The 288,358-nt window shown below is 39.6% G+C and overlaps 4 protein-coding genes, 1 long non-coding RNA gene and 1 pseudogene across 20 annotated transcripts in view; 3 read left to right on the top strand and 3 right to left on the bottom strand.

Annotated features, from left to right (window-relative positions):
- PPP2R5C (protein phosphatase 2 regulatory subunit B'gamma) overlaps positions 1 to 57,368 on the top strand; it is a 195,969-nt gene extending 138,601 nt beyond the window's left edge. For 4 of the 9 annotated variants that reach the window (XM_020971139.2, XM_078150411.1, XM_020971143.2 and 1 more), the window contains 12 exons: positions 5,239 to 5,349; positions 6,657 to 6,749; positions 6,833 to 6,963; positions 16,943 to 17,002; positions 19,470 to 19,578; positions 23,904 to 23,957; positions 28,208 to 28,378; positions 37,291 to 37,418; positions 40,187 to 40,288; positions 42,755 to 42,827; positions 46,002 to 46,118; positions 54,481 to 57,368. In XM_020971139.2, coding sequence (XP_020826798.1) covers positions 5,239 to 5,349; positions 6,657 to 6,749; positions 6,833 to 6,963; positions 16,943 to 17,002; positions 19,470 to 19,578; positions 23,904 to 23,957; positions 28,208 to 28,378; positions 37,291 to 37,418; positions 40,187 to 40,288; positions 42,755 to 42,827; positions 46,002 to 46,118; positions 54,481 to 54,612 — 1,281 coding nt within the window. In that variant the 3' untranslated portion in view covers positions 54,613 to 57,368. Of the gene's footprint in view, positions 1 to 5,238; positions 5,350 to 6,656; positions 6,750 to 6,832; positions 6,964 to 16,942; positions 17,003 to 19,469; positions 19,579 to 23,903; positions 23,958 to 28,207; positions 28,379 to 37,290; positions 37,419 to 40,186; positions 40,289 to 42,754; positions 42,828 to 46,001; positions 46,124 to 52,098; positions 52,169 to 54,478 lie in introns of those variants that run through there. The other 5 variants (XM_020971141.2, XM_078150409.1, XM_020971142.2 and 2 more) reach the window with 3 other exon arrangements.
- Positions 57,369 to 93,272: 35,904 nt separating this feature from the next.
- On the top strand, positions 93,273 to 188,373 carry DYNC1H1 (dynein cytoplasmic 1 heavy chain 1). Of its 2 annotated transcripts, none has more exons than XM_020971199.2 (78): positions 93,273 to 93,687; positions 104,063 to 104,150; positions 108,914 to 109,087; positions 109,251 to 109,506; positions 111,526 to 111,712; positions 112,325 to 112,596; positions 112,689 to 112,916; positions 114,357 to 115,433; positions 116,271 to 116,450; positions 117,952 to 118,101; positions 119,435 to 119,581; positions 121,529 to 121,669; positions 122,569 to 122,745; positions 122,870 to 122,980; positions 123,061 to 123,180; positions 123,671 to 123,910; positions 128,789 to 128,944; positions 129,031 to 129,144; positions 129,426 to 129,536; positions 129,618 to 129,827; positions 130,302 to 130,448; positions 130,690 to 130,856; positions 130,973 to 131,146; positions 135,013 to 135,178; positions 135,262 to 135,450; positions 135,548 to 135,748; positions 137,060 to 137,342; positions 137,801 to 137,901; positions 138,525 to 138,684; positions 139,558 to 139,801; positions 139,989 to 140,172; positions 142,030 to 142,242; positions 142,748 to 142,986; positions 143,347 to 143,503; positions 144,542 to 144,769; positions 145,214 to 145,444; positions 145,631 to 145,771; positions 146,242 to 146,475; positions 146,580 to 146,786; positions 148,065 to 148,186; positions 148,868 to 149,033; positions 149,425 to 149,588; positions 150,441 to 150,570; positions 151,584 to 151,717; positions 151,992 to 152,106; positions 152,440 to 152,601; positions 152,680 to 152,894; positions 153,003 to 153,207; positions 154,527 to 154,700; positions 154,817 to 154,936; positions 155,047 to 155,167; positions 157,548 to 157,743; positions 157,902 to 158,019; positions 158,134 to 158,349; positions 158,689 to 158,901; positions 159,046 to 159,173; positions 161,333 to 161,486; positions 162,075 to 162,221; positions 162,320 to 162,470; positions 164,592 to 164,845; positions 168,672 to 168,806; positions 168,939 to 169,033; positions 169,395 to 169,569; positions 169,772 to 169,847; positions 173,151 to 173,311; positions 174,401 to 174,512; positions 174,607 to 174,667; positions 174,770 to 174,893; positions 175,069 to 175,182; positions 178,310 to 178,480; positions 178,715 to 178,932; positions 179,147 to 179,250; positions 183,323 to 183,534; positions 184,556 to 184,709; positions 186,464 to 186,606; positions 186,938 to 187,106; positions 187,385 to 187,512; positions 188,023 to 188,373. In XM_020971199.2, the coding sequence occupies exons 1-78, from the start codon at positions 93,432 to 93,434 to the stop codon at positions 188,149 to 188,151; spliced, it is 13,947 nt and encodes a 4,648-aa protein (XP_020826858.1). In that variant the 5' UTR covers positions 93,273 to 93,431; the 3' UTR covers positions 188,152 to 188,373. The 2 variants fall into 2 exon arrangements, with proteins under 2 accessions (XP_020826858.1, XP_020826857.1); XM_020971198.2 differs by lacking the exon at positions 157,548 to 157,743 and adding an exon at positions 157,015 to 157,210.
- Positions 188,374 to 190,467: 2,094 nt separating this feature from the next.
- On the bottom strand, positions 190,468 to 224,351 carry LOC110197365 (uncharacterized). 7 transcript variants are annotated; one of them, XM_020971200.2, is made up of 7 exons: positions 224,258 to 224,351; positions 219,041 to 219,108; positions 218,023 to 218,076; positions 210,236 to 210,286; positions 207,770 to 207,820; positions 203,964 to 204,540; positions 190,468 to 190,719 (listed from the first exon to the last, which is right to left on the bottom strand). In XM_020971200.2, the coding sequence occupies exons 2-6, from the start codon at positions 219,092 to 219,094 to the stop codon at positions 203,965 to 203,967; spliced, it is 786 nt and encodes a 261-aa protein (XP_020826859.1). In that variant the 5' UTR covers positions 219,095 to 219,108; positions 224,258 to 224,351; the 3' UTR covers positions 190,468 to 190,719; position 203,964. The 7 variants fall into 7 exon arrangements, with proteins under 7 accessions (XP_020826859.1, XP_020826861.1, XP_020826860.1 ...); XM_020971202.2 differs by lacking the exon at positions 190,468 to 190,719 and adding an exon at positions 201,790 to 201,952; XM_020971201.2 differs by lacking the exon at positions 190,468 to 190,719 and adding an exon at positions 201,790 to 201,904.
- A 4,443-nt stretch (positions 224,352 to 228,794) lies between these two features.
- LOC110197361 (tubulin alpha-1A chain-like) lies at positions 228,795 to 230,092 on the top strand (annotated as a pseudogene).
- A 34,627-nt stretch (positions 230,093 to 264,719) lies between these two features.
- Positions 264,720 to 271,754, bottom strand: HSP90AA1 (heat shock protein 90 alpha family class A member 1). The gene is made up of 11 exons (XM_020971165.2): positions 271,623 to 271,754; positions 270,313 to 270,474; positions 269,854 to 270,220; positions 268,876 to 269,009; positions 268,167 to 268,481; positions 267,755 to 267,920; positions 267,445 to 267,635; positions 267,213 to 267,360; positions 266,121 to 266,389; positions 265,520 to 265,853; positions 264,720 to 265,398 (listed from the first exon to the last, which is right to left on the bottom strand). Exons 2-11 carry the CDS (start codon positions 270,472 to 270,474, stop codon positions 265,289 to 265,291), a joined length of 2,196 nt encoding a protein of 731 aa, XP_020826824.1. The 5' UTR covers positions 271,623 to 271,754; the 3' UTR covers positions 264,720 to 265,288.
- Positions 271,755 to 281,605: 9,851 nt separating this feature from the next.
- LOC110197335 (uncharacterized) overlaps positions 281,606 to 288,358 on the bottom strand; it is a 158,092-nt gene continuing 151,339 nt past the window's right edge. Inside the window, exon 4 of the long non-coding RNA XR_013484847.1 lies at positions 281,606 to 287,768. This is a non-coding gene — a long non-coding RNA (uncharacterized LOC110197335). The remainder of the gene's footprint in view (positions 287,769 to 288,358) is intronic.

The following is a 288,358-nucleotide window of genomic DNA, read 5'->3' as shown; positions in this document are numbered from 1 at the left end:
TGGTTTGCTCTTTAGCAAATGTGTGTGTCCGTGTGTGTTTGTGTGAGTGTGTTTACCATTCCATAAGCCTTTTAAAGAATAGATTATCTGATTAGCTTATTCCATGTCGTCAAGCATAACAGTTAGAGGTAACATGGTACAATAAAAGAGCCCTGGACTTTGATTCAGAATTCTTGAGTTCAAATCCAGGCTCTGACATTTCCCAGCTGTGAGGCGATGAACAAGTTCCTTAACCTCTCTGAATGTCGGCATCCCCGTCTAAAAAAATGGGGAGAGTAATGACCAAGTACTATTTCAAACCTCATAGGGTTGTGAGGAAAGTTATTTACAAACTTTAAAGGATTATGGAAATGAGAGTTAGTATTTCTGAGTGCTGACAAAGTTCAATATATGCATTTGCTAAGTGCCGACTGTATGTGTTGGTGGAGGAAGGATTACATAAAGTATAACTCAGTCCCTGCTTTAGTACACATGGCGAGATAAGACACGTGCACCTAAGAAGTTACAATTAGAAGACCAGATATGGTAAGTGCTATCAAAGTAGAGCTAGTTCGTTGTTCTGAGATGATTAGAAAAATTTAAGAAATTTGATTTTAACTTGAAGGATAGGTTGGATTTGGGGGGAGGGAAAGATTGTCTGTGAGACAGCAAAATCAAAGACATCAAGGTAGAAATGCAAAAACATATTCCGGGGCCGATAGGGTCATAAACCAGGCTGGCAGGAGTTAGGGCTGGAGGCTGGGAAATGAAGGTGGAAAAGGAAATTGAGGACAGACTGTGGAAGACCTTAAAAACAAGACTGAGAAGTTTAAATTGTATTCTGTAGAAAGAGAAGCGGGTGGTTGAATGACATGTGTTAGGAATATTAATCTAGGAGTGTGTGTAGAAACGATTAAAAGAAGATAGGAATTAAGGAAGCCAAGTAGGATACCACATAGAATTTTGAGAAGTTAACTGTTGGTAAAAGCCTTTGTGAATGTTGTTAAGGTCCAGTAAATATGAGTGTTCTTGCCCTAGGCTGTTAGGCAGAATATTATGACTATATGGTACACTTTATTTTATTATTAATGAAGTATTATATTTTTATCAACTTAGATTTATGTCATGCTTTTTTTTGGGGGGGGGAGGTGCTTTCCTCACAGCCCTATGAGATATCTCTTAATTCTTTCCAGCCAAGAAAACAGGTGCTAAATTTAGGTGACTTGCCCAGGGTCACATAGATTTTTATGATGATATCAAAAATCTCTTCCAATTTTAAACCCTACAATTCTGTGACCCTAAATGTTAAAACCAGAACTTGAAACCCTAGCTTATCTGATGCCAGACTCCTGGAACAAGTCATTTAACACAATCCTAGTGCGTTGAGGGGAGGGCAAGGAGGGTGATGGGATTATTTTTTCATAAGGAAAGCATGGGGTTGAGGGGAGGAAGAGAGCTATTGTAAGATGAATATGATACAGAAAAATGAAAGGCATCATTAAAAATCCCCCCAAAAATGAATAAATATCAAACACAGAAAGGTTGTGACTTGTCAGATATAGATAGTAAGTAATGGGATCTTGAACTGAACCCCCCCAGGTCTTAGAGTTACTATTATAAGATTACTACTACACTGCCCCTTTTCATGGCATAAGCCTAATTGTTTTAATCCTAATTGTTTAATTTCTTTACTTTTGTTTCCGGGGTCAGAGGCTGAGAGTAAATTGTATATTACTTTTAGAAACTGAAAATATTTGTTATCATAGCATGTAATTGTCACCAAATAAATTAACATTAATACTACAAACATTATATGTTAATCTCTTTCAACAAGTTTAACCCAGAAGTTTTTCATGTAATAAATATTTTGTCAGAAATCAAATTAAGGATTTTTTGAGGTTTTATGGTATTTGCAACTGACTCTTCAAAGATGATTATTAGCTTTTTGTATTCTTCATCCTTTTTCACAGATAAGCCCTAGACTAATATAAATAAGTGCAACCATTTTAAATGGATACTCTCTCCTTTCATATTTTTATATTATCATCTGCATGTCTTTAACAAGTTTCTTTTTAATTCTGTAATTTTTTTTTTTAAATAATTGAGTATATGAGTACTTACTATATTCCCAGGATTCCACTCAGCCCTCTGGAAAATATGAAAATTCCTGCCCTTTAGGAGATTATACTTTAGTTAGAAAGACAGTGCAGTATATGTGTTATAGTGGAAGGAACAGATGAAATAAGGGGAAATAGCTAAATACATTAGATAGCAGATAAAGATTCTCATATGTGCTGAAAACAACAAAATGAAATTTCATGGAAACTAATATAAAGTCCTTCATTCCTTTTCAAAAACCATGTTGTACAAATATGGGTGAGTTCACATGGAAAAGACAAGTTGACCACAAGCTAAAAATGAGCTAACAGTTTGTTATTGCTAAAATGGCAAACGAGGCCTTAATCTGAATTAATAGAGACATAATATCTTCACAACTCACAGTTTAAGAAGCACTGAAAGGGTCCACAAGTAGAAAAAGTTTAAGAAGCACTGATCCAGATCAAGGGAAATAATAGATCTAATGTACTCTGCAATGATCAGACCTCATCATAACCTTTCCAGTATTTGCATACTGTTCCTGTGTTAAGTATACAGTTTCCTTAATCCCTTATCATATTATAGGATTTCCAGATTTTTCATCATCCTCACTGCCTTAATTGTGATACAAATGAGGATTAATACATTCTGTGTTGCTTAGAAATTACAGGAATACAGGTTTCTTTTCAGTAGAAAAACTTTTAACTGATAGAGCTGACTGACAATGGAATAGGCTGTCTCAAGAGATAATGAGCTTCCTATTGATTCAATTCAACAAGCCTTTATTAAATGCCTCCTATGTACCAAGTACCGAGCTAGGTGCCAGAGAGACAGACAGAAACAATTTTTGCCCTCTAGAGAAATTCAGATACATGCTACATACAGAGTAAATACGAAGTCATTTTGATGGTTTGAGGAAAGGTCTTTTGAAGGAGTTAGCAATTTAGCTCAGCCTTAAAGGAACCCAGTGATTTAGGAGGTGAAAAGATTCTAGGCATGGGAGATAGCCTCTGCATGAGGATGGAGTTGGGAGATGAGCTGCAGTATCCAGTTCATTTATTTTTTCATTTTTTTATTTTTTTTGCTTTTAGGCAATTGGGGTTGTCAAGTGTTCAGTCTGAGGCCGGATTTGAACTCAGGTCCTCCTGACTTCAGGGCTGGTGCTCTAGCTGCCCCTGTATCCAGTTCATCTTAAGGAACCTAGTTTGATTAAAATGTAAAGTATACAAGAAAGATTAATGTGAAATCAGTCTGGAAAAAATAAATTGGCACTTGATTGTGACTATTGGTAAAAATGTTCAATATCAATTTGAACAAAATTATTAAACATTTTGTAAAAAGTATTCCTCGCTTGAGAGAAGTTTTGCTGGATGGTCTGTTAAGACCCTTCTAATTCTAAGAATAAGCTCTCTGTGTCCTGGGCTCAGTAGAGGAAATCGGTTTGAGTTAATTGAATTGGGCCACATTCTGAAACTCCATAAAAGCCAAATAAAAGCGTTTAAACTTCATCCCATAAGTAGTAGGAAACTATCACAGGTTATGGTACCTAATCTCACACAAAAATCCCATTCTGGGGCCATATCGTGTTTTGAAAGTGGCCTTGGAATGGTTCTTCAAGGGTGTGGGCAGAGCAGAGTGCAAATGTCGACAGGTCCTACAGAACTGGGAAGGCTTTTAATATGGAGCCATGATGATGTGTAGGTCTCTTATCAGAGAATTAGCCTAAGTCTGGAGAAGCTAACCATGAAAAGGTTGGGAATTCACGAAGACCTTCTCCTGAGATAAGGGAGGGTTTGTCATCTGCACTGTGAAGAGGAAGGACCTGCACTTATAAAATCTTAGATTTTTAGAAATTCTTAGAAGGCACACTATGCCAAGCACTGAGGTGAATACAGAGCTCAATGAGATATACCTGTTAGGTGGGGGGAAATTTACTTCTTGTGTAACCTATAAGTCTCTTGGTCTTAAATACATTAATCCATCCTTTCCCCCACATTAAAATGAATAAGGCTTGTAACACTTTGATTTAATCAAAATCACCAACAAAAATCGAGTCTTTAAAAGTATGGCAGTATATTACTTAGTATCAAAAGACAAAAAGAAAAATAATTTATCTGACTTTATTCTTTCAACTTTTTCTTTCCAACCTTGTTCATAATTACACTTAATTATAACTCTTTTCCTTTTCTTTCCTTGATGCTTTAACTAGCTAAAAGTTGTGGGGTTTTGTGTTTGGTTTTTTTTTTAATCCTGTTGTCTAATAACTCTAAAGGTAAATATTTTTGTCTATGAGGGAATATTTTAAGATTTGAAGTTAGGGAAAAAGGAAAAAGAGTTGCTTCATTATTATTGTAATTTTTCTATAATAATTGAAATTTTGTACTTGCCTTATCATTTTCATAATAATACTTTTATAGTGTTATTTTTAATTTATCCTATCAGTTTCCTACTATTGTATGCTTTCATGGAGTTAACATAATTAGACTGCTTTTTGACTCATCCGCTTTTAAGTTTTGTATGAAAAGGTAATAATTTATTTTTTTAAACCTAAAGAAAAGGCTAACTTTATGTATCTATAGCATTAATTTCTCTGTCAGTACTTTTTATTTTATCTTGAGAGCTAATATTTTTCAAGTTAAGCATATGAGCCATTAAAATGCACTTAACCTCAGACAGTGCTATACACTGTACAGAGAACTTTAAACTTTAACACATTGTCTTTCTTAAGGTAGAAAGTAGCCATAGGAGAGAATGGAGGGGAGAACATAAGGAAAGAATACTGGTAGGTAAAATCTGAGAGAGAGAGAGAGAGAGAGAGAGAGAGAGAGAGAGAGAATATTTGCAGGAAAATAGCACTCTGTCCAGGTTCCTGGAAAGTGACTTCCCTAATAAAGGACTTTATGCCACATAGAGGTAGAACGTGCTGTAGTGTCATCTCCACAGGAGACATTACTTCTGCAGCTGTAGGAGTAGGGAAGAGCCAAGTGAATAAACGCCTTTCTTCCTTAAGGTGTTCAATAGGAGATCACACTTCATGTTACCAAAGAGTTTCAGTTTGGCAAACATGAAGTGCCTACTATGTGCAAGACTTATGATTATGTGCTTATTTTAGCATTTAAAAATCCTTTTGTGCTAATAGTGAAAAACAAATGTGGATTTTAGTTTGCAGTTAACATGTTTCGAACATTACCACCGTCATCCAATCCCACTGGAGCAGAATTTGATCCAGAGGAAGATGAACCAACGCTAGAAGCAGCCTGGCCTCATTTACAGGTATTTAACTATAGGATTTCACCTTAGGGACACTGGAAAGAAAAGGTTGGTTTTTCCACATGGTCAGTGAGCATTTAGAGAAGCGAAAGGGTATTCTCCCCCACCCACCCATCCCCTCTTCCCCTTAGGAGCCAGTGTGTATTCATTAAGAATACTAAGCAGTAGTGTGCTGGAGGCACTCATAAAAGTTCATGAGAGCTAGTGCTTAAATTTTCAATGTGATTATTTAAAATTTGGAAAGTGCCAAATGCTGCAGATTAGGGTTCAGTTCATTGTTTCATCACTTGTCTAAATTTAAGAAAGTGATGGGGGAAAGGTTAATATTGTAGATTGAATTAAAAGTGTGTCATACATACTTTTTTTTTTAAAGAGCTGATTGTTAAACATTTACCAACACATCACTGATACTAAGTGACTAGGAGTCAGAGGTATCCATTAAAGCAAGAATGGAAGAACAGAGGACACCAGCTATAAGAGCTTGAGAGAATTGAGGCAAACCTTAGAAAGGAAAAGGAGAGGTTTAAGAAACAAACCAGAAAAGTAATGTGATGAAATAGTTAACAAAGAAAGGTAAAAAGATTAGGTGTAGCAAGTTGTTTCTCCCATCAGATGTTAGGTTTTACAAAAATACCCTATTGACAGGCTATATGCTATAAAGAAAAGGCAAGATTCTGTTCTTCTGCAGCTAGCTACTAGGTCCCAATGGATAGTATGCTGTGCTTAAATTTCAAAGGTCAAGCCAATATAGAAGCTCAGAATTTCATTTGTGCTTGGCTTTGTGCCTTCACCTTGCAACGCTTTGAGGGATGGGGATACTTGCCACACACTAGAAGGCTGGCCACGACATTATTCATTGACAGCCATGGTCTCTACAGTTGATGTGGGGCAGAAGAATTTAAGCATTAGTGAGATATAACATTTCATCACCATAAGGTTGGTTATAAGATGGTGAATTTTTTTTGGTCATAGCAACTCATGAGGATCAAAAAACTGGAAATATTGAAGGAATCTACCATGAAAAATGTTAGTCCATAAGTAAAAGTGCCCTCTAAGAAAGAATATGTCCTGTATGCATAGTATGGGAAGTTGTTCGCTCTAGCAATTGTGTTAGGTTAAGACATGTAATTAGCATTTGCTTTTTAAAAAACTAGCTTTTTGTTTTAGTTTAGATGAAGACTTTTGAGTGTTCTTATCTAAAAGTTAAAGTTCTCTTTAAACATACGTAGTAAAAAATTAGAATGTACAGTGTGGTTTTTTATTGCTATTCTTTCTCTCAAACTAATGCAACTGTTTGTATTTTTCCCTAGCTTGTTTATGAATTTTTCTTAAGATTTTTAGAATCTCCAGATTTTCAACCTAATATAGCAAAGAAATATATTGATCAGAAGTTTGTATTGCAGGTGAGAATTTTACCTTAAACATTTTAAATATATTCATTTACAGTGGGGGTTTTTTGAGTAAGTGTCCATTTTCCTTCTTTCAGCTTTTAGAGCTCTTTGACAGTGAAGATCCTCGAGAAAGAGATTTTCTTAAAACTACTCTTCACAGAATCTATGGGAAATTCTTAGGCTTAAGAGCTTACATCAGGAAACAGATTAATAATATATTTTATAGGTAAGTTAGATCTTGGATTCTCTTTGCCTTTTTATGTGGTATAAATTTATTATGACATTTAACTCTCCCTCGTTGTTTTTTGTGTCCAGTTATTAACCCCAGTTAACAAACACTGTACTACTGTCCCTCCACTACAACCTTCTTCTGCTACTCTTATTTCATGGCACGTAGATAACCCTAGGTAACCTCTCAAAGGCTATGCCAGTGGGAATATGAGCTATGGCAGCTAGAGAGTCCTTAATTTATAGTCTCATCACCATGTTGGTTGCAAGATGATAAATTTCTTGGGCATAGCAATCTTCAAAGACAGAGTTGTAGCAGGGTAGTCAGGTTGGTGTTAGGAATACCTATACCAATAAAATCACAGATCTTAAAGTATAGTAAATACCACTGTCAGACCTCTCTTTTTATAACATTTAAAAGAAAAATAACCTTGGCCTGCCTTCACACTCAGAAGGAAAAAAAAGTTTAAAAAATTTTATTCTGGTGTTTACATGGTATTATATAAACATATTCACTTTATCAAAGTAATTTTTTTTAAATGACAAAAAATTAACAGTTTGGATCTGTAGTATTATTGTTTTGGAAATTCCCTCTACCAGCACATAGTACAGTTCCTTCATGTCATCTTCTCCTATGTGCTTCTTATTCATGTCAAAGGAAAATGGGTTTTCAGGTCTAGCGATCTTAGTGCACTTCAAGTTCCATATGAATCAGTAGTGTGATGTAGCAGGCAAAAAAGGTAATGCAGCATTGGATTGCATCCTAAAAGGCCTGGCTTCCAGAAATAAGGGATCAGTAATCCATCTGCACTCTGTCCTGATCAGACCACGTTAGAACTCTTATGTGCTGTTCTGAATTCCCCGTTGATAAGCTAGAAAGCATCCAGAGAAGAGCACCAAGGACCTAGAATTCATATCTTGTAAGGATCTCCCAAGGGCCTCTATGAATAGTTAGCCTAGAGAAGACTCAGGGAACATGAGAAAGTCTGTCTTTGAATCCAGAAGGCAGAACTAGGTGCATAGGGTAGAGGTTGCAGAAGAGGCAAATTTAAGCATGAAATAAGCAAAACTTCCTAACGGTTAGCTCTGTTGAAAAGTACATTGGGCTGCTTCCAGAAGTATCAGGTTCCTCTTCCAACTTCAGGCAGAGGCCAAGTGACCACTTGTCTAGGATGTTATAAAGGGCATTCCTTTTGGATGTAGATTGGACTAGTTGGCCTCTGAGAGGACTGTTCTAACTCTAAAATGTAGTAGTTCTTTGAAACATCTTTAAATTATTCTTCATAATACATAAGTGTAATGTAGGCCTTTGGCTTTTTCCATTTTATATGTACTAATGATGATTAGTCTGATGTTATTTTAAGTTTACGGTAGAACTGAAGCTAGGATCTACCATAAGATTCTCAGTCAATTCACCAAGTCTTATTGCTTCCCTGTGTATATAGAAATATGCTACTTACATTTCCCAGAGAAAAATGGGCTCCAATCCAGCTTCTGCTGCTTAAGTACCTGTGAATTTGGGCAAATCACTTAACCTGTATAGGCTTCAGTTTCCTCACTATAAGATGATATATAAATGACTTGTGATAGATGACTTCTGAGGTCACTTGTAACTGAATCTGTAATCTTGGGATTAAGTCTCTTTTAACTAATTAGTTCACATTAAATCTGTGTCACTAAGAACTGATTTTAATCTTTTTACTTGTGGATTGCAAATTTGGAGCATTTACTGGTTTCTGGGTTTTGTGCATTCATAAGGTTTCTATTTTCTCATACATTTTTTATTCTTTTGATCAAAATTGAATGTCTTCAGCTATTTCTCCACTTGAAATTGAGTAAGAGGTCTTTTTGAGACTCTGATTTATACATTTCCAACACAGTAAGATAGAAAGTTAGGTGTTTCACTTCTAAATCTAATGTAAAAGGAGAAGTTTAGAGAAGAAAGGGTCATTCTTAAATTACAGGCAAGAGTTAGTAAAAGCTCAGCACAATTCAGAGTGTTTGAGTTGAGTAGAAATTAAGTTTAGGTCGTACCTTGTTAGCCATTTCACACAGACAAGCTGATAGACAGATCATGCCATGAATTCTTAGGTGTTTTACTGCAGGATCACACATTGAAAGCTGGGAGGGACTTCATGGGTCATCTAACTATACTAACTTACTTCCGTAAGCATTTGTTAGAAGCGTACTATGTATCAAACAGTATGTTAGGCTCTTGTGGGAGAATATAAAAATGCACGTGATTGAGTCCTTCCCCTCAGTGAATGTACAGTCTGCTAGAGATTTGATCCAATTCCAAAAAGGTTTTCAACTGAGGGAGAGGGTGTTGAGGAAGAAGTCATGGAGGAAGTGGCGCCTAAGCTAGAGCATAAGAGAAAAGAGTGATTTCAATAGGGAGCAGTGTTGAAGGGACGTGTTCCTGATATGGGGCGATGGGGACCTGCTTGGGATTTATGACAAGGGGGCAAGATAAAGCTTAGGAATGGCAAAATAAGACAGAAATACAAATAGTACAAGCTATACTGTGCACTAGGTGACGGAGGTACTATCATTAATAATAGCTGATATTTACGTAGCTCTTTAAGGCCCACAAAGCATTATACATATAGTATTTCATCGGAATCTCAAATCAGCCCGTGAAGTAGGTGCTACAATTATAACAAGTGAAGATTGTTACACAAGCTTCATTTTACGAATGAAGAAATAGGCGCAGACAGTTTTAAGTGACTTTGTCCATAATGCCATAACTGTCAGACTTGGGGCTTGAACCCAGATCTCTTCTGGCTCCAAGTACCTTGCTTTTCCTGTTCTCCCACACTGTCTCTCTACCCAAAAAAATCTTTGTCAGTATAGCAGTAAAAGAGACTACTTCTGCTGGAATGATCAAGGAAGACTTCATGAAAGAGGCACAGTTGGACCTGTGCCTTGAAGGTTATTGAAGATTTCAAAAGATGTAGATTTGAGGTGAAAGTGGAAATTAAAGATTTGCACCAAAAAAAGGTATATAACATTATAAAGTTAAAGCTGCAAAGGGTACAATCTGTTATATGGAAAGTAGTTTATATAAAACAGACATAGAGGTTGAAGTGTGCTCTTTGTGCCGTATGACTCACCAGTGTGACAGCAAAGTCAAAAAAGTTAGTGAAATTTTGAGTTTCATTCATAGAAATTAGCATCCAGACTGGGGGGAGGGTGGATATTATCTTTCTATACTTTTTCATGGTCAGACCCCCAACCAAAGAGTATTGTGTCTTTACTGGGCACCAAATCTTAGAAAGATTTTGACATTTTGGAACTTGGTCCAGAAGAAGTTGACGAGAATAGTGAAGAGACTTAATTCTTTTATAGCATGTTTCCATATGAAGGAACCTAGAGATGCTTAGATGTGGTATGATAGGTTGGATTTAGAATCTGAAAGCCTGAGTTTGAATACTAGCTGTGCTATGTGTTACTTCTGCAACCTTAGGCAAATCATTTGACCTCTCTGGGCCTCAGTTTCCTTTTCTGTAAAATGAAAAGGTTGGACTTGATAATCTCTAAGATCCCATCAGTTTCAACATTTTATAAGTATAGTTTCATTCATATGGAAACAGTGAAGACCCATAAACCCAAGAGCCTTGGGAATAGCCTTGGGAACCAAACCACCACACCTGCCTCTAGCCCAGCCCTCACAACTATCATTTTGTAAAATATTTTATTTTTTTCCCCAATTACATGTAAAGACAGTTTTAACTTTCATGTTTTAAAATTTTGAGTTCCAAATTCTCTTCCTCCTCCTCATTGAGAAGGTAAGCAATTTGGTATAGGTTATACATCCTCACAACCATCATTGAGAGGAGAAATCAGGGTAGAGAAGGGGCCCACCTTTTTCATCACCACCAGTAGCAGTTGCTGACCAGCTGCTGCCAACCAGCAGAGAAGCACAAGAGCCCTGGGAGAGGTAGCACCCTTCAGACCACTGATCCTGCGTTCAGCCTTGACCTTACCCATGGGAAGGTGCACCCTTTAGAGATGGAGCCAGCCATCCTTGCCAACTGCCACTCACAGGGCAGGCGTGCCAATCTGCCTGAAGTGCCAAGGCACTGTGAGGGAAAGACCAGAAACATTGTGCACCAGGTAGACAGCACAGGACCCTGAACCCAAGAGCCTTTGGGTTTCCAGACTAGTCCCCCACAGCCAGCATCCCAGAAAGCAGCCACTGTAGACATGCACCCTGACAGCAGCAGGTGCTATAACCCGCAGCTACTGAAGACCCAGAAAGTTCTTGCCACTGAGATCCTTGGTACTGTCAAATGGTTGAACATCACAAACTGATATCCATAGAAATGACATTAAAGAAGAGGCCTTTCCTTCTGCTTTGCTACTAAACCCTAAGGACCAGAGGGCCTTTCTGTCTGATTTGCAGCTGAAACCTTCCATATGTGTTGTCTCTCCCATTAGAATATGAGCTCCTATTATCATATTAGAATATGCGACTGTCTTTTTTTTTCCCGTTTCTGTTTTCAGACCTTAGCACAGTGCTTTGTACAGATTAAATGCTTTATTTGTTCATTTTCTCAGCCTAATTCATTCTACTGGTAGGGTCAGAAGCAATGGAAACAACAAAAATAAGTGATTCTTTTCCCATAATTTGGCTGTGAAAAGGAGATGAGCTATGGAATAATAGCATGAGGAGATCACAGGATCAAGTGAAAGTGTTTAAGGTTGGGAGAAACCTGGATGTGTTTGTAGATACCAAATCAGTGCATAAAGATAGATTGGAGAAAAGGGAGAATGTAAATTCTGTGATTTTGTGACAAGATAATATAACGGGGGGGGGCCGCGGAAGGGGATTTTTAGGAGACCTTCATAATGGAAGCTATGTTAAAGTCCTACTCTAGTGGTTCATCATGGTGTAGAGTCTCATGCTATGACAAGTCCTACCCAGATGGAAAGACTTTGAATATGGACTCTGTAATCAGTATATCTGCGTCTGAAGGCCAGCCTAGCTAATTTGTGAGTGCATTTGTGGAAGGAGTGTCTATATCAAAATCACAGATTCTTTAACTGTTCATAATAGAACTGCTTTAAAATCAGGTACATTTGTAAGATCAGTCTTTTAAAAAGAAAGAAAATTTTCTGAAATAGAATCACATAAAACTAGTATTTTGTTTTTGTAAATGTCTTCAAAGAAAAATTTCTGAATTTCCAAGCTACAAGTATGAAAGCTAAGAGCTGTTTTGGACACTCTCAGACTTTAACTCGTGCAGGCATGGCCTCATAGAAACCTTCCCATCCTGTTTTTGAAGAATTTCGATAGTTTGTGGAATCTTTTAATCTTTTTTTTTAGGTCTGATAAAAATCACCCTTAGGGAATTTTATTCCATTATTAATATGCTTAAATTTGATTACCATCTGCAAATAACACTGCATATACTTGAAATCTTCTGTCAGCCTTCCCTTTTTCAGGTTAAGTAATGAATTTAAATCTCTCTAACTGTCTTTAATACATTTAAATAGCATGTATACATGTATCCCAAATTTTCCTATTCTGAGCCATAAAAGTAGGTTTGAACACTAACCTTAGAAAACGTAACATAACTCCTTTGGTTCAGTTTGAGGATTGCTTCTTAAAAAAGAGGTAAAAATGGTGAACCCTGATTCCATGACATTCCTGAATGTATGAAATATGCTTTTCACAGATCTTCCTTCCTCCTATCTCACATTCTCTTCTTTTCCCCTCCCCTTCTCCATCTAAACTTTATGGAAATCTTACTTGTTTTTGTGACTGATAAAGATTTTCAAATGGAAAAAAAAACTGAATTTGAAATCAATATTTTATGTTAAAAGACTGTACTTCATACAACCACAGTGTTTGCAATGTTGAAAACTGTTTCAGTGCTTTAAATTTATAAAGATTTGGAGAGAGAGAGAGAAGTCATTTTGCCTTAATATAAAAGGTTAGGAAGCAGCTAAATGTAGTAACTAGATTGCCTGGCAACATCTTTTGAGCTCTCTGTGAATGACAGAATAGAGGCTAAGGGGAAACTAAAATGTCAGCAGAAATGTAGGTGGCTTTCTGCGTTCTTCCAGTCCCCCAGACTCAGCTCTTCAGAAATTTCAAAGGCAGCATGGTACAGCGGATGGGACACTGGACTTGGAATCAAAAGACCTGTTTCTAAACCTGCCTTAGACACATGTGATTAATGAGCAAGTCACCTCAACTCCCAGAATATCAGTGCCCTGACGTGTAAATGGGGATAACCTTGACCACTACACAAGATTCTTTTGACAAAAGCACTTATGCAAACCTTGGATCACTCTACAAATGAGTTATTATCTTTATTTTCTCTTGCCTTACCCCCAGCATTCGTCAGTCTCTAGATCTTCCATTCTCCCTTCTTAATTTATTTCAGATCCTTTCTTCCCATTGACACTGTCATCATCCATCCTTGTTCCTTTGTCTGTCAACGATGGCAGTAAATTCCTAACTGGTGTCTTCACTTTCTCTTCTCCAACACTTACACTACTGCTAGGTTAATTTCTCTACAGCGCTGCTGGGACAGTCACTTCCCCCATTCAGCCTTTCGTTCATTCCCCACTGCCCAGCAGATAAAATCCAAACTCCTTGGCCTGAGAATCAAGACGCCACAGGCTCTGGGCCCTACTTGTCCACATTCGTAGTTTAAACGGGCCCATCCACTGTCCTCCAAATGTGTCTTATGCCTTCTTCCATCTGAAGCTTTTTTTCTCTGCCTAGAATCTGCTTGTCCTTTTGCATTCTTTCCCATATCTAATCTTTCATCTCCATCTATCAAAACGTGTCTCAAATACCAACTCTTCCTTGGAGCCTTCTCAGTCACGTCACAGGAAGTGATTTCTCCCTCTTCTCTCAGTGAGGTTGACTTAAGTTCCTGGGGAAATGCTAGAACCGGCTATCAAAGATATGATTAGTAAACATCTAAAAAGTGACAATGAGGAATAAGCATGGCATTTTCAAGTGCAGCCCATACCTGGGTAACTTTATTTCCTCTTTCTCCTAAAATCTAAGCCTCTTATAGTCAGGGACTGTGCCTAGCACAGTGTCTGGCATGTATACCAAGCACTTATAGAGTTTACCTAAATTTAGTTTAATTAAATTAGCATTTGATGAAGTATCTCATGGAAGGATCTAGGCTGCTAACAATCCACTAAGACAAATTCAGCCCTAGCTGAATGGCCAGATTTGAAGAGTAGTCGTTTGCAGTTCCACATCATCCCGGGAGGAGGGCTTCAGCAGAGTGATCTCATGGTGCTTGCTTGGCCTTGTGCTATTTGTTTTTCCAGTATTTTTATCACTGACTTGGATAAAGGTACAGGAGTGGCATGTTTATTAAATTTTCAGGCAACAGCAAGCTGAAAGACTTAGTGACTCACTGTATGATGACATGATCTGAAAAGATCTGGAGAGGTTAGCATTCGGTTGAATCTAATAAGATGAAATTCAGTGGGGATAAGTGGAAAGTTTTATATACTTGGACATTTTTTTTAATAATCACTTTCATAAATAGAAGGACAGTTAAGCAGGTGTTTGAAAAGATTTAGGAGTTTTAGTGGCCTCCAAGCTCAGTGTGAGTCAGCACTAGAGAGAACTTGGGATGTTTAGCCTGGAGAAGAAAAGACTCAGGTCCAGTATGATAGCTTTCTTCAGGTATTTGAAAGACTGTCTTGTGAAAAAGGAATTAGACTGCTTCTATTTGGGTCCAAAAGGAAGAGCCTCAGAGCAGAGTTCAGTTTAATCTTGAAGTAAGCCAAAACTTCCTAGCCATTAGAATGACTGAAAAGTGGAATAGGATGTCCTCAGGATCCAGTGACTTTCCTTTCACTGGAGGTTTTCAAGCAAAGACTAGTTATTCTTGTCTGGTATGTCAAAATGGGGATTCCTTTTTGGATGTGGTTGGCGTAGATGGTCACTGAGATCCCTTTGAAGCTTAAAGTTTTGTGATAGCACTTTGCATTTATTTTGTGCCCTTATCACGTCCAACTTGTATTATTTGTCTACTTTCTTTATCTCCACCAGATTGGTTAAGAATTCTTTGAAGGCTTAGGACTGTCTGATTTGTTTTTGTAATACCCTCTTGCCCATGAAAGCATAATGCGTCAAACCTAATATTCTGCCACTCACTTGGAACTTTTTTTGTAGGGTATTTTGTTGTTTTTTGTTTGTTTGTTGCATGTGCCATCCTTCCCACTATTTTGTAAGCTTCTGGAGGGCAGGGACCTTGTCTTAAGCTTCTTTGCATTTCTCATAGCACCTTGACCTCTGCCTTATACATAAGAAGCCCTGTTCATGTGGTATATATTTTCTGAATAAATAATCAAGAGTTATAATATTCATTTATCTGCTTAAATACCACATGAAACTTTTCAACATAGAAAAATGTAGAAAATATTTTTGTTGTTTGGGTTTGCTAAATTCTTCAAGACTTTTTCTCTAAACTAATATTTAATTTAGAATGTTACATGCTTGAGTAAAGGGGAAATGCATTAGAAATTTAATAATGTAGAACAAAACAAAGTTCTGTCAGTGATAATGAAATAGCAGATCTCAACACAGCATGGTATTCAAGGCCCCAGTGAGTCGTCAGCTGCACCCTACTTTTCTGACCTTATTCCCCACTACTTCCCTATGCAGAACCTCAGTTCTAGCCGGGGTAGTACTATTCATAGTTCCCTAGATAAACCAGGTTCATTCCTAACTGCATTTTCTTTGACACTGGCTCTATCAACCATTAGAATACCCTTTTCTTGCCTTTCTGCCTGTCTAAATGCTGACCATTCTTAATAGCCCAATGTATATTCTGCCTTCTTTATTTGGATTTTCTTCATCTGAACCGGCCCTCACTAATCTCCTACTCTGAATACTAATTGCCTGACACTGTTTGGGATTTCATCATATACTACTTTGTATTCTTACTTAACTCTTTCATGAATCCTCATTGTCTCTCCAAACTAACTGGTACCTCTTAAAGGAACATATAGTATCTTATGTTTGTATTTTCACTTCAACACTTAGCACAGAGCTTTGTGTTGAGTAAATGCCAAATAAATAATTATTGAATGAATGAAAAAACATAGAAAGCAGCAGATATGCACAAGCATACAAACAGCAGCCCAGATGACCAGTGGTTAGCAGTACAGTTATCCCTCCACATCACAGGGGTTAGGGGCATGGTGCCCCTGAGATCTGGAAAATCCACATAAAATCTTTTGGGCCTCCTTTTGTACCAGAGAAGAAGTATGATTTTTTTTCTCTTCTTTTATGGGGTGTTTACAGAACCTTATTGTAAAAATTGGGTTAAGTATTTAGTCATAGGTTCTGTGTCTTCTGCTGGCCTGCATGTATCATCTGCAGCTCCCACAAAACTCGCCAAAAATTCCCATTTAGTTTCTTATGCTGAACCGTGACATGTCGAAATCTCGATGGGGAAAGTCACAACATGGAAGGTATAACTGTATTATAGAATAAAAATTCATCTATGTGGACGCATTACTTAGCATTTGCTTTGAAAATAAACTATTTTGAAGTGTAAAGTGTTTTTTTTTAAATCATCTAGCTCTAAAAAGATACCCAAAACTATCTTACTTGATTATTGGCTAAAAATATAAACATATTTTTTGATACATTTAATGCAATTCAAAAAGCATCTGTTGAGTGCAAAGAAATACTCTTATTTCCATACTTAGAGGCAGTGTGGAAGAATTGTATCATTTGTCCTAATAAAGGACCAATGTACTTGAGAAAATAGCATCATCATAGTTAATCTGTGTTCATAAGGGTCTACTACCAACAAACTCAGCTGTAGTGCTTATTCATTTTTTTAAACAAATACCAGTTCATATTTTTGGCATTAAAGATCGTTTCATTCACTTAGGGAAATGTTTTTCTCTTTAAAATTTTTGTTACCAGCTATTTCAGATGTTTAATTATAATTGTTTAAATATGTTTCTCCCCCCAGGTTTATTTATGAAACAGAGCATCACAATGGCATAGCAGAATTACTGGAAATATTGGGAAGGTGAGTCATTGTGCTGGCAAATGCATGAGAGATTTGTTTTGCGTATTCTATAACAGTGGGCCTTTGGATGGTATTCATAACTCAGTAGGCCTCAAGTTCATCCAGTCCAATCTTTTGCCATAGAATTTTATTTAATATGGAATGTTAGATTTACTCTTTTCATATATCTGGGCAAAGTGTCTCAGATTGGAAACTATGGAGGTAGACTATTACATGCATTTCCAGGTTCGATTGATGTATTTTTCCCTGAACTGATCTTTTTCCCCCTTTTTTTTTCCTATCTTTGTTACAAGAGAGTACTCTGGATAGAAGAGAAGAGGGAAGGATCTATTCGGAAACAAAAGTGGCATAATAAGAGATTTTTTAAAATTAAATTGTTGCTATGTGTGTGATCTTGTCATGTGTTTTCAGTGTAGTTATCTTGGAAGTCCAATGGCAAGCCTCAACTGTAATAATTTAAAAAACAATTAAACATAAATGTTAAATTTTTTTAAAGTCACATGATTTTTATTAACCATTATCTATCATTTAGGATATCAGGGGTATATATTAATACTCCGATTTTCCTTTGATTTCATAAATGTGAGTTACTTCATAAATGTATTGAATGTAAATTATAACATTGTTAATTTTCATTATCTGTTAATGAAAATTTCCCTGTTTTCTAAACAGGGAATTCAGGAGGAAATTTTCTTGATATTCTTTTATAATATGAGTTTAAAAAGAAAAGCAGAGAAAGAAGCATTATAGTATAGTGATTAGAGAACTGTCCTTGGATTAAGGAAAAACTGGGTTCAGGCTCTGCCTCTACTCCTTACTGGTTGCCTGGGCAAATCACTTATTCCCTAGAGAATCTGCTGAGAACTGATACCCAGAAGAATGTAAGCTTCTTGAGAATAGAGATTGTTTCATTCTTTATGTCCCTAGCTCCTAGCATTTAATAGGTACATAAGAAATAGTGTTGATTGAATCGAATCCCGATTCCATCATTTGCTCTTAACTGCATGTAACTCATTTAACTTTTCCGTGCTTCAGATTTCTTTATCTGTACAATAGAGAAAATATTATTTTCCCCATTCACCTCATATGGCTAGGCTACTATGAGGAAAACATTTTGTAAGCCATAAAGCAACACAAAAATATAGGTTCTTATTATCATTATCACTATCATCTCACCCAAAGGTGTCAAACTCACAGCTTGGGGCCTACAAAACTCAAGTGTGGTCTGAACCAGATGAAAATTTAGTTGGGAAATGTTTAAATAAAAATCAGTGCAACACAGATCAAGTGAATTCGTGCTTTTTTAAATCACTCTGCAGCTACAAGGATCTATTTCTGTTTGAGTTTGACACCACTGATCTAAACCATCTTTTATAGACCAAATCAGCAAGTTCTCATGATTCCCCACTCCTTTATCATGATTCCCCACTCCTTTATCACTAAACATGGCCAGGAGGAGCAGTGGAGAAAGCATTGGATGTGGGGTCCAAAAGACCTGACCCAGGTTCAAATCCCGCCTCAGACACTTTGCTGGCTGGTGACTCTGGACAAGCCACTTTCAGCTTTCATTGCTCATCTGTGAAAAAGAGATGACGATGATAGCACCTCTTTGACAGGATTTTTGTGAGGATCAGATGAGAAGATATATGTAAAGCACTTTGCAAAGCTGAAATCATTATATAAGTATTTAGCTATTGATATGATGATGGTTGGACCTTCGAACAATAGATTGGAGGGAAAAAACATTTTAGCTTCTAGAATATGTGAGTCTTAATATTTTATCAGTCAGATTTATATGAGCTTATATAATTCTGAAAACCAAATAAGTCTGTGTGAATATTTGCCATTTGAAATACAAACTTCATAAACCCAATTTGCTGAGTACATTAAAGAGTATCAGACTGTCATGATGTTAGATGCCTTCATGTCTTCCTTCTACTGGATTCGCATTTCTAGTTCTTCTAATGCTGGAATAGTGGGCCTAAAAATTTGAAAGGAAACAATTTGAAAGCTTCAAGTTTGAAAATCACTGATGAAAATGCAAATTTTCTTTCAACAGTTAAAGAGATGCTTAACTGGACAAATCAGGGTGTTGCCAGTTTTCATGCAACAGTTGAAAGCCCCCTTGTAAACAAGATATCAAGCCTTGTACTGTAACATAACAAGTTAAATGTTTTTCCCCTTAGGACATTCCACTTGAGCTTGTTTTTTATTTTGAAGCTGTACTAATTTATCACTATCTACTATCAATTATATTAATTTCTATGAAATGATCAAGATTCCAATGCCTGTGCTTCCCTAAGGCTTTTCTAAAATTAAAATTTCCTGTGTTTTTCCTCCTTTTTGAAAGAGATCTGACTTGCCTACAGGATTTCCATGTGAAAGTAGGACTGAAAAAAATGATATAATTACAGATCTGAAAATTGTGAATATATTAAAATTTTGAACCAAATCTTTTTTTTTCCAGCATAATTAATGGATTTGCCTTACCATTAAAAGAAGAGCACAAGATTTTCTTATTGAAGGTGTTATTACCTTTGCACAAAGTGAAATCACTGAGTGTCTACCATCCTCAGGTACAATGGAGTCATTAGCTATTTTGTGTGGATGAGTCCAGTTGTTACCAAGTGTGTTTCATTTGCACAGTATGCTAAACTCAAGACCTTGCATCTTTTATAGGGAATATTACTTTATTGAATTAAATTTGATGATTTAGGTAACAGGTGTAAGTTACCTCTTAAATAGTTATTTAGGGGGCAGCTAAGAGGCACAGTGGATAGAGCACCGGCCCTGGAGTCAGAAGGACCTGAGTTCAAATCCAGCCTCAGACACATAATATTTCCTAGCTGTGTGACTCTGGGAAAGTCACTTAACCCCAACTGCCTCACAAAAAAAAAAAAACAGTTATTTAAAATATTAGGAATAACATTACTTTCCTTCATGTTCGAAAGGCCAAAAATGGAAGCACTAAGATTAGAAAGTGTCTGAAATATAAAGTTGAAGAATGGTTATATTTAATCATTTTAAGCAATGCAGTTCACAAAATCTGAGGAATCAAAGTTGGAAGGGATCTGAAAGGTCATCTAATCATCCAGCCTCCAACTTAAGGAGGGAATATTTGCTACAACATCCCCAGTCACTGATTATCAAGCTTCTGCTTGAATACTCCTAAGCAAGGCAATCCCTTCCATTTACTTGAGTTGAACCAAGGTCTACTCCCATGAAACTTATATTTATTTGTAATTCTGTTCTCTGAAGCTAAAGAAAGTAAACTTAAGCCTTCTTCCATGCGATTTTTCCTTCAGATATTTTAAGACAAATGTCATTACTGCCTCACACCCTTACACGCGCGCACATGCACACACACCACGCACGTGCACGCGCGCGTGCATACACACACACACACACACACACACACACACACACACACTTACTCTTCTTTTCTAGGCTAAAAGTCCTCAAGTCCTTCAGCTATACTTTATCTAATGTTTTCCTCACCTTGTTCATGAGCTCTAGCTTCTTGATACCCTTCTTGTTAAATTATAACAAAAACTGAACACCACGCTGTCAATTCCATCTGACCAGCTTGTGGCTTGTAGAGCTCTAGCTGCCCCTCACAGCTTTGTGTCATACGTTTTTGATCAATATGCATGTCATGCACATGTTCATCCGAGTCACAGATAAAAATGTTGAACAAGACTATGTCTTATTTATCTCTGTATTTTCCCTAATGCCTGTCACAGCCCCTTAAATATATATATTCTTAGCTTGGGCATGGGTTGGCTATATTGAGTTGAAGTTGACAGATTCAAGGACCCTAAAGACTTTTAGCTCTGCATGTTAATATCAGTCAACCTGAAAGAATTTATATAAATTTATAAAATTTATATAAAAGCTATGTCTTACCAAAACTTTCCATTTCACTTTTGTGTATGGGCAACAGATGTCCACACTTAGAAACAGGTTTGAATTTTTATTCTTTTCAACTTTTATTGAATTTACTGAATCCTAGTAAATGTTATATTTAAATTCAACCAGGTGTTTTGTGGTCATTGTTATTTTTTAATTGATTTATAGTAATAGGGAAGTTTGGAAGATGGGAGAGTTTTGGGGAAAAGATAATTTGCTCTGTTTTGGGAATGTTGCATTTTCGATCCCTCTTGGAGCTCAGCAGAGAGATTCAAGTTGCACAGACCCATCCAGGGTCATCCACACCCATAGGAGCCAATGGGGTCACCAGGCCATATGGTGTCAGGGGCACAAGACAAGGCCCAAGACAGGTCTTCAAGGGGAAAGTGTAAAACATTAAACATTGGTTTATGTACAGATCCAGGCCTGCTTCTCTGAATCATGACGTATGGTAGAGCAGCAGGTAGAAAACAGAATTTGAAAGGGCTTGAAGAACCTACTCCTTAGCACCTGTCACATTGCTTCCTGATAACTTTCAAAAGTTAGCATCTGTTTTTCCTAATCCAAACTTGGAACATTAGGTACACGTAACTTATTGCAGGAAGTTAATTCAGATTTAATTTGTTTACTTTGGCTTCTTAGGAGATGATATTTGTTAGGAATATTATAGAAAAATACTTCAGTCTCCATGAAAGCCTCACTTCACTGCCTCATTGTTGAACAAAGGTGACCTTGAGTTCTTGGAGCCTTGTCCAGCAGAGTGGAAAGTTGGACAGGTCCTAACAAGTTAGAAAGGCTTTGAGTATGGGCTCAGTGATGTCTGTTGTCTGAGAAACAGTATAATTAAACTCAGGCTCATTACCAGGTTGGGCACTTCAGTGGTGAATTTTTTTGGCTACAACAACTCATGGACATTATTAAGACATGGAAGGCTTTCAGTCTGCATTGAGTCCTTTGTGTCTGAAGGACCCACACTGATGAAACTTGGGCTTGAATCACTGAAGTATTATAGATAAGCCTAACCAGAGACATACTAGATTGATGACTTTGGTAGTAGGTGGTAACATTCATCAAACAGTTGGGATGAAGGATTTTCAAGCAAAAATTAAATTTTGGTGTTTGTCAGCCGCTTAGTTATTAGTTTTGGTTTGGTTATCCCAGTAGACAATTCAATTTAAAAAAATATTAAGTACCTATTGTATACTAAGAGCCACGTGATGAAATAATACAAATGCTTATCCTCAAGGAGTTTACAGATTTGTGAAGGGATAAGATACACTCAAGAATACCTGTATTACAAGTTAGGGAATGATTAAATGCATAGGAATTCAGTGAGAGATGGAATCACATCTGACTGAGAGAAGTAGGGTTCATTCTGGGAGGTAGCACATGAGCCGGACTTTGAAGGGAAGAGGAAAACTATCAACAAGCAGAGCTATAGAGATGAGTGAGGATGCATTACACAAAGGCATAGGCAAGAGAAGAAAAGGTGAAATTGTTAACTTTGGCTGGAGGATCAAGTACAGGGGAGTAATTTCAAGTAAGGGTAGAAAAGGAGGTTGGAGCCAGATTGCAGAAGGCCTTGAATCCCAGGATAAAGCCTGGTGTTTGTCACTACCTATTGACTAGAGTAAAACGGTATTCCTCATTTTGCCTTGTATATTGTGTGAACGTGTATATGAGATTCATTTCAGGTTTCTCAAAATCAGCAAATAGTATGTAATATAACTAGAAGCATCAGCATAATATCCTTCTATTACGCAAGGAGAAAATGAATTACAGGGCTCCATGGTTGGCCTAAGATCTCCCCCACCAGTGGGTAGAAGACCCTAGGACTAGACCCTGCGGACTCCTTTGTCTGGTACTTATCCCTAGAACATGTTATAGCCTCTCCTATTTATTGTTTTGTTTTGGTTTTGGTTTTTTTTAACATTTTGGGGATCTGTTTAAGGAATCAGGTGAAATGCATGCAAAAGCTTTTCAAATAAAATGAACTCTTAATTGTCTTCATTCCAGATTGCTAATACTGACTCCTTTTCATGTTTTACAGTGACTTTTTTTTTCACCTGGAATTAGTAAATAACCACAGAGGAGAAGAAAGGAGGAGGGAGGCATGTATTACCACTATGAGGAGTTGGGGTTTTTTGGTTTGTTTTTTTTTTAATCAGCATTCCAGAATTTCCCCTTGCCCTTCTCACAGTTGCCGATATGACAGTACACATTCAGCTGTTCTTGTTGGCATTTCTCTTTGGTCACTGTCTAGTTTCGGTTTTAGTTTGGTTTAATTTTTTTCCATCCTTTAGTCTGGAAGATCGCTGGCTATTTTTCCCTGACCATTTTACCCCTGTTATACAGATAACAACTTGAATTTAATCTTCATGTTGTTGTTCATAAATACATTTTTCTACTAATGCTTTAAAATGAAAGCACAATTTCAGTTTTGTCAGGGTAATACTGAAATGTTAGGTTTCAGGAGACAAAACCCCAATCATTTTCTCTCCATCCAAAACAGTTATGATTACAGTAACCTAGAGAAATGGAACATTATAAAATTAGTTTTGTACTTATCGCCAATACTAGATTGTGAGCTCCTTAAGGACAGGGGTGGCATTTAAATCCTCATGGTGGTAATAAATGTCTCCTTCCCTCTTTCTTCTCCCCTGTGGTTACTTACTAATTCCAGGTTTTAAAAAAAAATCATTGTAAAACATGAAAGGAGTCAGTACAGCAGTCTGGAATATTTTATTTCATTTTTATTTCTCCACAGGGACTTGTATTCTCCATAAACATTTGTTGAATGAATAATGCTGGGAAATATTAGGAACAGCTACTTTGAAGTATATATGTACAGTTTGGGCTTCTGGTGGGTTCCTCATTTGGAAACAACTTTCTAAATAATAAAAGTTAGAAAATAATAGCAGAAAGTAATGTAAGTGATATTGTCATCGAAGAGTGAAATATTAACGTATCTTTTCTCTCTTAACGTATTTAGCTGGCATACTGTGTAGTTCAATTTTTAGAAAAGGACAGCACACTTACTGAACCAGTAAGTATATTATTTTATTTTGGCCAGATTTGTAATTGTACTGTGAAAAATATATATATTTTGCTAAATGTAAACATAATACTGTGTGGTTTTGTTAACAAAATGTAGAAGTATGATCGATCATATGAGATAAATAAGCTTTATCCATTCATTTATTTCTGTCTAGGCTATAAAATTAAGCCAGTTATGGATCCAACCGTAGGTTATATAGGTTTTAAAAGACAAGTCATTGACTAAGATAATTTGTTCTGTAGCAATAAGACTTGTTATGATAAAAGCTATTTTCTCCTGTCTTAAATCTTACCTAGTCCTTTTCTTCTTTTGAGCTCAAAGTATTTTAACATATGCCTTCATTAAAACATATACATTTTAATTCCACTGTTAAGCGCTTTGATGTTTTGCTTTACTTACTACATATGCAACTCACCAGTTAGAGTAAATATAGCACAAAAATTAAGTGTCTGAAATCCTTGTTGTAACCAAATAGACTTTTAGTCCAGGAGGCACTTAACCTTTTTTGTGTGTCCTGGACCTCTTTGGCAATTTGGTGAAGTCTGCATGCCAGTTTTTAGAATAATATACAGCGTTTTTTTAAAATTCATAATTAAAGGTTCAGTGAGATGTAATTTTTTTCCCTTCCAAGTTAACAATCTCCTACCCCCTGAAATGTGTCTGCACACCTGGGAAGTAAGGGAAGTAAGAGTCCTTCTTCAGTCAGTTTTGTGATCACTGTTTTGTAGTCACAACTGTTAGCAGTTGTTAGTTGGATTGCTGCTTTCTTGTACTTTGTCATTTTAATTTCAGGTTATGATTTTAAATTTAGGAGTTGTATGTTTAGATGACAGTGGAAAAGGTGTGATTTTTTTAAAAAACATAGTTGGCAAAATAAAATAAATAGGATTGATATTTTCTTTCCTAATAGCTGTACTGCTTCTCTGCTTACTGCCAATTTTAATGTAGGAGAAAATGTCAAAAATCCATGACACTTAGGTATTTGTTAGGTCTACTAAGGGGAGTTCAAACACTGACCTCCCCTCGGGTAACTTGATTTACATCCTGTGCCACCCATCACACTTCTCTTTTTCATGCGTAAGTCTATTCCCCTCAAATTTCTCACATATAAGAGAAACTCTTGGTCATCATCCATTAGATGTCAACAAGCAATAACAGAAAATTCTGCAGAGGTGATGTGCTCAGAAACCAGGTGAAGGAGAGCACTGTCGGACTTAATCCCCGCTTCCAGCCATCTTAAGGAGTGACATTTACTCTGCATTCTCCACCATAGGATTCCCAGGAACTATCTACCATATTTGTGTCTGAGACTTTGGAAGCCCCAAAGGAATTGTACCAAATCTTATCAGCCTTCAATATCAAGCACAGTGGAGGTACTGAATGCCATGTAGAGGAGACTTTATTTTTATCCTCCTTAACTAAACTGAAGACTTGTTTTGATGGTGGAAATGCAGCCGCATAATTGATATGGAAGCACTTTTTAAAGCATTTTTTTTACATGTGGCATGACCTGACTCCTATATTTGTAAGGTATTCTCCAGATCAAAGAATCAAAAGAAATTTTATTGTCATATTCTTTTTCTGTCCCAGTAATTAAATGAAAACTATGAACATTGAAGATAGTTCTGTTAGTTGTCGAGGCTGACTGACATGTACTGGTCTTATCCCCCAAAAGGACATTGGAAGGTTTTTTTAATTTGCTGTTAATGTTGTTGTTATTGAGAGACAGCATGGTGTAATGGATGAGTTAGTCTAGTCCGACTTCTCACACATTCTGGCCATGTGACCCTGGGGGAGCTAGTCACTTACCTCTCAGTGCCCCATGCAGCACAGAAGCTGCCAGTCTGCATGGGGGAAGGACATTCCTCCCCACCAGCTCTCTTCACAAATGGAATCATAGGTCTGATCCAAAACTGTTTTTGTCATAAAGCCAAAACAAAAACTACATTTGTTTAATATAGTCAATTAACTTATTACCATTTAAATATCATTTCCATTGAAGGTAGTCATGAAATTATGTCCTGAAATATAGTAGGACCCAAAGCATTGTGGTAAATGCAAAAGAAATACCATAAAGTCACAGAGGAAAAAAAAATCTAGATCTACCTCAAACTCTCTTCTTGAAACTATTAGAATTGTGGTCGCCTAGGAAAAGTACAACAGATTCTGTTTTTCTAATCTTACTGGTGTGTCTGGAAAGCCGTACTATATTATATGCATTCTATACTTTGAGGTATTTGAAATAGCCAAAGGATCTTTAGCTTCTTTTGAAATTGCTTGTTTTAGTGATAATAATACTAAAATATAACCATTTCTGTTACTTAGGCATTCTGTTAAATAAGCATTGACAAAAGTACAATAAATTATATTTACTGGTTATTGGTATATAATAAATATAGTTTAATATAATAATACATATTTTAATAAATATATGTAAAGTTATTCTTAACTGGTAAGTTATATTGAGATAGTTATTCTCTAAAGTGAAATGTTTATCATTACCACTGCTGCTTCCTTTTTTTAATGTTCAGTTTAAAAGATTGAGATTTTAAAACATCTGCCATCTAGCATTACTCAATCTGTTATGAAATGTCTATGAAGCCTTAAAAGATTTCTGAACCCACATACAAAATTTTCTTCTTAGAAAAGGCAACACTTTTAAGTATTTAACCTCTCTTAAAATAGGTCCTACAAAAGTGAGATATGCAGTTCTCACCCATTTGTCTTTGAGTAAACTTGGCCAACATACAAGTCTTGAACCAAGTCCCAAAGTAAAAAAAATATCCTCTCCCCATCTCACTACAATGCCAAGTCAAGGGGGAAATTCCAAAGCCAGAGGAACCGCAAGATTCAAAACCCCCTGACCTCAGTCGTCTGAAATTCAGGTCTCAGGACCATTGGTAATCTCGTCCAAGCTTGGCAGTCAAAGGGTTCATAGTAAGAGGTTATCTCCAAGGAAATGAGCTTAGGAATCTGGTCCTTATAGAAAAGTTCAATTTCTTGAATTGCACTCAAAAGTAAATAGCCATTGTTGATCAGGATTAGCATTCCCTGAGCAATTCGCTTTCTTCAACAACAACAAAAAATACTGTTGCATTCTGAACTCACAGAAATAGCTGAGTGTTGCCTAATGCAGGAGTCTGAGTTGTCCAGGCTCGACTCCTTCAAATCAATCCTATAATGGCTCTATAAGCTATAATCAGAAGATAGGGGCTTTGTAAGAGAGTTAATGTCAGAGCCAGTTTTTCTTTCATGGCTCACAGACTGGGTTTGGGTTTTTGGGGGTTTTTTTCTGTTTCAAATAGTAGAATTCCTTTATACAGGTGAACAAGGAAGAGTAGTAGATGTGTAAGGTGATTTTTAGGTAGAGAGCGTGACCTCACAGAATGGTACCTAAGACCTGAGTTTGATTGTTGACTTCCAGCACACGCTAGTGTTGTGTGTACCTTATCACAGCACTTAACTCTAAGCCTCCATTTCCTTATGTAGAATGGAGATGATGATACTTATCAAACATAAAGAACTGTGGAAACTTGAGTTTGTTATGTTATTATCATTGTTATCTGAGTTCTTTCCAAATTGTAAATTTGAGGTGGGAAGTAGGGAGACATCTTATATTGGCTTATGTGAATACCTTCTTTGAAAGAAAATTCTGTTATAAATATCCAAAATTTCACAACTGGGATTACCTGTGAACAAGTAGTTGCTTTGTATAAGAAAAGTTCTTGAAGGTACAGAAATTTTTCAAAACCAAGTCCAGACACTCATTATTCTGAATAATGGAATAGATATTTGGGAATGATAGAAAGGACACAAAGGACGTGCCTTCGTGTATCTCTAAAAATTCTGTACCTGGTCCAATCCACAAATAAACCAGTGTATTACATCAGCCATATTAATCTATTTTTAGTTGCCCTAGTTCCCTTTATTCTTTATTGCTCCTGTGACCACTCATTTTATTTCCTTTTCAAAATTTATTCAAGAAACCAATCTTAATACAATTTAACTAGAAAGGGTTGGTTACATAAACTTAAAACCTGGATTTAGATCAGATGTAAAGTGACATTCCTCAATTTTAAGAGACTAGATGCTATTATTACATTTTATCATCCCTCTTCCTACAAGTAAACAAACCCTTTGTCTCAATTTGTTTGTACAAACCAAGGATGTGTATGATGAATTAATAAGACCATGTAGCTCAAGAGTTGAAGGACCTAATGTGATTTTTCTTTTCCTAGGTGGTGATGGCACTTCTCAAATACTGGCCAAAGACTCACAGCCCAAAAGAAGTCATGTTCTTAAATGAATTAGAGGAGATTCTAGATGTTATTGAACCATCTGAATTTGTAAAGGTCATGGAACCTCTTTTCAGACAACTAGCCAAATGTGTTTCCAGCCCACATTTCCAGGTGTGTATTGTTTAGAAAAATAGAATAAATAATTACCTTTATAAGATTGTGGTTTGTTTTTTTAATTTTGAAAGCTGTACCTTTTTAAGTGGTACACCAAATTTTGCTGCAGTGCCAAAGTTGTTCAGTGTAAAATACAAGTTAACAAATATTGATATTGTTTCTGATTGGTCATGCTATAAAACATTAACATCCTTTGTGTCACCATTTCAGACTCATTGTCCCTTATTTTTTATTAAAGTAGACGTAATAGAATATTGCTAGCTTCTAAAACTCTAAAACCAGTGCAGTTGTCATCTTTATGTAAAGCTCAACTTGCAAAGCACATAGCACAATATTTTAAACCAAGTGGTGGTAATGGATTGGCTCTGTTCTCTAAAATACACTTCTCTTTTCCAGTGAGACTTCTCACATCGTCCCTTCCCTCTCTAACATCTTCAGTCTCTTCATTTCTACAGGTTCCTTCTCTTCTGCTTTTATTTATTTATTTGTTTGTTTGTTTATTGTGAGGCAGTTGGGGTTAAGTGACTTGCCCAGAGTCACAGAGCTAGTGAGTGTTACATGTCTGAGGCCAGATTTGAACTCAGGTCCTCCTGACTGCAGGGCCGGTGCTCTAGCTACCCCCCTCTTTCTGCTTTTAGACATACCCAGGTTTTTCTGTCCTCTAAAACAGTTTCCTATTGACCTTGCCTCCATTCCCAATTCTTCCATTCCATTCCTTTCCTTTCGTTACCATATTCCTATAACATGTGGTTTATTTCTGTGCCTTTATGTTTATGTCTTCACCATCCCTACTTTGACCCCTACCATTCCACTGAAAATTTTCTCAAAGATGGGTAACAATGAAAGAGTGAGATGCAGCAGGAAAGAGACCCAGGTGTGGGTTCAAGAGACCTGCATTCAATCTCTACCTCCTGTTTACTACCGTAGCAAGTCACTAAATCTCTCTAAGGATCAATTTCCAAGTATGTAAGATGAGAGAATTCTAATAGATATTTCCAAGGCCTATTCTAGGTGGGAAAGGGCCAGGTTGTGATGGGCTTTAAATGCAAAACAAAGGACTTTATATTTGATCTTGGAGATAATGGGGAGCTGCGAGAGTTTGAGGAAAGGGAGTGACATGGAGAGACCTGAACCTTTGGCACCTGACCAGAAAGTGGGTTAGAGATGTAAGGCAGGGATACGAGTTAGGGCACTATTGTAGTGTTCCCAGAGAGTGGTGATGGAGTCTTCAGCTAGGCACTGTGAGTGAAGAGGAGATATACATGAGTTAGAAATCATAGGATTTGACAATAGATTAACTGTATGGGGTAAAGAGTGAGAAGTTGAGGATAACTTAAGAAAGGGATCCCTGCAGACTTAGAAGAACACAAAATAACATCATCTATATTACATTGTATTTATATTTATTACATTTTAATCTGGTTCAGGTTGCACTCATCATGGGGGTAGGGGGAAGGACAACAAGTTCGACACCTCTAAGAGTAATGTCCAAAAGGTGAGGGTAGCCAGGTGACACAGTGGTTAGAGCACTTGCCCTGGAGTCAGGAGGACCTGAGTTCAACAGTAACTGCCCTAAGAAGAGTACAAAGAAAAAGCTATGTAAGTTCCATGGAAGGAGAGCTCAGTTTCTGCTGGGGTTATCAGAGAATGTTTTATAGAAGAGATAGCATTTGAGCTGGTCCTGTGTAAGTTGGTCTTCCAACAGGTAGAGATAGAGAAGTTGTGTGGGGAGGGAGAAATACAAAGGTGCATAGCAGACACCAAGGCTGGAACATGCAGATTGTGTTTAAGGAGTAGTAAGTAGTCTAGTTTGGCTGGAGTCTGTGACGTATGTGTAGTAGATAAATAAAGAAGATTGGACCAAATTGTGGACGTCTTTAAATACCAGGCTAAGGAATTTGGATATTATTCAATGAACCAGTGGGGAGCTGTTAAAGGTTTTTAAGTAGGGAAGAGAAACTACCAAAATGGTGTTGTGTGATGATTGATCTGGCATTGGTTTATCAGATGGATTTGGGTGACTAAGAAGGGAGACTCTTGGATGTGGAAACCAGTTATGGTGAAAGATGATAGAAACCTAAAATGGGCTGGTCACGGGCATGTTGATGCAAAGGAAAGTATACTTCATTTGGGAGTCAGATGACCTAGATTTAAATCCTAGCCTGGTTACTTTTACTACCTTTATGACCTTGGGAGAGTCACTTAACTTCTCTGAGTCTCATTTTTCAAAGCTGTAAAATAAAGTTGACTAAATAGCTTTTGAGGTCTTTTCCAGATCTAAGTCTGTAATATTATAATAATGATACTATGTAAAATGGATTGTAGATTAAGAATAGTCACTGTGTCGTACCTAGTCTTGTCCATGACCTCCAGAATTCCTCCAACAAGTCTGCACAAATTTTATAGGTCTTCCTCTTGGCTTTTTAACATGATAGATGTGATATCTGATAAAACACTTGAGCTGTCCATCTTTTGTCTTTCAGTATAACCACATGACCAACCAATCTCATTTTCTGATCATACATGTCCTGGGTGATATATTTTATGCCTTTTTTTGTGTATATAAGTTACCATTGGTAATATGCTGCCATGGCATTATAGTCTTTTCCATTGTCCTTTGGTTCAAGCACAGTTTTGTTTCTTCATGGTTTGTGATATTCCATTATTCATAGTCTTATAGCATCACTTATAGATTGTTATGTGAAAAGTGGTTTTTGATTGAAGGAGTGGCTTGGAATTATCAAAAGCACTATGTAATTTTCAAAATGGTCCATCCGTAGTATCTGTCTAAGATGAATGTACAAATAGATAAAATGGTCTGTCCATCCACCTGCAAATCCTAGTCTGAAAAATAGCCATTCCTTATCTATTTGGTTTTTCTTGTGTGAATTGATTGGTCGAGCTCTTTAGTGACCCTAAATCTATAGAATCAATCCCTGAATACTTTCAAAATTCTGTCACCTTGAGGATGGATTTCTGCTAATGTGTACTTGACGTGGACCAGCTGTTCTTCCTGTGTTATTCTTCAGTACCATTTCTACTTCCTTATTTAGCCCATCGCAGGCTGAGTAAAATCCAGACATGGTGGTTCCACTTTCAAAATGCTGACAGATCTGTACCATTTTCTTCATTATTGTCCAACTAGTTTCATCATGAGGGCAAGGACCCTTTCACTTTTATCTTCATATTCGCCAGCATCTGTCACAATATCTTATACATAGTAGCTGCTTAATAATAATTGGTTACTAAATTGTTTAATTTCTCTGATAAGGTTTGTTCTTTCTGATCTGGGAGGTTGAGCGTCACTAAACTTAATGTAACCTACTTGCCTGACAAATTACCTTGTTTTAGACAAAGCGTGAAGCATTTTGTTTCAGTGTATATCAGCATTTCTAGCCATGTTATTTTTTCAGTATACTTTATAGCCTGACCTAGTTGTAAAATTTTAATGAAAAGTGCTTGATAAAGCTTGGTAAAGAATTTGCTTATATATCAGACGTTGGTGATCTTTTCTGAAGTAAGTTAGTTCACTTACTTTAGTAATGTGTATAGAATTCACTCTTATTGGAGACCATTCCATATAGAATCATAGAATTTTAGAGCTAAAAGAGATTTAGAAGCCATTTAATCCAACTCTCTTATTTTAAAGATAAGAAAGCTTGAGCCCAGAAACATGTGATAACTTAACCAGCTAAATTCTGGTACAGTAAGCAACAGGGCCAGGCCTAAGGCCAAAGTTTCTTAACTTCTTAGGCAACATTCTTTCTCTTTTACTATTTCTACTTAATTTTCCCATTTAAGAAAATAAAATAGTTTTTAAGCCAGCTGGCATGAGCATAGAACAAGAGAATACCATTGTCTAGAAGTTTTATTCACAAAATCTCTATTTAGACATACCATAGGACATTAAAGTAATATGAAAATCTAGTCATTAAAAACATTTTTTCTTAAAAGTTTGAGCCTCAACTTCAGGTACAAAATTAGCTAATATAATAAATTCAAAAACAAGCAGATTGGCACGTAAATTCCACATTGTGCCTTAAGTCTTTGTGTGTCATCCTTTTGAATAGGATGTAAGCATATGACAGGAAGCAGAGGAGAAGAGAAGCCACAGAAGAGACTAAAGCAAGATTCCAGGTGCAGTATGGTTAGAACACATACCAGAGTATTTACCAAATGTGTGATTTGAAAATAGTTATGGTATGAGACCAGTATTTAAAATATATATTCAAAAATTGGATTTACAGGGTTTGGGGTTTAGGGGGTTTTTTGGTTTTGTTTTTGGTTATCAAAAAATTCACTGTAGTTTAAACTTTAATAAGAATCTGTGGTCTCATCTGTGTAAGTATTTCTTCTGCCCATACAGATTATGTGCATATATTTTCATCCTTTCAAGCTCTTGTCCAGAACAGCAACAGTCATCCATGGCACTAAGGATCATCTTGATTTCTTGGCAGTTTATAGATAGATACCTGTGGAGTCACCAGGGTGTCCTTCGGTGATCTATCCTTTGCTCTTTACTTAGATCATCTCCCTTTTTTGGTCATACATCTCCCTAATGATAGCCTTTATGGTACTTGAAAAGTATAATTCTTCAGTGATATTGAATTGCAGCCTATTCATACCTGTCATTTGCCTCTCCATTGCGTTTTGTGTAACCTGCAACTTTTAATTCTTTAGACACTGATATTCTACTAGTCATATCTATCCAGGATCACCAGACAATAGTATTAAAAAGATAAGACTGTTTCAAGGAAATTCTTAGGGTCATTCAAATCACTTTGCAGTTTCCCAAATGCAGACAAGGTAGATTTCTTCAAAACAGATCATGTTCTGTTTTGGATACACCTCATTGTCCATATACTGTATATATATGTGTGTGTGTGTGTGTGTGTGTGTGTGTGTGTGTGTGTGTGTGTGTGTGTGTGTGTGTGTGTGTGTGCATGTCACACATACACGTGCGCGCATGCGCACACACACAGTCATTGGATCAGCAATATGAGGTGTCCATCCAACTTTATACCATAGTCTGGAGGCCGTGTCTTTACCCCATGGAGAGTGTGATCAGCCAGTCTGAAGATGGGAAGATGAATCACATACCAGCCTCTGAAAGAACTAATCAGAGGGCTTGTCTCTAACACAACCACACTTACCTTTCCTCCATTATAGCTTCAAATTCCCCTATTTCATTCCCTTCTTCAGCTATACAAGCTCTCAACCTTCCCCCTTCCCTAGTCAAGCATTTGTTTCTTAGTGTAGTTATGACCTAACCCCAAACACAGCAAAAGCACAAGTGCCACTCAGAAAGTTTTACACAAACACACACACACACACACACACACTCTCTCTCTCTCTCTCAGCATTCTTACCAGGAGAAAAAAATTACTTTTAATAGGACTGTACCAGCAAAAAAAAAGAAAAGTTTAGAGACAACTGATCTAAACAGTAGGCGTTCTTTATCCAGTTAGTTTTTCCTGTATAGATAGCTAGACCAAATATTTTTGTGTGATTATGAACCTCAGGAGGCCCTGAAGTATTCTGAGACGTACTGCAATCAGTATAATATCATGTGCAACCAAAAGCATGGGGAGCACGTCAGCCGCTATACGTGACCGCTCTTCAGTTTTGACTTTGTGCCAGACTTCATGACAGGAGCGAATGCCTTTGGAAGCCTACGTCTCCTTGCTTTAAAAGTCTCACTTGATATCATCAGAGGCTGAATCAGATGCTTTTTTTTTTCCCCCACAGGAAACAAACAATAAATAGAATATTAGATCTTGATCTCTCTATATCTTTTAGTCAGTTGGGTTACTGTGCAGATGTGGTCTGCTCTTTTCCAAAAGCCTGCCTGTTTACCCTTCTTATACCTTCATCAAGGATGCTTCCAATAAGTATCTAGACTGTTCTTATAAAATGCTGTAGAAATGGTAACATGAGCATATGGGCCAGTTTGTTGTTTCAATCATGTCTGACTCTTCATGGACCCATTTGGGGTTTTCTTGGCAAGGATACTGGAGTGGTTTGCCATTTCCTTCTCCAGCTCCTCTTATTGAGGAAACTGAGGAGAACAGGGTTAAGTGACTTGCCCATGGTCACACAGCCAGTAAGTGTCTGAGGACAGTGATGTGAGATGAGGAGGGGAGAAGAGGGAGTTCCATGAAGGACGTCAGTTTTTTTTCAATAAAACATGTAGGTAGGTTCTTAGCTGAGAGGGTAGGGGGAGAGAAGCCATGGGAGATATGAGAAGGGATGAGGTTTGGAGGCAGTTTCATCCATAAAGGCCTTATGATAATATGAGCTACGTGGATCTCTTGCCAAGCTTTCTGTAAATTTGGGTTTTTATCTTCCACTGCTTCATTCTGTTTTATGTCAGTGCCATTCATAAGGTTTAACTGTCCTCTGTAAGTTTCTTAAATCTTTTTATTAATATCTTTATTTGACATGACCTTCATTACCCAGCATATCCCTCTCTCCTGCAAACCCAGAGAGCCATCTTTTATAAGCTAAGAAAAATAAGTGGGTCACCAAACATATGGTCACAATAACTTATGTAGATGCATATAGCCACCTCCATAAGGTGTTGTTGTTTTTTTAAAAGCACAGACTTTTTATTCTTTTTTCAATTTCAAATTCTGTCTCTCTTCCTGCCCCTTCCCCACCCAATGAGAAGGCAAGAAAAACAAAGTCTATTACAAATATGTATAGTCATACAAAACAAATTTCTGCATTAGCCATGTTCCCTCCATAAGTTACAAAACAAGCTTGTATTTTAAACCAGTGTTGCAAGCTAATATCTGTCCTGTATGACAAGAAGATCAGGTGTTTGCTAACTGAGGCAGCTTTTGGGCTCTGTTTCTTTGTGATAATTCATTTACATCAATTAAACTTTGATAGGCTATCGTAATGATCCGTGTCAGTGTCTGTTCTTTATCCATTTCCCACTTTTTTGCATCAGATTAGAAGTACAAACACATGCCATATCTTCTCATTTTTCTTCTAGTTTGGTGTTGGTTTTTATATTTGCTGTAACAAATCAGTCTTATGTGTACACAAATAGCTGATCTAGAAATAACTCCCACATGGTGACCAGCCATTTTTTTTGTCTGCTAGAATTTTTTTGGCGATGTTATTTGGTATTCCCCGTATCCAGTGCCTCCCAACTCTGCTCTTGAAAAAAGTATTCATGGTGTACAGGCATGACTTTTCAGGGCAATCTACAAGCCTCTGGCATCTCTTGCTTTTTACTTCCGTACTATGAGCTAAGAACATTTTTTACATTCTCTCCTATTCCCATTTTTCCATGAGATCACTGAGCATTAAATATATATTGATTTAATTCAGAGAATTTTAATGAGTTCTTCATAAAATTTCTCTTCCTCAACCTTTACAATAAATAATGTGACATCTTCATGGTGGTATTTCTGCAAATGTTTGCCATGAGTACTGGCCATATGAGATGGCCAGGTATCTGTAAAATGATGTTTCTTTTTGTCCTTGGATATACCATAAAACCACTGCCAGCTCTGTTATTTATGAGCCATCTTTCCATCTTACTCTAACTTCATTTGTCTTTTGGTTTCAAGAGTGATGTGATTCAGTTCTTCCATGTTTGTCCACTCTGTCCACCATTGTCTCACGTTTAAGGTATCTCCAGCTGAATTAATATTTATAGACAGAAAACTGGGTGATCTTAGCACCTTTTGCTCCCTTTTCCACTACTTTGCCTTCGCAATAGTGAAAACAGAAGACACTTCACAGGACTCTATTTTATGGGTTGCTGTGGTCCATGAGTACTGCGCTTGGACAGCAGGCATCGTCTTTTGCCAGATGCCTAAAGCCTCTTTAGGATGGTATGCCAGAGCCTCCATGCTGTGGCTGCCACTTTGAGGATCCAGAGTCATCTCCATGCCACAAGGAGGCATCATAGTAGGTCTCTGTGGAAGAAGAGTTTAAAATGCAGGAAAAATTATAGGATCTTTTCCTGAATTTCAAACCATGTAACTTTCATTTCTTATTCTAATGAAATCTTACTTCCAGACTTGTCTTCAGTCATTTCCCTCTTAAGTACTGCAAAATTCAACTGCTCTGGGTTTTTTGTTTTGTTTTGTTTTGAAGTTTGCTCTTTGATTTTGTATGTTCCATGTGTCTGAATGTCTTGCAGAATAGTTTTTATTTATGTGTAGAAATAATCGTTTTGGATTTTAAGCTCATAATTTAAAGTGATTGCTCTTTCTGAATGCCTACGAGACTTTGTATATTGAATCTTATGGCCCTTTTCTCATTCTGTCTTTGTATTTGTCTTCCCTATTGAACTGTAAGCATATCGAGGATCGTGTTCATGTCTTAGTCTTCTTTGTATTCCCCACAAGTGTCCAACACAGGGCCTTTTGCATACATCTATATTCATTGTGTATTTATTGAATGAATAAACATGGTTGACCAATACCACCTTAGATTATAGTCTACTGGTGTCAGAAGTCAAGTTGTGTGGTTTCCACCAGGCCAAAAAGGACAAATATCAGCAGGTATTTGTCTTAGACGAAAGACTTTTAATAGAACACAGGCATGTGCCTAGGCAACATCATTTCTCAATAAATTATTAATAACGTTATAATCATACTTTGAATATCTCACACTTCCTGAAAGTGTTTAGCTCCTCACCTAAGTGGCTCTGGCTTTCCTTTCAGCTCTTTTCCTATGGTACATTTCCCTACGTTTTTTCACTAAATGATCTCCAGTGTCCCTTCCAGTTCTAACCCCTGTGATCGAGATTTTTTTTTTTTGTAAAACCATTTTATGACATTAGGTGGCATAAGCCTGTACTTCACCTGTTTCCAGGTTTTTAATTTGTTATATACAGATTTAAACCTGTTCATTGTAGAAAAAAATTATGTGTCTTTATTTTTCAGGTGGCAGAGCGGGCACTGTATTACTGGAATAATGAATACATTATGAGTTTAATCAGTGATAATGCAGCAAAGATTCTGCCCATCATGTTTCCATCTTTGTACCGTAATTCAAAGACCCATTGGAATAAGTAAGAAATAAGTCACAACTTTGACCAACAATGTCTATACTTTGTCAGTTTTGCTGAAGCTTCTTACTAATTAGTGTTGAAATCTAGATTTTAAATGTCAGTGAAGAAAGCTCAGAATTGAGACTCCAGATTTATATAGACTCAAGTAATACTGCAGATTCTGGCAATGGCCCTTTTTTTCCCCTCCTTAGCTGCCGAGTCACCATCATGGCGTATCAGTTGACTCTCAGTCTTTATGGCTTCCACAAAGGAAATATCTCATGAACTTCATAACCCAGGATCTCACTCAAAGAAGCTAAAACTTCCTCTTCCTGGAGGACTTCATAGCTAATTTTTGCCCTGGAATGCCTCCCATGCCCCTAACAGCAAAGGCATGGTATTCCAGGCCCAAGCGCTGAGGAATCCTTGCAGCATAGAAGTTACAGTAGCTTCCTTTATGTCACCAAGATGCTAAAGAAGGATGAGAGAATGTACTTCTAAAATACTAATAGCATTTCCAAAAGAAATAAGTACATTTAATTTTATTTCCTTCTCAGTTTATGTTCCTTTATTTCAACTGCTTATTTATTAAATTATATCTTTTGAGACATAAAGAACTTATTCTGGATTTTTCCACAAGAATTAATGTTTTCCTCCTCCAAAGTCTTGCTCCAAGCTTTCATCAAAAGCTATGCCATCAGAGCACAAGCTCTGGCAGGTAGTAACAGAGTGAAAAGAATACGTACAATGGATTTCTATACTATATTATAGATTTATTTTCCAAGGATCAGCCAACCCAAGTACAGAGTCATTTTTACCAGAACAGTGGCCAATTAGAGAAGAATTTTTTTAGCCACAGCAGCACATGAACAGCATATATTGATTTTGCCCATAAAATATCCATAATGTGCATATATGCGCATATATGTGTGTGTGTGTGTGTGTGTATCACTTTAGACATAAAGGGATTCTCTTCTGCATTAGTGGAAGGGTTGCCCATACTGTGAAAAAATTGCAACTCTAACATATCATAGAAAGAGTGTTATACCTGTACGCATAGAGAAACACGGCATCACATAACTGGAAAGGACTTTAGAGGTCATGTAGTCCAACTCATATCTACACAGGAATCACCTAAACTTCTTTATATCCCTGACAAGTGGTCATGCAGCCTCTTCTTAAACACCTCCAGTGAGGGGGAACCCACTTGCTCTCAAGGCCCCAGTTCTCTTGTGCAGCTCACATTGTTGTCAGTCTACATACTAATCTAGTATGTACTGCCTCTGTGATCATAAGCAAGTTGTTACGTCACTTCTCTGAGACTGTTTTGCAGCTCTATAAAGGAGTCTAACGCAGTACCTGTCTCATAGGTTTGTTGTAAGGAAAGTGCTTTATAAACCTCAAAGAAATAGAAATGTGAGATAGTATAATTGTCATCCTAAAATATTGGCAGAAGAATATGTCTGTGTCTAAGGACCAGTCTAGATACGTTAGAGTCACATCACCAAGTTGGCCCACAGGGTAAGGAATCTTTCGGCCATAGCAATTTTTTGGTGGAAGGAATTCCCACACTGATGAAATTACAGATTATTGACCCACTCTATTTTTTTATAGTGAACCAAAAGAAATTCCCATATTGCTCATGTCCAAAAATGTGTCTCATTCTGCATATTGGTTTCTCATCTCTTCAGAGATGAAGAAACTGAAGCCCAGAGAAGGAATGTGATTGGCCCAAGTTTACACAACTGGAGAATAACAGAGCTAAAACTAAAAGATTTCCTGATTCCTAAATGGATGTCTTTGATTATATCACAGTGTCCTTCACTGACAATCATATTTGCACCCAGTCCTTTTTTTCAGCTGCTGCTCCTGATTTACTCGAACACCTCTCTATGCTGGTGGTGATAGAGTTGAGGGTTTTTTTTCCATTGACTTGGATAAGGTTTTGAATGACAGAAGAGCAAATAAGTGGGTAGAAAAGCTGATGCACCATGTAGTTATAGTGCTACTCAGTATAATTTGATTACTTTGAGTTATTGTTTCTTAAAATAGTAAACACAGTTTTCATGACTTTTATGATGTGAACGTTGTCAATAATAAGTAACTCATGTCTACAAAAGAAAAAATAAGTATTGAATACCACTACTTTCAGAATATGAAATTTGTCTATAAAGAAAGTTTTTCTTTTTCTTTTTTTTTTTTGGTGAGGTAATAGGGGTTAAGTAACTTGCCCAGGGTCACACAGCTAATAAGTGTTAAGTGTCTGGGGCTGGATTTTTGAGCTCGGGTCCTCCTGACTCCAAGGCCGGAGCTCTATTCACTGAGCCACCTAACTGCCCCATAAAGGAAGTTATTCTTAAGTATTCTAAAGATGGTTGGAATTGAAGAATAAATTTTAACGGTTTTCCTTGAGCTTTGAATATCGAAATTTCATTCTGAATATCTAAAAACTAAAAATTCAGTTTTTTAGGTAGGGGTTGGACTATTAATAGTTCCTTCTGGCTTTGTAGTCCTTTGTTTCCTCAGTTAACAAAATTTGCAAGACTGTTAAAATGATCTCAAATACTTCAGATATTAGCTTCTGTGTAAGTGATATTACACAAGTGTTTTTGTATGGCAATGTTTAGTCTTAAAGATTTCTATTCTAATCATATTAAAATACCTACAAATTAAATGCTGTCCCAAAGTGATTTAATTCTCCAGTTATCTAGAGAGCTGGCTACTGTTGACCAGTATGGCACATTATTCAGCTTAAAGTATTAAGTTTCAACCTGAAATTTTACTTGTAGAACAATACATGGCTTGATATATAATGCGTTGAAACTCTTCATGGAGATGAACCAAAAACTGTTTGATGACTGCACGCAACAATTTAAAGCAGAGAAAATGAAGTAAGTTACTGTCTTCTGAATGTAGTATTTCTACAGTGTCTTCCTAGTTGTTGCTTATCAGCTTACATTGCTTGTTCTGGAAAATTCCTATTATCTTTATCTTTTTTTTTTTTAGTGAGGCAGTTGGGGTTAAGTGACTTGCCCAGGGTCACACAGCTAGTGAGTGTTATGTGTCTGAGGCCAGATTTGAACTCAGGTCCTCCTGTCTCCAGGGCCAGTGCTCTATCCACTGTGCCATCTAGCTGCGCGTGCCCCCCCCCATCTTTAAAGTAGAGCTGTGGCCCTTTTTCTCAGTATATATAGCTTCAACTTTGGCCTGTAATAACTTTATTGTGAATATACTTTATGGAATGTGTTTGTTTTAATACTTTAAGTTAGACTTTCTGTCCAGGAAAAATAATACCAGCAAAAATTCTAACTAAGAGAGAATTATAATAAATCAACAAGTTATTTTGATTGCCCTCTGTAAGTCAGTTTTTCTTCTCTTCCCTTCCTTCTTTTGTTATATGAAGATGTTTTCTTAATTTCTTCCTCCCCTTTTCTGTCTTTTTCCCCCACTTCTCATTTTCTTCCCTCTTTATTCCACTCTCATTTTTGTGAGTAGGACCCATGGACCATTGCAGGAGGTTAGGCCTCATCAACCACATGGGGGAAGATGGCAGTCTTTCCACTTAGCTGCAGACCACCAATTTAAAGGAAGATAACTAACATTCACATAGTGCTTAAAGATTTACAGAGCCCTTTGCACATAGTATCTCATTTATCTTCATAAGATCCTGTGAAGTATATATAGCATATAGGAACCATTTTCTTCATTCACATCTCTTTTCTCCATGTTACATTTGAGAAATCAGTCACAGAGAAGTTTAAATGACCTGTCCATCAGCCCACAGTTAGCAGAGGTCAGGAGTGGGATTCCAAACCAGGTTTCTTCTGTCTCCAAGTCCAGCTCTTTGCTTTTCCCCACCTCTGTCCCCTCCCCCCTGCACCACCTCCCAGAGACACTTGCACCTGTGTCTGTTGGACCTGTAATGCCAGAGTTGTAACAGGGAAACAAGGAGAAGATAGGAGCGTGCAGCAGAGTTTGGGTGAGGAGTCAGAATGACAAGAAACAAGGAATGATCCATCTGCTTACGTAGGACATTTCAGGAAAGGGCAGAATGCCCTAGTGAGCCATATTGAACAACTAGCAACAATGTGATCCCGCCAGAAATCATTTTCCCCCATTCACTTAGCTTTATTAACACCACCCCCCCCCACCAGTTTTCAGCCCAATTTAGTGAAAATGAGCAAAATGGATCAACTGGTTATTTTTCCCAATGTGTCCCATTAATACATCATATTTTATAAAATATCATAGATTTCATGTTATGAAATGTCTCCTCCTTCCAAACGAAGCTTTTTGCATTCCTAAGAATTGCATAAACATTTTCTTTCACAGCAGTGCTTACGTATTTTGACTCCATGATCTCTTCAGTGTGGGTACTTCCTCCACTGGTACATATTACTGCCCGTCTAGTCCTCCTCATTCTGTGTAGTACTTGTCCACACCTTTGCTTTAAATTCCTCACAGAATAATATGAAGATATATTTAATAGGAATGTATATGTATAGCCTATATCAGATTGTGTGCCATCTTGGGGAGAGAGGGGGAGAAAAATTTAAAACTCAAAAGCTTATGGAAGTGATTGTTGATAAATCCAAATAAATTAATGAAGTTAAAAAAAATCCTCACAGAAGATCAAGCCCTACATCCTGGCAGATTTCACAGGGTCTGAAAACTAGGATGTAGGGAGGGAAAGGTACATTTTAAAGGATTCTGAGGAATCCATCAGCCTCCCATGGGGACCAGTGACAGCAGAAAAAAAGTTTAAGAACTTCTGCTGTTGGCCTCCGAACATTCCATGGATATCAGTCTCTGGCCGGAACAGTGACTTCTCCTAAGGTCACACAGCTGCAGAGCCCAGGTTGCCTGACTCCCAGGACTCATACTTGTTAGTAGAGTTTGCTCCAGCAGTTCAGCTCGCTCCACCCTGTGTCCCATGTTGCCATGTACTCTGATTTTGCTTTAGACATAAATCAGTTATGCCATTCAAGTTAAGAGAGATGGTAGATTTTGTAGAGAAGCTTCTAGGGTAAGATGATAAGCTATGATATGTTAAATGAAAAACCAGTGTTTTTAAGTACCCATGGATGCGTGCCATTTGTCCTTTGCAGGAGTGGAGGACTGTGCCTTTGGACTAGTAGTACATGCCATGTCAGATACATTGGATGTGGGTTTTTTCTCTTTTTTATCCTTTATTAAAAGGAATGGCTTATGGATTAGAGGAGGGAAGTAGAATATATTGGGAAGTGAAGGTGAAAGACAATAAAAATGAGATAAATGAATGAGATGTATTTTTAGAAATTAACCTTTTAAAACTTCTCCTTATTGGTATTTTAATTTGAGATCTTGCTGTTTTTCAGAGAGAAGCTAAAACTGAAGGAACGGGAAGAAGCATGGGTTAAAATAGAAAATCTAGCCAAGTCCAACCCCCAGGTACTGAAAAAAAGAGTCACATGAAAACATGGGGGGGTTTTGTGAATAAGAGTATAAGATTAGGTATTTGATATCATCTTAGAGATGGGAAAAGAAACCAGTTCTACTAATAATGTATATGCACTATCTGCAATAAAAAATACTTTTAAACGTTGTAAACTTCCTCTTGTGCAAGTACTTATTTTGTGTGTCCCTCACCACCACCCCCAAAAGAGGTTACCTCAGAATTTACTAAGTAAGTTTGTCCTTTTTTTTAAAATATGTCATTGATCTAGTTGCAGCTATAGCATGTAAATTACAGTCCAGTGAAACCCTTTCTTGGACCTTAGGCCTTTGGACTGTAGTCGCAGCTTGCTTCTTTTCCGACAGCTGTCATAAATTTTAAAAATCCTGCAGCAAAGCCTTGCATATACTCCTTTCATTTTAAAATAAAACAGATTTTTTTAAGAAGTTAAATTTAAATTGACTGAAAACAAAACAGATGACTTTTTCTTCTACAGCGGCTTTAGTCTTTAATAATAACTAAGTGTGCAGCACATTGCTACAGTTTCACAGGAGTTAGATACTGGAAGATCACACCAGAGATCATCTAGTTCAACCCCTTATTTTACAGATGAGGAACCTGAGGCACAGAGGTATCACGTGACTTGGGCAAAGTCACAGATCTAGTAAGTAACAGAGCCAGGCCTTGAACCCAGGCTTTCTGACTCTGAGTCTGGTCCCCTTTCCATTGGTCCAGGCTGCTGGGCTAAGTGTGCCAACAGTCAGTGTGTCCTTTGCCTTCATTCATCAGAGTTACACATATCAAAAAAAAATTGCCTTTAAAACTGAAGGCAATTAAAAGATTTTATCAAATAGTTGTAGTTCCCAAATTGATTCCCAGTTTTGGCAGGATAGTTCTTTGAAATGGAGACCTTTGGTTTTGTGTACATGTGGCATTTGTAAATTCAAAGCAGTATCAACTGTGAAACCTCATTACTTCCTGCCTTCTATTTGATATGTCACTCTGATTCTAATGATGCCTTTTATTGAATATCAGTCTCTGAGTCTTTTCTACATTAAGATTTTATTTCCAGGTTCCCTTCTACTCTGCTAAAAAGAAATAATTTCCTAACTTGGTGAGAATCATTGGCTGAATCTCAAGATACAGAAAGACACCCAGTAGTTTTCCTACTAGGGTCTGTAGTTTTTTGTTTTCCTATAGGAAAAGTTTAAAGATTTCTCTTTCTATGTGTTTTTCCCTGAAACTAGAGAATATTTTTAAAATATAGTCACTAAAGTCTCCCTGATGAGCTGTCTCTTTTCTATCATTTATTACCATTCTACTACAGGAGGTTTTTGGCAAGCAATGTGGTTAAATCTTAAGAGTAAATATAAGCAAATGGAACTGTGAGGGAGATTAAATTCTGTTTGATCCGGAATTCATATGCACAATTAAGAGAGTGGTTTGTATCATAAAATATGTGTTCATTATTTAAAAATCTCAAAAATGATTTTAAAAAGAATGGTAACAAATGAGCCAGTTTTATTCCCAATTCTTAAATGTTTATGAAAATAAGTCTATTGATTTTTATTACCTTTCTGTTAGAGCTGCAAATTAAATCTCAATCATTATATCATTTCATAAGTTATTTCATAAGACTGGAAAAGTTAACTTCTTTTAATCCATATTACATAGAAATATTTTATTACCACTTTAAAATATATAGTTCATAAGACACAAAGTATGTAATATAATTTTTTCCAGTGCTTTTTTTAAAATTGTGTTTCTTTTTGTGTATAAGTTTATGCTAAGCATTTTCTATTTAATAGGTTCATAGCATATTGTGTTTGGAATTTTTTTACGCAAATGAGTTTCAGATTATATTCTTTAAATTCTCTTAGGTATCTTAAAAGGTACCATCAAACTGTACAACTGATAGAGATCCTGAAGCCTTATATATGTGCATGCCTGATGTTGCAAAGTATCTTGCTTAGATAAATTATAAATACTGATGCTATACCAAAACAAAACTTGAAAATCCAAGCTGAGAATTTGTTCTCTTTGAATTTGAAGTCGCTATCTTATAAAACATAGACACAAATCACATATGTAACATACAGGCCATATGCTTGTATTTGCATAAAATATAGAAATTGAGTTAAAGTACCTTTATGCTTTTCCTTGGAAAAACTAGTCAGTTAAGTGGACTGAGTACATACAGTAAATAGGGATCTACTTTCGGTACTTAGTGTAGCCTAATAAATGTTTTTTCTTCTTCTTCCTTCCTAATTATTGAATTTTCTGAAGTTTGATTGTTGTCCTCTTGATTGTCATTCTTTTGCAATATTCTTGTAACTTTATCAATCATGTAAAAGTAATAGTTTTAACCCACAGTTATAGTCTTCAAATAAACCACTTTGTGATGGCAATTATAAACTTTTGTAATACCACACTGTGAATTTAACATCGTTCTGCCTTCTCATCTTTGTCTGTACCATTTGTGACTAAATCATAGTAACATCTGTCAGCACCTTACTGTTATGTGATAGTATTTGAAAATGGAAAATACTTCATGGGTTAAAATTTCAGAGTATGAAATTACAGTGGACTTAGCATATGTTCTTCAAATTATTAAGAAAAAACACTAGTTTGTAGGCATTTCAGTATATTGCTTGCTGTCCTGTGTCTAAAATTTTACAGGTTCTATTAACTGTCATATAACAAACTAATACTATAGAGTTTCTATAGAATGACTGAAGATTAATTGAAGATGATATTGAGATGATTGAAGCCTCATTTTCAGTCCCAAATCTGACTTTTGGTAGAATGTGCCATAATTGTTTTATTTTTATACTAGAATTGCTGATGACTTACCATATGTCCATTGTTACATATTTAGAAAACTTGCGTTTTGCTTAGTCAGTGCTCATACATTTTCCCCAGTTTAAAAAAAAAAGTTTCTGCTTGCATCTTTTTCTTGGATACAAAAAGCAACTATATAGAGAGGTTTGCAAGGTTTGGGGCACTTTAAGAATTATTCAGTTCTGGTCAGAAACATTATAATTAACCTTTTTAATTACCTAAAACAAATTATTCCTTGAATTAAATACTACTTCACCTGGCAATAAAATGCTTTGAAGTATGTAGTGGTGCCTTCCTGAGAGTGACGATTTTAACAATTTGCATTTTAGTACACAGTGTATAGTGAAGCCAGTTCCATGAATCTTCCAGTTGCAATGGAAACAGATGGGCCTTTATATGAAGATTTACAGATGCTGAAAAAGACAGTCAATGAAGAGTCACGTCAGGTAAAATTATGTGGAGATAAGTTGAGCTGCTCTTAATAAGTACTTATAATTTTAGCTGATGGTGCTACATGTACCAGTACCTTTGTCTTAGACAAATCAATATAATTTGATAATACACATAGCAAATTTCACCCATGGATCTTATCTAGTGATGGGATCACTAGTAGTATTAAGTGATAGTTTATTTTTTTAAATTATATATCCTGAAACCTGCATTTTCCTTAACCTGATCTTTTAATGACAGTAATTTGAAAGCTAACCACACTAGTTTTAGCTTCTGTACAACTCTTATTCTTAAAAACAATAGCAGCCTCCCACCTCCCTAGCACTTTCTCCTTCTGCTTACCTGCTATTTCAGTTTTAACCCTGAGGCAGCCTCTTCTCTGTCTTTGTCCAGATGACTAAATCTGCCCCGCCACACTGGAAACTTCAAAGTAGAGTGATTTTTTTCCCTCTCTCCACTTAAACAGGGACACTACTTGGAAGGGGGGAATAGGGCTACGCAAGTTAGGGTCGGTCACACACACATACACGCACACGCACACATGCGCATCACCAAACATTGTATTATAGAATTTAGAGCATACAATGCAAGCAGAAAAGAAAGACAATTTCTGTCCATTTTACATTTTTATGTCATAATCTTACATTTTCTTGGGAGAAAACAACACTTAATTTTCTTGTTATACGGAATTTCTCATAAGCTTACCTCCCTCTACTAGGGAGCCCCTAGCATCTTCCGTGCAATGAGTAGTCTTAGAAAATTGCTTGGGGCGTTGAAAGATTAAGTCTGTGCCCAGGCAGCTAGTATGTGTCAGAGGTAGATTTGAACTCAAGGTTTCCTCTCTCAAAGGGTCTGCTTTGTAGCCATTAACCCTTGCTGCATCTTTGTCCAATATTATTTACTATTAATCCACCCACCAGAATTTAAGATCTGTTTTATTTTTGTGTAATTTCAGCCTTATATTGGCATTCCCTCTACCGTTGAAATCACAGATCCAATGTAAGCTTATCACAGTTAATCAGCTGAGACAGCATAGTGTGGTGGGCAAAGGGAAAGGAATAATAAGCATTTATGAAGCATCTACTGTGTGCCAGGCACTGTGCTAAGCACTTTTAGAAATATTGTCTCATTTGATTCTTGCAAAAACCCTGAGAGGTAGGTACTATTATTATCCCCATTTTATAGCTGAGGCAAACAGAGGTCAGGTGACTTGTCTAGTTTCACACAGCTAGAATCTTCAGTCAAATTTGAACTCAGATCTTCCTTCAGGCCCAGTTCTATCCACTGTGCTCTCTAGTTAGCTCAACTGAGGCAGCATGGTATAAGGGAAGGATCCCTAGAATGGGAGCTAGAAGACCTAAACTTTCTGTTCCTGTCTCTGCCATTGATTGGCTGTGGTGACTTCAGACATATATCTCCCTGGCTTCAGTTTCCTCATTTGTATAAGATCCCTTTCAGCTGTGGCTATTAGAGTTCTTGCTGAATCATGTTTCAGTCATAATCACTTCAATGGATGTTTTCTAGGTACTTCTGGACTTGGCCTGCAGCTTTTCGTGGGGTTTTGTTTCACCAGTTATAAGGAAATTTGATTTCTTCTCCTGTGGGACTCATTTGTCTCTGAACCTGTCCTGAGAACTGGAATCAATCCCTAAGTTCCCTTCTAGCTCCAGTTCTGTGCTTTATGAACTTGAAGTATGTCATTGGCAGTGGTGGGTCCAAATAGAATGTCAGGTTTGCCCCACTGGAGCCTATTTCAGAGGTTAAGCTTTAGAGGAGAATTTCTCCTGGTATAGATCATTTAGCCTCTCCCAGGATTTAAGTAGCTCACTTACTTCCTCACTCAGGATCACCCATTCATATGTTAAATGAATAAGCATGAATTTAGCCATAAGCAGATTCAGGAAAACTGAACCTAGAAATAGCTCCACCAGAGTGTAACATATTATAGCATAAAGGTGACCTTGGGTTCTCAAAAACTATGAAAACTCTAGCAAGTCCTGCCAAGCTTGAATGGTGTCAAGAACAGGCCTTCAAACAGTCTGTCAGTTATCTGGGCACCAGACTAGCTAAGTTTGGAAATAGTTATTAATAGGTCATCCATGGGGTGATGGATTTTTCAGCCACAACTCATGCTGACTATTGTGATCTACATGAGAATAAGGATTTCCTCACTTAATGACATCTGTCTCTATAGCTACTTTGCCCTTTAACTACCACAGCATATTCCTTTGAGAAGTCTCAAAATTAATTAGTAAAATATTTAATGTTTCTTTTTAAAAACCAACTCTTTATCATAACTATGAACTGTGTTTTATATGGTGTATAACAAAGTACATTTTGCTTACAGTTAATTGGTAAGCACAATTAATGCAAAAAAGACTATAGTTTTGTTTTTGTTTTGTTTTTTCAAATTCAGTAAGTCAGGATATACTCCACGAAATTAATTATGGATTGAGACACATGTAGCAATGATTTTTAAATAATGTTTGATGAAAGAGTCTAATGGAGTAAACACCAGAAAGCAGCAGGCGTTCTTTTGAACTCTCTGGCTCAATAGCAGCACCCATGTCATCTCTAAATCTGGGTGTTGAAATAGGTCGGTGAGCATTTTTTTCCATATCACTGAAGTTTTAAAATTATGAACATTTGCAGGCTTAAGGTGTAAAGGACTCCTTTGGAAACATGAGTAATCCATATGTTGCATAATCTGGTTATCACTGGATTTCATACTTTTGTGAGATAACTCAGTGCTTTGTGAAATTAAGCTTTTCCAAGAGTTATTTTGGTTTTAGGGTTGTTGTTTTTTTTAAAACTTCTTTTGAAAAGTAAAGGAAGGAATTCGAGTTCACTCTTCTTGATAGACCCAGTGAAGAAGTACCACTTTAGTTTTGCTTATTTGAAAGCTGACCTTGGGGTCAGGAAGTCCTGCCTCTGACCTATACTGATAGAAGTTTCCTGTACCAATGAAATCACAGGTCTACTCTCTGCCTTCTTAATCTAGGTTGCTTTTGTTTTTTCAAAGAATACCACTATAATAACTCATAAGAAAGTCTAATGATTTGATAGCATGCAGCAGGGAATCAGAGTCGATTGTCCTCCAACCAACTATAAAAATAGCCAACCATGAACCCAAATCGTGTAACAACTTAGGGTGGAAAAGCTAAAAATAATGCCCTTTCTCATCCAGTGGAGGCTTCATGCCTCTATGAGGATGGGACACCTGTGTTTTAATTGCAAGAGTTGGCCGTTTTGGACTTTTGCAGCATTGCTTCAAACAAATGCAGTTCCCAAGGATTTAGATACCATTGCTTGTAAGAATAGCATGGGTCTCTGGCATACTAACAACTTTGGCTATACCTGTGAGAATGAGAAATAATTTGATCTATAAATATCATGTTAAGTCAGAACTGAAGCTAAGGAAATAAGTAGCTTAGACTAAAATTTGAATTTCTCATTCAAGCTGTTTCAGGCCCGGCACCTACATAAGGAAAGGGAAGGAGAGAGGGGGACAGGCATTTATTAGTGGTCGGCTGTGCGCAAGGCACTGGACTCAGTGCTTTACAAATATTTATCTCATTTGATCCTCACAGCCCTGTGAGGTAGGTGCCATCGCTCCCATTTTACAGTGGAGAAAACCAAGTTATACAGCTAGGAAACGTCGAAGGCTGGACTTGTGGTTGAGTCTTCCTGACTCCAGGCCCAGTGCTTGTTCCACTGCAGCACTGAACTACCTGTCTCTCTAGCTACTTAATAGGTTTTTTACCACTGCAGCATATTCCGGTAAGAAATCACAAAATTAATACAGACATAAATACGTAACAAGAATGTGCAAAATGCCATAAAAGATGCCATAGCATTTTGAAATTGGAAAGGCCCTTAGGATCTAAATGCCTTGGGTACAGGGAGAGGAGGTTCCTAGACTTCCATTCTGGATGAGCAATACATACCATATTTTAATCTCCTTTGGTGCAAAGACTGTATTACCTTTTTGTCTGTGTTTATGTGATATTTAATCCAATTCAAACCCTTCTTGTTACATATGGTGTCACTGAAGCACATGCAGTTTGCCCATAGTCACATGGCAAGTTAGTGACCTAAGTGGGGACAAGAACTGAAGTCTTTTTATTCCCAGTTCATTATTCTTCTACATCATGCAGCCTTGGTACCAATGAACTACAAAAAGTAAGTCAAGCTGGGCAGAGTGAGGTAGAGTTGTTTTAAGTGTCAAATGAGGAAGAGCAGGGAAGGGGAGGAGTAGATGGAAATGGAACCAAGCAGTGTTCTTAATCCGTAAGGCTGCTCTGTCTTTGAGTGTTCTATGCTTGTTTGTGTGGCACCTTACTCTGAACAGCCTCACTGAGCCTACCAAATACGCCAGCAGGTTGAGCTGTGTACGTCTTCAAGGAAATGGGATGCTGTAGTGGTTTTCTTTATACGATGGTCTAATGTTGATTGATTGATTAATTCTGGGCTCTTAAAGATTATTCCGAAGGTCAAGAGTTGGGTCCCATCAGACTAGAATAACTTCGAATACCTGCATAGCAATAACTTGGTTGTCTTCAGAGGTTCTACCTACTTAATCATGAACAGGTTGGCTATCAGGGGATGAGTTTAAGGTTTAGCAATTCGTGAAGACCTTCCTCTGGCTTTGGTCTGTATTCGCTGGGGGTTGCCCAGGGAAGTATTAAAGTAGTAATTGATCATTAGTAACTGAGCACTTTCTTGGAACAATTATAATTATGTGTGTATTATAACCAGGAAGAGAATGTCATCTCTCACGTAGGTGGCATTTACCATAGCACCTCCAGTGTTTAGTGCTATGACTGGCACATAGTAGGTACTTAATAAAAGCTTCTTGATTTAGGTTATAGTATCACTGTATAAGAGCAGGCATTTGGAGAGGGATTTATTTATTAAGTGCATGCTTTATGCAGGGCCCTCTACTAAGCACAGTGGACAAAAAGAGCATGCCTTGATTTCAAGATTATTATACTCTAGTTAAGTGAACAGACTGCAAATAACTGTAACACAGGGAGCGTGAGATAAGGACAAAAATAGGGCATAGGCTTGTTTTCATAGAGGAAGCAGTCACATGGGGGAGACAGGGAGGGAATACTTTTTGGTAGTCCTTGGTTTGTTTTTCATGAATTATCATTTAGATCATATCGTCTTTGAGGCTGCCATATCAATAGTTCTGTTCTGACAAAAATCATCGGTCCATAACTTCTAGAGGACCAAGTTAAAAGTCTTGTCCCAAACTTCAGCTGTTCTAGGTTAAGAGTGGAGCCTCCATTTATAAAATATTGGCAGGATTTGCTTTTGAACCTTTAACATTGTTTTAAAACTTGATTGCTTAATATGTATTCATTCATTTTCCCAGTTAGGTTCCCCCTGATCATTTGGCCACTATATTGTTAGGAAAACAAAGAGAACTAACAATTGGAACAGTTGCTTGTGTTAGTTTAGGTCAAGTCAAATGTCCTTTTTTCTTTCTTTTTTTTAAGAAATGCTCCAATTGAACCTTTGGAACATTAACTTTTGTGCTATAGTGGTATTTTGTACATTGGGTTGTTTTCTGTGGTTTTTAGTTTATTTCTTATTAAATTCATTTTTGCAGAGTGATAAAGTACTGAAATTTGAATTAGATTCCTTAAAAATAATTTGTATCTGAAATCTGAAATAATCACAGGACTTGAAAGTTATGTTAAATTCATGTAAAAAATAAACTGAAACATCTGGAGAAGGAACCACTAAACCAATTTAATGGTTAATTAAAGGCATTCATTTCTATTCCTCTGAAGAGTCTTATTGGGATAATAGTTTTGTGGAATATGTAAAATCCAAAGTTTTCATTCAGAAACTTTGTAAAAAACTTGTGAACTTCTATAAAAGATGTCAGATAGACTCTACTAAATTTAACATGCATCATATTTTGAACAGAGAGATTTAAAATGTTTGCAATTCTTATTTTAACAGTTGGTCGGGAGAAAAACAGTTACACCCTTGCAGATAAGGAAGGTGTAAAAAAGAAAAGTGTGAAGTGAAGGTATTCATTATTAAACATGTACGTGTATTTAAAAAGCTTTAACTTTAGAAAACAAAAGAACTTTTAAAAAGTACATAATTTTATACATGAAGTATTTTCCTTTTTTCATGTCATTCCAACTTTGTGACAATAGTCAAGAAATTGTACTTTAGAAAATTCAATCCTTACCTAGTTTTTTTATTAGTTTTATCCTGATTTGGATTATAGTGAGTTACTACCCTATTAGAAGGGAAGAAGTAGACCATTAAGCCCGCTTTACTCTATTACTTTTAATATTTATTTCAAAGTCTGGCCTTTTAAAGGAGACTTCAAAAGTTTGTCATTTCACTTGTTTCAAATCTATTGCTAGTAATTTTTTTCTAGTAATCATCCTAGTACATTTGTGATTGCCATCTCCTTTAGCAAGCATCATTCATTCAGTCTGATGATTTGCATGTCTGTCTTCACTTCTGTTTTCTCATTTTCTCCCTTGTGAATTATGAAATTGTTCTCTTTTTGAGCCTCCAAATTAGAATATTTAATTACAAAAGCCTTGTATGTGTGTCACAATTTTTTGCCCTGCAGAAAGTTTCCAAATTCAGATTCATCAGTTCTGAGGTTTTAATCATTGTCATTACTGTCAAAATAGAATTATGGTTACTATGAAATAACCTGCCTCTAAAATGGTTAAATATTCTAGATTGATTTTTTTTTTCCAATGGCTACTATGACTTGTCTGGAAGATGCAAAGAAAAATCTAAGAGTACAGAGGAATAGTACTTGTCCTCCAGGATTTCTTATGTTGGTGGTTCTGTTGGGCCCATTTCTTAACTAGACTTCCATACATTTGCCATCATTCCTAAGGAAAAAGACTCTCAAAAGATAAAATGTTTCCTTGAAAGAATTGGAATTATTTCATTATGGTGAATAAATAACAATTAACCTTACAGGAAGTAATCCTAAAATAACGTTAAATTAGAAATCTTTGTTAGTCTTATATTATCACTGTTTCAATAGATCCATATTCAAAGAACTGTTCCCCAAATGGTCATTGGAAAAAGTTGAGAGAGATTTCTTTGCAGATGTAACCTTCATCTAATGAATTTCTGAATGTTAACAGTTTATTTTTGTTTTACATAGCTGTGCACCAGTTTGGTATTCATTTTATCAGAAGTTAGTATAGTTAGGTATCAGAAAGGTACACCCAAGAAGATAACTGTTACGGTTAGATCACATCTGTTGTCAGATGACTTCCTATTAAGAAATAATTTCATCTGGATGTTGATATAAAACTTTTGACAACTAATTACTGTGTTTAAATATTATGGTTGTGTTTTCCCCCCACAGTTCTAAGATACTTACATATCTCAGTCAACCAAAGGGAAGGGAAAGATGATTGTTTACATATTGTTTGATATGGTTTCTAATTATCTATTTTGTTTTTTAATAGAAAACTTTTTTGTGACATCTGCTTTGTGGCTATGTCTGGGTAACTTGCTAATTTATTGCCTCAGAAGTATAAATTGATAGCTATTTTGGTATTTATTGCCCAGGCTATTGTTTTAAAGCTATATGAATATTTTCACTACTGACTGTTTTAAAATATCATTGATGGAAATGGATTGCTACCATTAATCAGCTCCCCAAATACTTTTAATATTGAGGCTTTAATATTATTTAATATTATTCAATTATTTAATATTATTCAGTTTCACATGCAAAAAGGAGGCCTTATTTAACTTAAGCAGACCTATTTACCAGAAAGAAAAAGTAGTATCCTGAAATCCAAATAGTATAGGGCGAGGGACACATGTACTCTTCTACGTGAAAGAATTGAAATATAATTAAATACATTTCCCTAAATAGCCCTTTTAACTTTCATTTGTAAGTCATACTATTATTCATTTTAAATCTAAGTTAAAGAATTGTCATTCCTCCTCTTTACTTACCTCCAGTTGAAACGGTATGAAACTTCTCTGCTTTAAGTACAGTATGACTAATGACCATAGCAGCAAGTTACATATAAAAGTCCTTCTATGAAGTAGTCAGAAACTAGATTCAGGAAACTTAGAGAAGAACGTCTACAAAACGGAATAGACGAATTGATGAGCTTTTTTACAAATAATAATGAAAATGTGAAAATGCCAGCATTTGATGCATACTATTTCCCTTTCTCATTTGAAGAAATCTTGTTACTGTTTAGTATTCCCAGCAACAGAGTAAAGCCCTCATATGATACGTATTTAGCCAATTTTTAACCACTTTTCTGAAATGTATTTCATTCTTTCAGATAGCTTAGTTTTTAGCCAACTTCATTGCATTTTTAATTTCAGGCACAGAAAGATCAGAAAAAGGATCGTCCTCTTGTGCGACGCAAGTCAGAACTGCCTCAGGATATCTATACCATGAAAGCCTTGGAATCCCATTGCAGAGCTGATGAGATAATATCACATGATGGGCATTAGCTTATTACCATGGAATATATGGGGAGGAGGCATATTCTTTTCGACTTAGTAGAAAATACATACATCTTGTGCCATACAGATCAGTTGTACTCAAAGTCAAAAGCTTTTTTTCAGCCCAGTTCTGTAGGCAATAACTTAATTCAGCAAACAGCTCAAGATCAGTAGTTCAAACAATGGTAAATTATCAGGCTCCATTTACAGAACCATGGGTTGATAAGTATTAAGTGACCACATTTTTTAGGTGGTGGTGCCGTCATAACCCCAGCATATTCTAAATATGAGTATTTCAGTTAAACATTAGAGCCAAATAGAAAAGCACCCTGATCATAATCAACTCCATATTCCAACAGAACAGAATTTGTATCCATTAAAAATAGCTGGTACTATGATAATGTCAAATGTTTCAGAATTGAAAGTACACTTTAAAGTATTACACATTTTAAGACTTTACAACCTTGAAATTATTTCCACATTGTTCTATACCAGCAGTTTTTAAAGTACATGAAAACGATTCTTTCATATTTTAACACAGCTTACAAAAGTTGACTTATGACAATCCTCAGTCACTGTTGTTTTTCTATGTTATTTCTTTACTTTGGATAGAGACATGTGTATCGTGTCTTAGTAGTTCTACACATATCTAAAGCCATATCTTTAGGTCTTTCATACAGCACCAGTATTCCAGCAGTAAAATGGTAGGAGAAATTTGTTTTCCTAAGAGCTTTTTCTGTCTACCTTAACTGGAATTGGATTAAATTTTTTTTAAGTGTTTCATTTTCCAAATTTTATTTTGCCTTTAATTGAACATTGTTGCCCCTTATCCAGGCTCTTGAACCTTAATAAGATATTTGGGCTCTAAGAGTTCAGAATTTTGTAGAAAAGTTAGAATAAGGTCATTTTAAGTTGAATCATTTCTCAGCCTAGCCCAGCCTGCTGCCTTCCAGCAAAACTAAACATCGATTATATAATGTGCCGGGTATTAAAATGACATTGTTCTATGTCTTTGAGTAAGTGTTGGTCTCAGAGCTTAGAGGAAGCAACAGTGATGGTAATTTTATGTAAATGTATATTTTTTTTCCTGTTGAAAAGAGCACACATGTTACAAATACACCTCACAAGTAAAATGAAAGTGCATCTGTTTCCATTGAACTTCAAATGCTGCTATATATTCCACAAACTTACTTGCATGTAATGTACTTTTTGTTTTAAATGGAACAGCACGGGGGAGGGGGGAGGGAACTCTAACTTAGTGCTTTGTCTATTTTTTATTTTCTCTCAGGGTGGCCAGTATTTTTCTTATTTATCCTGCTTGAAAGCTGTTTGAGATGTGTTCTGCTATTCTAAATGGGTGGTTCTAGTTTCTTTTATCTCTGACAGTAAAATGATATAACTTTAATGTTAAATGTCAATGCATAAGAAGATAAAATGTGGCTTCTTGAAGATTTTTTTTTATTAAACAATAAAATGAGATCTCCTGCATCCATAAAAGATATTGTGAAAAACAGACATATAGATAACTTGTGCAGATGTAGTGCCTGCTATCTGTCATTCAAAATCCATTTCCAATGTTTATTTCCTTTTATTTCAGAGGAAAATCATTTTTGGGGGGAGGGGATTTATTATAATGAGAGAACTCAATTAAAAGATTGCCCCTGCTTTAAAGTGGAAAAGTCCGCTTTGTAAGAACAAATACTTCCTGTGAAACTTGAAAAGTATCTGCTTTACCATTATGAAAATCTATAATTTTTAAAAAAGTTTAGATGCCTTCTCCTTTTGAGGGAAAAAGGGTGCTTTTTTATTGTATAAAGCAGTGTCTTATGTATTTTGATATACCATTGTTTGAACTTCCATCTTTAGCTGGTAGATTATCAATAGATTTGATTTGGGGTGTTCACTATGTTTGCGCAAGAGGTTTCTGGAGAAAGGTAATCTCCTTTTTTTGCCCTAGGAATAAAAGCATATATATATCAATGTTTGGTTGATTATGTAAAAGCTCAGCTTTTAAAGAACATCTCTAAGTTTTATTTCTATGCTTTATTGAAGTTAAACATTCACCAAAAAAAAAAAAGATAAAGGTGATAGTTTTTCAAGAGAAACTAATTTCTGCCTAGGTCAAAAGTATGACCTGATATGATACTTTGGCCCATTCAGGTTTTCATAGTCAATGCTAAAATTTGCTATGCTAACTGTTCAACTTATTGTCCAGGTATATCGTGCAATTTATACTGAGCTAATTTTAAAACTATTCCATCAAAAGTAAGCTAGAATTTTGGTGATTGTTTTTCTTTATGAAGTTCTATGTTTAACATCTTTACATTTTCCAAAACATACCTGTGCATCAGGAATGTCAACAATATTACAAGTGTCTTTTTAGTGTGGCTTTAGTATGGCTTCATTTTAATATTGTACATACATTGTACTTTGTTTATGGTAATAAGTAATAAAAATGTAGACTTCATATTTTGTACAAAATGTCCTATGTACAGAATAAAAAACGTTCATAGAAACAGCAAACATAGGTAAGTGGCACAATTATTTTCCTTTAGACAATATCTGTAACTTTATGCTTTAGTGAAATGTTAAGTTCAACTGTACCTACATATTTTTTAACATTTTGTAATTCAAGACTTTTTGTTCTGACATTGTTTATGAAGAGAAACTTCATACACTTGCCATTTAATATGCTCTTTTATCTAATTTTAAAATTCTAAAAATGGTGTATTATAATGGTCTAAATAAAGAACATGTGAGTTTTACTTGTTCATCATGAAACTAAATCTAGCTGCAGTACTGGGTAATCTGCTCCTGGTGAAAACTCAAAATAACGTTGGTTTGGTTTTGGTTTTTGTTTCATCCAGAATACGTAGATATTGGTATGAAAATTAGAAAGGAGGCTTGCAGTTAATTAACAATTATTTTTTAAAGTGCTCCATAAACTAATTTTAAAGCTTTGTAAATAAAAGTTTTCATAGAATGATGCCTTTTTTAAATTGCCAGCCTGACCCTTTTTCTGATTAACTAAGATGAGCCAGAACCAAAGGGGAGTTTGAGAAGTTTCAGAAGTAATGTTACTGGAATTTTGCCAATCCTTACGTTTAAGGAAAGCAAAATATGCGAGGTTTTGAAAATAGTAGTCATTGGATCCCAGATCATCTTTTTTCCTACACCCTATTAAGTTGGTTACTATGATCAATAATACTGTTTGGGGTTTAATGAATATTAGTGTACATAGTAAGTACTCTTTAAAGAAGAGAGAGTGCTGTCCAGAGGAGGCAAGAGAACAAAGTTCTGGTTTCCTCTTCACAATTATTTAACCCACCTCAGGCAAAAGTGCTCCACTAGAAAGCACTTTGCACAACCCTAATGTGTTATATAAATAATTTTTTTTTTTAAAGTACATAAATGTGGGGCAGCTAGGTGGCACAGTGGATGGAGCACTGGTCCTGGAGTCAGGAAGACCTGAGTTCAAATGTGGCCTCAGACCAAACACTTGACACTTTCTAGCTGTGTGACCTTGGGCAAGTCACTTAACCCCAATTGCCTAGCCCTCCCCCCCCAAAAAAAAAGAAAAAAATACATATACACCCTGGAGTTTCAAGAATGCTATTACATAAATTCAGCTTGATACCTGTTCAGCCTGAACATCCTGTTCCCAAAGCATCAGCACTTACAGCAGTGTTATGCTAACAGCTCAGTTTTAAAATGAAAAATTATAGAACAAAACCAGAAGGGACCTGGGCTTAGAATAGGCCCAGGGAGAAGCCTTAAGTCAGTCACAGCAAGTTCGTGGCAGAGCTAGCTAGAACCCAGAACTCTGTACACTAATTCTTAAAACACCTACCGTGTTCAAAGCACTGCTAGAGATAGAAAGATTAGCTCTTTGCCAGCTTCCTCTGCAGCTTAGAGAAGGTTTAGCCACAGACTCATGCTGTACTTACTCCCTGTGTCACCCAGCCGGGGGCTGAGCCATAGCAATTCACAAAGCCTGTGTATTGAGGTGCGAGGGGTTAACAGCATCAGCATCGGTGGAGGAAGCACGCAACTAATGAACACATGGGTGCTTGAAGTCATTTTTCATACGGTTTCTGGGGGAACAAAGGATCTCGTGTTCCAATATCCAAATAAAGCTAACGTTGCTTGTATTTGTTATAGAATCAAGCTAATACAAAGGCTGGGTTTAGCCTTTACAGTTTTTTTTTTAATAGCTAAATGAATTACTTGAATAAGAGTCAAAAGAATTATTTGGTTATCTTATGCTTATTCCTGTTAACTAAAAAAATTAGAAGTAGGGCAGGATCTTTTTCGAAGTCCATTTGGCAGTGCTTTTTTGGGAAAAGCATTGAACCTCAACCAAAATGCCCATGTGGGGAAAGGCTACTGTGAGGTCTGCAAGAGAGACAGAGAGAGATTATCCCAAAGACATGAATTTCATCATCTGCCTTTGGTGATCTCCTCTAAAATGTGCTTCATTATAAGTTGCCTCTAAGCAAATAAGTACTTTATAACCGTTTTCCTTTTGACTTCCCCAGTAATTTCAACTGGACCACAAAAGCCACTCTTGTCAGTGGATCTCATATTCTTACTAGTTCTTCGGTTTATGGCGAAGACCATCTACATCAGAATTTGTCCATGTTCAGCTCCTTTCTAATTGCACAGTCACAAAGTTATTTCCTGTACAATTCACAGTGGGACAGTTTTTCTGGTAGAAAAGCTCCGGGGAAAATCACCTGTGGGTTCAGATGATACTGAAACAGACTTTGACCTGCTAACTTTGCTTGTTACTTTTTTGTCTAGTAAGAATAGAAACGGCCTTCATTGTGAGGTACTTCTCGCAGTGGTCCCTAATGAAAGAGAAACATCTTCCCACTCTGTAATAGATTCTATCAGATCTTAACTGGTGATTTTTGTCTTAGAGTCTGAACTGAAACTATTAGAGAGTAAGGAAAAAAATGGAAAGAAAATTTTACTGTTAAATCACTGCCTTTTAGATAACCTCATTCCACAAACCTTTTTTTACTGATTACTAAATTTAAGCATTCATTCAGAAAATTCCATGAGCAAATTAGTTAGCTGCATCTTTTCACTGTTATCTGAAAAACACAGAATGTGAGGCCTCCCAAAATATTCAAGTGAAAACTAAGCACTCTGAATGCAATTAACAAAATGCATGAATTTTTGGAACTAATATAGGAAGAAAACATCTGCAAAGGAGGAGAGCTTTTTAGTTAAAGCAAACTTTTGAAGTACTGAAAACTGCTGTAAATTGTAGAAGATATTGGTGATTCTTACTAATAGAACTTGTAGAAAAACCAAATTTCATTTCAAACTGCATCTGAAGTAGAAATAAGTTAACCACCTCAAGAAGCTAACCCCTTTTCACTAACTCCAGGATCAAACAACTTGTACTCTTTGAAGTGAATTAGACAGGCACCATTTTCCAAGATTCCAGAGAGTTGTTAAATGGGCAATGTTATTCGCTTTCCCTGCCCCCTCCCCCAAAAAACTTTAAAAATAAAAAACCTTACTGTTAAGTGAACTGGGATGTGTGTATCTCTTGTCTGTCAAGGAGGAGGAGGAGAAGGGAAGGAATACAGAAGGAAGGAAAATCATTAGCTTGCCAGAAGTTTTTCCTAGGAGTACTTGTAGTAGCACTCTAACAGTGCCAATATATTAAAAAGCTGAGGGGGAAAATCACTTTTCTTCTCTAGCCTGATAACTGGAGACACTATGACCCTGTTTGAAAATTTTAAATGGACATTAAATATCCATTAGGTGTAAGAGAAAGAAGATAGCCATCTTTTAGAAACTTAAAATTAAGTCTTCAGACCAAAATGTCTATGTCATGTGATATAGGTGCCTTAAATGTAAAATATAAACCACGATAAAATCATCTAAGATATATGTGGTAGAAATTGGCTACTTCTGGGGCAGTTAGGTGGCGCACTGGCCCTGAAGTCAGGAGGACCTGAGTTCAAATGTGGCCTGAGACCAAATACTTGCCACTTACTACCTGTGTGACCCTGGGCAAGTCACTTAACCCCAATTGCCTTTAAAAAAAAGAAAGAAAGAAAGAAAGAAATTGTCTACTTCTTGGCAAAAGAACACGAGTCAAAAACTGTATTGTTCAGAATGTTACCAGAGTTCCTTTTTCAAAACTGCCTTCTGAATCTGAGCCGCACAAAGAAGTATATCATTATGCTGTAGTCACCCATAGGTTGTTTGGGGTTCTTTGCCACTTTGAGATTTTTCCAGAATTCAGAGTGGTGATAGGCTGCGTTAAACACCCACAAGCCTCTGTCAGTTAGGATTGGGAAGTAATCTCATTGGATCTATTTTCAGCAAATAGAGGAATAGACATATTTTAGGACAATCTAAACCATGAACTTTGAGACATTGTAGTAATAGAATCTAGCAGAAGAAAATATACATTTGAATAATTGGCCTTGAAGATTACCTAGCCTTGCTTTGATGGAAAATGTGAACCAACAAAATTGAAAAGCATTCTCCAATTAAGCCAAAATTTGCTAAGCACTTCTTATGCACAAAAGTCCTGCAAGGGGCCCTGGCGAGAAAATGGTGCTGCTCTCAAGGAACTTCAAGGTCTCAAGGTGCTACCTGATTACAGAATTTAGGACCTGGAAGGGACTACAGAGGATGTCTAGTCCAACCAACCCATGCCTGACCAACAATCTTAATATCCCTGACAAGTAAGCATCTAGTCTAGTTGATGTGTGAAGACCTCCAGCAAGAGAAGGCAGCCCATCCCACTTTGGAAAAGGTTTTTTGGTACAAAGTTTTTTCTTCAAGCCTAAATCTACCTCTGTGGCTTCAGCCATTATCCCCAACTCTGCCCTCTGAGAACAAGCAAAACAAATCCAATGCTTCTTCCTTTCACATACGTGCAGATTGCTATCATGTCTCCTCCTTTCCAGGGTAAACAGACCAGTTCCTTCAACTAATCCTTGTATGATACGTGGTCCAGCCCCATCACCAACTTGTTTGCCTTCCTCTAGATGCACTCAGACTTGTCTATATCCTTTCTAAAATGTAATTTCTAGAACTAAATACTTCCAAGGGTGGTTTGACATGTAACCGTGTGTCATAATAATAAAACAGTGAATTCTTTGGTCCTGGATGCTATTCCTCAATGCAGTCTTGAATAGTAATAACTTTTGGTTGCTATGTCATACTGCTAACTCTTACTGAGTCCACTAAAAAGTCCCAGATGTTCTTCACAAATATATTTTATATGTGTGTGTGTGTATATACATATAATATACACACATTTATATATATAGATTTATATAAATATATATATTGATATGTTGTTTAGCCACACCTCCAACAGATACTTAAAAAAAAATTTTTAACCCCAATGTAAAACTTTACATTTATCCCATTAAATGCCTTCATTTTAGATTTAGTCTAATGTTAATCCTAATGTTGGCAAATCCTCCTCACCCTTCTGTTCTTTGCAAATCCGATAAGCAAGCCTTTTGGAGCTTCATATATATTAAGATTTTGAACAACACGTGGCCTAAGGCAGATCCCTAGAATACTCCACTAGAGAAACATCTTCCACCCGAAGATTATATAAGCCAATTTATGACTATTGGATTCTGTGGTTTAATGAATTCCAACACCACCTAACTAGACTAGTTTGTATATCTCATATCCCTCTGTCCTGTTCACAAAGCTAGCATGAGACTGTCAGTGCTGTTCCAAAATGTAAATACACTGTGTCTGCATCATCTCCCCTTCTCTGTCATTCTGGTTAATCTGTTAAAAAAAAAATGAGTTTAGTCTGTTCTTGAAGTCATACTGGCTTTTAGTTATTACAATTTCCCCTTCTAAGTGCTGAAAAAAAAATATCTCTTTAATAATGTGGTCTGTAACTTCTGCCAGGAATGGAAGTCAAGCTTACTGGCTTATAGATGGAGTCTTCACCTTCTTCCCTTTTTTGGAAAATAGGGATATTTGCTTTTCTCCAGACTTTTGGTACCTAATTTTTAATTTATTAATTTTTAGTTTTCAACATTTCACTTCCATAAGATTTTGAGTTCCAAATTTTCTCCCCATCTCTGCCCTCCCCCCACCCAAAGATGGCATGCAATTTGATATAGGCTCTACATTTACATTCGTGTTGAACATATTTTCACATTAGTCATGTTATAAAGAAGAAACAAAAATAAAAGAAAGCAAATAATATGCTTTGGTCTGCATTCAGACAATGTGGTCTTTTTCTGGATGTGGACAGCATTTTCCATCATGAGTCCTTTGGAGTTGTCTCAGATCCTTGCAGTGCTAAGAGATGAGTCTATCAAAGTCAGTCATCCCATAATGTGGCTGTCACTGTATACAGTGTTCTCCTGGTTCTGCTCACTTCACTCAGCATCAGTCCATACAAGTCTTTCCAGGTTTTTCTGAAGTCTGCCTGCTCATCATTTCTTGTAGCACAATAGTATTGCATTACATTCATAGACCACACCTTGTTCAGTCATCACCCGACTGATGGGCATCCCCTCAATTTCCAATTCTTTGCCACCACAGAAAGAGCTGCTATAAATATTTTTGCATGTGTGGGTCCTTTTTCCATCTATATGATCTCTTTGGGTACAGACCTAGAAGTGTTATTGCTGGGTCAAAGGATTACACACATTTTAATAGCCCTTTGGGCATAGTTCCAAATTGCTCTCCAAAACGGTTGGATCAGTTCACAACTCCACCAACAATGCATTAGTGTTCGAATTTTCCCATATCTTCCACAACATTTATCATTTTCCCATTTTGTCATGTTAGCCCATGTGATAGGTGTGATGTGATTTGGTACCTTGTTCTTTATGATTTTTCAATGGTCACTAAAAGCAGCTAGCAATTACATCTGCCTCATCTAGTATTCCCATCCCTACCTCATAGCTTTAAAAAAAAAATCACTTGTTAATGAGGAGGTGGGAGAAGAGAGGAAAAGACCCATTCACGTATTTAGGAAACAAGCAGCTACTATGTGCCAAGCACCGCTAAATGCTTTACAAATATCTCGTTTGATCCTCACAACACACCTGTAAGGTAGGTGCTATTATTATTTCAGTTTTACAGTATAGGAAACAGGCAAAGGTTAAATGGCTTGTCCTGGGTCACACAGCAAAGTGCCTGAGGCTAGATTTGAACTAGGATCTTCCTGACTGCACTACCCACTGTGCCACCAAGCTGATAAGCCCACCAGTAAACATGCCTGCATCTCGAATGTCCATCCATGAAGAAAGAATAACTCGAGTTGAACTTTGATCCTTCTTTCTGTATAGCATGGAGTCTTAAGTTCCTCTTGTGAGCTTTGAGGTCCTTCTAATTTTTCCCTGCTTCCATGATCTATGCTGCATAGCACCTAGTGGGTCAGAAGCCAAACCTGAACTTTACAGGAATCCTTACACTGAACTTTTAAGTCTTGCCCACTACAATGTCAGTGCCAGAATCTTACACGTAGTGGGCCCTTAATCAGTGTTAATTGAATAGAATTTAAGTCTGAAAAATGAAGTAATGTGTCAAACACTCGAACCTTAAACCACTATATAAATGTTAGCTGTTACTACAAGCTATCTATTAATTGCCATATTTGGTGTCCTTTTCTCAAAGATGAATCAGTTGCAATCTCTTTGGCTATTAGACACTGTTGACCATCCCCACTCCCAGATATTCTCCCTGGATTTTCACTGCCCTTTCTTGCTTCTCCTGCCTTTCTGGCAGCTACTCTGTCTCCTTTGCTGAATCATTATCTGTGTCCTATCCCCTAGTCAAGGGTGTCCCCCTAAGCTTTGGCCTAGACCCTTGATCTATCTGTCCACGTTCTTTCAAGAGACATGCATGCAAAGCACTTTGCAAATCATAGCACACTACGGAAATGCTAATTGGTGAACTCATCAGCCCCCTAGGATTCAAGTATCTGTAGAGTGCTCCCAAATCTCTGTGTCCAGCTGTGCTTTCCTGTGCCCAAGTGCTGCATTTCTAACTGGCTATTAGACATTTCCCAACTAGACATCCTGTAGGCATCTCAAATTTATCATGTCCAGACTAGAGCTCATCTCTCCAATTAGACAAGGTCTGGAAGTGGTTATGTTATGTCATAAGTATGGGAAGTGGGGGAAGGGAAAGGCACGTTAGGGAAAATTAGCACAGTCAGGATACACAAGTATTATTTTATACAAATGGGGATGGGGAGAGTGGCCTCACTCCAATCTGAACTGTTCAAAAGAAAAAATAATGGGTGTGAAATTAATTTCACTCAACAGAGAAATAGGAAGGAAAGGGGGAAAGGGATAAGAGGAATTTGAGGGAAGATAGATTAAGAGAGGGGATAAAGTCCAGGCCTGGAGTCAAGAAGACCTGAATTCAAATCCAGCCTGACACACTAGCTGTGTGACCATGGGCAAGTCATTTAATCCCTGTTTGCCTCAGTTTCCTCATCTGTAAAAACGAGCTGGAGAAGGAAATGGCAAACCAGTCTAGTATCTTTGCCAAAAAAAAAAAAACCTTAAATGGGGTCATGAAGGGTTGGACCAGACTGAAACGACTAAACAACTACAGCAAAGATTAAAGGAAGGTTTAGTCTTAAACAAGCAAACTCTAACGATGCACGAATAGCTCTCTGAGGTGACAGAGAAGGGGAAGCTAAGGAGGTGCCCGTAAATTGGGGAATGGGTAAACAAGTCATAGTATAATAGAAACGTGATAGAATACAATTGTGCTCATCTCGGTGCAGAATGAGGCATATTTTGGACATAGCCAATGTGGAAATTGGTTTGGATTGACTTGTAATGGGTTTTATTGTTCTTGTGTTCTCAGTGAGGTAGAGGGGACAAGGGTAAAGTGGGAGGTGAGAAGGAAGACTTTGGTTGATTAAATCAAATAAAATTCATTTTTTAAATTGTTCTTATAGTGCTGCTCACGTCACTCTAGATCAGTTCATTACAGGTCTCAGGTTTCCCAGAAACCATCCCTTTCATTTCTTGAAGTACAAAAGCATTCTGTCACATTTTATATACCATATCTTGTTCAGCCATTCCCCAGTTGATGGACACCCCCTCAGTTTCCAGTTCTTTGCTGCCTCTAAAGGAGCTATATTTTTATACATCATTTAAGTTTGTTTTGCTTAGGACTTAGTCCACCCTTCTTCTAATTCCTCCTTCTCCCTTCTGCCCTTTTCCTTCTTCCCTGCTGAGAGACATGTATTTCTGCAGCTCCTGTTTGTGTCCATATGTGTATTCTTCCCCACTTTGATCGCTTCACATAAAAATGAGATTCAAATGTCAGCCACTCTTCTACTGCTTCCTCCTTGTTTGTATCGACTTCTACTTGTGAGATGATGTTCCCTAACCTTCCATTTCTTCTCTAGTATGTTCTTCATCCTCCCCCTCTCCATTCTTCTTTTAAGGTCATCAACTCATAACAGAACCACTCCGTGATCTCCTGCCTACTTAGATTTCCTCTAGGATCCCTAACAATAACAGGGTTCGGAGGGGACACGTGTCATCTCCCCATATTAGAATTAAAGTTTATCATTGTGTAGTCCCTTCTACTTGGTCATTCTGGTTTACTTTTACATATTTCTCTTTTTTTAATTAATTTATTTTGATTTATCAACAATCACTTCCATATGCTTTTGAGTTGAAAATGTTTCCTCTCCCTTCCTCCCCACCACCCTCCCCAAGATGGCACACAATCTGATATAGGCGATACATTTGCATTCCTATTAAAAATATCTTTACATTAGTCATGTTGTAAGTAAGAATTAGAACCAATAGGAGGAATCACCAGAAAGAGGAAATAAAACTCAACAGAAGAAAAAAAATAGCAAATAGCATGCTTCGATCTGCATTCAAACTGCATAGTTCTTTCCTTGGATGTGGATAGCATTTTCTATCACGAGGCCTTTGGAGATGTTTTAGATCCTTGTATCGCTGGGAAGGGTTAAGTTTATCAATATTAGTCATTGTACAATGTGGCTGTTATTGTGTACAACGTTCACTTGGTTCTGCTTATTTCAGTCAGCATCAGACCATACAAGTCTTTCCAGGTTTTTCTGAAGTCAGTCTGTTCATCATTTCTTATAGCACAATAGTATTCCATTACATTCATATATCACAACTTGTTCAGCCATTCCCCAGTTGATGGGCATCCTCTCAATTTCCAATTCTTTGCCACCACAGAAAGAGCTGCTATAAATATTTTTGTACATGTGGGTCCTTTTCCCATTTGCTTGATCTCTTTGGGATATAGCCCTAGAAGTGCTATTGCTGGGTCAAAGGGTATGCACATTTTTGTAGCCCTTTGGGCACAGTTCCAAATTGTTCTCCAAAATGGTTGGATCATTTCACAACTCCACCAGCAATGCATTAGTGTTCCAATTTTCCCACATCTTCTCCATTTATCATTTTCCTGTTTTGTCATGTTGGCCAATCTGATAGGTGTGATGTGGTACCTCAGAGTTGTTTTGCTTTGCAGTTCTCTAATCAATAATGATCTAGAGCATTTTTTCATATGACTATAGATGGCTTTAAATTCTTTATCTGAGAACTGCCTGTTCATATCCTTTGACCATTTCTTTTATGTATTTCTCTTAACCCTGTGTTTGCACTTGAAAGTTTCTATGTACTACTGGGTTTTTTCATGAGGAATGTTTGGAAGTCCTCTATTTCATTAAAAATCCATTTTTCCCTATAGAGTTATATTCAGTTTTGCTGGGTAAGTTATTCTTGGATGTAAGCATATATCCTTTGCCTTCTGGAATATCATACCCCATGCTCTCTACTCCTTTCTAATGGTGGCTGCTAAAACATGTAATTCTTACCATGACTCTTTGGTACTTTAATTCTTTCTGGCCACTTGTGACATTTTTTTCTTTGACCTGGAAACTCTGGATTTGGGCTATGATGTTCCTGGAAGTTTTTGTTTTAGGGTTCCTTTCAGAAGATGACTAGTTTGTTTTCTATTTCCACTCTGCCTTCATGTGCCAAGAGGTCTAGGAAATTTTCTCTTATCATTTCCTGAAATTGAATATCTAGACTGTTATGTTTTTTGGTCATGGATTTCAGGTAATTCTTAATTTTTTTTCTCCTCTATATGTTTTCCAGGTCAGTTATTTTAGCTATGAGATAACTTACATTTTCTTCTCTTTTTTTAGTCTTTTGACTTTGTTTTAATATTTTTCATTGTCTCATGATCTTATTAGCTTCTATTTAGTCCATTCTAATTTTTCAGGGAATTTGATGCTAGGGCAAGGTTTTATACCTCCTATGCAAAGCTGTCAATTCCCTTTCCAATTCTTTGTTCTATAACTCTCATTTCTTCCCAAATTTTTACCTTCAGCACTCTTATTAAAACACTTTTAACTTTTTTTTTTACTCTTGCTTCTTTTCTTCCAGGAATTCTAGATGAACTTGTGTCCAGGCTTTGCTTATAGTTGTTTTGGTATTGGTGTCTTAAGCATCCCTGTAGCCATAATAGTTCATCATGGTAGGGTTTTTTGTTTGTTTGTCATTCTTCCAACCTACTACTTGACTTCAGACTTAATGTTCAGGCTGGGCTCTGTACACTTCTGGAGGGAAGGTCTGGGCTGGTCTTGCTGCAGCATTCAAGGGATATGGAATATTGTCATTCCAGCATTTCATAGTCAGCTCAGTCTGGGGAACCGCAAGCATTCAGTGCTCCCAAAATGGTCTTCTCCAGGGCAAGTATGATCTCTGCCTCATAGTATGAATTCTGCAAGTTCCTGACCTAGGTTTGGGTTTATGCAATGGCCCTTGCTTCCTTTGTGGGCTTTCTTCCTTTGGAATTTCTGTAAACTGCTGCTGGATTCAACTACTATAGCCAGCTAGAAACCTCTCCTCGTTGAGAGTAAGAGAACTACATGCATCTCTTTGGTCTGGGATTGCAGGATTACTGCCCTGATTCTGCATGCCTCAGACTTGGCTAGAAGTTGGAACTGAGACCCTGGTCAGCAACTAAGATCAAAGCCACATAGTTGCTGCTTGCTTCTCAATTACAATATATTTATGACGCTGGATGAGTCAGCTTTGCATGGAACAAGGCTGTAAATCTCTAACTTCAAATGCTACTAAAATCTCTTTAAAATACTAAAGCTCTGCCCACTTGAAAACTTTCTAGAAATCATTTGACTCAGTATGATAAACCAAGCCACAAACTAGATTAACAATGTACCTTCATAGCTATGGTAGTAGTGTGTCAGATCTATGTCAAATTATTCAGATGTTTAATTTTGTTACTTTCTTACTTACTGAAACTGCTCTCTGACTTACCAGTGATGCTAACTGCCAGATCTGATGGTCTTTTCTCAGCCTTCATCTTTGTCAACCTATGTATTGCATTTGACTCTGTTGACCACCCTTTCCTCCTACATACTGTCACATACCTGGGTTTGCATGACATTACTCTGTCCTGATTCTCCTCTTACCTGTCCTCAGTCTCCTTTGCCGGCTCATCCAGGTCATGTCCTGAGTGCAGTTCTGTCTTAGGCCATCCTCTCCCTGTATTTTCTCTCCTGGTGCCTTCATCAGCTCCAATGGGCTTTTATCATCTCTATGCAGAAGATTCACGTATCCACATATCTGTCACAAGTCTCTAGAGCTCTGGTCCTGCATCATGAGCTGCTATTAGATGTTTCAAACTGGGTGTCCCAGAGAGGTCTCAAACTCAATATGCCTAAAACAGAACTTGCAGTCTTTCCCCAAAAATACCCCTCTCTACCAAACTTCCCCATTTCTACAAGGGCACCAGTATTGTTCCACTCTCCTGGGTTTGTAACCTCCATGTTATCCCTGACTCCTCTCCTTTATCCTTACATATCTACCTCTCCCTTGACTCTTTCCCTCCCCCTTATCCTTACTCGTACCTGTTACATATCAAATCAATTGCCACATTGTTTCATCCCTACCTCTACAACCTTGCATTCATCCAGTTGTCTCCACTCACACAGACACCACTTAAGTTTAGGCTGTCATCGATTCTTACCTGGACTGTTTCTACCCAGCAAAGCCTTCATTAGGAGGTCATTTGTCTCCCGGCTTCAAGTCTCTGTGCAGGTAGGAAAGTGATTTTTCTCACGTGTAAGTCAGACCATGTTACTTCACTATTCAATTAGCTTGACGTTTTGCCCCACCCTATTTTGCCAGCCTCCCCCTTCCTGCACTTCTTATAATCCAGCCAAACTGGTCTTTATTCCTCACACATGGCACTCCATCTCTCATCTTCTTGTCTTTGCAATGGCCATTCTCTATTCCTGGAATGCACTCCCTTTCACCTCAACCTCACACTCCTCCCTGCTACCTCAACTCCTATCTCACATGAAAAGGTGGCCCTTCTTTGCAAAAGCAAACTGCACAGGTCATCCCATCCCATATTCTTTTCTCCAGCAGATTGGCCCTCTCTATAATCCCCACTCTTTCACTAACCTTCAGTCTCTCCCTGTCTATTGACTGCTTCTCTACTGCCTATAAATGCTCCTATGTCTTGTCCAACCTCAAGAAACTCTCACTTGATCCATCCATCCCCACTAGCTCTTGTCCTATATCTCTCCTCCCTGTTACGGCCAAACTCCTTGACAAGGTCATCTACAATCAACACCTCCTCTTCCTTGCCTGTTACACTGTTCTTAACTCTGCTGTTTAGCTTCTTGATCTCATCATTCAACCAAAACTATTCCCTCCTAAGTTGTCAATGGTCTCTTAAGTGCCAGATCTAATGCCTTTTTTTCAGTCTTCATCCTTCTCGACCTCTCTGCAGCCCTTTGACACTGTTGATCACCCTCTTCTTGATGGTCTCTTCTCTCCAGGTTTTCATGATACTAATCTCTCCTGATTTTCCTCCTACCTAGTTAACTGATTCTTCTCAGTCTCCTTTCCTGGATCTTCACCCAGGTCATGCCCACCAAAAGCCAGTAGGGATCTGCTGGAGTTTTTTTTCTTTTTAACAGAAGGGCATGATTAGATATATACCTTCAGAATTATCACATTTTAGGGATATGGTGGGGTTGCGGGCAGGGAAAGGAAAAGAAATATCAAACATCAAAGAGACCTTAAAAGTCCTGTTTAATTTCCCCCCTGGTCTCTCCATTCCCCTCCTTCTTATACTATCTACCTAGTATACCTAGGCACCTAGGCACCAGTAATCTAACCTTCACTCTCATAACACGGAAGTATAATGGAAAGGAAAATGGAATGGAAGCCAGAAGACTTGGGTTTGTATATTGATTTTGACACTTTCTGTGTGACCTAGGGGAAGTCACTTAATCTCTCTTTACTTTCCTGCTCTATAAAATGGGGAGGGGGGCTGTCGAGGGGGTGGGACTGGAGATAATACTTTTATTTATTTATTTGTGTATTATGAAAATCCAGTGAGAATATGCATGGGCAAGTTCTAAGTCCTTGCTCTAAGAAACCCTAGTCTGCCATTCTCCATGAGGAGAATAAGTTGTCGCAGTGTATATCAACTGTATTCTTACTGCTTCAGTCTATATTGTTTGAGCCAGCAGCTATCGGAAGTTGAGGCAAAGAGCAGTTGACAGCAGGGAACAGTCACTTGCTAATGATTTAAATTAGCTGTTTTATTGGGCAACAGAGACATAAAAGAGCAGTGTGCCATTCACATAGACCAGTCATCTCTAGGGGTCCTGCACTCCCAAAATCTGGCTTCTACAGTGGAAAGAATGAAGTTTCCACTAATTGGAGAAACCCCTAAAATGCTCCTCAGAAGGTACAACCCTAGGCTAAGAAAATGTAGAGATGGATTCTCATTCTAGTGAATGAGCTCTTTATACAGAAAATTCCATGAGCCAATTAAACCCAGCACTGAGGGATAATACCATGGAGACAGCATCACAAACTGGGGGAATCAAAAGCTCATATCTGTGCTATGCAAGCAGTCCCAAAATTGCAAAATGAGACATACAGGCTCAAAATCTGAGGAATGCAGCAGTCTGTCCCATAGTTTGTTTATTCACAAAAGCTTCCAAGATCTTTGCTAGTGAAATCCCTTGGGCTAGCATTTTCCAGCCCAAGCCAGGTGGGTGATAGTTTTGTAGTCCAAGATAGTCATAGACTACAGACAATTCTATGGCACATGTGCTAGACCTCCCAAGTTGGTTCTTACGCTTCACAAACCATGCCATTGTCCTTATTAAAATCACCATCTTTTCTGTTGTGTGAATCTGTTGTATTGTGTTTCCAGGAAAAGAAAACAGCCATGAAGTCTGTACAAAGAAATGCATGCAAATTGGTTCCTTTTTTTGTAGAAATGAACCCACCCTTTTCATACCCATTGGCTAGTACCACCAGAAATAGCAATACCATTAACTGGGCTACACAGTCTCCTGTTGTTGTTTGTCCTTCGTTCTCAAAGAGAACCACTACATCAGGAAGTTGATGCCACAACTTGTAAATGAATTAGATTAAAGTGAGGCAGGGCAACGCAAAATCACAAGCCTCACTTTCTCCTCCAGAGCCATCTGGGTTCGGCGGCAAGATATAGATCAAGATACAGATGACCCCGGATGCATATAGTCTCTTAGTCCCTAGATAAAGATATTTTTGTTCCATTATGGGGATACCTTATTGTCAGAAACCTGCCTGCTCATCCCCTCAATAACAGAATAAGTTATCCATTGACACCCAACTACCTTCAAGCTATTCTGAATGCAGATGGCTAGCAAAATACATCCCCCATCCCCCAAGCTTCAGTCAGAACAACAGCTCTCAGAAAAGTGGACAACAGGGTGACTTTCTGCATATAAACTCAGACAGAATACCTTGATTCAAAATGTCACATTGACAATATGGAAAAGGAAGGTTTCTGTCATGAATAGAGCAAGACCCCCTTCAAGGATAAAGTATTTATTGAGCATTTACTATGTGCCGATGATTAAGATAAGCATTGGGGATCAGATAGAAGAAACTAAAATGGTCTCTACTTGAAAGGAGGACTTCTAATATAGGAAGACAAACATAAAGGGGTGATGGAAAGAGAGCAGAAAGGGAGGCAAAGCTGCTGCTGAGAAGGTGGGTGAGTTGAGCTACTGTTCACCTTAAGAAGACCAATGACATCACGGAATGATGTCTTGCCTCGAGTATGAATTGGATTTAAGTGAAGCAGAGCTGTCCAAAGTCATTGAAGGACAAAAGTCAAGACAACTAGCTAGTCCAGGGGTATCTCCAATGTCTGACCAAGCTCTAACTGCTCACAGCCTTCATGGCCTTTGGAACAAACTGTTCTCATCTGCCTATTCCACAGAGGCAAATCTTCTCAGTCTCCTCGTGCTTGGGGTAGACATCCCACTAATTCATCGATGGGTTGAGGCCTGTAGGTTACCCTTAACCTGACTTAGTCCATCTGCCCAGAAGGCTTACCAGTGTGGCTACTGCTTGTACTGCAGCTTCATGGAACCACAGGTGAGAGTTGGGTGAAGATGGACACCAAAGGTAGATAAGCAAGCCCTCACATCAGAGGGGCTGGTCCTCCCTGAGCGCTTCATAGAAGTGAACATGGCTGGGGCCCCTCATGAAATAGCAATCCTGGCCAGGGATTTGCTAATCTGGAGACCAAGACCCAGGGTGGGGGCATGTCCAGGACGGATGGGCCTGCTACCATTCGATTCCTTGTTTTAGGGCTATTGGGGAGTGGATTGGCTAGGGCAGTAACATGTTGACATCTGGGCTTAAAGAAAATCCCTTTGGCTGCTACGTGTAACATGGATTAGAATGAGGACAGGTCTGAGGCAGAGAGAACAATTGGGAAGCAATAACTGAGAGAGGTGATATGCACCCGATGGTAACTATGTAAATAGAGAGAAGGGAGGGAAGAGAAATATAATGTAGAAGCAGAAATGGCAAGGTTTAGCAGCTGACTTGGATGTAGAAAGTAGGGAGAATGAGCAGTCAAGGATATTGCTGAGGTTACTGGATACTTTTTAACCTTGGATACTTTTTTAAAAGGATAGTGATGTTTTTGATAGAAATAGGAACGTTTGGAAGAAGAGAGGATTTATGAGAGATAATGTGTTCATCTGGGGCATGTTACTTTTATATTCCTGGGACATCAAGTCTGAAATGTCCAGAAGGTGACTGGTGACATAGAAATGATGTTCAGGGAAGGGTCAGGGACTGGATATATAGGTCTGTGAGCCATCTGAAGAAAGCTGATAATTAAACCCTTGGGAGTTGATGAGGTTACCATGAGAGAGTGCAGAGAGAAAAGAAGACAGTCCTGGACAGAGTACTGGGAAGCACCGTTAGGCACTTTAATTGGGGAAATGACTGTAATATTAAAAAAAAACAACCACCTCAAAAGTCATTAATTAAAAATAAATACAAAAATAAATGCAAAAAGAGTAGAGAGAAAAAAATATTCATCAGGGAATAATAATTCATTGATTTGCATTCACCCTAACCTAAGGATTGCACACAGCTAGGTGGCACAAAGGATAAGACACTAATTAGCTATGTGACCTTGGGCAAGTCATTTAACTCTGTTGACTTCAGTTTTCTCATCTATAAGATTGTAGTTTATCCTTCATTCTTGAACAAGACTATAACATCAGGGAGATGATGACATGATTTGCAATTGACTTTGATTTGAGTGAGGGAGGACTGTGCAAAGTCATCAGCCTCACTTTCTCCTCCAGAGCCATCTGGATCCAGTGGCCAGATATCCATCAGGATGACTGGAGATGGCCCAGGATGCAGTGGGAGACCTTGGCCCTTTTAAGCTAAGGTCTTTTCAAGTTCTCACTTTGAGTGAGCCAACACCCATTTAGTGAATAGTCTTCTTTAAGAAGTGAATCAAGGGGGCCAGCTAGGTGGCACAGTGGATAGAGCACCAGCCCTGAAGTCAGGAGGACCTGAGTTCAAATCTGGCCTCAGACACATAAAACTCACTAGCTGTGTAACTCTAGGCAAGTCACTTAACCCCAGTTGCCTCACTTAAATTAAAAAAAAAAAAGTGAGTCAAGGGATGGCCCCTTTAATGAAAAAAAAATCAAACTGGGAGGGGAAAGCTGGCCAAAAGAGAAGTAGTTACTATTTACATTTACTCTAGAAGCCAAGAGAGCCCAAAAAATAACTATTAAGTGATGCTGGGGCAGGGACCTATTGTTGTCCAATCCCTAAGATCTAGAGTGAATTGGGTTTAAGGGCTTGGTCTAAAAGAAATCTAGCCAGTAAACCCCAAGTTAAGGAGGTAGCTTTTGGCAGTCAAAATTTACCTTCCTTTGGGAAGAACACCCTCAGGTAAAGAGAGGAGAGAACTAGCTGAGTTGTCCAACTGGAACTAGCCAGCAGGGTCCCCATTCAGGCAGCTCTGACTACTTATAGGTTGAACAGACCTTAGATTAAAAGGGCCAAGGTCTCCCACTGCATCCTGAGCCATCTCCAGTCATCCTGATGGATATCTAGCCACTGGACCCAGATGGCTCTGGAGGAGAAAGTGAGGCTGGTGACTTTGCACAGCCCTCCCTCACTCAAATCAGCAATTGAAAGTCATGTCATCATCTCCCTGATGTCATGGTCTTCTTCAAGTAAACTACAACCATATATAAAATGAACTGGAAAAGGAAATGGCGAACCATTCCAGCATCTTGGCCAAGAAAACTCCAAATGGAATCACAAAGAGTTAACTAACAAAAGAATTAATTAATTAAATTGCAAAAAGTTTGCTTACTGTAGCTGATTAAAAGCTGGTCTTGGAGTCTGAAAGACCAGGGTTCAAGACCAGTTTCGAGACCTCTTTTGTGATTTTGGGCCAGGCACTTATCCTCCCAACCCTTAAGCAACTTTTTTTTTTCCTAAGCAACTTTCTAGGACTCTAACTTGTAGAACAAAATAGAGGGAGTTTCCTCACCAGGAATTCTCAATAAAATACCAATGAAACCATTGTCTAAAGCTCTATTCCATTGTTTTATGCTGGAGTGGAAGGTCTGGAAGGCTATATGAGTGAAGCACAAATTCAGTCAGGTTCTAGAGACCATTCTACCAAACTAGAAAGTCTTTGAGCATAGGCCCAGTGACAGTTTGCATCTATTGTCTGAGGACCTGCTCTCTGAAGTTGACTTCTAAGAGACTTATCAATAGAGGGATAACACACCTCCCCACACACCAAATAATGAATTTTTTGGCCTACCACATAGGTGTGGAGGAGTTAAGACCTATGACAATGAAAAGAGTATCACACCTATGAAACTTTAAATACTTATTACTACCGATGATTCAAATGTATATAACACTTGACAGTTTTCAAAGCACTTCCATCTCAACAACCCGGAGAGGTAGACAGAACAAGTATTATTTCTATTTCATCAACAAGGGAACTGTGGTTTAGAGAGGTATCCCAAGGTCACAAAGCTACTAAGTGGCAGAGTCCAGATCTGAACCAAGGCTGTCTGCTGACTGAGTCCAGCGCTGCCTCTCTGCCAAGAGTCAGATATTAGATCCTTTTCTGAGAGCTGCTGTTGCTAGGCAGAGGAAGGTGGGAGCACGAGAGCAGGGATTATATATAGAAGATGAACCTCACTGGCACCTTCACATTAAACATCTTGGAGGGCTGGAATTTATGAGCTATTTCCTTAGACCTCGGCGCTATTTCCATCCCTCAATCAGCTGGCATTTAATTATTAAGTGCCAACTGTGCACCAGACATTAAGCTAGGCAGGCATCGGGAGATTTTGAGATACTGTATCTCTTACCCTCTTGTGTGTGCTCGAGCTTCTGGTTTTTTTTTTGTGTGTTTTTTTTGTTTTGTTTTGTTTTGTTTTTTTTGCACAGTGCATGTGTAACAGGTCCACGACTCCCGGGCTGGGATTGCCTGAAACATGCCCTTCACCTATTTGTAAGGCAATTGTGCCATGCCTGGCGGACGCCCCTGGGCACTCCTATAAGGCTCGGGCTAGCAAGTCCTTTCTCTGGTGTTTCGGGGGCAATTGGCCTTTTTTTTCCTAGATGGCGGTAGCTCTGATGGCGTCACCGCTGCAGCAGAGGCTCAATGCAAGGCCCGCGCAGCAGAGGGAACCGGCCGCTGCGTACAGCGCCTTCCCTTTCCTTGAGGGCGGGGCCCAAGACGCCACGTGAGAATCCATGGGGCTCAGCACTGGGCAATCCGCTCCGCTAGGCGGAGTCCCCGAGGGAAAAAGCAGAGCAGCTGGCTGTCTGAGGAAGGGATTGGAGGGAGGTGACGCCAAGGCGCAGTTGCTAGGCAGCTGAGTCGGAGCCCTCTGAGGCCGAGCAGGGGCTGCCGGGAGTTGTAGTTGGAAGAAAAGAGGAAGGCGGGAGTGCTGGTGGGGCGGGATTGGCTGGCTGCTGCCGCATTGCAACTGGGCTGGAAGTGAAAATGATCCTAAGGTTTCTCCTGCGGCTCGCTGCAAATGATAGGAGGAGAAAAATATCGCGGAGCAGCTACCCTTCTCGCTTGGGGTGGGAGGCAGAGACACCCCAAAGTGCTCCTTGTCAGGTCGTCTGGTCGGGTTATTCTGGACACGTTGGGGAAACAGCACAGTGCCTGACATACAATAAGCGCTTAATAAATGCCCGACAAGTTATTGTTGCCGCTGTTAATAATAATGAAAATGGTATTGATGATAATAAGTAATAATGATGATAATAAATTGCCTTGCAAAGGAGAGGTAGGAGAGAGGGACCGCAGGGGCACCCTGAAAAGTCACAAAAGGATCCAAGAGTGGAAAAGGGTGCCTCTAGCTGTCAGATGGTCCAAATTCTGTTATCTCACAGATAAAAACCCTGAGCCCAGGGAAATTAAATGACTTGCCCCTAGGTCGCGCAGGTAGTTAGTAGGAGACCCAGGATTCGAGCTCATGTGGGAGTTATCTCCTAACTGCTGTTCCCCTGCTCAGATCCAAAAACAGTTTTCAGTGTCCCTGACCAAATTCTGAAAGTTTGGGGTTGTCTGACTGCCACCCCATCGCCCCCACCCCTCCCTCCAGAAAGGGCACTGGAGAACCGGAGTATCTCAGGAAATCTATTCAGAATCTGTGCCAGTTGCTGGTTGCTGATCTCAGAACTTGTTTATTTATTTTTAACATTCTTTTTTTAAACATTCCTTTTTGAGTTCCATATTCGAATTCCATATTCTTCCCTCCAGCCTCTCCCCTACCCTTTGGGAAGGCAAGCGATATGATACTAACTATATATATGAAACCATATAAAACATATTTCTCTATTAGCCATGTTGGTGGGGAGGGGAGCAAGAAAAAAAAAGTGAAAAAATATGCTTGAATCTATACTCACAGTTCATCAGTTCTCTGGAGATGAAGCCTTTGGAATTGTCATAGATCACTGTATTAATGAGAGTAGTCTTTCACTGTGAATTTTCCCATTTTTTAAAATAGTATTTTTCCCACAATTACAAATCAAGAAAAATGTTTTAGCATTCATTTTTACAAGACTTTGAGCTCCAAATTCTTCTCCCTCCCTCCCTCCCCTCCCCTCTTCTGAAAACAGTAGGCAGTTTGATGTGGTTTATACATATGCTATTATGTAAAACATACTTCCATATTCATAACGGTTGTGAAAGAATAAACAGATCTACAGTAAGAAAAACCATGAGAAAGAATAAAGTAAGTGAAAAAAATTATGCTTCAATCTGCATTCAAAGTCCATCAGTTCTTTACCTCGATATGGATAGCATTTTCCTTCCTGAGTCCTTTCTATTTGTCTTAGATCATTGTGTTTCTGAGAAAAGTTGAGTTATTCATAGTTAATCATTACGTGATGCTGATACTATGTGCAGTGTTTTCCTGGTTCTGTTCATTTCACTTTGCATCAGTTCGTACAAGTCTTTCCAGGTTTTCCTTTACTCTATTTGTGTCTCTATGCTTTAAGTGTTTCTTGTGAGCAGCATGTTGTAGGATACTGCTTTTTGATCCCCTCTGTTATCCACTTTCATTTTATGAGAGAGTTCATCCCATTCACATTCACAGTTATGATTACTACCTATGTATTTCCCTCCATCCTGTTTTTCTTCCTGTTTGTCCTCTCTCACCCTTTCCCACATCACCAATGTGTTGCTTCTGTCCACTACCTCCCCTGATCTGCATTCCCTTCTGTCAGTCCCTTTATTTAATCTTTATTTAATCTCCTCCCCTCCTACTTCCCTGTCAGGTAAGATAGGTTTCTATATTCATCTGATTGTGTATATTATTCCCTCCTTGAGCCAGTACTGATAAGAATACAGTTCAAGCAAAGATCACCTCCCGCTCATCTTTCCCTCCATTGTAATAGGTCTTTCTCCCCTCTTCATGTGAGATAATTTACCCTATTCTACCTCTCCCTTCCTTCTGTACCTACTTTACTCCTCTTTCTCATCCCTTTTTTTATGTTATTCCCTCAAATACACCTTATACCCATACCCTTTGTCTATGTTTATTCTTTCTATCTGTACTGTTAGCGATACAATTTTAAAGAGTTATAGGTATCATCTTCCTGGGTAGAGATGAATCTCTTCTGTTTTCCCCCCTTTTTACCTGTTTATGCTTCTCTTGGGTTTTAATATTTGAGGTCAAATTTTTTATTTAGTTCTGGTCTTCTCCTTATGAAGGCTTGAAACCCTTCTATTTTGCTGAATGACCATTTTTTTCCTTAATGTATTATGCTAAATTCTGCCAGGTAAGTGATTCTTGGTTGCAGTGCTAGCTCCTTTGCTCATGTTTCATGACTTCAGATCCTTTAATGTTACAGCTGCCGAGTCCTGTGTGATTGTGATTGTGACTGTGACTCTCCAATATTCGAATTGTTTTTTTCTGGCCACTTGCAGTGTGTTTTTTCTTGACCTGATAGTTCTCAAATTTGGCTATGTTACTTGGGGGTTTTATTTTGGGATCTCTTTCCTAAGGCAGTTGGTGGATTCTTTTACTGCCGATTTTGCCCTCTGGTTCCAGGACATCAGGGCAGTTTTCCTCGATAATTTCTTGGAAAATGAGATACTCCTTTTGATTATGGCTTTCAGGTAGTCCAATGATTCTGATATTGTCTCTCCTGAATCTGTTTTCCAGCTCAGTTGTTTTTCCTTTGAAGTATTTTACATTTTCTTGCATTTTTTTCACTCTTTTGAATTTGTTTGATTGATTCATGATGTCTCATAGAGTCATTAGCTTCCACTTGCCCAATTCTAACTTTTAAAGTGTTGTTTTCCTCAATTAGCTTTTGTGCTTTCTTTTCCATTTGGCCAATTGTACTCTTTAAAAAGTTGTTTTCTTCTGTGGATTTTTGCATCTCCTTTTCCATTTGGCCAATTCTACTTTTTAAGCAGTTTTCCAAGCTATTGAGTCTTTTTTCATAATTCTCTTGCATCTCTCTTTTTCCCATTTTTTCCCTACCTCTCTTATATGATTTTTAAGCTCCTTTTTGAGCTGTTCCATGAGTTCTTTCTGGGCTTGAGATGACTTCCCATTTTTCTTTGCCCATATGTGTTTTGACACTGTTGTGTTCTTCTGAGTTTGTGTCTTGGTCTTCCCTGTCACCATAATAACTTTTTATGGTCAGATTCTTTTTTTGTTGTTTTCTGCTCAATCCCGCCCTTTTTCCTTTCTATTGCATTTGATCTCGGCTCCCAGGGCAGAAGGGTCTCAGGCTTCTTGTGCTAGTGGCTACAGGTCCTGGCTGTTTACCTGGTGCTGCACTGATGTTACCCTCAGGCCCACGGGGGACCCTCATGTCTGATGCTGTGCTGTAGGGGTGGGGTGGGATTGGCTGGTGCTGCTGGAGGATGTAGGGGTCTGGCAGCTTACCTGGCACTGAGATGGGGTCCTAGTGGTTATGTTTAGTGTGTACTGAGGCCCAGTGGGCCTTTCCTCTGGGGCTACACTGAAGCACACAGAGGTCTGGCCCCTGGAAGATGTCTGTTTGCCCTGGGCTGCACTGAAGTGGTTGGAGGTCCAGCCACCATAGGACTTATGCTTTGATGAAGCCTCACTATGGGCATGGGCTAATTGGTTTGGTTTGGTTTTTTTTTGGCTAGGCAATGGGGTTAAGTGATTTTCCCAGGGTCACACAGCTAGTAAGTGTCAAGTGTCTGAGGCTGGATTTGAACTCAGGTCCTCCTGACTCCAGGGCCAGTGCTAAAGGTGATTTAATTTTTTTTCCTTTTCTTTTTTTTTTTTTGTTTGGAGCAGTTGGGGTTAAGTGACTTGCCCAGAGTCACACAGCTACTAAGTGTTATGTGTCTGAGGACGGATTTGAACTCAAGTCCTCATGACTCCAGGGCCAGTGCTCTATCTGCTGTGCCACCTAGCTGCCCCAAGCCTCACTGTGAGTTGTTGTTGCAATATTGATGTTACTGTGTACAACGTTCTCCTGGTTCTGCTCACTTCACTTTGCATCAGTTTATATGAGTTTTCCCAGATTTTTCTGAAACCGTGGAACAGGAAGGATTTTTTAATTCAACATTTACAAAACACCTAATATATGTAATATATTGTTGAATATAAGTTTTTATATTTGTTTGAATACACTATGCAAAGAACCGGGCATCCAAAGACAAAGCAAAATATAGCATAACTTATGTTCTACTGTGTGATCAAAATGGTGCTTTATGAAGATTAACCTGGTAATTGTTTAGGATTCATTAACGCAGGGAGAGACTGAAGTCAAGGTGAGGAGGTAAAAGGTTATTGGTTGATTTTTACAGTACATACAAGTTCTGTAACAGAAAAAAAACACACATATTCCTCTCTACCACTAGAGGGAGGAAAACCCTTGCTGTATTCTCTATGGAGCATTTCTCAAGATGGAAACCATTAGCTCAGTTTCAAGAGCATCAAACAATGATTTAGTTGAAGTTTTGTACTGAATCTGCCATGAAACGGAAAAGGGCAGCTTTCCAAACTACTTTGGTCATAGAAAAATAGGAAATTTGAAATACAACTCTGGAAGCCATCAAATCAATGGTCTAGGGGCAAAGCTAAAACCCACTAAAGGTATAAGTTGAGACAAGGACAAAGGTGCTTGTGAACATTAATCACAAGAGCAAAAAGCTCCCCAAAAGCTGGCATATCCCAACTGCCTTCTAGAAGCAGCCCAGTGTAATTTTAATAACTTTCCCCAGCTGCCCATAAGAAGAGAGAAGATGGAAAGTCAAGTATGCAGGATGCCAAAGTGTGATATCCAGCAACATATACTGACACGAATGGAAAATGTACTGCCTGATTACTGGGAGACAGAGGAGACAGATAACTCCAATCCACCACAAGTCTGAAGGGCGTTGAAGAAAACCTGTTTCGGGCAGTGCGAGAAGGAAAAATAAAAGGTTATATAACATCCTCTCCACCCAATAAGGAGACTGTGTACATTTGAGAACTGTGGGGAAATGTGGGGACAAAAGAAGGCTTAAGAATAAGGAAGCATTTGTTTTAACTTATGAAAACCACAGCTAGGTGGTGCAGTAGATAGAGTGCTGGCCTGGAGTCAAGAAGACTCATCTTTTTTTTTATTTAAGGTATTTGCGATTTTATTAATTTATTTTGATTTACAACAATCACTTCCATATGCTTTTGAGTTTTAAATTTTTCTCCCCCTCCCTTCCTCCCTCCCTCCCCAAGATGGCGCACAGTCTGATATAGGCTTTACATATACATTCCCATTAAACATAGTTTCACATTAGTGATGTTGTAAGTAAGAATTAGAACCAATAGGAGGAACTACCAGAAAAAGGAAACAAAACTCAACAGAAGAAAAAAAATAGCAAATAATATGCTTCGATCTGCATTCAAACTCCATAGCTCTTTCTTTGGATGTGGATAGCATTTTCCATCATGAGGCTTTTGGAGATGAAGAAGACTCATCTTCTTGAGTTCAAATCTGGCCTCAGACACTAGCTGTGTGAACCTGGGCAAGTCACTTAAACCTGTTTGCCTCTTTCCTCATCTGCAAAATAAGCTGGAGAAGGAAATGGCAAACCACTCCAGTATTTCTGCCAAGAAAACAACAAATCTTTTCCTCTCCTACTCCTCTTATCTAATAGTTATTACTAAAACCTGGCTCCCCACAGATGGCACAGCCTCCCTGGCTATTCTTTCTAGTACTGGCTTCACCTTTACTCCCAGATTTTTCTGAAACCATGGAAGGGGTAGGATTTTTTAATTCAATATTTATAAAACACCTAATATATGCAATATATTATTGAATATAAGTTTTTATATTTATTTGAACACACTACGCAAAGAACTGGGCATCCAAAGACAAAGCTAAATGGTCAAGGAAGGGGAGTTGGAAAACTCCTTATTTCCCACTGCCATTTCCAGGTTCCCTCCTTACCTCTGTCACTCAGAAACCCCTCTTCCTTTAAGGTTTATACTATTCATATCTATTATCCAATCAAAATCCTGGTAGCTGTTGCCTACAGACCTCCAGGTCATTCCCTTGCCTTCCTTGATAAATTCAGTACATAACTCACAATTTTTCTTTGCTTCTTGACTCCTGTCTTCACCCTAGGAGACTTCAGCATACTCCATCTCAAATAGCCCAGCTTCTTACTTCCTCAACCTTACTTCCTTACAACTTATTTACTTACTATTCAATCCTCACTTCAAATGAGCTATTCCTCTACCCCACCTCACCTGCACAAAAGGTGCCATCACCCACAAATATAAGACCTCCATGTTCAAAAATTCTGAAATCCCCTTATCTGACCATAACCTATTGACTTTTAATGTACCCTTTTGCCTTCCCTTACAAAATCCTACTCTTCATCTGTATCATGACCTCAAATCCCTAGACTCTTCAGTCCTTACCCAAGCTATCTCCCCCACACTAGCCACTCTCTCCTATTTTCCATATCTTGACATCTTGGTGAAACAATTCAACTTTATACTGTCCTCTTTTGAATCCCTAGCCCCTTCATTATATCAATGATTTCATCCTGCCAAGCCTCAGCCTTGGATCACTCCCACCATTTGTCCCCTTTACACATGCTGCTGAATGAAGGTGGAAAAAATCACACAGCTATTCTTACTAGATCCACTACAAATTTATTTTTTTCTTTTTTTTACTTATTTTTTTCTTTTTTTTTTTCACTACAAACTTATTACACAGCCTCAACTGGGCTCTCACTGCTACTAGGCAATCCTACTATATCTCCCTTATCAACTCACTATCCCACTTTCCACAGCAGCTCTTCTAAACCTTTTCTTCCCTTCTCAAACCTCTCATGGTTACTCTTCCCTCTACCCTCTCAGCTGAGATCCTTGCTTCATATTTAACTGAAAAAAATTGAGGCTAATTACCATGAGCACTCTCTTCTCCCCTCTTCCTCATCTCCTATCACTCAGGTGCCTTCTGCCACTATCTCCTCCTTCACCCCTGTCTAACCTAATGAAGTATCCTTACTCCTTAAGGCTAATCCCTCTAGCAGTTAAAATGACCCCATTCCATCCCATCTCCTCCAATAGATTGCTTCCTCTGTCATCCCCACTCTATTTTTAACTGCTCCCTATCTATTGTCTTATTCCCTACTACCTATAAGCATGCCCATGTCTCTCCCATTCTCAAAAAACCTTCATTTGATCTTTCCATCCCTGCCAGCCATCATCCTCTATCTCTTCTGCCTTTTGTAGCTAAACACTTCAGAAAAAGCATCTATGATAAATCCCTCCACTTTCTCTCCTCTCACTCTCTTCTTTACCCCCCTTATAATCCAGCTTCTGACATTATTCCACCAAAAATATTTGCGTCACAGTTACCGATGATCTCTTAATGGCCAATCTAATTGCCTGTTCTCACTCCGCACTTTCCTTAGCCTCTCTGGAGCCTTCTCCTCAATATTTTCTTCTCTCTGGGTTTTCAGGACACAACTCTCATCTGGTTCTCCTGCCTAGCAGACTACTCTTTTTTAGTCTCCTTTAGTCTCATCTTTAATCTCATCCTGACCTTTAGTCTCACCTTTTGTCTCATCCAGATCACATCCTATAACTGTAGATGTCCCTCAGGGTTCTGTCCTGGGCCCTCTTCTCTTTTGCTCTCCCTCTACACTACTTCACCTGGGGATCTTGGGGATCAGCTGCCACGGATTTGATTACCACCTCTATGCTGACAGTTCTCATATCTACCTATCTTGCTACTTTATTGTTTGTGGTTTGTTTTTGAAGAAGACCAGTGACATCATGGTAAGTGATGTCTTGACTTGCCTGAGGAATTGGATTTAAGAGAGACAGAGTTGCACCAAATCCAGCTTCATTCTCTCTTCCAGAGTCATTGAAATCCAGTGGCAAGACAGAAGTCAGGACTGGGGATGCTTCACAATGCAGTGGATGACCTTGGTATCTTCAATGTCTTACCAAGCTCTAAGCACTTCACGGTGCCTGCTTCGGCCACTTTCATGGTTGTTGGAACAATTTGTTCTCATCTCAACTTGGGGTACACATTCTTCTAGATCAAGGCTTCGTAAACTTTTTCCACTCTTGACCCATTTTTGTGTTTTGGCAGTGTTCATTGGCATTGCACGTGTGATGGCACACACAGTGCAAAGTGTGCATGCTGTGTGTTCAGAGCCAAGGCCGCAGTAAAGTTGCTCGATGCAACATGAGGTAAGCACTGCCAGAAACACCTCGGATTCGTTAGTTTGATTTTTAATTAATTTTTAGTCGTTGCATGTTCAGAAACCTTTTACTGTTGCCAAATCTTTCATGACCCCTATATTTAGGCCTGTATGGGGTCATGACCCACAGTTTAGGAAGTGCTGCCCTAGATCACCAACAGGTGATTCGTCTGTTGTATTCTCTAGAAGAAAGAAAGCTCCTTGAGGGCAGGGGCTATTTTTTAGTTAGCTTTTGTATTTTTGTATTGCTAGTACCCGGAAAAGTATTTTGCACATAAGCAGATGTTTAGTTAATAGGTTGTTGAATTGGATTAGATTGAATTGGATTTAGAGCTTGAAAGGGTTTTAGTGGTTGTCTAGTTCAATCCCCTCATTTTTCAGATGAAAAAGCTCAGGCCCAGAGAAGTCAGATGACTTGCATACTTCTCCTTCTCTTTCTTCTCCTCCTCCTCCTTCTCATCATAGCTAACATATGTATGGTGCTTACTATGTGCCAGGCATTGTGCTTAACACCTTAAATATCTCATTTGATTCTCTCAACAGCCCTGGAAGGTAGCCACTATTATTACCCCCCATTCTACAGTTGAGGAAACTGAAGGTAACAGAGGTTAGTTAAGTGACTTGCCCAGGATCACATAACTAGTGAGTGTCTGAAGCCAGATTCAAATTCCTATCTACTGACCTCCAATCTCATATTTCTAATTGCCTTTCAGATATCTCACACTGGATAGCAAGCAGACGTTTTACATTCAACATATCCAAAAAATGAGTTATCCTGGACTTCTCACTATCTCTTGCCCCCACATACCATCTGTTGCCAAGGTCTGACAATTTCACTTTTGCAATATCTCTTGAATATGCCCCTTTCTCTTCTCCTTCATTTTTTTTTTTTTTTGGCAATTGGCGTTAAGTGACTTGCCCAGGGTTACACAGCTAGTAAGTGTCAAGTGTTTGGTCTGAGGCTGGATTTGAACTCAGGTCTTCCTGACTCCAGGGCCAGGGCTCTATCCACTACACCACCTAGCTACCCCACCTCTCTCCTTTGATGCTGCCACCACCACCTTGGTGAGGCTCTCTCTTCTCATGATGGACTAATTTTTTTTTTGAGGCAATTGGGGTTAAGTGACTTGCCCAGAATCACACAGCTAGTAAGTGTTATCTGTCTGAGGCCACATTTGAACTCAGGGCCTCCTGACTCTAAGACTGGTGCTCCATCCACTGCGCCACCTAGCTGCCACCTGGCTGCCCCCCTTGTTTGGATTATTTATAAGAGCTTGCTGCTACGTTTGCTGGCCTCAAGTATCTCACTCCAATGCATTCTCCATTCAACCAGCAAAGTGATTCTTCTAAAGAGCAGATCTGACCTTGTCAACCTCCCTACTCAATAAATTCCAGTATCTTCCTATTACCTCCAAGATTAAAAACAAAATCTTGTGTTTGAGGTTCAAAGCCCTTATAAGCTACCCCTCCCCCACCTTTCTAGTCTCCTTACTCCCACCATAGTCTCCAACACAGACTCTTCCATCTGGTAACACTAGACTCCTTGCTGTTCCAGGAAAAGACACTCCATCTCTTGGCTCAGGGCATTTTCTCTGGCCTTTTCTTAGGCCAGGAACATTCTCCCTTCTCATCTTTGCTTCCTGGCTCCCATGGCTTTCTTCAAGTCCCAGCTAAAAATCTCATCTTCTATAGGAAGCCTTCCCATTTACTCTTAATTCCAGTGCTTTCCTTCTGTTAACTATTTCCTATTTATCCTGTATATAGCTTGTTTGTACACATTTGTTTTTTTGACTCCCTCATTAGATTGTGAGCTCTCTGAGGGCAGGGACTGTCTTTTGCCTCTTTTTGTATCTTCAACATTTAGCACAGTTCCTGGCACATAGTAGGTGCTTAATAAATGTTTGACAGACTTGAAGGAGGTCTGAGGTAAATGTGAAATATCTGTTCAGCAGTCCCACAAAGTTGCCTTTACCTTTTTAGGAGAGTGTAATGAGTATAATGAATTATTGTTTAATGTTTTTCTATATTTGTTAATGTGTGCCTTTCAATCATTTGTGTTTTATACTTTTTCTGAGATGGAAGGAATAAATAGCTGGCCTATACCTGATACCTGTATTTACACTGGATAGCTTTTCTAGGATGGACCATGTTAATCCATTTGGGAAGACTTTAGACATAAACCTACATCTCCTATCTTTCTCTCTACTAACGTCTACCATCTTAGTTCAGTCCCTTATCACCGCTCACCTAGATTATTGCACTGGCCTCCTAATTGGTCTCCTGCCCCAAGTTTCTCACCACTCCAGGTGATTTCCCTTAGGGTATGCACTGTGTTAGCCCTCTGCTTGATAAATTCCAGTGGCTTCCCATTGCCTCTAGGATAAAATGTAATCTTCGATTTAGCTATTAAAGCCTTTCACAAATTGGCCTCAACCTGTCTTTTCAACCTCACTGTATATCACTCTCCTCATACTCTTCCATTCAGCCAAAATAGCCTCTCTGTTCCTCACATAGGCCCCTCGATTTTTCTTTGCACTAGTCATTTCCCATTATGGGATGTAAACCATTCTCACCTGGGCTTCATAGGATGTCTCTCTTCCTTCAAGAGAGGGTTTAAGTACTACCTTCTGTCCTAACCCTTATCTGATCCCCTTCAGCTGCTAGTACCTGCCCTCTTTCTCCAACAGGTTTGCTGTTCAGTTGTTTCAATCGTATCCAATTCTTTGTGATCCCATTTGGGGTTTACTTGGCAAAGATACTGGAGTAGTTTGCCCTTTCCTTTTCTAGCTCTTATTACAGATGAGGAACTGAGGCAAACAGGGTTAAGTGACAGGCTTAGGGTCCCACACAGCTAGTAAGTGTCTGAAGCTGGATTTGAACTCATGAAGGAGTTTTCCTGATTCTAAGCCTAGTGCTCAATCCACTGCCCCACCTCGCTGCCCCTCTCCAATACTAATAGGTAGTTATTTGGTATTTACTTATATTTACTGTCTTTCTACTTAGTCTGCCTGTGTTTAGTTATGCACTTGTTATCTTCCCGTGGTAGGAACAATATGAATGACCTGTAGGTGTTTTATTTTATTCTATTATTAAATCAGTTAGGTCCAGCTCAGACTACTGCTCCATTGGTGAGTGGGGATTGTTTTATTATATTTGTATTTCTAGTGCCTGGCACTCAGTAGGTGCTTAATAAATGTGTGTTGCTTGATGAGTCACACCTGAAATTTTGTCTTAAAGATCAAGAGTTGGGGTCATGGAGAGCCAGAGAGTGAGAGAGAAAGCCTGGGCCCTCCTTTGGGGTCAGGATCACCCCTGAATTGAATGAGAGTCTCTGTGGACCAGATTGGAGCCTCTTGGTGTGGGTGTGGGTGTGAGGGGGAGAGGCCCTTTGGCATGGGTTAAAGAAACAACAATAGTAATAAGGTTTGTAAAACACTTTGGAATCACTGCTTTATTTGATCCTCAAAACAAGCCTGTGAGGTAACTGCTATAGATTCTATTGTTTTCATTTTACACCTAGGGAAACTGAGTCTCAGGGAGGTCAGAGGGATGTACACTACAAATGGGGCTCAAATCCAACCTTTCCTGACTCAATTCCAGAAATCTCTCTACTTTACCACAATTTCTACAATAGAAAATCAATAATCGTTTCATTTATGTTTTTTGAAATAAAGTATTTTGAAGCTGGGCGTGCATTTCTTCTTGTTGCTGACTCATCAAGGTCGGTGTGCAGAATCTCTGCAAAAGCAGCTTCTTAGGAGCTGTCTGGTTGTTAGTTTTTTTTTCCCACGTGGAACTCCTGCCAGACTGCAGGGCTGAAGCATTTCCTCAGACACTGGAGAGGCTTCTGGTTAAAACAGTTCTTGATGACTCATAAAGGGCCTGCAGACATCTTTCATCGTCAAGATATTCCCTTACTGGACTTTGGTACCAAAAATGCTTAGTCACCTATGGAGGCAGCAATGCGACATTTCACTGAGCCTGAAATCAGAGATTTCTCTCTTCACCACTCCACCAGGCCCTTCCTGCTACATTCCAATCCTTTCCTTCACCTCTGATTAACTCCCTATGAAGCTCCCTGCGATGGCTGGTCCAAACCTCTCTCCTCAAGCCCCTCACCTCCCTTTGTTACCTACATATACACTCCTACTTTACTAAGGAAACTGAAGGCCTCAAACATAAGCTCCTACATCTCCCCTACAACATACCTAAATATACCTATGTACAATATGCCAAAACATATTGTCACCCTTGCAAAAGAATGGTGCTCCAGTTTACTGTGGTTATTTTTGCTTTGCTCCAGTCTCAGAAGATAACATAACCTTTGCCAAGGCTAAACTCTCTCCTCAAGCCCTTGATATCTGTCTCCTCTAGAAACTTGCCCTATTAATCTTTTTCTCTCTGTCTCTTTTTTTAAATTTTTTTTGGGGGAGAGTGAGGCAATTGGGGTTAAGTGACTTGCTCAGGGTCACACAGCTAGTAAGTGTCAAGTGTCTGGTGTGAGGCCAAATTTGAACTCAGGTCCTCCTGACTCCAGGCCCAGTGTCCTATCCATTGAGCCACCTCACTGCCCTTATTTTTAATCTTTAAAAAAATCCTCCCCTATCTAGTGGTTCCTTCATGTTCAGGCCTTCTCACCCTTAAAAAAAATCTTCACCTATCAACCTTTATACCTATTGTCCACTATCTTTCCTCCCCTTCACTGTTAAATTCTTATAATGAATATGTCTACACTCAGCTGCTATTTTCTTACCATTCACTCATTCCTCTACCTCCTGTAATGTGACTTCTGATTCTACAGTTTCTATTGAAACATCCATCTCAAAGGTTACCACTGATCACCAATTTCTCAATTCAATGCTCAATTCCCAAGTCTTATCCTCCTTAACATTGTTGCAGCTTTTGAAAAAGACTATTGACTGGGTACCCTCTCCTCCTTTGGTTTCCATGGTGATGCCACTCTCCTGGTTCTCCAACTACCTCTCCGACCGATTCTCTTTCGGTGTCCTTTGCTGGATCATCATGTGTCTCCTGAGAGATCCCTAAACTTTCTAACCTAAGTCTTCCCTTTTTATATCCTTTTCTTTAGTAATCTCATCCACTCCCATGAGCTCAACTTTAGTGAAAGGACTGAGGAGAGACTGGAGCTGTTGTTCAGCAGTTCATTGGCAGCCACTTGGGGAAGAACTGTCAAAGAAACCTGGAGGAGTAGGGGGTGGGAAGGGGCACCAAGGGGCTCAGGCTAAGAAGTAGCAGCTACATTAGGAGATCGCTGAGGAAGGATTCATAAAGGGCCTGCAGACGTCTTTCTGTCAAGATATTCCATTACTGGACTTTGTTAAATGCTTAGTCCCCTACAGAGGCAGCCTAACAGTGTCTAGTCAGGAAAGAAGATATAACTCAAACTGTGGTGAGGACTCAGGTTCAGAAAAAGCAGAGGGAGGAACAGTTACAGAGACAAAGAGTTGAGGAAGCAGGAAGATGGACTTTCGACCAGCATCAGACACTTATTATGAGACCCACTGGGATTCTGTAGAAAGTGGCATCTGTTCTCCCATCAAACTCCATCAATCGATCACGTTTATCCCCTTCTCTTCACTCCCACTGGCACCACCAGAGGTCAAGCCCTTACCTGGAATATTGCTATAGTGTCCATGACTCTTGATCATATTTTGGGGATGTTACAAAGACGTTCATGCCCAGAGATGGTTGGATCCTTCCTAACTTGTTAATCTGTAATTTTCTGATTCTGTAAAAGGGGAATAATACTTGAATTATCTACTTCACAGGCTTGTTCTTTCAGCAAGTAGCCCAGGGCCTGACATATAGCAGATACTTAATACATACATATGGGTTGATTATTGTAAGAAGAGAGGGAACTACTATTATTTTAATGTACTAGGGGACCTTTTATATTTTTATTAGAGTACAACTTGACTGGGGATATGAAGGATTTTTTTCTTTTTTTTTTGGTGAGGCAATTGGAGTTAAGTGACTTGCCCAGAGCCACACAGCTAGTCTGAGGCCAGATTTGAATTCAGGTCCTCCTGACTCCAGGGCTGGTACTCTATCCACTGCACCACCCAGCTGTCCCAGATATGAATGAATTATTAATGTTTCCTCTGTAATATGTAAACTTTCAGAAGGCAGAACCCATATTCCCATTTCTCAAAACTAAAAACTTCCAGGCCAGAAAACAAGGCCCTATTTCATCAATGCTTAACAGCAAAGAGTCTTAGGGGTTATAGCATAGCATGGCAGGGCATACTGTAGCATTTTAGAGCTGCAAGGCTCCTTAGAGATATCATTTAGTCCAATCCCCTCATTTGAATGATGAGGAAATTGTGCCCAGAGATTTGTCCAAAGTTACAAAGATCACTAGTAGTAATCAATCAATCAATAAACGTTTATTAAGTACCTACTATATGCCAGGCACTGTGCAAAGTGCTGAGGATGCAAAAAGAAGCAAAAGACAGTCCCTGCCCTCAAGGAGCTCACAGTCTGATGAGGGAGACAATATACAAACAAACATATGCAAAGCAAACTACATACAGGATAAATAGGAAATAATTAACATAATTCCAGAAGGCCCTGGAATTAAGCGGGATTGGGGAAGGTATCTTGTAAAAGGCAGGATTTTAATTAGGACCTAGAGGAAGTCAGGGAAGTCAGTAGTCTGAGCAGAGGAGGGAGGGAGAGCTTTCCAGGTATGGGGGACAGCCAGAGAAAACGACCAGAGATGGAGGATCTACATGTTGGGATACAAGGTGTAAGAAGACTGAAAAGGTAGGTGGAACTAGGTTATGAAGGGCTTTGAATGTCCAACACAACATTCTGTAGAATGTTCCTGGAGGCATTAGGAAGCCACTGGAGTTTATTAAGTAGGAGGGCGACGTGATTGGACCTTCGTTTTAAGAAAATCGATTTAATGGCTGAATGAAGGACGGATTGGAGTGGGGAGAGGCTTGAGGCAGGCTGACCCACTAGTCGGCTATTGCAATAGTCTGGGAATGAGGTGATGAGGGCTTGCACCTGAGTGATGGCTGCATCAGAGTCAAGAAGGGGGCATACATAAGAAATGCTGAAAAAGCAAAATTAACAGGCATTGGCAACAGCTCGGATATGAGGGGTGAGACAGAATGAAGAATCCAGGAGGACCCCTGGGTTTCAAGAGTGAGGGACTGGAAGGATGGTACAGCAGGTATTGTTGAAAAAGAAGGGGGAAAAAATGTCACCGTAGATTGTGTAGATAGAGTTGGAGGGATCAGACAGCTAGTAAGTGCCTGAGGTAGGCTTGGAAATACAGTTGTCCCAGACTCTAGGTCTAGTGGTATACCACCTGGGCAGGCTGATAATTTCATCTCTTCCCAAAATTTCATTTTCAAGTTATGCACATGACTACCAAATTGAGGTATCAGTTCAAATTAATTAAGCAAGCATTCATTGAAGGCCTGCTATGTGCAAGATACCATGTTCAGTGCTAGAGATACAAAGAGAAATGCTTCTGCCCTCCAACCATCATCCTCCCCAAGCTCGGTCGTCAACTGCCTAAGGAGCATCACTTTCAATACATCTAGAATGAAACGACTGAGTCCCTCTGGAGGGTCAGATGATCTGGGTTCAAATCCTGCCTCTATCTTTTACTACCTGTGTGATTTCGGGCAAGGCACTCAGCCTCCTAGGGCCTCAGTCCACACTGGTAAAATGGGGAAATAATGTCACTTAAGTCCTAGGGTTGTCATGAGGATCAAATAATTCAAGTCAAGTGATAAAGCACTTATTATGTATATATATATATATATATATATATATATATATATATATAAATATAAAATATACGTTCAGGGCACTGAGCATACGCAAAGCTGTCTGTAAACTTTAAAGGGTCATCATCACCCACATCTCCTTTTAATCCTCCCTAGTCTCTTGCCTCTCTTTTTCTCTAGCTGCGCTGGACTACAAGTCCCAGGAGCCAGTGCGGCGGGGCCCCCGGCGCGCGGGTCCCGTGATGGGCTGTACTTAGGGCGGAGCCTCGCCTTCGCGCCCCGATCTGTCTGTTTCGTTGTCGGCCGGTGGGGTTGTTCACTGGGTGTGAGTCGCTCGGCCGGACCCGTCCCTCTCTCCCGGCTCTCGCCAGTTCCCTGACACCCCCGCGCTCATCCCTCGGCCGCACACGCAGCCTTCTCCCCTCGCACACGCCCTCCTCTCGCAGCGGCAGCGGCCCCATGTCGGAGCCCGGGGGCGGCGGCGGCGAGGATGGCTCGGCCGGCCTGGAGGTGTCGGCGGTGCAGAACGTGGCGGACGTGGCTGTGCTGCAAAAACACCTGCGCAAGCTAGTGCCGCTGCTGCTGGAAGATGGCGGGGAGGCCCCGGCCGCGCTGGAGGCGGCCCTGGAGGAGAAGAGCGCCCTCGAGCAGATGCGCAAGTTCCTCTCCGACCCGCAGGTCCACACCGTCCTGGTGGAGAGGTCCACGCTCAAAGGTGCCGCGCCCCGCCCCGGGGGGGCTCCCCGATCCGGCGCCGCTGGGGGTGCGGGAGCTGGGCCAAGGCTCCCCACCTTCTTCCTTTCCTTCCCCAAAGCCCCCAGCCCACCGACCCCACCCACCCGCTCAGGGCGGGGCACTGGGGGCAGTGCCCCGGGGGAGGGTGGGGCCCGCATCCCGGGAGGGGGTACCCTGGCCACGCGTCCGCATCCCCATCCCCATCTCCAGGGGGGGAGGAAAGAAAGCGTCCATCAGTTTCTGTATCCCGAGTTACCCCGTCTGTCAGTGAGGGGCACTAGACAGGGCGGTCGCCAAGGGCCTTCCAGCCCGCACTTTCCACGGGTCCAGGATTCCTAAGCTGTGGGATCCGGGCTGGACTGGGTGACCTCAGAGGCCATCTAGACCAAAGCCAGTCATTTGATGGAGGGAGGAGACTGGGGTCATTGTCTTTCCTCCGAGCTCTCAAAATGGCCGTGTTGGGTGGAGCCTCTTCTTGTTAGGTTGGAGTTTGGGTCTCAGCCAGTTTTTAGTTTCCCTTTTCCAGTGGGAGTAGGATTAGGAAGGAATCTGAGGACCTGAGGAATTGCATTCAATCAGAAGCCTTGAGAGACGAAGAAGAATCCTTTACATCCTAAGATCTATGGTATTAGTTCAATTCAGACATAGTTCGCTTCAACCCCTTTACTTTACGGATAGGCAGACTGAGGCTCAAAGAAGGGAGCCACCTTGTCCAACCAAGGTCACACAGTTACTTAATGATTCAGAAAGGATTAGAATCAACACATCTCTATAGCTCCATGGATAGCTGAAAGAGCATTAGGATTGGATTCAGGAGTGACCGGGTTCCAGAGCATCCCCTTTGCTGACTAGTTACGAGACCTTGGCAAATTACATAAATCTTTGACCCTCAATATCCGCACTGGCAAAATATGAGCCATTTCCCACACAGAGTTGTTAGGATTAGATGAGATATTTGTAAAGAACTTGACCAGCCTTGAACGTGTCACCTATTATTTTGACTGAACCAGTTGGCCTCATCTCCACCACTAACTGTTCAGACTTTTATCTTCAAAAAAAGCAAGACCAAGTTTTCTCAAGAGTTTAAAGCTTGTGTGATTTCAAGAATTTCATCTTGATGCTTTAAGATTGGTCAGTTCTTATTCCTAATTGTTATCATTAATACAGAACCCAAGTTGCAAGTCATGCTATGCGTCTCCTTTTTCAACAAAACAAGGTGTTGGATATTTAGGATGTTAATAATGCATTATTTCCTTTCCCTGAATATGGGTATAGAAATCAGGGCTAGTTTTTTTTTTGTTTGTTTGGCTTATCACATTCTCTTTCTTATGCATAGTTTTTGAAACTTGTGTAATAATAGTGAATTATTATTTTGAAATCACAGTTTCAGGCCCAAAGAAATTACTTTACTTCTAAGCCAGCCCTTATATAAAAAGAATTTTGTCCTGTGATTTGTTAATAGATTGCTCTTTATCAACCTAGTCTTCTAAATTCTAACTGCTGTAACATCACAATTACTGCTCTTTATTTGAATTGTGTCCATTTTTTATGATATAGAAACACTGATTAGAGAACATTTTTTTCCCTAAAAATATTTTCTGCATTATGTCTTCTGGTACAGATCTAAAATGGTTTCCCTATTCACTTCATTTTTCTCCCCTTTCAGGAAAAATGAGCGTCCCACCTTTTGTATCAACTCCATAGTGACTTGCAGTTTTCAAAACTGGCTCAGTGTCTCAAATATTTGAAAATGAAATCTTTTTTTATCTTTAAAAATGGCTAAATTTTTGTTATTAACTCATACTGTAGACATAATTTTGTTTTTTCACTTATTGAGATCTAAACAAAGATTGAATTTAAGTTGACATTTAGAAACAAAAATACCTTAGTCTTTGTGGTAAACCTATTAGTTCAAATTTCTTCCACAGAACTACTCAGTATCTCATCATGGTGTAACTAACATGATAACCCAGAGAAAAAACTTAAGAGTAGAGGGAGGCCTTTCTTCAAATCTTACCTCTGTTACTTAAGAACTCTGGGACTGTGGACATGTTTCTTACCCTCTGTTGAGTCTGGATTTCCTCATCCGTGAAAGGAGGATAATAGTACCTCTAGTATCTGTACCTCATAGGAGTCTGAGATTTAGGAGATCCTATCATATATGTAAAGTGCTTTGCTCTCATAGCTATAAGTTGCAGAATAGCTGCTGATTCTCAGCGTTAAGAGGAAATTTTCTCTCTGGGAGTTTGCTACAAAGATGAAATCACAGATCCTACAGGTTGGCAATAATTGTTCAAATTCTAGTAAGTTAGTTGGGAGAGGCTTAATAGATCATAGGCCATTAGGTGATTTTTTTTTTCATAAAGAGGAGGCTTAAGGATGACTGTAGCAACTCTTGAAAATGCCCTCTCAAGTAGTAGGGGTTGTAGAGGGAAGGAGTGCTTGCTTGCGGGGATGAAATAATGAAGCTTTTGAAGTACTGAAGTAAGTTTAAAGTTACTTGTGGCTTTATTGTTACATTTCTTTTAAGAATTTCTTTTAAAGTTTTTAAATTAGGTTTGAAGTTATCACAGTTATAAGCACCTAGCTCATTGCATTAAAAATCTAGATTTCAGTTGGAATGGAAACAGATCCTACTTATTCAGACCAATTAAAGACTGCCAACATTAATACACTCATGAATGTTTAAAATTGCTTTTATTTTGTTGAAATGTGTCATTATCAAATGACAAAAGAGCAATGCAATTTTATTTTTATATCTTTTAAGAAGTTAAAAGATTTAAACTGTTTCTTTTGATGAAACAACTGCTTTGATACTTTGAATCTGAAATTTCACAGACTCTTAAGAGCTGGTAGGAAACTCAAGAGGCCATCTAGTACAAGTTATATCCAAGAGAAATCTCCCTTGTTGTAAAGCTGATCAAATAGTCCTCTAGCAGGCTTCAGCTTGAGAACCTTCAGTGAGGAGACTCCCTTTGCTTCCTCAGATGGCCTGTTCTTCTTTTGGAGACAGCTCTAGTGGTTAGAGCAGTCATCAAGACTGAAGCCGCTGTGCCACCCATTGTATCTTGTTCTAGCCACTAGGACCAAAGCATAACAAGTCAAATCCTTCCACATGAAAAAAAATTTTTAAGGTATTTGAAAACTTATCATGTCCCTAAGTCTTCTCTAGGCTTAATGACTGCAGTTTTTCAACCAGTCGTTGTATGGTATTGTTTCTCAGTCCTGATTGCCCACTTCTGAATGAATTCTAGCTTGTCCGTGTTTCATAAAATTGGACCCAGAATTCAGCACAATGCTTCTGATGCAGTCTCACCATAGCAGAGTACAGTGGAACTATTACTTAGCTTTCTGTGAATCCTGTACCTTATTTTAATACAGCTCAGGGTGAAATATTTTGTTGCCTATCATGTCACATCATTAGCTTAGTTTGTAGTCTACTAAAAGTCAAAGATTTTCATAGAAGTTGTTGTCTAGGCTATGACTCCTCCATCTTGTGCTTGTAAGGTTTTTTTCAACTCAAATATAGAACTTTGCTTCTTTCTTTTAAATTTCCTTGTATTCAGTTCAGTCAGTCATTCTAGTCTTTTGAGATTTTCTTAAAGCCTGTCAACTAAATTGTTAGTCATTTTTTTCTAGCTTTGTGCCATTTGCACATATAATAAGTAGCTTCATTCAGAAAATAAGAATTTTGAACAATACATGGCCAAAGATAGTTCCCTGGAGCACTCGACTAGAAAACTCCCTCCAAGTTGTCATTGACCTATTCATTGATGACTGCACTTGGTTCTGGTCACTCTAAATTTCCCTGAGTCTCCTATGTGTCTTAATTTTTTCATCAAAATAGTGTGAGAAGCTTTGTCAAATGCTTTGCTAATATCTAAGTATACTAGATATATAGCATTTCCTGTCTAGTTATCCTGTTGAAAAAGAAAAAGGTTAGTCTGTTCTTTTATTTTTAAAAAAAATTTTCTTACTTACTAAGGTTCTTTGGACATGCCAGGTCTGGTGGGAGGAGGCCCAGAGCCTGAGAGTGTTGATCTAGAGCAGAACACGCAGGAAGAATCCGGGAAGGATTAGTGAACAAGGATATCTTGGGGCAGATTTGATTTCAGGAGAACAGCACCTCCAGTGGAGTCCAGGACTCCAGTATCAGTACTGTGTTTCAGTTAACAGGACACTGGGCTGCAAGTTAGATAATCAAGATTCTTAGTCCTGGGTTTTACCATTAGTTAAATATCTGACCTTTGGAAATTTGGAGTCATTTTAACCTCCTTCTTAGAGACAGCTTGGCATGGAGGTTGGAACAAGAGTCACAGGCAGACCTGAGTCTGAATCACATACCCACATACCCACAAGTCATTGTACTTTCACCCTCATTTTCTTCATTACTTTGAAATCATCAGCACTTCAGATTTCACCCTGAAGGTGTCAGAACAGCAACATGTCTTAAATTTCATGTCTGCCTTGGTCATAGATAGAATCCTAATGAATCTGCTCCCGTCCCCAATATTCTAACTTCCTTATGGGCCCCACTGAACAGCAGACATGTCCTGATTTAACCACCTAATCTGACTTTAAACACACCTCAGGCCCCCAGACTCAATACAGCCACTGCCCTCGGATCTAATTCACATATTTGAATAGGTGTGTTCTTATATTCAACCACAATCACATCATCCATCTAGCCCAAGACAGGACCACAATACCTAACTATCCATCTTGACCAGACAGGACCACAAGAGCTAGCCAATCAGAAAGCAGCACGACCAGGATGTCTGACCACCAAACCACAAGAAGGGACCCCCTCTCTGTTACCTAATCCCTTAACAAACCCTTCCTGCCTTTTTAATAGTCATAATTTCTGTTATGTAATCAGCATCAATACACTATAAATTTGCCTTTGTTGTCTTACTAAGGTGCTGATTCCTCTTGGAACCTACCCTGCTTCTGAGGAAAGTCAATCCTCAGTAAATGCCTGTACTTGGATTAGAGGTGGTCTGACTGTATTCTTGGAGACAGTGCTGCCGCAACACACCATGAAGCTGAAGAAAGGGGACTCTAGCTTGCTGAAGGATGTAGGCTTAAGAGTTGAAGAATTTGGGCTTGTCCTGAAGCATTTCCAACAACTTTTAATCTGCCATCTGTGTGTCTTAGGATCTCATACTTGTTCTTGACTGTGGCCAACACATTGTTGGACACTCAGATTTGAATTTGAAAGGAAAAGCTAAAGGAGTAGCTAGGGAAGATAAGGAAAACTTCCAAATATCTTAAATAGATTTAAGACATTCTATGATAAAGGAAAGTGAATGTATTGAATTAGTAGAGTTTTGTGAGTAGAGGTGGGAAGGAAACTTGGTTTGTGGGTAGGAAAAGGTTGGAGATGTGGGAGAAAATAGGAAATAAGTAGGAAATTGGGTGCATAAGGAAATGGAGAAGCTGCTTGGTATAGTGGAAATAACACTGGATTTGAAGTTAGAAGACTTAGGTTCATATTCCACTTCTGCTGCTTTTAAGGCATTAGCCTCAGGGATCTTGAGTAAGATAGTTCATTTTGCTGGGCCAGCGTGATTGAAAGGCATGCTGTCTCTGATGCTTATTACCTGTGGAACCTTGGACAAGTCACTTAACCTCCCCAGACCTCAGTTTCCCCAGCCCCAAAGTTAAGGGGATGATCTAAAATCCCTCTCAACTCTTTAAGTCCTGTGATGTAACAAGAGTGGCTGGTAAGCAAGGTAAATAAATATATGGAAATTAGGCAAATAGTTCCAATTTGTAATATACTTACAGGTTATTTATTCTTGTTTTAATACCTGTCCTGGCTAGGGAGTGATATAATCCTTTAGGTTACCCACTTTCTTTTCTTTGTTGCAGTTACTACTTAATGTAGTGGGAGCAGGAATTCACCCATTTCACAAGGTAATCTTAGAAATCATAAAACTTTTGGAGTACTTTAAAACAATCTAATACAGCTTTAGTATTAACTGATATTTTGCACAATGTCCCTGGAAACTAAATCTCAAAATTTGATAAAAGGAAATTTACAATCATGAGTCATTGTAATAAGTGAGACCAGCTTGGCTTTACTGCCTCTGAAGCAAGTCTATAACAGAGCCTTGGACTTGGGAGTTAGGAGGGCTTGGGTCCAAATCCTGCCTCAGACCCTTAGTAACTGTGTGACCCTGGACAAGTGACTTAACCTCTTTGGGCCTCAGTTTCCTTATCTGTAAAATTAGGGGATGGGATTTGACCTCTAAGACTCCATTAGGCACTAAGTAATAGTGATAGCTGTCCTCTAGTACTTGTTAAGGATTCGCAAAGTGCTTTGCATACACAGGGTGTCTGAAAAGCATCGCCGTAATTTTTTGATGTTAAAGCTTAAAACTGCACCAAGACTTTTGAGACAGTTTTATCTTGTTTGATCCTCTCAACAAACCTGTGAGGTAGGCACTCTTATTACAGATGAGGAAACTGAGGCTGAGAAAAGTGAAGTGACTTTCTCAAGGTCACACAGCTAGTTAGTATCTGAGGTAAGTTTTGAACTTAGGTCTCCCTGATTACAAGTCCAGAGCTCTAGTCCGTAAAGCAGTCTGTCATCCTGTGCTTGGCTTGCCGTGGAAAAGTGTTACTACTTGAGTACCCCTAGTTTCTAACTGTATCGCTAGTCTGGTGGTATTGGGACGTTCTGACTGATAGGCAACTAGCTAGTCGTGCATCAGATTCAGGGGGTTTAATTAATTTGATTAAATTTTGAATATCGTATTTCTGGATATAGAGAAAACTGTTGTGTAGGAGACCTGTTAATAGAATACTTGAGGAATGTGCCAGTGTTGAGGTTAGTTGTACTGTTCTTGAGGCAATATCAGCTGCCTCTTCAACCACCCCCACCCTTGGAAACTGATTTCTGGGAAAGTAATGACAATAGCTCCGACTGATGTTGAGGTTATAAAATGTTTAACATGCATCATGTTCTTTGATCCTCACAGTTACCTCGTGAGCTAAGTAATGTAAGTCTATCTACCATCATGTGAGGAAAAGGTTGAATGTGCCCAGGGTCACATATTTGGGGTAAATGGACCCACCCTAATGGTCTAAGCCTCCCAGTGAGCACTCCTACTGCAGTATATCTGTCTCCTAGTCTTCCTTCAGTGTTGTTTAATTTGTAAATGTGCTCATCTTCAAAATGGGTGGGGGGGAAAAAACCCAGTCTGGGCTTAGAGTTTGAGAACATCTTGATGAAAATCTGCCACTGTAAGAAATGTTTAAAATCCCTAATTTCACAATTCATAAGCATTAAAGAATTACTTCTATCCAATCTATGTAAAATAACTTGTTATTTTTAATATAGCAAGGTGGTAAAGGCTTTTGTAATCGAATAGGTTTAAGAAATATAACTTAAATGAATACGGAAATCAGTATGTGTTGTCTTTGGAGATTATGTCATTGGGCGTATTTTTATGCTGCATTGCAGTAGCCTTATTGCGGAAGTGCAAGTATTCCTGGTGCTCCAGGGACTCACCACTTCAGTGGGCCTCAGATATCCTCTTCCTCTTCTTCAAATGTAATATAGCCACACAGTCAGGAATCACAGAAATGGAAAGTCTCAGCTAGAGGCAAAGTTGGGGTTGTGTGTTTTCTCCAGGTTTTTCTCTGTATAGCTAGCCAAGAGTTTTTTTGTTTTGTTTTGTTTTTGTTTTGTTTTGAGGGCACAGTAGGGAAATGCAAAGATAATAGTACTTGAATAATGCCAAATAAAATTTCCTTTTGTAGATTAAAAAAAAATTTAACAGATGTGGAGACTGGTTATCTTGGTTAGTGGATCTTTTAACATATATAACAGGATCCTATTCTATTCAAAATAGAAGAGTCAGTTTTCTGATTGTGTTTTCAATGTGCTCAGAAACACTGCACTTAGATAAACATCTGTGGGCTTGCTCTCATCCTAAGAAAATACTTGTTTTATGCTATCTATTCAAAAAACTTAAAAAAAAATAGTGGCATATAATTATTTTTTAAAATCAGTCTTCATAGAGTCTAGTAACATTTAAAGAAAGCATTTTATTGCATTTATTTCTGAGGAGGATGCTTTTGACACTGAGAAAGGTAATATATGTTCAATTCTTTTATGTCATGTAGGCTATACTTTTTACATGTTACAGTAGGGAAAACCATAGAAGCTGAAAGAAGTCTTTCTTACATATGTTTGAGAATTTACACTTCATTGGTTAGCCATCTTGCATCAGCTTCTTCCTGCATCATTTGTTTTGAGCTGATACTGTTTGGCCTATGATATTTCTAAGACACTATGGGGTCCTATGTCTATAATTATATTTTTTGATTGGACCTGTTGATTTCATCAGGTAGAGAACCAGTGAGGAATGTCCCCTAGCAAAGCAAGTCTGAGTGTGCTCTATGGGTTGGGGAGTTGTCTGGAACACGGAGATGAAGTGACTGGCTTACGCAGGCTCACCCCGTCATTGTGTGGCAGTTTTTATGATTCCAAAGCCAGCTCTCGATCCCTTAGAATGCACTGCTCCTCTGTTATGAAATATCTTGGTGTCTGCATTAAAAATCTCTTTGCATCAGCACTTCTCATACTGAACTGTGGAATGTATGGCATGACTAGGGTTCAGTGAAAACATCTGCTCCCTCCATTCATTTATTTATGACATTCATTTAAACATTTTTTTGTGTTTTAAATTCCCTGCCTTCTGCCCACTCTTCCCCTCTCCTTACGAAATATGGTATCAGTTATATATATCAAGTCATGCAAAACATATTTCCATTTTAGACATGTTGCATAAGAATAATATAAAAAGCAAGAAACCTAAAGAAAGTGAAAAAAAATATACTTCAGTCTTCATTCAGAGTAATGAAAACATTTCAGTATTAGGAAGTTATCTAAAAAGGATTGGCCCTTCTCCAAACACAGCATGAGAACCTTTGATGCCAGGGGCACTGTACTATGTCAGCCTGCAGCTCTGACCTCTACCTTTTGGATTCAGTTCACTAAATTTATTTGCTGTTTTGTGTGGTCATTCTTGGTAATGTACCATCCCTCAAGGTAGCTTTGTGCCTTTACCACGGAGCCCTTCCAAAAAAGGGTTGTATTTTTCAGAGATGTCCTCTGGCCAAATCAGTTAAGAAACACTGCCTTACATGCTTAATGACTGGTCAGTAACTTTAAAAAATACATACACAAAACAGTAGGTGACACAAAACAGATGGTACGCTTCTTAGCTTCAAATCAAATATTTTGTTGTTCAGTCTTGTCCAACTCTTCATGATCCCATTTGTGGTTTTCTTGGCAAAGGTTCTAGAGTGGTTTGTTATTTCCCTCTCAAGCTTATTTTATAGATGAGGAAAGTGTGGCCAATAGGGTTAAATGATTTGCAGTCACATAGTTAGTAAGTGTCTGAGGCCAGATTTGAACTTGGGAAGATGAGTCTTCCTGACTCCAGGCCCAGCACTCTATCTACTGCACCACCTAGCCACCCTCAAATCAAATGAGATCATATCAAATCAGATCCTATTTGTAAAGCATAATGCCTGGCACATGGTAGGTGCTTAATAAATGCTTATTTCTTTCTTTATATTTTGTGTGGACTTCCAAAGGTCCTTCAGTGGAAGTGTTTTTATGTTAACAAATATTATTAAAAAGATTTGAAGTTCTAGTATGTACTTTGTACTTGTTTTAATTAAGATTAATGGAGAAAGTACCTTTCAGATGATATGCTTGTGAATTTTGCATATTACTTTAGTTTCCTCATGTGTTAAATGAGGAGGTAGAGCTAGATTTTTAAGCCCAGAAAGGCTATGATTATATAGGCATAGTACCCTGTAATTGATGGTGAAACTAAAATTATTCATTTGTATGTAGTCCTCTATTACAGAGAAATCTCTATAGCCGATTTTTGCTTATATATATATTGTCACAAAAGGAATTTGTAGCTTTAGTTAGCTATCATATTTAGCCCCTTTTCTGAATTTAACACTTACTAGCTGTGTGATCCCTGGGCAAGTCACTTAGTCATGTTTGCCTCAGTTTCCTCAGCTGTAAAATAAGCTGGAGAAGGAAATGGCAAACTACTGCAGTATCTTTGCCAAGAAAATCCCAAATGGTGTCACAGAGAGTCAAATACAACTGACATGACTGAACAATAATAACTGAATTTAAGATTTCTTACGGTAAGCATTCTTTATTAAGGTCATAAAATTTAGGTCCGTTGTATGAGCATTTCTTTTAAGTATGCTTAAACTGTAAGCCCCAAATTAATTGTGTCTATAAGTGCTAACAAAAACTGAAAAAAAAATCTGATTAGTCTTTTAAAAAAAGCTTTTTTTTTGTTTTGTAGAGGATGTTGGTGATGAAGGTGAAGAAGAAAAAGAATTTATTTCCTATAATATCAACATTGACATTCATTATGGACTTAAATCCAATAGGTGAGTAGTAAAAGTTAAAATGGAATTAAAAGGCATTTATTAAGCTTTTATTATGTTTAAAGCACTGTACTAAGCCTGGGAATACAATTAGAAAACCGAGATTGTCTGTTTTGGGGTCATTTTAGTCACTGAGCATTATCAAGCAACCACTATGTGCCAGGCACTGTGATTAGTGCTGAGGGTACAAAGAAAGACAAGAGTCAGTCCTTGCTCTTGAGGAGATAACACTCAGTGGGGAGACAACCATGTGCAGAGGTGGCACTGCAGCTGATCTCAGAGGGAAGGTAGTAGTATTAAGGGGAATCAGGAAAAGCTTCTTCTAGAAGGTGGACTTCCAGCCGGGACTTGAAGGAATACAGGAGATGATGAGGGAGAGTATTCCGTGAATGGGGAAGAGGCAGTGAAAATGCCTGGAGTCTGGTGATGCCACAGCAAAGAAGCCAATGTTACTGAATCTCAGAGAGAGAGAGAGAGAGAGAGAGAGAGAGAGAGAGAGAGAGAGAGAGAGAGAGAGTGTGTGTGTGTGTGTGTGTGTGTGTGTGTGTGTGTGTAGAATAAGATATAAAAAGCATGGAAATGCAGGAGATTGTAGTGAAAATGCCAGAAAGAGGATTTTCCATTTGAACCTGGAGGTGATGAGGAGCCATTGGAATTTATTGAATAGGGGGTGATGTCAGATCTGTGCTTTGGGGAAAATTCAGCAGCTGAGTGGAGGATGTACTGGGGTGGTGAGAGGCTTGAGGCAAGGACACCCACCAGCAGGTTATTGAGTCGTCCAGGTTGGAGGTGATGAGGGCCTGCACTAGCAATGTCAGAGGAGAAGAGAGAGGATATCCAAGAGATAGCAAAGGTAAAACGGACAGGACTTGGCAACGGGTCAGATACTGGAGGGAGTGGGAATGGGGAGAGACAGTGAGGAGTTGAGGGTGATGCTTGGGTGCTCCCAGCCTGGATGACTGGGAGGATGGTAGTGCTCTCAACAGCAGCAGGGAAGTTACAAAGAGGGGAGTGGTTTGGTTTTTTGGGGGGTGGGGTGGGGTGGGAGCATAATGAGTTCAGTTTTGGACACATTGAGTTTTAGATGTCTACTGGACCTTCAGTTCATAATGTCCGGAAGGCAATTGGAAAGTGACACTGGTGGTTAGAAAACAAGTTAGCACTGAATAGACCTCAGAATCATCTGCATAGTTTATAGTTGGATCTATGGGAGCAGATGTGATCACCTGATGAAATAGTGTAGTGGGAGAAGAGGGCCAAGAACAAAGCCCTGGGAAGATATCCACCATTAGCAGATGTGACCTGGCTGAAGATCCAGCAAAGGAGATTGAGAAGAAACAGTCAGACAAGTACCATGAGAACCAGAAACCTAAGGAGAAGAGGGTGATCGACAGTGTCATAGGCTTCAGAGAGGTCAAGAAGGATGAGGATTGAAAAAAAGCCAGAGATTTGGCAAGTTAGAGATTATTGGTAACTTGGGAGAGAGCAGTTTCAGGTGAATGATGAGCTGGGAAACCACTCTAACAGAGTTAGAAAGAGAGTGAGAGAAATGGAAATGGAGGCACTGATTGTCCATGGCTTTCTCAAGGAGTTCAAGCCACAGAAGGGAGGAGAGATAGGGGATGGCAGCCTTTGGAGAGGAATGGATTGAATAAGGGTCTTTTGAGGATGGGAAGTATAGGCATGTTTGTAGGCTGTGGACAAGCAGCCAGTTGGCAGGGAGAGGCTGAAGATAAGTGAAAGAGTGGGGATGTTAGAGAGGGTGATCTCTGTGTGTTGGAGAAGATGAGATAGAGTGGTATTGCTTATGCAGGCAGAGGGGTTTTCCTGGGCAAGGAGGAGGGCCACCTCATTATGTGAGATGAGTGAAAGAGGAGATAGTGGTAGAGGGTATCTCAGTCATATGAGATGAAGAGGGAGCTTTGTGAATGGGTGCGATTTTTAAGTGAAATATGAGTTGGGGGTTTCAGCTGAGAGGGTGAGTCATGGGAAGTTTGAAGAGGGATGAGAAGGTTTAGAAGAGCCACAGAAAGTGCATCTATTATTGAGATGTGTAAAAGGATTGCTTTACCACAGTGAAGGCCCAGTTGAGATTATGTGACATAAATTTGTAACAGACCCATGTTCTTTCTAATGGAGGACATAATACATATAGGCTGGAAAAGCCTGTCAACCTGTAGCCTATAGTGGCAAGGAAGATGGTAAGGCTTGGTGGTATGGGTGGTAAATGATATGGTTTGACTCAGTGTAAAGGAGAGATATGACTGATATCTTTAGTGTCATTTCAGTTGATAAAACTACATTCAGTTCTAATGTTGAACAGCTTAACAGTACCAAAGAATTTGGAGTGAATAATTTTTTCCAGTTCTTTAGTAGCTATGGCTGCTGCAGTGTTGGCAGAAGCATCTGCTGGGGCCACAGCTCCCCTGGAGTTGGTCCTCTGGATGACTGTGGATGGGGTTGGGCTTGTTAAGTATGGCCAATGGCCTTGGGAGGGTGCTGCTACTCATGGGCCTCTGGGATGTGGGGTCTTGGGCAAGGAGTCTCAGGTGGTGATACTGGAGATGGTCTCTACTACTTCACTCACATTACCTCCTTTCACTCCCATGAGGTACCTAGTTTGCTCTGGCTCAGCTGACTTTTCCACCTGGTGGTTGCTTGTAGATGGGACGGTGCTGTTCTCCAGTTTAGTGCTAAAGATTCGCTTGATTTAGGGGAAAGAAAGTAGTTATCGATATTCACACTTACACTTTAAGATGAGTACAGCAAAGTAAGAAGAAGATGACTTTTTGCTGCAGAACTGATTTTCCAAGTTTTATGATGTAGATCCTAGCCTAAGTGACTATGCATTGACATAGTATTGAATCCTTAGAATAAAATGCTGTGTGGTACATGCTGATGCTGGCCTGGCAGTTAAGAAACTCAAATTTCATTCACAGAATTTTTTGGTTGGTTGTGATCTTTAGTGCCTCATTGAAATCGGTGTGCTGAACAAGGAAGTAATTGATTCCTTCTACTACAGATTGATGTAACAGGTTAAATAAAGTGCTTTAAAAGCTAGCCATAATAATAATTATTACGGCAGCATTTATTAAGCATCTGCTGTGTGCCAGGCACCATACTAAGCGCTTTACAATTGTTATCTCATTTTATCCTCATAACAACTCTGAGAAGTAGGTGCTATTATTGTTCCCATTTTACAGATGAGGAAACTGAGGCAAACAGGTTAAATGCACAGCTGGTACGTATCTGAAACTGGATTTGAACTTGGGTCTTCCTGACTCTAGGCCCAGCACTCTATCTACTGTGCCACCTAGCTGCCTCTCAGAAATCTCAGTAGTGATAGTTTAAGACTCAGATAGTATCATGGGTTCTCTCCACACATGGCATAGTTAGCATTGTTCTGTTTCATGGCCACATGATAGACGAGTAATCCCGGCCAGAGAGTTCACAAAATGCTTTCTGTTTGTCAAGGAGGGTGGGAGGGAGGAGTTTAATTAAGGAAATCCATCACCTCTTAGTAGAGGAAACTGAAAGTACATGTCCTTCTGATGCGATAGCTCAGATTGATCTTTTAGCTGAGTTGTGTGTTTAAAGTTCTTTTTAACTTTTTTTTAATTATAAACTGATAAATATGTAAAAAAGCATGGAATTTTCATATTCAAAGAAAAGAAAAAAGATTGACTGTTATCTATGGTTTTCTAAATTAATGTGTAAAATTTAACACAGTTCTATCAACAGTGCTGGGTATTTTTGGTTTACTTTTTGAACTTCTCTCCTCTGTGAATTTGAAGTGTTTTGTTAACCTCCTTTTTTGGGCGGGGGGAGGTGAAGCAATCAGGGTTAAGTGACTTGACCAGGGTTACACAGTAAGTGTCAAGATTTGAACTCAGGTCCTCCTGACTCAAAGGCCAGAGCTCTATCCACTGCACCACCTAGCTGCCCCTTCTTACCTTTATCTTTTTTGGTATCATTCACCCATCCTTTAGCTTCATAACTCCCTTCCCCCTTGGCAACAAAAGCCCTCCCTTGTAATAAATAAAAATGGTCAAAGAAAACAAACCCACATTCCACATGTTGGCTCTGTCCAAAAATATATGTCTCATTCTGTATCTCTAGTCTGTTATATTTCTGCCAAGATGGGGAAACATTCCTCTTCATTCTTCTGGAGTCATATTTGGTCAGTATATTGTTCAGAGTTCTTAAGTCTTTGAAAGTTATTTTTCTTTATGATATTATTCTCCTGGTTCTTCCCTCTTAACTTTGCATCACTTAATATTTTTATGTGTATGAGTCCTTTGTGCCATTCTTTGATCTCTTATATATATGCCAACTTGTGGTGTCACTGGGTCAAAGGGTATGTTTAGTAACTTTTTGGGCGTAGATGCTAATTGCTTTCTGAAATAGTTGGACCACTTTTCAGCCCTATGAGCAGTGCATTACTGTGCCTGTCCTCCTACATCCCCTCCGAAAACTGTCAGTTTTCCTTTGTGTTAGCTTTGCTAATCTAATGGGGGTATGAGTGTGAGAGTGTGTGTGTGTGTGTGTGTGTGTGTGTGTGTGTGTGTGTGTGTGTGTGTTGGGAACCTAAGAGTTTGAATTTGCATTTCTCTTTATAACCAGTGAGTTAGAGCATTTTTTCATGTGGTTGTTAGTAGCTTGTGTTCTTTATTTTGAGAACTGCCTGTTCATATGTTTTGAGCATTTATTTACTGAGAATGGTTGTTATGTTTAACTGAAGTGTTTTTCTTCTTTTTCCTTTTCAGCCTTGCATTCATTAAACGTACTCCAGTGATTGATGCCGACAAACCAGTATCTTCTCAACTTCGAGTTCTGACCCTGAGTGAAGATTCTCCGTATGAGACATTACATTCTTTCATTAGCAATGCGGTGGCTCCATTTTTTAAGTCCTACATCAGAGAGTCTGGCAAGGCAGATAGGTAAAAAAAAAATCTTTGGTTTATTTGAAATGTTAAAATAGGTTGGTGGGATTGTTACATGTGAAGTAGTACTACGTATTGGAAAGAGGCAGAAAATTATATGAGCTACTGATTGATAGACTTTTGACATGTTTTGATTTTAAGATGTTTCCTGTCTTTTCAGGGATGGTGACAAAATGGCTCCTTCAGTTGAGAAAAAGATTGCAGAACTTGAGATGGGGCTTCTTCATTTGCAGCAGAATATTGAAATTCCAGAAATCAGCTTACCAATTCATCCAATTATTACAAATGTTGCAAAACAGTGTTATGAACGTGGAGAAAAGCCTAAGGTTACAGACTTTGGGGATAAGGTTGAAGATCCAACTTTTCTAAATCAGCTGCAGTCTGGAGTCAATCGTTGGATACGAGAAATTCAGAAAGTAAGAAGGCGGGAATGAGTACCTAAGATGTTTTCTCTACAAAATGTAGTTTGAGATCTTCATGGGAGAGCAGTCCCACGTTTTTCTCTTACCCCTTTCTCCAAAAGAAAATATTAATGCTGTTACTGAGGATTACTTTAGCTCTTGGGTGAATTTGATGGTTTATATTTGAAATATTAAGGTAAAAAATGATTTGTTTAGGATGTTTGGGGATACAGTTGGAAATTTGAAAAAGCAATCGATAACCTGTAGGGATACGTGGAGTCTCAAAGTTGAGAGGGACCTCAACAGCCATCTAGTTGAACACATATCCAAAAGAATCCCTGCTTCATCAGGTCACTCAAAGGGTCACCTAGCCTCTCTTTCACCATTTAACTAGAATGGAAGCCATTTGAAAGCTTCCAGTGAAGAGGAAGCTGCTGCCTGCTGAGGCAGCCCATTCCACTTTTGAATAGCTTTTCCTGAGCATCAAATGCATTTTTGCCTCTTTTCCACTTCTGCCCTCTGCTCCTGATTATCCCCTTTGGAACCAGGAAACAAATCTAATCTTTTTTTCACATGACAACCTTTAAAATACTTTATGACTGCTATTATACCTCCTTCAAGGCTTCTGATCTCTAGGCTTAAACATCCCCAGTTCCTTCAGCCAGTCCTATGGTATGGCCACAAGACTCTTTACGTTTTTAAAACAATTCTTTAATTAATTAATTAATTTATTTGGCTAGGCAGTGGGGTTAAGTGCCTTGCCCAGGGTCACACAGCTAATAAGTGTTATGTGTGTGAGGCCGGATTTGAACACAGGTCCTCCTGAATCCAGGGCCGGTGCTCTATCCACTACACCACCTCGCTGTCCCACAGGACTCTTTACAATAATAATAATGATGATAATAGCTAACACGTATATCATCTACAATGTTCAGGCAGTGTACCAAGTGCTTTTACCATTATTATCACACAATAACCCTAGGAGATGGGTGGCTACTATTATCCCCATTTTACAGATGAAAAAACTGAGGGAAACAGAGTGACTTGCCCAGAATCACACAGCTAATAAATGCTGAGGCTAACTTTGAACTTGGGTCCTCCATCTCCGGGCCTGGTGCTCTATCCACCATACTACCTACCTCAGTTGCTCTCTTATAGACACTTTCCAGCATATTAATGTCCTTACTAAACTGACACCCAGAACTGAGCACCGTATTCCAGATGTGGTCTAATCAGGGTATAGTACAGCTGAACTATAAATCAACCTCCTTATTCATAGGAGCTGAGAGGTACAAAGGACCTTATTCTTGGAAGCCTTCCATCTCCCTGTGACCCACGCACTAGCTTGGCTTTTGTGTCATATCATTGACTTAAATTGCACTTGCCATCCACTAAAATGCTCGGTTTTTTGTTTGTTTTTTAAGACAGACTGCTGCTTAACAAAGACTTTTTTGTCTCATACTGGTAAAGTTGATTTTTCAAAAATCCTATTGTAAGACGTCACACTTTTCCCTGTTAAATTTCATCTCACTAGAGTCATCCCAGTGTTCAAGCTTGTCAGTATCTTTTTTGAATCTTGACTTTGTCACACACAGTGTTAGCTATCTCTCTTAGCCTTGTGTTCTTTGGAAATTTGAATAGTATCCAGCCATGTCTTTAACTAAGTAATTAATAAAAATATTAAGCAACACAGGTCCAAGTCACAGATATTTTTCATTTCAGTTTTCTTAATTTTTACTTCCAAAGTAAAACAACTTTCACTCCTAGTAAAGGAAACCAACTTGAATTATAAGATTGGGTTTTTAATGAATAGATTTAGGTTTTGATTGTGATGGTATTTTTTAAAACCTTTGCTGTTATATTTTGTTGATGCTTATTTCTAGGTATCTTCTGCCCTCATAGAATGAACCTCCTACAGGGCAGGAACCATTTGATTTTTGTCTTTGTGTCTCTAGGACCTAGAATAGTGCCTGCGAAATACTACATGCTTGGCAATTTTTAAAAAATTGATTAGTGTGATATTTGCTTTTAAAGGTGACCAAACTAGACCGAGATCCAGCATCAGGAACTGCCTTGCAGGAAATAAGTTTTTGGCTGAACTTGGAACGTGCTTTGTACCGTATTCAGGAGAAGCGCGAAAGTCCAGAGGTTCTTTTAACTCTGGATATCTTGAAGCATGGCAAACGTTTTCATGCAACAGTCAGCTTTGACACAGACACAGGTAATAAAAGTGCCAAAATCTAACCTGAAGATTACTGACTTGCTTTTTTTTTTTAATGTTTTATACTAATTGTTATTAGCAAAGCTAATGACGTGGTGTTGTGCTTCCTTGCGAACTTTTCCCTCTTTATGCATCTCTTTGGCCATATAGTCTGCTCTTACCATAGCTGCCAGATAAACGTTTGACAGCCTAGGAATGATAAAGGAAAGATGATAAGGATAAACTTTAGAAAACTCCAGAGAAAAAGAAAAGGTTTCCCTACTATTTATTCCAGTTCCTTTCCCCTCACTACTTCCTGTTTTCTTCCTTCTGCTACCTAACTCAGCGTCTAAAAACTCCTGGTCTTCCACGTCTGCAGAGCTGCTGAGATAGGTTTGACTTGATAGTGGGCTGTGGCTACTGGGTGCCTTCTGAAATTCCGAGACTGATACTGTGTGAGAAAAGGCTGACCAAGAGGCCAAGTAGAAGACTTGGCCTAGGGTCATGTAACTAGTAAATTCAGGACCAGGACTTAAACTCCAATCTTCTGATTTCTGGTATAGTGGTGCACAACAGTTATAAGACTTTACATTATTATTAATATTATATTAACTTTTCTCTATTATGCTCTAGGTCTGAAACAGGCTTTGGAAACTGTAAATGACTACAACCCTCTGATGAAAGATTTCCCTTTGAATGATTTGCTATCTGCTACTGAGCTTGACAAAATAAGGCAGGCCCTGGTTGCAATTTTTACCCACTTGAGAAAAATCAGAAATACCAAATACCCTATTCAGAGGGCCTTGCGCCTGGTGGAGGCCATTTCAAGAGACCTGAGTTCTCAGCTACTCAAAGTGCTAGGGACAAGAAAACTCATGCATGTGGCATATGAAGAATTTGAAAAGGTAAGTCTTAATGCGGTGAGAAGAAGTACTTCAGGGAGACAGAAAAGAAACTTGTTTTGAAAATATTTCCACTCTCGTTTATGCCCTGCTAGGTCATGGTCGCATGCTTTGAAGTTTTCCAGACGTGGGATGATGAGTATGAGAAATTGCAGGTGCTTTTGAGAGACATTGTCAAGAGAAAGAGAGAAGAAAACCTGAAGATGGTCTGGAGGATCAACCCCGCGCACAGAAAACTTCAGGCCCGCCTTGACCAAATGAGGAAGTTCAGGCGCCAGCATGAGCAGCTAAGAGCTGTCATCGTCCGTGTGCTCAGGCCACAAGTAAGGTTCTAATCCTCAGAGTCATTGGAAATATTACTTTTGTTTTATCTGCCTAGTATACTCATAACTTGCCCATACTAAATGTGGTTGCTAGAACACTCTTAAACATGGTTAAGGTTTTTTTTTTTAATTGATAGCTTCTTTTCATAATAACATCAGCTCCAAATATATTCCTCCTTCCTCTTCTTCTGAAGAGTCCTCCCTTGGTAGCAAAGAATGAAAAAAGAGAAGGCAGTTCAGCAAAACCATCCAGCCTGTCAATCAAATCTGACAGCATATGCATTGTTTCATATTCATTGTCCTCCACTCTGCAAAGAGGGGAGGAGGAGGCATATTTTCTCATCTCTTCTGCAGGGTGTCTTCTTTCTTGCTTCGTTCCCTCTCTTTCTCTCTCCCTCTGCCAGATCACATTTCTTCCATCAAACCAACCTCATCATTCATTACTTCCTGGCACAGATAGATCTGTGACCTGTACATCCTTGCCTCCAGGCCTTCTGCATCTGTTATTATTTCCTAAAACTCCTGACTGTTTTCCACCAATTGAAAATCTAGTTAAAACTTACCTGCTAGGAGTATTCCTTGATTGATTTCACTTTCCACTTGTAAGCAGTCAAATATGCGTAACTCATTAATGTTCTGTTGTTCTGAGTGCTTGCGATTATAATTAGTATGCTTTTTAAAAATTGCTTTATAATGCTAAATAATGGGTCACATTTTTCAGGTGTTTAGCTGGATCCTGTAGAGCAGGGACCACACTATGCTCTTTTAGCATTTACTCTAGGGATTAGTACGTAGCAGGTCAGCAAAGTTGTTGACTGACGAAGAAAAGCAAGTTTTTTTCTTGACTTGTAGAAATCCATGTTTCACCAAATTTAGTGTTTTATCAAATTATTTTCACTTGTCAAATTTATGCAGAAATTTGAAAATATCCTTTGCAATTATGTTTTATGTATTATAATCAGTTTAACCTTCCCTTAAACTGTGGTCCGAGTGCTAGTTTTGGTGATAATTTAGTTTTGTACTGACATAATTGTTAGGTTAAGAAATTGCTATGAAATTCTAGCATTGAAATACTGGAATACTTTTCCCCTAAAGTAACTAGAACCCTTTGGAGTTGCTCTTGAGCCACGAGACGTGTCTTCAGTGTGTACCTCATAGCTGAATTTTAAAATTCAGATTTACCTAAAGGATAATGAAAAGCTAAATATTGAAAACCTAGGTTTGTGCAGTTATCTGAATTGTAAGCAGAGAAATTTTCTGTTTATAGTAACCCTTTTTGGTATTCCTTTTGTTGTGCTGTGGTAATGACATGCTTGAATTAAGTTGAAATATTTCATTGATGTGGTGGCTAGAGGCTTTCTATGTACCATATAACACAGTACCTGTACCCAGTAAAATTCAAACTTTTTAGATGGTTTTTGCTGCATGTTTCCTCTTTAGGTCACTGCTGTTGCCCAGCAGAGTCAAGGAGATGTGCCTGAACCCCCAGATATGAAAGTAGCTGAAGTACTTTTCGACGCTGCTGATGCTAATGCTATTGAAGAAGTGAACCTTGCGTATGAGAATGTTAAGGAAGTGGATGGGTTAGATGTTTCTAAGGAAGGTACAGAAGCTTGGGAGGCAGCAATGAAGAGGTATGATGAGAGAATTGACAGAGTAGAAACCCGAATCACTGCTCGCCTCCGGGATCAGCTTGGTACAGCCAAGAACGCGAATGAAATGTTCAGAATCTTCTCTAGGTTCAACGCCCTGTTTGTCAGGCCTCACATTCGTGGCGCCATTCGTGAGTACCAAACACAGCTAATCCAGCGTGTGAAAGATGACATTGAATCTCTCCATGACAAATTCAAGGTTCAGTACCCTCAAAGTCAAGCCTGCAAGATGAGTCATGTTCGTGATTTGCCTCCCGTGTCTGGGTCCATTATCTGGGCTAAACAGATCGATAGACAGCTTACTGCCTACATGAAGCGGGTTGAAGATGTCCTGGGCAAAGGTTGGGAGAACCATGTTGAAGGTCAGAAGCTCAAGCAGGATGGAGACAGTTTCCGCATGAAGCTCAACACTCAGGAAATATTTGATGATTGGGCGAGGAAGGTGCAACAGCGTAACCTTGGCGTTTCTGGTCGTATTTTCACCATTGAGAGCACTCGGGTTAGAGGCCGGAGTGGAAATGTTCTGAAACTCAAAGTTAACTTCCTTCCTGAGATCATCACACTTTCAAAAGAAGTTCGGAATCTCAAGTGGCTTGGTTTCAGAGTTCCATTGGCAATTGTGAACAAGGCTCATCAGGCAAACCAGCTTTATCCATTTGCTATCTCTCTGATCGAAAGTGTCCGAACATATGAGCGGACGTGTGAAAAAGTGGAAGAACGAAATACCATCTCCCTTTTGGTGGCTGGTCTGAAGAAAGAGGTGCAAGCACTGATTGGGGAAGGCATCGCCCTCGTATGGGAATCGTACAAACTTGACCCATATGTTCAGCGGCTGGCAGAGACCGTGTTCAACTTTCAAGAAAAGGTTTGTTTTATCTTAAAAATAGTTTGCCAAGCGTTTTAAAAATCGACACCAATTGCTATTCCGTGAAATCCATAAGATTTCATACATGTTTGTCAGGGGTAGAAGCAGGCAATGTGGCAGTGGGTAGACAGCCACCCTCAGAGCCAGGATGAGCTGGGTTCAGGTCCAGCCTTTGACATATACTGGCTGGATGACCCTGGGCAAGTCACTTAACTTCTCCATGCTCTGGGCAACTCTCTAAGACTACAAGTTTCAGAGAAGTTGCTCATCTACATTGGAAAGGGAAATTTCCTTACCAAGGAGTCCCAGTACTAATGAGACTACAGTGCCTCACTCTCCTTGTTCCTTTATCAGGTATTCTAGAGATGTATTAGATTATTTTTTGTTTGTTTTTTGGGTTTTTTTTTTTGCTAGGCAATAGGTTTAAGTGATTTGCCCAGGGTCACACAGCTAGTAAGTGTCAAGTGTCTGGTCTGATACCATATTTGAACTCACATCCTCCTGACTCCAGGTCTGGCGTTCTATCTACTGCACCACCTAGCTATCCCTAGATATTTTAATAGACAAAATAGTTACAGTGTTTTCTAGCTTTGACACCTAATTTCTACTGAAGATAAATCCAGAATGTTCTAGGGCTGGTTTTAACCAATACTTAGTGCTGAAAGTTGAGCAATGGAAGAAAAATTCTCTTGATTCAAACTGTTTAAGGATACTCTCTTGGTGATAAGAGTTAGAAAAGGAATGAATTAATCAAGTAACCAGGGGAAAAGTGAATAAATTGAGATTGTTGCAGCAAACGAAAGTAGTGGCTTAAATATTATATTTATTGCCCTACAGGTGGATGATCTGCTTATTATTGAGGAAAAAATTGACCTTGAAGTTCGTTCCTTAGAAACTTGTATGTATGATCACAAGACTTTCTCTGAGATCTTGAATAGAGTCCAGAAAGCTGTGGATGACTTGAATCTTCATTCGTATTCCAATTTACCCATTTGGGTCAACAAACTTGATATGGAGGTAAGAGATAAATGGGAGTCCTTATAAATTGGTCTTTTCACTGAGAAAGGTAGCAATAATTTTCTTTTCTGAGGCTAGCATAAGCAGTGCCCAGCTTAGTATTGAGTTGTATTCTAAAATGTAATTTTATAAATTGGACATTTGGAGCATTGCTTGAAATTGAATACAGACTGTCTTTTCCAGTAGACTCTTATAAAGGCAAAAGAAAATGGTAAATTCCAAGCCTAGCTTCAAAATTCTCATTCAACTTGTAACAAAATTAACTAATACTGTTTTTGAGTTGCAAGGGCTCATCTTATACAAGAAGGAAGAGGGTGGGAAAAGCATTTCACCTTTCTTGGGTTTGGGGCAGAACTTCAAAATTAAGGCATTTTATCTGTAGTCCTCTTTTCCTTGCATTTTTATGCCCATTATCATCCTGAGGGCTCCCAGTCTGTCTGCACCACTGGCTAGCACTGCTGCCTAAAGGAATCAATGGTTGGGTGTTAGGAAGGAATCTATTTGATGAGCTGATTAATGCAGGGAATGTGAATTAACTCAAAGTCTCATGTAGAGTGTGTGTGTGTGTGTGTGTGTGTGTGTGTGTGTGTGTGTGTGTGTGTCCAAGTCTAAGTAGCTCAGTTGGTAGGGCCTAATGGGCACGACTGACAACTTCATTCAACAAACATTTATATAGGCATTTATGCCAAGAGTTTTAAGTCTGGGAGAATGGAAGAATAGCTTTCCGCCTGACAAAAGTGGGAAATTAAAAAGAGGTGTGGGATTTGGAGGATGGATAATGAATTCTGTTTTAGGCATGTTGTAGTCAAGATGCTTGTGGGACACCAAGTTTGAAAGGGTGATTAGGTAGTTGGTAACGTAGGACTAAAGCTCAGGTGAGAGACAAGGGCTGGGTATATAGACCCTGGAGTCTCCACTGACTGACTGACTGACTGATCTGCCTAGAAGATAATTAGTCCCTTGAGAACTGATGTAATTACCAAGGGCCTACGAGTATAGGATAAAGAAGACACAGGACAGAAGCTTAGGGTACCCCCACACAGGTAGTGGGGCAGGATATAGATAATAACCAGTGGTGGTACAAGTAGGAGGTGAACCAGGAGATAGCTGTGCCATGAAAACTCAGAGAAGACAAAGATCCAAGATGATGGAGAAGGGGAGGGGGGACAGGGACAGCAGTGTCATCTGCTGTGCAGAGTGTTCAAGAAAGATGAAGATTAAAAAAAGTCCTTTGGATATAAAAAATAAGAGATCTTAAGATCTTAAGACAGCCATTTTGGTTGAATGATGAGATGAGAAATCAGTTAAGTTGAAGACTGAGGAAGGGAAGAGGAAGTAGAGGCAGCTATTAAAACCAGTACAGGCGTCCCCTTTCCACCCTTTCACAGCTAGAATGCCGAGGTGGTTTTTTGTTTTGTTTTGTTTTGGAAGGTGAGGTGGTGGAAAGGAGGACATGGGATAAAAGAATTGTTTTTGGTTAATAGTATTTCCTTGTCTTTAGATTGAAAGAATATTAGGTGTTCGTTTGCAAGCTGGCCTGAGGGCTTGGACCCAAGTTCTTCTTGGACAGGCTGATGATAAAGCTGAAGTTGACATGGATACAGATGCTCCTCAAGTTAGTCACAAACCAGGTGGCGAGCCAAAGATTAAAGTAAGTAAAGTATCTCTGGATCAGGGGACCTTTGCAGCCCCTAAGGGAGAAGTCTCACTCAATCTCTTTCCTCATGCACGGCTTCTGACTTAGCAAATAAGCAAATATTCTTCAAAATTTAACATAAAAGTCTGCAAGTAGATGATTCGCCTAGCATTTTTCCAGAGGAATTTTGTCACTGGTTTAGCAATTTTTAAGCCAAAATGATAAGGATAGAATAGTGGAGATACCACAGTACCTACACACCTTGTGTTTCTGGGTGAACATGAATACTTAATAGGGACCACTGCAAAGTGTCTTGCAAACCTTAGCTTAGTAGGCTTTACCTAGAAAAATAGCTCTACTTAGCTAGTCAGAAATGTTCAGCCAGGACTTTGGTCAGTGAATCCACTTCTTTTTTCCCTTACCTGCTAGGTTTTTCTGTTTCCAACAGTGCAGGTAGAGGAATGAGAACTAGATTTGATCAGGAATGCTAGGTTCAAATCTAGACTCCAGCACTTACTAGTGGTGTTGTAAACATTAATGAGCAATTTAACCTTTCTGAGCTTTGGTTTTCTCATCTTTTTGTTGAGAGTAATAACTTGCATAATCCATTTGGAGTTACTTTGAAGAAAGTACTTTCCAAACATCAAAAGTGAGATACAGATATGAGTAATAGTTAGTCATAGTGCTTTCAACATACTTTTTTGAACGTCATGGGCATAGTTCAATTTTAACCTTGTTAGGCTGATTAAAAACTTAAAGATCATACATTTTAGAGATCATAAATAAAGGACTTTGGAGGTCATATTTAGTTAGAGACTAAATTGAAATTAAATCTTAGTTACTGAAATAGTCTTCAGCCAGTTTAAAAATCACAGATTTCGGAAGTTGATTTATTAGACTTTTCACCAGTACTTTTTGTATGCTGCATGCTTAGTGCTGACCTGCATTACATGCATGTCCAAACTAATTTAATTAGTTCAGTGAAATCCTGTGATTCTTTGCTGTTTCTGTCAGTGAGTATTTACTAAGAGTTATTTATATACTCTCAGTATATACTTACTGAGTATCTTTTATGCAGCCAGCATTGTGCAAGGTATATGCAAGTATATATGGATACAAAAGAAGGGTGAGTGTCTCTGGCCTTAGGTTATCTTTAATCCTTTCTAGATAAGCGGAAAACACAACTCAACAGCATGAAAAACTTGGAAAAAAGTAAGATTCTATCTAATAAAGAGCAAGTTTTGTTGTTCTGACTTAAAGTGTTATAAAAATTCAGAGAAGGGAGTGCTTTATGTATGGATATATAACTTCTTCAGGTTTCTTAATTGGCAATTTATTTTTTCTTCAGAATGTTGTTCATGAATTAAGAATAACCAATCAGGTGATTTATTTGAATCCACCAATTGAAGAATGCAGATATAAGCTCTATCAAGAAATGTTTTCCTGGAAGACAATAATACTTTCACTTCCCAGGATTCAGAGTCAGAGGTATCAGGTAAGCATTAAAATAACAATAGTTCCTAAACATGTCATCCTATAACTAACCTTATATGAATTAGCCACTGTTCAAAGGATTCTGGTGATATTTTCCCTCTCAAAAAAGGCTCTGCTAGTCAATTCATTCTGTAAAACTGCCCAGATTGGTCAGAACCAGAGCTCTATCCAGTGTTATTCAGCATCCCAGAAATTTTTTTTGATGAGGCAGTGGGGTTAAGTGACTTGCCCAGGGTCACACAGCTAGTTAAGTGTTATGTGTCTGAGGCAGGATTTGAACTCAGGTCCTCCTGAATCCAGGGCTGGTGCTCTATCCACTGTGTCATCTAGCTGCCCCAAGTTTAGGGACTTTTGAGGCATAATTCCGCATTGCTTTCCAGAATGGCTGGACCACTTCCCCTGGCAGAGCATTAGCGTGCCTATCTTCCTGCAGCCCCTCCAAACAATTGTCATTTTCCTTTTTTGTCATCTTTGCCAATATAATGGATGTGAGGTGGAACTTCACAATTTTAATTTGCATTTTTCCTACTGTTTTGGCGCATGTTTTCATATAGTTGCTGACAGTATGCTTTTTGTCTTTTGAGATGCCTTTATATCTTTTGACCATTTATCAGTTGAAGAATAGTTCTTGTTTTTATATATTTGATTCAGTTCCCTATGTAACTTGGGTATACTGTATCAGAGATATCTGCAAAGATTTTTTTCCCCAGTTTTCCTTCCAGTTTTAACTGTTGATTTTGTTTTGCAAAAGCTTTTCAATTCTTAGTAATAAAAATTGTCAAATCAACAAACATTAAAGTCTTACTATGTGCCAGGCAGTTGATATCCCATGATCTTCTCTCACTTTTGTTTGGTGAAGAACTGTTTCCCTGTCTGTAGTTGCAAAAGGGATCTCATTCTGAACTCTGCTCTAATTTATTTGTGATGTGACCATATATATCTATGTCATATATTCATTTGAAGCTTATTGTGATTTATGGTGTGAGTTGGTCTAAACCTAAGTGTTGCTAGTCTGGTTTTGAGTTTTCTCAGCAATTTTTGTTGAGTATCTTTGTAGTTGGAGTTATCCCAGCAAATCTTTGAAGATGAGAGGAAAGACTAGAGGAGGAAAGTTAGTCCTGCTGGTCTACTGTGACATTGTCAAATGCCATCACCAGACAAGCATTTTGAGTTGACAGCTTAGGCCTCCCTACTCTCTTTGGAACTCTGCTACTGATTAGATGCCTTATTTTAATAAACTCAGCAGGTTATCTCATCCAATCCCCTGCCCCTGGGCGCAAAGGATTGGCTGCAGATTAAACTGAAAAATTAAGTTTTAAAGATCTCTTTAAAAAAAAAACTCTAAATTTAGGAGCTCTTTTTAAGGCCTATGTTTTCTTTAATGATATTCTCTTTCTAGTTTAATACATAATAGAGAGCCGAAAAAGTAATTGATAACCGATCTACTTTCAAACGTGGCAGTTTTCAACTAATTATTGTACTTTTGCTATCTATCAAGGCACTATGCTACGTAGATATTGGGGATTCAAACGCTGTCTTTTACAGCCGTGGAATTTACGGTTTAGGTAGGCAGTCCTACCAGATTCTTTTTTCTTAACTAACTATTGCCCTAATTTATCAGTCACTTTGTATCATTTTGCCTGAAGTATTAGCAAGGTTTAACTTGTTTCAACTCCGTGTCTTCCTAGATGGACAGTCATTTGTTTTGAATCTGACTTTGAGTGAATCCATTGTACACTTGTGTAATACAGTGGACCATGCCATATTTTCTTAGTTGGTGTTAATCTTGTTAACAAGAGTTAAGTACTATATGGTGATTTGTAGTACTTAAATTTGACCTTCTGTTAGTTATTTTCTCAGTTAGTGTGACTTAGATGCATTGTAACTTTGAGGAGATTAACACAGTTTTATACAGATGGCTTGTATTTAGAGGCTACTTTTTTTTTAGGTGGGTGTACATTATGAATTGTCTGAAGAAGAAAAGTTCTACAGGAATGCTTTAACACGGATGCCTGATGGCCCTGTTGCCCTTGAAGAGGCTTATTCTGCAGTTGTGGGCATTGTGACCGAAGTTGAGCAATATGTCAAGGTAATAGCCTTCATTTAAAACTTTGGGTTCAATTTCCTTGAGCCATTATAGTATACCCTAAAAATGCATAGGTACATGGTGGGAATTGGTTCAAAAGTATATTCTTTTTTAAAAAATTTACCCCCACCTACACTAGGTTGTTGTCTTATAAATATAAAGGTGAACATTTTCAACATGTATAATGATATGTGGTTTATTTAGAAATATTTAAATTCATAGTCTTAGTAATGGGACGGTTTCCTTAGTTCAGCTATAAGCAATTTAAACTTTGCTCCCCCAAATCTGAACATTCTAAGACTCTGACGCGTGAGGTCTCCATGTTCTAAGTCAAAGATCGATAGATTTGTGTGGGAAATGGATGGATAGGATCAGTACAGACTTCAACTTGGTTTAAGCTGTGCAGTTATTGCATTTGAAGTATCTGTTGTGTCCCAGAAATCATCTGTATTACAAGAAGTAATTGTCATTCTGGAAAAGCAGAGGTTCTAGTTTCCTTTGTTTTGGTTACATGTCAGCAATATTGAAGGATAATGAATGACATTCACTGATATCATGCATTGGAAGCATTCTCTGTGGAAAGACACAATAGGGGTTGGATACTTTTCTCCAAAGAGGAATAGGGTCTGGACCTGGTTTTTACGGGCATAGGGCATTATACCTGGTGAGGACACTCTGTACTACTGCAGTTGCTACCATCCTTGCAACTTAGAGTCTTAGAATGTTGTCCTTAGCACTGAGAGATTAAGTGATCAAGACCATTCAGCCAGAGTCAGTGGGGGAACTTGAACTCAGGTCTTGGTGGTCCCAAGGCCAGCCCTCTGGCTCCTCTGCTATGCTGCTTCTCTCCAGGTTCTGAACGTTTTTAAGCGGTATTACTTAGTCATTTTCTGTATTTCCAGGTTTGGCTTCAGTATCAGTGTCTGTGGGACATGCAGGCTGAGAACATCTACAATAGACTTGGAGAAGACCTGAACAAATGGCAAGCTCTCTTGGTTCAGATCAGGAAAGCCAGAGGAACCTTTGACAATGCTGAAACTAAGAAAGAGTTTGGACCAGTAGTTATAGACTATGGCAAAGTAAGTTGTATTATTGAAAAACGGGGGACAGTCCACAAAAGATCAGATTGATTTTTGGATACAATATAACTGAAGCATAAACTTCTAAGATATAACTAAATGTTGTGATCTTTTTCTCTTACAGGTACAATCTAAGGTGAATTTGAAGTATGATTCTTGGCATAAAGAGGTCCTCAGTAAGTTTGGACAAATGCTGGGGACAAACATGTCAGAATTCCATTCACAGATCTCAAAGGTAAGTGTAATTTTTGTAGTATTGACTAATCTACAAATGTGACTTGTTTTGATACTAGACTACTGTACTCTCTTCAACAGTCTCGACAAGAATTAGAACAGCATTCTGTGGATACAGCTAGCACATCTGATGCTGTGACGTTTATAACATATGTACAGTCTTTAAAACGGAAGATCAAGCAGTTTGAGAAACAAGTTGAGGTAAGATGGTTCATGGCTATGTGTGAATAGTTTAAATTTTTGTAGGGCAGACCAACATTTACCCTTATTGAAAGTGATTTCTGTAAATTATCTTAGCTCAACTTTGAGGATATGAGTTCTATTGATGCCTTTTCTTAGAATTGGCCATTTTTATTGTAGTTGTTGAGATTAAAATAATCAAATACAGATATCCTTAAGGCTTAAAATAAGGGGGAGGCCAATGTATGGTTTTCAAATACCCTCTGACACAGTCAGGGCCGTGGAAATCTGTCATCATTTGATCGGGGCCACTAATAGTGGTTGGATGAACTATGGGAATTTGGGCTTTGTCTCCTTTATTTTAGAATGTCAGCTACTAGGAGGTAGGGTTAACAAAGCCTTTGTCTTGGTTTAAGCTGTGCAGTTGAATGCATTATAAGTATCTGTTGTGTTCCAGAAATCATCTGTACTGCAAGAAGTAATTTTCATGGTGATTTTTGTTTCTTAAAAGCTTTACCGTAATGGCCAGCGCTTGCTTGAAAAGCAGAGGTTCCAGTTTCCTCCGTCTTGGTTATACATTGATAATATCGAAGGGGAGTGGGGAGCATTCAACGATATCATGCGTCGCAAAGACTCTGCCATTCAGCAGCAAGTGGCGAACCTCCAGATGAAGATTGTCCAGGAGGACAGGGCAGTGGAGAGCCGGACGACAGACTTATTGACAGACTGGGAGAAAACGAAGCCTGTTACTGTGAGTCGTGTCTGGCTGGCTGGCTGTCTTCTGGAGCATTTATTGACCCATTTATCTCCAGCAGCCATGGTGGCAGTAGGCTTGCAGTGCACTGCGCTAGCTAAAATGCCACATTTCCCCAGAAATATATGACCTTATATGTGATAAGGCATACATTCTTTCCTTTTCCAATCTCCATGACCCTCAGAGTCTCTACTCCTCTTTCAGTCCCACTCAGTTGTCAAAGACATCTCCTCTCTGTTAAGATTAGTCCTCAGTATATTGTTGTCATAGCCCTGCACATGTCTAATCCACATGCTTTTATTTTTTCTTCCTCTTAGCCCTTGCTTCTTCTTCAAGTGGGGTTTTAACTTCTGTTATTTAAAGTAAACCCACTGAAATTAGTAGTTCAGGTGTTTTCCAAATTTCCGATAGGCATGGGGTGAAATTTCACATTACGATTTTCTAGACCCGAACTGTTCTGTGAGGTTTAGATTTAGTAAAAGGGCTGTACTTGAGGACCTAGAGGGCTACCCCCATCTCTGCTCTAGACAGTATGGAAAACTTGTTTATCTGAAAGCTGCTTTGGGTTCTGAATCTAATTCTACCCCTAGGAAAAACCTGGGGAAATAGGGTGATAAGTAGACTGTCTGGTTTAGCCCCATTAAGGAATTTGAAAATCAGCTCTTGGATATGCCTTTTACCTCAAATGAAAATGTGAGTCCAGCTGAGAAAAGGCATAAGAGAAAAGCTCACAAGCCTTAGTCTGGCCCTGCTTTTTTGGAGTGGATGTGAGAGGATTTCCTTTGTAGCATCACTAGCACACACCCTAAGACAGCATTCCCAGGCTCTTGTTGCAGCAAAGGAGAGTGAGCCAGAGAATATATTTATGAGTGTGGTGTTTTCTTTTGCTGTTGATTCTTGCTTGCTTTAGAACCTCTGGTCCTTATTTCCAGAGGACAAATGGGATCAAGGGGGATGGAGAAAGTGAGTCACCTTTCATCGAAGCTTAGAAAAATGAAAGCACTTTAATAGATAGAACGGGAAGGAACCTTAGAGATTGTCTAGTTCAGACTTCACTTTTGATAGCTCTAGCAGTAGGGCTTTACTTGATAGTTTCCTAGTCATTATAGTTCACATAGTCAAACAACAAACATTTCATTCAGTTCAACCTACGTTTATTAAGCACCTGTTATGTGCAATTTGTTCAGTCGTTTCAGTCATATATGACCCCCATTTGGGGTTTTCTTGGCAAAGATACTGAAGTGTTTGCCATTTCCTCCTCCAGCTCATTTTACAGATGAGCAAACTGAGGCAAACAGGGTTAAATGATTTGCCCAGGGTAACACAGCTAGTAAGTGTCTGAGGCCAGATTTGAATTTGGGTCTTCCTGATTCCAGGCCTGGTACTCTATCCAGTGTGCCACCTAGCTGCCTAATTATGTGCAAAGCACTGTGCTAGGCCCTAGTCTGTTGTCAGTGAGTCAACAAGCAAATATTAAGTGCTTAGTAGAGAAAAGACAAAAGTGAAAAACAGTCCTCGCCCCTCTAGGTCTATGAAGAGAGTGACATGTACATCTACAAATATATGCAAAATAAATAGAAGATTAGGGGGTGGGTAGAGTGCACTGTCAGTCAAGGAGGAGATGATACTTGAGATGAGTTTTAAAAGAAAATAAGGATTGTAAGAGGTTTAATATTAAAGATTTATTGTTAATTAATTAAAGATTCTAATAGCTGTGGTTGAGGAGAGGATATTTTCCCGGGGAAGGTGAAAGCACAGTCTACGCAAAGGTGTATTGACTTGGGAGATAGGAATGATGAGTTTGAAGCACAGCAAGAAGGCCAGTTTGCCTGGACCAAGAGTACATGGCAGGGAGTAACGTACGTAGTAAAGTAAGAAAGGTAGGCCAGAATCCGGTTATTATGAAGGGCTTTCTGTGCCAAACTGGGGTTTGTTTTTGGTCCTAGAGGTAATAGAGAACTACTAGAGTTTGAATAAGTTACATGGTCGGGCCTATATTTTAGGAAAATCACATTGGCAACTATGGAGGATGAATTGGAGAGGGCAGAGATTTGAGGAATGGACACCAATTAAGATCAGTGAATGAATGAAAAACCATTTATTTAGTGCTCATTATGTGAAATTATTATTATAATAGTAGATCTAATTTGTCTTAAGTAAGAGGTAAAGAGGACCTGGGCTTGGGATGATGACTGTGATTGAGGAAAGAAGAGATACAAGAGGGGCAGCTAGTGGTGCAGTGGGTAGGGCACCGGCCCTGCAGTCAGGAGGACCTGAGTTCAAATGTGGCCTCAGATAGTTGATACTAGCCGTGTGACCGTAGGCAAGTCATTTAACCCCAATTGCCTCACCAAAAAAAAGAGAGAGAGAGATAAGAGATGTAGATGTAGAAATGACAAATCCATGGGGCATGGAGTGCAGGAGAGTTTAGAGAGTGTTTTTTTAAGGAAAGGGAGTAGGTGGTGAGTGTGGTGGTGGACAGTGAAGAAAGAGCCAGTAGTGGAAGAGAAAGGGAATACTTGATATGGGGCAAGTTTGAGGAGAAGAGAAGGAAGGTCTGTGATCAAGGCTATGTGTGGAATGATTAACCTTGGCAAAGAGAAAAGGCATTACATCCCCTGAGCCTATAGCAAAGGAAGAAAGGTTAGATATTGATGTAGTAGAAAGGTTTTCAGACATGGAGTTATGGAGATCAAAAATGCCTTAAGAGATGGCTTTCATTATTCTAGGAGGTGAAGTCATTTGCTGGTGGGGGTTTGGGAGATGTGTTCAAGGACTGAGGAGAAAGGAGAATATTTATAGTAATTACTTCAGGTACCATGACAATCAGCTAGAGAGGAATGAAAAAGCTGTGTTGCAACACTGAGAATCCAGATGAGATTAGGAAGCAAAGCCAGTCAGTATGGCTTTGTGGCTGTTTCCTTCAGCAGCTTAGATGCAGTGCATCCACGTATACAAAGCAAGTAACCAGGAGCTGAAGAGGTTTGGCCAAGGCATTAATGAGCTAGAAGGAAAGGCAGTTCATTGTTAAACTTGCTAGCTTTGGAGTGTCCATAGGAAAATGTCAGGCAAGAAGAGGAATGATGAATTGGGAGAAAAAGGAGGGATGGACAGGACAAAGTATTCTGTGAAGAGTAAAGGAGAGAAAACGTGAGTTTATGATCAGAGAAGGGAATTTCAGACTTCAAAGTCATGGAAGTTAGGTAGCTTAAAGTTTAGATGATAAAGTCTAAGATGTGATCATCCATGTTGGTGCCTGGGGTCGAAGATCAAAGGGGTTTGATGAACTGGAAGTCCAGAGTGTTTGAAGGGATGCCAACCCAAATATTGAAATCCCTAAGATAAATGCAAAAAATGAAGAGGATTGTGTACCTGCTACAAACTCCTTCAGAAAGGCATGATCAGAAAATGGTAGCAAGGATCTAGGTAGAGTGATAAAACTGGGTAGATTGTACCTGAAAGGAGAAGGGTGCTGCATGGTAAGTGGCAGAGGGAAGTGATGTTGGGCGGTGGAGAGTGGCCAGCCCTGGAGAAGGTGGCAAAGGATGAGGCATCCAAGGATAACCAAGTTGCCATGAGTGCCAGCAGGCACAGAGACCAGTAGGAAGGGGAGTTTTTGACAATGGAATTGGTGTTTCAGAGGGCACACTGGAATGAGAAGGCAGGGGGAAATAGAGACCCAGAAAGGGTAAGGGTGAGAGTACATAGAAACCTGGTATGGAAAGGAGATTTTTAGTTTCAGCTGGTAGCCATTTAACCATAGGAAGTTAAAGAGGAGGTGGTAGACATTTACTACTCATAGGACTGGGGAAGTACTGTGTATTTGAGTACCAGCTGATCAGAGGCTTGATGGCGGTGGTGTTGGGATCTAGTGGTAAAAGAAGCCTCCCAGACTGGGTAATGTGACGTTATAGTGGATGAGAGACTGAAGTAAGAACTACAGTTTCCATATGACTCAGTGGGGTGGTGGAGAGAGTTAGCAGAAGGTGTAGTCATGGATGTCTGTAATTCTGTGCAGTCCTGGACATGAGTTTAAAATATTTTACCTTGCTGTATGGGGATTTTTAAGATTTACATTTTGAATTAAAAGTTTTGACTTGCCTTTTTCGTTGGAAAAAATGGGAATGTTTTTATTACTCTTACACAGTCATTTCAAAAAGATGGAAGAAAAGTCTATAGAGTAGGTATAGTCATTACAATCTAAAAATGGTATTTCAGGCAAGAAAAATTATTCTTCGTCTCATTCCCTCTAATAATAATCCTTGTATACAGAGGAGTTTGTCATAAGTCCCCTAAATTTAAAAATTTAAAAGGGCATTTAAAATAGCCCATCATTCCTTGATAATCTTTTATTTAAATTTTTATAATTACCTTATCCAGAAAACATGTCATCTGAGTGCTCAAGGTCAGTTTCCTAACTCTTTCCTGCTTCTGTGCGCTGCCTCAAAGGAAGGCCAGTTTAAATGCCACTTACTCCAGGGAAACTTCCCTGATTTTTTTTTCCCCTCTGCATACCCTGGACTTCACCTGGCACTTTGTTGAACCCACTCGTATTTTTGTATTCTTGCTATTTGTATGTGTGTGTGTGCCATATCCCTCCCACTTGAATGATAAGCTTTATGATGTCAGGTATTGTGTTTTAAGTAAGTTTTTTATCTAGCACAAGTAGTCACTTACAAATAGATATTTGTTAAGAGTAAAGTGAAGTCTATCTGGACTTTTTCTCGCCTACATTTCTCACCTACATTCTCACCTACGATTTAAAATGATTGGTTGTATTTGCAGCTACTCAAACTTCTAAGCAACAAATATTAACTTTTTCCACCCTGAGCCTTAGCATTGTGCTTATTTTCATTTTGGCACGGCCTATTTTAGGGTAACCTTCGTCCAGAGGAAGCTCTTCAGGCACTTACAATTTATGAAGGGAAGTTTGGGAGGCTGAAGGATGACCGTGAGAAATGTGCCAAGGCCAAAGAAGCTTTGGAGCTCACAGACACAGGCCTGCTCAGTGGCAGCGAAGAACGTGTACAGGTATGAATGTATGTAATTTATCAGCATAAACTGTGGAGAGATTTTTATTTTCTGTCCCTTAAATAGAATTGCTTCCTTCTAAATAGGTAGCTTTGGAAGAGTTACAAGACCTCAAAGGTGTTTGGTCTGAACTTTCTAAAGTCTGGGAGCAAATTGACCAAATGAAGGAGCAGCCGTGGGTTTCGGTACAGCCGCGAAAGGTGTGTTTCTTCTAACTGTGTATGCCTGTGTAATTTTGTGCAGCAGATTCAGCCTAAGACTATTTAAGGACTTTGTAAAGATAGATATTTAATGTTAACAAATATAATTTACATTCCATAGACCAGATTTGATCATATGGATACTTATTAAATCTAATTTAAAGCTTAGAATTCAGTTATACCTACTGTGTAAAAGTTCTAGAGAGAATCACTTTGCCTTTACTACATAAAGGAGCCTGTTGATTGGCTAACTAAATAGCAATTTGACTTTTTTCTTTCAGCTTCGACAAAATTTAGATGCTCTTCTGAACCAGCTGAAAAACTTCCCTGCCCGTTTACGTCAGTATGCTTCCTATGAATTTGTCCAGAGGCTTCTGAAGGGCTACATGAAGGTATGTAACACCTTAATTTTCTCAGTAACAGTAAATTGTGTTAGAAACTTATATTCATGGGTAAATTTATTGTCACCATAGATCAACATGTTGGTGATTGAACTGAAATCAGAGGCGCTTAAAGATCGGCATTGGAAGCAGTTGATGAAGAGACTTCATGTTAATTGGGTTGTTTCTGAGTTAACCCTTGGCCAGATCTGGGATGTTGACCTGCAGAAAAATGAAGCAGTTGTCAAAGATGTCCTCCTTGTCGCACAAGGGGAAATGGCTTTGGAAGAATTTTTGAAACAGGTAAATGTTAAAATTGGAGGGTTTCTGTTCAGTGTGATGACAGTGTGGTGCTGTGGGCTTGGAGCCAGAAGTCCTGGCTTGAAATGTGGTCTCCCACATAGTGGGTATGTGACCCTGACCCTAGGCAATCTCTTTGGGGCCTGTTTCCCCATTTGTAAGATGTTCTAGCCATCTTACAGAGTGGCTAGAATTATGAGGTAATGTGTGTACAGTGCTTTGTGAAAAGACGCAGAACTCTATCAAATGTAGCATTAAGCCTCTGGCAACTGAGTGACATGGCGAATTATAAGTGAGGTTAGAAATATTCAGTATTCACTGAATTTATCCTGTGGTGGGGATAGTGGAGGGAGGCATGATTTCAACATTTTCTAACAAATGTCACCAGACAATTATATCTTCATAAGTCTTCCTAACTCTTAATATTCATGATGCTGAATGCCCAAATAATGATATGCCTTTCTCCCCTAAATTCAGATTAGAGAAGTATGGAACACCTATGAATTAGATTTGGTCAACTATCAGAATAAGTGTCGCCTGATTCGTGGATGGGATGACCTCTTCAATAAGGTCAAAGAACACATCAACAGCGTCTCTGCCATGAAGTTATCTCCGTATTACAAGGTATCTTATCATTGTGTCCTGGTTATATCGTTTCACTGGCCACATTTTCACATTCCCATTGGTCTTCATTTGTTTTGAATTGATTAGAGGCATATTAAATTTGAGTCTGGAATAATGAGTGAATGGAACACATTAAAATGAGTTATAAATTACCATGTGACTATCAGAGAGACCGCTAGATGTGAAAGTAGATGGCATTCTAAAGGTTAACCATTAATTTCTGCTACTTTTTTACAACCAGGTTTTTGAAGAGGATGCTTTGAGCTGGGAAGACAAGCTGAATCGCATTATGGCTCTCTTTGATGTGTGGATTGATGTTCAGAGACGATGGGTTTACCTTGAAGGCATCTTTACAGGCAGTGCTGATATTAAGCACCTTCTGCCAGTGGAAACCCAAAGATTCCAAAGGTGTGTCTTGAAATTACGAACCCCCAAAATGAGAATAATTAGAAATAGTTATCCTTGACTACACTTGAAGCTTTTATTATTAAAAAACCTAATTCCTAATTTCATTGCATTTTTAGCATCAGTACCGAATTTTTGGCGCTAATGAAAAAGGTATCAAAATCCCCCCTTGTTATGGATGTTCTGAATATCCAGGGTGTGCAGAGGTCTCTGGAGAGGCTGGCAGACTTGCTTGGAAAGATCCAAAAAGCATTAGGTGAATACCTGGAAAGAGAGAGATCATCCTTCCCAAGGTATTTAATTTTTGACAAATGTTGAAATATGGTTTAATTTCAGCTTTGTATCACCTTTTATTGATGGTCATCTAGTGAGTTTGTTTACCATTTTCGGTATTGTTTGGTTCAATTTGCTAATTGAATGCTACTAACTGCTGATTAATTCTCAATTGCAACCAGTAATATTAACTAATAACTTCAGATTTTCCTGTCAACTTCATTAAACTCTTGAGCAACTGCTTAATAGAAGATGGTAGGAAACAGTCTGGTGAAGTGCAGAGTCAGGAAACCTAGGCCTGACTTTGGGCTCTACTTTGACCGTAGTCAGCCATTTAATCTCTCTGAGCCTGTTTTTCCATTTCAGAATGAGGTTAATGCTGCCAGTACTGTCTGCCTGAAGTCTGTGAGCAGAGAGAAACGTAGAAGTCTGAGTAGGAGAGTGATGGGGAGGAAGCAGACTCATGGGGTCTTTGTACGAGAAACCCCACACTAGCGTCGTTTGGCATCTTCTCTATGACTCACATCTTAGTTGCCTAGAGCAGGGGTGTCAAACTTGGCACTAGCAAAAAGTCAGAACTAGACTAAAATGTATTTGGGAAATGTTTAACAAAACAAATAAAAATACAGTGAAACATAGATGGTCAGTATGCAGGGAGCAAGATTGACTCCACTGGCCTGGAGCACTGAGCAGTTAAAGTGATTCGAACCCAAGTCTCCCTGGCTCTGAGACCAGCTCTCCATACACTATGCATCTGAATTCAAGTTGTAATAATAATAAATGCAAAAGGATGGGGTGGGCCGCAACTCAGTCTCCTAGGTTACGGGGAGGCTAGTTCCTCCAATAAGAGGCAGCCTTTGACCCCCAGGCTAAATCAGAAGTTCCTTTTGTCTTCTTATCCAGGGGTCTGGGCATATGGCTAGCTCCATGGGAGAGATCCCTTTCCAAGAAAGGCCCACACCCTCTTATCAAGTTGCTTTGCTTTGGCTGGGAGTCTCAGACTGACCAGTCCCAGCAGATCAAACTAGAGTGCTTTGTGTCATGTTAGTCCATATCCCTAATTCTTGATGGTTCTCTGGGGATCTGGAAAGGATGAAGCACTATCCTCTTAATTGCCTTGCACTAAAGAATCACAGTGAGTCCACATGTCGTAGTTTTTATTAGTCTCTGTCTTGCCATGTCCTGGCCCTCAACAAAATCTATGAAAAACAGTTCTTAGACACTCCCCAAATTGCCAGTCTTTTGTGAGGGTGTAGCCCTGCTATGCTGGTGGGCCTGGAGATTACATTCACCTCCACATGTTTCATTACATAAATTTAACAGATATTTTACAAAGTTCTCATAGGTTACCTTCACATGCCTTGGTGCTTATAAGGGCCTGTTCTAACCTTCCCCAAAATAGGAAGGAATAAAATTTAAAATAAAACTGACATGTAATAACACCAAGAAATAGATAAAGCAAAGGGAAAAAGAAAATCTTTCCCCTCAAAGGAAAAGCCTAGACCAGTTATGCTCCCAAGGCACGTGGGGCTCTCTCAACAGGGATCTGGAATGTGGGCTCCGTTAGAAGTTACCCTCAAGTAAGACACTAAACTCTCTTGTAGGAAAATTCCTCCATTGGGTCCTTAAAACACAAAGGACAACCTATAAGTTTCCTCAGTGAATCCTTGCAACACATATGGCAACCATATGAAGATCTGGTTTTACCTTAAGCTAGAGAAAGTAGGCTACCTCAAAAAAAACAACAACCCACAAACTGAGATGGGCCCCAAAGATATGTAGGGCTCCTGACCAAGAATTAAGCATTTGGGGCCTACTGTAAATCAACCCCTGACATCCTGAATAAATCCACAAGATATCACCCCTGACCCAGGCATCCTGATCCCAAAGGACTCTGGGCTCACATGGACCAATTTGATCCTGGGGAAGTGACCCACCCCTCCCCCAAGGGATTAATTTCCCTCTGATTCTGTACTTATTTCAGGATAAACTTCAAGGAAATCTTTCAAACAAAGCTTAGTATGGTTCAAGGCAAGGACTATCCCAAGAGTGGATAGTAGAGACCCCTCCCACAAAGGAGCTTACTGTGCACAACATGGGCATTGGGTTGTGGGACAGCTTTTTATTCCATGCCAAAATTATAAGTCTTGATAGAGTAATAGAGGAAAGATACATGTTTACTATTATGGGTGGCAGTTACACGTTTCTTTTTTTGTTAAAGATATTAGCACAAGGTGGATAACTGAGCAGCATATACAAATTTTCTAGAATGAAAAAGTGTTTTAGCTGCAATAAAATTAAGAAGTTAGGTTTGAGTTTTTCATTTTAATGTCTGCGAAAGACCAGCCGAGAAGAAATCTACTTAAAGTAGGACAGGTTGAGCATAAGCAACATTTTTTGATTTGATAAAATATCGGCATTCTATTGAAGAACGTTAATATTATGTCGATATCATAATGTGGCCAGATGTACTTTAAGTATATCTCAGCCTTTGTGAAAATACTTAAGAAAAGGAAGATTTGTGTGTGTCTCCCCTGGGTAGTTTAGTTATTTACCTGCCCGAGGTAGTCCCGGGGGGCGGGGGGGGGGGCGGGCGGGCGATGGATCAGACAGTCTGTAGAAACCTCTTTCTGTTTCAAATGTGTTAGTTGGTGTGTACCCAGGATGGGGACCTACTTAATTTACATTTTAAACTGTCTTATTAATATCTTTTGGTTTTATATCTGTCATTTCTGTACACATGTGCAGATTCTCTCTTCCTTCCCTTCCCCCTCCCCATTCCTAGAATGGAACCCTTCCTTGTGGCAAAGAAAGTAACAGTTAAGCTAAAGCAACTGATAGAGTGACTGAAGTCTACTCTGACAAGCATTCCGTTATTGTGGACTGACTGGTTTTAATGGGACCCTTGATCCACAGAAAAATGCAGTCAACGGGAAAGCAAAAGTAAAAAGCTACAAAGCAACTTAAAGCTAACTTTCATCTTTAAAGCTAATTTTTAAAAGTGGTTTAATTTTCCTGCTTTTAAAATTAAATAAAGGGGAAAGTGTTGGTGTGGTGGGGGATGGGGATGAGGTGAGCAGAGGAGAGATCAGCATTTCTAGCTTCAGGTCCTTCTAGTTCCTACTGAAATGGTGCTAGCTTTTCTTGAGAAATGATGAGTGCTCTGTGACTGTATATTTCTAATCCAGGGGTGGGGAACCTGCAGCCTCAAGGCCACATGTGGTCCTCTAGGTCCTCAAGTGCGGCCCTTTGACTGATTCCAAACTTCAGTTTAATAAAAGGATTTGTTCTGTGCAGTTTGGATTCAGTCAAAGGACTGCCCTTGAGGACCTAGAGGGCCACATGGGGCCTCAAGGCCGCAGGTTCCCCACTCCTGTTCTATCTAGCCCTTAACATGTTCACCAATCCCGCCAACTTGCTACCTGTCCCAGCTCCAGGCAACCTAGGCCTATCTCTGGTAATTTCTAAAAGAGTTCTGAAGTTAAGTGGATGGGGTGACATTCTGTAATCTAAATTCTTCTTACTCAAGGAACCTTCTGCATATGTGTGTTTGTTACTATTAATACCAGGATTAGGGTTAGTCAATAACCATATTTTACTTAATTTTAATTTTGTTTTTACATCACCTTCGCTCATTTCTGAATGTCATCTCTTGTACTGAAAAAGAAAAGGGAAAAAGAAGAAAAGAGATACAGCTACTAATTTTAGAAAACTTGCTAGGAGTCAAAAGAAATTAGGCCTAGACTGACTCCAGGCTTGAGATTCACTGGTCATAGTCTAGTCTGTCAGGATAATATGCTTAAGATTTGACCATAAATTGAGTCTCTGTGTATTTATATTATAATGTTACTTGGGCAGCTTAAAATAAGTACTTTGTCTTTACTAGGTTCTACTTTGTTGGGGATGAAGATTTGCTTGAGATAATTGGAAACAGCAAGAATGTGGCAAAATTGCAGAAACACTTCAAAAAAATGTTTGCTGGAGTTTCCAGCATCATTTTAAATGAAGATAACTCTGTTGTCTTGGGAATTTCGTCACGTGAAGGAGAAGAGGTAGCCAGAAGTTCAGTTTTGTGGCATGGAAAATAACATTTCAAATTTCTACAGGTCTCAGTTTTAAAATTTAATTATTTCAGGTCATGTTCAAAACTCCTGTGTCAATCACAGAACATCCCAAAATCAATGAATGGCTCACACTGGTGGAAAAAGAGATGAGAGTCACCTTAGCTAAACTTCTTGCGGAGTCTGTTACAGAAGTGGAAATCTTTGGCAAGGCAACTTCAATTGATCCTAACACTTATATCACTTGGATTGACAAGTACCAGGTAACTTGAATTGCAAATTTGTTTCAATCTGTATCTCTAAGGAGAGCTGTATTTACTGGTTTTGAAAACTTATCCTTTACAATTAATTATTTTTCAGGCCCAGCTTGTTGTTTTGTCAGCCCAGATAGCTTGGTCTGAAAATGTAGAATCTGCCCTGACCACCATTGGAGGTGAGGGCGGTGAGTCAGCAGCTCCTTTGCAGTCTGTGCTGAGCAACGTCGAGGTCACCTTGAATGTTCTAGCAGACTCGGTGCTGATGGAACAGCCCCCGTTACGCAGAAGGAAATTGGAACATTTGGTGAGTGTTGTGCCCTGATTGTACATTTGAAGTCATGGCTGTAAAGAAAACAGACCTGAAAATCGTTCATAATTGTCATTTTAAAAGGTGGGGGACTCAAGAAAGAAAGCTTGTAGGCCATCCACAGTAAAAATTGAGGTCTGAGCCAAGTGGAAAGGTAGATGCTCTGTTGGAGGAGCATATGAGTTCTGGGAAGGGCCCTAGGTGAATTCCTTCCCATCCTTTAAAGTTCAGCTTAAATATCACCTTTATCAATCCTTATCTGATTTTCCTGGTCTATAGTAACTCTCTTTTAGGCCTCATAACACTCTATTTAGCAAGTGTAATCCACGTGTCATGTCATGTTTATTATACTATCTCTGTCTTATTTCCTCAGTCACTAAGCTCTTTGAAGGGAGGGACCTTGTCTTATTTAAATTTGCTGTTTTTTTCTAAGCTGTAGCACAGTGCTTGTGTACATTGTAGGAGTTTAATAAATGTTTACGGAAAAGGAATTTTAGGCGACTTGTTCTTAATGTTTTCTTCCCAAGAGAGTGGCTGCAGTGGTGTTTAGAGGGACTGAGAATTGTTGGGAAGGATTTCTTTAGTCAGAAGAAATCGAAGGAGGTGTGCATACTTGCTAGGGCTTAACCCAGGGGTGGGGAACCTTCGGCCTCAAGGCCACATGTGACCCTCTAGGTCCTCAAGTTGGGCCTTTTGACTGAATCCAAACTTCACAGAACAAAGGGGATTTGTGTTCTGTGAAGTTTGGATTCAGTCAAAGGGACTCACCCCTGGCTTAGCTTGTCTCAGATTTGGGACATAATTGTGGGATATTTACCAGAACTAAAAGTTAACAGGTAGGTTGTAGCCCTTTTGTAGAAATTACTGTTTTGCATCTTTAATAGAAAATTCTTAATAATAATAATAAAAGCAACTAGTATGTATATAGCGCTTCAGGGTTTTTGAAGTGCTTTACAAATATTACCTCTTTATATCCTCACAACAACCCTGGAGATAGGTACTATTATTATTACCATTTTACAGATGAAGAAACTGAGGCAAATAGAGATTAAGTGACTTGCCCAGCTAATTAAATATCTGAGGGTCAAATTTGAACTCCTTTTCCTGACTACAGGCTCAAAGCTCTGTCCAATGTGCCACCCTGTCTTAAAATTTAGTAATAAGTAGCCCTGCATGTTGAAATAATCTACAAAAGTCTTTGCAATAGTACTTAAATTAAGTCTAACAAATCCCCCCAAATGTAAATAACACATTGTATTGCTTTAGTTACTGATAAAATTGTTTTCTTAATCTACTGTCTTCCTTTAGATTACAGAGTTAGTTCACCAGAGAGATGTTACAAGATCCCTACTTAAAAGCAAGATTGATAACTCTAAATCCTTTGAATGGCTTAGCCAGATGAGATTCTACTTTGATCCTAAGCAGACTGATGTGTTGCAACAGCTGTCTATTCAGATGGCTAATGCCAAGTTTAACTATGGTTTTGAGTACCTTGGTGTTCAGGATAAATTGGTACAAACTCCACTTACCGACCGCTGCTATTTGACAATGACACAGGCCTTGGAGGCCAGACTTGGAGGATCTCCATTTGGTGAGTTATTATAATTACATATCAGCATTATAGTGATGACTTCATGTATATGTAGTATTTTAAGGTTCACAAAGCACTTCCTCGTAGCTCTCTGTTGCCTTGTTTTGTTTTGTTTTGTATTGTTCTGTTTTGGTGAGGCAGTTGGGGTTAAGTGACTTGCCCAGAGTCACACAGCTAGTAAGTGTTATGTGTCTGAGTCTGCATTTGAACTCGGGTCCTCTGACTCCAGGGCCAGTGCTCCATCCACTGTGCCACCTAGCTGCCCCTCTGCTGCCTACCCTTACAGAGGAGGAAATAAACTTAGGAAAGGGAAATGACTTGCCCTTAATCACTTAGCTGTTGAAGCTAAGACTCACACTCCATTGCAGAAATGTTTCAGCATTTCATGAAAATTGGTGAAGGATGTCATGGCAGCAATCTGTGTCGGGTCCCTAACCGTGTCTCTCTTCAAATGTTAGGTCCTGCTGGCACTGGCAAAACAGAATCTGTCAAAGCTCTTGGACACCAGCTCGGGCGATTTGTTCTTGTTTTTAATTGTGATGAAACATTTGATTTCCAGGTAAAAGATTTTTTTTTGTATGATGTAACTACAGTTTGATGCCTGTAGTGTTTCAGTTGGGAGATTTCATGTTATTAGATTATGCTAAGACCTGATTTCATGAGGGACATAGAGTGTGTCTGCTGCATGTTGCACCTTGATAGTCATTAGGCGTAATTTTAGAAATTATCAATGGATGTGACGTACGTACTTGGAATTATCCCCAGGCTCTGAGATTTTCTTGCCTCTTTTGACGTAATAAATGCCCAGCCCACATAGCCCTAGAATGGAAGCTCCCTGAAGTTAGAGAGGTGACCCCTTTTGTCTGTATCCTCAGCACCCAGGACTTTACCCAGAGCAGGTGCTAAATAAATGCTTTGAGTATTAGATAGTTGTAGAGCTTGGAAGTTTCAAAAAAATCACATTTAAGAAAGGCTAAGCAACTATACCTTAAGGATATCAAGGGTTTGGAATAATTTTTTGAGCTGATTCAAATCAGTTTTAGAAGACATTTTCAAAATTAAGCGAAAAAATATTTGCATGGTGGTTGGTGAAGTTTTACTGGGAAGTAGTAGGTGCAAGGAAAGGGAACCCAGGAACATGAGCTTTTTTTGGTAATCCAATGATTCTTTCCCTTTTTTTAGGCAATGGGACGTATCTTTGTGGGACTTTGCCAAGTGGGTGCTTGGGGCTGCTTTGATGAGTTCAACAGATTAGAGGAGCGCATGCTTTCGGCTGTGTCCCAGCAGGTTCAGTGCATTCAGGAGGCCCTGCGAGAACATTCGAATCCAAACTATGATAAGAGTAAGAATTTGTTATGGTCAAATTCCTTTTTCCATTAAGTAAATAATGTAAATGTAAATACACATATATCTATGTATGTATAACCACATGTCTATATATAAGGAGAGGTTTCCTTGTGATAATTTAACCTTTCAGTGATAATTTATGACCATCGTTTATATATCAGTGATGCAGTCAGCATCTGTTGAAGAGACTAAGAATATTTGCCTCCCAACACTAAAGGACCCCAGACTATGCTGCTCTCTGGGTTCTTGTATCTGTTTTTTGGTCTCTTACCACTGTCAGTTTCCAAGTAGGCCAAGCCCATCTTTTCCGTTTTTTAATCTTTCAGAAATGGGCATGTCTTGTTCTTATGTTATGTTTGCTTTTTTAATCTATCCTTCCTCCACTCCTCTACTCACTGTGTAGTGAGCCATCTCTTAGATTTAAAGGTGAAAAAATGTTTAGCAAAATGAATCAACATGTCAGCTGTATACAGTGTATGCAGTATACTGAGAAATTCATTAGCAAAATACAGTGTGTTTAGTAAGGTTAGAGGAAAGGAGGGAAAGATCATTTCTGATTGGGGAGGTCAAGGAAGGATTCATGGAAAAGGTAATATTTGAACTGGAAGTTTGGGTAGGGTTTCACCAGACAGATGTGGCAACAGTAAGGGGGTGAGGATGCCATCACAGCACAGGGAATGAGGAGTGAAGGCACAGATACAGGAGAGCATTGGGAGGGAAGGGGCCCCATCAGAATTGTCTCATTCCTGTTACTGTTTGGAGTTTAACTTTTCTTTGGGGGTTTCATGCTTTGGATTTAAGAAACTACTGAATAGGGGTCTTTTTTCCAAGAATCTACTGAAAAATAAGTCTTAATGTTTAATTTTAGCTTCTGCACCCATTACTTGTGAATTGTTGAACAAACAAGTCAAAGTGAGCCCTGATATGGCTATCTTCATCACCATGAATCCTGGCTATGCGGGCAGATCAAATCTTCCAGACAACTTGAAGAAGTTATTCCGAAGCTTGGCAATGACAAAGCCAGATCGCCAATTGATTGCCCAGGTCATGTTGTATTCACAAGGCTTTCGCACTGCTGAAGTACTTGCCAACAAGATTGTACCATTCTTTAAGTGAGTAACAGTCATTCACAACCACTTTATTAGACAAAAGTGTTTGTTTTTGGTTTTTGGTGGGTTTTTTTTAACATTTTTAACTTAAATTTTTTTTATTTGTAATTATCATGGCTGGCATTTTTTTAACTCAGTGCTTAAAATAATCTATTTAGTTAAAAGAGAAATTTTTTCCCCCACTTTTTAGGCTGTGCGATGAACAGCTTTCCTCTCAAAGTCATTATGATTTTGGTCTTCGAGCTTTGAAGAGTGTGTTGGTAAGTGCAGGTAATGTGAAGAGGGAGAGAATTCAGAAGATCAAAAGGGAAAAGGAAGAACGTGGCGAAGTAGTTGATGAAGGGGAAATTGCTGAAAATCTACCAGAGCAAGAGGTATGTGCAAATATTTTTTCAACTCTTATACAGGTACTGACAATATCATTTAAGCGTTTGTCTTGACTTAATGTGGTGTGTTACTCAGGGTTATTTTCTCAGCCTTTGTCTCTTTTTTTTGTCTTTCTGTATTGTCTCCTTTCATGATTTCGTGCACTGTCATAGTACTTTTCTGCAGCCTTAGCCTCTCTTATTCAACCCCAGACTCTTCTCTGGTTGCCTGTTATACATCTCTTTCTGAATGTTCTATAGCACCTCCAAAATAGAATTCTTTTGTTTTTGCCCCTAAAATAAAAGCTCTTTATTCATCCTGACCTCACTCTTTCTGTTAGGGATACCGCCATCTTTGCCCTCATCCATTCAGAACAGCTGAGCTCCAAAACTCACTGTTACATTGGACTCTTTTTTTTGCCACTTTTTTTTTTCCATTTTTCTTTCCTGCATTCCTAATGCTTCCACCTTGGTTCATGCCTTCATAATCAGAACAGTAATAACAGCTGACGAAGTGTTATGTAACACACTAAGGTTTGCACAGCACTTTGTAGCCCTTGTCTCATTTGATCCCCAAAACTGCCTTGTTAGATGTTATGATTGTCCTCATTTTAAAAAATTCATACCATTACATCTTGCTTTTACTCTTGTCGTTTCTTGCCTAATGTTCTGCTCATCTCTTGCTCTCGTTCCATCCTACCTGGTTTTCTTCCAGGTTATTTTTCCCCAGTCATAGCTTTGATTGTCTTCAGACTAGTACAGCACCAGAAATAGCATCTTATTACCTGCAGGTGAAAGTCCAGTCTATTTTACCTGGCATTCAACACCCTCAATGATTTGGTCCCAGCCCAAGATTTTCATCTTTCCCAGCCTTCTCTTGTACCACTCACCTTTATTGCCAGACTAGACTGGGGTCCACGTAGATATCTTTTACTCTCATCCTGATCCAGATCTTCCTTTCTGTTTTCTACCCATAAATTAAAGTCTATATCAAATGCCATCCCTTCCATCAAGCCTTCATGTACTACCCCCAGTTTAAACTTGATAACTGTTTGTTGAATTGACTGAATGTGAGTGGCCCAGATTTTCCAATTTTATTTTCCCATTTGTCTATATTATTATAGTAGGCTTCTATGTAAATTTCCCTGCCTCTGTTCTCTTTTCCTTTATCTATCCTCTCTTCAACATTTATGAAGGATTGATTTTTCTAAAGCACAGTACCAATCCTGTACTCAGTTGATTTAAAAAAAAAAACCCTCTAACAATCCAGCTTTTCACGGCTCCCCATTCAGATAACTGAATAAAATGCAGACTCCTTAGACTAGAATTTAACATAGTAGTCAAATTTCTAGGTTCAGCATTCCCTGAACATGGTATATGCACTCCTTTTGTTTTCATTGACTCCTTTTTTTTTTTTTTTGTTAGTGCTGGTCCTTTTGCCTGAAGGGCTTTCCATCGTTAATGTCACTAGCCTCCTGTCTTCCATGTATATTATCCCACCTGAATTCTTTAGCCATTCTACTTTATACTTCATTTCACTTATTATAGCTTACCTTTATTATTGTATACATGTCTAGATTCCCCTGCTAGATTGATTTTATTTAGAGCAGGCATTATTTTTTGGTTCTCTGGTAAATGCTTCAGGGTATATATTACCTTTACTAGGTACTTTGATAAGTTAAGTGGAATTGATGAAATTGAGTTTAGTGTCTTCACCTAACTCTTAAACCAGACAAACAAGAGAAGCTATGGAATTCAAGGTAATCTGAATTTTTAGCTGGTAAATATTTTGAAGGATTATGATAGATGAGGATTGGCTTTTTTTCCCCTCCCTCTGAAACATATAATCTGTTATTTTTTACTTAGATTCTAATTCAGAGTGTCTGTGAAACAATGGTACCAAAGCTTGTAGCAGAAGATATTCCTTTGCTCTTCAGTCTTCTCTCTGACGTATTTCCCGGGGTCCAGTATCATCGTGGTGAGATGACAGCACTACGAGAAGAGCTCAAGAAAGTTTGTCAGGAAATGTACCTGACCTATGGTGATGGAGAAGAAGTTGGTGGAATGTGGGTTGAAAAGGTATCTCAAAAGTTATATTTATATAGTTCACACACTCTCTCTCTCTCTCTCTCTCTCTCTCTCTCTCTCTCTCTCTCTCTCTCTCTCTCTTATTTTTTATTTTATTTTTATTTTACCCCATGCTGGGCATTTAGAAAACATCACTATTTGCATCATGACCATATAAATGTGTAAGAAATGCAATGCAAAGGTAATCTTGTCTGTCTAGTTCACTGTTCTGCCTTGGACACTAGCACTGAGTGATATTTTGTGGGAAAGATTAATAATTGCTCTCTGTTACAAGAGCTGTGTGCTATAAACATTCCTAATTTCCCTTACTTCTTATGGAACAATCTTCCATGGATTATGTTAAACCTTTCTTGAATGTATTTCTATAAATTTATTTGTAAAGTTCACAGAGCCAAATTCTTAGCACACAGTGGCCATACAAAATGGATGAATCCCTTTGAATATCCAGAATATTGAAGGGTGTGGTTTTGTATGTGGTTTTGTGTTTGTTTTGTAGGTTCTTCAGCTCTATCAGATTACCCAAATAAATCATGGGTTAATGATGGTGGGGCCTTCGGGAAGTGGAAAGAGTATGGCTTGGAGAGTTCTCCTGAAAGCACTGGAAAGATTAGAAGGCGTGGAAGGGGTAGCACACATCATTGATCCCAAAGCAATTAGCAAGGATCATCTTTATGGTACCTTGGACCCAAATACTCGAGAATGGACAGACGGGTTGTTCACACATGTTCTCAGAAAGTAAGTTGTTTTAACCTATGTTTCCGTAGATAGATTCTGTATTCAAGGTTAATGAACTTAATGTTGTTTCTTGCACTGAAGTGTAGTCATGCACTAAAATAGTAGTGGTAATAGCAGCAACAACAGATGCTCACGGTTTGTATAAATTACCTTGTTAGATATAATCACCTAGGTAGAACATTATCCCCATTTTATAGCTAAGGAAATAAGCTCAGAAAAGTGAAGCAACTTACTATTAAATGTTATAGACCTTTTACGACTATAATTTCATTAATACCTTACTCCTGGAGGAGAGTAGGAAAAACCTTTTTGCAATTGTTTCTTAATCAGATTTTTATTTAAATTTTTCTTTCAATTCAGAATCATCGATAATGTAAGAGGTGAACTGCAGAAGCGCCAGTGGATCATCTTTGACGGAGATGTTGATCCTGAGTGGGTTGAGAACTTAAACTCTGTACTAGATGACAATAAACTACTAACTTTGCCAAATGGAGAGCGCCTCAGTCTTCCACCCAATGTAAATTGTGCTCTTTTATATTTTTATTATTAAATAGCTTTCCTTTGTTAGCTAGCTGAAATTCAGTCTGACACTATTAGAAAAAGTTATGAAGATAAAATTCTATTTCAGTAGCCATTTATATGAGCAGGACTCTAAACTGTTTCTTCCTTTGGGTAATGAATGCCTTTTTGAAGAGAAGGAAGTAATAAGACATAATGGAAAATATATTGGTATTCTGCTGTTCATAATCTGATATGCTAGTAACCCAGTTTTGAAAATAGGTATTTATCATAGGCCTATAAAAATAATGACCTGCTGGGTGGGCATGACTGTGTAGAAGTGGGCAGTGTTGAGAGGTGGGATAAATACTGTATATGTCATAAATATCTAGAGCTAAATTTTGCAACTCTAAAAACTAAACTATAGAAACCGTCTAAGAAACAGAAGGTCCTCTTGACCGTTTGTTTATCTTGCCATCAGTTAGCCAAGTTCTGGGTTTTTATCCAAGTAGATGGTAGCTCTTATAATTATGACCTAGTTACCTGGGTCCTGTGGTAATGATTTTGTGACCATGCTGTGTCAAGAGAGGCAGCTTGGCATGGTGGATAGGAAGCTGGCCTTGAAGTAGAAAGACCTGGATTCAAAATCCTGCCTCTTTCATGGACAGGCTGTATGACCCAGGGCAAGTCATTTCATCTGTTTGCCAGTCACCTCTCTAAGAATAAAGGTCTTGCCCTGTATTGTGGGAGTTCACCTAAAGGTCCCTGTGCTGGGGAAATCACAGTCCAGCCTTTATCTTTATACAGAGTCCACTATCAAGAGTTTCCTTGGCTAAGGGTACAAATATTAAAACCTTCCTGCTCCCAGTTTGCATTTGTATAATTAAGTCTTCACCCATCTTCTAGGAGGGAAATGTAGGTGAATATTCTGATTGTGGGAACTAGCTTATAGTGAACCCTTTGTTTCTATGACACTATAATTTTTCTGTGTATAAATAGATGAAAGAATTTGGTTTTTAACTGCACAACATCAATCTACTGCTTGTGTTTTTTCTAGGTTAGAATTATGTTTGAAGTACAAGATCTGAAATATGCGACGCTGGCCACGGTGTCAAGATGCGGAATGGTCTGGTTTAGTGAAGATGTTCTGAGTACTGACATGATATTCAATAACTTTCTGGCCAGACTGCGCAGCATCCCCTTGGATGAAGGTGAAGATGAAGCCCAGCGTAGACGCAAGGGAAAAGAGGATGAAGGTGAAGAAGCTGCTTCACCGATGTTGCAGGTAGGATTTAAAGCCTCTTGCAGTAACTGTAGCAGGTATTTCAAAAATGAAGAATGTAACAGCAAACGTTTGAGAATATTCCTAGGTTCTGAAGAACTGCTTCCAGGATGAAGGTCCTTGACCCTTTTTCGTACCTTGGATGCCTTTTGGCAGTCCGGCGAAGCCTATGGACTTCACAGAACGATATTTTTTAACGTACAGAATACATAGGATTACAAAAGAAACCAATTATATTGAAATACATTTATTAAAAAAGAAGGTTATGGAGCCCAGGTTAAGAACTTCTGTTTCAGGAGGTGGCTAAGAACTCAAGTGGTAACTATGGAAAAATTTTTCCACCAGATTTTTTTATCATGGCCGTGAGATCCACTCATCTTGTGGTTGGTGATTAAAAAAAATTCTAGGCTGTTGATAATAACCATTAATTTATTACTTATTTTATAGATCCAGAGAGATGCAGCAACAATCATGCAGCCATACTTCACATCTAATGGGCTGGTCACGAAGGCACTTGAGCATGCTTTCAAGTTAGAACACATCATGGACCTCACTCGGTTACGGTGTCTTGGCTCCCTTTTCTCCATGTTGCATCAGGCCTGCCGAAATGTTGCCCAGTACAATGCAAACCATCCTGACTTTCCCATGCAGATAGATCAACTAGAACGTTATATTCAGGTAATTTAAACTGTTGAAGTTGAAGTAACCCCCAAACTTGGAGGCCGGTATGCTGTTTTAAGATAGAATTTTTTTATTAAATGTTAAGATGGGATTTAAGATAGGCGAACCTTTATTTTGACTAGGTGGCTTCATCTCTTACTTTGTAATTTGTAGAAAATTAAATTATAATTCCTCTTCCAACAGAGATACTTGGTTTATGCCATTTTATGGTCATTATCTGGAGATAGTCGTCTGAAAATGAGAGCTGAGCTGGGTGAATACATCAGAAGGATTACTACTGTGCCACTGCCCACTGCACCTAATATACCCATAATTGATTACGAAGTAAGTGCCTATAGGTTCTGGTCTTTCCAAATATATTTCAAAACCCATATTTCTGTTAATATTTTTGGCTGAAAGGTTTGATTCATCCTGAAACAGACTTGCAGTGAGTTTAAACTTTATTTTGTTAAGAATGGTGAGAACTTTGGTTTTTATTTGTTGATATTGAGGCATAGCAAGAAATGCAAGTACTCTAGGAGTGAATCCACAGCCCCTGCCTGGTGTAGTGGAAAGATTTGGGGTTGGAAGATAGAGTTCATGCTCTAATAACTCTGCCACTTATTAGCTGGGCAGATGTAGACAGGTCTCTTCCCTTAGTTTCCTCATCTGTAAATTATGGGGTTGGCATTACGTTATCTTCAGTGTCACTTCTAGTTGTAGATGCTGAAATTTCTTATTGAAAGTTTTAGTGTACATGGATGTAAACAAATGTTTCAAGAAACTATCCTAACCTAGTATTCCTTGTTTTATAGGTTTCTATTACTGGTGAATGGGCACCATGGCAGTCCAAGGTTCCTCAGATTGAAGTAGAGACACACAAGGTTGCTGCTCCTGATGTTGTTGTACCAACCTTAGACACAGTCCGTCATGAAGCACTCTTGTATACCTGGCTAGCAGAGCATAAGCCTTTAGTCCTGTGTGGGCCGCCAGGTTCTGGAAAGACTATGACTCTTTTTAGTGCTCTCAGGGCCTTGCCTGATATGGAGGTAAAAGAAAAAGCAACATGCCAACTGAGATGCCATAGACTTAAACTTTAGTACTTTCATTAAAACATTTCTCCCTCCATACCTTTTTCTTTGACTTTCCTTAGGTTGTTGGGCTTAACTTCTCAAGTGCTACTACTCCAGAGCTCCTTCTAAAGACCTTTGATCACTACTGTGAGTACAGGCGTACACCAAATGGAGTGGTGTTGGCCCCAGTTCAGCTTGGAAAGTGGTTGGTCTTGTTTTGTGATGAAATCAACTTGCCAGATATGGATAAATATGGAACGCAGAGGGTCATATCATTTATCAGACAGGTTTGTATGCTTTAAAATAACCATAAATTAATTGTGTCTGTCATCTCTGACAAAGTTCCCCATGTTATCCTTGTAAACAGGGGATCTGAACTTGATGGTCATATAATTAAGGAACTAGTTTAATGACAGACACAAGGAGTAGTCATGGATTAAAGGTCAGCTTGGAGGGCAGTCTCTAGCAGAACACCCTAAGGTTCTGTCCTTAGAGATTTCTTTCAAAAGTTTAGATGAAAACAAAGCTGGCACTCTTCTCAGATTTGCATTTGACTTGAAGAAACATAAAGGGTTGGTTAACCCATTTTAGATAACTGAGTCCAGATTGAAAAAGCTGATGACAGGTTAGCATTTTAGGTGAAATAAAATGAAATTTAATAAGGGTATATCTGAAGTTATACTGCTGGAATTCAGAAAGTCAGCTTCATTGATGTGCTGGGATAGATATGACTAGCTATAGATAACAGTTCTATGAGAGAAATCGGGGGATTTTATTGGACCAAGCATCATGTGAGTCAACAGAGTGATGTGGCAACAAAAACAAAGAAAAATCCAACAACAATAACAGTAGCAAAATAACAAAAGGCTAATGCTGTCCTAGATTGCATTAAGAAGACCATAGTATGAGGATGATATAGTAGAGTTCTCCTATACTTTGCCTTTCCATGCCATACCCAGAGTTCATATGTTGGGAGCCATAGTTTAGGAAGGACATAGACTGCATTGTGTTTAGAATAAGGCAACCAGAATTGTAAAGGGCTTTGAGATAATGTTAGATGAAGAGCTATTGAAAGAACTGGAAATGTTTATTCTGGGGAAGAGAAAACTTGTGGAGAACATCATAGGTCTCAAGTAAGAGGAGGTATCAGATTTGTTCTTGGTACCAGATGGTAGAACCAGAAGCAATATGTGCAAGTGGTAAAGAGGCAGATTTTGGCTTTGTTGTAAGGAAAAATGACTTTAAAATTAGAGCTATCCATAAGTGGAGTGAACATATTCGGAAGTAATGATTTCTGCTTCATTGGTGTTCTTCAAGAAGAGTCTAGACGGTCTGTTTTTTGGGATGTTGACAAGAGATTCCTTTTCAGGTATAAATTGAATTTCCCATCATCCTTCAGTTCTCCATTTCCCCCAATTCTCCATTAAGGAATTGGGGGAAAAGATTATTTTATTGTATATGGGAGTATTTCTCTGTAATTTTTAAATTTTAATAATTTTTAATTATCTTTCCAATTCTTAGATTCTTTGATTGTAATCTTTCATATTCCCATTTTTGTCCTGCAGATGGTAGAACATGGAGGATTCTACCGAACATCTGATCAAACATGGGTGAAACTGGAGAGAATTCAATTTGTTGGAGCTTGTAATCCACCTACTGATCCTGGAAGAAAGCCTCTCTCACACAGGTAGTAGCTTTGCATGTTTTACAATTTTAGCATGAACCCAACGTTACTTGTAATTTGATTTACACAAATAAAATCCAAGTTTAAGTGTTAAAGGTGGTTGAAAAAAAAAAGAGGTAGCATAGAGGAGTGCAAATCTACTAGCAGGTAGTAATCACACTTTTGTTGGAGAATCTCAGTTCTTAGTCTAGCTCTACCAAGTGACCTTGGACAAGTGATTCCTCCTTTGGGTGCTTTGGTTTCCCTATATGTAAAACAGGAGCCCTGTACCTTTTCAGTTCTTAGGTTCTATAACTCATTCTAATTCTTTACAAGCATTCTCTCTGGCATTCTTGTCTTTTTTGTTGTTCTAGAAAAATAATTTTATTCTTAAATTAACACACCTTACCTTCCTAGCCTTCTGTATTGATTTGATACCGTTTGATTTTGCCTTTTGAGTACTTACAGAGCCAAATCAACAATTTCATGGAATTTGAAATCTAGGATTGACTGTAGAGGCCAGTGATGCTTTTTTGCTTTTAGTGAGTTCCTTCCCAGATCTAACAAATGAAACTTTCAAGTAAAGGTTAAGCAGTGATGATTTGGACCAAAATGGGAAAGAGGATGCTTATTGGATTTGATTAAATGGTTAACTTGATTTTTAGATGAAATTTCCTATTTAAAATGATTTGTTGTTTTTACCAGATTTTTACGCCATGTACCAGTAGTGTATGTGGATTATCCAGGACCTGCATCACTAACTCAGATATACGGCACATTTAACCGAGCAATGCTGAGACTCATTCCATCTCTTCGAACATATGCAGAACCTCTTACAGCTGCAATGGTTGAGTTCTATACAATGTCTCAGGTACTTCTAATCTAAATTTGCCACCAAGTTTTTCTCTAGTTATTGGACAGATTTCTTTTTTTAAAAGGTCATCTTTCTATTCAATGCCTTTTTTAGACTAGGAGATTTTTTTTTCTGAGACCTTTTGCATGCCTGTGTATCTGTCTAGCTATCTATATCTGTATAATGTATACATAGATATTTGCATAAAATAATTACATGTTACTTGTATATGACACACTTTTAACTTTTGATTCAACCAACGTTTGTTAAATATCTCCAACATCCAAAGCACGCTGTACTAGATACTGGGAATGTAGGATAAATGATGATCAAGGAGCTTATGTTCTTTGCCCTTGTCATCTTGTAGTAAAATATTCTTACATACTTTTAAACTTTTGTAACTTTGCAGGAGAGATTTACTCAGGACACTCAGCCTCATTATATTTATTCACCCCGTGAAATGACCCGATGGGTAAGGGGTATCTTTGAAGCCTTAAGACCTTTAGAGACTTTGCCTGTGGAAGGACTTATTCGAATTTGGGCACATGAAGCTCTCCGTCTCTTCCAAGACAGGTAAGGAAAATGAAGTGTTTGAAAACAGAACCTATTTGGAATTTTTGTCTCTGAAATGACAAGCAGTTAACCACACTGTATTCAGCTTTCGGTATTGATTACTCACATTCCTTAATCTAAGTAGCTTTCACCCTTGTAGACCTAGGAGGAGGAGCTCATGATGAATTAAATGAGAAAGGAGACTTTTTCTCACATGAGCTGTCTTGATATTCTGTCCTCCCAGTGCTTACCGCAGTACCTGGCACATGGTACGCATTTAATAAATACTTGTTGGCTCCTAAGGTAACCTTAGTCATCATTCTGCCTGGCCCATTCGATGTCAGGGATGGCCTTGGGTTCAGTTAAAGTTCACTTGAGCAGTGCATGGCACCCAGGTACTGGGTCTTATTGATTCCAAGCCCAGGCCCTATCCCCTGCACCATCTGGCTGCCACTTTCTTCTCATAGCACAGTCTTATTCTGTTACATTCATATACTATAGTTTATTCAGCTATTCCCCAATTGATGGGCACCCTTTTAGGTTCCAGTTTTTTGCCCCCACAAAAAAAAACACCTGCCATAAATAATATACATACTTTTTCCTCTTTCTTTGATCTCTTTAGATAAGTGTAGGCTTAGTAGTGTTGGTCAGAGAGAGGAGGCACAATTTAGTGACTTCTCGAACATAGTCCAAATTGCTCTCCAGAATGACTGGACTGAGTCACAGCTCTATCAGCAGTAGAACAATGTGCCTGTTTTCCCATAGTTCCTCCAGATTTATCCCAAGAACATATAAAACACTGTGTGTAGGAACAGCATTTGTATTTAGACCTTTACCTTCTAAGTCACTGTTTATTCTTTTCCTTAAAAACAGACTTGTGGAAGATGAGGAGAGACGTTGGACTGATGAGAATATTGACATGGTAGCTCTAAAGCACTTCCCTAACATTGACAAAGAAAAAGCCATGAGCAGGCCCATCTTATATAGCAACTGGTTGTCAAAGGTAACTTGAACCTAAATAGCTTCATTAATAACATCACTTTTTCTGTTGTCCTTTTATGACCTCCAAATTTGACAAAGTTCTTAAATAGAGCTGCTTTTGTAGTAGATATTTACAGTCAGAGTGATCTCAAGCTGAGAATGAGAACTTGTAAAGTAGAAGGCAAGCTTCTTGAAGGGAGGCACTGTGTAGTTTTGTCTTTGTATCCACAATGCCTTGCACAGAGTAGGTGCCTAATAAATGTTAGTGGAATTGGTCCTTTTTTTTTCTCACTTATCTAAGATGGTCTGTCCAATAGCAAAGAATCCAAGCATAGTGATAGAATGTAATGCTTCCCTTTTTCTACAGTGTTAAGAATTTCTGACATTATTTCCAGAATCACACAGAGTTTTTGTTCTTTTCTAAATATAGGCAGTACTTTTCCCCCCATATAAAACCTGCAGCTTATAATCAGTGCTGAATATATTTTCTTACTAAGGGGTTTTGTTTTATGGGTACATCTTACCTGCATTTGTACTGGCACATCAGTGGAACAGCCTGGATTTTGTCAGTTTAGTACACCTGGGGTAGGGTTATTGTCTAAATTAGTAGGACTTCCCTAAATCATCATGTTTTCATTACCACCTAAGATACTTTACTAATGGTGTGAGTATATCTTACATTTGTGTATCATGTGACGATTTCAAAAGTGCTTTTACAAATGTTATCTCATTTAGTTTTCACCACAATCCTGTGAAATTAGGCCAAAAATTATAAAATAGTTATTTTTAAGCATTTAAAAAATTTTTAAGGATAGAAAAGTTACTCTTGACCCTAAGTATATTTGTATTCTCTTAACTTCAGGTATATATGGAACTCTTAAAACTTAAATATTTAATTCCTTAAATCTGAATTAAGTTCTGCTTCTGACATCTTGGCTTACCACTCTTGTTGATGTGATTCTCCCAACTTGAGTTAAATGTAGCTGTGGAGGTGTATACATATGTGTGTGGTATTTTTTTGTTTGGTTTTGGTAGGATTACATCCCAGTGGATCAAGAAGAGTTGAGAGATTATGTCAAAGCTCGGCTGAAAGTGTTCTATGAAGAAGAACTTGATGTCCCTCTCGTGCTGTTTAATGAAGTCTTAGATCACGTCCTCAGGATTGACCGGTAGGTGTGATGCTGCCCTTCCTGGTGTGAGAATGGATGCTATAATTTACTAAAAAGCGAAGCAAAGCAGATCCTTCTTTCCAGCTTGTAAATCAGCTTACACCAGTACAGAAGGAAAAAATTTTAATAGAAGTCCTAACCTGTGCAGGACCTAAGACTTTATCTTCCATGATGCTGCTAGATCTCAGAACCTTTTGTGTTGTTTCATTTTCAAAGTGACATGAAAATCTTATGAATGTTGCATTGAGTTGTCTTATTTTTTAATACTTTTCAGAATTTTCCGTCAGCCTCAAGGTCATTTGCTGCTTATTGGAGTTAGTGGAGCAGGAAAGACTACTCTTTCCAGATTTGTTGCTTGGATGAATGGTTTAAGCGTCTATCAGATTAAGGTAGGTACAACCCGATGTCCATTTATACCACCAAAGCCTGTACATTTAATATTATTTCAGTTACTAACATACAGTATTTCCCTAGAACAGGGGTGGGGATCCTGTGGCCTCAAGGCCATATGTGGCCCTCTAGGTCTTCAAGTGTGGCCCTTTGACTAAATCCAAACTTCACAGACCAAATCCCCTTAATAAAAGAATTTGTTCTGTAAAATCTGGACTTGGGTCAGAAAGACACACCCAAGGACCTAGAAGGTCACAAGTTCCCCACCCCTGCCCTAGAAGAATAAGATCCTATGTCATAAATTAATTTTATCCTCTGAATTAACTTTATAGGTCCACAGAAAGTATACCGGTGAAGATTTTGATGAAGATCTTAGGACTGTGTTGAGACGTTCTGGCTGTAAAAATGAGAAGATAGCATTCATCATGGATGAGTCCAATGTACTGGATTCTGGGTTCCTAGAGCGAATGAACACCCTCCTTGCCAATGGAGAGGTAATTGAATAACACATTGAATCGACCTATCTGGTAATTACCGAATTTTTGAAAATGTGGTTCATTTTTCCCTGTTAGGTTCCTGGTCTCTTTGAAGGAGATGAGTATGCCACCCTTATGACCCAATGTAAAGAGGGCGCACAGAAAGAAGGTTTAATGCTGGATTCACATGAAGAATTGTATAAATGGTTCACTAGCCAAGTTATTCGCAATCTCCATGTTGTGTTTACCATGAATCCTTCTTCTGAGGGACTGAAGGACAGAGCTGCTACTTCACCTGCTCTTTTCAATAGGTAACCTGATACGCTGTCATTTTCTGTTTCAGACACAGTCCCTTAGGTTCCTGATTTATCACAGACGAAATGTTGTTGTATGAAAAGACATAAGACTGTCTTTTTTAGGTGTGTGCTCAACTGGTTTGGGGACTGGTCCACTGAAGCCCTCTATCAAGTCGGCAAAGAATTCACTAGTAAAATGGACCTTGAGAAGCCAAATTACGTCGTACCAGATTATATGCCAGTTGTTTATGACAAGTTACCACAGCCACCATCCCATCGGGAAGCCATTGTGAATAGTTGTGTGTTTGTTCATCAGACTCTTCATCAGGTAGATTCTATATCACTAGACTAATTTGTAAAAATTTAACCTGTAATGTACAAAAATAATTTTCTTCTATCAGACTTTTGACAAACTTAATCCTAATTGACATCACCATTTTACAATACAACAATATGTTGTAGAAGATCTTTAGTGTGAAGCTTATTCTTACTAAGGGGAACAGAATGAAAATTATTTTTAATTAAATCATAATGAAATGCTTTTTAGTAATAAAAAAGCAATGCTGTAATTGCAGGGAATTGCACTGTTTGACCACCTAGAATATTAGGGAATCAAGGATTGAAATGCTATTTAATTTTAATTCATGGAATTGCTTCGTTCCTTGCTTTTCGATAAGTCGAGGGACTTTGGCTATTGTACATAGAATTTTAACCATCAAGTTATCTCATTCCCACTCCACTCCTTTTCATCACAGGTAAAAGTAATACAAAAAAATTAAGGTCTTCTCCATTAAGTAATATATTTATATGATATTTATATGATATTTATGGATATTTCCAGCTGAGAAATTGGCTTAAAAGTTGGACTTTATCAGCCTTATCTAAAATTATCTTAATTTCTTTTTGAAAGTAAAAGACAATGCAAGTGATATTTGAACATTAAAAATACAGAAAGCATCTTCAAGTCCATCTAATTTGCATCATTCTTTAAATTAGGACTGGACTGTTAGACAAGATATTTAACAGTTATTCATGATCAGAGATTCTGGCTAGTAAAATCAACTTAATCATCGGGTACAGTTATGATGAATGAATAAGCATGTATTAAGTGCTTATCCTGTGCAAAGCTCTGTGCTAAGTGTGGGTGATCCAAATAGGAGAGTGAGACAGTCTTCAAAGCTCAGGGGCTAATAGGAAACAACACGTGTGAAGGTTTCAGCTCGTGACATATTTTAAATTAAAAATTTTTTTTTCATGAGTACACTAAGGCAGCAGATTTCTTTCTCATTGGAAGCTTTTTTGAGAAATGGCATCAAACACTGCAGTTCTCCCTTAAAGCAAGCAAATAAATTTCCTTTCTGGGACATGCTGCTTTCAAGTACTCTCTTAACTGTGTCCTCTGCCTGGGCGATGCCATCTCTGCTGTAGGCATCTGTGTAGAAGAATCCTATGCCCTGACCGGTCTTTTACTCACAAAGTCCACTCCAATTAGGTCTGCTTCATATCCCTGCCTTCATTTTTAGCCAAGTGGCACCCTGTATACTTTTGAACAAAAGTATTCTTGACCTATTCAGTATTTCCCTTTTGGAATTTGATTCTGCTTACTAGGTGTCCTATTTACACATTTTTATATCTTTCATTTTAAAGGCTAATGCTCGTTTAGCAAAACGAGGAGGCAGAACTATGGCAATCACACCTCGGCATTATTTAGACTTCATCAACCATTATGCTAATCTGTTCAATGAAAAGCGCAGTGAATTGGAAGAGCAGCAAATGCATTTGAATGTTGGTCTTAGAAAAATCAAAGAAACAGTTGACCAGGTATGGCTTTTTTCGATGTGAAGTGAAAGGAGCGTAGGAAGGGAGGAGGGAAAGAGCAGAGCGGGTTGGTGGAAGTAGTGGGTCCCACACTACACACCTGTGCACTGTGACCTCAGGTGGAGGAGCTGCGTCGGGACTTGAGGATAAAAAGCCAGGAGCTTGAAGTCAAGAATGCTGCTGCTAATGACAAGCTGAAAAAGATGGTGAAAGATCAGCAGGAGGCAGAAAAGAAAAAGGTTGGCTATGTTGTTTCATTAGGAAGCTAGTTTTTTATTCCTTCCCCCCAAAATATTGAATAAATTAAGCAGGAGCCAGTATGTGATGCCAAACTGCTGAATCTTTATAGGTTATGAGCCAAGAAATTCAAGAACAGCTGCACAAGCAGCAGGAAGTGATTGCTGACAAGCAGATGAGCGTAAAGGAAGACCTAGATAAAGTGGAGCCTGCCGTCATTGAAGCACAGAATGGTACGTGAGCACAGCTAAGGGCTGAACTTCCTAGGAAAAGAGCCTTCAAGTTCAGGCCTGTCAGACTTGGCTTTCTCTGAGGCGATGCCCAGCAGGGTGACACATACTCCGAGGGAGATTGTAGAATGGGTAAATCTTTAAAAAGAAAGATCTTACAAGGGACATTGTCCTTATCTCAGAGAGTACAGTCCCTATGTAGTCTGTTGTCTAGGGAAGCAGCGGAGGACTGACAGTCATGAGACCTGGAATCTACTCTGGGCTCTGCCCCTAAGTCAGTGAGGGGATCTGGGCAAGTCACTCACGTTTATGGGTGAGCTGACAGAGGCCCAGAGAGGTCGGAGTAGTTGAATTAAAAATCTTGTCTCTTCCAGGTCCCAAATTGACATTGAAAAGCACTATTACATTAGTCTCCTTTTTAATTTAGAGATTGGAGTTTGTTTTAGGTGATTAGGTCATTCATTTGCATGGCATCCCTATGTTAATGCATTGTATTAAAACACACAGTTCTGCTTCAGAAACCAATAGGAAAACATTCTGGTACTAAGTCAGTACCTTAAATTGAAGTAGAGACAGCAGTCATTTCTTCTCACTTTCTTCCCCTCCCTGAGTCTGCCAAAATTCGTCTTTCCAGCTGCAAAATAATTGTATTGACAAAATATCTCTCCCTGACACCTCTGTAATTTGTTTTCAGTCTTAGAATTTTCTGTTTCATCCTTTTCCTGCCATCAGGTTTTATTGTTTCTAATAATAAAACCTTGAGCTTTTTGTAGTTTTCTCATTCTTTAAGGTAAAAGACTCAGGTTCTAGGGCCTTCCATTTAAAACTAATGCCTTATGTAATGCTAATAACTTCCTTATGGATTCTTTGGAGGCAGTGGCTCCTTAACCTTTGGAAATATGGTAAACTGATTCAAATTTTTATTACTGATTTTATTATTTTATTCAGGATAAGATCTAATTCTATCCTTAATACAATTTTTAATAGAATTTGAGAATAGGAAGTTACATAGTTCAGTTGATGTAAGATTTGGCTGTTGTTTTAGAATTTTAAATTTCATCCTTATGCTCTTGGAAATTTTGCTTGGAAAAATATAAATTTTCTTGCTTGGAAATTATATATGATGTTGGGCTCTCTCTTTTTCTGGTTTGGATTTTCCCTTTCATTGTTTAAAATTCTCTTAATTTTTTTTTTATTTTTAAGGAAATTATTTTATAAGCATGAATAAATTACTATTAAATTAGTAGTAGAAGTTTCCCCTGCCAGAAATGATTTTTTATTCCTTGGTGGTGGTGGTGTCTTGCATAGTGAAACTCTCTTCATTATTGTTTTTCACAGAATCAGTTACTAAAAAAGAATGGGAAAACTGGGCTGGAAAGTGCAAAGTAAAACATGAAGACAGTATAGATATTGTGTACAGTTTCCCTATGTGAATAAGAGGGTTTTACTATGTTATTAGCCTTTTCAAATGTCATTAGGGTTGTCATTGTGAATAATAAGTAACCCGTTCTGTCCATCTGGTGTGTAAGTTTGCTACAGTAAATTTTGTAGAAATACTGTGCTTCACGTTGGTAACTTAATCTAGTTAGTTGGTATTCTATATGATAAAATTCCATTTGTAGTGATGGGAATTCAGAAGAGCTAAAGCCCTAGAATATATGCCAAATCTTAACGTTAGTCTAGCAGATCTTCTTAGCCATAGCATGAATTTTCAGAGGAGGCTCAAAGCTTCAGGTTGTGATTGTTATTTCTGTCTTACTGTGTTTGTACTCAATCTTCCTTTTCCCCTCTCCCCAATCAATACTTTCTCTATTCCTTCTGCTCCAACTGGTTTGACTGCTGTCTTTTAGCTGTAAAATCAATAAAGAAGCAACACCTGGTAGAGGTCCGCTCTATGGCAAACCCCCCTGCAGCGGTGAAGCTGGCCCTAGAGTCCATCTGTCTGCTGTTGGGTGAAAGCACCACTGACTGGAAACAGATACGTTCCATCATTATGAGGGAAAACTTCATACCAACTATTGTAAACTTTTCTGCTGAGGAGATCAGGTGATTAAATGAACGTACAGTGCTATTGCTGGGAATTGAAAGAAATTGTTCATAACATATTTGGAGATAGTTGTCTTTATCTGGAAGGAAGAATTTAAATTTGGCAATGGAATTTCTTATATTTAGCAGAAATTCTCATTAACTTTATGATAGTCACCTGCTTTGTATATACTCTTTGGTGGTGTTACCTTAAAGACACCATGTACTATCAGACAGCAAACTTTAGGCAAATTTTTTGTGAGTGAAGAACTGAAATTTCTTTCGGACATTCCCAGCAGTAGTGTTATAATTCCTTAACCTCTTGCATGCTGAATGCTGTTTTCATCCCCACAACTAGCTGTGAGCTCTATAAGGAAGCAGCATCTTGTTGAAGTGAGAGCAATGGCCAACCCTCCTGCCGCGGTAAAACTGGCTTTAGAGTCAATCTGTCTTCTGTTGGGTGAGGAAACTAATGATTGGAAAAAGATCAGACCAGTTATTCTCAGAGATAATTTCATCAGCAGCATTGTCAACTTTAATATTGAAGAACTAAGGTATTGGTTTTAGCTTTGTCTTCAGTGGTCATTTGGGGTAATGTATAGAGACACTGTAGAGACTTTGAAGTAGAACTTTTTGTACTTTGAAGAACTGAATCCCAAAGAGATGCTGACCTACTCTTATATTTATTCTAAAGAGCATAATTCTTTTGCAGCGATGCCATAAGGGAAAAGATGAAGAAGAATTACATGTCCAATCCAAGTTACAATTACGAAATTGTAAACAGAGCATCCTTGGCTTGTGGCCCCATGGTTAAATGGGCAATTGCACAGGTAATTAGTGCCGCATGGAATAACCATACATAGAAGCGTTTACTCATGAAATTTAGTGACCAGAAGATTCCTTAGACTGCCTATGATAGTGATCAACTTTTGTATATCTGACAGCTTAACTATGCAGACATGCTAAAGCGAGTAGAGCCCTTGCGGAATGAGTTGCAGAAACTGGAAGATGATGCCAAAGACAACCAGCAGAAAGCTAACGAAGTGGAACAGATGATACGGGACCTGGAAGCTAGCATTGCTCGGTACAAGGAGGAATATGCTGTGCTGATCTCAGAGGCCCAGGCAATTAAAGCAGACCTCGCTGCTGTGGAAGCAAAAGTGAGATCTTACTGCTAATCCTCAAGCTGCTTCTTGTTCCATTTTTCCAAACTCCAAATTTGCAAAAAAAATGCTGGAAGGTGATATTTGAGATTAATGTGTAAGACTTTCGTTTCGTTGGAAAAGGGGATGATATCACCTGATACATGCTGCTTTAAAACCAATTTGAGGTTGCATGGTGCAGGTTCTGTATTAACGGGATTTTCTAAATGCCTTCATTAGCATTTTGTGAGAGTAGAAATATTAGGCACCAAGACTGTTTTCTAACCATTCTTGGATAAACAACCCAACTTTAAATGCTGCATATGGTTTTAATTAAATTGTATGCTTTAACTTTAGGTCAACAGAAGTACTGCTCTTCTCAAGAGTTTGTCTGCTGAGCGTGAACGCTGGGAGAAAACGAGTGAAACCTTCAAAAACCAAATGTCGACAATTGCAGGAGATTGTCTGTTGTCTGCTGCCTTCATTGCATATGCTGGCTATTTTGACCAACAGATGCGTCAGAATTTATTTACTACTTGGTCCCATCACTTACAGCAAGCAAATATACAGGTAAAAATCCACTGAGGCTTATGTTCTGGTGTTAAAAGTGTAAGACCAAACTTAATATTTGGTCGGCTTTTGCAAAGACAGCAAGTTTTGTGCAAAAGCAGGGAGTTTTGATGAAGGAAAAATAACAAAGACTTAATATTTCAGTTCCGTACAGATATTGCAAGGACAGAATATCTTTCAAATGCTGATGAGCGGCTTCGCTGGCAAGCAAGTTCATTACCTGCAGATGATTTGTGCACTGAAAATGCAATCATGCTTAAACGGTTTAATAGGTATGTTTACAAGCAACTCAAACCTAATTCCTTCAAAGGACAACTAAAGTGTTTTTGTTCTGGTAATTTTTAATCTCACCATTGGTAAATTTTCAAACTTCCTTCTCTTCTCTGAGAATAAGCACTGGGGATGTTATAAGAATTGGAATTGTTTCACCTGGAGAGAAGAATAGAGTGGCCAATGTAGTCCTTTTTCAGTGAGATAGGGATGAGAGAAAACAATTTAACTGCAGTGATGAAAGAAGGTGATTAGATACTGAAATGTGATTTGTGTTTAAGCTCTCCTCTGTAGAGTGGCATATATGGAGTAATTGTAAAATGAAATTTAGTTATGGAGGGGAAGCTCTTACAGCTTGAGGAGATCAGGAATGGCTTCATGTAGAAGGGGTACTTGAAGGAAGTAAGTGATTCTAAGAGGCAGAAGGAAGGAAGGATCTCAGGCACGGGGGGTGACCATGGCAGAGGTAGACAGGAGATGAAATGCCAAGTATGAGCAGTAATGCTAGTTTGTCAGAACTATAGAGAATCGAGAGGGAGAATGAAGTGTAGTGAAGCTGAAAAGGTAGGTTGAGGCAGTTGTAAAGGGCTTTGAAGGTCAAACTAAAGAGTTTATATATCTGACTCTAGAGGAAATAGGGAGCTGATGGCATTTATTGAGTAACGGAGCACCACGGCCAGATCAGGACTTTGGCGACAGCGTAGGGGATTGGATTTGAAAGGGGAAAGACTCGAGATGAGTAAACCTCTTAGGTGGCAATAATCAGGGTGAGAGGTGATGAGGGCCTGAATTGGGGGGTATCCGTGTGAGTCAACAAGGGGAGGAATGCAAAGATATTGTGGATTTCAAAAGGATAGGAGAGACTTGGGCATATTTAAAGGCAGTGGGAAAGGACCAGGAGATAGGGAAAGATTGAAGAGGAGAAAGGGGGTGGGAATTATTGTGAGGGTAACATGCAAGAGGAAATGGGATCAAGGGAACTTGCAGAAGGGTTGGTCCTTAGCAAAGGGAAGGGCTGCCACATTCAAGACTGGAGGAGATGGTAGGGGATGGTATCAGGGAGCTTTGAGGTGAAGAAAAAGGGGGAAGAGTGAGCCTATAGCAAATACCTTCAGTTTTCTCAGTAAAGTGAGTGGTAAGGTTAACTGAGAGGGTGGAGAACCTCGTGGGGAGGGATGTGGGAGGAGGGTTAGGCCTGGGGAGGAAGGCGATGGTTTGGAAAAGCTTCTGTTGGCAGTGAAATGGAGGATTTATTAAAGAGAAATAAAAGGATTGCCTTGTGGCAGTGAGGACTGGTAACGTAAGCTTGTAATGTACCCAGGCAGCACAGTTTTGTGACTAGATGCCCTATTAATACCATAATGCTTTTTATTATTGTAACATTTCAAATTAATTTTTTATCTGGTGTTAGATTTATTTTAAATTTAGTATCAACCCATAAATCCATATGCAAATCAAGGTCATGCTCAATGTGGGTATTAGAAGAGAACAACAACCTCTTCACAAGTGACATTTACCCCGGTCTGCGCACGTAGAACATAAAAGATGGCGCGGTGCTTATTTTTTACTGAGTATGAAAAAGCATTTGATTTGGTAGACAGGGCAGAGTGCTACCTTGAGATCTCTTTTATAACAAAGCCTCTCCCGTTCATATATCAAGATCAGTTCCAATTCCTTGGAAGATGTTCACAACTCTGATTGCTAGGGTCTGATAACCAACAGATGGATGGTCAGCCTGTTCAGGGGCTGCCTCGTGTGTGGCATGTTGGTGCAATTACTGGGACCCTTGTAGTGATTTTAGGGAGGACATCAATGAGAATGGCACAGAATGGGCAGGCGTGGATGGATCACAGTCTGCATCATTGGAGAGGATTCCTGATTGATAAGATCAGAGGTCCATCTTGGTACTTAATTAGTATTTGGTCTTTGCAAACCTGGTATTGCTTGTAACAAAAGCTATAGAGTTACACTGTTGTGAAGCATTTTTTTTCTGTTGTCTAAACAGTGATAATATGGATGTTCACACAATTCATCAAAAACTTAGCATTAGTTTGTGCAAATCATTTTATAAATATTTAATACATTCTTGTTTTCCCGGTTTGCAATGAGTTTTTGTTTTGTGTGTGTGTAATAAAGCTGACCCTTTATTATGTGATTATAGATATCCATTGATCATTGATCCTTCTGGACAAGCCACAGAATTCATTATGAATGAGTATAAAGATCGGAAAATTACTCGAACAAGCTTTTTGGATGATGCTTTCAGAAAGAATTTAGAAAGTGCACTGAGATTTGGTAACCCCCTTCTTGTCCAGGTACATAGTTAGATTCCACAAAACTTATTTGTTCTCCCAAGTGTGTTCCTTTAGGCCAGAGTTTTTGTGTGTGTCATGAACCCTTTGGAAGTCTAGTGAAACCTATGGATTCTTCAGAATAGTATTTTAAAAGCTTAAAATAAAATATGCAGGATTACAAAAGAAGCCAATTATTTTGAATTGCAGTTATCAAAATTTTTTTTTAAGTTCATGGATCCTAGGTTAAGAATGCCTGCTTCAGGCCCATGTTTGATTTTTAGAAATTGTGAGCAAAGACAAAAGAAAACTATATATGAATAAAGACATTCTGATGATTTGAGAACCCTGAAGCTTTCTTTAGAAGAAGAATAGAGGGGATGGAACTTAGAAATTGTAACTTTACAAAAAATAGTGCAAGAATAAACCTCGTTATAAGTTCAGTGGGAAAACCTAATTTGACACCTATTTGGAAAGCTCTTAGCTAGTGAGTGGTTCCAGATGTTTATCCTGATTATTAAGCGTGTCCATTTGTTCATTAAGGTCATTATTTAGTTGATGCTAATTGTGGAAGGTGTTTTATTCAGTATTTAAACTTTTATTCCTATGTAGGATGTGGAGAGCTATGACCCAGTTTTGAATCCGGTGCTGAATCGTGAAGTCCGGAGAACAGGTGGAAGAGTACTGATTACCCTTGGCGATCAGGATATAGACTTGTCTCCATCATTTGTCATCTTCCTGTCTACCAGAGACCCAACAGTAAGGAGGGAGACAAACCATGTGTAAAAATGTTGTGAAGTTTTCAGGTACTGTCAGTGAATACAAGGCAGAATGCATTCCATTATCTCTTTTGATAGGTTGAATTCCCGCCAGATCTCTGTTCTCGTGTGACATTTGTGAACTTCACAGTAACCCGAAGCAGTTTACAAAGCCAGTGTCTGAATGAGGTTCTTAAAGCAGAGAGACCTGATGTGGATGAAAAACGTTCTGATCTCCTTAAACTTCAAGGTATGTGTCTAAATCTAACAGTTAAGCTAAAATGAAGTCTGAGAAAAAAATTTTCTATTTATTTATTTTGATTTATCAATAGTCACTCCATAAGCTTTTGAGTTTTAAATTTTTCTCCCCCTCCCTCCCCAAGACAGTGTGCAGTCTGATATAGGCTTTACATATAGATTCCTATTAAATATATTTTCACCTTAATCATGTTGTAAGGAAGAATTAGAGCCAATAGGAGGAACCACAAAAAAGAGGAAACAAAACAGAAGAAAAAAATGGCAAATAGTATGCTTCGATCTGCATTCAAACTCCATAGTTCTTTCTCTGGATGTGGACAGCATTTTCCATCATGAGACTTTTGGAGATGTCTTAGATCCTTGCATTGCTGAGAAAGGCTAAGTCTATCAGTGTTAGTCATTGTACAGTGTGGCTGTTACTGTGCACAACATTCAGTCTGAGAAAGTTTTGTAGAGTTTTATTTGGTGAAAGTTAGAAGGTTGAGGAGGGGCAGCTAGATGGTACAGTGGGTAGAGTGCTGACCCTGGAGTTGAAAAGACCCATTTTCCTGAGTTCAAATCTGACTTCAGACACTTAGTAGCTAGGTGACCCCGGGCAAGTCATGCAACCCTATTTGCCTCAGTTCCTCTTCTGTAAAATGAGCTGGCAAAGGAAATGGCTCACTACTCCAGTATCTTGGCCAAGAAAACCTCAGGTGGAGTCACGAAAAGTCAGATACCATTGAAACAACTGACCAACCACAAGAACAGAAAGTTGAGGAAGTTCAGCGTTCCAGGTTTTGTCACATGTATCTAGGGGACTTTAACTTAGAAGAAATGGTGGATCTCATATTCTGCGGGACCGAGGAATAAACCTCCTCCTCCTCCTCCTCCTCATAAACCCACAGAGCAGGCTGTGTAGTTCCTCCACCTGCCTCTCCCTTGGCAGGGCTTGACTTTCATAGTGAGCCCTAACCTGGACGTTAACAGTTATCCCCAATTGAGTACAACCATGGAGCCGCGCATGGCAGCCCCTAGAGCATGAGTCACCTGGCCTTTCAGGAAGGTTGTTTGCCTTCTGCTTGGGGCTATGTAACTTACTGATGCCTCAAAGCAGCACTTAAGCACTGTGTAAGAATCCTCTGGAACATGTCACGGGAAGTTAACGGATGCTTCAGTTCATCTTTATTTGCCATCTCTCTGAGAGAGGGAATAGACCCCAAGCAAGGTTTGTATTTCCCTTAAAGTAGCTGTAACCTTCTTTACCACATTGTCATTGTAGACTGAAACGACAGCAAACATTCATAAGGTTGCTTTCCTCTTAGCAGTAGGTGTTAGCCATGTATTTAGTGCTAGAAATTGTGCCGATCGTTGCTCTTTTGCCTTTGACCTTTCCCTTAATCTGTCTGCTGAGTGACGACTAAAATGGGGGATGTTATCTTTACCTGTCCCTTTGTGCCATGTCATTTTAGGTCATCTTAGTCTTCAGGTCGCTTGAGCTCTCTTATTACTTCTTCTCACTGCTTCCTTAATTGTGTCATTGATCCTTATGCCTCTCCCTATCCCTACCATCCTGGGCCAGTAGGATAGCCTAATATTGTATACTGACAAGATATTACAACTTGGCACTTCAACACTTCATGTCTAGAACTGAAAAGCTGTCCGTTTTCCTAACATCTGTTGTTTCTGTTGACGATGGTAACACTTGTAACATCAGAGTCATCTTTGATTCTTCTCACCCCCTTCAACCACTCATTTGTCAAATTCTGTCAATTCTACTTCCATGATTTTGCTATATTTATCCCCTTTATTCTTCCACTGTGCCACCCTAATTCAGATCTTCATCTTTTCTTACTTAGGCTATTGTTATAATTTTCTTACCTCCTCTCTAATCTTTAATAGCATTGCCCAAGTCTCTGGTTGTGTTGAATCCTCTCCTTAGAAAAACAAACCAAAAAAAAAAAGCCCTTCCATTGACTTATATTAACGATCAGAGTATAAATTCTAGAACTTGGTTTTCTTCAGATGGCATCTCTATGAAGCCTTCCCTGACCCTCTTCTACAGAGTGGGTAAATGTTTGCTGAATGACTGAATTTCACTGTTGTAGCTAAAGTTGTTTGTTCATTTTTAAAGGTGAATTCCAGTTGCGTCTGCGCCAGTTAGAAAAGTCTCTGCTGCAAGCTCTTAATGAGGTCAAGGGACGTATTTTAGATGATGACACCATCATTACTACCTTGGAGAATCTGAAGAAGGAGGCAGCAGAGGTCACTCGAAAAGTAGAAGAAACTGACATCGTCATGCAGGAAGTTGAAACTGTTTCCCAGCAATATCTACCACTTTCTACTGCCTGTAGCAGTATTTACTTTACCATGGAGTCATTGAAACAGGTGAAAAATACTGAGGCTTTTCCCTTGGTCTTAAACAAGTTTTGGCTTTTTAATGTTTTCAGAGTTTATTTAATTTAGACCATCACTTTGGAGCTCAAATCTTAAAAATTGTTGATTTTCCAAGCTTGGTTTGATTGGCTGTATGTTTAACCTTATGTGCCAGATGACTCGTCATTTAAAAATTAAGTGTTTTTCAGCTCCTAATGTGTGCCAGGCACTGTGCTTGGAGTCAGAGATACAAAGACAACAAATTAAGCCAATTCCCACTCTCGGGGATATGATATGTACAGTGATGTATAGGAATATACAATAGGAATAGAAAAGAAGTCTAATGTAGGTTAGTACAAGATAGTTAGAGAGGAAGAGCCCTGGCAGTTTGGGGGTTTAGGAAAGGCATTGTGGAGAAGGTGGGGTACTTGAGCCGTGTCTTGAAGGAAGTGAGGGCTTCACTGAAGCAGAGGTGAGGAGAGCTTGCATTCCAGACTTGGGGGATGGCCAGAAGAAGAGAGAGGCCAGTTTGGCTGAAGCATCTAACTTGTGGGAAGGGGAGTGGTATATGATGGGACTAGAGGCTAGTTGTGAAGGGTTAAAAGTCAGACAAGAGTTTATATTTGATCTTAGAGATCGTCCACTTTAGCAGCTCTGTGGAGGATGGATTGGACTGGGGAGAGACTTGAGGCAGGGAGGCCAATTAGAAAGCTTTTTGTAATAGGCTGGAGCAGGGAGGTGGTGGGCTTTAAAGGATTGAACTAACATGGTGGCCTCGTGGCCAAGAACTATGGTATGGATGCAAGTGATGCTGGAGAGAAAGTGACAGCAAAGTTTGTTACCTGCTCAATGGAGCAAGGGAGAGTGGGGAGAGGTGCACGCTTCTGAAGTTACTAACCTGTGAGACCGGAAGAACAGTGGTCCCTTCAACAGATATAAGGAAGTTTAGAAGAAGGGAGAGAGCTGTCCCACTTGAGCAGTGAGGTTGGAAACCACATTGCAGAAGGTTGAGGAGTGAGAGAAGAGATGGAGGGGCAACAAGCGTAGAGAGATTTTTTGCCCGGCATTTGGCTGAGTAATGCAGGGATGATATAGGAAGGTAGCCTAGAGAGATGGTAGGGCCTAATGAAGGGTTTTTAAGGGTGAAGGAGACTGAAGATAACATGCAAGTTAGATTTATGGTTCACATTAGTCACTAGCATTGTTGTAGGTGTGAAGTGTCATCAGATAGAGAATTAGAAATAAAATTATCCTACCTTTACAGAATTCAGGAAGAGATAGTAGGAAGTTTAGCATTCTTTAGTCTAGAAAGCCAACACTTAAGGAGGGGAGAGAATGTAATTGAAGTGTACGGATAGAGTAAACATGAACTTAACCAAATCTTAGAATATTATAGTTTATGGTTCCCCAGTCCTTCTTGGAGAGATAGTATTAGTTCAGATCAAAAGAATTTATATCCTGTGTTACCTTAAGCAAGTCACTCAACCTCTTAGACCTCAGTTTCCTCATCTGTTAACTAAGTGGTTTGGATCAGATGGCCTCTGGGTCCCTTCCATTTCTAGACTGGTAGTCTTATGATCCTAAGTACAGTTTTACATGCTAAGAGTGTTATAAACTGAACATATGAAGAATAAGGGTTTAAATGTACTGATGGGTGATCTATGACTGGTTATTAAAGGCAGCTAGGCTTATGCATCTCTGAACTTTTGGAGCTGAGAGCAAGCAGGTTTTCCCCAAATCTGTCTACACTTGTTGCCTCCATCTACTTTGCTCTCCCTCACTCCCTTTGTACCACCGTTCTCAGAATGCTAAAATTAGGGTGAAACAGTATCAGTGTTCCATGTTTGTGTTCCATGTGCTAGATTCGGAAACTTAGTTTAAAAAATTTTAGCCATATCAGTGTAAAAGGAAATTTATTTTTATGACAATGAACTTTCTAAAATTGCTTTTTAAAAATTATTTAAAGTTTTATTACTGCCTTTCATTTGTTTATAACAGTAATAATAATTAGTGGTAGTAATAGTATTCATTTATGTGAGGAACTGCACTGGTATCGATTAACACATCCTATATAACGTAGAGTCTTAAAGTCTGCATGATGCACTGAGAAGTAAAGTGATTTGCTCATGGTCACACAGCTATTGTGAGTCAGAGACAGGACTTGAAACCCAGGTCTTCCTGATTTTGAGGCCCATCTTTTATCTACTTTGCCACGCTGTGCTTCTGATACTCCGTTGCTGTGATGATATCTCTTTATTTTTTTCTGTTCATTTTATTCCATTTCCATTGTAGTTATTGTTTATGTTGCCCTCCTAGTTCTGCTTTCTTTAATTTGCATCAGTTCATACAAGTCTTCCCATGCTTGTTTGTATGCTTCATGTTATTCATTTCTTGCGGTATGATAATAATTCCATCACATTCCCTCAGTCATTTCCCAGTTGCTAAGCATCTACTTTGTTTTCAGTTTTTTTGCTATCATAAAAAAAGAAAATGTTACTATAAATATTTTGGTGTATTTATGGCTTTTTCTTTCTTCAGCCTACTTAGGGATGCCTAGTAGTGATCTTTTGATCCAGTGACGTTGGCCTCCTGGCCATTACTAGAACAGAACACCCCATCTCTAGGTTCTGGGCATTTTCTGTGGCTGTCTCCCATGCCTGGAATGCTCTCTCTTCCCCACTCCCAACCACTGACCTCCCTGGCTTCCTGTAAGTCCCAGCTAAAATCCTACCTTCCACAGGAAGCCTTCCCCAACCCCTCCTACTTTCAGTGCTTTCCCTTTTTTAATTATTTCCTATTTTTCCTGAGTTTGCTTTGTATATATTTGTGTAAGTTCCCGGAGGACAGGGATTGTCTTTTGCCTCTTCTTATATTCCTGTCACTTGGTACAGTGCCTGGCACACAGTTGGTGGTTAATAAATGTTTATTATATGGACATTTTATTCACTTCATTAGCATAACTCCAAATTGTTTTCCATGATGGTTGGACCAGTTCATAAATTTACCAACATTATAGTATGTTTGCCTTTACACAGCCCATCAAATGTTGCTTGACCAATCTTTACCAATTGCGTGACCGTTTCATCTTTACCAGTTTACTAGGTGGGAAGTGAAACCTCAGAATTGTTTTGCTTTGTATTCCTATTATTATTATTAGTGATTTGGGGCAGTTTTTCATGTGGACAGTACTTTGTAGTTCTTTTGAGAAAGGGTTTTTTATATGCTTTGACCACTTACCTGTTATAAAATGGCTTTGCCATCATACACACACATGTACACATATACCTTTATATTTTGAATATGAGAGATATATAATGCAAAAAGTTTTCTCCATTAAGCGGCTTCTCTTCTTATCCTGTTTGTGTTGATTTCGCATGTGCAAAAGCCTTTCAATTCTATATAATCTAAATGATTTATCTTTTATGAACACCTTTATCCTTTGTTTATAAACAATCTCCTTAGCTGTGTCTATAAAAGGTTTTCTTCTGGTTCTCTTCTAATTTTTTAAAATGTTATGACTTTGAATACTTGGGTTGTATATCCATTTTAAGTTTATTATGATATTTGGTGTAAGTACTGCAGCAAAATTTCTGAGGCCTGTGGTGATAGACCAATCATGAGGTTACCAGAGTTATTATCTTCATGGATTAATTTGCTAGTGACCAGCTCCAGTGTCAGGAAGGGTTGTTTTTGTTTCTGCTGTGTTTTCACTCTTGTTTGGAAAGTGGAGGAAGGAAACAGTCACTTGAGAGAAATTCTAGTTGAAATTAGGTGGATTTTTTTAAACTTACAGATTTGGACTGCAGAGTCTAACTTTGGCTAAATTATTTCTTTTCAGATACACTTCTTGTATCAATATTCCCTTCAGTTTTTCTTGGATATTTATCACAATGTCTTATATGAGAATCCAAACTTGAAGAGCATTACTGATCACACCCAGCGGCTCTCAATCATTACCAAGGATCTCTTCCAGGTAAAAGACAAATTGCCTATCCTTCATGAAAAATATTTGCAAGTTTCTTGTAAAATTTGTTTACTCCAGTGTAAATAACTGATTCAGTGATTTGTCTTTGAGAACATGAGCATCTGTCCCTACTGTCCACAGGTGGCTTTTAACAGAGTGGCCAGAGGCATGCTGCATCAAGATCACATCACCTTTGCAATGCTTTTAGCAAGAATTAAACTGAAGGGCACTATTGGGTAAAATCATTTTTTTTTCCTTACTCAAATTCACCATTGGGCAAAGAACTAGTCATCATGTTTTCATTTACTTAACAAATACTGAATGCCTGCTGTATACTCAAACCTTGTGCTGGCTACCAAGTAGACAGTGTGGCTGAAAGCTCAAGGCCTTTATGAAGAAGGCTAATTAGAATGTGTGTTCTTCTACAAATGATTACAGAAGTAGAAACAAAGGGAAATAACTTTGTATTTTTCCTATGTTAAGTTGTTGAGTTTCTGCTATAATTTTTTTATTCCATGACCAAGCATTATTTTGTTACTTTTAATGAAGTGAATGTGAAAATAAGAAACCTGAGTCAAAGAGATGTTTCATATACAGGGAACCTACCTATGATGCTGAATTCCAGCACTTCTTGAGAGGAAAAGAAATCGTACTTAGCACTGGTGGTGTTCCCAAGATTAATGGATTGACTGTAGAACAGACAGAAGCAATGATGAGACTGAGCTACCTTCCGGCATTTAAAGATCTAGTTGCAAAAGTTCAAGCTGATGAGGTAAGTGCTTTAATTAACAGTTGTGAAGAAGCCTGGCCTTGTGCCAGAAAACTGGGCGTGAGGAATTGTGCCTGTGAAACGGCATAAATTGGACTCTTGAAATCTTGACTTGGGCTTTCAATATGTGAGCCTCAAAAGAACTTACTGCTTTTTAATGTGCTTTCTTTGCATAATGGTAATGTATTAAATATTTCCATTACAGCAATTCTGCATTTGGTTAGACAGCAGCTCCCCAGAGCAGACTGTGCCCTACCTCTGGAGTGAAGAAAAGCCTGCAAGTGAGTTTAGGCCCAAGTTTTTTTTCCTCATTGTAATCATAACTCATTGCGGATTGGTTCCTAGACTGCAGTTGTCTTTGATTTTTCTGTCAAGTTTAATCTTGTTTCTTGAAGAGACCTCTCAAGAAATTGAAGTTAGCTCATGAGTAATGGTTGTGTAAATTTCCCAGGCAAGAGCAGGTAACAGTGCCAGATTCTTTGCTGCATAAGCTATCAAAGAATCAGCAGTGTGGGGACTTTAACTTAACAGATTATATCTGTTAATGTGCTCTCAGGATAAAAGGATTGTCAGTTCCATGGAGTTCAGTTCTAGCAGTTTTGCAGGGGAGCAGCGGTTGACCCCAGGAGCTGCTAGCAAGTAAGACAGAGGTCTGAGGATTTCATTCCCAGCATACTTAAAGAGCAGGTGGAAGTTTGCCATAACCCCTTAGCGGACATGAGATGTTTCTTTTCAGGGCCTAGTAACCATCATCTGGTTGCAAACTACAGGCTCATCTTCCTCCTGAAAAAAAAAAGTAAAGAGGCTTTTCTCATGTTGTTGGGAGATGGGAGTGTTCTTAAAAGAACAGTAGGAAGGATTCACTGTGAAAACAAATGGGGTTTAAAAAAGGATTCAGGGAAGCAGTGAGAAATCTTGACCTTATATGAGTCACAGGAGAGAGAAGAGGACTAATGAGTGCTTAGAGAGAGTAGAAATTAGGATCTTCTTGAAGGAGAGAGTTGGACCATGTCAGGAGGAAGCTGTTACTTGTCCTCTAAAGAACAGTAGATTGACAGCTACCATGAGATAGTTGAGTAAAGGCCAGAAGAAGAAGGGGTTAGCATGCAATCTGGCTCCCTAATGATGATAGCTCTTTGTTAACCTCATAGTAATGGTGGCAAGTCCCAAAACTTGTATCTAGAATGCAACAGAGAACTTCCTAATGCATGTTTGTCAATCAACAAACATTTTTTAAAGCATCTCCTATGTACTAGGCACTGAAAATACAAGTGCAAAGAATGAAATCAGCTCTGCTCTCAAGGAGCTTACATTCTGATGGGGGGGGATGTGCTTATGGCATAAATACAGTTTATAAATACAATAGCTTAGAAGGAAGAGCAAATCAAGTCGAGAAAAATTCTCACATTGGCCATGTTCAAAAAATATTTGGCTCAAACTACAGCCTGAGTCTGTCAGATAGGTAGCGTGTTTCATTGTGGATTCTCTGGAATAGTGGTTAGTCATTGCATTTATCTGAGTGCTTATTATAAGTTGTTTATTTTTACAATTTAGTTGTCATATAAATTGTTCTCCTGCTTCTGCTTCACTCTGCATCAGTTTGTACAAATCTTTCCAGGTATTTCTGAAACCATGACCATCATCATTTCTTACAGTACAGTATTAACATTCACACGCCATCATTTATTCAGCCATTCTCCAGTTGACAGTCACCTTCTAAGTTGTCAGTTTTTTGCCACCACAAAAAGAACTGCTTTAAATGTCTGCATACATCTAGGTCAGGGGTGGGGAACCTTTAGCTTCAAGGCCACATGTGGCCCTCTAGGTCCTCAGGTGTAGCCCTTTGACTTGGATTCAGTCAAAGAGCTACATTTGAGGACCTCGATAGAGGGCCATGTGTGGCCTCAAGGGCGCAGGTTCCCCTGCTCTAGGTCCTTTTCCTCTTTATTCAGTCTCTTTGGAGTGTATCAGCCTAGTAGCAGTATCCCTGCATCAAAGAGTGTGCACAGTTCAGGCGGTTCCAAATTGTTATCCAGAATGGCTGGGCCCGTTCACAGCTCCACCGTTAATGTACATTGATATGCCTATTTTCTCGAGAGCCCCTGCCATAGTCATCATTTTCTGCCTTTTGTCACTTGAACTTTACTTCTTTTAATAGAAAAATTGTAGACTGTATTATGAATGACTAGTAAACTTCAAGAAGAGGAAGTTCTGATCCCAGAGAGCCGGCCACACTTCATGAAGAACAAGTCCTACCACCACACCAACTTATTTACCCTTTTGTGGCAGTGTCACTAGAAAGGTAGATTGAGATATAAGAATGTTATAAAAGTTAAGCTAGATTTTAGGAAATCATCAGTCTGTCATTCACATAGATAATCTATGGTCTGGCGGTCTAGTGGGAAAAACGGAGTCTGTGAGCTGGGTAGTAGTGCTGTTATCTGGAATCATAAAAGATGTATGGCTGTACCCAGAGTGGTTGTTAGTGGTTCACTTCATTTTGGAGGGAAGTCTCTGGCAGACTACCCCTGGGACCTGTCCATGTTACAAAATGAATTTAACACAAGGCCAGTGACCTGGACGAAGGCAAACTTTTCAGATTTGCAGCGGACACAAGACAAGGAGACAGAGCTAACACAGTTCATTAGGACATAATAATTATACTATATATAATATAAATATAGTATGTATATAATATAAAATCATACTGATAAATTTAAGAAGATGAAATATAATAGGGACAAATGTAAAGTCTTAAACTTGCATTTAAGGAAATCAGCTTTGCCATGATAAAGCGGGGCGGGCATCCATCGATAGCTTTCATCTGAAAAGATCAAGAGGCTTTGAGCCAGATATGTGATATGAAACCCAGAAAAGCTGATGCAACCGTAGGCTACCCTAAGAAAGGAGCGGTATCCAAAATGAGGGAGGCGAGAGTGCCACCTCACTCCTCTTAAGTCAAAATACACCTGCGTTGTTTGTTTGCTTTTTAAATCTTGGGTGCCACGTTTTAAGAAGAACATTAATTTATTGGAGGGACTCTAGAAGAGGCGGCCTAGAGGGTGAACGGCCCAGCTTGGGTCATCGTACTGCATAAGCATCAGTTGAAGAAACTTAGAGTGTGTATCTGGGAGCAGAGAACACACTGGAAGGAAGAAAGGGGTGCTGGTGTGGGGGAATTGTCTTCAAGAATTTGAAAGATTTATGTAGAAGAGGAGTAGATTTGTGCTGAATGGCAGGCTAAGATCAGTGGCTGGAAGTTGTAGAGATAGATTTAGCAGAGGTGGGATGGGCCGCCTCATACCAGAAGTCTGCCAGCACCTGCCTGGGGTGTTATAGCTGGGATTCTTGGTAAAGTTTTGATTGGACTCTACTGCCTCTTAGGGCTCTTCTTATTCTGAGATTCTGTGATATTTTAACAGCAGTGGAAGAAAACAAATCCAGACTTCTGTTCTGAATCAAGTAGGCTGTGTCATCAACTGTGAAAAACAAAAATCTGTAGGAAGGCAGATTCCTTTAATATATCAAATGAAATTGAGTTATTGGTGCTTTTGCATTCTCATAATGACCCTTCTTCATTACAGCCCCCATTGGTCAGGCCATTCACCGCCTGCTGCTGATCCAGGCTTTCCGCCCTGATCGACTTCTAGCCATGGCTCATATGTTTGTTTCCACAAACCTTGGCGAATCTTTCATGTCCATCATGGAGCAGCCATTAGATCTGACACACATTGTGGATACTGAGGTAACACAAATCAGGTTTATAAAATACAGAGCAGTTGAGGGAAACATTAGAAAGCAGAACTTTTATCCTACTCTCAATTCAGACAGTAGTTTTCTTTCATTTGGACATCATTTGCAACCTGCAAAATGCGACTAGAATTGGTATATATGGAATGGGGCAGCTAGGTGGCGCCATAGTGCACAGAGCGCTGGGCATAGAGTCAGGAAGACTCATTTTCCTGAATTCAAATCTAACTTCAGACACTTAAGAGCTGTGTGACCGTGGACAAGTCACTTTACCCTCTTTACTTTGGTTTCCTTATGTGTGAAATGAGCTACAAACCATTCTAGTATCTTTGCCAAGAAAACCCCAAATGGTGTCACGACCAATTGGACATGACTGAACAACAAAAACAGAGTGATTGGGGATTATAGTCCCTGTCAACTCTGCCTTCACCCACATTTACTACCTTTTATTCGTTCTGGTCATGTGAGGACATGGAAAGCCTAGCATACATCCAGAGTACGGTGACTAGGATTGTGAGGGAACTGAAGCCCACACAAGAAAGATCCACTGAAGGAGCTGGAGAAGCCCTGGCCGGAGAAAAGGAGACTTGGGCAGGAGTGCAGGCTGTAATAAGTTGTCACCTATATAAAGGACTTTGGTCTGGGGTGGAACTCTCAGGGAGGCACATTTCAGTCCCAGTTAGCTCTCCAGCACTCACAGGGGCTGCCCCAAGGTATAGAGAGGGAGGCTTTAAGCAGAGACTGGAGGGAAGAGGGGAAATGGGTGCTTCCAGGTTAGACTAAGTGACATCCTGACGTTCCCTTCCTGCCCCGATTCAGTGCTTCTTTGGCTTTGTGGGTTTGGCCTCGTGTGTGTTCTGAGTAAGTCTAGCAGCTGAGGTGGTCCCCAGAGGCCTTTTGTGAAACCTGTCTGGGGCTCATTCTGACAGCACTTTAATTTCCAACGAAGAAAGAATTATATATTCTTGTTCACGGTATTCCCTTTCTTCTCCTGTTCCCATATGTTTGAGGATATATGGAAAGATAAGTGCAATTTCTGATTTTATCCAGATTTTTATCATCTTGAATACATCTTTCTTTATAGGTAAAGCCAAACACTCCTGTCCTGATGTGTTCTGTGCCTGGTTATGATGCCAGTGGACACGTGGAAGATCTTGCAGCCGAACAGAACACACAGATTACATCCATTGCAATTGGTGAGGACGCTTGGCTCTCTTTTCAAGAAGTCCTAGCATTACTTATTGGGGACTGAAAGCTGAGTGTAACCTTCCACTTTTTTTCTGTTTGTAGGCTCTGCTGAAGGCTTTAATCAAGCAGATAAGGCAATAAACACAGCAGTCAAGTCTGGCAGGTAGATGGTTGTTTTATTTTTTCCCCAGTGACAGTCTTAGTGGCCAAACACCGTGGGTCATGGTGTGAAATGTGATGGAGTGCCTCCGATTGCTTTCTCCAGGTGGGTAATGCTGAAGAATGTCCATCTGGCCCCAGGATGGCTGATGCAACTGGAGAAGAAGCTTCATTCTCTGCAGCCCCATGCCTGTTTCAGACTCTTCCTCACAATGGAGATCAATCCGAAGGTAAAGTGTGAAAATCCTGTCTTGGTGTGTTCTTCTTAAATGCTAGCTTAATATAGGCTTTAATACAAACACCCAGGTTTGGGCTTCTCGGGTGTGTGCATTGGACTTTCACTGCCATCAGTTAGTTAAACATGAGGAAACATGAGAGTTGATACGGGGCCACATTTTTCCTCAGGTGCCTGTGAACTTGCTTCGTGCTGGACGCATCTTTGTATTTGAGCCTCCTCCCGGTGTAAAAGCCAACATGCTGAGGACCTTCAGCAGTATTCCTGTGTCAAGAATATGCAAGGTAAATGCAATGCACACTACTCTTTTCTGTGTAGATTCCAAAGGTGAATGTTTATTGACATAACCTATCTCCCTGTCTCCCACCATGAGCCATCCCCAACTTGGGAGCAAGTGGTGTTCCCAAAGTTCCTTTCTTAAGCCAGTTATTCTCCATAGAAATAGTGCTATAGTTGATGATAAGCCCTTATTACAGGCTGCTTATAACTACAGTTTAGCTGATAAAATTAATGGTATCAGCCTGACTTCTCAGTCCTGGGAGGAGAGGACTTTGTAGTGTAAGGAGGATGAAGAGTTTCTTGCCCCTTTCTTGAATAAAGCACCAGCCTTAGTTAACAGGTAAATTTCTTAAGCACCCACCTGCCTCTCCCACTTCATAGTACCCAGCTGCTAAAATCTAATGTTCCACAATCCACTCCCCTCCCTACCCAAATCAAATGTCTAGACAGATTCTTCACTAGTTAAGATGAAGTAATCTTGGTGACCTAATTCACACTAAAGTGTGACAAGACTGATAATTCCAGGAATCTCTAATTTGTAAAATTATAAGCAGTATAACAGCAAAGGAAGTCGATTCAGGGAATGTGGTAAAAATATCTTTGTGGCAGAAAACTAATATCTGACTGGTAGGAATCCCCCAACACACTTTTTTTTTTTGCTTTGTGGTGAAGCAGTTGGGGTTAAGTGACTTGCCTAGAGTCACACAGCTAATAAGTGTTATGGGTCTGAGGCTAGATTTGAACTCAGGTCCTCTTGACTCTAGGGCCGGTGCTCTGTCCACTGCACCATGTAGCTGCCTCCAGTTCTCCCACTTTCACAGCTTCCTTTTATCTCCTTCTCAGTCCACAAAAGTAACCATGGCACCAGCAGAGATGGGCACTGCAGTGTTATATGGATGAGGGATTTGAAGGCTAAGAGAAGGTCAGGACAAGTCGATACTCTCGTTGGAAAAGATGTTAGAAGTCACGTGGCCATATGTCTTTGATTTAATTAATGCCTCAGAAGTGGACCTCTTTATAAAACTAGCCATGCAGGCATTCATATATGTATGTGTACACACGCACACATGTATGTGTGCACGTACACATGTGCTGTGTGTATATTTTGCTTGTACTTTACAGAGACAAGAAATTTATCTAGGGTGGAAGAGGCATTTTGTTGAGTGTCAATATCGCCTACTTGATAGGTGATGAGCTGAATGGGAAGCTGATTCGTGACATAGGAATTCATGAATGTCAGGGAGCCTTCTTCAGGTGTTTAGGAAGCCCTGGTCCTTCTCACCTTGATAAAAGAGGTTGCCAGCCATGTCAGTATTCCCCCTCTCTGGATGAGAGGTAGTACTTCTAAGGATTCCACAGGACATCGGTAGCTATATCTTTCCTGGAAAAGGAAATGCCCATGTTTATTTTGGTCATTGGTACATTATTAAACATTCTGCTCTTTTTTGGAGCTTTTTACCAGATGAATGGTAAAATCCAGTTGTGTTAATAAATCAATAATTGATCATTAAATAGGATTTTAAAGGGACAGAGATGGTGGCCTCAGTGATCAGTTTCTTAGTTAATTTATTAGTATTGTTTTTCTTCCATGGGGTATGCGTATAGGGACTGGGCCTGAGATTTCATTATAATAGGTATCTCCCAGATAAGGCAGACCCCTCCCCCCATATCAGGGCAGGTAGACACTTACACTCTGTAAGTTATATCCTAGAACACTGAAAGATTAAGTGATTTGCCCAGGGTCATTTAGCCAGTATGTGTCAGAGAGGGGACTGGAACCCAGGTCTTCCTGGTCCTGAGGCTTGTTCTCTGTCCATAAATCCTCCTTTCCAATAACTTCAGACACATCATTATGCCTTCTATATACTTCTGTACTCCCCTACCATTAGTAACCAGGTTCCTACCTATCACTAGACCTGATCCTGTTTTTTTAGAAATATATGCACACATATGCTCACGCATACACAGCAGTGGAATGATTAGCAGTAGTGTCCTGAGTGAGGGTGATAATACTAATAATCCTATTGTACTCTGCTCTGGTATCCTATGGGTACCACATTTTAGGTGGGACATTGCAAAATTTGAGCGGATCCAAAGGAGGGTAATTAGGATGGCTAAAGGACTTGAAACTGCCTTATAGCAATAATATTAGCATTCATGTAGGGCTTTAAAGTTTGCAGAGTGCTTTATAAATATCATTTTATCTTTGCAACAACCCTGGGAGGTAATCCTCATTTTACAGATGAGAGAACCGAGGCAGATAGGGTAAGTGACTTACCCAGGGATACCCAGCTACTTAGTGTCTGCAGCTGGATTTGAACCTGAGTCTTCTTGATTCCAGGTCTAGCACTCTATTTACTGCCATCTAAACTGTTTTACAAGGACTAGTTAAAGGAGCTGGAAAGTGTTTAGCCTAGAGAAGAAAAAACTTGGCAAAACACGTGCTCATTTCTTCACACTAACTGAAAGATTTTTATGGGATAGAATTGTTAGACTTAATATGTGTTACAAGAAAGGAGATAATTAGTAGAAATTACAGGAAAGCAGATTTTGGCTTCATATAAGGAAGAGCTGCCCCAAAAGGTAATGGGCTACCCCATAAAGGTAGGAAATTGGCTCATCTAAGCCAGAAGCTGGGATGACTTAATTTTAGAGATGATTATAAAGGAGAGACATTCATTAGGCAGGGGTTTGCAGTAGATCAGAGGTGTCAAACTTGCTGCCCAAGCTGATTAAAATTGGGGAAATGTCTAGCAAAATGAATTTTAAAAATTTTAAAATACAGCATGGATAATGCCAGTTTGTGGTATTCTGAGTCAGTACATATGGTCTATAGGGAACTCAATGTATTTGAGTTTGGCACCACTGTAATTGGTGACTTCTGACACCCTTAACTAGGCTTCAGTAATTCTATACAAATTATTGCTCATTAGTAAACTGTTATTTTTTGGTTTTGTCTTTATGTGCACATTGGAGGGGCTTAATAACTGTTTGAAGGCATGGGGGAGGGGGGGTGGATTGTTGTTGTAAACTTATTTATTGCACTGATTCTGATTTGGTTGTATACGCTAACTGTTCAGAAGTTGGAGCCACCTTATGTGGTTTTTTCCCTCTTCTTGGCGATTTCTCTAGTCTCCCAATGAGCGTGCCCGCTTGTATTTCCTTCTGGCCTGGTTCCACGCAATCATCCAAGAGCGCTTGAGATACGCTCCCCTAGGCTGGTCAAAGAAGTATGAGTTTGGAGAATCTGATTTACGCTCTGCCTGTGACACAGTAGACACGTGGCTTGATGATACGGCAAAGGCAAGTCGGCTCAATGCTTCCTCTTAATCATCTCTTTCCTTGGGAAACATTTAGATTGCTAAGAAATTATGATGGAAATGGGCTGTATTCTGTGTGCTGGAAATGAGCTGCCACTTGGTAGTAACCCAAACACAGCAGAGGCCATTTTCTGAGGTTCTTTCGAATTGAAATCCAGATCTTGCCCATCCATATTTCATTCTTGAATTGGTGACACTGGTCATTCTCTCTCCCTAGGGACGACAGAACATTTCTCCTGATAAAATCCCTTGGTCAGCTCTGAAGACACTAATGGCACAGTCCATTTATGGAGGACGTGTTGATAACGAATTTGACCAGCGTTTGCTGAATACTTTCCTGGAGCGTTTATTTACAACTAAAAGCTTTGACAGTGAATTTAAACTGGCCTGCAAGGTTGATGGGCACAAAGACATTCAGATGCCAGATGGCATCAGGTATTCAGATGCTTTCATTTGCACTTCATTTGTAGCAGGGATTACTTGCCTTCTGACTCAATGTAGAGCTTTTTTTTTTCTTCTGTCTACCTTGACCCTTTGCCATGCAAGGTCTAGCTCAGTTTACATAAAATACTTGGAATCACTTACGTAGTCTGTGATGACACTTCTGAATTTGATCTATCTGTGTTTTGTTGTTGTTGTTTTTTTCCAGACGAGAAGAATTTGTGCAATGGGTTGAACTGCTTCCGGATACCCAGACACCTTCATGGCTTGGCTTACCAAATAATGCGGAGAAAGTCCTTCTCACCACCCAGGGTACCTTGTTACTTCTGTATTTCGTACACGTCAAGCTTGTCTCTTTGCCTGAGCTGGTGGTCTGGTTTAAGGATTTTTCTGTTCATTGCTGCTTTTCTTTTTCCTTCTGGTAGCATTTTGAGCTTACTCACTAGCCCCTCTGTTAGCAAGTAAACAGAAGAAGACAGTTGAAATAGTAGATGGTAGCATCATGCTCACAGCTGCATAAAAGGTTTGTTATGAGGATAAGTTGAAGTTCTTGGTTATATTCTTGCAGAGGTTCTAGGGCTTGGAAAGGATCTTCAGAATCGTGGAGTCCCAATTTTTCATTGTATGGATGGAGAAACAGAAACCTGAAAAGGTGGTGACTTTCCCAAGGTCACACAGCAAGTAGATAGCAGAGCCGGGAGTCGAACCTGGCTCTTCGTAATGCTAATATTCTTCCCACTGCACGACAGAGTCCCATTTCTGTGGCATTTAGTGGACGTGAAAGTGTTTTGTGAACTGATGCAGTTAGATGATCATCACCTTCAAAGGGCAGGTTAAGGTGTAGATGAGGAAACGATTCCCCAGAGTTTTCATGTGCAAGATCAATAGCTTCTCTGGAATTAGGACCTGTGTGAACTTATTCTTTGTATATTACAACATGCTGTTCTAAAATGAGATTTAAATGAAGAGAAACCTTTTCTTTTTATTGAAAACTTAATTTTGGAATAAACAAAATATTTCTGTACAAAGCAGAAATACCATAACACTACTTTTTCTACATTAGAATACACATAATTATGTTTTTTCATCATCCTTTTCCACTTGTGAGAATAAAGATTAAAGGAATTACTCAGGGAACAGGGAAACTTAATTCAGTCGATCTCAATTATATTTTAGGGTATGAAGTGCTGTAAAAGTAACTTTCTTTTGATTGAGGAGAAAGCGAATTAGCTTGATAAGACCAGGTTTCCAGTTGGGTATAGGTAGGCTTTTAAAATGTTTTTGAGACTGTCCGTATCTCTCAGGTGTGGGGGTCACACATTTATACTGATTAGACTTTTAAATGAAACCTGTGTTAGCAAGGTGGCTGTTGTTACTACGCTTTGGGTTCAGCTGGTCTTCCTTTTCTGAATCCACATCACAGTACTGCTGTGCAGTCCACATTTCTCCGTGTTACACCCTAGAATACGTGAGAAATTACCAAATAACTTGCTAATAAATTTAAGGTTCATTTTCATAACCACCTCCATCTGTGTGAACTGTTTCTGATGAAGCCCCGTGGGCGCTCCATGATCAGCATTTCCTGTTCTGATGCTTGCTAACCATCCCTTTAATAATATGTTCTGGAATCTTGCCAAGCTCACCAGCCTGTGCTCACCAGGCCACTTTTCCCCTTTTGAAAGTAAGGCCGACGTTTATCCTTCTGCAGGGCAGTTCTCCACAGACTTTCAAAGTAGCTGCACTGGCCAGCTGTCTCAAGACTTGGGACAGTTCATGTGGGCCTGATGGTTTGAACTAACAGGGTCAGTTCAGAGCTCTCTTAATATCTCTCCACTTATCTTGACTGTCAGCTCCCTGTCGGCCATTTTTATTCTCTCCTTTTCAGTTTAACAAAGATTTTTTAAGTACCTGCCATGTTCTGGGCCCTTAAGACCCAAGGACAAAAGGAACAGCCCCAGTCCTTCAGGAAGTGACCTTAATCTTGGGGGATACAAGCTAAGCACCAACCTCAGGGGAAGGGGAAGGCTTTCACAGAGGGGGGCGCATCTTGAACTGAATCTGGAAGGAAGCAAAAAAATTATTTGCAAATTAATTTTAGCATTGGAATCAGAAGCAAAGAGTTCAGTAATTCTGTCTTCTTTGTATCATCTTTTATCATCCATAGCACAGGTTCTATCCCTTCTTTGAGCCTTCTTTTTTTCCCCAGTGTGACTTTTTAAAAAGCAAGATTTTTTTTGTTCTTTTCCTTCAGCTTATTGGAAGTTACAGTGCTCCCAGCACTATTATTACTGGACTATACTGCCCTTTTGGGGTTCTCTTGTATTATCTGCCATGGTTTCCATCTTGTCTTTATTCCTTTCTTTTTTCTTTATTAAGTAGGTTTCTGTTTGTTATATATCCACTTTGGTCTCTTTAGATCAGTAATGTCAAATTCAGAGACCACCAAACCAACTGAACATATTAACTTTACATTCTATTAACTCCACTCCTCCACCCACAACCCCATTCCCCAGTTTCTTTCTCATTAGAATTGTTTCTCTTGATCACTTCAGAGATTGACTGTGGAAAGCTTCCCACTCTTCTGGCCTATCTTTCAAGCGTTGCCTTTCCTTTCTGTAAATGAAACTGCTTTCCAGAAATCAAAAGGCTATTTAGACTATGTCTTCACTCTCCTTATCACAGATTCCAAAATGGGATTTGTCACTTTTTTCCGCCTTTCCTGCCCTTATTGGTGAAAATGATCTGGAAGATCCAGATCAGTTTCCTTCTTGAGAGGCGGTATGGAGAGGGCTGGGGTTATTTAAAGTCAGAAGACCCTTGTTTGCATCCAGCTGTGCCATTGATTCTCTAGGAGACTTTTAGCTTCTCTAAATGAAGGGGTTGGATAAGATGGCCTCTTAAGGTCCCTTCCAGATCTCAATCTCTGATCCTGTTTTCCTGTCACCTTTTTTTTTTTTTTAAGACAGTTGGGGTTAAGTGACTTGCCCAGGGTCACACAGTAAGTGTCAATCAAGTGTTTGGTCTGAGGCTGAATTTGAACTCAGGTCCTCCTGACTTCAGGGCTGGTGATCTATCACTGTGCCACCTAGCTGCCCCCTCCTCTCACCTTTTGAAGGATAAAATTATCAACTATTATGCTTTCAGCAGAAGTCCAGATAAATCAAGTTCCCCATCACTCCAATATCATGCTTCCGTGCTAGCTTTGTCGTCCAGTTTCTAATACGTTTATTTCTTCTTTATGTTAATACAGTCTGTGGCATATTGTGTTTCTTTGATCTTTACCTAAAATGTTTTCCACATGCTTCCCATACTCTGGTTCCTAGATTTATTCCCAGAATCACATCATCTTAATATTTGATGCTATTCTACTCCCTTTTCTTTTTACCTATCTTCCTTTGAATTCTGGTCATGAATCCAGTCCTGTCAAGTGTCAGTAGTACTTCATGGGGTCAAATGTACCTTCTTGTTTTAGAATCTCTACTTCATTTTTTTTTTTTGGTTAACCATGTATTGTGCATTTCTGCATGGAAATCTGCAAACCAGTGGGATTTTTTACTGGCTTCTTTGTTAGATTTCTGCTTCTTGTGAATTTCTGGGTGGTTCTACTATGATTTTTCTCAACGTTGTCACTACTTTCTGTGGTTCCCAGCTAGTGAAAGATACATAGGCAGTTTTCCCCCTTCCCCTTGTTTTTCAGTTTAAAACTGTTTTGGTAAGATTTGTAGGATCCAAAGCAAATACATTCTTACTAGTCATTGTTAGTACTCTGACTTAATGAGCCTGTTATTCCTACATTTTAATCCATGGTCCACAAATAGATTCTTTTCTCTTGAACCAGCTCTTAACTTGCCACGTCTACTATTTTTCCTGACTGAGTGATGAAAACACCAGCTCTGTGCCAGAGTTCTTCAACTTCTTGTCTCAGACTTTGTGCACGTTAGCCATTCTTTCTGGATTCCTTCCAACTCACCAAAAGTGGTCACTTGTCCTCATGTCTGACAGATATGAGAACGTCTCTGTCCTGGTTTGAATGCATGCCTCTGGAAGGCAGCAGCCCTTGCATTCAAGTAGTCTATGATCTAATATGGGAGAAAGATGCATGGTAAATAAATAATTGATACAAAAGAGATTGTGATAAAAGCAAGAAAGAGATTATTTGATAGTGAGAACTACATCTTTTCAGGTGATGAGATCAGATATAAAATTCAGTCATCCCTATTAAACAAAAGTGACTCTTACCAAAACTATTCCATTTAGGTTTAGAGTTAACCTAGCTTCAGATTTCTTTTTTAAAGTAAACAAATTTTAGACAGTTCACTTTCAATTTTTTTTTTCCTTTTTTCAAACTCCTTGCTACCTTTAAATGTATGTGTGTTTGGCTTAGGCATTGACATGATCAGTAAAATGCTGAAGATGCAGATGTTGGAGGATGAAGATGACCTGGCTTATGCAGAAACAGAGAAGAAGACTCGCACAGATTCCACCTCTGATGGCCGCCCAGCTTGGATGAGAACTCTCCATACCACTGCATCCAACTGGTTGCATCTCATACCGTTGACTCTGAATCACCTGAAGCGAACTGTAGAAAACATTAAGGCATGTTCCTTCTGTTTTTTATGATTTAATGTGGTTTTTTTTCACCAATTACCGGTAAAAGCAGTTTTTAACATTCCATTTTTAAGAATTTTGAGTCGCCACCCTCATTGAGGAGGCAAGCAGTTTGATATAGATTAGACGTGTGCAGTCAAGGCATATTCTTTAATTCATTTTTCCAAGCATCTCTAGGAAGTAAACTAGAATTGCTTTTCTTGGTGAGACCTAAGGCAGTGCCGTAGAAGAAACAGACGTCTCTCTTAACAGTCCGCCATTCGGAGAACAGCTCAAGGGACAGATGATCTGATTTCCTTTGTGGCACATTTATATACATATATTCTAGGAAGAGGAATGAGAGCATCCCATATATCTCTAAGTATGGTAAAGGCATCTGATCACAGAAACCTTTAAAAACTCTTGTCCGGTTTGTGCTCAGTCTGGCTTCAGAAACTCGCTTTTCCAGGTTCTGTATGGACACACATATGTAGTTATTTCACTGAACAAGTAGAGCATGCAGAAGATTTTCCTGTGTGCAGCAGAACAGCAGCCCTTTCTCCTCTGTCCATCGGTACTTGTTTGGTCATCGACCTTAGCTAGTTCCAGCCTCTACCCAGCTTTGCAAAGCAGATCTCCCATAACAGATGCATTCCTCTAAGCTCTGGTTTGGCGATTTCCACCTGCCTCAGGGGCGTCAGCTCTCACCGGCCCAGCCACACTAGGAGACCGCTCCAAAAACCAAGGGAAACCCCGGGATGCTTCTTCAGGAGTCAGTGGGCATGTTGTGTCCCGGTTATGTGGCAGGCACCAGATTAGGTACTGAGTGTGCAAGAGAAAAAACAATGTCCCTGCCCCCAAAGAAACAACACACAAACACACAAATAAATGAAGTATATGAGAGGAAAGTGCAAAGTAATTCCAGGGAGCCATGTAATCTTGTGGGGCTCTGAATACTGATTTTGCTTGAGTTTTGGAAGAAAGCTCCTCTGTTCCCTTCAGTTTATTTGTAATTTCATTTTAAATGTAGGACCCTCTATTCAGATTCTTTGAGAGAGAAGTGAAAATGGGGGCCAGGTTACTCCAAGATGTCCGCCAGGATCTTGCTGATGTGGTTCAGGTGTGCGAAGGAAAAAAGAAGCAAACCAACTATCTCCGGACACTGATAAATGAACTGGTGAAAGGTACTGTGGTTTCTGCTTCCTTGCTGTATAATGTTCTCACTAGCCAGGGTCTGTCATAGAGTCGTGAAGGCTACGCTCTGATTGGGGAGTAATGGATGGCTGATCTGCAGGCTCCTGAAATGCTCTGTAAATGAATGCTGGAATAGTGATGGGCCCAGTCGCTTGGCTAGCATAAGACGTTTCAAAATAAGCTTCATCTTCAAAAAGATACATTTGACTGCATGAAGTAGTCATTCCTTCTGGGGGCAGACCAGTGTGGATCTTGGTTAGACGTGCTGTCTAAGAGAGTCTCAGGTTCTTTTTTTCTGTAACAGCAATTCATTGCACGTGATGACAGCAAATCCACCCCAGTGTTATAAAAGCTAAATGTTAAAAAGATTTTGGTCAATTTATATTCACTTTTCTTAAATGCTGCTTTGAGGAACCAAAGCGGCACAGTAGATAGAGCAGTGTACTTGGAGTCAGGAAGACTGAGTTCAAATCCCATCTTAGACCTTACTAGCTTTGTGACCCCGGGCAAGTCATTTAACTTCTCTCAGCCTCAGTTTACTCATCTGTAAAATGGGAATAATAATAGCACTTCATGGAGTTACTGTGAGATACGTAAAGCACTTTGCAAACTTAAAGTTCTGCATAATGTTAGCTATTATTACTGTGTGCAGAGTACTAGTCTAAGCTCTGGGAGTACAAAGACAAAATGAGAACAGTCTTTTGGGGGATACAACATTGATTTCTCTTTCCTTCATTACCCTGTTTCCTCCTGTAGCCCCAAAGCTCATTAGCCTGCCTGTTCCCCTCTCTCCTGCGCTGGATTTTTAAATTAGCCTCGCTAAAGAATGTTGTTCATAAGTACTGAGGGGGTCTTTGTATGCAAAGAATGGATCGTGTCCATTTCAGAGGAAAGGTGGTTTAAGGCTAGATTTTCCAACATGTCTTACCTTTATGAGTTCCTCCACCCAAGTCTATCGTAGCTGGAGGCAACTCTTGTGCCAAGTAACAAAAGCTGGGAAGGCTTCAGGTAAAGGCCCAGTGACAGACTGTGTGCATGTATCTATTCTCTGACAACCAGGCTAGCTAAGTCAGAGAATCTTCTCACCAGATGTTGAAGGGGCCAAATGAACCGGTGAAGACCCTGAGGTGGAGAGGGATTAGTGGATTCTATATTAGTGAAGGAAGCGTGTCAGAGAAGTCACAGGACCTTGAAGTATCTCCGTCAGCTGTTACCAGTGTCCTTTTACATGGTATAGAATGAAAAAGGTTGGGTTGGGGGGGAGGGGCAGGGCAGGCAGGGAAAGATAAGATGAAAACACTGATACATTTTTTAAATATCTGAATTGATCCTTTCATCTTTCTGGAATATACTATCACTGAACTTCCAGCCAACCAATGACCACAGGTTTCAGATGCTTTGGGAACAGGATTCCTTAAAGAGAAATAAGACAGGATAATTAAAACCATTCATTTGTCTCTGTGTCTGGTGTTTCAAAAACGTGTCCTGAAAACACTGGATTTGATTCCTGGACTCGAATATTTTCTGGGTGCAGGCATCCTTCCCAGAGACTTTGGGATAACTCCGTTAGCCCGTTCACATTATTGTGAAAGTTCAGGGGTCTGGTGACTTTAAAAATGCTAGATATTGTGATTAGAATGGAACCTACCCAAGTGAGCAGAGAAGATTTTTACAAAATGTATCTAGTTTTTGAGTTGGCGTGGTGTGGGACGCTGTCCTGAATATCCCCATTGTCCTTTTGCAGGTATCTTGCCTCGGAGCTGGTCCCACTACACGGTGCCTGCTGGCATGACAGTTATTCAGTGGGTTTCAGATTTCAGTGAACGAATTAAACAGCTTCAGAATATTTCCCTGGCAGCTGCCTCTGGTGGGGCAAAAGAACTGAAGGTACTTCCTCTAACTGAAATGATGACTTCCATTGGAAATCCAGTTGTCAGTGGCTGCTGTGGGCTGGCGTTAAGGGAGGAGTCAGACCCATTGGGGAACCTAGTTTGGCAGGTTTATAGCATGTCGTTTGAAATAGCTGAGACCGCGAAGTAGATGTTAAATGTAATCTCTTGGGATCAAGAGCTTGGCTTGGTTTTTAATTTCGAGGCAAATTCAAAATGTGCTTGTAGAAAGTCTGATATCAGCAGGCTGAGAGAACTTAGGTCTGAGAGGGGAAAGATTCACATTATCACATATGTGGCCTAAAAGCTGCTTCTTCTTTTGGGGACAGAATATCCATGTGTGCCTTGGTGGCCTGTTTGTTCCAGAGGCTTATATCACAGCCACCAGACAGTATGTGGCCCAAGCTAATAGCTGGTCCCTGGAGGAGCTTTGCCTGGAAGTCAACGTCACAAGCGCCCAGAATGCCGTGCTGGATGCCTGCAGCTTTGGAGTCACAGGTGAGCCGAGGGGAAGGCCTCTCGTCCTGCCTGTTCTTGGTCCAGATTAAGGGCTTGGTGTGGGCACAGTTATACCTGAGATGGTGACATGAGAGCCACACAGGCTGCTGAATGTTAAGGTGTATATTTATCTTTCATGCTAAACAAATAGCCTTGATAACATGTTTCTAGGCAGTTTTCCCTTTTCATGTTTAAGTCTCTAGGGAGGGTGGGTATTAACGCAATCGGCCTCTCTCGTCACTTTCATTTTTTTAATTTGTTTAACATGTTTCTTGTAGGTCTGAAGCTTCAGGGAGCCACATGCAACAATAACAAATTGTCTCTCTCCAATGCAATTTCAACCATCCTGCCTCTAACCCAGCTTCGTTGGATCAAGCAGACCAATGCAGAGAAAAAAGCCAGTGTGGTGAGTTAACCTTGGCCGGAATGGGGGTGGGGGGGGGCCTGTTAGCAGCTCTGTGGTTGATGCTTGTGCTCCTTTCTTAGTTGCAGGGGGTTTTCCACAGAGGTTCACACCCCTGTGTCCTATAGACATATGGTGCTTCCCAGCCTCCATAGGACTCCCCCGCCATGGGCCCCAAGTCCATGTAGTGCAATACATCAGTGCCAAGGGTGCTCAGGGACTGTGATGATTGGACAGAACCTGCCCGTTGACTCGGAAGAAGTAGAAGAGCAGCTGGCGATTCAGGGCCTTAGCTGCTGGCTCGAGTCTTGCAGTTCACCTACCCCTCAAGGGAGAAGTTTTCTGTTTTCTTATGTGAGGCCTTTAATTCTAGAGTGTTTTCAGCTTTGTTGCTTTAACTGATTTTGTGATGAACCATGCATTTTCCCATTGCTCAGCTCTGCTGATTGGGTTGTAACATTTTGCCTTGAGCACCGAGCTCTTTTTTTTGTATGTATGTTCTCTCTTCTCCAGGTCACCTTACCTGTCTATCTGAACTTCACCCGGGCAGACCTCATCTTTACTGTAGACTTTGAAATTGCTACAAAAGAAGACCCTCGGAGCTTCTATGAGCGTGGTGTGGCAGTCCTGTGCACGGAGTGATCTCCTGTTAGTCTCTCACTCTTGACTCACGCCCTGATGGGCACCTAAAATACTGTTTTTCATGCTTAAATTGTGTTCAGAGGGCTATGGATTGTATGAAAAGGGATTTGTGCAAGTGGGTAAATGGAAGATTGGAGGCATAGAAGTGACAGTGAAAAGGCACAAGGAAACAGTAGTTTGGAGACGCAGTTTTTATATTGTGAAATAAAATTTTCAAGCATGGCTGTGAGTCAGTCTTCTTCCTTGACCATGTGCCAGTTTCTGCACCTGTTGGAGCAGATGAAAATGCTAGAAGTTGTGGGCAGAAGGAAGAGTAAGATATTCTTCAGTGGGCATTGTGAGTGACCCCCGGTCTGCACCGACCTTGGGATCAGGGCCATTACACTTTTAAATACACAGTTGAGCTTTTAAGAAATGAGGTGCCCATATTCCAGGTATGAATGGGAGCTGGAAAGTACCTGGAGTCGGGTTAGAAAAGAGCACTGACTTTGGAGTCAGGAAAACTGAGTTCAGATCCTGTTGCTATCATCTGTACTATAAGGAAGGGAGATTAGAATTGGAAGGAATCTTCAAAGACCATTTAATGTATTTTAATCCAGTCTATTGCAGTGCTTATGATAAAGTTGTAGTTATTTTAGCATGCCAACACTGATGCAAAGAATCAAGTCGAGAAATTGTATGAAGAATTCACTCACAGCTTCCTAATTAAACAGGTAGATATTTTAATGCTCAGTAACTTTGCTACAAAAGTGTACACAAGAAGATGTCTCTGGGTTAAGACCTGGAAGCCAAAAGGCTCGTAGAGGACATGAAAGCATCCTGTCGACAGTGGGGAAGTGGTAGACGTGACAAGCACCTCGTCACAAAAAGGGAAACATCCCCACAGACGGCAACCAACCATTTATCCCTGTAGGAATGTCTGGGTACAGTCACACAGCTGTCTCATTAGAGCCAAGATCTGAATCAGTACCAAATTAGGAGTGAGTTTTAAAAAATTATGGTGTGAATTAACTCCAAGCTAACTTAGTTAAGCAAGTTATCAACATCCAAAACTGGGGAAGTGGATAAAAGAACAGACATCAACCCAAACCGTTGCTTTTTTTTTTTTAAAGGAAGTTCAACAATGTACATCAACTGCTAAAAAGCTTAGTAACTGCCCTTACCAGCACACACTTCCTCTGCTTACCAGAGATGGCAGCCAGCATAAACTCATTTGTAAAAAATATTTTGGAGGATGATGGTAAAAGATTGCTCAAGATAATCTCATAAAACAGTATCCAAAAAAACAAGCTTCCAAAAAGAGATCGATGAAGCCACTTCAGTGCTTCCCTATCTACTATATCCTTTTCCCCCTTATCCTCAACTTATTTTTCCCAACCTTCAATCCTCACCCTTTGGAGTAACTCCTACCATCTCTGCTTCTGGGCCAGGGCTTCTGAGTAATCCACATAGGAGGTTAAGAAATCTGGAAGATTGCACCAACCTGAAATTTATGGTGCAGAGTTACACCTGAACCTTCACTCTACAACTACTGACTCCCTATCTGATTCCCCTGGTAATCTGATCCACATCTGTTTCTTGTCTCCAACCCTACTTCTGCCCCCTATACTTTAGATAATCTTAGCCTTTACTGAGAAGACTGAGGCCCTCTAATTGAACTTTGTACTTCCTCCATTCCTCAAATCTCACAGTTATGACTTGGTTCCTGTCAGGTTTAAGGAGTGGACTCTTACCTGCTTCTTTAATCCCTGGCTTCTCCAGGACTCTGCCCCAGGAGTCATGCTCTTCCTTAATGCATCTTTTTAAATTCCTTTATTATGGGGCAGCTAGGTGGCACAGTGGATAGAGCACTGGGCCTGGATTCAGGAGGAGCTGAGTTCAAATCCGACCTCAGACACATAACACTAGCTGTGTGACCCCTGGGCAAGTCACTTAACCCCATTGCCTGGCCAAAAAAAAACCCACACACAAAAAAAATTAAATTCCTTTATTATGAATATCAACAAGTGAGCATCTCCCTATACCAGAAAGTAGCACCATATATAAAAAATCACAAATCTCCGCTACATAGAGCTTGCTTTTAAAGTATATTTCAAACTGAACATGGTAATTCCAAAAGTGCCCAATTTATATCCTTTTCTGAGCTTCCTTTTGCTGCCTTCCGAGTATTTTTTCATGGTTCATTGGCAGTCATTTCGTTTTTGGTATCACCATTATTCTATTATTTATCTCCATAATTATAAACCCTCCTCCCCCACCAAAGTCTTCCCTTGTAACAACTAGGAATAGTCGAGCAAAACATCCACCCATTGGCCGTGTCTGAAAATATATGCCTCATGCTGTACCTTGTCCAATGCCTGTGTGCCCAGAGGTGGGAAGCCTCATCATCAGTCTTCTGGAGTCATGGATGGTCACTGAATTGATCATGGTTCTTGAGGCCTTCATTGCCGTTTCTTTACAATGTTGTAGACATTGTATGTACATAGTACTTAGCATCAGTTCATACAATTCTCCCCAGGTTTCTCTTAGTCACTAGTAACTCAGCGCTCATGCTAAGAGGGAAAAGGCCTGCAAGACAACAAATTCGGGGAAGAAAAAAGGATTATGTCAACTGAGGCCTTAGGAGGTTTGGTGATGGAAGCAGGCTGCCTTGGTTCTCCAAATCCATGCCCAGAGTGTGGTGGTTTGACAGCTAGGCTTCCCAGCTTTTCCTTTTGTAAACAAAAGATCCCATTGGTGATTGTGTATTAGAGATGCTCCCTACTTTTCAAGGGCTATGGGAGAGTAATAGGTAGGGAGCAAGGTGCTGTTTCCTCTGCTTTCAAGTCCGTGCTTTGGGATCTTTGAGCATAGTAATTGGCTGAGGGAAATGAGATAATGAGAGTGAAATGTTTCCTGATTTACTCAAGAAAGTTGCCGAACAAGGACAGTGATGGTCTCATCTAAGACGCCAGGTGCTGAGGGCTGTCTGGGTCCAGATGGACACTTCATGGCATTATTATTGGGCAAAATAATAATCAGCCAGTTTGGGGCTAAAAGTAAAAAAGGGGGCAGCTGCAGTACTTAGAGGATACGTGTCAAATGTTATGCAGCTCAAAACCTCAGGGAGGAGTTCAGTCTCTTAAATCATCTGGCAAATGTCAGAAGAATGATTTTGGGTGAGGAATCAAAGTCTCCTGAAGGTGCTTATGGGATTTTCCCCTCTTAGGATTCACATATGAAATGCCAGTTCAGAATCCATAAAGGAAGAAGAATAAATATTTTTAATACACAAATATCCCAACAAGGGAATAAAGTCCTTATTTACTAATACAGCTATGTATGAATCTCTGTATAGTTGATTCTCATCATGGCTGGTAGTTATGATCTATAAAACCTCAGTAAACACTGAATTAGCAGATTCCAAACCATTGCTCCTACGGGAAATACAGGATGAAGTTCGCGCAAGCTTCCAGTCACATTTACTTTAGCACTTTCCAAAGCAACTTCATGTACAATCGACAAGTTTCCTCTTCCTTTTCTGAATATACAACATTGAACTCGAAGCACTATAACTCATCCCTGAACAAAGCTTATTTAAATGTGTTTTTGCTGTAAGGCCCATTACAGACTGCTTGTATGCTAAGAACACAAGATATTTGGGGGGCCATTTTAAACACTGAAATCAACAAGAAAAAACATAAAAACGAGAAAAACATAGCACTAGACTGTGAAAAAGACACTTGTTTACTGTATGAAAATTGAAACAGATTAGAACATTGCCTTGTTCAACCTCAGCCAGAAACATGCATGTCAGATGACTCAAGTTTTTCTCTGCTCTGTGCGTGAATGACTGCAAAAGTGTAGCAATGATTGATTTTGGGGTTACAGATAAATTTTAGTAAGTAGGCGAATTCACAAATATGGAATCGATGGAAAACAAAGATCAACTATATACATATGTATGTATGTATATATATTGAACACACACACACACACACACACACACACACACACACACACACACACATATATATATATACACGCTATGGCAAGCAATATTGATTGATTCAAATTCCTCAGAGTGAAGGGTAGCACTTGCAATTACAAAATTCTATAAAGCAAAATTATAACCTTACCCACATCAGACACAGAGACCACAAGTTAGATGCTATGAAATGAATTGGCAGCAGTCAGAATGCAACAGGTCCTACAATGTGGCCAAATGCCCAGGAATAGTAGTCTAGTTAGGAGGAGGGTATGCAGAGCTGCTGCTGGATATAGTTATCATAGTAGGCAACCCCCAAGAGATCCATGGGAGCACCCCACAACATATGGGTTCCTGGGGACAGTGGCCTCAAGCTTAACTTTTACAAAGCATTTATCACATCAAGTTCACTCCCAAATTCAGCACAGCCAATGGACAGTCACTCCCTTGCTTTTGGACCTAACGTTTTGGCTGTGGGGACAAACCTGGAATTGTCTCAATTACTTATCAGAGCTGTGCTGGGGGTCCAGAAATTCTGCCTTGGACCCTGGCTCCCAGACCCCTGGTGGCTTGCCCTGGTGACCTTCAAAGTTCACAAGATCAAAGCCCAAGTCTTGCTGCTTCTACCTCTGCAATGTTCTCTGTATATGCCTCCTTCTCTCCTCTGAGAGTGCTGCTGTCCTGTTGCAGGCCCTCATCACCTCCCTCCTGGACTGACTGGTTTCTGCCACACAAATCTCTTCCTCATTTCAGTCCATCTTCCACTCAGCTATCAAAATTAACTTCCTAAAGTTCAAGTCCAACCACATCACTCCCCTATTCAATAAACTCCAGTGGCTCCCTATTACCTCCAGGACCAAAAATTTTCTCTCTCTTTTTTTTTTTTTTTGGCAAGGCAATGGGGTTGAGTGACTTATCCAGGGTCACACAGCTAGTAAGTGTTGTGTGTCTGAGGCTGGATTTGAACTCAGGTCCTCCTGACTTCAGGGTCGGTGCTCTATCCACTGTGCCACCTAGCTGCCCTTCTCTTTGGTTTTTAAGACCTTTCACAAAACCTGATCCCCTTCCTACCTTTCAGTCTTCTTATACCTTACTCACTTCTACATCCTCCATAAGCCAGCAGCACTGGCCTTCTTGCTGTTCCACACACACCTCTCAACTCTGGGCATTTTCCCTGGCTGTGCCTCGTGTCTGGAATGCTCTGCCTCTTCATCTCTGCCGTCTGGCTCCCATGTCTCAGCTCAACTCTCACCTTTTGCCAGAGGTCTTTCCGGGCGCCTCTTAATTCTAGTACCTTCCCTCTGAGATTATCTCCAATGTATCCTGTATATATTTTGTTTGTACATGGTAGCTTATATGCTGTCTCCCCAGTTAGACTGTGAGCTCCTTGAGGGCAGGGCCTGCTTTTTACCTTCCTTTGTATCTACAGCACTTAGCGTCATGCCAGGGACATAAGTAGGCTCTTAATAAATGCTTGCTCGCTTCCATCTCCAATATTCTACTTTTCTAAACATTAGCAGGGCTATGCACTCAGGGCTTCATGCCTCGCCCATGAGAAGCCCAAAGCAACTCGGCCTCCTCGCTATATTCTAAAGCAAGAAAAAAGGCCAAGTTATCTTCATGGGAGTCTTTATATCCATTCTTGGTTCCAACTCAAGAGCCAAAAGTCTGTTTCTTCACCCTGTGACTGGCAGACCAGTCACTCTTGAGCATGCTCTGAAGTGGAAAGCCAGGCCCCCTCATTCCACTTCAACAGGCATTGCTAGATGCAACCTCCCCAAACACAAATGTTTCCAGGGCTGGGCAATCATTTGTCAGTCTCCCACTGCCCCTTACAACTGCAAGATGAAAGTGTAGTATTGACCAGTGTAAGTACGACAAAATTCCTCTACATAGAAAAGGCTTAAGATCTTGATGACACCTTCTACTTTCTGTTCTATTTTCTGAATACATGTTCCAAGGTGGGGGATCACAGCATATGTCACAACATATGGGAGGTCTGTCTCCCAGTACATTGGGCTAGAGGCTGCTTCCCTGGATCACCCTGTAACAAACACTTCAAACAACAATAAACAAGTTAATTGTTCATATACGACCCAATTTTTTTTTATCTTTTTATGCTGAAGTGTTCATGTGTTTATGATTATTAAGCTCATAGTAAAAAAAATTTATAAATAAATTATAAAATGAGCTACTGCTTGGGAAAGGCCAGCATCACGTGCAAACTACATGTGAATCATTTTCCTCTTTGAGATTTACAATAAGATACGTATCCTGAATGCCAGCGTAGAAAGAATTTCAAGTCTTTCACGTGGAGACTATAAATATTGTGACCCTATCTTCAGAGGAACCAGCCAATCTGGACCTATGTTCATAAACTTAACCAAACTATATTTGCCCTCTGACCTGGCTATACAGTAATTAGGAACTTTCTACCAATTTGGTTCCCAAAGGCATCAAAGAAAGAGCAAAAGGTTCTTTTTTGTAGTAATAAAATAAAGGGGTATCCTACTGGGGAACAGCTAGCCAAATTATGGCTTATAAAGGTAATAGAATATTATTGTGCCATAAGGATTGATGAAATGGATAATTTCAGACGAAACAGAGAAGACCTTTATGAACTGATACAGAGAGAAGTTAGCAGAACGGAAGAAAAATTTATGCAATGATAACATCATGGAGAGAAACAACTCTGAAAGTCTTTAAAACTGTGATCAACAAAATGATGAATTACAAGTCCAAAAGAATGAAACTCCTGAGAGGTGATGATGGACTTAAAAAAGGCATACGTTTTGGACACAGCCAGTACAGGAGTTTGTCTTGTCAAACTATGTATTGGGCATTTTTTTTTTATTTTTAAAAAATTTACTCAATTAAGAGAAGATAGTGATCTTCATGCATTTCTTTTGGGATTGGAAGTTTCAGGTGTAGGCTCCTAATTTGACATTATAGCAAACTGTATTAAGATCTATTTTGTAAAAGGCTATATAACAGGAATACCTGGGAGCCTCTGTACTGGCCAAACAGTCCTCCTATGAACACCCACCTTCAGAGCTGCCCTCAACTGAGACCTCCCCCAGAATGAGACCATAAGAAATTCTTTCCAGGGACCAGATTAATATCTGGGACATCTGAAACTCAACTGGAGATTAAGTGGACATTGGGAGTGGGCTACCATGGTATAGTTGTATTACCTGGAAGACATGTAGGTTCCACCTTTCCCATGTGACATTTTCTCTGAAGGGGATTGCCCCCAATGGATTTTGTCAACACGCCAGCCATAGATAGCAAGGTTGTATCTCCAAAAGCACTCCTGAGTCATGGGAATCTGCTGCTGTCTGGCCATCACATGGAATCACATACATGGAAAAGGCATGGGAGACTTATCGCCTTTTGCTGGGCCATTTATAAGTCAACCAGCACCAATAACATTCAAACCTCTTACAGCTGGCCTCATATAAAGCATTGAACCTTGCAATTACTGCTTGCCATTGTCTCATTACTAATTCAATCCCAAGGGATGCTGATCATGACCTATCATGCCAATTTATAGACGGCGATTCAATGAAGACATGGCTCCATAGAATCAAAGGGGGGAATGTGAAATTGATTATTGATTAATATTTATTAATAGTTAAGAGTTTTAAGGGGCAGCTAGGTGGCGCAGTGGATAGAGCACTGGCCCTGAATTCAGGAGGACCTGAGTTCAAATGTGACCTCAGACACATAACACAAGCTGTGTGACCCTGGGCAAGTCACTTAACCCCATTGCCTAGCCAAAAAAAAAAAAAGGAATTAAAAAAATAGTTAAGAGTTTTAGTAATCACTGCAACCAATTTCTAGGGCTTAGATTTGGATTTATTTTGTATAAGTCTTGGTAGAAAACTTTGGAAGAGGGGGGCAGCTAGGTGGTACAGTGGATAGAGCACCGGCCCTGGAGTCAGGAACACCCGAGTTCAAATCTGGCCTCAGACACATAACACTCACCAGCTGTGTGGCTCTGGGCAAGTCACTTACCCCCAGCTGCCTCAAAAAAAAAAAAAAAGATTGAAAAGTTTGGAAGAAACTGAGTAGGAGACTGGGTGCACAAACAAAATATTTTTCCTGGCATTGGGTCTCTCTAGTGAAGAGGTGGTATCTGGTAGGGGACTTTCCAGAAGATATTCAACTCTTGTTTTTCTTGTTGCTATGGATTCTGGAGACCCCCTTTTGCAAGTCAATGTAATTATGGACCAATCACAGCCCTAGTTTAATTGGTACCAGTAAATCTCATGTAATGAACTTATGTAACTAAACTGTACAAAAGGCTTCTCTGATTGTAAGGTGTGTATGGGGGGGTACTTTGGTCACTGAGGGGCCACTGGCCTCCATCATTGATAATTGCTAAATCTGAGTTATACTCAAGCCTTTGTGCCTCAGTTTCTCTTCATTGCAAATTTTTATCTAACAAGGGTAGAAGCAATGGGTTCCTAGTTGTGGAGAAGTATGCCAGAGATGCTGTGAAAGTAGAAGCTCTGGGGCATGTAGGTGGTACAGTAGATAGAGCTCTTGCTTTGGAGTCAGGAGGACCTGAGTTCAAATCTGACTTCAGACCAAAGACTTGACACTTACTAGCTATGTGACCCTGGGTGAGTCACTTAACCCCAATTGCCTAAAAGAAAAAAACAAAAAGAAAAAGAAAGTAGGAGAACATAAAAGCCTGAAGCCCAGGCCAATCACCACCACCACCCTCTTCAGAAGTGGGCAGAGCCCAACTTTAACAAAGTTGAAAGTCAAGAAATAGTCTGGAAAAATAGTAGGCAATAATAACCACCAAAAAAGAACCTGACCATAAAAAGCTAACTATGCTGACAGTGAAGCTCAAGACACAAATTCAAAAGAAAGCAATCATTTGAAAACATCTACAAGTAAAGCCTAAAAGAAAAATGCAAATTGGACATAAGCACAACAAAAGTTCCCAGAAGAGATAAAGAGGGAGGGAGCAAAAAAAATTTTTTTAATCAGATAAGAGGGGTAGAGAAAAACTAGGGAAAGGAATGAGAGCTATGCATGTAAATTATAAAAAGAGAATTAGCAGCTTGGTAAAAGAAGCACAAAAAATACTGAAGAAAATAATTTCTTAAAAATAAGAATTGAGGCAGCTAGGTGGCGCAGTGGATAGAGCACCGGCCCTGAATTCAGAAGGACCTGAGTTCAAATCTGACCTCAAACACATAACACTTACTAGCTGTGTGACCCTGGGCAAGTCACTTAACCCCATTGCCTAGCCAAAAAAAAAAAAAGAATTGCCCAAATGATAAAAGAGAAACAAAAACCTCACAGAAGAAAATAATTCCTTAAAAATTAGAACTGGTTTAGTGGAAAGTAACAACTCATGAGACATCAAGAAGCAATGAAACAATGTCAAAAGACCGAAAAAAAATAGAAGAAAATGTGAAAAATCTCATAGGAAAAACAAATGACTAGAAAATAGATTAAAGGGAGGTCATTTAAGAATTACTAGATTATCTGAAAGCCATGATCATAAAGAGAGCCTATGTATCATATTTCAAGAAATTATAAAGGAAGACTGCCAAGATAGCTTAGAACCAGAGGGCAAAGTAGAAACTGAAAGAAATCACTCATCACCTCCTGAAAGAGATCCTAAAATGAAAACTCCCAGGAGTATTATAGCTAAATTCCAAAACTCCCAGGTCAAGGAGGAACTACTGCAAGCAACTAGAAAGAAATAAATCAAATAGTATTGAGCCATAGTTAGGATCACACAAGATTTAGGCAGCTACCATGATAAAGAAGCTGAGTTCTAATTTTTATTCCAATGACTTGGAATAATGAGATTCTGGAAGGCAAAGGGGCTAGGATTACAACTAAGAAAAACCTACGCATCAAAACTGAGTATAATCCTATAGGGGGGAAATGGCTATTTAATAAAACAGAGGACTCCAAGCATTCCTGATGAAAAGACCAGAGATAAATAAAAAATTTGACATTCAAACACAAGTCTCAAGAGAAGCATTAAAAGGTAAATCTGAAAGAGTAATCATAAGTGATTCAGTGAGGTCAAACTGTTTACATTCTTATATGGGAAAATGATGCATGTAAGAAGAACTGTATCATTATTATGACAGAAGGAGGCTATTCAGAGGGCATGGGTGTGAATCAATTATGTTGGGATCATCTCCAAAAAAATGGAAAGGTGAGAAAGAGGGATGCACTGGGTGAAGGGAGAAGAGAGAGGAAAGAGGGGATAATTATCTCACATAAAAGAGTACAAGGAAAAATTTTTTACAATGGAGGGGAAAGTGGGGGCAGAAAATGGGCAATGCATGAACCTCTCTCTCATCTGATCTGATTCAAAGAGGAAGAATATGTATATACACAATTGGTATAGAAATTCATCTTACCCAATAAAAAAGTAGGAAGAGAAGGTGCTAAGAAGTGAAATGGAGGACAGATTAAAGAAGACAGTGGTCAGAAGCAAAACAAGACTTTTGAGGAGGAGACAAGGTTAAAAAAAAAAGAGAAGGTTAAAAAGAAGAGAATGGGATAGAGGGGAATACAGTTAGCAATCATAACTGTAGAGGTGAAAGGATTCACCCATAAAATGAAAGAGAAGAGCAGAATGATTTAAAAATCAGAACCCAACAATATGCCATTTAAAAGAGACACATTTGAAACAGAAAAGTGCAGATTTAAAATAAGGGACTAGAGTAGAATCTATTATGCTTCAGTTGAAGTAAAAAAGACAGGGGTAACAATTTTGATCTCAGACAAAGCAAAAGCAAAAATAGACCTAATTCAAAGAGATAAGCAGGGAAACTACATTTTACTAAAAGGTACTGTAGATAATGAATTAATATCAGTAGTGAAGATATAGGCACCAAATAGCCTGGTGTCCAAATTCTTGAAGAAAAAGTTAAATGAATTATGGGAGGAAATAGTAAAACTATACTAGTAGGGTCCTCAATTCACCTCTCATATCTAGATAAATCCAGCCATAAAAAAAAGAAAGAAAGAAAGAAAGAAAGAAAGAAAGAAAGAAAGAAAGAAAGAAAGAAAGAAAGAAAGAAAGAAAGAATGAATTAAGAAGATGGATAGAATTTTAGGAAAGTTAGATATGATAGACTTAGGGGAATATTGAATGGAAATAGAAAAGAATATACTTCTCTACTGTACATGGCATCTCCACAAAAATTGACCATGTATTAAAGCATGAAAAATTCACAAATGCAGAAAAGCCAAAATATCAAATATACCTATTTTGAACTATAATGCAAAAAAAAAATTACATTCAATAAAGGGCCTTGGAGGCAAAGATTAAAAATTAAACTAAATAATCTAATCCTAAAGAATGAGTATGTCAATGAACAAACCATAAAAACAATCAATAATTTTGTTAAAGATGACAAGGAGATAACATACCAAAATTTGTAGGACGTAGTTGAAGCAGTACTTAGGGAAAACTTATATCTCTAAAAACTTGTATCAATAAAAGAGAGAAAGAGTGAATCAATGAATTGGACATCAAACTAAAAGAAAAAAACAAAAACAGAAGAATAAGTTTAAAATGCCCAATTAAACAAAAAAATAAATCTCCTGAAAAAAGAAGAGATTAATAAAATTGAAAGTAGAAAATGAATAAATAAAACTAGGAGCTGGTTTTATGAAAAAACAAATAAACTAGATAAGCCATTGGTTAATTTGGTTTTAAAAAAGAAAAACTAAATTACCAGTATCAAAAATGAAAAGGGTGAATGCACAACAAATGAAGATGAAATTAAAGCCACTGTTAGGAGTTATTTTGGTATAATTGCATGACAATAAAACTGACAATCTAAATTAAATAGTTGAATATTCACAAAAATATAAATTGCCCACAATAGCAGAAGAGGAAATAGAATTTCTATTCTATTCTATTCTATCCTAAGTAATTCTATGTTAGGAAAAGAAATTGAGTAAGTCATAAATGAGCTCCCTAAAAAAAAAAAAAAACCTGAGACCAGATGGATTTGTGAATTCTGCCAAACATTTAAAACACTCCCAATACTATATAAACTCTTTGAAAAAATAGGTAATGAAGGAGTCCTACCAAACTCTTTCTATGACACAAATATGGTTCTGATACCTGAACCAGGGAGAACAAAAAACAGAGAAAGACAGCTATAGGCCAATTTTTCTAATGAATAGTGATGCAAAATTTTTAAATGAAATACTAACAAGACCATAGCAATATATCACAAAGATTGTACACTGTGACCAGGTTAGATTTATATCAGGAATACAAGGCTGGTTCAATATTAGGAAAATTATAAGCATAATTGACCATAACAATAATGAAAACAACAAAAATTATATGATCATATCAATAGATACAGAAAAGGTTTTGACCATATTAAAAACACCAGAAAGTAGAGGAATAAATGAATATTTTTCTTAAAATGATAAGTAGTATCTATAAAAAACCAAGAGCAAGCATTATCTGTAATGGTGATTAACTAATAAGTTTAACTTTTCCATTATGATCAGAGGTGAAGCAAGAATGGCCAGTATCACCATTATTATTCAATACTGCGCTAGAAACACTAGCTATAGCAATAAAACAAGAAAAAGAAATTAGAGGAATAAGCATAGGCAACGAGGAAACAAAACATTCACTTTTTGAAGAAGCGGTACACGGGGCAGCTAGGTGGCGCAGTGGATACAGCACCAGCCCTGATATCAGGAGGACCTGAGTTCAAATCCTGCCTCAGACCAAACACTTGATACATATTAGCTGTGTGACCCTGGGCAAGTCACTTAACCCCAGTTGCCAAAAAAAAAAAAAAAAAGAAGCAGCACATCACCATGCTGTCAACTCTTCCCTTACCTCTAACTCAGTCTGGCCCTGCAATATGCAAAGCTCTTCTCTCCTCTTGTCTCCATCGTGAGGGAGGCAACATGGTAGCAAGGAGAGAATGCTGCACTGAGTCAGTTCTAATACTGGCTCCATCACTTTAACTATGTGATGGGGAGAGGCCGTGTGCTGGGATGGAAAGAGAAGTTGGAATTAGGAGTCAGCGGATCTAGAATCAAATCTAGATTCTACCATTTAGTCCTGGGTGAGCATAGGTTAGTTACTTAAAGGAGGTAAAGGAAAAAGCATTTATTAAGTGCCTCCTATGAGCCAGGCACTGTGGTAAAGCCAGGTGCTTTACAAATATTGTCTTCTTTGATCCTCACAACCACCCTGGGAGGTAGGTGCTATTATTATCCTCATTTTGCAGTGGAGAAAACGGAGGCTGACAGAGGTTAAGTGACATTTCCAGGATCACACAGCTAGGAGGTGTCTAAGGCCACATTTGTATTCAGGTCTTTCTGACTCTAAGGCCCAGTGTTCTAACCTCTCTGGCCTTCAGATTCCTCGGCTCTAACGTCTCTTCTAACTCCGTCTCTGATCCTGTAAGTATTAATCCTGGAACCTCAGGCAAAGTACTTAATCGCTTTGATTGTCAATTTCTTCGTCTAGTAACTGGAAACTATTTCTTTTGGAGTCTTAGAGCAAAGATCAAACTGGATGCCAATCTCCATTACCCTATCTTATCATTTTGGTAATTCATGAATAAAAGCATCAGAATCCTCAAAATGAGACCATGCCCTTGTATCTGTCGGTACCTCAAGAAATTCACACAGGATTCGTTTTCATTGGCTTCATTTTATTGGCACTTCTTGAGAAGTTATTTGTTCTTGAAACCAGTAAAAGGCTGAAGTACCTGGACCCAATGATGAAACCTTGAGTCCCAGCTGCAGCTGTGGAAGAGACAGAACACTCGCCTTACTGCCCCCGGCCACCACAAGCTTGGGGAGAAAAATATTACATACGCTTTCAGGTGGGGAGGGAAATGAGAGGGGAGGAAGATGATAAAAGCATATTATTTCAGATTTTACTAATTTGCAACATGCGATAACCCAGACCAGTTGGGCTGAAAGTTTATTTTTTGTCTAACAAATACCCATTTCATAAAGTAGCATAAATTAAATTATTGGAGAACTTAAAAAAAAATAAGCACAAGGTGCTTTCACATTGAAAGCTAATCACATAACATAGAGACTGATACTAACTTTATTAACTTTGTTATCGAATATACTAAAATAATAAAATGTTATTCTTTAAAAATATTGTATTACACTTGTCACTAGACTAGTTCAGACAGTCTATATGTAATCTGAATTGGTCAGGTTTTACTGTATCTAGAGAGACTAGAATGGGACGTATCTTTCTATAATACTTTGTGGTTCCACTGAGTCAAGAGATCTATTGCTTCAATACTTCCAAAAAAAAAATCCGTTATTTCTTTGACATGAGTGTTCCCTTGACCAATGCAGATTATAATCCCTCTACGTTGTAGGGCAGGGGTTCCTAATCTGGGCTCCATAGACCCCCACAGGGTCCATGAAGAGAGTTTGAGGGGGGGTATCTATGAACCTGGTACTTGGTAATGCCTGGTTAACCATATTTCCTTTACCATATATATTTTATTTTGTACGTCTAAAAAGGTTATTCTGAGGGATCTATATACTTCACCGGACTATCAATGGTTCAAAAAAGGTCTCAAGACATCCTGCTTCAGTGAAAGGTTTCAATAAGTTGCTGGGGCCAAAAAATTCTTCATCTGGTTACTTTGCACTCAGCTGGGCTGGTCCTCAGACCATCACCAGACCCAGGCTCGAAGCCTTCTCAGCATTGTATGATCTAGCCAAGCTCTCCAGAGGCTGGAGTCATCTCTGCACAGCCATAAAGTGCCAAAGGAGGATTTCAATGAAGACCGATATATTACAAATCATTCATATAGAGACAGAGGGGAATAGACATTTAGAGCCAAAAAGGACTTTAGAGATTGTTTAGACCAGTCTTTCAGTTTTGCAAAGGAGGAAACTGAGGCCCAGGGAAGGTTGTCCAGTCATACAAAATGAAGATTCTAGCTCTCAAGTCTGCTGACTTCAAATCCAGTACCCTTTCTACTGAACACTCCCACATATATTCATATGTAACATGTGCCATCTCGTATTTACACACAGGGATAGGGACAAGGCCTGTGGTAGCATTATGTAAGGAACTCTAGGATAAAGAATTCCTCTACCGATGCAGGACTGCACCTTCTCCACAACATTTTAGTCTCAAAGAGGTGTCTACCGACCACTGAAAGGTTAAGTGATTTCCCCAGGGTCCCACAGCCAGCATATGTCAGAGGCAAGACTCAAACGTAGGTCTTTTTGGCTCTGAGGCTGGCTCTCTCTCTTTATTATACTATGCTACCTCAAACATATATGCATATATGTTTAGATGTGTGTGTGTCCATGTGTATTATGCATATAACACACACATGTATGTTATATGTGCTACCTACACATTGTACATGCTTATATAATATCCATGTGTGTGTTTGTATGTATGTGTGTATAAAATCTCCCCTCCCCTAACCAGGCTCATGTGTGCATATTTATATACATATAATGTGCTTGTGTTTGTATATACCTACATAAGTATATAACTATATTGTATATATACACACAATAAACTTGTATTTATTTGTATGTATACCTCTACATATGCAAAAACACATGTGAAACTGTTCATGTATAGGTGGCATCAATAGAATATCCGATTCACAGCAAGCCAAATGAAAATGCATCCATAGGGAATTATGACAACGTGACTTTAAAAGTCATGCTAAAGACTCAAGTAACGCATGTTAAGTTCATCATGCAACAATTGCTTCAGTGACTTTCTGAAAGAATCAACGTCAATCACGTAATCATACTTCCCTAAACTGCTTTAGAATTCACTGAATGAGAGAAAGCAACTTACCTTAGCTTATGCCATATGCTGTTTTCTTTCTTTTAATTTTTTCACACTCTGAATGTGGTAGTTCCAGTTTTCTCTTGAACAGTGGTGGTTTATACAACTTAATGTCCTTATCATACATGAGCCTGGCAGGCAGCAAGGGCACTCTTACTATGTTTTCCAAGTGTCTTACAGGTGTAGGAGGATCAATATTCATGAACCAGGAATGTTCTAACCTTGGCCCTTGCACCTCGGGAATTATTCTAGAATCCACAGACAATTCAGATGGCTCTGAATGTCTCACTGAGCAATCTCTCACCTCTTCACTGATGATCTCTACTGGCAATTTCACTTCACTCATTGGCTGCATGTACACGTCATTCGTTTCTAATGTTGGAGAAGTCGAGGTCCAGCTGGTAGATTTGGAAAGTTCTGGACTTTTCTGAAAGGTGGGGTCTTCAATAGCAACCTCTTCTGGGATATGTGAGTTCAGTGAATTTGAAACTCCACTGCAGGTCATATTCCCAAGGGAACAATTATTCAAATTGTAGTCCAAAAAATTCGTTATATCTTCAGAGTCACCATCATAAGGATCTAAAAACTATGACAACAAAATTATTTTTAAAAGTCAGTCGTTTCTAGCCATGTCAAAATGTTTATGAAACTACCCATAAATACAAAATAGTTTCTTCTATCACTATTGACTTAGTCAACTTTTTTGCATCAATCTTGCCTATACAGTTAAAAATGGCATTAGATCAAAGCTGACCACCACCAGTGAAACCTAAATGATCAGACTATAGTTGGCACAGTTTAACCTGTGCCAGGGCCAAGTGCCAACCATGCCTCTGTCTCTCACTGCATCAGTTCAAAACGGGCCAAACGCCACATCTACATGTCCACCATCTTTTTGTGGAGATAGGACACTTAGGATTTCTTATAACTTGTTTCCTTCACAGATCTAGGGCAAAGAGCATTTATAAAAAGAGCCACTTTCATGTTACGTTGTAGAAGGAAAAATAAATCAAGGAAAAACAAAGAGTTTAAGAAGTCGAAATAGTAATGAATATTCAACTAACAAACGTCTGACACTTATCAGTTTAGCAGATCTACCCGCAAGTTTAAGGATTTGCTTTATGGCCTTCGCTTCAACTCAGGAGCCATTTGGCAGGAGAATGGTACATGAATGAGATCCATATTCAGGATAATTTTTTTAAAATCTCAAACGTTGTACACAGTAACAGCAATGCTGTGCGATGATCAACTTTGATAGACTTAGCTCTTCTCAGCAATACAAGGATCTAAGACAACTCCAAAAACCTCATGATGGAAAATGCTGTCCCCATCTAGAGAAAGAACTATGGAGTCTGAATGCAGGTTGAAGCATACTATTTTCTCTTTTTTATGTTTCATGATTTTTCTCTTTTGTTCTGATTCTTCTTTCACAACATGACCAATGTGGAAATATGTTTAATACGATTGTACACGTATAGCCTATATCAGATTGCTTGCCATCTTGGGGAGGGGGGAGGGAGGAAGAAAAAAAAATTGGAACTCAAAATCTTATTAAACTGAATGGAAAAAAATAAATTGGAATTGGAAAAAATAAAATACTATTAAATGGGGTGGGGGGGGAAACTCCTCCCCACTCCTAACCAGGAGATGGCAGTATAACATGGCCTCATGGGCCAGTAAAGACTATGGATGACTTGCTAGCTGTCTTCTCCTTTTTCCTTTACTTTCACATAAGTACTGTAATTTTCTATTTATTCTTCTTTACCTTTCCTCTAGCCGAGTCACACTGTGCTATATTATTATACGGTTTGGTGGACTCAAAAGAAACACTACATCCCACGTGATTGGTTGATTAACTTTGCTAACAGACGGCCCAAAAATGGACTTTTATTGAGCCAGCAAGCACTATGTTATATTAACATCTGCTCTCAAGACTAGTTGTTGAAATTTTTAAGAATATTGTTTGATATAAGAGCCCCCCAGTGAAGAGAGAGAAATAAACCAACAGGGTTAGTATCACGACATCAACATAGACACTATGGTTTACATGTATATCATTATGTTCCATCTGTCAGTCTACACATAGACCTACCTATGGATAGATGAATTTATAGAGCTTCAATAATGTGTTACATTCAAAGCAAGACAAAGTGGAAATGTCTTTAAGCATAATGAAACCACTGACAATTGACAAGATCAAAACCCAGGATTGGTAGAATTAATCTAAGTGGCCTCATTTGTGCTGTAAAGTTTGATTTCAGTCAAACAGGTGCATTTGAGGGCCTAAAGGGGCCACATGTGGCCTTGAGGCCACTGGATCCCCAACCCTAATCTAATTTGATATAGAATGGTGCCTAAAGTCATCTTCCTATGAAACAAATCTGGACCATCAATAACCTACAGGTCCAGTTAAGTCTAGAAACTGGTCACGTGTGAATAGCACTGTTTCAACTCAAAATGGGAGAGGAAGGGATTTTTAGTACAAAGAGATATGTGGAAAAACAATTTCAGTCATTGGGTTTTGATAATATAAACAAATACTTATGCTCAATCTGTAGTTCAAAATTTCATACTTCATCACATTAATTATAGTATCTGATATTTTATTTTTCCAGAGTAGCTGAACTAATTGTCTCTACTGTGGATTCTGTCCATTCGGAACCACAACATACCATATTAGCTATGTTTCTTTTTTTATTAAAAGAAATACCATCAGGTTGATTATTTCCCAAAATGAGATCATTTCAAAATATATCAACAATGCTGGGATCATCAGAGCATCAGTCTGATGTGCTAAAAGCAGTTTCCATAGCAATCAGGTATAGAGATAGATCAAAAAAATTTCTATTCCCACTCTAGTTGCCAAAGTACATAAAATACAGAAAACTATTTCTCATACCATTGACTGTATCCCTCCCCAAATACCCAAGAAAGTGAACATTGTGGGACCTCTCAGAGACAAGCAAAGGTGGGCTTTTCTAAAAGCTACAGCCAGAGAACAGAAGGCTTAGCAGTTCTCTTCCATTTGGGGGAAGGAGGCTGCTGGAAAGTCCTGTAAGGGCACCTTAGAACCAGGACCCAGGATGCTCTGTAAAATACCACGGGTGGCAGAGGCAGCTCGCCTTCATGAGATCTTGACTGACTCCAAGTAAGGCAGCTTGTTGTCATGCACAGTTCTCCTTGTAGGTGGAAGAGGTCTGGAGGCAAGGCTGCAGTGATTCTTATGTACCAGGCATGAAACTCTACCTTGTTCTATTTTTGACTCTTCACACCTCCAGGTTCTCCTACCATTGCTTTGCTCTTCTAACTATGAGTCTCATAGCACTGAGACATTTGGAAAGCATTTCATCCAAATGGAGACAGAGGACATAGCTAAAAGGGTACATTCTGGGAGACAAGATACTCAGAAAAAGAAGAGGTAAATGGGGGCATAACTCTTGAACTAGAAAAATCATCATAAAATTATCCAATGGAAAGAGTTCTTCTAATCCAAGACCCTCATTTTATAGATAAGTAAGCTCAGCCTCAGAGAAGGCGTTTGGCATCCCATGATGGGCCTTGCCCTAGCTTTACCTACGGCTTCCAAATTTATATTCCAACTACCCAGATTAAGTGCTTCCAAAATTTGCCTAGGATGACAAGAAGAGGGAACCATTAGAGAAAGCAAAATCTTTTCCATTAAAATTCTCATTTCTTATCCAGTTATGTGTCTATCTCAAATTAACATTGGCTAAAACTATACCACTTAACCAGTACTTAAATAAAAGTATGTACCCTAAGATGCTGTCAGTTTTTTTAGATCTAAGTCAACCTACCTCTCTTATGATACCTTCTGCAAATTCCATGCGATTCTTTTTGTGATTGCCCTAGGAAAAAAAGAGGCTTGAACACTCTTCACTATCAGATAAGAAAGACATCCAGCATCTTAACACTCAAAATTACTTTTGCAAAAGCCAGGGCCCATGAAAGAAGAGGGGGAATCAGGGAATTGCTACTTCCCATACAATTCCCTGTGGTGCTTAGGGACCCACAAAAGATGGGGCAACCCAGGGTAATTAAAGAAAAGTATCTTAGGGACTTGTGAGTCCTAGGGGAAGGAGGGAAACCTTTGACAAAGCATTTCCTAGAGATCCAGAAACTTAAACCTAAGTACCATATATCAAGAAAACAAAGTTTTAGGTGGGAGCATTACTGAACACTTTGACAGATTTAAAAATAAGTATTTGACACTCTGAAGAGATTTAAAAATAAGTATCTATTCTGTACTGAAGCTGAACAGGATTCCAAGAAGGACGCTGTAGTCTGATCTCATCCTCAATATCAAAGAAGTTTAGAATTCTATGAATCATAGAATTTCAGAGCCAGAAGTGACCTTAGAGATAGGCTTGGTTCAACCTCCTTAGAGGTGAGGAATGAGAGGCTCAGACACAGTGTGTGATTTGGTCAAGGTCACTCAGCAGGGTAAGGAACAGAACGAAGGTCTCTTAACTATAACGCAGTGTTCTTTCCACTACATCACACTGTCAAGAAATCTAGATTTTTTTTCCCATTTCCTTTTTTTTTTAAATGAAAGGAATAAGAAAATAAGGGAATTACAAGTAACAAGGAAGTAATTCCTTGGTACATCATAAGCACTTAGGACTGGAAATCCTCACAAGATTTTGGAAGAGAAAACAAGACTTGTGAGGAAGAAAGCAAAAACTACCTAGGACAATGCTTCCAGAAAACTCTCATCTTCAGAATTTAGGAGTTTCTAGTTCCAGTTGCACAAACCCATTCTCATATACCACTGCCACCCCCCCCCAATTCCATACAGGGCCCCACTTTTACCAAGAGAGAAAAGGATTTTAAGCAGTAGGAGCAGCACCTTGAAACGATGGAGTATTTTTCTTTGCTTCTTCTTGATGCCAACCCTGGTGTTGATAATACCGAATGCTTCTCGGATACAGCTACGCCTGTCCTGCCTTTGATCAGCCATGGTTCAGGAAGGTGGATTTTTATTTTTTTTTTACTTCATTAAAATATTGTCAAAAAGAAAACACCACAAGGTAGCTTTTAATAAAGCATGAGAAAAGTGGCTTAATTGAGATCTCCTAAGAGTTAAGTCCTCTGGGTAGAGACACTTCCCCCTTGTCCATATTTTGTACTTCGTACTTAAAATCAAAGAATCTCAGTCGGAGATGGACCTCAGTTGGAATGGGCCTCAACTGTTGTCTAATCCAAACTTTTATTTGAAACAGGAGAAGTCCCACCTACGTCACCCTAGAAAGTAGTCATCTAGCCTTCACTTAGACATTACCAAGTGATAGGGAGTTCACTGCCTTAGAAGGATGCCTTTACTGTTGTTGGACAATTCTAATTGTTAGGAAGTTACTCTTCAAGTTGAAATCTTAGCAATGTCCATCCATGGTTTTCTAGTTCTGTCCCCTGAGGTCAAGTAGAATAGATTCTTCTTTTGAATGGCAGCCTTTCAGCTATTTGAAGACAGCCAACATGTCCCCCTTCCACCCTTACCCCTCAAAGTCTTCTCTACTCCAATCTAATATCCCTAGATCTTTCAACCAATCCTTTACATGACATAGTTTCTAGTTCTCACCATCGTGGTTGCCTCCTCCAGACATTCTCCTTCATGTCAATGACTTTCCCATAATATGGTGTCACACATTACTGGGATCTACCCAGGATAGAGTAGAGTAGCAGGACCATAACTTCCTTTGTTCTGGGAACGATGTTTCCATTAATGTAGCCTATGATCTCATTAACTTTACTGGCTGCCATGCCACCCTCAGGATTTCAACTCATACCAAGAGAAAACTCAAATCTTTTTTCACCTGAACAGTTGTCTACACAAAACCGTCCCATGTTGCCACCAGGGTAGATGGCTTCATTAACCCAAGACTTTACGTTTATCTCTATCAAATGTTGTCTTCTTAGATTCGTTCCGCTGTTCCAGATTATCAAGTTCTTTCTGGATACCCATTCTGTCAATCAACATACTGGCCATCTTTGCTAGTGTTGCGTCACCTGAAAATATCATGGGTTTTTTTTCCAGGAACAAAATAGAGGTAAGGACATATGCTGGGAATTCTCTACTCCAGACCTCTTTCAAGATTAACAGACATCCATTAATTACCACAGTTTGGGTCCATTTGACCAAGGGGACCCACAATAGGTACACCATTCCTACGAGACACACAGGTGCAAGAACACAAAACATATGCATAGAGGAAGGAGAATGGGAACTGATAGGAATGAAACTTTATCACCCAACACAAACTTACTTGAAGTTTCATGCCAGTTGCTTTTTTAAAGAATCCTCGTGTGAAGGTACCCTGTAGGAAAAAGTTCCAATTACAAACAATACTCCATGGTTTGTTTCCTTTTTAAACATGTTTTCCATGGATACAGTTCATTCTAAGCAGTCTTATCATCTAACTTGGCAAATTTCTAGACAGGAAGAAAATGTACTTTTATTTATCTTAAAAGTTCTAAAATTAGCTCCCAGACTTATACCAAAGAAAAGGTCATCAAATACTTTTAGAATTACAGTTATCCCTTCCACATTGCGACTTTCCCCATTGATGTTTTACTGTATCGTGAGTTGGCATAGGAAATTATATGAAATTTTGGGGGATGGATATGTGAAGGCCAGCAGATGACACAGAAGAAGTTTAGAAACTCAAAAATGCATAAAATATATGCATAATATTCTATAGTAATATATTTATCTTTTAAAACTGTAAAGACCCCATAAAAGAAAAAGGAAAAAAAAATCAGACTTTTTCTCTGGTACAAATGGAGGGCCAAAAAATTTACACAGATTTTCCAGATCACAGGGGCGCTTGCACCCCTAACCTTCCATGATGTGGAAGGGATAACTGTATAGCTATTCGTGAACCAGAACAAGAAAGTATACAGAGTTGGGGAAATTTGATATTCACTCAGATCATTTTTGTTTCTCTTGCATGGTACCATTTCTGACAATGTCCACTGGACGTGGATCATGCCACATTGTTTTCTCTGATAATAAGGAAAGAGATTGGACCTGGGGTTTTATTAATATCAGGAACTCCCAGGTGAGGAAATTCTCTCTACTAGAGTAGGTTGGTAACTTTCCAGCAACCTATAGTCTTATAAAGTTGCCTAGAGAACAAAGAAGTTAAGTGATTTGCCCAGAGTTGCAGTCAGCATGAGCAAAAGACAGGATCTGAACCCAGATCTTTCTGGCTTTGGAGACTGTGGAGTTTTCCTTGGTAATAAAATAACTATGCAATATTAGTGAATCCTGTGATAGAATAGTAGAAAGAACACTGTATTTAGAGTCAGGGCATCTAGGACTAACCTATGGGCTTTGTAGAATGTTTTATCTTATACTCCTGAAACAAAGGGACAAAGTTCTTTTAGCATAGGACTTATTGATGAAAAAGCCAGCAGTCCTCTGTAGAATGAATGTTCTTCTTTTAAATTTAAAAAAAACTTTACTTATTTCTATTTTATTATCAAAAAATGCATATTTTAATGTTTCCTATTGCACATTTCTAATATGCAAAGAAATATTTTAACTACCTAATGAAATCATTTGTTGGTTTATCAAACGTTTACCACGTTTCTTGCTAAGCACTAAAAGTGTAAAGCTAATTTAATTAATTCATTTTAGGTACAAAGAAATTCAATTTCTCTCAGTTTAACCTAAAGCAATGTTCTGAGACTTACCCCAGAGGGTCTTTATAACCACAGTGATAGTAATCATAACTGACATTTTATCCTAGAGGCAATTAGGAGCCATCGAAGATTTTTAAGGAAGAGTAGCATAGTCAGACCTGTTCCTTAGGAAGATGATTTTGGCAGTTGTGCCAAAAAAAAAAAAGTACTGAAAAGCGGAGAGCCTGGAGGCAAGGAAACTAGAAGCTATTAGAAGAGTCCAGGGAGGGGCAACAAGGTGGCACAGTGGATAGAGAACCGGCCCTGGATTCAGAAAGACCCGAGTTCAAATCCAGCCTCAGACACATAACACTTACTAGCTGTGTGACCCTGGGCAAGCACTTAATCCTATTACCTAGACCCCCCCCCCAAAAAAAAAAGAAGAAGAGTCCAGGGAGGTGGTAATAATGCCCGAATGAGGTACTGACAATAGGAGCAGAGAGAAAGAAACATGCTTATGAGGCACAGTGTGGAGACAGGACAGGATGTGGCACCTGAATGGTTATGGAGAAGGTGAAGGAGGAGGAGGAAGAATGCAAGATGACTGAAGCTAAAAACAAAAACACTTTAGTGATGAGGAAGATGGTGATACCCTTGGCAGGGAGCACTGCAAAAGAAGAGGGATGGGGGGTGGTGTAGAGGGGGAGGAATATGAATGAACAAGTTCAGTTTGAGACACGCTCAGTTTGAAGTGCAAACAGGATTACACACATAGAAATGTCCCATAAGCAGGGGGTGACGTGGGACTGGAGATCAGGAGAGAAATTAAGGCTCAGATTTGAAGTTCATCTGCATAAAGGAGATAACTAAACATTTAGAAGCAGATGAGAGAATGGAGAGGGAAAGGAGAGAGGTAGGGAGAGAAGGAGAGAGGGAAGAAGAGAAGGAGGAGGGAGAGAGGGAAGAAGAAAAGAAGGAGAGAGGGAGGAAGAAAGGAAGGGGAGGAAGGAAGGTGAAAGAGAGGGAAAGAAGGATGGAGGGAAAGAGGGAGGGAGACAGGGAAAAAGAGGAGGGAGGGAAGGAGAGAAGAAGCGATTGGGGGAGACAGGGAGACAGAGCCCAGGAAAGAACCTTCAGGCATACCTAGAGGCAGCTAGATAGCACAGTGATAAATCACTGGACCTGGAGTAAGTAAGACCCAAGTTCAAACCTGGCCTCAAACACCAGTTGTATGACTCTGAGTAAGTCATTTAACTTCTGTCTCAGTTTTCTTATCCATAAAATGGAAATAATAATACCACCTACCTCCCAGGGTTGTTGTGAGGATAAAATGAGGTCACATTTGTAAAGCACTTTGGAAACCTTAAAGCACTATATAAATGCTATCATTCATCATCATCATTATTGTTATTACTACCAGGCTGAAGGGTGGGAGGCTGAGAATAACCCAGAAAAAGAGATGGAGAAGTTGCAGTCGAGCAGGAAAAGAGCCAAGAGGCAGGAGAGAGTACTCAGGAAGAGGGGATGGTCAATGGCTCAAAAGCTATAGAAAAGCCAAGCAGTATGAGTACTAAGAAAAGACCATTGGATTAAGCAGCAGAGGTTGTTTGAGAGACAAGCTTCAGGAGAGTCATGAGATCAGATTCAAGGAGTTAAGAAGTGAGTAGATGGCAAGGAAGTGGGGGCATCTGAATTTTTTTTTAGTAGTAAAATGGAGATATATGAAAGGAAAGCTTGGGGAGATGGATAGAGGCTTTTTAATGATGACAGAGCCCTTACCACACGTGTAGGCATTAGGAAAGGAGCTACTACCTAGGCAGAGGTTGAAAGTAAGAGAAATAGGAATGACTGATGGAGCAAACTGCCCCAAGAGACAAGAGGGAATATGATAAAAGGCATAAAGAGGACCCTGGCAAGAAGAAGAGCCAGGTTATCCCCCGACCCTAGAAAAAAAAATGAGAAGATGAAAAATACCAGGTTTTGAAATACCTAGTAGGGATAATAAACAGCTAGGTAGCACAGTGAATAGAACACTGGGCCTGGAGTCAGGAAGACTCATCTTCCCGAGTTCAAATCTAGCTTCAGGCACTTACTAGCTGTGTGACCCTGGGCAAGTCACTTAACCCCAATTGCCTGAAAAACCAAAAAAAAAGTTTTAAGTAGCCAGTATAAAGGGGCAATAGTAGTAAATAAGATTGCAAACGGGAATCTGGAAGTCACATAAAACTGTCTCAAAGATCAAAGGAGCACAATTTACAAATTGTATTATATATTAACCAAAATTCACATCTGGTAATATGTGTTGAATCAACTGAGGCTATCTGGGCACTGCCGTCAAGGTTATGGTTCTATGATATGTAAATTCTAGACTGATTCCAGACCTCCACTGCTCCAGACCAGCAGAAGATCAAAAGTTATTGATGATTTTGGAATGACATAGATATGTTAACTTTGAAGTTTTGCTGATAAGTTTGAGATGATCTGGATATGTTAATGAACTAACCCCCAAAGTGGTACAGACAGGAGTTGATCTGTTTCCCTAAAAAAAAAAAGTGTAAAAATGAGACCTCAAACTCCACTTCTAAGCACTCTTCTATCTTCATCGGCTTCATGCTGTCTAATGCTCCCAACTCAAATTGATGGTTATAAGAGTGACTATCTCGGCCTCTTCCCTTTCCCCATACTCCCTGCCTCCCTTCACCACTCCCTCCCATCTGCAAACCATCTGCCTCTGTATCTCTCCCACTTTTTGCCGCTTGTCTCTGTATTTTCTATGTGTTTTGTCCTCATGCCCTCTGTGGTTATTAAAGTGTAATTGCCACCATGTTTCTCTCTGCCACTTGTGTTTTTTCCTAATGATTACCCAAAGAACCAGGGATGCCTGCCCCCATTCAAAATTTCACAAGTTAATTACCAATTACCTTGGTTATGTATTTCCCACGTTTGTCCCCATTCTCCTCAGCAGACGCTATGTGTATTGGTGGCAGAGTATGCCTTGGGTTTATGGGAAAAATATGCTTGGTTCTTGCTTTTTAGTTCATATTATTCTTGCCATGCTATCTGAATAAATGCCTTTAAGAATGGCATTTCTAGCCAATATGGTTAATTGAATGGATGCAGATAGTCTAGCTCCCAAATACTTAAACAAAAACCTAGAACTCTTACCACACAAAGTAATGATCACGAAATTCAATTGGAAACTATAGAGGGTGATTTCTTCTACCTCAGAACTGCATTAAAAGTTAGGTTTCAAAACTCAGGGGCAATAGGAGGAGATAGTACCAGCACAGACAGACCCTTAGCTTTCTAGTACAACAGGACAAAGACAGGTAAAGCTTGCATAGTTTTGTATCTATGATGAGGTCTAGAGGTTTAAGGGTTTTTTTTTGTGGAACCCCAAAATCATGACAGGCAGGTCCTGTCCAAAAGAATTCGACCCAACCCTTCTTTCAGTCAATTATTAAAGCTCTACCATATTAGGCAAACTCTTAAGGAATCTGAGCACCTGTGAGCTATTGGCTAGATTGTAAAAATCTGAGCAGTGGCTAGATTATGAGAATCTGAGCACCTTAATGCAGACAAGATGGGCCTTATATACAGAAAGACTGTGGGAGAGATTTAGGAGTGGCCGAGTAGTTTGGGGTGACTGGAGGAAGGATCTAAGAAGGATCTGGATGGAAGTGGCCAGTAAACTGGGGTGAACAGAATGTCTAGGACCAGGACCACATGGCCAAGGGAGAATGGAGCCTAGCTAGGATTAAGGGTGCGAAATAGCCAGGGGCCATAAGGAGGTAAGACAATGGAAGGCTAGGCTAGGTTAAGGATAACAGAATTGGGAGATTGGGTGTAGCCACAAAGAAAGTCCAGTTGATGGGATTGTAGTCTTAGGCAAAGGCCAGAGATTTGGCCATGTGGGAGAGTCCAGAGTTTTTCCTTTTTGGGGTTTAGATCCCACCTTCCTCGTTTGGAGGCAGTGACAGTGGAGGACTCCCTCAAGGAAGACCCACAGTGGTCAGAAACCCACAATAGGGACCTTGAAATTTATCAGGCATGACAACAACCAGTCTGGGCATGACAATGCTCAGATCAGGCCCAGGGGCTCTAAGCCTTCTGTCCTGAAAGGCTATAGTGGTGCCCTTTATGACCCAGCACTATGACCCACAAAGATTCAGGGGAGGCCTAACTCTGGGTGGTGGCGGTTAGCTTAGGAATCCAGGTAAAACAAAAACAAGAACAAAGCAAGAAAAAGGACCAGTTATCTCACCTCAAAACACAGTATTAGATAAAGCCTGGCCCAGGCGAATAAGCCTAGAGAGATGAATAATAGGAGATAAAGACCACAATAAGGAATTATAGATAAGTGGTCAAAGGATAGGAACAGAATGATTTTTCAAAAGAAGAATTGCAAACCAGTAACAACCAAGTGAAAGAATGCTAAAATTGCTGATGAGAGAAATGCAAATCACACCCTACAAATAGACAAGGATAAGAAAAGATCTAACCTTGGACTTCGGGAAGATAGATAAACAAGTACATCGTTGGTAGAGCTATGAATCAGAACAGCCATTTTGGAAAGCACAAATAAAGTGACTAAAATGTCCACACCCTTTGGCCCAGAGATTCCACCGCTAGGTTTCATATACAATACTCTTTTTGTGTTCCATTTTGTCGTGGAAATGAGCTTTTGCAGGGGTACTTGTTAAGTTCAGAATTTTTAAAAAGATAAAAGTTAACTGATTCTATTGGCTGAATGTTAACGGAAAGCAAACCAGTGGGGGCTCAGACGCTACAATGTGAAGAATACTTAGGAAGAAGCCACATCCTTAGGGGACCTCAACCTTAAAGTGCAAGTTTGAGTGGGAAAGGTGTATAAGCCCAGAAGGGATGCTATATAAATAAGAATAATAGCAAGAAAATCTAGATAAATACTCAGAAGGAAAAAAAATATTTCAGAAAGACACAAGTATGTTTGTTAATGGAAGGTTAATAATTTTTTACAAATCTTATATGTTTCATGCAAACAGTTATCTTTGACTAAAGATTCAAAGCATTAAAAAGACCAGATGTCAGCAGAGCAAACCTAAACTAGGCCCTCTCTTTCAAGAACTAAATTGAGACCATTTCTTATCCTTGTCTGGTAGATAATCCAAGCAATAGGAGATTAGCAGCCTTCTGAAAACTAAAAGGAGAACAGCAAGAGCAGAAGTGGTTGTGGAAAGGATTATTTTACAATATGGTCATGTATTACACAACAAATGTCAAAAGGTTAGCATATTAATGTTTACATGTGACCAATTAGGTGACTTATTAAATTTCTCAATCAAAAAGTAGAAACTAAAAAATGTTTAATGTTTGTGCAAAAAAAACCTCATTTGTATAACATGTAAATGTTTTCAAAGCAATTGCAAAGAATAATGCGCATTTTCCTTTATTTCTAAGTAAAATTCTGGGCAATATCTAGTATTTCTATTTTTAAATGCTATCCAGCAGAAGGAAGCGAGGGGATAACAGAGGACATGCTAGATATCTGCTAACACAGCAAATGGCTGAAGTTCAGAACACCTTCATTTAGCTTACATATCCCTCAGATGTCCCCAAACCTGTGAGTCCCTATGCAATTACATCTTAACAATAGGAATTATATATGCTAAACCTGCATGCATGAGTAGACTTGTTCTAGCTTTGGCTTCACTCACCTCCACCTACCAGAAAATAGTAGGTTTATTGGAGCTCTGAAAGCTTGACTCAGTCGTGTATAACTAGTTTCCTTTTCCATAGAAGATCTTTATTTATGCACGTGAAGAATCAACCCCAGCCTACACATGAATGGTCCATGATCTGCCCATGAAAATATTGCTATGTGAATTAGTTTCTAAAGCCAGATTTGGGGACCCTCTAGGGATTTACCATGTGGATCATCCTCATTCATGGAACTATAAATCAAAGGTAATGTCATTAAGAACATAAACTTTCTAAGAGAAAACGAAAGAAGTCACTTAGCCTCTCATTGCCCCAGGCAACTAAGACTAGGAGTTTCAAAACATCTGCAGAACACAACGGTGAGTAGTTAGCTGTGTGGATGAAACACATATCCAGACCAAAAGCCAAAACGAAAATAAGATAGAGGGAGAAAAAAGCTGCTGGATGCTGTGAAGAGAGGAAAATACATAGTAGATTATAAGAAAAGCTATGAAGGAGGAGGAGATGGGAACTGACATTTATTTTGCAAAGATGGAAAAATTTAGAAAGAGATTTATGACATTTAGCTTAAATATGAGTACTAGAAACAAAAAAACTGAGAGCCATTCTGCTCCTTTACATGATGAGAAAGAGAAGGAATTAGGGAGTCAGGGAAAAGTCTCCTGGCCAGCATAACACAAAAAGAGGAAAAAAGCCATGGACGAGACAGTCAAGACAAGGACATTACCTCTGTATTGGTCTCAGATTCAGAATCAGTACTTGACTCGATTTTGCATTTTTGCTTTAAAAGAAAAAGAGAAGTTTATAAAATTCGAACTAAAACTTAAAAACCTGATTGATCAGTCCGGCTGAGATAGACTAGATCAGGGGTTCTTCACCTTGTTGGTGTCATAATCCTCTCTGGCAGTCTGGTGAATTCTATGGACCCCTTCTCAGAATAATATTTTTAAGTGTATAAAAGGAAATAAAAAGGAAATCAATTACATTGAAATCGCATTACCCTCCCTCACCAAAAAAAAAAAAGTTTACGGACCCTAGGTTAAGATCCCTTGGACCAGACACATTTTTCCTTCTAATAAATTCTTCAGGTGTTCCAATAATCACAGAAATATGAATTTTGCTTTGCTTTAAAATGGTTTCCAAAGCATTGACTTGGTTGAAACACTGTAATGCTGTAGTTACTTCTTTGTGGTTCCAATAGCGGGTATTAAAAATGATCTTTTTTCCAAAGGTAGCTACATCCTTATATCTTCTCATTTTAAAAGAGCCTAGTGAATACCATTTAATTTTTCCTAGGCAAAACCAAAAGCAAGGATGAGACCTTGCACTTTAAATGGGGCAGGGCTACATAATGGAGAAATTTATAACAAGAAGACTAGAAATCAGTATGTCTAAATTGGGTCAGGTGAGGAGTTCTCCAAATAGAACTATACAAAGTTTAAAAATAATCTAGGGGGAACACGATTCACGTTTGCTGCAAAGTTGACTGCCATTTTAAAGACCAGCGGAGGAAAGAAAGATTTCCAAGATTACAATTCAAATCCCACCTCCAATTTTTACAAGTTGTGTGATCCTGGGCAAGTCACTTAACCCCTCTAGGCCTGTTTCCTCATCTGTAAACGGAAGGGTTGCATTTGATGACCTCCAATATCCCTCTCAGCTCTACACCTGTGATCCTACAATTATATAAAGACCGGCATTGAAACCAAAAAACCTCCCACCACCTCAGAAAAAGATGTTTTTACCTTGTATTTGTGAGCCAATTTCTCTGCAAAATCTGGACTTTTATCTGAATCCATCAGATCGCATATGTCTGCCAATGGGAAAAAGCAAAAACATAGCAAAGTACATGGGCACCTCCCAGACATAACAGCTGGTAAAGGGATGTGTGGGAAAACTGTCCAGAGTGGACAAACAGGATATTTATTATTAACTTTATTTTGGTGGCCAATATTAGATTCAAAATTTCCCAAGATTGGAAGGAATAATCCTTTTGACAGCTGTGAAGCAACCTTACACAATGTTTAATTAGACAGTGGGTGATGGAAGGGAGCTACTGGTTCACCTAGTTTGCTGGAGGAAGGAGGGAGGGGAAGACTACATACAGCTCCTTCGTTATTTTCAGGAGGAAAGCAGAATTCGCCTCTGTTCAGTCAGGCAAACACATGTGTCTACATACATTCAGATGACCTAGAGATGGAATGGGGCCTCAAACATCATCCAGTGTCTAAGGGGAATTTCTTTCTCATTCAAGCAGAGCATCTTCTTGGACTGGAAAGCCGAGTTCAAGCCTCCTCCCCTCTCCCACCCTCCCAAATAGGGAGGGATGAGGTAAGAGGAAGTTTCTATTTGCATCTAGCCCTAGGGCCAGGGGATTTGGATGTGAGGGAGTGAAGATGTCTTTGCCCAGGTAGACACCCCACCTCTCCAAACTCAGCTACCTGGGCCTGGCGGCCTCCGACCCCTCCTGTAGCATCTTGGTCTCCTCTTCTTTCTCCTGCCTTCAGCTGAGCCCTCCATTATGGGGGCAGGATCCCTAGGGGTGCTGTCCTGCAACCTACCCCTCCTTCTCCTCTCCCTCTTCTAGACTCTCCCCTTTCTTCTGCTCCTTCTCCCTTACTCCTTCCCCTCCCCAGAAGAGAGCAGGTGGGACTCGAGCAGAGCTAATAGGAGAATAAGAAGGGCCAGGTGTGAGAGCTCAGCCTGGCTTGGCAATTAAGGACTGGCCAATCCAGTCCCATCCAACAAGCGTTTATTAAGCCCTCCTGTGAGCCAGGCACTAGGGTTACAAAGGCTAAGAAAGGCCCAGTCCCTGCACCCTTCTACTGGGTTCACCTTCTACTGGGATGGGGAGAATGACATAAAAATAAACATATAAAGCCTGTCCTGATTCCTCCCATTGTTTGCTCTCTTCTTCCTCCCAAACTACCTTGTTTTTAACTACTTGGTATTAATTTTTAAAATATTGCTTCTGTATATACTCATCTGCCCCTTTAGAATGTAAGATTCTTGAGAGTAAGGATTGTTGCATTCTTTGAATTTATATCTCCAGGGTCTAGCCTGGTGCTTGGTATATTTTATGAGCTCAGTAGATACTTAATAATCAACTGGTGATCGTTTAAGGTGGGAATTGGCAGGCAACGTGATACAGTGGAAGGAGTGAACCTGGGTTCAAGTTTTGAAACCTCTCTGGGTCTCAGTTTTCTCCTCTGTAAAATGAGAGGTTTATCTAAGTGTTTCCCCAGGTCTCTTCCTGCTTTAGATCTGTGATGCTATGAAAAGATCCCAGTAGAAGGTGATTTATGAGTTAAGCCTTAATATGTTATGCATGCTCATGCATAACGTTTATTAAATTGCTTGCCTCCTCAATGGGGAGGGGGGGGATAATTTGGAATTCAGTTGTAAAAGATGAAAGTTAAAAGTTGTTTCTGAGATGTAATTGGAAAAAAATATTAACAAGTTAAGCCTTGATGAGTGAGTTAAGGATTCTCAATATATATTTCAATATACACTGATTTTTTAAAAAAATTAGTTGAATCAGTTATGCACTATTTTAACAATATGGTAATAGTTTCAATTTATATTGATTTCACATGTATAATTGACATTGCTTGCCTTTTCAGCATGTCGGGGAATACTTGGAGGGAGAGAGAAAATTTGGAACTCAAAATTTTAAAAAAGAGAATGTTTAAAACAAATAATACATTTGAAAAAAAAATCTCATTAGAAAGAAATATTTTCTAACACTCAGAGCTCCCCAAAGTAGAAAGTGCTGCCTTGGAAGGTAGGTGAACTCTACATCTACTTTAAGTACCTAAGATCAGAGAGTTTTTAGAGCTGGAGGAAGCTTAAAGATCATTTAGTCCAGCCCTCTCCTTTTATAGGGGGGAAACTGAGGCATAGAGAGAAGATTACACAGAATCTGTACTTAGGTCCTCAAGCTCCAAATTCAGCACTTTTCCCACCACTTCACACTCTATCTCCCTTCAGGTTAATGAGAAAGATGTTCCTAACATTTCCCACACCCACCCCTTAGACTGTAAGCTCCCAGAAGGCCGGAACTCTTTTTATCTTTCATCTTTACATTTGCAGCAGAACCTAGTACTTTGTATATAGTAGGCACTTAATATTTATTTGATTGAATTTCCTGTGAGAGCTGTCCTAAAATGGAATGAGATTCTTCAAGAAATAGTGAGTGAAGGTCTTCAAGTTTAGGCTACGTGGTGCCAGTCAAGAGCCTTCTACTCATTAGATGCTCTTTGAGCTGACTTGCACTTCTCTGAGATTCAGGGAGGGGTAGAAATTTGTCTAAGGTCACATAGGTCATGTCAGAAGAGTCACAAGTTTAACCCAGCCTCTCCCTTCCAAGAAGCTACAGTCTGGTAGAGGCCGAGATAAAGCATTTTTGCCCAGAGGGAAGGAGAGTATCTTGATTATTATGGAATCCTATAAATCTTTTGGTTTTTTTTGTTTCTTTTTTACATTGTTTACAGGCTCCGGTGAGTTGTTTGTGGGGCTCATTCTTTCTGGGTGTTGAAATAAAGGCTGTCTTGTATCAAAAAATAAAAATGGCGCACATCTGGGTAAATTTCCTTTTTAAAAAATTTTCTTAAAATTTAAAATTTTTATTTGGCATTTTTGTTGATGTCTTTTTTTTTTAATTTGGGTAAACTTTCCTGGGGAGAAATGAGGCACAGAAAAATAAAGAGCTGAAATGAGACCACTGGGTGAGTACATCTGAGTAAACTTTCATTTTTTTAAGTAAAATTTTATTGATATATTTTATTTTTTACATATAGGTAGGTTTTCTCTTTTTTTTAATTTGTATATGACATTTTTATTTATGTGTCTTTTCTTTTCATACCTAGGTAAACTTTCCAGGGGAGAAATGAGGCACAGAATAGTATTTACATTGTTTCATCAAACCTTATCACAATGGGTGGAAGAAAAATGCACAACTCCAACACTAGAGTTGGTCTGAGCTGGAAGGCACTTTGGCAATCATCTGGTCCATATTCGAGATGGGGAAATATAGAAGTGACAGTCCTCAAGACTGAAGTGATCAAAAGGATATGAACAAATGCTCTTCACAAGAAGAAATTAAGATGATGCAAGAATGTTCTAAATCATTAGTAATAAGAGAAATGCATATTAAAACTAATGGGATTAGGGGAAAGGTATTCAGAATTCGGCAGCATCTTGGGATGGGGAGAAAATCTGGAACTCAAAATCTTACGGAAGTGAAAGTTAAAAGCTAAAGATAAATAAATTAATATAAAAAAACTAATGGGGATGGAATCTGGACCCCAAAAAGGAAAAGCCCTGAACCTTTCCCATGTGGCCCAGGTCCCTGGCCTTCACCTGGGGCAATCTGCCTTTCCCAATTAATTAACTGCCCTTTCATTGTCTGCAGCTGGCCCCCACCCTAGACCTCCACTCCTTCATCCTATCTAGACCCCAGTCTCCCTTGGCCACGAGGGCCAGGTCCCAATCATTCTACCTCCCTGTCACCCCAGCTTACTGGCCACTCCCATCAAGATCCTCCCTAGACCCTTTCTCTCAGTCACCCCAGACTATTTGACCATACCTAGATCCCTCCCACAGTCTTTTTGTATATAAGATCCATCTTGCTTCCATTAAGGCCCTCAGAGTCCTAAAATCTAGCCAATAATACAGACTCACTAGGAATCTTGTGTACCCCAGCCTTGTCTTTGGTTGAAAGAAGGCTTGGATCAAAGTCACTTTTGGGGTCTCAGTACCCCTAAACTTCAACAAAACAACTGTGAGGTTGTTTGCCAGCACAGTGAAAAAGATGATTTTAAAATGGCAGTACTTGACTATGTTGTCAAGGTATTGAACCGGTAACCAAGTGAACTTTGATGGGGCTGTGATTTGTGCCAACTATTGTAGTGGGGGAAAAATTGGAATTATGAGAGAAAAGTCATTACACTGTTCATATGCTTTGACCCAGCAATCCGCCTCCTGGGCATGTACTACAAGGAGGTGAAGGAAAGGTCCCAGAGATAACAAAAATGTTATAGTAGCTATTTTTGTAGTAGCAAAAAAAACCCAACTGGGGAGAAAGTGAGTGCTGACTAACTGGGGAATGGCCAGATTGTGACATGTTAATAGAATGGAATATTATTACACCAAAAGAAATGAGAAATATGAGGAATCTGGATAAACTTGGGAAAACATGTACAAAGTGATGCACATGAAGACAGCATTAACAAGGAGAGATTTTTGATAATGGCTGCAAGAGGTGAAAACATGACTAAAATGCAAACTCTGATTATGCTGAATAGTCTTGGCTACAGAAAACAGGAGGTGCAAATATCCCTCTTCTGGATAGAGAGATGAGGTAATAGAGGTGCAGAATGTCACATTTGGTTGCTTTGTGGTTTTTTGTTATTGTTTATTTGTTTTCGTTATATGAAGTTCAAAAACTGAGGAGCACATCAGGAAATAACTGTGATGTAAAAAAAATCACAAAAGGAATTCATTTTTTAAATAGGAAAAAAATGAAGAGGGCTGGAAAAGGCAGCATTTTTCTCCACTTTAGGCCGTTTCCCTCAATAATTATTCAAATTGGTCATGACTTTTTTCTTTTTTTTTTTTGCAGGGAGGATCTAATGCATACCCAGCCCATGGGTTGCTGCTTCTTTTTTCCCAAAGACCAGAAAACCCTTTTGGGCTAAAAGTACTTTATGCTGGGAATCGGGAATTTAGCCCTGTGGGTGATAAACAAATTATTTCTTTTTCAAAGAAGATTCCTAGTCACAGGGCTCTTTCCCCCTCCAATTACAGGAGCCACATGTCCATTTTGAAAGGAAAGAATCAGATCACAATTTATGCATAAATCAGAACAAATTGTAAAACGAGGCTGAGAATAAAATCTTGCTTCCCAGAAACTCTGTTCTAATGACCAAGCCAGCTCTATTACATAATGGCTGTAGGCTTACCTTCTGAATATGACCTCCATTTTATTTCCCAGACCTGGTTCAATGTATTAATGAGAGCTTGTTATTTTTACAAGGTACTCAGAAGTCTAGTTTGCCTGCCTGATGTCATATTATTACTATGGCAACAGATTATGATGCTACAAATTATCCTGTAACATCTTGTTTGGAGTAAGAAAATGCCTTGATCATGAAAGGAACTGGATTTACATCAGCTACAAGTCATGTTTAAGGGAGCTAGAAGGTGTTTGCCTGACCCCTACTGCTATTTTTTTTTAAAGAAGGTTGATAGTATATAACTGACCCATGGCTCATCAGTATTACAAAAAAAGCCACTCTGAGTTTACATGGACCAGGTCCAGGCATGAAGGCTTGTCAAACAATCTCTGGCTCGTGCTCCCACACAGAGCTCCTCCTGGGAACGGTAAAACTTAGCTCTTGTCTAGCACTCCAGAAAACACACACACTCACAGAGAGGAAAAGTCCCTTAGCTCCCACACTCAAGCTCCCCAAAATATTGCATATATGATCGATTTTATTTCAGTCAACAGAAAGGGTGTTGAGGATAATCAAAACAACTCTCCTTTTCTTGAGAGTGGGAGTCCTTCCAGAGAACTCTGCAATACCTCCCTGGGTGACAACTGCCTCTCCCCCCACCCTCACTACTCCCAGAAAAAGAAGTTTGGGATTTTTAGGAAATCAAGCGTCTCACCTCTAGGGTGAACCTTTCCTTTCCCAAAGGCCTTTGCACTTCAGACTTCTAGCCACCACTCTAGGGTTTAGGTCAGGGGTGGGGAACCTTTAGCCTTGAGGTCAGATGGCCACACTTGAGGACCTAGAGGTCCTTGTGGCCTTGAGGCTTCAGGTTCCCCACCCCTGGGAGAGGTTCTTCCTTCCCAAAACAGGAAAAGAACTTGGAAGGGGGGAATTAATTACCTGAAAGTCGACTCTCCTTCCCCCTCACAAAGCCCCAGGTACGTTGTATACAGTTGCTATTGTTACACTGTCCTCCAGGCAGGCTCTCTCACTGCCTTTTCTATTCTGCATCTGATGTATACAAATTTCTCCTTCCTTTAGCTCACCAAAGTACTCAGTTTTATTTGTTTGGACAGAATTTTTAATTGGAGGGGGGAGAATAAAATAACATGGGAAAAGATATGTAACCGGAGTGCCTCTGGGACACAGGGATACTTGAGGGGAGTTGAAGTTGCCAAGTTTAAAGGTCGAATCTGGGCCTCCAGGATTGTGAATTGGAGAATGAGGAAGGAGGTGGGGGTGGAGAGGAAGGACCCCGAGGCCAGGCAGTGGGGCGTAGGATTTAGAGGAAGAAGGAGCCACAGCTGCATGCTGGCAGACTGGGAATAACTTTTGGGGAAGAGAGAGAAAGCTGGTACAGAAGGCTTTTTGAATGGCAGTATCAATGTGGCTAGGGTTGTCCCCACTCTCCACTAGGCCTATTCAAACCCACAGAGAAAAGATTTGTCTGCACTGACATCAGCTAGAGTACAGAGAAGGTTTAATTTCCGCCCTTCCCCATTCCCAGCCCTCTGCCCGCAGCTGGCCAGCATTTCCTACAATTTCTCTCTTTCTTTGAGATGTTCATAATTTCTGATTTTCATAGTAAATTATGACCTGTCATAACTGGTTGGTGATTTGAGTGGGTCTTTTTATTTGTGACCAGAAGGGCTTTGAAGGCCAGTGGGGGTGGGGGAGAGCAGGGAATGGCTTGATGCACAGAGAGATAAACAGGACAGAGTTTCTAAATCTTGGTCTGAGATCACACTAGGGTTTTGTCCTAGCTGGGGGCTCAGCCAAAGAGAAAAGAATTGCAATGATTCTTGATTCATAATTTTGGCATAAAAGATTTCAAAACAGGGTAAATGGGATATGGGGTTTTCCTTCTGCTATTCAGGCTAAAAATAGTTAATGAGTTGACCAGGGAGAGATGGGAGGGACATTGGGAGCTAGGAAGCAAAAATCTGCAATATAGTCACATGCTTTAGAATTATTCTCCCAACTCCCTCTGGACTGGATCCCCAGAGAATGGCTACTACATCTTTCCTGAGGATTCTAGGGGTGTTTTTCTAATGTTATAGCTTGAGGGTCCCTAGCAGTGTACTCCCCCTCCTCCACAAACTCCCACAAACCTCCCTGCCCTTACATCAGCATGCTCAATGGACTAAGGGTAGGGACTGAAGAATATCTCTAACGGGAAGAGAAAGCTATTGATTGGGAAGAGTTTACATGCTTAGCAGGTGGGACTTGGGTAGTGTAGTCAGAACATATTTATTTTCAAAGTAGCTGTAGGCAGGGCACTAATCCTTAGCTTTCTTCAGATTTTCTCTTTTCTTGGTCTGAGATCTAAACCTATCCAACCTGTACCTTTGTTAGCTTGTCTGAGTGATTCTCCAGAGAGGGGTGTCTCTACCCCATCTGAAGAAAATACATATGTATACATTCACTACTGAAGCTCCTGAGTGTTCTCCATTTATACAAATTAGTCACAATGACTCCATTAACTCTTAAATATGAAGTATTTCCTAAACAAGGTGGCAAAAACAATAACACAATATTTACTACATCATAGAAAGTTAAAGCAGAAATAATCAAAAGCAGAAATAATCAAAAACATAAGTCCAAATAAGTCTTGTAGGAAATTATGAACATTATACTCTGGGACCCTCTTCATTTAACAATACTGCTTTAGCCTTGGAATCCACACTTTGTCAGTACCCTCTGTTACTGCGGTCTCTCCCTCCCTTATCAGAGCCCAGATGGCAGAGTAAAGGCAGAAACTTGCCTGAGCTTTCCCAAATTCCCCTCCAAACATTAAAATATAAAACCTCCAAATGAATTCTGAAGCAGCAGAGCCAACAGAAGGATGGGGTGAAACAATTTTCCAGCCCAAGACAACTTAGAAGGTCAGTAGGGAAGGTCTGTCTCATTGGGGTAGGAATCGAGCACAGTCTAGAACAGGCTGAACCTTGACAAGCCAGCAGCAGGCCTTGGAGGGGACTTCATTGGCAGAAGCAGCTTCTAGAGCTCTCAGCCCATAGATAGTAAGGGGGTTGGACAGCTGATCAGAAGAAGATTACAGGGGAACCTTTGCTGGCACTGGGAGCAGGACTCTGCTGCACTGCCCAGACTAGGTTCTGGGTTACAGTCTAGGAGGAGCACTAGAAGCAATAGGGAGCCTAGACACAATTCCAAGGAGGAAAAGAGGACTTGTGGTTGCTCACATACTAGAGCACAGACCAGGAGAGCAGTGACCACACCACTCCTTACATCATTTTACTCTAGAAGAATTAAAAATTTACAAACTCCCAGAACTAGTTCTGAAAACAGTGGTGCAAAAAGCCTGAAGTTTGGGACAGTACCCTCAGCACCCCAGAAGCAGAGCCCAACTTTAACATAAAGTTTAAAGTCAAGAAATAGGCTGGGAAAATAAACAAACAAAAAAATAAGAACCTGACCATAGAAAATTATCATAGTGACAGGGAAGATCAAAACACATACTCAGAAGACATCAATGTCAAAACAGGTACATCCAAAGCCTCAAAGGAAAATGTAAATTGGTCTCAGGCCCAAAAGAATTTCTGGAAACACTCAAAAAGGACTTTTTTTTTTTAGGCACTTAGGGTTAAGTGACTTGCCCAGGGTCACACAGCTAGTAAGTGTCAAGTGTTTGTTCTGAGGCCAGATTTGAACTCTGGTGCTCCTGACATCAGGGTCAGTGCTCTATCCACTCTGCCACCTAGCTGCCCCTAAAAAGGACTTTAAAAAACAAATAAGAGAGGTACGGGGAAAATGGGGGAAAGAAATGAGAGTGATGCAAGGAAATAATGAAAAAGGAGTCAACAGCTTGGTAAAGGAGGCACAAAAAAAACACTGAAGAAAATAACACTTTTGTTTTGGTTTTTTGAGGCAATTGGGGTTAAGTGACTTGCCCAGGGTCACACAGCTAGTAAGTGTCAAGTGTTTAGTCTGAGGCCAGATTTGAACTCAGGTCCTCCTGACTTTAGGGCCGGTGCTCTATCCACTGTGCCACCTAGCTGCCTCTTAGAAAATAACACTTTAAAAAACAGAATAGGCCAAATGGTAAAAGAAGTACAAAAATCCACTAAACAGAAGAACTCCTTAAAAAATAGAATTGGCCAAAAAGAAAAGGAGGTACAAAAGCTCATTGAAGAGAACTCCTCAGTAAGCAAATTTGGCCAAATGGTTAAAGGAGATACAAAAGCTCACTGAACAAAATAATTTCTTAAAAAGTAGAATTGAGCAAGTAGAAGCTAATGACCCCATGAGACATCAAGGGAAAAAATCAAACAAAATCGAAAGAACGAAAAAATAGAAGAAAATGAGGAATGTCTCATTTGGAAAAACAACTGACCTGTAAAATAGATCAAGGAGAGATAATTTAAGAATTATTGGACTACTTCAAAGCCATGATTAAAAAAAAAAAAGTCAAGACATATATCTTTCAAGAAATTATCAGGATTTGCTGTGTTGGCAGAGACCTGTAACCTGTCTGCCGTCAACAGCACCCTCCCATCTTCACACATTGGAACAACCATGCGTGAGTGTATCTCCATCCATGTCGGTCAGGCTGGAGTGCGGATGGGCAATGCCTGCTGGGAATTATATTGCTTAGAGCATGGTATCCAACCCAATGGTGATAGAACCTTCAATAGCTTCTTCAGTGAGACTGGAGCTGGCAAGCATGTCCCCAGAGCTGTCTTTGTAGACTTGGAGCCTGCAGTAATAGATGAGGTCCAGACTAGCACCTATAAACAGCTATCCTATCCTGAGCAGCTGATCTCTGGCAAGGAAGATGCTAATAACATGCCTGAGGTCATTATACTGTTGGGAAGGAAATAATTGATCTTGTATCGGAGCATATCTGAAGACTGGTGGATCAATGCACAGCGCTACAGGGATTCCTGATGTTTCACAGCTTTGGGGGCGGCACAGGTTCAGGTTTCACCTCCCTGCTGATGGAGAAGCAAGAAGTCTAAGCTGGAGTTTGCCATCTGCCCAGCCCCACAAGTATCCTCAGCCATAGTAGAACCCTATAACTCCATCCTAACCACTCACACCACACTTGAGCTCAGACTGTGCTTTCACAGCGGACAGTGAAGCAATCTACGACATCTGCCGCCGGAATCTGGACATTGAGCACCCTACATACACCAGCCTAAACCGGCTCATTGGCCAGATCGTTTCCTCCATCATTGCTTCCCTGCTCTTTGATGGTGCTCTTAATGTAGACCTTACAGAGTTCCAGACCAATTTGGAGCCTTATCCTCAAGTCCACTTCCCCCTTGTCACCTACTCGCCCATTGTCTCTGCTGAAAAGGCCTATCATGAACAGCTCTCTGTAGCAGAGATCTCCAATGCCTGCTTTGACCCATGTCATGGCAAGTACATGGCCTGTTGCATGCTGTACCAAGGTGATATGGTGCTCCAGGATGTGAATGCCTCCATTGCCACAATCAAGACCAAGAGAGCCATTCAGTTGGTAGACTGGTGTCCCACTGGTTTCAAGGTTGGTATCAATCACCAGCCCCCAACTGTGGTACCTGGTGGAGACCTGGCTACAGTACAGCGGGCAGTACGCATGCTCAGTAACATAATAGCCATTGCTGAACAACGGGCTGTCCAGACCACAAGTTTGACCTTATGCATGCCAAACAGGCATTTGTGCACTGGTATGTGGGTGAAGGCATGGAGGAAGGAGAATTCTCAGAGGCTTGGGAAGATTTGGCTGCCCTGGGGAAGGATTATGAGGAAGTAGGCATAGACTCTATAGAGGGCGAAGATGAAAGTGAGGAATTGTAGAACATATCCAGCAAATAAGCTCATCTGGCCCATCCATCTTTTGTATCTTTCTCTTTTTCTACCGCCCTAAAATAAAATCTTTTCTTACTTGCAAAAATAAAAGAAAAAAGAAATTATCAAGGAAAACTGCCCTGGTATCCTAGAACCAGAAGGTAAAATAGGACGCAGATCAGAATGTACTTTTTCTTAAACTTTATTTTTCTTGGGTCTTTTTGTCTGTTTTCTTTCACAACATGACTAATATGGAAATATGTTTTGCATGACTACAGAAGTATAACCTATGTCAAATTACTCCCCTTCTCATGAGGGGAAAGTGCAAGAAAGGAGGGAGGGAATTTGGAACTCAAAATTGCAAAAAACAAATGTAAAAAATTGTTTACCCTCAAAACTTGATTGGGGGACTGAAGGAGCAAAGGGGACAAGGGCTGGGGCCAATGACATAGCTTCCTGGTGGCCAAAGAACAAAGATGCCAGGGCATTGGGAGTTATCTACTCCTCCTTCAGACTTAGGGCCAGCAGACTAGCAGGTAAGCTATGCCCAACTGAATCGATGCTGTAAGCCTTTTGAATATTCATTTCCTATTAATGATTAAGTAGGCCTCTTTTTGTAACTGCCTCATGTCATTCCAGTCTCAAATCTGAGCTACCATATTGGCCTGAGTCAGGACTGGCCTACAGCATGAGACTTTTTCACAGGCTGTCCCACAGGTTTGGGATTCACTCCTTCCTTGCCTCTGCACGTTCATATCCCTAGCTTCCATTAAAGCTCAGCTCAGCTCCCACGGACTACATGAGCTACTTCATAGTTCCCCTCTTTGTTAGTCTTCTCTCCTGCCCCACCAAAATTAATTTGCGTTTACTTTGTGAATGCTTAAATACATACACGTCATTTTCTCCCAGTACAATGAAATCTCCTTGAAAGCTGAAGTTGCCTTTTTTGCTCAGGTATCTCCAGCCTATCACAGGGGCTGGTGTTTAGTAGATCCTTAATAAATGCCTATTGAATTGAACTGAATTGAATTGATCTTACAACCTGGGAGCCACTGATAATTTTTGATCAAGAGAGTGACACAATCAGGCCTGTGCCTTAGGAAGAATCATTTGACAGCTTCACGGAGGATAGATTGGAGAGACGAGGGAGTGTGATGAAGGAAATCAGTTTAGGAGTCTATTGGAACAGTCCAGGGGAGATGGGGGAAAGGCCTAAACTTAGTGTCATGGCTGTTTGAGTGGAGAGAATGAATTTGAGAGATCTTGTCAAAGTAGAGGATTGCACTTGACAAATGATTGGCTCTGGGGAGTGAAGGAGAGGTAAGAGGCAAGGCTGTAAAGCTAGATGTTTAAAATGGCTTCCATCTCTCCATAGACTGGTTTGGTTAGCATAGATGACAGGAGGGCCTGTCCCTGTCTTTATTTATTTATTCTCCCCAACCCTGTCTAAAGGACCCAGGTGGGAGATGATCGAGGACTTACCTGGCTCCAAAGATTCCTCCCCTGGGCTTTCAGGACATTTGAACTTGGGATATGTAGGTTCTTTTAATAGAAATGCCTTAGTGGTTCTCCTTAGCTATGCCCTTGGAAGCTCTTCAGAAGTTGGACCATCAGCACAATGAAACTGAAAGTAAATTGGCCCAGAGCACCCAGAAACTAGAGATAGAGCTCTTAACTTTCAAATATCATACAAGGAAGGCCAAGGGACAGCTAATGGAACTGGTGGCCTGGCTTTAGTGGCCAAAGAGGTGGCAATTATGCCAAAAACTGAGGCCTCCCAACTAGGCTCTGGAAGCCTGTCTCCTCTGCTATTTCGATGGGGACCCACCTATAAGAACGCAGCTCCTGGGGAATGATGTTTTGCCTGCTTTGCTGATGGCTTCAGGCACCACAAGGGAAGCATACTTAACTGGACTTTAGCAGTCATTAATCCAGTAACATAAGATTCCTTAGGGAATGAGGATCCTAGGAAGTCTTCTCAATGGGATGAGCTCCAGGCTGAAGGGCTAGCATGTGAGAAAGCCTTGAGGGATGGGGCAGAGATCTTTATCTATACAGATTCCTGCTTCATGGCTATGAGTTTAGCTAAGTGGTCTAGTGCCCACAGAGCACAGAACTGGACAATCAAAAGCTCTCCCCTGTGGGATCAGGACCAATAGAGGGATTCTACCAATGCCTCTCATTGCAGACTACTGTTTTCAGGGCATGTCAGCCCCCACTAGAAACATCACAGGCTAAACGATCACATTGGAATCATTACAAGAACAAAAGAGGTTGGGGCTGGGTCCATTGCCAATATGGCGTTGGAATGGTAATCCCACACTGTGTTGGGCACAGGACCATATGATACCCCTAAGGACAAGGCAGCTTGTCTTGCCCACCTAGGCTTCTCCAGCCAGTTGCAGCACTCACCTAACCCAAGTTGCCCTCAACCTGTTGTCAATTGGAAAAATTATACTCTGCCATTTCAGGGCAAGAGGTTTGTCATCCCTGCCAATCAACAATTGTATCATTATGCAATATGACTGCCTAGGTCAGGTGTCCAACCTCCCTCTCAGAATCTATCTCTGTGACAAGTCAATAGCATCCTAGAAAGAGGAAGGGCTCTCCACTTCAATTGTTTCTGGGATCCAGTCTCCAGGAAGACTTACTTGACAAGAAATGGATTGTTTGCACACATTTCTGGCTTAGCCTCTGTGACCCTTTATTTTTTCTACAATGCAGAGTTGCCTTGGACCTCAAGGTTCTCGTCCCCTTTGCATTCTGAGAAAGAATTCAAGTCCCTCCAGATTGGTAGACTTTCTTTCTTCTGGGATAATTTAGACAACTCCTCAGAAAGGGCTTGAGGAACCAGGGGGTACTATTTTTGAGAGGTCCCTTAATTTTTAATAGCAAGAAGGAGATAAAACTGTCGCTATATAACTATGATGTGTGAGTATTTGGAATAAAGGGAATCCTCTCAATATTTTGGTGCTAATTCTGAGTCCCTGGAGGTGAAGGAATATCTTTATTTAGCTCTAGACCCTCTGAAAAGGCCTCTAAGGGGGCAAAAATTTCATATCACTTCCCTGACCTGGCTGTCAGGGAGGGGAGGTTTTGGTGGGTGAGCCAAGGAATACTGAGTGGGTTATGGTACTGGGAGAACCTCAGAATCAACTTTTATTATGTTGCATGCAAGAGGCCAATGAGCTCAGCCATTTTACTAGAGATGTCCCTAATGCGTGATGAAGAATTGTTGACTGTGCTGAGAACATCATCATCTACACTGTGTCCCTGCTATTCCTGGTAAGGCTGTGACTCATCATTATTGCCTTGCATTTGGAGACCCACTGTGAACTGCAAAGCTTTGGCATCGCCTGTCATGTGGACAAGATTACTGAGATCTGAGACTCAGTCCTTCTGAATGGGAGAGGAGGAAACAATTAGGATTTCTGGTTTGTGTTCTCTTCCACATTTTTTCATCTTTTTCTTTGTGATAATTTTGGATGAAGGTATAATTTTTTTTCCTCTTCCCCCTAGTACAACCTATACCAGGGAGGTTATCCAAGTAAAAACTCTGAAAGTATTTAAATTGTGGAAAGTTTTCCAGACAGATGTAAAAAAAAAACCACTCCTACTTGTGGCCCAAACCAGATTAAAATATAATTAGGAAAAATTAACAAAATAAATAAAAATACAAAAAACCCCCCCATAGATAATATTAATATGTGGTTTTCTAACTCAATATGGGGCCCAGGGATCCTTATATATGGTTTAGTAGCCCTTGTTTCTACTTGGGTTTGATATCACTGCTCTAGAAGATCCTTAGGACCTTGCCACCAGAGGGGTGGTATGTGATAGGACTCTTTTCACTTCCTACCCCACAGCATGGTGTAGGGAAAGGCAACAAAGCCAGAACTTGATTGACCCAGGGGTAAGGCAAGACTCAACCTGTGAATTTGAGACTTCAAGATGTAGCTTCCTGGTGGCCTTTAGTTGCAAAATTTTGTTAGACAATTTCAACTGGGCCCTCACTGCTGTTAGGCAATCCTATGATACTTCCATTATCAACTAACTAGCCCACTCTCCACAGTGGCTCTTCCAAACCTCTTCATAACTCCTCAAACCTCCCATGGCTCCCCCAATGAGGTCATTTGCCACAAACTCTCTCTTCTCCCCTCTTCCTCATCTCCTATCATTCAGGTGCCTTGTGGAACTTTTTCCTCCTTTATTTCTATCTCATGATGTAGTGGCCTTACCCCAAGGCTAATCCCATTAATTGTTTAAATGATCCCATTCCATCCTGTCTTCTCCAACAAACTGCTCCCTCTATCATCCCCACTCTTTCATTTATTTTCAATTTCCATTGGCTCATTTCCTACTGCCTACAAACATGCCCTTGTCTCCATCATCCTAAAAAACCCCTTACTTGACCCTTCCATCCCTGCTAACCATCATCCTATTTCTCTTCTGCCCTTTATAGCCAAACTCCTCAAAAAGGCCATCTACCATAGGTGAATCTACTTTCTCTCTTCTCACTCTCTTCTTAATCCCTTTGGTTTTGGTCCTTATCATTCCACTGAAATTACTCTCTCCATAATTACTAATTATCTCCGTTGCCAAATCCAGTGGTCTTTTCTCAATCTTCATTCTCCTCAGCCTCTCTGCGGCCTTTGACACTATTGATTAGTCTCTCCCCCTAGCTACCCTCTTCTCTCTAGGTTTTCAGGATACCACTCTCTCCCGGTTCTCCTCCTGCCAATTTGCCCTCTTCTTCTCTGTATCCTTTCCTGGATCCTCCTCCAGATCACACCTTCTAACTGTAGGTGTTCCTCAGGGTTCTGTCCTGGATCCTCTTCTCTTCTCCCTCTATTCTACTTCACTTGGTGACCTCATCAACGCCCACGGATTCAATTACCATCTCTCTGCTGATGATTCTCAAATCTACCTTTCTTGTCCCAGCCTCTCTGCTGAACTCCAATCTTGCATTTCCAATTGCCTTTCAGACGTCTCAAAATGGATATCCGGTAGATACCTTAGCGTCCAAAACAGAGCTCATTTCCCCCACACTTTCCTCACCTCCTACCTTCCCTATTACTGTAGAGGACAATACCCAGTCCCTCAGGTTTCCAACCTAGGAGTCATCCTGGCTTCCTTACTAGCTCTCACTCCCCATATCTGAGCTATTGCCAAGCCCTTCCAAGTCTACCTCTGCAATATCTCTCAAATACATACCCTTCTCTCCTCTGAGCAGCACTCTAGCACAGGCCCTCACCACCTCACATCTTGGTTATTGCAATAACCTGCAGATGAGTCTGCCTCAAGTTTCATTCCAATCCATTCTCCATTCAGTCGCTAAAGTGATTTTCCCAAAACATAAGACTGATCATGTCACCTTCCCTATTCAATAAACTCCATTGGCTCCCTGTTACATCCAGGAACGAAAACAAAATGTTCTATTTAGCATTCAAAACCCTTCATAAATTAGCTCCCTCCTACCATTCCAATCTTCTTACACCTTACTTCTTAACACATACTTTTTGATTCAGTGACACTGGCCTCCTGGCTATTCCACTAATAAGACACTCCATCTCTTGACTTCCAGGCGTGTGGAATGCTCTCCCTCCTCCACTCTGATGACTGACCTCCCTGGCTTCCTTCAAGTCCCAACTAAAATTCCACCTCCTACAGGAAGCTTTCCCCAACCACCCCTCTTAATCTCGTTGCCTTCTCTTTTTAAGCATGTCCCATTTATCCTGTATACAGTTTGTTTTATACGTATTTGTTTGCATGTTGTCGTCCCCCCCCCCATTAGATTATATGTTCCTTGAGGGCAGGAACTGTCTTTTGCCTCTTTTTGTATCCCCAGGGCTTAGCATAGTGCCTGGAATGTATTGTTCAGTTATGTCCAACTCTTCCTGACCCCATGGACACACCATTAACCTTCTATCTCCTGACGTCTGTCCAAGTTCATGTTCAATGTTTCCATGACACTAGTAGGCATTTAATAAATGTTTACGGAGTTGAATTGAATTGAACACCACTCAAGTAACCATATCCTGCCAGGTATGTTTCTATATGGAGACTGGAGGATATGGAGGGTGGGGGGGAGATTGGTATTTAGAAGCTAAGTTCCACTGTATCGTTTTGTGTCTTTGCTTTGTTAGAACTAAATCAAAATCCTCTTGTTAACTGTCCAGTGATTTATGAGTGCCTCATCTCATCCCTACATTGAACCTGAAATAACAGGGGACCAGCACCAAGCCAGCCCTTTACAACTTGGTGGGCACCTAATAAATACTCAGTGACTTTAATTACTGAGGAATCTGCACTTCATTTGGGGTGGGAAACTCTTCAGTTACTATCACCTGGAGACACAGCAAGAAAACGTATTATACCTGTTATCACAGTTGGGCTAATTGAAGGCCAATTGAAGTGTGGGGCCAGCCAAGGTAGCAGCTAATGCCACTGGGTCATAATGGAGGGTATCAGCCTCACTTCCATGCTGAGATCATCTATAGGCAATAGACGGTCGAAAAGAGAGCCTGAACCCTGAGCTTGTGTTTGTAATAGGCTGGCAGGTTATATGGAAGTGGTAGATTTCTTGGCCTTGGGAGGAGTGAGAAAATGGAGGAAAATGGGGGGCAGGGAGGGAAAAAAGGAGTGAAAGCAAGCCAGTTAAAGAGTTCAATGGCAGAGCAGTGTGGCTGTAAGGATTTGGATCTCCCTATGAGTTTCTCAGTTAGCTCTATATTGTATATATTCCCTGGAAGTTTTTATTTCCTGGAAACAGAAAATACTTGAACGGTCTGAATGGTGTAAACTTTGTGTCACGTCACCAATGACAGCTATGGTTTAGACGATATCTCTCGAGTTCTGTTATCTCAGCAAGTCCTGTGCCAGAGGTTGAGGGACCATGGCAAATGGGATATTAACATTTCTTCACCCCTCCATATCTCTAACCTTCTCCTTCCAAATGCTACTAGTCATTTAAGCCATAAAATATTGATCTCTTAGGAAATTGTAATTTATTGTCCTTTCACAAAAATTGGACAATTTCCTGCAAAACCTGATTAGCTCTGTATAAAGTGGCAAAACCATTTCAGGGCAGTATTTATTTCCACTTATCAAAGCAACATGAAGCACAGGAAAATATAGGTCATTGCTCTTTAAGTGAGAGGAAAAATAATACCCTTGGAATTACACAATCCAATGCACATATTTTTGATGGGCCTCTTATTTTATCCAGGTCAATTATTTTTTTCAAAGCTAGCTTTAATAAACAAAATCACAGAATCTCAGAGTTATCAGGAACGTCAAAGGGCATTTTGCCCAACCTATACTCAAAGCGGCAACTTTATATAGTTATACTATACACATACATATACACATATAGTTATATAATATACTATAGCCCGTCCAAAGTCTGCTCAAGTACTTCCAAATGGTGGTGAATTCATTACCTCCTAACACAGCCCATTTCATTTTTATGAAACTAATTGTTAGGAAATTATTGATTGGTAAGAGTGGGTTGATTGATTTACTCAGCCCCACTCAGTAGTGTAGTGGTAAATGTTTAACAACTGGACAAATATACTTGTCAGTTATGTGCAGTGGCCAAACCTGAGTAATCTATTTCAGCAGATGGGCTAAACCAGGTTGAGGGTAAGGGACAGGCCTCAAACCTGTTGGTGAATTAGGGAGATGTCTACCCAAGTATGTGAAGGCTTCCTTGACAGAATGGGCAGATGAAAACAATTTATTCTAATGGCCACAAAGGTGGCTGAAGCAGACTGCACCATGGAGTACTTAGAACTTGGTCAGACATCAAAGATGCCAAGGTCATCCACTGCGTCCCAGGCCATCACCAGCCATCTTGACTTTTGTCTTGCCACTGGACTTCAATGACTCTGGAAGAGAGAGTGAGTCTGACGACTTTGTACAGCCTTGCCTCACTTAAATCCAATTTACTCAAAAGTCAAGACATCACCCATGATATCATGATCCTCTTCAAAAATGAACGAACAACAACTGGATGGGGGAATGTGGGGGGTGGAGATTGTATTCATGACACACTTTTAAATTTAATCTGCATCACTAACATTTTCTCCTTCACTTTTTAAAATCTAAACCATCAACAAAACAAATCAATTTCTGATTTGTAGCATTTGCTGATTTCTGAGATGTAAATATTCAAATGGAAAATTTGATAATCAGCTCTATCAAGTCATTATAAGATGGCTCCAGCTCACCTCTGACCTACTTAAAGTAAGTAATAAGACAGATGCTTAATTAATTAGTTCATTTATAGACCTTAGACTAAGTGGGAAAGAGCCCCCAAACTGCAACGGCATAAAACAATAATCTTGTTCAGATAGGCAGAAGAAACTTGATCTCCAGGAATCATCTATAAATTATCAAGTAAGTTGACCAGGAATTCATTGCAGAAAGTGAAGCAAATGTGCTTCTATCGCCTAGCTCCCCGACTTCCCTATCCCCTTTCTATTCCCTTTGGTTAAAAAAGGACATTGTAGGTTTCAAATGGTCTAAAGGATTTTGGACTTCCCATATTCCTAGCAGCGTCTCAGCTGATCCGGGATGCACCAGGCACCAGTACCAAATGGATGCACGTTCAAAGTGCTCGCTTAGAACTTTTGCTCATTCCCAGGAATGGGAGAAAAGGACTTCCAGCAGCTAGATTTGAGTTACTCCTTTGTCATATGGGCTCTCAAAGCTTGAGTCTACTTTCCCTTTGGGACTTTCTAGATACTTGTAAGAGAATGTCACGGGCTTTGGAGTGGATGGGGAGTGTGGGGATGTTATGTCCTCACTATTCTTATTGTATCATCTTAGTAAACACCTTTTTCTAAAAGTTACTTAAGACTGAATAAAATGTATTTTTTTTTTAGGCAATTGGGGTTAAGTGATTTGCCTAGGGTCACACAGCTAGTAAGTTGTGGTATTTGGTCCAAGGCCAGATTTGAACTCAGGTCCTTCTGACTTCAGGGCTGGTGCTTTAACCGCTGTACCACCTAGCTGCCCCATAAAATGATTTTCAATATATAATCTTGGGGGGAAACACACTGGAATAGGGGTTGCATCAGATAGTATTAAAGAACGACTCTGATGGGAGGGTGTCTTGGTCCTTTACTGGGAGATATAGCTAAGTTCTCAGGACCCGACACCTCAGTGAGAGCCAAGATCTCTAGGACTTACATGAGCTACAGCTCGTAGATATATTGAAAGACTGAACCAAGTTAAGTATGGGCTTTGACTTCTACAGGCAGCCAGGTGGCACAGGGGGTAGAGCGTCAGGTTTGAGGTTAGAAAGACTCATCTTCATGAGTACAAATCTGGCCTCAAATGTTTACTAGCTGTGTGACCCTAAATTCTGTTTGCCTCAGTTTACTCATCTATAAAATGAACTGGAGATGGAAATGGCAAACCGTTCCACTGTCTTTGCCAAGAAAAACCCAAATGGGGTCATGAAGAGTCTGACACAACCAAAAAACAACTGGAACAACAAATTGACTTATACTCACAATATTTAAATGCAAAAAATATATCCTGCTTGCTTCCTAAATATACTTGAGAGTTTGGGGTTTTTTTGTTTGTTTGTTTTGTTTTTTAACCCATCTAATTGTTTAAAGACCTGAATGAAGCAATCTGGTCAGACAAGGGCACTTCCCTCTGATGAAGGAGGCAAGACATGACAAAAATATCTGAAATAATGGACAAGTGGAAAAAATGCCACCATTGAGCACCAAAGGAACTTTACAGAATGCCCTGTGTGCATCTTCATACTTTCTAGTGTCATAGCACTAATGGGCCCTCCTTCTACCCAAACCCAAACCTCTTCCTTTTTCTTCTCTTTTTCTGTAAAGGACACCGTCATTCTTCCAGTCACTCAAGTTTCCAACCTTAGAGGCACTCTCAGCTCCTCACCCTTCCACATCCTACAAATCCAATCAGTTACCAGGTCTTGTCACAACATTTCTCCCAATCACCCCTTTGTCTTCATGCGCATCGCCACGATCCTAGTTCAGTCTTCCCATCAATCACCTCTAGATTCAACGTGGGGCTTCTCAAGTCTCTCCCATTCCAATCCATCTTCCACATAGACCTCCAGGTCTGACTATGTTACTCCCTTGTCAATAAACTCCAATGGCTCCCTATTACCTCTAGTATCAAATAAAAACTCCTCCATTCGGTATTTAATGTTTTTCACAATCTGGCTAGTTGTTTGCACATTTGCCTCCTCCATTAAGATGCATGCTTCGCGAGGGCAAGGTATAGATTCTTTGCCTTTCCTTGTTTACCCATTGCTTAGCACTGTGCCTGGCACATAGTAAGTGTTCATTGACTGATTACTTTTCCAGCCTGTTCTATAGTGCAGCCAAACTGGGCTTTTCCCAGCACTCTGCCTTTGCACAGGATGGCCCAGTGAAGAGAAGACTCACATCAGGGGGTCTTCAGAAGAAGCATCTCTTACTTCATGTTAGGAATTGTTTCTTTTTGATCCCCTTTCACAAACTAGTATGATTTCTCCTTTTGTGTAATAATAAATTGTCAATTGCCTATGACCTAAGAATGCTTTCCTAAGAAACCCGTGATGTACTTTACAGACAATAAATACTGGTTGGCTCTGAAATAAGAGAATCAAATCGTTCTTAGAGTTTTGATGTTGCTATTAATACCCTATGACACACAAAAACATTGCTTCCTGTGTTGCACTTCCTAGCTGTGTTAAGAAACAGCCCCTCCTAAATAAAATGGGAAAGCAATCACATTTTCAAGCATTTTCTGACCTTGAAGGCCAGAGGAGGGAATAAAAGCTCTCTAAATTGCAGCAAATAATTTTAAACAAATTTCTCCTCCTACAGAAAGAAAAGAAAAATCAATCTCGCCTGGCTGATGGCAAATAAGTTCAGCTGAAGGTTAGGAAAAATTGTCTAATTGGCATTTGCTCTAGTCCTATAACAAGAAGCAATATTGGCTGTGAAGTGTTTTTCTCTGCTTATAACATACCTTGACTTCTTAGGAAAGGACTTTGAGTCCTTGACACTCTACAAATTAATTTTCACGTGGCTCATCATTTCCAGAACGAAGGTGATGACAGTTTGATTTTTCCCTTGCCCATTTGGAGTTGTAGGTGCCACATTTTGGGAAGGACATTTAAGGGAAGGGGAAAGAGAATAAACATTTATAACGTGTCCTAATTATGTGTTGGCACTGGGCTAAGTGCTTTTTACAAACATTATCTCATGTGATATCACAACAACCCTTCATGGTAGGTGCTATTCTTATCCCTATTTTATAGTTGAGGAAACTAAGGCAAACAGAGGAAGAATGACTTGTTCAGGGTCACATAGCTAGTAAGAATCTGAAGTCACATTTGAATCCAGGTCTTCCTGACTTCAGGCCCAGCATTCTAACCATTATGGCACCAGCTACCATTGAGCAAGACTGCATTTGTGCTATATGAGTGTAAGGAGTTAATTGGGGAACTCCCCCATTTACTGCACTAGGACACTAGCCCTGGAGTTGAGCATGTACCCATTCCCCTCCCAGCAGGCAAGGCATTTTGCTGAAGGATTTTCACAACCAGAGACTGCTGGTTTGTCTTCCTGAACACTTACTGGGAAAGGAAGGGAGAGGAGAACGCTGTATCCAAGAGGTTTTAGCTGCCCATTCAGTTGCCTTTAAAAGAAGAGACAACTTCCCCTTTCTCTTCTCTTCTGATGTCTGACTAGGGAATCCAATAGCTCTTTCTTGGACCTTTTTTTGTAATGGGAAAGGGGATTTCTTCTCTCTCTCTCTCCCTTCCTCTCTTACTTCCCCACCCATTGGTCTAAATGAATCTTGGCCATAAATCTCTGGCTACCTCTTCAGCTTTGTGTTTCTTTCCCTGAACACAGGTGACCAAATATCCTGAGTGAAGGATAGTTTGAGCCTAGTGGCTACATCAGGAGTTCCTGGGCTCCTCCATCAGAGCCATCTTCTTTTAAAAAGTGACCTTTGAAACAACTCTTAAGGGTGAAGATGACTCCTTCGAGGAGATGCGATGCAAAGACAATATGAACCTTGAATGGGTTGTTTAGAAAGTACAAAGCCAAAGCAAAGGTGAAAATTCTGTTCAGTGGTCCTATCCTTGGACTACTCCCACTCACCCACATAAGGCTGGTGGGAACCATACCCCTGGGGCACTCTAGGGGTAGCTTTGAGGGTTATTTTTTAAAGTAACAAATAAAAATTTTAAAAATCCTGTGGCTATTTAGGGGCAGTTAGATGGTGCAGTGGACAGAGCTCCAGCCTTGGAGTCAGGAGGACCTAAGTTCAAATCCAGCCTCAGACACCTGACTGCTTACTAGCTGTGTGACCCCGGCCAAGACACTTAACGATTGCCTCACCAAAAAGCAAAAAAAAAAAAAAAATCCTATAATACTGTGTAGCCCCTACTGGTGTGCTTCCTTCCAAAATAATCAGATCAGAGTCATTTAGTGAATTAGCATTCAATAGCTTTTAGAAAGAACTATTTGTGGTGAAAGCAGTGACTTGCTTGAGCTCTCCTCCAAACACCTCCAAATACTCATAAAAAATGGCTCTAAACAAATTCTGAAGCAGCAGAAAACAGAGTGAAACAAATTTCAAGCCCAAGACAACCTGGATGGTTGATCAGAAAGGTGTATCACACCAGACTGGGAGCGCAGTGCAGTGCAGCGTGGGCGCGCAGGCCGCAGCAAACCTGCAGCAGGCCTCAGAGGACTGAATCTCGGGCAGCTGTGGCAGTTTCCAGACTCCTCAATCCACGAATGCCAAAGACAACTTAGAAGGTCAGTGGGAAAAGTCTGTTTCTGTCAGTGCTGAGACAGGAAGGTGGGGTTTCAGCTCCATTCCCCAAGAGCCCGGGGGGGGGGGGGGGGGGCGCGCGGTGGCAGCTGCTTCCCGAGCTTCCGGCCCACTGACTGAGGGGGAATCCAGTGGCTGATCAGAGAGGGATCGCAGGATCTCTTTGCCAGTGCTGAGGCAGGAATCTCTTGCTTTGCCCATGGGTGGATCTGGGTCACAGTTCTGGGTGGCAGTGCTGGGGTGAGGAGGAGCGCTGGTGGTAGAGCTTGGAGTGGCTGTGGAGAAGAACCCTTCCTCACAGTTACAGGACAGAAAAGAATACTTGTGGTCACAGGCCAGGAATGGAGTAAACACCTCGCCCCTTATCATACCACCTTGGAAGAACTGAAAATTTACAGGTCCCTACAAGTATCTCTGAAAACAGCTATACAAATCCCTGAAGCTTGGGACAATACATTCTCCACATTGGAAGCAGACTCTTACCTTAACAAAGAGTTTAAAACTCACATAATTGGCTGGGATCATGAGCAAGCAGCACAAAAAGAGTCAGACCATAGAATCTTACTTTGGTGAAAAAGATCAAAATATACAACCAGAAGAAGACAACAAAGTCAGAGCTCCTACATCCAAAGCCTCCAAGAAAAATATGAATCAGTCCCAGGCCTTGGAAGAGCTCAAAAGGGATTTTGAGAAGCAAGTAAGGAAGTAGAGAAAACTGAGAGTGATGCAAGAAAATCACAAAAAACAAGTCAACAGCCTGCTAAAGGAGACCCCAAAAAATACTGAAGAAAATAACACCTTAAAAAATAGCCTAACCCAAATGGCAAAAGAGGTCCAAATAGCCAATAAGGAGAAGAATGCCCTAAAAAGCAAAATTGGCCAAATGAAAAAGGAAGTCCAAAAGATTACTGAAGAAAATACATCCTTAAAAATTAGATCACGACACAGTAGAACAAATCCAAAAGAATGAAAAATTAGAAAACAATGTGAAATATCTCATTGGAAAAACAACTGACCTGGAAAATAGATCCAGGAGAGAGAATTTAAAAATTATTGGACTATCTGAAAGCCATGATCAAAAAAAGAGCCTAGACATCACCTTTCAAGAAATTATCAAAGGAAAACTGCCCTGATATGTTAGAACCAGAGGGCAAAATAGAAATTGAAAGAATCCACAGATCTCCTCCTGAAAGAGATCCCCAAAGGCAAACTCCTAGGAATATTGTAGCCAAATTCCAGAGTTCCCAGCTCAAGGAGAAAATATTACAAGCTGCCAGAAGGAAACAGTTCAAGAACTGCGGAAATACAATCAGGATAACACAAGATTTAGCAGCTTCTACATTAAAGGACCGCAGGGCATGGAATATAATATTCTGGAGGGCAAAGGAGATAGGATTACAACCAAGAATCACCTACCCAGCAAAACTGAGTATAATCCTTCAGGGGAAAAATAGTCATTCAGTGAAATAGAGGACTTTCAAGCATTCTTGATGAAAAGACCAGAGCTGAATAGAAAATTTGACTTTCAAATACAGGACTCAAGTGGAACATGAAGAGGTAACAGGAAAGAGAAATCATAAGAGACTTATTAAGATTGAACTGTTTACATTCCTGCATGGAAAGATGATATTTATAACTCATGAGACCTTTGTCAGTATTAGGGTAGTTGAAGGGGGGGAAATTATATGTATGTATATGTAGATAGATAGAGAGCACAGGGTGAGTTGAAGATTAAGGGGTCATAACTGGAGAATAAAATTAAGGGATGAGAGAGGATGATACTCAGAGAAGAAGAAAGGGAGAGGTAGAATGGGGTAAATTATCTCACAAAAAAAAACCAGAAAAAAAAGTCTCTTACAGTGGAGGGAAACGGGGAGGTGAGAGAGAATGAGTGAATCTTATTCTCATAGGATTTGGCTTAAGGAGGAATAACAAACACATTCAATTGGGTATGGAAATCTGTCTTGCCCTACAGGAAAATAGGGGAGAAGAAGAGACAGAGGGGGATGATAAAGGAGGACAGATTGGGAAAGGGGGTAATCAGAAGGAAATACTTCTGAGGAGGGACAGGGTCAAAAGAAAGAATAGAATAAATGGGAGGGCAGGATAGGATTAAGGGAAATAGAGTTAGTTTTTCATAACATGTCTACTATGGACATGTTTTGCATAACTGCACATGTACAACCTTTATTGAGTTGCTTGCCTTTTCAATGAGGGTGGGTGGGGAGGGAGGAAGAGCGAAAATTTGAAACCTAAAGTTTTAAAAACATATGTTTTAAAAAAATGTTTTCACATGCTACTGGGAAATAAGAAATACAGGAAATGGGATACAGAAGTCTATCCTGCCCTACAGGAAAATAGAAGGGAAGGGGATAAGAGAAGGGAGAGAGATAGAAGAGAGGACAGACTAGGGGAAGGGATATTCAGAATGCATGTCATCGGGGAGGAGGGGGAGATGGGGTATAAATTTAGAATGCAAAAACTTGTGGGAGTGAACGTTTAAAGGTAAAAATAAATAAATTTATATTAAAAAAAAAAGGAAAAAAAGAACTATTTACTAAAGTGATATTAGTTGATACAGAATATCCCTCTCCACCTCCAAAACTCTGTCAGTGCATACAGAGTCCAAGAGAAAGCGGGTTCAAGGTTAGAGAATGCATATGGTAAAAGGGTAACTCAGCATGTGACTGCTGAAAGCCCTTCTCCCCCTTTCATGGGGTAGCAAAGAATTTCCACTTAAGAAAACTAGCTTCTTTACTGGGCTCTCTGAAAAACTGAGGATCTTTGTCCAGTCTGTTCTTGGCTCCTGAGACAGACAATTCTGCCAACTCCTGCTAACCTGGGGGATGATGATACCAGGATGCGTATGGAAAAATGGGAAGTCCAAAATCCTCCAGACCCTTTGAAGCTCAAAAGGCCCTCCTTTGGCCAACTGGGAGAGAGAAGGGGAGGACCAAAGCTGAAGCCTGACTTTTCCTCCCTCCCTCACTCCAAGTGACTCCTGAGGGGCCTTATCTCTCTTCAATTGCTGCTGGCTATCATGCTCAAATAACTAGGGTTCTGAACTCATCCTTCTATTTTATAGATGACCCACAGGGTGTGGCTAAGTTTCCTTGGCCAATCTGAACACTCTTCCTATCAATATCACTCCAGGTCATCCAGGGACATTTCACACTTAAAGTGTTTGATTGGTTGAGACATTCTAATTAAAGTATCAGAGAATCTGCTGACTTACTTTAAGTGGGGTGGGGTAACTTGATTGATTTAGTCAATTGGTCCCACCCTTACTAAAGTATCAACTGCCTAAGAGAATGTAATAGGAATTGTGGGTTACCACTTCATGTTTTAAGGTTTTACCTGCCGGTAAAACCTTGTGTTTTAAGAATTTCTTTTGCGGTGGAAGAAATATATAGCTATCTTAAACCTATATTATTTGTACAGTGAGTAACTTTCTATAATGGACCCCATTAAGCCCTTTTGAGGAAGTCTACATATGAGTCAAACCTAAGATTTAAGAAGCTGTCTCCAGCATTCTACTTTGGGGTAGAGGTGTAACGAGCCAGGAAATGGGAGAAGAGTTCTCTTTGGGGCCAGGTTGCTTGAGGACAGAATATGGTCCATGAGAAAACAGAGCTGGGAACCCTCAGCGGGGGAAACCCACTGAGGCAGGTGGTTTTTTTCACATGGGGGATCATTTGAAAGAGTTGGTGATATGTAGTCCAAAGAAGAGGAGAATTAGAGGAAGCATGCTAGCTGACTTCAAGTATTTAGAGGGTGTCTTATGAAAAAAAAGAATTCAATCCATTTTTGCTTGGCCTGAGAGGGGGGAATTAGAAGCACTGGGTGGGTCTCTGTTGTGGCTAGTCTCCTGGGAGTTTAGGTTCAGTCCTGGAACAAAGTAAGACTCCCTCAAGTCATCCAACAGTTAACAAAAAGAGATTTATTTAGCCATAACAAGAGAAGGATGTTAATAAGGGTAGACACTGAAAACACCTTGAGTTGACTGAAGCTCTTGTGACTGAACTGACATCCAGTAAAGGGGAAACCACTGCCAGGCAACCACTGTGATCTACCAGCTGAACATCAGAGAGCATCCGGCATTCACCATGACTGTTTTGTACTCAAGGGATGAGGAAGTGTTGAACAGTCACAGTCTTTAGTCCAGATCTTAAGGGAGGTCTCCAATACCTTTTAAGAAGAAACTAGCCAAACTCGAATGGGGGGAAGAGTTATGATATTGCGCCTGCTATAGTGACAGATTTTAGTCCCAGGTAAGGCACTTCCTAATAGAATGTTTATTCTTTGAGGGTACAGACTGTTCCATTGTTGTCTCTCTAGCATCCCCAGTACCCAGCACAGCATCTGGCATGTGGTAGCTGTTTAATAAATGTCTGTAGAATTGAACTGAATTCTTAACAGTGGAATATGGGGAAGCCTAGAATTGGTTTCCCCATCAATGGATTTCTTCAAGCTGGGCTATTTCTTCAGAATATTGCCAGGGGGCTCTCTTGTTCAGGTACGGTTGGACTAGGTGACCTTTGAGCTACCTTCTCATTCTAATATTTTGGAATCCTGGGATAATATGCTGCCTCCCAGAGACGGTAAACCATTAGATAACTTTTCTAACGTTCTGGTTTCTTTGGGGCAGCTGACTTCTCAGGGACCAAGGGTCATCAACAGGAAAGCTGCTGTACCATGCACATCATATTCAGCCCTTTTCTTTATTTGAATACACAATGCTATGACCATAGTAGGTACTGATAATCATTTAAGATCAACTGAGCCCCAATAAGGGCCAAAAACCTGAATTAATTTTTTTCTCTCTGAGTGAACTAAAAACACCCCTTCCTGTGTCAGCAAATTCCAGGACCAGATGGAACTGACCAGCATTCTTCCTGTTAGTTATCACTAAGCCCAGGATGTCTGGGACCAGACACTCTCTTGAATAATGGGACTCTTCTTATCTTGGTCTATAATTTCAATTGACACTTTTACATTCTCCTATTTTATTGTATTCACAACCTATTCAATTAAGAAAATCCCTTTCCCATGCTATATGTTAAAAAAAAACATATGGAGGCTGTATTTTTTTGTAACACAGACAGCCTGAGTCTGATCACTCTAAACTGTATAAAACCTCTCTCATTTTGCTTAATCTTGGAGTCAGAATCACATTTTGGCTTCCATGTTAACATGATTCGCTAGCTAAAAGGGAATAAACTATATAATCATGTATCACCTAACTTGTTTGCCTTCTTTAACCAAACTTTCAGGTTGACAGTAATTAATACATATTTATTGATTTGAAGTGAATTATATTGTTAATATCCCACTTCCTTTATGAAACAATTTCTACCTAATAAAGCAGATAATAACTCACTCACACTTCTATAATGTCAAAGGTTTACAAAGTACTTTCCCCATGACATTCTTTTGAGGTAGGTAGTACAAGTACCAGGATCCCCATTGTACAGGTAAGGAAACTAAGGCAGAGGCATCATGGGACTGTGGGAAGGGAACTGACTCTGGAATCAGAGTATCTTTGGTTCAAGTCCTGCCTTCGAACTGTGTGATCTTGGGCAAGTCGTGACTTATTGCTCCCTTAGTCTCCTCATCTAAAAATAGAGAGATTGAATTAGATGACATTTGAGGTGCCTTTCAGCTCTATGGTCCTATCACAAGGAGGTGCTAGGTAGCACAGTGTAGACAGCTGGGCCTGGAGACAGGAAGACCAGCCTCAGATACTTACTAGCTATGTGACCCTGGGCTAGTCACTTATCCTCTCTGTCTCAATTTCCTCATCTGTTTAAAAAAAAGGGGGGGGAGATAATAATAGTACCTATCTCACTGGTTTGTTGGGAGGATCAAATGAGAAAACATATGTAAAGTGCTTTGCAATCTTTAAAGTGCTGTGCAAATGTTAGCTACTATTCTCAGCTATGACGAGCCTCAGATATCCTCCTTGCCTACTCAGATTGATTCTATTCATTCAAATCTTTCATTCTATGAATGAAGGGAGATAAGGTTGTGTAGACAGCTAAGATTGCCTACTGGATAGAACACAGTGCCTGAAGTCAGGAAGACCTGAGTTCAAATCTGACCCCATAGACACCTACTAGCTTGCTGTGTGAACCTGGACAAGTCACTTAACCCTGTTTGCCTCAGTTTCTTCATCTGTAAAATGGATTTGGAGAAAGAAATGGCAAACCACTCCAGTATCTTTGCCAAGAAAACCCCAAACGGGGTCACGAAGAATTGGACACAACTGAAAACGACTGAACAATAACAAAAAAGGAGTTGAGATGATTCAGGAAACAATTCCCTATTGTTCCCTATTGATGTGGTATCAGAGCTAAGTTAAATGTGACCAATTCAATATCCTTTTCATTGAGTCAATGCTGCATCTTTAAGATGATGCTAGTATTTATCAAATATTTTATGGTTTACATCATCTTTGTTGATTTCACATCCCCACCCCACTCTCCAATTACGAACCTTGTTGGTCTCTCCCCATCTCACTTCTCTATGAATTAAAGATTTATTTGCTCCCTACTACCTCTTCAGCAAAAATCATGCTCAGAAAAAAAAAAAAAACAACCCACATGGTCCCAGTCCTCAAGCTGCTTGGGATATGAGGAAAAGTAAATGAGAATAAATGGACCAAAAAATCCTGATGGAACCTTAGAGGGAATGACTGAAAAAAAAATATTATGAATACTTTATGAATTGAAACTAATTTGAAAGTAAATAGTTCCTAAGCAAATTTGGTTGTTTATATTGATGGTATATGTTAAGTTTTTAATAAAACACTTAGCTTTTAAAAAAAAAAGAAATATATAAGATTAGAAGGAAGGTAGAAAATTGGGAAAGAATTTTTACAACCAGTCTCTCTGATAGAGGCCTCATTTCTAAAACATACAGAGAATTAAGACAAATTTATAAGAACACAAGCCATTCCCCAATTGATAAATGGTCAAAAGATATGAACAGACAGTTCTCAGATGAAGAAATTAAAGCCATCTATAGTCATATGAAAAAATGCTCTAAATAGTTATTGATTAGAGAAATGCAAATCCAAACAACTCTGAGGTACCACATCACACTTATCAGATTGGCCAACATGACAAAGCAGGAAAAGGATAAATGTTGGAGAAGATGTGGGAAAATTGGAACACTAATACACTGTTGGTGGAGTTGTAAAATGATCCAACCATTTTGGAGAACAATTTGGAACTATGCCCAAAGGGCTATAAAAATGTGTGTACCCTTTGATCCAGCAATAGCACTTCTAGGGCTATATCCCAAAGAGATCGAACAAATGGGAAAAGGACCCACATGTACAAAAATATTCATAGCAGCTCTTTTTGTGGTGGCAAAGAATTGGAAATTGAGAGGATGCCCATCAATGGGGGAATGGCTGAGCAAGTTGTGGTATATGAATGTAATGGAATACTATTGTGCTATAAGAAATGATGAACAGGCTGACTTCAGAAAAACCTGGAAGGACTTATATGGTCTGATGCTGAGTGAAGTGAGCAGAACCAAGAGGACTCTGTACACAATAACGGCCACGTTATACAATGACTAAAATTGTTAAACTGAACCCTTCTCAGCATTACGAGGATCTAAGACATCTCCAGAGGCCTTGGAATGGAAAATGCTGTCCTCATCCAAAGAAAGAACTATGGAAGTCGAACTGCTATCGCTTATTTTTACCTTCTATTGAGTTTTGTTTCCTCTTTCTGATGGTTTCTCCTATTGGTTTTAATTTTTACTTACAACTTCACTAATGTGAAAATATGTTAAATAGGAATGTAAATGTAAAGCCTATATCAGATTGTGTGCCATCTTGGGGAGGGTGGTGGGGGAAGGAAGGGGGAGAAAAATTTTCAACTCAAAAGCATATGGAAGTGATTGTTGATAAATCAAAATAAATTAATAAAATTTAGAAAAAAAAATACATATACTATGCTCCAGGGAAAGTGATAAGACTGGCCTGACTACAAGAGAGAAAGTTTATTGGAGAGTAGTGGAAAATATTGGCACAGTGCTCTAAATGTGATCCTGGCAATAAAGAGTACATAGACCTTGAACCATTACCTTGCCCTGGGTATTAAAATTTATTAACATTCACTAATGAATTAGATGTGCTAATACCTGTGTACCTAAGGGATCATAATAATCTTATATTTACCACAGTACTGGGTACATAGTAAATGCTTAATAAATGTTGACTGACTGACTTATTCTAGCCTCAAGGTCTTTTTTTCACAGAAATTGTTCTTAAAACAGGTCTCCCCACTTCCTGTAACCACAATTAAGGAGATAAGGCAGGGAGCAGAAAGGTAGCTGTTGCTGTTTCTACCCATAAAACAGATGGAAACATACTTTTAAAAAATTTTTAAACTTTATTTTTCTTGGTTTTTTAAATGTTTTCTTTCACAACATGTCCAATATGGAAATACATTTTGCATGATTGCACACGTATAATCTACATCAAATTGCCTCCTAAGAGAAGGAAAAAGGGAAGGAGGTAGAGAATTAGGACCTCAAAAATTTTAAAAATGAATATTAAAAATTGTTCTTACATGTAACTGGAAAAAATTAAATATAAAAATTTCACATAAAAAAAAAGAATGACCCAAGACCATTTCTGGAGTGGTTTTCCTGAGCTGATTTTATGGCTACCAGGGCTGGGTGTGAGATCAGGAAAATCAAGGTGCCAGATGATATCAAATGTTATGGAAGGCTGATAAGGATGGTTCCCTGGACAGTTTTCCCTGTGTGCTTGTGTTTGTGTTCCACTGTATTGTGTGTATCTCTTAAAACACATATACATCAGGCTCAGCCACAAGCTGCTGAAGCCTTAGGTGTGGCTGCTTCCGAGAGCAGGGTGACTGACGACCTTATGTCACAAGATCAGCCGCAAAAGGAGACACCTTCTGAACCCTACCATATTTTTTTTTAATTTATTTTTTAAATTTATTTTGATTTATCAACAATCACTTCCATATGCTTTTGAGCTGAAAATTTTTCTCCCCCTTCCTCCCTACCACCCTCCCCAAGACGGCGCACAATCTGATATAGGCTATACATATACATTCCTATTAAACATTTTCACATTAGTGATGTTGTAAGTAAGAATTAGAACAAACAGGAGGAACCATCAGAAAGAGGAAACAAAATTCAACAGAAGAGGAAAAAAAAGATAGCGATCAGCTTCCATAGTTCTTTCTTTGGATGTGGATAGCATTTTCCATCACGAAGCCTCTGCAGACGTCTTAGGTCCTTGTAATGCTGAGAAGGGTTAAGTTTATCAACATTAGTCATCGCACAACGTGGCTGTTACTGTGTACAACGTTCTTTTGGTACTGCTCACTTCTCTCAGCAGACCATACAAGTCTTCCCAGACCTTATCATATTCTTAAATATCAGAGCCTGCCACAACCCATGCTTGGGCAAGTGAGCTTTTTGACTTTACATCTATGCCTCATTAAGCATAAGGCAGCTAGTTATGTGTTAATTGTGAAGTCAGGAAAATGTGAGTTCAAATCTTTTTTTTTTTTAGTGAGGCAATTGGGGTTAAATGACTTGCCCAGAGTCCCACAGCTAGTAAGTGTTATGTGTGTCTGAGGCCAGGTTTGAACTCAGGCCCTCCTGACTCCAGGGCCGGGGCTCTATCCACTGCACCACCTAGTTGCCCCTGAGTTCAAACCTTACCTCGGAAACTTACTAATTGTGTGACCCTGGGCAAGTCACTCATCCTTTGTATGCGTCAGTTTCCTCACCTATAAAATGGGGATAATAATCCCTACCTCCCAGGGTTGTTGTGAGGATCAAATGGGATCCTATTTGCAAAATGCTTTGCAAATCTTAAAGTGCTATATAAATGCTGGCTATTATGAATAAAGTCCTAATTTTTCAGTTTGTGTTCCCAAGCAGCTGAAAACAGTTGAAGAAAGGCATAAAATCAAGCCAAATTCACCCTTTACACATTTATGGTACATGATTTCAGCTGTGCCATCCCTGCTGCTTGGAAATCCTTACGCTCAAAGATTAAGAAGGTTATGTGACCTTACCAGCGCAGATGTTTCTGACTGCCAGTGATATAGATGAGAACCCACGGCTAGGTGGCACAGTGGATCGAGTACAGGGAATCAAAAAGACTTGAGTTCGAATCCAGACTGTGTGACTTTGGGTCAGTCACTTAACCTCTACCTACCTCAGTTCCTTCCACTGTAATAGCACCCATCTCCCAGGGTCGTTGTGAAGGTGAAAGGAGATAATATTTACAAAGCACTTAACACAGTGCCTCAAGTGCATGGTAAGTGCTTAATAAACACTCGTTCCTTCCTTTCCTATACGACTCTGGCCTGTGTCGCTTATAACTGGGGATCAGCTTGGTAGGGTGGGGGCCAAGGGAGACCTTGAAAGCTGTCCACTGCTGATCCCTTCCTCATATTTTCTTTTTGCTTTATACATTTTGATCATATATTAGAAAACATCCTTTTCCCATCATTCCTTATTTGTAATCTGTTATATTGCCTGTTCACACCCACCATATAACCCCTCCACTGCCCTCTGACTGGTAAGCATGTTAAATTCTTTGGAGACTGCAGTCTTCCATGACTCACAGCCATACAATGACAGGCAGAATATTGGTATTAAAAAGAAAAAAAAGACAAGCCTCTGTTTCAGAGAGAAGTTTGGAGTGATTAAAGGAGTTTTGCGATTTTCCAAGGACAAATTCCTGTATTCTACATTTAATAACTCTATAGCTCATTTCTCCATAATAACTGGATTTTGAAAATTATTTTATTGATTTTTTTTTTGCATTTTTTACATCATTTCCCAGTACCCCTCCCCCTAAAACCCTCTTGGAACAAAGAAATACAGCTAAGCATAATAAAGGCATTGATCATATCTGCCAAAAGATGCCTCCTTCCACATCTATAGTCTGTCCTAGTCTGTCATCTAATAAGCACAGTATCTCATTATCAGTCCTCCGGGGTCATGGGTAAGTAATGATGATGCTAATCTTTTTTCTTCCATTCTCTCCCAGCCAACTGCCCTGACAACAGACAGCTAAGGTATCTACTTCTCTGAAAAGATTAAGGACATCCAATGAGGAGTCTCAGAATCACGTGCTCAGGTGCTTAACCATCTCCTTCCTGTTAGGCTGGGGGCGGGGTAGCAGGAGAAATGTCTGTGTATCAATCTCTGTGAATATCCATGATATATCAATAAAACATTTTTTTAAAGAAAGAAAATATGTGTTGATTTTTTAAATCTCCTCCTCTCACACCATAGGTATCTGTGCCAAAAGCCTCCAGCTCCTTCTTCTCTCCCTCCTTTTTGTAAACCCTGAGTAATTTGAATTCCCCTGCCTGGCTATGGGAGAGAAACCTACCAAGTGGGCTTGGAGGGGAGAGGGAAAGCAAATGGAATCGAAGCATGAATCAGCATAAAGCTGGAAACAGATGCATTTGAATGGTGCAAGAAGGAAGCTTTGCCCACAGCACTCCCCACTCTGACGGACCTTTTAGGTGGGAGGGCCAGGTCTGTGCACCAAGTGTACAGAAACAGGTACTGGCACTCTGGCCAGGAGGTCTATTTATAAGGTGTAGACATGTCTAGCAAGAAGTGACAGCTCTAAGAATCATCTCTCCATAAGAGCCAGATGCTAGAGAACCGATGCTTTGGAGGAGGTGACAAGCACCATTTGCTGAAGAATGACAGATCCACCAAAGATGGCGATCAAATTGAGCAATAGGAAATAAAGTTATCTATAGCAATGTTAGCAGCTGAGCTAAAAGAGTTGGGATGATAAAGAAAATTGGTGCTCAGGGTTAAGATGGGGGGGGGGAGCGGGACTGCAGAGGAGAGTGAGCCTGTTAGGAGTTCAGGATTTCCATAGGAGGCTGAGGGAAGAACGACCAGAAGCACTGGCTGGTGACGTGTGGAGAGAGCTCCTGGGGGGGGGGGAAGCGTCACAGCAAACAAAAGAGAACACCAACATGGAAGAGCAAACCCTAGCTCCTTACTTAGTCAAACCTCACCCAGAGAAGTGCTATTAGTTATAGAGACCATACAGGTCTCCAGGAAGGAAGGTAAAGCCCCATTGGAGGGGGGGGCAGGGGGGTTGTCTCACTCTCTCCCAGGTTATGATTCCTTTTGGGTCTATTACTTTATAAATAAAACTATTCTGTTTGAGCTTTGTGAGCTTAAGTGCTTATAAAGGGAACTGGTGATTACCCAGAGAAATGAGACATTCCCAAAGGGTACCCAAGGCATTGATGTCATAAAGCAGCCCCTGTCTTAAAGCTTATATGTATATATATATATATATATATATATATATATATATATATATATATATATATATATATATATATACACACACACACATATATATACACACACATATATACACATATATATACACACACACACATATATATACACATATATACACACACACACATATATATATACACACACACACACACACATACATGTATATATATATATATATATATGTAATGATGCTGTCTCCCACATAAAGCATGCAGGAGTCATTGCGTAGTTCAAAGGGTAGCAAAATAGATATCACTAGCCTCTCCTCCCCCTGCCTTTCTCTATGGGAGACTTTAATTCCTGCCAAGAAGGGAAGCAGAAAGTTGGGGTTGGATGCCAACCCCATACATAGCAATTAGCAAAGAAACCCATTTGTATCTAAATTATATTTTGTTATGGTCTCCACAACCAGTGGATAGAGCAATGGCCCTGGATTCAGGAGGACCTGAGTTCAAATCCGGCCTCAGACACATAATACTCACTAGCTGTGTGACCCTGGGCAAGTCACTTAACCCCAATTGCCTAAAAAGCAAAAAAATAAAAATAAAAATAAAAATATGGTCTCCACAACCACCTTATCAGTTAGTAGTTGGTAAAATAAATATTTAAGTGGCCGGTGTAAGGTAACAGTAAATCAGAAATGGGAACTAAGAGTGTAAGGAGGAATATAGAAATCACCGGCCAAAGCTGACTCCTAAATTAAAGGCCCACCCTAAGACTCTGTGCTAAATTAAGAGAAGCACAACTAGGCCTCAATAAGTGGCTCACGGTCTGTGAGCTACAGATAAGCACCAGACAGTTAAACCAGAGAAACAGTATGCTAATAAGGCAATCCTACGGTGGCTTTGATAATTTGGAGATGACACTGATATGCTAATGAGTCAACCCCTAAACCGTGCAGGTGTGTATGAGGCATAGTCCTTTCCCCTTCCAGTAGAACCCTATAACCATGGGAACTCAAAACCCTGCCCCTCAAGCTCTCCTCCAAATGCTCCAACTCCATGCTGAGTAATACCAATACGAAATTACCCAGTGTCCCTAAGTGTCCCCCTCTCTCTGTCCTGTCTCTTTCTCAAGCTGTTTGCCTCCTTCTCCCCACCTGCTTCCTTGAGCTTTCCCTATGCTGTCCATGAACTGTGTGCCTCTTACACTCTGTGCCTTATTACAGTGTGACTGAGTCATTATTCCCTGCTTGCTGCCAGGGTGAGCTTTCCAGCCAGGTTTCCAAAGAATCAGTTGTGTTTGTGAAGCTTATTGGAGAGATTGTGGAAGCAATCACCGCAAAGAGCCAGTAATGGCACCATCAAGAAAAGGTCATAGCATTCTAACCTCATTTACTTTTTTGACAGGGTTACTATTATCAAATCAAAACACGAATTTTTGCTAACCCAGGCATAGGATATTTACATTTATCTCTATCAAATTTCATTCCTCAATTCATCTCCTCCTCTCCTCATTACTTCTCAATATTATCTTCACTCTCTCCTTCCCTCCAGTCAAGGGGAAGAGATAACCAGCATCATAGACTCTCAAGAATTAATAGGGACAGCAGAAGCCATCTACTAGAATGTGTGCTTGAAAAAAGAATCCCCTATACAACTTTTCCTGAGAAATGATCTAGCTTCACCTATTCTGGAAAGAGGACCTCTTAATTCAGCCCATTCCAATTTTGGATAATTAATTATTAGAATTTTTTTCCCCCTTATAATAAACCTAAAGGTCTCTTGGCAATGCCCATGCATTGTTCATTGTTCTGCTCCTGGGCGTCATGCAGATCAAATCTAATTCATTGTCTCATATGACCATCCAGTGCCTTCTCTATTTTGATTGCCCCCAGTTTATTCTGTCTCCATTTTATTTTTTTGCACGATGTCTACCCTGTTACATTGTGAGCTTCTTGAAAGCAGGAACTGTTTATTGCCTTTCTCTGTAACCCCAGGGCTTAGAACAGTGTCTGTCATCTAGCAGAAACTGAATGTTTTTTTAATAACTGACTGTCCTAGTCCCCATTCCCTCAATCTCTCACTTAAATATTCTCTTCTCCAAACAAAATATCCCTAGTTTTCCTGTGAATGAGCCTCATGTGGTATGACCATCCTAGTTACACCCTGCCCCCCCCGACAGAATATTCAGTGCAACTATCGTCTCCATCATTCCAAACACAATTCCTGTCTTAATGTAGCCCAACAACACATTAGGGGTTTTTTTTTTGTTGCTATGTGATACAAACTGGCGTCTTACCTGGAGCTTGTAATCTTTACTGTAGGTAAGGGGAATTTTAGTGTGGTTAAGGTGGATTTTTGTTATTCTTTCTCAGGATCCATAGCCATAACAATCTCTGTTTTCCAGGTGTTAGATATGAGTTCTCATGATCATGGTTCAAAACAGTTTCCACTGTGTAGCCGCAGTAGATATAGGGATGAAGTAATGTAAAATTGTGAGGTTATTGCTGGCAATATGCCTTCTTTGTCTATTGCCCTATAAAGCAAGAGGGCACTGGTCAGTGAGTGGGAACCCCTTGAGGTCTGAATGCACAAGGTGGAATGCTGGGCACACCTTGACCGGCCCCCATTAAGGCTTGGGAGGGGGAAATCTGTGGGTTTGCCTCAACTGGGGTTTGAGGGGATTTAAGGGAGTGCACAAGTTGTGCCTGTCTGGATTGACCCTGTCGAGACAGAGGTTATTGCCCCCCACTTCAGGCCAGCCCCTGTGAGAAGGGAATGCTACGGGACCTGGTGATCCCATCATCCTCAAACTCCCTTGAGAAGACTAGTCTAGAATAAAGTAAGCTTATTGAACCCCTTGTTATGACCCCATTCTTGTCTTCCTATCTGACCAGATCAAAAGCGAGCCTGCTAGTGAGAGGTTCCAGAAGCCCTCTTGTGTCTCCTACCTGAGAAGTGGTGTGTGTTTACCTGTCTAACATTCACCATATTGCCGCTGCTGTTATCTGCCCTTCATTTTCAGAGACGACCAGTGAATCACAGATGATGTCTGGACTCGTAGTTGAATTGGATCTAAGTGAGGCAGAGTCAGCTGCACTCTCTCTTCCAGACTCATCAAAGCCCAGGGGCAAGCCAAAAGGCAGAATGATTAGCCACGGCCCGGAATGTCACGGGTGTGTGGCTTCTTCAGTGTCTGACCAAGCTGCTTCCTTTTGTGATTGTTCACTACCTCTCTCAAAACACTCTTCAGAGTTTTGCCAAGAATTGAAGTCAAGTTCACCCATTCCCCACTACTTTGTCCTGGTCTTTGAGTATGAGATGGGCAGAGGAGGAATATAAGCTGTGTTCTTAATTTCATACCTCCCCAGAAGTTTGACCCCCTGATTATTATCTCTTGCATTTGTTACTCTCTTCCTAACTAATGACTTTTCAGAACTTGTCTACAAACATACATAGATATCCCCATCTTTAAAAACAACAATAACCTTTCACTTGACCCTGCTTTCCCTTTAAGCTATTGCTCTGTACCTTTTAGGGCTAAACTTTGAGGAAGACTAGGTTACCCTCAGCTGTTTCCACTTCCTCTCCACCTACTCACCCCTCAATCTTTTGAATTTGGCTTCTGACCACCACTTTATGGAAACTTCTCTCTCAGAGTTTACCAGTGATCTCTTATTTGCAAATCCAATGGCCTTTCTTTTCTCAGTAATCTTCCCGGACCTTTTTTTTTTTACAGGTTTTGACACTTGACTGCCTGTCTCATCTTCCTAAATTCTGTTCCCTCACCCCACCCTGGTTTCTTTGATCCTGCTCTCTATACCCTCTCATCCCTCCCCCCCCCCCCGTGGTTCAATGCTCATTTCCTTGCAGGTGACCCTTAAATCTACATACCCAGCCCTAATCTTTCCCCTGAACTATAGTGTTGTATTACTACCTGAATGCTGGATAGTTTTACTTTCAAATGGTACCTGAAATTAATACACCCCTTATTAAACTCAATCATCTTTTTCCCTAAACCTGCCTCTCTTCCTAACTTTCCTATTTTTGTTGACACCACTTTTAGATACCAAGGTTTTTAACTTCAGAATCTTATTTGGTTCTTCCCTTGCTATAGCTGCCCCACCCTCCTGCCCCCACCCTCTACTCCAATCAGTTATTTTAAAAATTTAATTAATTTTAGTTTTCAGCATTCATTTCTATAAGATTTTGAGTTCTAAATTTTTGCCCACTCACTCCTTTTCCCCTCCCCAAGATGGCATGCAATATGATACAGGTTTTTCTATTAAACTTGGTCATATTGTAAAGAAGAATTAGAACCAAAGGGAAAAACCATGAGAGAAGTAAAAAAAAAAAAAGAGAGAGAGAGAGAAAATAGTATACTTCCATTTGTATTCAGACTCCATAGTTCTTTCTTTGGATGAGGATAACATTTTCCATCATGAATCTTTTGGAATTTGCTTAGATCCTTGCATTGCTGAGAAGAGCTAAGTCTATCAAAGTTGGTCACTGCACACTGTTACTGTGTACAATGTCCTCCTCGTTCTGCTCACTTCACTCAGCATCAGTTCGTGTAAGTCTTTCCAGGTTTTTCTGAAGTCTACCTGCTCATCATTCTTACGGAACAATAGTATTCTATTACATTCATATACCACAAGTTGTTCAGCCATTCCCCAATTGATGGGCATTCCCTCAATTTCCAATTCTTGGCCACCAGAAAAAGAGCTGCTATAAATATTTTTGTATATGTGGGTCCTTTTCCCAATTTTATTATCACTTTGGGATACAGCCCTAGAACTAGTATTGCTGGGTCAAAGGATATGCACGGTTTTATACTCCTTTAGGCATAGTTCCAAATTGCTCTCCAGAATGGCTGGATCAGTTCATCACTCCACTAACAAAGCATTAGTTTTCTAATTTTCCCGCATCTTCTCCAACATTTATCATTTTCCTGTTTTGTCGTGTTAGCCAATTTGAGAGGTATGATGTGGTACCTCAGAGTTGATTTGCATTTCTCTAATCAATAGAGCATTTTTTCATGTGACTAGAGATGCCTTTCATTTCTTCATTTGAAAATTGTTTTTCATATCCTTTGACCACTTATCAATTGGGGCTATTCCAATCTGTTAATCCCTAAACATTATACCTCCACAGTATCTCTTACCTCTTCCACACTTACACTGCCCACACTCTAGTTCAGATTCTCATCACTGTTCAACCTTTTCACATCTCTTCCTACCTCTCCCCTATTCACACAGCTGCCAAAACAATTGTCCTAAGAAGTCTGACCATGTCAAAAACCTCTTGCTTATCGAATAAAGCATAAACATCTTTACCTGGCATGTCAAGGAATGCATGCTCTCATTTCTATCCTTTTCCTTCAAGGCTCAACTTGGCTGTCACCTTTTCAGTGAAGCCCTTCACTGTTAGCCCCAGCTTTTTAGCACATCTTCCTCCAATATGCAGGCAACACTATCTGCTCATGCCTTTGCCCCTTGAAAGTCTACTTAGTATAGCACTTATTTGTGGTGACCCTTCCCCCAGTGACTCTTCATATCTTCCAGCCCAGTGGAAAGTTAAGTTCCTTAAGTGGATGGATTCTCATTTTTGTCTTCTACCTAGTAATATCTTGTACACAGGAGGGAAATGTTGAATGATGTTAAGCTTTTTGGCTGCCATATTGAATTACTGGCTCATAATGAGCTTGTAGCCCACTTAAAGCTCAATCTTTTTCATATGTGATTCTTAATCACAAAATCACAGAAACTGAGAATTGGAAGGGACTTCAATGGCTTGTAAAAGCGATTTAAAAAAAAACCCAGTCATAGGATATTTACATTTATCTCTATTATATTCCATTCCTCAATTCACCTCCTCTACTCCCCACTTCTCAGTTTTATTTCAATTTTTTTCTCCTCTTCTTTTAGATAACTGTCACTTTTAGGGAACCAGAATCTGCCTCTCATAGCTTCCTAGTTCTAGTGTCCCCTTTTCCTGAGAGGTAATGTGATATAGGGGACAGAGTCAGAACCAGAAGTCAAGAAGTTCAAGTGACCTTGAGGAAAGTCACTTTAACATCTTTGATGCTGTTTCCTTAACAGGGAAATTTAATAAAGAACAATCCTTACATTTCCTTTTCAGGGTTCTGAGTACCAAATGTTTGTATGTAAACGTTACATAAGCAAAATGTTTTGTAAACTTTGAAATGTTCTAAAAAAGCAATTTATTACTCATCTCCAACCTCTCCCAGGACCTTGTTCCTACAATCATTTTCCTCTCTTCATGAAATTTAATCTTTTCCCCTCCATGTCAAGGGACATGGGTTGGAATCCTGGCTCTGCTTTCTTACCTATTTGGCTTCAGACAGGTCACTTCTCTGAGCTTTAGTCTCCCCCTCTGCAGAATGAGGGTTAAATTATCTACAGGGTACCTTTCAATTCTAAATATTGTGACTCCTCTAATGTGATCAGGTTTCCTCAATCAGAAAAACAAACTCTTGCCTTGACCTTTCTATCCCATTCATCTACCTCCTTTGTTCTCCATTGTCAAACTTATCAAATTGCCTGCACTGGATGTTCTACTTTATTTTCAATTCTAGCGTTGTGTGGTTTCTACCAGTGTACCTCTTTTTTGCACTTTTATACCACAGCTATTTATGCATTTTCTCTACTCAAGATCATACCAGATGAGATGTATCATCTGTTAAAAACTTTTTTCAGTGCCTTCATTGATCTTTTCTCAGCCTTCTACAGATCTTGTCACTCCTTCCTGTATACCCTATCTTCTCTAGACTGCATTTTTCCAGATTTTCCTACTCTTGCAGGAAAAAAAACTTGTCATATTCTCAAGTCCTTAAAGTGGTATTCCCTAATATTCTTTGTTTTTAGGCTCTCCCTCAGTAACGTCACTCCCAAGCTTCCAACATTTATAGTTACCAAAATTCTTGAGCCTGACATAGGTCATCTTCTAAACATGTCCAAAACCCTTTCCCCCAAACCTGCAGTTAATAGGTCTTCTTGGCTCCAACTTCACCCATTTGAAACCATCTTTCACACCACAGACAAAAGTAATTTTCTCTGCAGATAGGGTCTTACCACTACTCTCCTCCCAGTGGACTGGTATTGCCTATTTCATTTTATTCTCCTCTCCTGACTCCATCATCCAAGCCAAGCAGGACATCGTATTATAGGCTAGGTTCTATCACCTCTTTACCTTCCCTAGTAATGTTACATTTTTGAAAACCCTTTCCTGTCTTCCATACCCTTATATCTCCCAACCCTTTTCTATATGCTCCGAAAGAGCCAAATCCAAGGAACTTTTCTCATGAGACCCTGATGTGCTAAGTATTGACAGCAGTTTGCAGCATTTTAGGTACTTAACTTGAATTAGGTTTTTTTTTGGGGGGGGGATGGAGTACACTTTCTCTGCTAAAGCATGAGCAAGTCAAGGTGCCTACAGAAAAACTTAAAATATAAAAGCCCCTTGGTGCCCAGCATAGTGCTAGGTATACAATAATTAAATGCTCAACTGCTATTGATTCTTTTCATTATCTGCTGAGAGCATTCCACCATACTTTGATGACCTACTTCCTCTTCCAACCTAATTCAGCATGTTTCCTAAACCTATCATTGACAGAACTGCACAGGTCAAATCCAGTTAAGATACCTATAGCAGCCCACTGAAAATCTTGCATTAGGTTGACACAAATTTAATTTGTTCATCCAACCACGGATCACCTACCCTCTTTTCTCTTACTAAGGACTTTGCCTAGGAAATAATTCAGATGACATTTAAGTTTCTCTAATATAGGGGAAATGATAATTAGGATGAATCTTAGTATTTGTAGTATGAATTTGTACTTAATATTGGTAGTTTTGAAACTGATACTTCTGGAAATTGTACTTTCAGGTTCACACATGAATAAATTTGAGACAAACATGTGAACTAACCTGCCCAGGTTTGTCACACTTGCACAAAGGTCTCAAAGCGTATTGTCTGAGGGATTGCCCACTGAAAAAATAGGGAAAAAGAGCAATGCTCTAAGATGAAAAGGAGAAAGCAGACCCAGTGAATGAGGGAATATGGTTTAAAGGTACTCTGAATAGTTTAGTTCTAATTATCTCCCCACCCACAAATTAAGAATAAAACCCTTCATGGGGGCAGTTACAAGAAAAGAACCTTCTAAGAGGTAAGGAGGATGTTACGATTTGGCCAACAAGAAATTTAAATGTCCATTCAAAAGATTTCAGTAGGGAGCTTTGAGATACTACACCGCTTTAATTAAATGATTATTACATCACCGTTCCTGCTGGTCCAATCAAGTCAACGTTGTTCACCATAGGCTATATAATCTCAGCAAAAGGGACTATTTGTTTAGTCCTATTTGGAACCTAACTGTATAGCTTGTTCTTTAATAGCCTATTTAAGGTAAGGCTTATGAAACCATTCCTTAAATTTTTTATTTGGCAAATTCAGGAATCCCATGGACAGAACGTAGGATTTGAACCCAGGTTGTTTTCAAATTTAATGTCATTTACACTGATTCCAGTGTAGATCACTCAAAATACGGAATCACACTGTATTTCTACATCTACATTATCTCTGTACCTAGAACTAGCAAAACCATTCTAGAGGGAAGGCACCAGTTCACACTTCATGGTTTATCCCCATGACTCTTAAGCTCTCATTGCTATTAAACTCACACAGGGTGATTTTGCACGGCTTCAGGTCAAGATCTTGAGTATAGAATATTTGTGCTGGACAGCATTACCAATTTTTACATAGCTTCTGTCACGAATGGTTAGTCTCAATAAAAGAGTATTAAAACAAAATACCAATTCTAAATTTGTAATCCTTTCAACAGCCATAAAGGCAAACCTGGCCTAGACTCTAACACTTAACTTCGCTTCTTAATCCACCATTTGATGTTAGTGTAATGGAAGCACCAGAAGCATGTCTTTTTTCCTATTACAGTCGTTAGATTCTGTTCAATGAAACCCTAAAAATTTTACTGCAGTTTTTGAAAAAAAAACTGAACCAGATTTCATGTTAGCAATTCCCATTTAGTAAATGCCTTCTTACTGTAATTGTAATAGTTATTAACTGCTCTGTAACTTTTGTTGCTCAGAGATGAGCTATGTGACTGACATTCAGCATCCAATAATAGCAGTAGGAGTAATAAACAAAATTTGTTAAATTTTAGCACTTCAGCACTTTAACACCAAAATAAATTTTTTGGAAAATGTAACTAGTTATGGCTTTTACATGAACTCAGTACTCTGAGCTGAAGATTAATTACAACTACCCATCAAAAAGCGTAAATAAGCCATAAGTTTACTCCCAATCTCTTAGACATCTGGCTACTTTCCACTCACAAATATATCCCTATTTTTACCCATGAAAGTTTAAAGAAATATAACATGCACGGTATTATTTGTTCAATTCTAAGAATGTAGTATTCAATAAACTCATTTAACTCTGACTTTGGAAAACTAAGGTTACTCTCACAGTTTCTTGGTGTTAACACTTTTATTTTCCTAGACTTCAGGGTTTTATACATGCAAAAATGGATGGAATAGAACTCAATTCTTTTAAATATATAAAAGAAAGACAATTTTATAAACATTTTAAGATACCTCAAAACAGTGTATTTTAGAGACCAAGGAGTAATTCAATTCCATTATTCAACTTTCTGTTACATACTGTATTCAGACCACAGAGTGTTAGTGAGCTAACATGAGATTACGTTTGGACATATATTAAGGATATTATATTTTCTCCCTCCCTAAAATAAAACCAAAGTAAACTACAATGATTACACTAGTTCTTGCTTGAATGTCTAAGGTATCACAGTATTGATTATACTTAGAAGGGAAAAGAATCCTAAACTTCCCTTTACACAGCATGTTCATGCCATACATTTTTTTTTAAAAAGTGATTTAAAAAAAATAAAGATAACATATCTGAAAATATACATCAGAGGGAATGAAGACATCAAGTATTTTCTCAACACCTTATACAAAATAACTTATTCAGACTAGTCTAGGAAACATGCTATAATTCCATGTATTGGAATGCTTTAGTCCACTTCTTCCATGCGGGATGTGTCATCATCGCCTTCAAGAGGTGGCATTTCCTCAGTTATAGCTGCACTGGTTTCTTCAGTAGTTGAATCATCTTCATCAATTCCTATTTTTAAAGGAAAAAAAAGACAATTTTAGCCTAGTTCAGATATAGTTTTTAAACATCTGAAACTTTTTCTTTAAAAACATTTCATAATTCATTACCCCTCAAACCATTATCAACCTACCAAGACCAAGTTTGATCATCCTGTAGATCCGATTGGCATGTGTTTGGGGATCTTCCAAACTGAAGCCAGAAGACAGCAGTGCAGTTTCATACAGTAAGATGACCAGATCTTTCACTGATTTATCATTCTTATCAGCCTCTGCCTTTTGCCGCAGAGTTTCAATAATGGAATGATCAGGGTTTATCTCCAAGTGTTTCTTTGCTGCCATGTAACCCATCGTTGAGTTGTCTCTCAGTGCCTGAGCCTTCATTATTCTTTCCATGTTTGCTGTCCAGCCATACGTGCTTGTGACAATGCAGCATGGGGAAGTAACCAATCGGTTCGATACAACTACCTGAAATTATAAGGTAAAATTTCTGTTTGAAAGAGAAAAAAAACCCCAAAACAAACCACATTAAAAAGAACAGGTTAGTTTCAATGACCACATCATACAGCCTATGAGACCTTTTAGTTAACATGGTCCTAATTCAGCTTCAATGAATCTTATGATGTATGAATCTGAAGATATCTCACACGATGTTACTCTTAAATTTGATTCAAGCTCTTCCAATGATCACCTCAAAAGTTATAGTGATAGCCCCAAAACATAAAACTTCCATACCTTTTCAACTTTTTTTTCCAGGATATCTTTCATAATTTTGCAAAGGTTTTCAAACTTTGTCTTTTTTTCCTCCTGTTTCTTCTTTTCATCTTCATCTTCTGGGAGTTCCAAACCCTCTTTGGTTACAGACACTAAAGTCTTACCCTCAAATTCCTTTAGCTGTTGCACACAATACTCATCAATAGGTTCAATCATATATATTACTTCCAAACCATGCTTCCGAAGACGCTCAACAAATGCCGAGTTAGCCACTTGGTCCTTGGTTTCACCTGAAAAAGCAAATTCATATATGACACAGAACATTGCACCTCCCATGGAATGTGTTTATTTTATTGCTTGTCTTTTTATCAACTAAAATCTCAACCTCAAAATGTCAAGATATCAAGGCATCTAATCTTTCTAAAAGACACCCTCCTACCAGCCTTTAATAGAATACCTCCAGTAATTAATGGAGGCAGTAAGCATGATAAAAAGCTTCCTGATTACTCCTCGTTGTGCATAATGGGGCCTAAGTTGAAAGTCTAGATCCCCTCTCACATAATAAAGCCTTGCCAAATAAATACAGCATATAAAATTTGCTATCATGTTCACTTTAAGGTCTTTTAAACTAATTGGCTCTTTCACCATCCTAATTTACTCCTTTTTCTGAATCTACTCCTGGATGGATGATCGTCTTTATATCTGGCATCCAGATCTTTCTTTCTTCTGCAAAAATCTCCATGTCTCCCCAATCCTGTTATCTCGCATATATACCTGCTGATATTTTAATACTTGAGTGTTGGTTTTTACATGTATTTCTATCTTGAGTCCATAATTTATAACCTGTCCAAATTCTACTGATTCCAATTTAGTGTGTCAATAATGCCTACTAGGGTTGTATCTTTCAGATTTGATAAGAATGCCTTTAAAATCAGTCCAAAAAATTTGAATTCCATAGCATCCTCATTAAATGCAATGTTCAAATCCAAATTTAATCTCTTTTCTAAAACCACTCAAGAGAAAAATGATTTACTGAAAGTAACAGTGTTACCAATGCAGAGATAAGTGCAAAATATGAAGTTACTTTTAAATGGTAACATTAATATGAATTACCAGTAATATAATAGATATGTTTCTGGTTTTCCTTCATTCTCATGCAATAGTCCTTAAGAGAAACCATCTCATCACCAGAAGCAGAAGTATAGTATCTCAGCAATTCTGAAAGTTTCTTTCGGTTCTGGGAGTCTTCATGTATTCCGAGCTGGAAAAAACAAAATAAAAACAAAACTCGAGGAACTTCCACATTTAATAGCAGAAAGAATAAGCTAATAAAAAGTTAACTAACCTTAATGTTTTTAGAAAATTGCTCATAAAACTTTTTGTAATTCTCTTTGTCCTCTGACAGTTCAGTGAAGAGTTCCAAGCACTTTTTGACCAAATTCTTCCTAATCACTTTCAGAATTTTGCTTTGCTGCAGCATTTCACGTGAAATATTTAGAGGAAGATCTTCAGAATCCACCACACCTCTGATGAAATCTGAAATAATGTGAAATGGCCTTCAAATACAAGTAGTATGGAGAAAAACATAAAAAAAAAACCCCATTAATACACAGCACCTGGCAGGCATGTTTTTATTTCCTTCCTCTCCTACTTACTCAGATATTCAGGGATCAGCTCCTCACAGTTATCCATGATGAAAACCCTGCGCACATACAATTTGATGTTATTTTTTTTCTTTCTATTTTCAAATAAGTCAAAGGGGGCACGTCTTGGAACAAAGAGAAGGGCTCGGAATTCCAACTGTCCTTCCACTGAGAAGTGCTGTAATTAAAAAAAAAAGCCATCATTAAAATCTAATGTGTGTGTATATACATAATGTATATATACATATATATGTAATATAATGCAAACATATTAACTTCATTATTAACAGTATGAAGCCAAAAGAATTTCAAAAAAACCAAAATACTATATGCCAAACTATTCACTATACACAAAAGCTATAGTAAATAGTTTCTTAAGTGCCTATTACCACTTGCTGGGGGAAATTAGCTACTTGAAACTTACTTTCACAGCTAAATGATCTTCCCAGTCATTTGTCAAGCTCTTATAGAATTCGCCATATTCTTCATTAGTAATATCATCAGGATTTCTGGTCCAAATCGGTTTTGTTTTATTAAGCTCTTCTTGATCAATATATTTTTCTTTAATCTTCTTCTTCTTCTTCTTGTCACCATCTTTCTTTTCTTCTTCTTCATCGGAGCCAACATCTTCTATCTCTGGCTTGTCCTCAGACTCCTTCTCTTCTTTTTCCTTCTCCTGTTTCTCTTCTTTTTCCTCTGCTTCATCATCACTGACTTCTTTATCCCGTTCTTTTTCCACCTTCAAAAAGGCACAAGTCATTTCAATGCTTATATTAAAAGGAATACAGCATTCGTTTAGGGAGCTTGTCAATCAAGTACAGAAATAAAATGGCTCACTTTCGTCATAAATATTTAAGACGTTTCCAAACAAGCCCAGGTCCATTTACAGATGTTATCTGCATACACTATGGCTTAAGGACAAATAAGCTACAAGACACAATACAAGCTTTCAAAAAGCCACAATATCATGTGATTACAATAGCCGTTTATTACCATATGAATATATACAGCCATGGAAATACAAAAATTTACAAAATACCTACCCTTTTGCAACCTCTCCTAAATTTTAAGGATTAACTAGCAACAATCTAACTTAATGAGCTCAATTCAGAATTACAGTATTTCAAACTTACAAAAAGTGTAATTGGATAGCCAATAAATTGAGAGTGTTTCTTCACAATTTCCTTAATTCTTCTTTCCTCCAAGTACTCAGTTTGGTCCTCTTTCAAATGCAGAATTACTTTTGTTCCACGACCCATAGGTTCACCTTGAAAAAGGGCGGAAAAAGTCCACATGGGGACATGTCTGGTTTGTAAGTTCATCTGAGGTCTTTAACCTCAACCTATAAAGTGAACTAAGAAGCTATTTTAACAGAAAATTACAAATTTAAGAGAATTACTAATTTTTTGAAAATGCTTTCAATACCTCTGAAACACCTTAGTTCTATTCAACTAAGAAATTCATTCAATGTGGTGTTCAGAAAGCTTATTTTTGAAATTTTATTATGGGGGATTAACTACAAAATTTCTAATAAATGTTTCCTTCTCACTCTATGTTCATAATGATAACCAGCAGTGCTGCATTTACAACAGAACACTATACAGACTGAGGCAGTCCTTCATTTTTTAAATTTTTGCCTAGGCAATGGGGTTAAGTGACTTGCCCAGGGTCACACAGCTAGTGTTATGTGTCTGAGGCTGGATTTGAACTTAGGTCCTCCTGAATCCAGGGCTGGTGCTCTATCCATTGCAACACCTAGCTGCCCCTAGAGTAATTATAACTTGTCATTGTTGAACATATATCCAATCCTTTCACATTATGAAACCATCCCGGTTTTATTTCTCAGGCTACCTTAATTCATAGGAACTTGTATCTACGGCCAGAAGCAACTTCAAAAGCTACCTAGTCCAACCAAGGCCCCATTTCACAGCGGACAACAAGGTCCAGTTCATTTAGCCCCATATAATCATATAGTTCCAAATGTGGGATTTTGACCCCCTTCTCCACTGTAGCAAAATGTTTTCCCTCTCTGTATAAAGAGAATCTGGCCTGTTTATTTTCTAATTGCCTTAATTTTACAAAATGCAAGTGAAGTCTCATTATGTACATACCTATGTCAGTCCTAACGGTGAATGACCCTCCTGCTGAAGACTCCCAGGCATATTGTTCATCATCGTTATGTTTAGTGATCACGGTCACCTTCTCAGCAACCAGATAGGCAGAATAAAAACCAACACCAAATTGACCAATCATGGAGATATCTGCACCAGCCTGTAATGCTTCCATAAATGCTTTGGTTCCAGACTTTGCTATTGTACCAAGATTGTTGATTAAATCAGCCTTGGTCATTCCAATACCAGTATCCACAATGGTAAGGGTTCTATCATCTTTGTTTGGAATGATGCTTATGTTCAGCTCTTTCCCAGAGTCTAGTTTACTTGGATCTGTCAGACTCTCATACCTGATTTTGTCCAGGGCCTACCAAGAAAAACATGTTTAAAAATTTAAACCATGAATTAAAAGGTTATACTGTAACTAAATCCAATTTCAATAACAGAAAGAAAACTTACATCAGACGAATTTGAAATTAGCTCTCTCAGGAAGATCTCTTTATTAGAGTAGAACGTATTAATGATTAAAGACATCAACTGAGCAATTTCTGCCTGAAAGGCAAAAGTCTCCACTTCCTCCTCCTCCATGGGTTGGTCCTGGGTCTGTGTTTCCTCAGGCATCTAAAGAATATTGTATCAGTTAGTCCAGCAATACCAACGGTTATTAAAGAATTATACATTTGAGCCTTTTTTCACATGGGTCCGTAACAGATTAAAGGAACGAAAACTAGGCCTATGGCAGAAAACAAAATGAGACCTGATTCATTGGAATCAGGTCCTTGTGACTTAACAGGGGACTCCTGACCAATCCAATTGCATCTCATCCTTCAATTATTTAAGAGACTACCACCTCTGGAGCCAGATTAAACGCTGCAAGGCTCAACTCATTAAGAGGATAACCCGTCCTCTAGGAATGAAGCTAGGGCAAAGCAATAAGCCAAAACCCTTCAATCCTCACGTAATGGTAAAGAACTCGCTCCAATTCAACTCCAACACATTAAGCGCTTAAAGCACTTGTTAATTAAGCACTGGGGATAAACAGGAAAAGGTTAAAACTAAGTCCCATATTTCATAAAGCTTGCAATACGTGGAGGCAGGAGTGAAAAAAAGCAAATACATTTTGAAAAATCGATTAAAAAGGAGAGCAGCACCTCCCCACACACACACACACACACACAAAGATTTGATTTTCTTTTCCAGGGTCCTTCTCCTTACACTATTACCAAGGAAATCGGTGGGAGAATCCGCAATGAAGGGTCTCAAATCCCCCATTAACTTATAAAGGATTGATTGAGTTAAGGGAGTATATTCCCAGCGGGGTGCCTCCCGCCCCCAGGCTCACACGCAGGTGCCCCGCCCCACGGGCGGAGAGACCCGCGGGCGGGGGCGGATGCGCGCCCCGGGCTGCTCGGGCCCCCCAATCCGGGCATCCCCCTCGGGATTTGGGGGACGAACCCCTACCATGATTCCCCACCCCCGGCCCTACGGTTTTTACAGGGGCGCTCGCCTAGTCCATCTCACGAGGAGTAAAAGCGGCGGGGGAGGAAGGGGGGATGGGAAGTAAAAAAGGGGGGGTCCTTAAGACTCGGCCCCAGGGCCCTCCGGAGGGGGGGGGGGGCCAGGGAGCCGCCTCTCCCCGACCCTCGGCGGCCCCGAACCGGGGCAGGTTTCCGAGCCCCAGCTGCGGGAAGGGCGAGGGTGCCCAGGCCCATGTTCGGGGTGCCGAGGCCCGCAGTGGGGGGCGGTGGGGGGGAGGGGCGGCGCCTTACCGTGGCAGAGAGCGCAGGAGCCCGAAAGCTTCAGCCGGCAGCAACAGGAAAGAAGAGCAAACTGGCGCGCGGCCGCCCCCGCCCGCCCCTTATATAGAGTCGGGCACTCCCCGCCTCAGCAGCGCCTTTTCCAGAAGCCTCCGGAACCTTCCGGAAGAGAGTTCTCGAGCCCTCCCCAACCGCCGCGGCCCCCGCGCGTGCGCACAGGCGCGCAGCCCCCGCCCCGCGGCGAGGCTCCTCCTCTTCTCCGCCCAGCCCCTACTTCTTTCTATCTCCCCCTCCCGGTCCCTTTCCCCCTTCACTCCCCTCCCCCACTGCGGGCTACCGAGGAGGCGACGGAGAAGGGATGCTGGGGGGGCGGGGCGTTGTGCATTCTTAGCGTGATCCCATCTCCCCCCTCCCCCACTTTTCTGCGGCCCACTCAACCAAGCCCCAACGGACTGCGCGCGGGCGCGAGGACAGCTGCCAAGCCCGGGGGGGGGAGGGGGAGGGGGCGGGGGCGCGCGCGAGCGGGGGCGAGCAACGGCCTCAGCCCGGGTCTTGCGCTGTTGCCATGGCCTCCTAGCAAATCGTCTCGCCTCCCACACTGCAGTCAGATTAATCTTTCTCATACGCAGTTAGTCTTGTCCCGCTTCTGCTCACAAATCTTTAATAGATTTAGAGGGGGAAGGATTTTTGGCTAGTGGCCCCTCCCCCCATTTTACAGATAAAGAAACGGAGACCTAGAAGAAGAAATTCACTTGCCCAAGGTCCTCAGTCCCAAATCCAGCGCTTTTCCCGTGGCGCCAATAGTCTTCTAAGTATAGAACCGAAATCCTTCCGTGTCCTTTCGCTCTTTCATCTTCCTCCTCCCATCCTTTAAACATGGGTGTTACACAAGGTTGTATCTCTCCACCCTCTCAGGGAGTAACTGACCCACTCCTAGGCCTGCAATTATCACCTCCTTGCAGTTGACCTCCCAAGTTTATATGTCCACCCCCATCTTTCCCCAGAACTCCATTTCCAGCAGATGAATATTGCTACTTGGATGCCCAGCTGGCATGTTAAACAACATGTCTAAAAAAAATTTTTTTAATATAAACCTTTCATTTTAAAAAATTTGTTTTTAACACTCTTTTGAGTTCCAGATTCTCTTCTTCCCTCCCCCACCCACTGAGAAGGCAAACAATATATCAGTTGTTTGTGAAATGGTGCAAACCCTTTCCATATTAGCCATATCCCATAAAAATACAGTGAGAAAAGTATTCTTCAGTTTGCACTCAGTTCATCAATTCTCTCTCTGGAGATGGATAGCATTTTTTCATCGTGAGTCCTTTGGAATTGTCTTGGAGCAATAGACAAGTCTTTCACACTGGATCGTCATCACAACATTGCTGTTACTGTGCAGGGTGACTTCCCAGTTGTCACTTCATTTTGTATCAGTTCATACAGGTCTTGCCATGTTTTTCTGAAACCACCCTCCTGTCCTTTCCCACAACACAACAGTACTCTGTCACAATCATATGCCACAACTTGTTGAGCCTTTCCCTAATTGATGAGTATCCCCCTAATTTCCAATTCTTTGCCACCACAAAAAAAGCTGCTATAAATATTTCTGTACACATAGATCCTTTTCCTTTTTCTTTGATCTCTTTGGGATACAGACCTAGTAATGGTATTGCTGCATCAAAGAGTATGCACAGTTTTATAGTCCCCTGGGCATAGTTCCAGATTGTTCTTCAGAATGGTTAGACCAGTTCAGTGTTCTTCCAACAGTTCATTAATGTTCCCATTTTCTTTCATCCCCTCCAGCAATTGTCATTTCTGGTAGGGATGAAGTGGTACCTCAGAGTTGTTTTATTCTGCATTTGTCTAATCGATAGTGACTTAGAACATTTTCAAATTATGACTATAGATAGCTTTGATTTCTTCTCCTGAAAATTGCTTCTTCATAACCTTTATCAATTTACCAATTGGGAGATGGCTCTTATTTTTATAAATCTGACTCAGTTCTCTATATATTTGAGAAATGAGGCCTTTATCAAAGAAACTTGATATAAATTCTTTTTGATATTGCTTTATCATTTACAGTACCTTTTAGCAAAATGTGGTTTCCCTGATTATTTCTTTTAAGTCTATTTTGCTTTTGCTTTGAGATCAAGATTGCTACCCCTGCCTCATTTATTTCCTCTAAAGCATAATAGATTCTGTTCTAGCCCTTTATTTTAACCGTGTGTGCCTTTATCTTTCAAATCTCTTGTATACAACATATTGTTGGATTCTGCTTTCTGATCCATTCAGCTATTGACTTCCATTTTATGGGTTAGCTCATCCCATTCATATTCACCAACAGTGTATTTCCTCCATCCTGTTTTCCTCCATTTATTCTTATCTTTCTTTTAATCCTGTCTCTCCTCAAAAGTCTGTTTTGCTTCACACCCCTGCCTCCCTTTTATCATCTCCTCTCCCCTTCATCTCCTATTACCCTATTGAGTAAGTTACATTTATATACACGAGTGTGTGTATATATATTCTTCCCTCTTTGAACCAATTCCGATGAGAGTGAGGTTCAGGCATTGCCCCCTCCCCATTTCCTCCTCTACTATAAAAGTTCTTCCTTGTGCCTCTTTTATGTGAGAAACTTTTCCCATTTTACCTTTCTCTTCCCCCTTCTTTCAGTACATCCCTCTTTCTCACCCCTACTTTTTTTTTTGGGGGGGTGGGGAATCATCCCAGCATAGGACTCACACCCATGCCCTCTGTCTATGCTAACTGCCCTAATAATGATAAAGTTCTTAGAAGTTACTTGTATCATTTTCCCACATGGGAATGTAAACAGTTTAACTTTATTGAATCCTCTTTCATTCAACATGTCTAAAATGAAGCTTGTCTTCTATCTATCCCTGCTTCCCTCCTCAAATTTTCCTAGGGTGCTTTGTTCCAAATCAGATATCAATTGTTTTCCACACCCCCAGCAAGCCCTCATCAACCTGGTCACAGTCTCTGTGTTATCCTTTGCTCTTCCTCAGTCCCCTCATTTTCCATCAGCAAAATATCTCTTGAATCCCCGTCCTTCTTTCCACTAATGGAGGTGCCATTCTAGTTGAGGCCCTTATCAACTCTAGCCTGAACTATTGCAATTGTCTGCTGATTAGTTTTGCTGATTCTACTTTCCCACCTTTCCAATCTACCAGACAGCTGCCAAATAGATATTCCTAAAGTACAAGTCTGACCATGTCCCTTTCCTGCTCAGGAAGCTTCAGTGACTTGTTTTGCCCCCAGGATAAAATATGAACACCTCTGTTTTGGCCTTTAAATTCCTTCACCAACGGGTTCCAACTTCTCTCCCCACTGCTATCCCCATACTTCCTCCATCCATGTTAGGCTGTAGCCAAACTGGCAGAGTTGCTGACTTTATCTTCCATTATCTCCTTCACTCCAGTCTCTGATGAGGAGGTGACCCTTCTGCTTACAAAGGCCAATTCCCATACAAGTACCCCTGATTCAGCGGAATGTTGGAGCCATTTGTTAAATTTTCAGTAAAAGCAGTTAAACCTCAGAAATCAGCAAACACTACACTCAAGCCTTGGTTTATTGTTCTGTTGATTATTTAGGCTTCAGAAAGTGATGGAGAAAATTATAAAAAGACAGATTAAAATGGTATCTTGTATTTTCAAAAAGCTTGGTTGTTAAACATTTACTAGCAGTCCAGGAGCTCCCCGTCACTTTCAGGATGAAATATAAAATCCCATTTGGTAATGAAAACACTTCATAATGTCCCCTGACCTTTCCAATCTCCTTGCCTCCTCCACCCTCCAGACACCGTGTACTCTACAATCCAGTGACACTGGCCTCCTCACTGTTCCTTGAAGTAAACATTTTATCTCTGCACGCTGGCCGTTTTCACTGACTGTCCTCCACGGCTGGAATGCTTTTCCTCCTCTTCTCTGCCTCTTGCCTCCCCTGGCTTACTTCGAGTCTCAGCTAAAATCCTTAAAAGGTTTCTGCACGAAGCCTTTCCCAGTCCTTCTTGATTCTAGTACCTCTCCTCAGCTGATTGTGGTAGATCAGTTGGGTCCAATTCTTCATAAACCCACGGACCATGCTTTCCACGGGGTTTTCTAGGTAAAGATACTGGAGTGGTTTGCCATTTCCTTCTCCAGTGTATTAAGGCAAACAGAAGTGAAGTGACTAGCCAGTGCCTAAAACCTAAAAAAAAAATCTTCCTGACTCCAGGTCCCTGCACTTCATCCACTGAGCCATCTAGCCACTAGCTGATTATTTTCTATTAATTCAATACATATCCTGTTTGTGATTGTTCCCCCCCATTAGACTAAGAGTGCCTCTGGTGAGGAATTGTCTTTTGCTTTTAAGTATTTGTCTCTTGGTTTTCTTGACTCTAGCCGCCCTTGCTTCATCTACCAGTCAGCGTACTTCTCTTTGGTTGGATCTTCATTTCAGTCACACCCACTGACTATGGGTTTTCCCCCAGGCTCGGTCTTGGCCTCTTTTCTCTTTATAGTCTCTTACTAGGTGATCTCTTCAGCTCATTGGCAAATAATTTCTGAATCTGTTTATCTGGCCCTAGTCTCTGCAGTCCCGCAGGGACTGCTCCTTGGACATTTAAAACTGGATGTCCCATAGGCATATATACCCTAAGCAGAACTCATTATCATCCCCACTCCTACCCCTTCTTTCTTCTGAATTTATTGTACTGTTTAAGGGTACCACCATAATTTTAGTCACCTAGGTTTGAAAGCTCAAAGTCATCTTCAACTCCTCCATTCCACATATTCAACAAGTTGCCAAAATTTTGTCATTTCTTTCTCTACACTATCTCTTCCATCCCTTCTCTCCGTTCACATAGCCACCACACTATTTTGGGCCTTTCAATTGTACAATTGCAGTAGTCATTTAATTGGTCTTCACACCTAGTCTTTCCCTTTTATCCATCCTCCCCACCACCCTCAAAGTAATTTTCCTAAAGCAGAGATAAGATCAGATCAGATCACTTTTCTGCCCTACTCAACAAGATCCAGCAGCTTCCAATTATCTCTAGAATAAAATATAAAGCTCTCTGTTTAGAACTTAAAGCTCTCTACAACTTGACCCTTTCCAATTTTCTTATATTCCAGTCTGCTTCATGTACTGGATTTTATCACATAATTGTCACAGATTTTATACCAAATTTTTTTTACAAAAAAGGGGGTGCAACCATTATGTGAAGCTTTTAAAAATTGTGCTAGTATTACTTAAAATAATTTATTAGTAAACTGTCTTTGGTGCAAAATTGAACCCATAAACAGATAGAAATGCTTTGCATGTTAATGTATCGCTGGCAGTCTAACTGTACAGTTTAGTTAGTGAGGGAAGATGCAAGTCTTACCATATCATGTGACTTACTCATGGCAGTTCAGCCTACCTGCTCACCTTGCAGCTACCGCTCTTTATTGGGTTGAATGACAATTCCATTAGTACTGCAGTGCTCTAAACAAACCACGAAACTTGGCTTTTGGAAATATACTGACAATGCATATGGGCTGAGAATTCTAGGCTCCTGGCTAGCAATGCAAGAAAGATAAATGCTTATCCATATGCCATAGGTGAATACATTGCTGCTCTGTTTACCTTTTAAGTGGCATGATAAATAGAATTATACCATGTGACAATTAACTCGATGGAAGGATATAAATCAATTGACTGAAAAACAAAACAAAACAAAACAAAACAGGGTGCGATGGTTATGTAGTGGCAATGCTATTGTGGTGAAATATGTTATCTTACTCTTTAGCCAAATTGGCCTTTCTTTTCCTTGGAAGAGAAAACTCCATCTATCATTGCCATGCCTTTGCATTAACTATTCTCCATTCCTGGAATGCTCTCCCTTCCAAAATTCTGCCTCTTAGAATCCCTGGACCCCTTTAAGGCTTCCTCAAGTCTCTCACACACTCCATTTCTCTTCTGCTCAGCTGTGTAAATGGAGCTTCCTAAAGGCAAGGTTTGACTGTTATAAACTCCAGTAGCTCTCTATCATTTCCAAGATCGAATGTAAAGTCTTGTTTGGCTTTAAAGCCCTTTACAACCTGGCTTCTTCCTCCCTTTCCAGTCTTCTTAAACCATACTTTCCTCCAGGTACTCTGTGATTCAGTGACACTGGAATCTTTACGGTTTCTCAAATGAGACACCTGACTCCCCTGACATTTTTCACTCGACTTTTTCACTGACTCCCCTTTTCTGAACTTTGACACCATGGCTCAGCTGCCTTTCACCCTAGAACTTCCCTCAGTGCCTGGTGTCTTCTGACCCTGGAACATCCCTCCACCGTGCCGGCCCCCTTTTCAGATTGGTGAGTTCCCTCATGGGGGGAGTAGTGTTTCACTATTTTGGAGACAGGCCCAGGCTGCCCATGCCTTAATTCTTCTCCCAGCTGAACTTGTGACTCTCCAGATGTTACCACCATTCCTCACTCAGATGCTTTCCCCTTTCCTACCCCCTTTTGATGTGTTGTCTTAGGATGTAAGCTCCTTGAGGGGAGGAAATGCCTTTTTGTTTGGTGGTACAGTGGATAGAGCACTAGACCTAAAGTCAGGAAGATCTGAATTCAAATGGGGCCTCAGATGCACTAGTTATGTAACATGCAGGATGTGACTCAGTTCCCTGCTCTGTAAAAATGAGGATAATAATAGCAACTGCTTTCTTGGGTTGTTGTGAGGATCAACTGAGATAATATTTGTAATGCAAACTTTAAAGAGCTATAAAATACTAGATACTATTATTTTTATGTCCCCAGCACTTAGCACCATGCTTGACACACAGTAAGTGCTTAACAAATACTTGTTGCCTGACCCATTCCTGGAATTCTCTCTCTCCTCATCTGTCTCCTGGTTTCCCAGGCTTCTTTCTAGTTCCAGTTAAAATCCTACCTTCTAGGGGCAGCTAGGTAGCGCAGTGGATAGAGCACCAGCCCTGAATTCAGGAGTACCCGAGTTCAAATCCAGCCTCAGACACATAACACAGCTGTGTGACCCTGGGCAAGTCACTTAACCCCACTGCCTAGCAAGAAAAAATAAAATAAAATCCTACCTTCTGTAAAAAGCCTTTCCAGCCCCCCCCCCCCTTAATGCTAGTGCCTTCCTTCTATGGATTACCTCTCATCCCATACACATCTTGTTTATAAATAGTTATTTACATATTGTTCCCTCCCCCCCCTCCCCCATTAGATTGTGAGCTCCTTGAGGGGCAAGGATTATTTTTTGCCTTACTTAGCACGATTTCTGGCACATAAGAGATGCTTACTGAATTCTTGTTTATTTGAATTGACTCAAACACAGGCTCCTTCAGCAGGCCTTTCCTGGTGTTCTGGCTCTTACTGCTACTCCCTCTGAGGCTATCTTTCTTCTTCTCTGTATTGGTCTTGTATGTTCTCATTTGGATGTGCTGTCTCTCCTATTAGAATATAATGTTCCTTGAAGGCAGGTACTACTTGATTTTTCTTTGTGTCTCCAGTGCCCAGGACAGCTCCTGGCACATGGTGATCTCTCACTGCTGTTGATTGATTGATTGTTGTTCCCTGTACCTTATATTATGCCTCCCACCTCTATTTTTGAACAGGTGCACTTGTCCTTGCATATTCTTGTTCCTCACTTCAAGCTCTTGAAATCTCTAGCTCTCTTTGAAATTCAGCCCCAAATTCAACCCCTTGGAGTCTTCTCTGCCTAAATATTTTGTATATGTATTTTTGTAGGGAGCAGCTTATAGTCTTAGAAAGATGACAATTATCAAAATATTAAGAAAGGCAGCTAGGTGGTGCAGTAGATAGAGCACTGGCCCTGAAGTCAGGAGGACCTGAGTTCAAATCTGGCCTCAGATCAAACACTTGACACTTACTAGCTGTGCGACCCTGGGCAAGTCACTTAACCCCAATTGCCTAAAAGCAAAAAAAAAAAATTAAGAAACAACTTCATAGATCCCAGATTAATAGCCCTTGTTCTAGAAAGAAAAAGTGATTTCCTGAGCAGCACGCTTTTTGGAGAAAGAAGAAGATTGGACCCTTGCAGTTAAAACAAAGAGTCATGATATGAGCAACATGGTCAGAAATAGGGATAGGGTAGGTATCTTGCTACCCCCCTCTAACGCTTTACCACATCTATATTTAATGTTGTTGTATCTGAGATCATGACTGCTACCCTTTTTTAGTTCTCCTGAAGCATAAAAATTTTGCTCTGGTCCCTTATTTTAGCACTGTGTGAATCTTTATGTTTCAGATGGTCCTCCTAACTCCAAGGCCAGAGCTCTATTCACTGTACCACCTAGCTGCCCCTCTACCCTCCTTTTAAAAAAATAGTATTTTATTTTTTTCAATTACATGTAAAGACAATTTTTAACATTCATTTCTTTCAATTTTGAGTTCTGAATTTTCTCCCTCTCTTCCTTCCCAATCCATTCCCTAAAATGGTAAGTAATTTGATATAGGTTATATATGTGCAATCATGTAAAACATATTTCCATATTAGTCATGTGAAAGAAGAAACAGATCAAAAGGAAAAAAACACTAAAAATATAGTGAAAATAGTATGCTTCAATATGCATTCAGACTCTATTAGTTCTTTTTTTGGATGTGAATAGCATTTTCCATTATGAGTCCTTTAGAATTGTCTTAAATCATTGTATTGCTGAGAAGAGCTAAGTCATTCACAATTGATCATCATACAGTATTGTTACTATTTACACTCTTCTCCAGGTTCTGCTCACTTCATTTTGCATTAGTTCATGTAAGTCTTTCCAGGTTGTTCTGAAATTCACCTGCTCATCATTTCTTATAGAATAATAGTATTCCATTACATTCATATGCCACAACTTGTTCAGCCATTCCCCAATTGATGGGCATCTCCTCAATTTCCAATTCTTTGCCATTACAAAGAGTTGCTATAAATATTTTTGTATATGTAGGTGCTTTTCCTTTTTTTAATGATCACTTTGGGATATAGAACTAGTAGTGGTATTGCTGGATCAAAGGGTATGTAGTTTGATTATCCTTTGAACACAGTTCCAAATTGCTCTCTAGAATAGTTGGATCAGTTTACAACTCTACCAACAATGCATTAATGTCTCTATTTTCTCACATCCTCTCCAACACATATCATTTTCCTTTTCTGTCATATTAGCCAATCTGATAGGTGTGAGGTGGTACCTTAGAGTTGTTGTAATTTGCATTTCTTTAATCAATAATCATTTAGAGTATCTTTTCATATGACTACTGATAGCTTTGATTTTTTTTGTCTGAACACTGCCTATTCATATCCTCTGACCATTTATTAATTGGGGGATGACTTATATTCTTGTAAATTTGACTCACTTCTCTCTATATATATAAGAAATGAAGCTATTATCAGAGACACTTGCTATAAATATTGTTTCCCAGTTTTTAGCTTTCCTTCTAATCTTGGTTGCATTGCTTTTGTTTGTGCAAAAATATTTAAGTTTAATATAATCAAAATTATCCATTTTACATCTTCTAATGCTCTCTATCTCTTGTTTGGTAAAAAAAATTCTTCCCTTCTCCATAGATCTGACAGTTAAACTATTCTTTGCTCTCCTGATTTGCTTATGATATCATCCTTTATGTCTAAATCATGTACACATTTTGACCTTATCTTGCTACCCTTCTTCTTAAAATATTCCACCTTCCTTTTCCCTGTTCCCACCAATTTGCTTGTTGAGATTATGGATTTCAACATCAGACTTTGTGTGTGTGCATTCAACCTTCCTTTGTCAGACTGAAATCAAAGTGAAATTCATGAGGTACCTGCTCTAGTCACCCTTTCTTCCATGTTTAGATTGTCTACTTCTTATGTGAAACTTCTATCCCTTCTCTCTTCTTTCCTCTCTACTGTATTCCTTTCCCTCCTTCTCTCTTCTTTCTTCTCTCAAAACCATAAAAACAGAGCAAAAACACCCCATAGGCATTTTGTCAACCAATCAACAAGCATTTTTTTTAACATTTTTATTTAAAATTTTGAGTTCTAAATTCTATCCTTCCCTCTCTCCTTCCCCTCCCCCCTTTGTGAGATAGTAAACAATCAGATATAGGTTATACATGTGCAGTTATATAAAACATTTTCATATTAGTCATTTTGTACAAGAAGACTCAAAAGAAAAAAATGAAAGAAAAAAAGTGAAAAATAGTATGCTTCAGTCTGTATTCAATCAATATCAGTTCTTTCTCTGGAGGCAGATAGTATGCTCCATCATTAGTCCTCTGGGATTATCTTAGATCATTGTGTTGCTGAGAATAGCTAAGTCATTCACAATTCTTCATTGAACAATATTGCTGTTACCGTGTACAGCATTCTCCTGGTTCTGTTCACTTCACCATGCATCAGTTCATGTTAGTCTTTCCAGGTTTTTCTGAAATCATCCAGCTTGTCATTTCTTATAGCACAATAATATTCCACCATAGTCATATACCACAGTTTGTTTAGCCATCACCTCCACTCTGCTAATGCCTTCCCTTTGTGCTTACCTCCCATTTACATTGTATATATCTTGGATGTACATCGTTGTTTACTTGTTTCCCAAATTTGAATGTGAACTTCAGAAGAGGGACCATGTTTTTACAGTTTTTATATCTCAGTATTTAGCACAGTGCCTTGCATATAGTAATTTCTTAATAAACACTTGAAAAACTGCTAGGAAAACTGGAAAACAGTATGGCAGAAACTAGGTGTTGACCAACATCTCATACCATATACCAAGATGTGGCCAAAATGGGTATGTGATTTACACATAAAGGGTGTTACCATAAGCAAATTAAGAGAGCATGGAATAGTTTATCTGTCAGATTTATGGCTAAGGGAAGAATTTAGGGCCAAAGAAGATATAGAGAACATTATAAAATATAAGATAGATAATTTTGAATACATAAAATTTGAAAAGTTTTTGCACAAACAAAACCAATGAAAACAAAATAAGGAAAGCAGAAAACTGAGGGAGAATTTTTTCAGCAAGTATCTCTGATAAAGACCTCATTTCTCAAATATATAGAGAACCAAGTCAAATCTATAAAAATACAAGTCATTCCCCAACTGATAAATGGTCAAAGGATATGAACAGGCAATTTTCAGACAAAGAAATCAAAGCTATCTATAGCCATATGAAAAAGTGCTCTAAAAAGTGCTCACTATTGATCAGAGAAATGCAAATGAAAACAACTCTGAGGTAATACCTCACACCAATCAGAGTGGGTAATATGACAAAAAAGAAAAACGTTGGCTGTTAGAGGGGATGTGGGAAAATTGGGACAATAATGCATTGTTGGTGAAGTTGTGAACTGACCCAACCATTCTGGAGAGCAATTTGGAACTGTGCCCAAACTGTGCATACCCTTTGGTCCAGCAATACCACTGCTAGGTCTATATCCCAAAGACATCCAGAAAAAGGGGGGGGGGACCTATTTGTACAGTTGTTTTTGTGGTGGCAAAGAATTGGAAATCAAAGGGATGAGGAGGAACAGCATTCCAGGAATGGGAGAGAGTCAGGAAAAGGCGCCAGAGGTCAATCTATGACTGTTGACGACATTAAGATTCTGAAATGACACTTCATGTTCATTAGAATTAGCACTTTATCACTGTATAGTCCCTTCTAATTGCTCAGATGTATTTACCTTTCTGAGATTCACTTGATTACTGTTTTTGCATTTCAGAGTTTCTTCACCTCTGGTCTTTTGCTCAGAAATGCTTGGAAATTATCTACTCCTTTATACGTTGATTTTTTTTCCCCATATAGGGTTAAATCCACTTTTACAGGGCAAGTAGTTTTGATTGTAGGATTTTATATTTTGCCTTTGGGAATGTTGTGTTTTCAACTTTCCTATCTATTACAGTGATAGCTGACTGTGGATCCTTGGTACTTGAGCTCTTTCTTTATGACTGTGTGCAATTTCTTTTATTTAACCTGAAAGTTCTGGATTTGGGTTTTGGCATTCTTGGGAGTTTTCATTTTGACGGTTCTTTTAGGAAGTGATCAATGGATTCTTTCTATTTTTACGTTACTGTAAAAATATTTGGGATGTGTAAGAAAGGTTTTAGGGGGTTAGGCTTCCACAGCAGGATAAGAAATTCTAAGAAAGATCTCGTGTATAGTCCCTCAATCTATCAGAAAGTGTACCAAACAACTAGTTCCTTAAGAAAGAGCCCCAGAGAGGGGGCAACTAGGTGGTGCAGTGGATAGAGCACCAGTTCTGAAGTCAGGAAGACCTGAGTTTGGCCTCAGACCAAATACTTGACATTTACTAGCTCTGTGACCCTGGGCAAGTCACTTAACCCCCAATTGCCTGAAAAGAAATTTAAAATAAAAAAAGAGCCCTGGAGGCCAAACTGGTTGCAACTCATAGGGTTCAAGGATGGGGCCTCAACAGGGCAAAGGCTTTTCTCACTATGCTTGCTTAATAAGCTTACTAAATATTAACTGACACACCCTGAGGGCAGAGATAGATGCCATTTTTTATCATGGGATGCATGACAACACATGACAAGGAGGAACATGGAGGAACATGAGATGGCTTGTCCAAGAAGAGTGTAACTCAGATGAACTAGACCAATCCTAGCCCTGGTGGGTGGAATATGAATCTTACTATTTAAAAGTTGATTGTACCACCGAACCAGCGGCCACCTGCTACTAAAGTTCATTGTGCCTGCTTCTCTCTCTCGAGAAGAGTAAAAGGCTTTCCTTCACTCACTTTTGTAGCAGATTTTTGTTTCAGATTTTTCTAACAGGATGTTTTTCAGTTATGGTTTTAGATATGTAGGTTTTCTTTTTTTGTTATGGCTTTCAGGTAGTCTGATGGTTCTTTTAAAAAATTATTTCACAAATATCTTTTGTTTTTATATCACTTAAATTTCTCTGTATATCCTTCTCCTTTGTTGAAGAAAAATATTAGTATTAATATTGTACTTTATGTTTTTAGGCTCAAGTTGGCCAGAACTATTGTCATTAATCTATATCCACATCATTTCTACCTTGAAGGAGATTATGTCATCTCCTCTGACCTCAAACATGATCTCTGCCCCAAAACAATTTTAATTGACATTTATAGGAATCTTGAACAAGAAAAAGATAGTATGTTAAAATATGGGTTCAGGGTCAGCTTTCTAGAATATTAAACACTCTTATTTCCCATATCATACTCTTTAAGGAAGGAAAAGAGTTCCTTTAAGATCAATTATCTTAAGTTTGAATGCAAAATAGGACACTGCCTTTAGAAGGGTCACTTCATCTGGGTGGAGTTTGGTTATCTTCTTAATTCGTTTCCCTAGGAAATGCTTTAGCTTTAGTTCTACCCACTTTCCCTAAAGGAAAAGTCTGGGAAAGGTTTTAGGCCAGAGAAATATTCTTTCTCAAGATTTCCGTAGAAAATAAAAAGTGGACTTTTTATATGCTTCCCTACTCTCTTCCCTCTTAGAGAACCATCCCATATAACAAAGAATTTTTTTTTAATGAAAAAAGACAAAGCTCAAGTAAAGAAAAATATTTGGCAAACAAATCAAAGAATCTGAAAATATACAGACTGATTCACACCCATGGTCCTCTTACCTCTGTAAAGGAGTGGGGGAAAATGTCCCCTCATTTTTTTCTTTGGAGCTATGCTTCTTTGTAATTTTGCAACATTCATTTTCAATGGTTTTGTGGTGGCTCTTTTTATTTACATTGTTGCAATCATTGTATATTAGTGTTTTCTTGGCCCTGCTTACTTACCTTTCCATTAGTTCATCTAAGTCTTTTTATGCTTCTCTGAATTCATCATTTTTGTAATTTCTTACCTTAGTAGTCAGTCAATAAACATTTATCAAATGCCTACTATGTGTCAGGCATAGTGCTAAGTGCTAAGTATAGCAAAAGGGGTAAAAGATAGTCCCCCAAAGGAGTCTGCAAACTAATGAGGATGACCACATGCAAACAAATACATACTGAGCAAGCTATATACAGGATAAATAGGAAATAATTGACGAAGGAAACACTGGAATTAAGAGGGGTTGGGGTAGAGGGTGAGATTTTACTTGGGACTGGAAGGTTAGTTTCCAAGTGGAGGTGATGAGGCTTAGGGGTGCTGGGACCCCAAAATCACAACACACGGGTCCTGTCCAAAAGAATTCGACCCAAGCCTTCTTTCAGCCAAAGACAAGGTTTATTAGAACATCCATCATATTGGGCAGACTCTTAAAGAGTCTGAACATTAGTGAGCTATTGGCTAGATTTTAAGAATCTGAGCATTTTAATGGAGACAATATGGACCTTATATACAGAAAGACTGTGGGAGGGATCTAGGAGTGGCCAAGTAGTTTGGGGTGACTGGAGGAGGGGTCTAAGGAAGATCTGAATGGGAGTGGCCAGTAAGGTGGGGTGAACAGAACTCCTGGGACCTGGACCACTTGGCCAAGGGAGAATGGAGCCTAGGTAGCATTAAGGGTGGGAAATGGCAGGGGGCCATAGGGAGGTAAGACAGTAGAGGGCTAGATTAGGTTAAGGATAACAGAATTGGGAGATTGGGTGTAGCCACAATGAAAGGCCAGATGATTATAGCCTCAGGGGAATGCTAGATGGTTTGGTCCTGTGGGAAAGTCTAGAGGTTTTCCTTTTTGGGGTCAAGATCCTATTCTCATCAGTGGGCTAGAGTTCCAGGCAAGGAGGACAGCCAGAGAAAAAAGCCTGAAGCCAAGAGATGGAGTGTCTCGTTTGTGGAATAGCCAAGAAGCCAGTGTCACTGGACTGGAGTAAGGTGTAAAATGACTGGAAAAGTAGGAGGGGGCTAATTTGAATGAATAGTTCATTACATTCCTGTGTAACAGAGACTATTCTGCCTCCCACTGCCTGAAGCTAGGTGTGTTACTTTTCACCTCTCCTCCAGGGTTTTCTAGTACCCTTAAGGGGTCTGAGTGAAGTTAATCTCTGCCATTTGCTCAAGCCCCCACTGATGGTGTTCCCCCAAGTTTAGAGATCCCCTGAACTAGCTCTTACAAAGCAATGTTTACTCACTTGAAATGTATAGCAAGAACATACAAACAACCCAGCTCCCTATACCTGAAGGCATAATCCCCTCCCTTACCCAACCTCTATCTCTGATGATGGGAGGGGAATTAGATTCATAGTTTAACTCGGTTACATATAATATAGTCCTATCAAGTGCCAAGTCCAAAGCCTCCCTGGCTTTGTGTGCCAGCACCAGGAAGGCTTTCCTCTTGGGCTGGCAGCAATATCTGATCCGGAATCCTGCCTCAAGCTCAGTATGGCTTGAGCTCCTAGGTCAGTGGACACCACCACTTGTAACTAGAACTAAAAAGGACAGTGAATCAGTTCAAAACCCTGAGGCTGATTCTTGGTGCCACAGGACCTAAAAGGGAGGAAAGGGTAAGGTAGCCCATCCTCCTACTGTGCTATGGGTAGACAGAACCTTCTCTTCCTCACTGTACCTAGAAAGCCAGAGAGAGACTGTTCCAGTTAGCATTTTTAAAGGCAGCCTGTTCTGGCTATGCCCCCAGTGGAAAAAGGCTTCTCTCATCCACATGCTAGGGGAAACTCAGGAATTCAGAATGTTTTCTCCCAAAAGCAAATTCCTGTCATCTCCCACATGAGTGTCTCTACCTTAGGTGATTTAAACCTGTGCAGTAGAGCCTTGCTACACATGTATCAGTTTGTTTAGTCATTCCTTAATCAATGGACGTCTTTTTTCAAAATAAATTCTTGCTACCACAAAAAAGTGGGGTGTAGGGTGTGTTCAGGGAAAACTAGTACCTGAGGTGTGAGGGCTGCTGAGCCCTTTTCAGGGCTGCTCATCCACCTTTGGTGTCCACCTGATTCACTCAACTTTCACATGTGGCTCCAAGAAGCTGTAGCATGTGTAGAGCATACACCCCCACAAACCATTTTGCCAGTCAGGGTAAACCAGGTTTAGGGTAACTGAGAAGTCTCAGACCCATTGGTGACTTAGGTGAAAACTTCCCCAGTGGAATGGGCAGATGAGAACAATTTGTTCCAGCAGCCATGAAAATGGCTAAAGCAGGGCTGTGGAGAGCCCAGAGCTTGGTCAGACGTTGAAGATGCCAAGGTCATCCATTGCATACTGAACCATCACCAGTCATCTTGAATTTGTCTTGCCACTGGACTCCAATGACCCTGGAAGAGAGAGAGTGAGACTGATGACTTCAACTTCATGCAACTCTGCCTCACTTAAATCCAATTTATGTGTGAATCAAAAGACATCACACATACCATTTTATCATTTTTACCTCCCTCAAAGTCCCGTGGTTGCAGGCAAGTAACAAAGCAGCAGATGAAAATACACTAGCAGCCGTAGTCACACCCCTGCACGGAGGCAGCCCATAGGATTGTCTTTGTCTTCTCACTGGACTGAAGCAGCAGTGGGATTTAGCGGCCTTTTTTAAGGACTATTTGCTCACCTCTTGGTACGACGAAGGGGCTGGAAAAGGTGCCCTGAGAACTGTCTGCTTCAGACACACTGTATCTTGACTCTAACATAGTGATGTCATTTTGGTCTTCTTTGAGAACAAAGGACACCAACAAAGACCACCACAAACAAAAGGGCTGCTACAAATATTTTGTGGTGTGTGGCAACTTTGTTCTGTCAGTGACCTCCTTGTGTCATGTCTAGCAGTTGAATCTCTAGGTCATAGGGTATGGACATTTTAGACACCTCTTTTGCATAATTACAAATTGTTTTCCAAAATGGTTCTACACATCCACAG

Source organism: Phascolarctos cinereus, unplaced genomic scaffold, assembly GCF_003287225.1.
Source record: "Phascolarctos cinereus isolate Bilbo 61053 unplaced genomic scaffold, phaCin_HiC Scaffold_2;HRSCAF=192, whole genome shotgun sequence".
In the NCBI taxonomy this organism is placed as follows: domain Eukaryota; kingdom Metazoa; phylum Chordata; class Mammalia; order Diprotodontia; family Phascolarctidae; genus Phascolarctos; species Phascolarctos cinereus.
Note: the sequence above shows the minus strand (reverse complement) of the source record. Positions and strands in the feature narration are given on the sequence as shown.

Excerpts from the sequence above, each read along its gene's own strand:
- HSP90AA1 (XM_020971165.2), bottom strand. The coding sequence starts at position 270,474 with ATGCCTGAGGAAACACAGACCCAGGACCAACCCATGGAGGAGGAGGAA. Across the intron at positions 270,221-270,312 it reads TAATTTCAAATTCGTCTGAT|GCCCTGGACAAAATCAGGTA; the intron begins GTAAGTTTTCTT and ends TTTTCTTGGTAG. Across the intron at positions 267,361-267,444 it reads AATTTTCTAAAAACATTAAG|CTCGGAATACATGAAGACTC; the intron begins GTTAGTTAACTT and ends TGTTTTTTCCAG.
- DYNC1H1 (XM_020971199.2), top strand. The coding sequence starts at position 93,432 with ATGTCGGAGCCCGGGGGCGGCGGCGGCGAGGATGGCTCGGCCGGCCTG. Across the intron at positions 149,589-150,440 it reads CTCCGTCTCTTCCAAGACAG|ACTTGTGGAAGATGAGGAGA; the intron begins GTAAGGAAAATG and ends CCTTAAAAACAG. Across the intron at positions 174,894-175,068 it reads CAATGGAGATCAATCCGAAG|GTGCCTGTGAACTTGCTTCG; the intron begins GTAAAGTGTGAA and ends ATTTTTCCTCAG.
- LOC110197365 (XM_020971200.2), bottom strand. The coding sequence starts at position 219,094 with ATGGATTCAGATAAAAGTCCAGATTTTGCAGAGAAATTGGCTCACAAA. Across the intron at positions 210,287-218,022 it reads AATCTGAGACCAATACAGAG|GGTACCTTCACACGAGGATT; the intron begins GTAATGTCCTTG and ends TTTTTCCTACAG. Across the intron at positions 204,541-207,769 it reads CAGAAGGTATCATAAGAGAG|TTTTTAGATCCTTATGATGG; the intron begins GTAGGTTGACTT and ends TTGTTGTCATAG.